The 287,521-nt window shown below is 42.5% G+C and overlaps 8 protein-coding genes and 2 long non-coding RNA genes across 36 annotated transcripts in view; 6 read left to right on the top strand and 4 right to left on the bottom strand.

Annotated features, from left to right (window-relative positions):
• CA10 (carbonic anhydrase 10) overlaps nt 1-1,497 on the top strand; it is a 186,724-nt gene extending 185,227 nt beyond the window's left edge. The window contains exon 10 of the mRNA XM_017812173.1: nt 729-1,497. Coding sequence (XP_017667662.1) covers nt 729-751 — 23 coding nt within the window. The 3' untranslated portion in view covers nt 752-1,497. The remainder of the gene's footprint in view (nt 1-728) is intronic.
• A 56,645-nt stretch (nt 1,498-58,142) lies between these two features.
• On the top strand, nt 58,143-63,389 carry LOC108495827. 4 transcript variants are annotated; one of them, XR_001874239.1, is made up of 3 exons: nt 58,143-58,269; nt 58,497-58,576; nt 63,291-63,389. It is a non-coding gene; the product is annotated as an uncharacterized LOC108495827 (long non-coding RNA). The 4 variants fall into 4 exon arrangements; XR_001874241.1 differs by lacking the exon at nt 63,291-63,389 and adding an exon at nt 61,207-61,294; XR_001874240.1 differs by lacking the exon at nt 63,291-63,389 and adding an exon at nt 60,444-60,669.
• A 12,229-nt stretch (nt 63,390-75,618) lies between these two features.
• On the bottom strand, nt 75,619-86,210 carry UTP18 (UTP18, small subunit processome component). 2 transcript variants are annotated; one of them, XR_001874258.1, is made up of 15 exons: nt 85,565-85,912; nt 85,337-85,464; nt 85,125-85,220; nt 84,373-84,452; nt 84,056-84,141; nt 83,290-83,415; nt 82,271-82,445; nt 81,833-81,933; nt 80,978-81,068; nt 80,537-80,660; nt 79,469-79,643; nt 78,532-78,674; nt 77,875-77,934; nt 77,114-77,239; nt 75,619-76,576 (listed from the first exon to the last, which is right to left on the bottom strand). XR_001874258.1 is itself a non-coding variant. In XM_017812048.1 (15 exons), exons 2-14 carry the CDS (start codon nt 85,874-85,876, stop codon nt 77,910-77,912), a joined length of 1,662 nt encoding a protein of 553 aa, XP_017667537.1. In that variant the 5' UTR covers nt 85,877-85,878; nt 86,193-86,210; the 3' UTR covers nt 77,089-77,239; nt 77,875-77,909. The 2 variants fall into 2 exon arrangements, 1 of the variants encoding a protein (XP_017667537.1); XM_017812048.1 differs by lacking the exon at nt 75,619-76,576 and adding an exon at nt 86,193-86,210 and having other exon boundaries at nt 77,089-77,239; nt 85,565-85,878.
• Nucleotides 86,211-86,517: 307 nt separating this feature from the next.
• Nucleotides 86,518-119,856, top strand: MBTD1 (mbt domain containing 1). Of its 7 annotated transcripts, XM_017812042.1 has the most exons (18): nt 86,557-86,614; nt 87,947-87,995; nt 88,340-88,528; nt 94,091-94,292; nt 95,450-95,589; nt 96,669-96,783; nt 96,872-96,957; nt 102,452-102,569; nt 103,212-103,346; nt 103,806-103,894; nt 105,198-105,432; nt 105,788-105,843; nt 106,116-106,220; nt 107,034-107,181; nt 109,662-109,744; nt 110,087-110,321; nt 111,066-111,143; nt 117,979-119,856. In XM_017812042.1, the coding sequence occupies exons 4-18, from the start codon at nt 94,139-94,141 to the stop codon at nt 118,095-118,097; spliced, it is 1,896 nt and encodes a 631-aa protein (XP_017667531.1). In that variant the 5' UTR covers nt 86,557-86,614; nt 87,947-87,995; nt 88,340-88,528; nt 94,091-94,138; the 3' UTR covers nt 118,098-119,856. The 7 variants fall into 7 exon arrangements, with proteins under 7 accessions (XP_017667532.1, XP_017667531.1, XP_017667530.1 ...); XM_017812043.1 differs by lacking the exon at nt 87,947-87,995 and having other exon boundaries at nt 86,518-86,614; XM_017812041.1 differs by lacking the exon at nt 86,557-86,614 and having other exon boundaries at nt 86,922-87,995.
• Nucleotides 119,857-122,491: 2,635 nt separating this feature from the next.
• Nucleotides 122,492-125,169, bottom strand: LOC108495916 (nucleoside diphosphate kinase). The gene is made up of 5 exons (XM_017812137.1): nt 125,041-125,169; nt 124,686-124,818; nt 124,005-124,106; nt 123,167-123,279; nt 122,492-122,728 (listed from the first exon to the last, which is right to left on the bottom strand). The coding sequence occupies exons 2-5, from the start codon at nt 124,812-124,814 to the stop codon at nt 122,611-122,613; spliced, it is 462 nt and encodes a 153-aa protein (XP_017667626.1). The 5' UTR covers nt 124,815-124,818; nt 125,041-125,169; the 3' UTR covers nt 122,492-122,610.
• Nucleotides 125,170-126,355: 1,186 nt separating this feature from the next.
• LOC108495917 (nucleoside diphosphate kinase-like) lies at nt 126,356-135,445 on the bottom strand. Of its 5 annotated transcripts, XM_017812141.1 has the most exons (7): nt 135,397-135,436; nt 133,079-133,200; nt 132,751-132,818; nt 129,546-129,678; nt 128,913-129,014; nt 128,103-128,215; nt 126,356-127,766 (listed from the first exon to the last, which is right to left on the bottom strand). In XM_017812141.1, exons 4-7 carry the CDS (start codon nt 129,672-129,674, stop codon nt 127,649-127,651), a joined length of 462 nt encoding a protein of 153 aa, XP_017667630.1. In that variant the 5' UTR covers nt 129,675-129,678; nt 132,751-132,818; nt 133,079-133,200; nt 135,397-135,436; the 3' UTR covers nt 126,356-127,648. The 5 variants fall into 5 exon arrangements, with proteins under 5 accessions (XP_017667630.1, XP_017667628.1, XP_017667631.1 ...); XM_017812139.1 differs by lacking the exon at nt 133,079-133,200 and having other exon boundaries at nt 135,397-135,445; XM_017812142.1 differs by lacking the exon at nt 132,751-132,818 and having other exon boundaries at nt 133,079-133,423; nt 135,317-135,440.
• Nucleotides 135,446-135,719: 274 nt separating this feature from the next.
• On the top strand, nt 135,720-197,281 carry SPAG9 (sperm associated antigen 9). 13 transcript variants are annotated; one of them, XM_017812012.1, is made up of 32 exons: nt 135,720-136,025; nt 142,354-142,474; nt 152,754-152,824; nt 161,516-161,610; nt 166,273-166,426; nt 170,079-170,289; nt 170,792-170,891; nt 172,020-172,141; nt 173,622-173,633; nt 175,212-175,269; nt 175,816-175,968; nt 176,053-176,104; nt 176,508-176,638; nt 177,533-177,589; nt 177,716-177,727; nt 178,458-178,631; nt 179,265-179,394; nt 179,645-179,737; nt 180,026-180,193; nt 180,848-181,019; nt 181,853-182,080; nt 182,830-183,025; nt 183,448-183,570; nt 184,111-184,191; nt 184,655-184,722; nt 185,907-186,055; nt 187,187-187,358; nt 188,323-188,436; nt 190,176-190,214; nt 191,085-191,261; nt 191,611-191,748; nt 193,580-197,281. In XM_017812012.1, the coding sequence occupies exons 1-32, from the start codon at nt 135,720-135,722 to the stop codon at nt 193,693-193,695; spliced, it is 3,993 nt and encodes a 1,330-aa protein (XP_017667501.1). In that variant the 3' UTR covers nt 193,696-197,281. The 13 variants fall into 13 exon arrangements, with proteins under 13 accessions (XP_017667501.1, XP_017667505.1, XP_017667503.1 ...); XM_017812016.1 differs by lacking the exon at nt 190,176-190,214; XM_017812014.1 differs by lacking the exon at nt 177,716-177,727.
• Nucleotides 197,282-262,139: 64,858 nt separating this feature from the next.
• Nucleotides 262,140-266,707, top strand: TOB1 (transducer of ERBB2, 1). Its single transcript, XM_017812065.1, has 2 exons — nt 262,140-262,464; nt 264,766-266,707. Exon 2 carries the CDS (start codon nt 264,903-264,905, stop codon nt 265,878-265,880), a length of 978 nt encoding a protein of 325 aa, XP_017667554.1. The 5' UTR covers nt 262,140-262,464; nt 264,766-264,902; the 3' UTR covers nt 265,881-266,707.
• A 1,566-nt stretch (nt 266,708-268,273) lies between these two features.
• Nucleotides 268,274-275,512, top strand: LOC108495884. Its single transcript, XR_001874259.1, has 3 exons — nt 268,274-268,381; nt 273,008-273,388; nt 274,177-275,512. It is a non-coding gene; the product is annotated as an uncharacterized LOC108495884 (long non-coding RNA).
• A 10,805-nt stretch (nt 275,513-286,317) lies between these two features.
• Nucleotides 286,318-287,521, bottom strand: part of WFIKKN2 (WAP, follistatin/kazal, immunoglobulin, kunitz and netrin domain containing 2) — a 6,605-nt gene continuing 5,401 nt past the window's right edge. Inside the window, exon 2 of the mRNA XM_017812064.1 lies at nt 286,318-287,521. This exon is cut by the window's right edge and continues 1,128 nt beyond it. Within this exon, the coding sequence (XP_017667553.1) occupies nt 287,138-287,521 (384 nt within the window). The 3' untranslated portion in view covers nt 286,318-287,137.

Here is a 287,521-nt window from a genome sequence, read left to right on the forward strand (position 1 = left end):
CCAGATCTGGGAGAATAATGGTATCTCAAACATTACATGTTGGTAACAGATGAGGAAATGTGTCCAGAAACATGCAGGAAACACAACAAAGAAAAAAAGCCTGGGATATCTAGTGTGTTTTTAAAAGCAGATGGGACAGTTTTCTTGCCTCATTTTAAAGCCTTCTCACCTTACCAAGTGCATTTTGCTCTGTTTTGCCCACCCACAAAGGGGGATGAGCTAATCTTGGTGACAACTGATCTCAAACAAAAGAATATATTTCACTTTAGAGGTGCACCACCCTAGCAAGCTCTCAAATGGAGAAGTGTGGTGTCACACGATGGATATTAAACAATGAACCAGCTCAGTCACCTGCAGGTAGAGCCTGACACTGCCACAGCTGCAGCTCACAGCTGGGCTTTAGTGTGTCTCATGCACCTCTTAGCCTGTGCACACAGCTGTGTTGCCTGAAATAATGGTGTAAAAGTGCCTTCTCAGCACTAATATTATGGTTATGAAAGAACAGTACTGAAGGTTGGAAAAGAAAGCACATTTTCAGCAGCGATGCAATGGCTGAGTTACAACACTTCAAAGAAACAGTCATTCAGACTTAATCCTTTTCCAGAAAGAGGAGGAAACTGAACCTCCTGGCTTTTTAAAGACATTTTAAGTGCCTAATACCCTGTTAAATCCAACCAGTTTCGTATTTGGAGTTTGCTGAAGCCTCATGGTTTTTGTTTCTCTTTCAGTAAATGAATGGCTCCTCAAGTAAGTAAGACAGAGCAGGCAGAACCTGTAACCTCAGTGGAATGCTACTGCTGGGACCTGACATCATCTGGAATGCACCCAACCTCACTCTCTGGGTTCACAACAGCACGTGCTGTGGGAAAAGAGCTGCCATGCTGGAAACTCAACTCAAAATTCATTCATATGATCGGTGGAAATTAAAAAAAAAAAAAAAAAACACACACACACACACAAAAAAAAAAAGTAAAAAGACAGTATTACGGTAAATGTGATTACAATTTTCCTGAACTAATTTAGAGTCACAAAGAAAGACTTTTCAGCCTTTGTACATATGAAATTCTTCCTCTTTTCCCCCCCTCCCTCAATTAAAAAAGAAAAAAAAAAAAAGAAAGAAAAAAGGTGGCTCGGTACAGCATCAAAGTGGAGTTGTGTTCTGTGTGCCAAGTAATCCTTGGAAAGCTCTCATTATTTCACTATCATTAATGGATCCTGACAAGACAGAACAAGACTACTGTAAAGGAAACTTATTTCTAGGTTATGATCTTTCTGTTAATTTAATTAAAAAAAGGGACAGACTTTGAGAGATAAGTATTGTAAATATATCACTGCAGAATATAAAGGAAATTGAAATATTTCCCTCTGTCACATATCTGTAGTAGGATTTGCCAAAAATCAGAATTGATCCATTTTCTGTTTCTTGTTTTACAACAGGTCATACGTTGTGTTGGTTACTATTAACAACTCAATAAATGTGTTTAACAAATTAATTTAGTAAACTTGCTTTGATTTATTTTTTCCTTTCTGAAATAATAAGCCTCTACTACTTGTGGCTGCATTATTTGTGTTTTTCTTTTGGTTTTCTTTTTTTTTTTTAACTTCCCTTTTCTTTTTGCAGCCAGTTTAAGTGAGTTAATGACAATTAGGAATGCACTTAGAGCTGGTATAACTTTAACTCCACTTTATGGTCCATCATTAACAGGGACTGGGCTCAGAAGCAGAAAGCACTTGAAACATATCTCAGTTTAAAGTTGCCATTTTCCTTGCTGAAGCCATTATTGGGACAAACATTCAATCCTGTAAATTGGTGGTGGAAAGGGATATTTTTTCTTTACAGATAAAGCAGGAGCTGACCAAGTAAAAGCAAATGCCTTTTTTCTTGTTTATAATGGTCATTCACTGTGTTTGGTTACTGTCAAGAACTCAATAAATGTGTTTAACAAGTTCACACAGCTCATGTTTCACCTTCTTGCATACTGAGGGATTTTTTTAATTTTTTTATTTTTTTTTTAATCTGGAGAGGGAACAAACCTCAGGATATTCCATCCCTAATGCTCACTTTATAACCCATAACACATTGAAGTTGACAGAAAATACCAACTAATTCTTTATACCAAAAGGAAGAACAGGCACTACCAGTGTGAGGGAACTGAGCCACTCTAAGGCAGTTCTAGGAATTGGAGGTCAGCAAAATTTAACATAAACACATTATTTCATCTGTGGTTGAAGAGAACAGTGCAAGCACCATCAGACAGGGAAGTCCAGAGTCTGCTGCAAGAAAAGGTTTGGAAAGAACGCAGCTCCTAAAGTGAGAGCATGCACAGACTGGAGTTCAGGGGACCCTCAGAGTCAGGATGTGGATGCAGATGGAAACCTGGGAAGAACCTGAAGTTGTCAACAGCTCAGTTGCTCAGTGCAAGGTGCAGAGAAGGCACCAGTGAGAGGGCCTGTGACACAGGGGGGCCGTGTCTGCAGCAGGGTCGGGGCTGGCGGCCCCAGCCCAGGATCCTGGTAACACACACGTGGTACCTGATCCTCCAGTTATTTCATTTTCAGTGTTTCAGATGAACTCCCTGGACCGGTGTAACACTGTGCAGTGATGTGAAAAATCCACAACATGACCACAGAAGTGTCACACAGCAAGTATTACACTGCAGATTAACATCATCAAACTCTGCCGCTGAAATACAGCAAAATTGTCACCTCAGGTTCACCCAGCTGATAAAACTGAAAAAAATGGCAAGTCACATGCATTCAGTATTTTTGAGTTGCCACAGTGATCTGTAACTTTTAAACTAGTTTCTACTACTGGTTTGGGTGGTTTGGGGTCTTTGAATCTTCTCCCAGGTTGTAAAGTTACTGAGAGCATAAAATCCACAATGTTTCAATCTATTTTTTGGACAAATATCTGGCAGTTGTTGGTCCAAGTTTGTCAGTGACAGAAGGTAGGGAAGATAAGCCAGGTCTCCATTATAAAACTTTTAATAAGTAATAAAACCTATTTTCTATTTTACTGAAAGCTGATTGAAGGGATTTAGGGGGAGGGAGAGATATGATAGGAAGGACTAGTCCTAGGAAGGAGTCATGCTGTGCTTTGGATTAGGCTGCAGTATAGGAGCCCTGCAAGCAGAAATGAAGCAATCATACAGGAACACCACAAATATATTTGTCAACATTTCCAACCCCATTTTGTGAGCTAACGAACTCCATCTTGCCATGAATTGTTTAGGTTTTTGTTTTAATCATGTAATGCAGTGGAAATAGACCAAACTAAAGCTTAGAATTAAATATTTTGCACATTCCTCCTGATATTTCAGTAGTGCTCACGTTTAGACACCTGGCTCTAGTTTTTTGAATCAGGCATGTGGCTCTGTCAGGAGACACTGAGCATCCAAAGGAAGCCACACCTTATCACAAAGCAAAGAGAAAGTAATAGCCAAGTTTCATAAACTCAGTTTTTCCCTTAATTTAATCCAAAAGAAAAAATATTCCTATGCAGAAAGTAACTAAAAGAGATCCGTGGGACAAAGGCAGAAAGCAAAGACCTTCAGCACAACGGGACCTATGGATACCATGCATGTCTGTCTTTCCACCATTCTGTTCCAGCTTTAAAAGCCAAACCAGCAAGCAAACATCTCAAGGATCTGCCTAGAATCTTGGGTATTTTATTGTAAAACAAACTCCTACGAAACAAAAAACATCCTTTCTCACCATTTAAAACATCTCACGTTTTTAAAGAGTAGATACTCTGGGAGAAGAGGGGACGAGGGAAATTGTTTTGAAAAATTGAGACCTGAGATCAAGGCACTGAGAACAATTACACTTGGAGGTGTGAAAGGTTGTACTCCCTGTTCTGATCCAAAAACTCAAACACAGACAAGGAACTCAATCAAAAAACTAAGTTGGCCAGCAAATACCACAACAACTTAAAAAAAAATCAGCCAAATTCTTGTTTTTATGAATAGAACTGCTTGCTCTGAGTGTCCACACACTGTTCCTCATCTTGGCCTTAAGAAATGTCAACACTAATTGCTGCTCATGTGACATTAGTTTGTCAGGCACCAGAGACACTGGGGACCCGGTGGAAAAGAGCTGCCAATACCAACATCATTTTCAGGTACTTTGGATCCCACAGCATATGTCAAACCTTTCAGAATATTTATTATAAAACAAAGAAAAAACCTGGGATAATACTTCAGAATTTTTCCTGCTTTTGGCAGATCCTGCCTTTATTTTCCTCGTGTTGGTTTCACTCCTTGCTACTTCCAATATCAGCCTTCTTTTGCAAAACTATAAGTAGCTCTAAGCAATGCAGTAAAGGCTGACCCCACAGAATCACACTGCTGTCATAAAATATGAGAGCTGACAAGTCTCTTGATATTAGCTATTGCTGGAATCAACACATTCCAGCTGCCATTAAAAAAATTTAAATACTGATTAAAAAAGAGTTGGTGCATCTATTAAGTGGTGAAGTCAAGCTGGATAGTAGGATATGACTGTACCCAGCACACCAAGGCAAGAAAGCAAATAAACCCCTCCAACCTTTAAGGCATTCCTCATCATCTTAAATATCAAGGAGGAGGGGTTCATTTTTTTATTCTACTTTTTAAAGTTCTCAGGGTTAAAGTTACTGAAATTCCATCACAGTCTGAAACTAAAGCTGAAACTTCCTGTTGCTGCTTTCAGGAGCTGAACCTTCCCCGAAAGTCAAGAACTGAGAGGAAAACTGTAACTAGTCAACGTATTTTATTGCAAATACCAGATTTTTAGTAAAAAGGCAGATGTTTTGCACATTCTACTGTACATCAAAGCTTTTGTAGTGGACACTGCCCCAAAAAATCTCAGATATTTGGTTCCTAAACTCAAAACATCACATATTTTTCAGGGACATAAGTCATAACTCCACCATGTTTGGATTTTTTCTTTATTAGATTTTATTCCCTAGATATAGTGGCTGACAAAGCATGGAGAGTTTGCTGTAAGAGATGCTGATTTACTAGCAAGTGGTTCAGCACAGTTCTCAACAGCACACCGTAAAATTATTCAAGGAGCCTGTTTGTATGGCGAAGAACAAGCACCATTTATAATGTAAAACATAATGCAGGCAAACATTTTCTGTTTCCTACAGTGTCAGGCTTCTATTCTAATAACTAAAGATGTGTCAAACACATATTCAGAGCAGAAAATGAAAAACAGGATAATAAATCTTCTAAAGACAGGAAAGTAACACTTAGTATTTAAATAGAGAAAAAAAATCCTTAGAAGATACATTAGAAAAATAGAGACAAACAAAAAAAATGGATGTAGTTTATGAATTTATGCAGATGCCCCCACCCTGTAAGGGAAGAAAGAGTTGGATTAAAAGCAAATCCAAGTGGAGCAAAGTTACAGATGAGAAGTGCTACAGTGCCCCAGAAGGAAGGTGAAGGCTGTGAACTTCAGCCTTGGCTGTTCTCAGCACAAGGAGACAGCCACCACCTCACAGAGAGGTCCCATTTTCTGAGGATTCAGGTGTTTGCCCCCACAGCACGTGTTCAAATGCACCAGGGTGAGGTTTGGCCTTGGTCAAGGGAAAATGAATCTGAGTCAAGGTCAGAACATCCTTCCCAACTCCTTGATGGTTGTCCTGGATGTGCCTCCTCAAGGCTGTACTGGGTGATTTTGTGAACCCATCTCTAGGGTTCTGCAAAAAAATCACAGCCTCATGCTCCACACCTATGGCTTTAGTGAGACTGTTTGGAAGTCCATTCTGCAAAACCAGCCTAAAGGGCTCCTGGATAAGTGCCAGATTTAACGTGCAAGGTGAGAAAATGATTGTAAACTACACATGGTAAAGAGGTGGGCACATGTCACCATGATGAGGAAACATTAATATTCAAATATGTGCTAAAAATATTATGAAGGTATGTTAAGACAACATAGGAAGTCATAAGCATGACAGCAGAAAACAGAATTTGGGAGAATCACAAGGGGAAAAGATTGATCTTTTTCCCCTCTGTCCTGAATTTTCCCACTAATGATACAGTAATATAGCAGCAAGCTGATTCCAGCTTTCTGCCTCCTTTCAGGCATAATTTAAATTTGACAGCAATACGAATAGTGACAGTCTCAGACATTCATGCCAAAGTTTTGCAATACTGGAGGCCTCGCTCATTAAACATTTATTTATATCTGTGTTCTATGAGCTGCAGAAAGAAAAAATGGATCTCCATTGACAAACATTTCACCCAACTGCTGTCCATGTTCCTCCAACACAGATGGCCACTTGCACTAAAAACTAAATCACTGAAACTCTGCCATCCTGCAAGCAGTGGCCTCTCCTGAAAGCATGTGAACTATCAAAAGCAAACATCCCCTCTGGAGATCTTAAATCATCTAGCTCAGGCTACAGACCAACAGGACTTGGGATTTTAAAAGGCTTGAGGAATCCCTGCATAATTCAGAATATAAATGATGAAGTACAGAATAATTCCAACCTTTAACTTTCAGAAATTGACTCTTCCCCCTCCCTCCTTATGTGTCACTTGTCTTAGAGAGAGAGAACTTCTTCAGAGGGGACATTCCTGTCAGCATGGGAAACACCAGAGGACATAGTGGTTATCCTAGGAATAATTTCTGTGAGGACAACAACTGAAATAACACAGCTCTGCCTTTTGGAAGGCTGATACAGCCAATGAAACAAAACATAAAACAAAATAAAACAAACCCCCAAACTAAAGCACATGGAATTCACAGAGTCTTCTAAAATACAGGTTATTTCTGCTAAAGAGCTATCATCAAACTGTTTTTTCATCACACTGCACCAAAGAGGCAGCACATGAGGGCTTCAATGGCATGTGGGGCACAGCTTCACTAAGGATACACAGCCTTGGTACTGGTTTTCAGCTCAGAGCCCACCCACCTCCCTCCTACCCTGTGTCATTCTGGCTCTGGCAGCTCACCCAGCTCTTTAATTATTAGCGTGTCTTTCAAACTCTTCTATTCCCATGTACTTTCCATGCACAGCAAAATAATTATCACCAGGACAGGGATATATTTTCCCACCAACCATTTAGAGCACCGTTTTCTCATTGTCTGTTTAAATAGTAATTAGCTCTGTCTTCAAAAAAAATAAAATTCTGAACTAGACAGAAGAGGCTGGCTCATAAAGCAGTTACAGCACTGTCTGAATTTCCACGACAGGCAAACAGCAGCTGCCTTTGCACTGAGGGTGATGTTACAGGGAAGCCACGGTGTGTGACTGTCACTCAGGGGTTTTGCTGTGCTTTTGTGTGAGTTACACCTCACAGGAGGCTCATCTGCACAGGGCAGAGCCTGAGGCTGTGAGCCAGAAAGCAAGAGAATCTCCAGCAGCCCGAGAGCCAGCCCACAGAAACACATCAAACGGCTGATCAGCGGAGCCACCGCTGGGATTCACCACCTCCCCACCCTACAAAAACAACAGGGATCACACCCACTGCCACCACCAGGGCACAACACCGGGAATACCGGGCATGCCTGCTGCTGCCCTGCCCATGTACACCCAAGCTGGTTTTCAACACACAAATTTTGGCATAGAGTCAAAGAATCACAGAATCAGCTGGGTTGGAAGGGACCTCCAAGATCATCAAGTCCAACCCTTGATCCAACACCGCTGTGGTTCCCAGCCCATGGCACTGATGCCACATTCAGTCTTGTCTTAAAAACCTCCAGGGATGGAGAATCCACCAGTTCCCTGGGCAGCCCATTCCAATGGCTGATTACCCTCTCTGTAAAGAAATTCTTCCTAATATCTAACCTAAACCTCCCCTGGTACAGCTTAAGACCATGCCCTCTTGCCTTGCTGATGGTTGCCTGGGAAAACAGACTAGCTACAACCTCCTTTCAGGGAGTTGTAGAGAGTGAGGTCTCCCCTGAGCCTCCTCTTCTCCAGGCTGAACAGCCCCAGCTCCCTCAGCCTCTCCTCATAGGACTTGTGCTCAAGTCCCCTCACCAGCCTTGTTGCTCTCCTCTGGACCTGCTCCAGCCCCTCCATGTCCTTCCTGAGCTGAGGGCCCAGAACTGGACACAGCACTCCAGGAGTGGCCTCACCAGCTGAGTCCAGGGGCAGAATCACTTCCTTGGACCTGTTGGCCACACTGTTCCTGATCCAGGTCAGGATCCATTGGCCTTCTTGGCCACCTGGGCACACTCTGGTTCATGTTCAGCTTCCTGTCAATCCAAACTCCCAGGTCCCTCCCTGCCTGGCTGCTCTCCAGCCACTCTGTCCCCAGCCTGTGGGGCTGCAGGGGGTTGTTGTGGCATCAGCCACAGCAGAGAGCAAAAGGCACAAGCTTGGTTACTGCTGGCCTGTCCTGCCACCCACACCTCCAACAGGTATTGTCCCTCAGTGAGGGAGAAGCAAACCAGCTTGTCCTTCCCTCCCTCTCAGAGTGTTTGCACACACACGTCAACTCTGGTTTCCAACACAAGACGTGTTTCTGCCAAAGCACACGCTCCTTATTCTGATGTGTGATTGTCATTCATGACCAGTGCAACAAACCCGTGTAAACAAAAACCTGAAAATCTGGGGCCAGGTTGGAGTTGGGAGAAGTTGTAGCCAGCAATGACTAAACTGCCTGTGCTCTATTTACAGCTCCTTGATGCTGAACTGTCATTTGGAAAGGACTGTGATTCTGCTACCCACATGAAATGGATGGAAAGGAAACATCTCAAAGACAGGAATAATGTTAAATTAATGTTAGACTGTAACAGCTTTCTTCTTTGTGAGATTTGTTTACATGATGATTGTGAATTTTTCTTGATGTTTTATTACCTCTTCAATTTTAACATCTCAGAATAATAATCACGTTCTTTTTCCTCATATCTGTTATTTATTTCAAGTTTTATGATAAATTTTCACAAGATAATGAGAAAGTTTCTTGTTTGAGGCATTTAAGGGAAGAACACGTCCTACAAAAATGATATTAAAGTTCCTTACAGAAATGATCCCTCAAAGTTACTCTGTAGAGGAAGGAGGGAACATATTTGAGATCACCTTCATGCTTCTCAAAGACAAAAACAAAAGAAGAAACTCCTCCAAGCTTTACAGCCTTAAAAATAAATTTTCTTTTAACAGAATTTACCTGTAGCTGATTTACAAAACAGAGCACAGGAATAACGTTCTCTGCAAGCAGCACCATAAATACTGTGAAATGACTAACAAGAGACACACAGCAATGGAACCTGGTTGCTTTTATAGTCTAGGATTTGTCAGTGTGAATCAGAAGGTATTGGGAAAGGGCAGTAAAGTTTGGTGAGTGATTGTGACAGGCTGGAGCTTGGCAAGGTAAGCAAGCTCTCTGAGTTTCAGGAGTGGGCATCTTATCATGACAGGTGGAAGGAAGAAAGAGAGAAAAAAAAAAATCAGACAAGATTGACTTCAAGATGTTTCTCTTAATGAAAGTTTTCCTGTCAACAGTCATTCCAATGCTAATGTCAACATTTTTTTGGAAGAAGTAGTACCCTGTAACATTCATTAGGGATGTCATAAGCATTCCACAACATATGGTGTCTCAAATCCAATTACTTTTCTATTCGAACCATGACCTTGAATAGGTTTTTAAAGGAAGAAAGAACACAGAAACAAAGCCCCTTTTGCTTATTTGATGGCTTCGTGGCATACTACTGAAATTCAGAATTATGTCAAATTGTTTTGCTTTCTGATTTTTTCCTAATTTAAAAAAGTTATGGAAGCTTATTTTCAAAAAAGTAGTGGTGGCGACAACTTCTTTCCGAGACTAATTGCACAGTAAAAGCACTGTGTACATAAAAAAGGGAATTTTAAAATACTTTAAGCATCCATTGGCTGGATTTCAAGTATCAATAATTTTGAAGGCTGACACTGGAGTTCTCTATATCCTGCATAGCCTGAAGTTCAAATCCCTCTCTCTTCTGTGATAATCTCACAACCCAGATGTACAAAAGGCCCCCACTGACCAGGATTCCCTTACTCCAGCTCCCTCCTTGGTGTCATTTCTGGACATGACTCTTCCCAGTTCAATCCATGCAAGAAAAGGACAGAAGACTTCAAAGTGTTTCTAGGACTGGAATTAAGGCCCTACATCTGGTTAATTCAGGAAGCAAAAGGAACCCTTTCCTCTATAACTTACCTTTTGAAAGCACTAACTTCGCTCAAAGATTATTTGGCAATACTTGTTTGCCAGATAAAGTTTTCTTCTGTGACCATCTTCCCCTATATTATTTTAACAAAAAGCTCCAAGGATATTTTGCTTATATGAAGATCTAAAAATCTGACCCATTCTATGTCAAACACATTATGCCTCCAGAAAATAAGTTCTTTATAAATATAAATGATATCTGATAGAACTTCTCCTCTTGCCACAAGAATAAGGATATCACTGTGCTGCTAACACAAATCCATACAGAAATAATACTGGTATAGAAAACTTACAACTACTTGTCATGTTTCTACAAGTTCTTCCTAAAGCAGATCATATTGGTACATTATAAACACTCATGCCTTTAATGGTACAATTAAATCTAGAGCAATTACTGCAGATAGTGAAAAACTGTGGTAACTGAGCTTTGCTGAAATGTCTGAAATCATTCTTGCAGTTTAATGCATTTAAATATGTAATTATGTTTAGCATATGTCCATTTATTATGCACAGTCACTGGAAATCAAGTTCACTTTGAATATATTTTCTAATTGATATTTAGAAACACTGGCAGACAAAATAAGTGCCGGGGCTATACTAATGCAGAGAAAAATACATTAACCTAAACCTCTGTTATCCTTTTTAATGACAAGAACGTTAATTCAAGACATTCACTCATGAAAATATTCATCATTTTCCTCTTAACTTTAAAGTAACCTACAAGCTACAGAAAGATCAAATATTATTAATATTTTAGAAAAAGAAATATTGATGAAAGAAAAATCCTGGGGGGAAAAAAGAACCCAGGGTATATACCATGCAAAAAAATGAACTGAAAGAGCTGACTTGTCTCAATAGCCATCAGGATTATTCATGGGAATAGAGCTCAACAAGAGAGGCCAACTTTTAAAATATTCCACATTTGCAGTGTTATTTATGATGTGAACTTCGCAGAACGAGGAGCTGACAAGCAGCGCAGGAGGAAATATCGTCATTCAAGACAAGTACTAATCAGCTTTTTGGGATTTCCCCATAGCCTGGGGGCCTGGGAGATGTTTGTTCCACCAGAGGCTGTCCTTGCAACCTGTGACAAATCGCTGCCCCCTCTTAGGTCCCTGTTCACACCTAAAAAAAGGCGATAAAACCTTGGCATAACAGGGAAGGGCTGATGTAAGAACCACCCCGTACACAATTCAGATGCTGCAGTAATGGAATTCTTTATAAAGTTTTGGATAGATTTGCAGCACAGGCACAGCCAGATCTGTGCAATATTTCCCATCACTGTAGGGTTGGTTTTTTCAAATGATACCTCCAGGTACATGGAGAGAGAAACCCAATCCCACCCAGTGCCACGAGGAATTGTTGGATCTGCCTGACCAGCAGGAACTGAGCTCTCAAACTACAGCCAGCACTCTTTAGGTAACAACTTTTAGCATTTAGATAATTATGTGAATTTTCCAGATGCCTTCAAAATGACAGACCACCCTTTCCAGATGAGTAACCAAGGCAGACTTCAGTGACTAGTAGAGAGCTACTCAAAAAGAGTAATTCCACCCAAATGCCAAGTTCTGTGCCCAGGCTGCACCTTCAGATTGTAATTTTCCATTTCCAGCCCATTGCACTCCTTGCATATTTTTCTCTGCATCTTCCCACTCCCTGTAGTGAACATAAAGATAAGTGCACTGAAAAGCTTGCTGAGCAAGATCAGACAGCGTAGAATATATGTGTATATATATATATATAAGATACCAAAGTCTGTTTCATCCAAGCTCAGAGCAGACTTTCATAAAATCCACAAACAGCAAGATAAACAAAATATTATGAGAAAAGGAAAATGTTACTTTAAAAGCAAAAAATGTAAGGCTAGGGATTAAAAAAAATAAGAAGAGAATAGTGAAATGAAACAAGTGTAAAATAAAAACAGGAGGAAGTGTTCTTGTGTCATGTGGTTCAGAATAACTGAAGTGAGACAGCAACAAATGTTTCTATTAGGATTGAATACTGGCTTTTCAGGGTGCTGTTTAATACGGGCAAAACATACAGAGGACAGAACTAACAATGTCTGACAGCAAATAGAAAATTAACACAAATTCAGTGCTTAACAAGAAAACCAGTGTAAGTGATATGACTCACCTTAATTAACAATACTTTTAAGAAATATTCAATGTCTGCACAGTTTTTGGAGGTAGGAGGGGACAGGAATACAGAAACATGAGTGCCTGATGTATTGTGAAACAAAGACATCTCTTCTTCAGGCCCTGCATCATCTTTCACTGTGCTGAAGAGCCGTTGCCATGAGACAAATGTTGCCAGATTTTTTTTTTTTGCATGCATTTGGAGGCCCAAGTTCAGCAGTGATTGATTTTTGATGGTGACTTTACAGAGACCACACAATATGCCAGCCCCAAAACAAATTATAGAGCAACACTTACCGAAGAACAGAAAGTGTGAAGCACCACAGAATACATCACCATTTTGTCTAACTAATGCTCTACAGCCTGTCCATGATATAATTGTAGGACAGAGCTATCCTACTCTATGTAGTAACACTCCTCCCAAAATCCCTAAACATCGTTTTTATTTTCTTTGTTATTTATTGCATCCTTCACCTGGACAAGACTGAGAAGGCCTTTTCTCACAAACTGTCACAATTGCTTTAGTTTTTATTTTCTGTCAGCAGCTGTGCAATAACTGTTGTTGCTCAAGGTTGAAATTCATGCCCTAGCATTTTATAGCAGTAGAAGTGGTAACTCCTTTCTCCCAGAGGCATCCCAGCACCCCAGAAATATCTGCATTTGATTCCACTGGGAAAAAAGGTCTCTCTAAGTGGTTACCATTTTGTGCTTCTTAAAATGGAAAAGAGATACAGAAATTTAAAATTTAGGGACTATGAGAGAATACTGTCAGTCCACCCAGAAACGGTAAGGAGAAAAACTGGCATTAAGGCCCAAGACACCAGACAAACCTGCTGTGTACCTACAAATGCATCAGAAACCAGCTAAAATTAATGCATCTGATCATACACACTGCTGTCACTCTTGTTAACAAAGGAAAAATAGCACAGAATCTTGTCATTGACATATCCTGTATCAATGAAACCTCACCAGCTGATACCCAGGACACAGCACTGCCCCATCCCTTCCATCCACCTGGTACATTCATAAACCTGGAAAAGGACACAGAAGTCCTCCATTCACCTTCTCCACTAATATCAAATGCAAGGGAGGCAACACAGGCAAGACCTTAATTTAAGTTCATTCATTTGACACTTGAAACTAGAGCCAAAGCCACCACAATGCTTATATTCATTTATAAAGTATCAGAGATGGGCAGATAATTTTAGGAGTAATAACACTAAAAGCCCCTCGAGCTGGGACCAGCCAGTGCTCTCAGGGACTGGGTCAAAGGCAATGCTTCAAACCTGGTGTCACCTTCTTCCCTCAGATTTTCATGGGGTATCTGTGGTCTCACCCAGGTAAGACAGTCAAATCCTAGGCCAGGCCTTTCTTTTGGAAGGCCCCAAAGAGCAAAGACATCATAACCTACTCATCGCCATTCATAAAACACGCCCCAGTTCCCACCAAGAGGGTGCAGCAGGGATCCTGATTTGACCACAGAGTCTCATGAATCTCAATGCCAAAACTGCTGAAAGAATGATGTTACCTGCAGGAGGTTGAACTCTGGTGAATCAGCGTTGTATCCTCAATCTGTGTTATCCGGACGTGAAGATGGATCCCTTCAGATTTCTGAAACCTTATCATGCAAAGCAGATGAGCAGGAGCTCAGGTCCTAAAGAAAAACCAAAAATGAACAAAGATCAGAGAGAAACACAGTCCTAATTGAAGATCTATCGCCAACATTTGAGAAGCAGCTTTTTTTCTCCACCTTCACTGCATCAGCCAAAACTTATTTCAGGACCCCTTCCTGGACAGAAAAGCCCAAGAACCTACAAACTTGTCAGAATCTGTGTGAAGACTCAGAGATTTGGTGAAACAGAACTTTTCCATATACACCCACACAGTATGTCTGTACTGTAGGACATAAACCCAACAGTCCAGGTCTGAAAAAAAATAGCAGAGCCAGACCACTGTTGTGTCCTCACATAAAACCCCCCAAGTCAGCATATTTGAAGTTTATCTGAGCACTGCAAGCAGAGTTGCATTTACTTATTTCTTTAATAGCATCTTTTCCTTGTATGTTCTGATTTGCTTCTTAATTCCACCAACCTAAATTTTGCAGACTAAAGTACAAGATGAACGCTTGTAAAAATCTCATTATTACCTTGTGCTTTACAGCATTACACAAGTTAAAATCAACTACAGATTTCTCCTAATTCTGTGAGGGCTTTTTGTATTCACCTGTGTGCCCATTTCCCAAGGAACCAGTGTCAATAGAGATACCAAATCTTCTCTCCCCTACTGCTCCAAACACTGTAACATCTATTGATGTATTTTTATACACACATACAAAGTGCCATACATGTGGCAGTCATTGATTGTTCTATAATGGTTAGGGGGATTCATATATCACAGCTCTGGCATACAGATGTTATCATCTTCATCTTGTGTTTTCAGAGCCCTGAGGATTTTCATTTTTTAGGTTGCTACCATAATTTCTCATGTTGTCAGTTCCAAACATGTGTATTGACAAGACTGTCAAGAAGTTGCCTTTTGTGCATTTATTTTCTCTCCTTCAGTTAATTCAAAGCTTTTCAAATTATGAGAAGGATAATTCATCCTTTAAGGTGTAAATAAATCCAATGGAGACAATGCACTAAAATTTATTTCAGTTATAGTACAATTAGTTGCTTCTTTCCAGTGGAGCTTTATTTTTACATGGTCCATTGACAGTAAACCAATACCCAGCTTTTTGGTCCAGGACTTCGGGAGAACTCAATGGATGATTTCATTAAATAAGTTCCTATAGCAAAGTCATCATTATGTGTTATAAATACTGTATCTTAGCACTCTTTGTTTACTACTCCTCATCATAGACACCATCATAATGAAAAATACCATGGGTGAATTTCTAGAGAAAGAACTGTAAATAAACTGTAAATTTATGTGATACCTCCTCACAACAACTCTTTAGACTAAGAATGACAAATATCAGATTTATCAGAGCTGTAAAATTTATATCAGTAGGACATGCAGGTGGGAGAGGGAGGTGTTAGGGTAAAATGATCAGCTGAGAAGGAGGCAGGTTAGTCCTCAAGAATAACAGCAACAATCCAGTAACAAAACAGGGGTTTAGTTGAAACCAAACAGGTCATGACAATCACAAAACTCTCATAATTTTTTAATAATCTTAATGTCTAACCAAGCTGATTATTTCGCAATATTCAAGATCTCACCTAGGATGAGCCTCCACGTGTAACCAAATCTTCCCATTTTCCTTTCATTTATTTACAAAGGGGTGGGGTAGAGTTTTTCAGACATGAAGCAGTTTCCACAAAATAGGCTTTTCTCAACTTGAGAATAAACTTACTACAAGAAGTGTTTCTTGAAGGTTGATCTTTATTTTCAGTGACCACATGAAAAAAATGCCAGCTCTAGAGAACATTTACCACCTCCTGGTGACTTCAATAGTCACCATAACTCTCTGTTAAAAGGGAAATCTGTAGTTACTGTGGAATATTTCTGACCATGTAACAACCAACTACTCTTGGTCTGTACATGTATGCAAAGCAAATTCTAACACAAATGTCTGTGTTTGTCATAAACAGCTGCTGATATTTATGAAAAAATTTTTAAGCCATCACACCCCCAAGGTGAGACAAACATTTGTTGTTTTCACTGTTCAGAAGCAATGAGAGTGGACACCTTCCTGCAAGTTCCTTTAGGCTAAATCTAATACATTCAGTGGGAATTATTCCATTCACACACTCACCCAGCCCAGCACTGAAATACCATCTCTGAAACACCCCCTAAAACCCTTATTTTTCAGCTTGAAAAAAGTATTTCCTGCTAGTCTCACCTGAAAAAGCATTTTAGTTTGGCTGTATTACCATTAATAACCTAGAGAGCTTAAGCTAAATACGATGTAGCAAGAGCTAAAGTGGCTGGAGCTCCCCCCAAAATATAGCAAGTGTGCATTTTGATCAGATGATGTTGAACACATTGCTGAAAACCAAAGTTGTTCTGTCAAGCAACTAAAAACCATCCTAAAGCCCTGACCTGGTGCCAGCAGTGACGTACATGGAGCATCTTGTGGGCTGCATTAAGGTAAAGCAGCAGCAGTTGATCCCACCATGGAAGGGCAGAGGATCCAGGCTGGGCAGTTTGCTTGCATCAACATCTGCCTCAATCTTTTCTTTTTGATTAAAAATCCCTCCAGACTAAGCTCCCCCCAAATGTGCCTTTAAACAGCAAGTTAAAAGGTTCCTTTAAAGTTACAGTTGCTGATGCCTAAATCTCTCCTTTCCTGATGGCATTAGGCAGATCTATGAGAAGGATTTCCATGCTCTCCGTGCAGAGGAAAGAACTGATGTTCCCATTAAGGCTTTTAATTCTTATGGCTCCAGAAAAGTTCAAATCTCTGCCAGTAACATCTTTTTCTTTACATATTCTGAAAAGATGGTCAGGCTGACCTTCAATCTTCTTTGCTTTCTACACTTATCTCCTTTTTCTCCTTGTGATTCTGTGTCTGTTCCCTTTCAGAATAGTTCATGTCCTCAATTTCCCCCAGTGATTTGATCCCCACAATCTTTTTAGTGTTAAGGTTTGAGCACTATGGGATGCAATCTTGATTTCCCAGCAAAAATTCTGGAGGATAAAGGACAGTATTCCTCAATTTGTTTCAAGGTAAACACTTACTTGGTTTTGTTTGTTTTTAAAGAGTGGGTCATATAATCTCTCTAGAAAAGTAGAGTCTAATAATTAATTTCTTAATTCTGGACTAAAAAAAATAAAAAATAAAAGTCACTCTTCCTTTCCAGGAATAAATACGACCACCACTAAAAAAAAAAAAGTATAAAAGGCATTTAGGGAATAAGTTGGGGAGATCACTATAAAAGGTGATTTATATTTCCTCTTTTAAAAACACAAACATGGTGGGGGACACCAGTTTTCCTAAAGGAGGGATAGGTTCTCAGGCATCAAGCAGTAGCTAATTGTGTGGCCTTAACTCAGCAGCTGTACAATTCCTGCTACAGACTTATTTTAATGATGCTAAAAATGAGTGATTTAATCCAGCTAGGTTGGATATTTCAGTATTTAAGGAGGAAAACCAAACATGTCAGACCCTACATTCCTACTCACCAAGCAGATCAGCTGAGTACAGACAACACATTTAGCCATTGACCCTGTAGGGTACTTTACAAATTGTAGAAATATTTTTATTATAGGAGAGGTAATTGGAATGTCTTCTCTTTCCAAGTCAATTCCAATGGTATATACATTATTAAAAATTAATGATTAAGTATTAATACCTGAACAACATAGGTTATAAATAAGGTATGAGGACTGGATATTAGTTTTCACATTCTGAATGTCTCTCTTGTGACTAAAGGGTCTAAAGCACACCATAACTTCAATGTATATTTTATTAATACAATAAGTCTATCTGACTATATGATATATTGATGTTATGCTTGAGATACCAGTAAGAGTACAGGGTAATACTCAATAACACAATTAATACCAAGGGCAACATTTCTTGGGTGCTGAAGGAGTTGGTAAATAGAGCTGCAGAGTGAATCAAAAGGTGTTGTAGCAAAACTGACACCTTAAAAGCATATTTTGAAAGCATTAAGTATTGCTACAAATGATTACTGGAGGAAATAAAACACAGTTTGCAAGGATCTAGTTCTTCTCTTCAAAGGGAAGATGATGAAAGAGGAGAGTTTAGGGTGTCTCTTCACCCTTTTAGAAGAACTCCTTCAGAAGTAAAATAATGATGTGTCCTAAGAGGTAAGTCAGCAGGCAAACCATAACATCATGATCAATGTACTGCTGCCTAAAACACCTCACTTATCCCTCCTGTCTCCTCTTTCAAAACAGAACAATGTGGCAAACATTTTTCAGAAAAAAAGGTCCGTGCTGGGGAAGCACAAACCTTCCTGTTCTATCTCAAAGCACTGAGGAATCTCATCCTGAATCTTGTCTTCACTTAGAGTATTGACTGTGGTTGTCTCTGCCAGAAACACTGAACTATCAAAAAAATTTTTATTCAGAGCATGAGGACCTTGGAGTAATATCACTCAAGTATTTGTGAGCCAAAGGACTGGGCTTGCAGGTACAGGTTACATTCAGGTCACTGTTCAGTTTGCTGTTGAACTCAGCATTCAAAAGGGCAGTACCACTTTTCTGCATTCAGCAAGGAGAGCTTTCCAAGGTGAGTATCCAAATTCACTGCTCAGTTATTCACAGCAAATAATCCCAATGCAAATAATAGACATCGAGTTACATCTTCACCACAGCTCATTTTCAGATTGGTAGTGGTTTTTGCTTTTTCTTGTATGAAAAAAAAATCATGCAGGTTTGAATTAATTTACTTTGTATTCGTGGTAGAGAAAACCTTTTCTTATTCCCTTTCAATTAAGAAGAAAAACAGCAGGACCATGAGGGAAGAGAAAATCTGAGGAATTCCTATAGAGCAAAATGCAAGTTCACAAATGTAGCCTCCTTCATGGTTCCCCCTCTGCAGGTATGTGATGGTGGTGGTATTTGTAATTATACATCTATCAGCAGCAGCACAAAACATTTAATTATATTTCTGACACATTTATTTCCATACCCTCTGATTCCCTCAAGTTCTAGATATAATCACTCTGTTGGACTCCAGCCTTCTATAAATCACTTGCTCAACATGGATTGTCACTTCATTTCTATAAGCCAGAAAATCCACAGTAAAGCTGGAGGTACCAAACCCCCCTTTCTCAGCAGCTCCTTTACATCTCCTGGATGACATTAAAACATCAAACCTCCTGCTGCAAACACCCTGGTACCCACCTAGAGCTTCCTTAATGCTCCCTCTCCCTCACATTTATACTGGAGAGAGTAAAGGTGCTCAGCTCTACATATCAGATTTCTTTCCTGAGCACAGAAACATCCCCTTTGTTTTTGTTTTTAAGGGCTTGGAGCCTTTATGACACCAAAACCTTTCCATAATTTTTTTTGAGTTAAAATAGGGGAGGTCACCCCCTCAAAGTTTCTGTAGAAGATAAAATCTTCACTTTTCTGCAAGTAAAACATAAATGTCAGTTACTTAGAGGAGAATGTAAGGGGGAAAGTACTCAGCATTTAAAATTCCAGGAAAAACAACACTTCTTTCAAGCGATGTTTGGCTGAGTAGTGACCTAAGAGAGGCAGAAGGTGTCTGTTGTTTTGGTATTTCTTAAAAAAAGTGTCTACTGTGTAAACAACAAGTATAAATATTTTTCCTAATGCAGTCAAAAAACTGATTTTTATTTGGTGACAGCTTTAACAATTCTGAATTCTGTAAGAGCCGAGAGTAACCACAATTACGTTCAGTATGGCAAGGGATTAAAAAACCCTTCTTATAAAAAACATCAAGGTACACCCTTGAATTAACATGCACAATGCACATGTCATCACTCTGTTACAAGCATCATGGTATGTGACCATATTTACACAGAGAGAACAAATGAGCCACTGAGCAAGTGTTCTCAGAAATTTAAATTTCACTTTACACAGCACTGGATTTATAGAACCTGTACTGGCCAGAAGATCAAACATAAGGCAACCTAAGGGGAAAATACATGTATCTGGTATTCAACAGAAGTAGCAGTACAACATCCCCTGTGCACCACACTGTGCAGTATTACTTTAATTGCTGCAGAGGGGAAATCTCCACCTTGAGAGACAAGAAGTGAGTGAACCTCACAAGTGTGATTGGCTCAGAATCCCAAGAGAACAGAAGAATGAAACTCAAGTGTCCTGAGATCCACATAAAGCTGCTGTCAGCAGTACAAACCCAGCCTTTGTGCTGTGTGGGAGATTCTGGAGCCCATGGGGTACCTTAAATGAACAGAGAACACCAAGGAGGGCACCACAACAGCCTGCAAAACTCACCACACAGAGGTGGGAGGTGGGTGATGTGCTGCACCTCCACCTGCCACAACAGTGACACCTTGCACTGTCCATATGGAAACAGGTGACCACTCTCAAACTGAACAAACCTAGATCTGCACAACTTTTCTGTTTTTAAACAGGCAGCTTGATCATCTTCTAGAAAATCAACCTTGCAAACCAGCAAGTCTTATGGTTTGCTGGATTTTTGGCAGCCACCTGGCTTCAAAACAATTGGTTGCTAAAATATTGTCTGCAATCATCACTTAAGGAACATATCCTTATACATTTCTAGCTCACCCTGAACAGCCAGAGGTTTCATGTAGCACAGACAGAAAAAGAAAAAAGGGAGACATGAACTGCAAGAAAAACCCACAAACAAGGCACAGATTTTATAGCACTGTAGCAATGTATTCAAATGAACCATTGCCCTGCTACCATCCCAACAGGTCCCACAAAAACACATCTGCATTCCTACTTGACAAGTTATCCACAGCATTCCTAAATCAGTGAGCTTACTGTTGTTTATGAGCAAAACCAGGTACAACACGACAATAAACTTATATAAATCTGCATACTTTAATAAGGCAATTAATTTATAAAGTAGATTCTACAACAAGGGAAGTAAAAATATATTGATGCAAAGGGAAATTTAAGTGTTTAGGTATAACTCAAACTCTGGTTTTCTACTGCATGCAGTAAGAATTTTCAGTGTTGTTTTACAAAGGATACACAGATTGGATTTCAAGTCAATATATGCAAGCATTGATTTGGTAGTACAAGAAACTTAAGTTTTCTTGCCACAGCAAAAAAGCTTTGAGGAAGGAGGAACTTGTATCCTGTGTCAGTCCCCAAGGTATCAATTTAGAGCTCTTCATAGCCCTGTGCATAAAGCACCTTTGACTTTTCTTCTCCCCTTTTCTCACTTAAATGTTTTTCATTCTACTCCTGTATGGAAGCATCACTGTAGCTACAGGACAGACCTGGCCCATTTCAGCTCCTTAGGTTTCCAGGCAATGATTTTGGAAACACCTTAAACTGCATAAGCCAACTCTGAATTTGGAAGGAGCCTTTAACTTCAACCACAGCTTTTTTCCAGTTACCCCCTCCCCAGACTGTTCAGCCTTGTATCTGAAGCAGCATTTGAGAGACACACGAGTTAGATCAGGAAACCAAACTGAAATATGCCCATCAAAAATACATATTTAGTTTTAACCTGGCTCCCTAAGGAAATGCCTCTGCTCACATAAAGGATGAAGCAAGACAAGCCCAGAAGTGCCACCTTCAGCACTCACAGCATTAGTGAAATTACAGCTTTACTAACTTGACAGGAACAGCACATACACTTGTTTGTCCAATTGTGATGGGATTAAATGGAGCAGAGTACTTGTTTTGGACTCCCACTAAGCACTTAGTTCTTCCTCAGGTATTCAGACAAATAACAGCAGAGTCTGCATTGACATAAACAGACAGAACAAGGAAGGCTGAGCAATGTGACCTAAATAAAATATGAGTTGTTTAAGACCTGCAAGGAATCCCCAATGATACAAACTCTTAGATTAAATGCTAGGAAAAAGAAAAAAAATTCTATTAAGCCCTAATCTATGTCCATCAGTAAATACTAAAGGTGCTTCAAGTGCCATTTCAGGGGCATTTTAGTGCTTCGTGGCACCTTGGTAATAGTGCTGAAACAAACAGAAGTGATGGCATATTTTAAATACTACATGAGTCTTCCCTAACCCCGAAGACCACTGGAAAACTGGTGAGGGTGGAGGGTGTGTAAGGCAAAAATAGATTAAAAGAAAAATTAAGAGACTTCTTGGAAAATGTCAAAACTCCTGAAGGATTTCCCATTTTGCCAGTGCCCCAGACAGACCATCTTTTCCAGCAAAGGTTATTTTATTCATTTTTGCTGTGGTTTCATTTATTTTATGTAATTATTTTTAAAATATACGTAATCAGAAGTTTATCAAAGTCCCTGCACACGAGATATACCAGGTCATACTTTGTTATGACCACACTTATCACCTCTAGAATTCACAGAAAGATGGAACAGTCTTATCACTTTATTATCTCAAGATCCCTTATCCTACTGTATAGAACCAGCAGATAAACCTTGTACAATCTACAAGTGATCTACAATCTACAAGCACAGTTGAAGACAGACAGGGGAAGGGGGAAGTTAGAGCTGGTAGCTGAAATTCATATGCACTGATAAGAAAAATAAGTGCTGTTAGACAGAGAAACAGTATTGGTGTGGTCAGCAGGGGCTCTTAGTGCCTTAGACAGTCTGGGAGACACTGTCTTATGGCTGTACCCATGACCTGTGAGAGAGTCACACTCGAAGCAAGACTTGAGCTCTGGGCTCTGGATTGTCCTAAAAATAGTTAATTCCACAAAAAGAAGAAGAGAACCCATCTCAAGCTCCCCAAAACACCCAGTTTCAATTCTGCAAGACCATATCCACCTTCCCCCAAACACTTTGTCTTGTCAACAAGGGCCCCACGTTCACCCTTGTCTTACTCATCCCCCTTATTGCCTCTTTCTCTCTCCAAACCCAGATTCCCTCCCTTGGAGGATCCACATGGCCAGGTCGTGTTTCCATGTCCTTATTTCATCACCTTCCTTGTAAAAACAGATCCTGGGTCTGTTTCTGAGTGTTGCAGAGCAGTCAACTAACCACTCCCTCAGAACCTTCCTGTGCACAGCACAGATCCCCCAAAACACCATCACCAAGGCTTCATAAACAACAATTTATCACCAGTTCGTTGTCATATGGTCATTACATTATGGTGTTGCACAAAACAATTGGCTTATATTTTGCTTTCAAATAATCCCTGTGCTTATTGCTGATGTTCAAGCACTATTTTGCAAGCTTCCTAGTTAGATTTTATGTCAGATTAGCATCAGATTTAAGCACCCTATAAAAGAACCCGTCCTCCACAGGGAATTCCCAAATTACGGACACAAATCGTAATGCAGAGGATAAAGAAGTTACCCTCTTACCATATAAATTGGATTAGATAATCACAAATTTATCATGCACAGTCAGAGACGTATCTCAGTCTTTTAAAATTCTGAGATTCTTCAAAGCCCACAGAAGAACAAGAGAGAATGGAAATGCACATCATTAGTTGCTTTGTGCAATTCTCCCTTGACATCTCCAAGTTGGTTTTCCCATCAGCACTGAAACAGTGTCTTAGTTTACCAAAACAGCCTCTAGTTCTAAGTCTGGTCTCATCTAAATCCATCTGTCATAAGTGTTACTTCTGCCTTGATGACTACATGTGGTTTGCAATTACTTCACACTCAGTGATAAATCAGCAATGGAAACAACGATCTTGGATCAAATTCACTAAATGCAAACAATGTACACAATGTACAAAAAGCTGTCTGGATTTAAATTCTGTTACTCTCCCGACTATACACTAATACCTTTCTTGGAAGTTCACTACTCTCTTCACTGATTAAAAAAAAATAAGCAAACAAACCAAAATCCCACACACCAAACCCCCCCCTCCCCCCAAAGATACTTAGCAATTAAAATTTTCTCACGGCAGAGTTTTTCTGAATATTGTCTTGGGCAAAGCTGTGACTGAAAGAGCTCAGGCAGAACTCAGGTCCTGCTGCCAATTTATCCATAACACCTTGTAATGCTGTCATGCAACACACCACCTCTGCCAATGTTTTGTTTGCTTCTCAACCTGAAACTGTTTGTCTTCTCATTCAAAATTCTCATCAAGATACAACATAGCAGAGGATCTCTATCTGCACCCTTTGTATCCACATTTGGGTTGTGTATGAAGAAACGAACATCTGAAATGGTGCCCTAGAAATACACTGACAAAGAATAAATATGCAATAATTTACAGAAGAACTAGGGTAAAACATTTCAATATAAGTTCTGCCACTCAAAAAAAATACATCTCAGCTCATGACAGGACTTCCAGGGCACAGGGAGTTTTACCCTTCTCCTGCTGTCCATCACACTCAACAAGTGAAGTGCAGCTCAGAGACCCAGTGTGTGTCATCACAGGAACAGGAGACACTACAGAACACAAATAAATGCATTTTCCATTAAAGATAATGACTTTTTAATTCAGTGGGAGTTAGATCAGACTGTAACTAGGAATCAAAGTTCACAAAACCACAGATTGAACTAACAACACACAGCCACACTGCTACAGAACTCCAACTCCCATAAAAAGTCTTCCTTTGTTGAAAAGATTGTATTTATGCATTCGAGTCATCTAGAGGACTGAAGAACATAAATTATTCCACCACACATTGGCAGTAAATTTGCATTTATTCAACTGGCTTCAGATCTGATTGTTTCAGGTGGCAGAATAGGAAAAACTTTGATGTTTGACTAAATCTTAAAGTTTTGCCATCTGTTCACAAGCAATTTGCCAACAGAAAGACGCCAAAATTCATTTAGCATTTGTCAGGAGTTGCTCGCTCTATTATTGATTGTGCATGACTGTAAGACAAAAAGCAGCTCATGACCTGCCTGGGTTACAACTGACAAATGATCAGACTCACAAGTGTGAGTTAGGGAGGAATTCAAGTGGATAAAATAAATACTCAGTAGCAACAACGCCAGCCCTCCCACAGACTCAAATAAATAAGCAAAGGTTTTATTCTTGCAGTGGTTTGAGCTGAGAATTTACCTCTTCACACAATACAGGAACACTCACAACTAGCAACGATTCTGACTGCAGAGGAATTGATTCTGTGAGTAAGAAACTGGGGCCAAGAACAAAACCTGAACAATGTCAACCACTGAGCAAAACCAACTTGCCAAATGCCTACACGGAGCTGAATGTGGCTCCCCAGCTTGGCTTCATTTTTTTGATAGGAAATATCCTTTCATTCACAAATTCAAGTGGGTCTCATTCATGCTGGTTCTGCCAGATTCGTCCAACAGAGAAAAAATGAATATATAACAGTACACCAGGCAACTCAGAGTAGTACATGTAAAGGTATCTTCAGAAAAAAAAAAAACCCAAACAAACAAGGGGAATGCAGCCAGCTTGTTGAAAGTTTTCCACATCTCAAATATTCAAAACATCGAGATGGAAAATAAAAATATGTCCAAATTTAAAAATGTTTCAATTAAAATTGTTTGTGCACTTCATTGTGAAGGATTCAAAATCCTAAGAAAGCACCCAAATACTAGAGAGGGACTCAGCTGTTTCCAAGACCACCACAACAGATATTCCATTTTTAGCTTTTGCCAGCTGGCTTATAGACTACATCATCTTCTGAGCTGGTGGAGCATTTCTAATGGCTCAACATTCTTAAAATCCAATGATACTAATTATAATAGGGACTTCAATTATAATTTAGCTGTAGAACAAAATGTTACCAAAAACTGGATACAGAAAGACACTTTAGATTCCTGTGCTCAGGAAGAAATTCTTGCTCATTTTAGCTGAATGGTCAGCAAGCAACATGAAAAGCAGCAGGAGTTTAAAATATTAACTTTTCTTTATTCCAAAGGCTTACTCATTTAAGAAATCTGACCCCCTCACAAAAATATATATCTTCAGAAACTGATAAAGAAGGCTTGAAAAGGAACGAACACTAGTGGTAATTGCCTCTAAAATTCCAGCCAGATGATTAAATTTGTAGTTGTTTGGAGCATCCTTAATTGCAAGTACTGCTTTCCAAAAAATAAGAGGTGAATTAAAATGGACACTTCTTCATTCAAATGAGGGTTTCTCCTCTTTTTAATATTCCAGTCAGTTTAACAAATGAATAAAAATGCAGACAGGGCAGAGGACAAGCACTGCAGCACCCAAATGAAAACTAACTTCCAATATATTTGTCATTTCACTTGCAAGTGGTAGCAGTTCCTGCATTTTTGTACACTACTGGAGAGTCAGAAAGCACCTCCTTTAAACTCCTTAACAAAAAAAGCTTCTTAAGAAGTGTAAGTTTTACTCAACAGTGACGTTCCTCCCAACACAGAGAGATAAGGACAGGGTTTGTACAACGTCCTGGGGAGAACAACTCCTCAGCAGAGCCTCTCAAACCCTCCTGGTTCTGCACTGATTAACTGAAAACAGGTACAAGTTAAAAATGCTTGTCAAATAACCCTCTGGCTGTTTGCAGGCCCTGGCACATGGTAATTCACCCAGACTCCTGCTCAGTCTATGTGCATATACAAACAGGTCATCTTTGCATTTGCTGCACACACAACATTAATCCACAGACAGGTAGATTTTAAGGAGAAAGAGACTTCCAGCCTAATAAAGTCTATGTTAATAGCAACAACAACGATAAAAACTATCTCAAAAAGCACATTTTAAACAGATATATTTCAGAAAAAGAAGTCTTTATGGAGATACAATACTACTTCAGGCATTATTTTAAAGTCTTCCTCATAGACTTGTCTACACAGAACCCACCACAAGATTTCAGGTGTTTTAGGTATCCAGTGCATTAAAGCATTGTTCAAAGTATTTTATTAGGTCTTATGTATATTTATTTTTTTTTATTTAAATATTACAATGGCTGCAGAGAAAGGAAACTATTTCCATTCCAGCTCCAGTTGATTTGCAGACAGAACCAACTCTTTTCATCCAGCAGTAGAAGGAATTACAGGAGGAAAAAAAAAAAGAAGAAAAGAAGAATGGCTAGGTCAACAATCTGTTTTACCGTGAAATCCAAATTTTGGGATGCAGAGATGAGGGCAGATGTGGACTGAAAAAACAAAAAGGCATAAATGACAAAGCTTAATAATGTTCCATCTTTGCCAAGAACCACTGCTTGTCCTTATCAATTGCATAAGGCACCAGAACAAGTATTTAAGACTTGTTCCTAGTTTTAAGTGCCCTTTAAATCACCCAAGGCAGTCTTTAGGACCAGGATCTCACAGGCAGCTCTTCCTTCATCAATCAGATCCTATTGTATTTGACAACTATTGAATAGCACAGATAATACTCCTCCAAGTCTGAACAAAATAAATAAAATGTGCTGAGGTCAACGCCACAATAACAGGAAAGACTAAGGCTCACAGGAACAAGTAAAGCCTTCAACACAAAATGATCTGGTATTTTATGGTAAGTTCAAGAAAATAAAAATGAAAACAAGATACCAACAACAAAAAGAAGTAACCCTAAGAAATTCAGGATATTCTCCATTAAATGCTGTCATTGCCACATTGACAGATGATGTATTGGATGGTAAATCACATTGGAAATGGACTATAAAAACAACTTGTTTGTGCAGTTATGGAAATGGTGTATTTTGGAAGTGTGTCATTCTATCCCAAGCCAAAATACAATTAGCAAATTTAAAGTTATATTGCAGCTCTTCATAAAGAAAAACAGCTCAACATTCAGAGTATGGACAGTTTGCAGAAAGTATATTGTGAACACATTTCTTCTTCTTTATCTCTGCAGAGGCAATTCTGATTCAGGAATAAGAATAATAAAATTAAATTTAAAAAAAAATGTGGAAAATACATACACACACAACTGCTCTGTCAGTGGAGACTTAATATTTGATGGTGGCACTTCATGGGGACTTCGGGGGTTGTTGTTTGTTTGTTTGTTTGTTTGGTCTTTGACATTTGCATTCAGGATGGAGAAATCAACTTTCAGGAAGATGAGTCTTGCTCCAAATTCAGCACTGAGGCTGGAAATTACTGCATGCACACATGTATATGCACATAAACATGATAAGGGGGGTCTGTGTATGTGTATAATATATGTGTAGTTTTACTATAGAACCTTTTAACCTTCTATTTGCAAGGTACCAGGAAGATGGGGAAAAGCCACTGCTGCTCCTCTCTGCATCTATGGCCATGATCCACCTTCCCAAAAGTGTTCATTGCCTCTTTTTCTTTTTTTTTAATCTTTTCCCTCCACAGGCAGCTATTTACATACAGCTTTCAATTTGCTGGAAAATCTTAAAACAAACATATGCACAGCCTGCAAATTGAGAACATCCTCAGTGAGATGGAACAAGAATATGGTCTGGATGTACGGCTTGATTTTAAAGTAAATGACAAGGTCAGAATCATTTACCAAAATGGGCTGTTTAATCATCCTCTCAAAGCACTTAACATTTTGTTTAACTTACAGAGGGGGGAAAAAAATAATCCAGGCAGGAAAAAAAAAAATATGTTGTGTATTGGCTTAGAAGAGCCTGACTGTGAACAGGATTGCTTGATGCTCTCTAAACAGGAAACCTGACTTCAACTCATTCAGCTGAACATAGAGAGAAAAAATTTAAAATTTCTCTCTGGAAGAGTGGATAAGAGAAAATATGAAGACGTATTTAAGTCTTTATTTTGGTAACATTTGAGAATATCTGTATCCCCTCAGCCCATATGGTGCATCAAGAAGACCTACATTTCTGGTGCATCAGCCACTGTGAGTTAGGTGATGCCACTTCCTGAGAATCACCTGAGCCTCATAAAACATCAGTTTGTTATTTTAGGTATAAATAATCCAGGGTTACACAGTAACAACCTGATTCAAAGGACTATTAATCAGTGGCACAGTGGCATAAAGCTCAGCAGAATGATCCATTACAGATAATGAATTCTTCCAGCAGATTCTCCAAGTTTCACAGTTTCCAGATGGCTCATCAAGAACACAGAGACCACAGACCTGCTCAGGTTTGCAGACTGACTAGCAGAAGAGAAGCAAAGCAGGGGCAGTACAAGCAGAGTCTGGTAAAGCCAACCTGGATCTTTCAATAGTCACTGAGATTACTGCCCCAGTGTTTTAAAATTTCAAGCAAAAAACCATCAACCTCCAATTACCCAACACAACGTCGCCTAAGTCAGTTTTGCACACTGCTGCAATTGGTGTCAGTAGTTGCTCACTAAGCAAAGATAGTTAATTATAATAATAGTAAGATAACATTTAACTATTTATTTCCATCAACTACCCAGTTACCCATGTAGGAAGGGAAGAACCTGTGAGGACGTGGATGGCTGCAGTGTGAAAATACCACTCTCCTGTAACTGGTAGGAGGGTTTGATTCACTTAATCTAATTTCTCCCCACAGCCAGAAAATATAACTAGATATGTACCTGAGGGAGAGGCATCCTGTCTGAAATATAGGGTTGAGTCTAATTTTTTTCAAAAAAATCAGAGAAGCCACCCATCAAACACACACACACAGAGGCCAATCCTTTAAAGGCAGGAGCAAACTCCCTGGTACACAAGTGGCCAAAGGCTGTAACTGTTCATTTGCTTGGGCTGAGAACAGACACACTGGAGACATCAATGGCAAGACATCTGCCCATGGCACGTTCCTTCTCACACAGGAGTTACAAGTCTCTGAGGAATGGGCTCTATAATGAAAATGCCAGCACAGCCTCCACTAAAGCAACCCTCAGATGTGCTACTTAAACGGAGGGAATCACAATGTCCAAGAAAATGATACACTGGGGAACCAGTAAAGATGATTAGTGAGGCTTGGCACGAGGAGTTAGGCAGACACGCTTTTGGAAGAACCTACTCCTTGCCAGATTTATTCTGACATGCCATCAGTATTCAGGTGGCACCAATTACAGCCTTATCAGCTACACTATATTGTAATCAAACCATGTTTCACCGTGGTGACATCCTGACCAGGATTTATCAATGCCACTGTGATGTCTGTCACAGGCTACCTGTAACACCAGCACACTTCAGTCTTTTTCACTGGATACATAAACTGCCTAATTTTGTCATTAGTAAGTCAAAGTCTTCACCCATCATTTTCTTGATTTGTACAAACTAAGATTGTATTATAAGAGTGGTTTTGACCAACATGTCATCAGTAAAAGATTTAAGTTAATTGCCGCTGACTGGATGAGAAAAGCTGTCAGTCTTCCTCAATTTTATTTTGCAGGTGAATGACAAAGTAATGACTCTGGCTGATGGATACATTGAGAAAGACAGTAAGATGCAGATTACACTTTAAAAAGTACAAGATGCTAGAAAAATAATAATTCACTTTTGAACTGTATTGATTATTTTAGTTATGTTTGGACACAGAATATACTTAATATTTTAGTGATCTGCATTTTGATAGATATTTATCATGCACACAAACTTGTGGGGCCACAGCAGCTTTTCTTTGTGTTTGGAAACTGCTCAGTGATGCTGAAAAACCCCTTCCAATAAAACATTTATCTTCAGAAACTGTAGCAAGACAAAGAGAAAAAAGGATTTTTAAACAGTAGATAGCCCACCCAAATTCCTTTTCATTTACAGGAGTGGAACAGACTGAATTACCTAATCACACACAAGGAGAGTTTGGCTTCTTGTTGGGGTCTATTTTTCACTGCAAAGCTAATTTAGGTAATTGTCATCTGGGTTTGTCTATCCCAAGACTGAGCAGCCTTCTACCAAAGAATGAATAAATACATGTTCATTGCCAGTAGTGTGGGATCCTCAGTGTCCATTAGTCTGAACCACCCAGGATGGGCACCCGGGGAATGGAGTGGAACATGCTGGGAATGGGATAATCACAGCACAGCATTAGCTGTTAAAATTGCCTTACTTTCTGTATGTATCTCTGGCACACACCTGGGTACCTCCACAACAGCTCAGTACTGGGATTCCTCTGGCATAAAGAGACAGGGAACACACAGCACCTGCTCCAAACCTACTTCCACTTTCACCCAAGGACACACTGGAGTGTCTGGTGTGTGTGTGTCTCAGATCCAACCAAACCACGAGCAGCCAGTGAGAAATTCAGACAGAGACACAATGATTAGCATAAATATTACCTCATAAATATCTAAGTGTACACATAAATGTACGCACACATACTCTATATTTACATGTTAATGCATGACTGAATGATGTCACCAAGGAATCCCAAAAACATAAGGAGTTACTGAAATTGTCTTTAAGAATGAATTTTTGATTATTTCTCACCACACTCCAGTCTGGTAGGAGAAGAGTTCCTTGGGATTACAACTCCCAGGTGAAATCCTTATCCCACAGACAACCAGGAAATCTTTGTACTGGCTTTTTAAAGGGCAAGACTTCACAGTTGGTAAAGTAGTATTTCCTCTCAAACTTCCTTAACCCAATTTCTGATTGTTTAGGCAGTTACTTACGCCTTCTTAGTGACTTGCTGACTTCTCTCCCCACCATTTGGATTGCTCTGTGTTTAGCTGTATCAAGGAAACCACACGTTTCTGTATCACACATTTTGGGACTCATTACAGGGAAAATTCAAAACAATAAAATCAGAAATTGAAAGGCTGCCATCCTGTGAGAAGCAAGGAAAGCATCCATGCCATCCAGAACAAGATGCTGAATGTCTGAATAATGAAGAAACTGTCATAGATTTCCCTGCTAATAGGAAAAGGCTATCTTCCAGAACATTGCCCAAACAATTATTCCATTCTTGTAAGAGGGGAAAGACAGCAAAACAACAACATATCAGCTGTTCAGGCTGCCTATTTTTAGGAAAATGCACTTCACTTCTCTGGAAAGAGCTTTTTATAATTCACATTCCTAATGAAAAAAAAGGCATCTTTTCTTAATCAAGTTGTACAGCTAATCAAATGATTAATCACTTTGACTGTTACATGAAAATTAGTCCCTATTACATACATTTAAATTTGGGAGATTATAAGCTACATAAACTTGAAATTTAAAAAAAAACAAACTAAGACAAACTAAATCCTCACCACTTCTCTACTTGCTTGCAGCCAGACTGAAACAAAACTTTACATGAAGACAAAGGAGGAAATTGCTCTTAGGAACTCCACACAATTAAGTTTATGAAAGACCTAAGCAGTGGACAGGATTTGGCAATTAAGGCTTTTTTCAAGTAATTTATAACCAGGCTGATTACCATTGCCTTTCTGGATATAAATATAGATAAATCTCTGAACAGAAGGACTCAGTGCCAATTCAAGATACCCTTGCCAGTTGGATTTTGCCAGAATAGCACTGAAGGACTCATTTCCTGGGAAACCAATTTATGAAAAGCATAAAACCTTTCATATCCTAAACAAATATCAAAATGAAACAGTAACTTAATGACTTGTTAATTATTGTCCTGAATGCTTATTTCTGTTTTGAAGCTTTGGAATCATAAACAAAGAACTCAAAAGAATTAATCTGAGGGCTATTGGTGCAAACCCATCAGAGATTTTATTAAACAATAGAGCAGCCATGAACACAGCTATGTCTCTGCTATTATAGATATATATATATGTACTTTTGAAAGACATGACATATGGAATTGTTTCAGCAGCAATAGCCTCCTTTAGGGTTTGATCTTGCACTCACTGATGTAACTAAGTCCCCACTGACTTCAGTTGTGCAGCATCAGGGATTTAGGAACTCAACTACTGTAACCCATTTATTTCAGATTCCTAAATGCACTATTCACCACAGGCATTAAAGGCAGCTTAAAAGAGTGGGACAAATAAAGAAAAAAAAAACCAAACTGGTAGTCTGTTCCATGAGAAGCCATTTCAATGAAGAACTTAAAGCCCTCTCTGTTTCACAGCTGGAAACTGCTGGGGAAGCCCAGTAAGGTTTGTCTTTACCATCTCAGCTCAGCCACAAAAGGATTTATTCTGGAACATGCTGCTGCAGAAGCTGCTTAGGAAAACATGTGTATGGGCTAGAAAAATATAATCAGAACATGATGCAGAGTAGATTTCTCTGTAAGACACACTGAGGTACCACGATAAACAGGAACAGATACACATCTCTGCATCTCTCTGTGATTCCATGTCCTCCAACTTTTTACCAAAAGACAACTTCTTGTCTTTATATTAAACTTTTCCCCCCTTTTTTAAACTTCCATCATATAAGTGCTTCTCTTCATGAATATTTTTTCCTTTTTACATCTTCATTTTTGGGTCAGTTATGTAAGATTGTGTACAGTCCTGTTTGCAATATTTAATTAAAACCCAAGTATAATAACAGCAGTAAAGCCAGGCCAGGGGCTCACCTGCTGTGCCTGGGCACCCAGACCAGTGTGCAGGGTTCAAAGTCAGTGCCTTCACAAACCTCCCATTAATAGCAGGTGGCTGTCAAATATTTCAGAAAACCACCCAGAGCTTCCATCATATGTTAAGCTTAAAAAGGATGCAGCAGGGAAGTAAGGAAAGTTTATGTTGTGACTTTTGATATATGTGATAATTGCAGTGATTGACAAGAGTCTGAGGAACAAGCAGGAAGCTCTGGAGGTTTATAATGCACTGACATTTGCAGGCGAGGATGACTGTCACAATTGTCAGAACTTTAATAAATATGTTAACTTTCCAACTCCTGCAATAATGAGATCTCTTCTGCTTTCTGATATTTTGTTATCAAAACTCCATTATCTGTCCTTCCCAGCCCAACACACAATGAAACATTCACAATGAGTCACCTTTTTAAATGTGATCAGAAAAAAAACCCTGACATTTCAGGCCTGGCTCTAAGGTGGGCTGAGCACCAGAAATGCTTATGGAAATAAAGGGAAACCTCAAAAGCTTCAGAGCTTCAATTCCACCCCACTCTTCACATGGGCCAGATCAGCAGGAATTATGCTCAGAATAAAGCAGAATTTTCTTCTGCAAATCTAGGTTTCAACTTCCCCAAAGCTTGACCTATTTTTTGTTTTGGTCATCCCTCACTTACAGTGAAAATCCAGGATTTACATCAGAAGCTTACAGAATCCCCAAAGTAGTTAGAGTTTTTCAAGAACAAAGCAGGCAGAGCAACACTCCAGAGGGCTTTTCTCACTTATAAACTGCTTTATACAGCAAAGACTAGTTTAACTCTTCTCTCTACCTTCACACAAAACTGAGCCATCCAAAGTTTGACAAGTGTCAGATTTACCAAAGACCAAAAGGTTATAAATGCAGAAATAAAAGATAAACACCTCAGCCAATTTAGTGCAGAACTGTAAAGCAATACTACCCAAAGCAACCTCCCACAACATACTGGCCACAAAGAATAATCAGATAATCTCTAAATCTAAATCACTGCTATTATTTTAGAGATCATGCTACAACAGAAGACATGAAGACATTAGCTGTGATTAAGGAGACTAAGGAGCTCCCAAATCAAATGTGAGAAATTGCTTTCACACAAGCCACGACTGCTCATCACACAGCAGAACTACCGGAGAGCAGCTGAAGCAGCAAAGACAGAAAATGAAGTACTTCCATGCATTCCCTGTTACATAAAGGGTCAATAAAAGACCCTTCCCACCAATTATTTTTTCCCATGTGTGAAAAACTACTGGGGTCTGGGACTTTGGGAGAAGGCACGTTATCATTTCTTGGCAGTGCTTATACCACTGAGCTCCCTACCTGAATTTCCACTTTAGTAAGGAAAAAAAGATAATTGGGAAGTCGTTCTTACTAAAATATCCAGGGAAGCAACTTCAGAGAAAGAGTTTTCCCCCTTCCCAAAAAGAGGAAAAAAACCAGGTTTTAAAGTGTGCATAGGCAAGGAGAAGGATGCAAAGTCTGAGATAAAGCCATATAGCATTTCCCCAGCCTAAACATCATCGTTCTTCTGTTAATATAATAAAGACATTAACATTTAAACCAGAACTTGACCAGAGTGCACAGATAAGATTTAAATTTTGAAAATTCAGCTAGGGCTCAAGTTACTGCTTTGAAAATTGCTGTATTCATACCATCGGGGTTGGTTGTTGTTGCTGGGTTCTTTTTAAATGAAAAATCAAGCACCTTATCAGCTTGAAATTATTTTTGATTCCCTCTTCAGTTTAAAACAACAAAATGAAAAACAGCAGCAGCACAGAGCTAGTGTTAAGGGAAAAAAAAACCCAGTGTTTTGACAAATAGCACCCACTATTTCAGGTGGGAAATGGGATTTGCATAAAATCTATTATAATTTTAATGTGTGGGGGGTTTATTTTGCTCAACAACCTCCACAGGTATATAAATTAAATTACAGATCTGCTGCATGTGTTATTAAATGAAAGTCTGGAGTTGTGCTGGAAACTGAGCTACGGGTTTCTCTGACACGGTTCAGGAAAAGAAATACAGAATAATTCCTAAAACAGCAGAGTACGAGGCAACCACATAGGAAGAAATTACATTCCTACCTGCTTTCAAGGGGCAATTCCTTCCCACAGGTCCAAAAATAATGTTCATTTTGCCAAAGGCCCCATAAGTCCAACTTTGTGCCAAGATGTTATAAGAGGCATTGGGAGGCCAGAATTGCTTTTGTGGTTCAGGTGAGTAGCCAAGTTAGAGTTTGATGTAAAACACTCACCTCTCAGCCTTACTTCTCCACTTTCTATCACTCTTAAAATATCACAGTTTACAGCTTCTCTTCCCTAATAATAATTTAAATCTAAATATATTTTTTTTTGTTGATCAAGTCTCATTAAGCCAATAAAAATATTGATTAGCTGTGAGCATAAAGTATCACCATTTCATTACACTAGCACATCTTATCAACATAACCTATCAACATAACCATGTAGATTGCCCCTGTTTCTTGTCTCGGAAATTCTCATTTTAAATGAAACATTTTCTGTAATTAAGAGAATTGGTTATTTTGCTCACAATGCCAGCACTGAAACATCACTAACCCTAAAACCAGCATAATTATAATTAATTTTTTGCTGGTTTACTATTACTTTATTGTCCTAAGCCACATTCACCCATTTATGTAATGCAGTTCATAAAAAAATAAGTTCTACATAGATCAGATTTATTAGATTCTCTCATCATGAAACATATGTATAAAATCAGTACATCTCAGTATTTCTGTGCAATTGTAAAGCACTAAGTCATCCTGACATACAGTATGTTACTGACAACTTCTAGATCCCATGTAATTGTGAATTATTTCTTTTAAACCAATAAATTTCCATAATATTCCACTAACGAAGAGCAGATTTGTTCTGGAAATCTATGGAGGAACCATTTCTGCAAAACCTTCAACAGTTAAAAGGACAAGAATAAAAAAACCAACAGGCTCCTGCAATATTCTCTCATAAACATCACACAGTCCCAAAGTTCCTTTATGCTTGCCTGCAAAATATTTGATGTCAAGATTGTTATTTTCATTGTAGCACAGTGAAAGGTCTTCCAGCACAAGGGATAATTTTTGCAAGTTAAGACACATTAAAGGCACGTGTAATCATACTTTCTCAATCTGAGCTAGAATTTAAAAAGATATATATTTGTGCTTAAATTCTTGATCCTTCTGCCTCTAACTCCAAGTATCTCTAAAGTGTAATAAGTCCCACTGGTCTAATTTCAGGTTACCAGCTCATTGGTTCCTGTTAACAAGACAATTTTCCCAAGCATTTTTCAAGTCTACTTATTTAATAGCATTATCATTGTCTTCCAACTGCGTTAATGGACTCCACAAAAATAGACCTTTGTAATGAATATGCCTGCTCTCACCTCAGTTTTTAAACTCCTTGAAGAATTAGGTCCTTAAAGCTGAAAGAGTAATTCACATGTCAAGTTCTGCTGCCACTCAACTCAAGAGTCCTGTTGGCCTCAATATCTGCCCGATGTAATCAAGAGTAAGAACCTCATTATTGCCCAGATCTTTGCTTTGTGCTATAATGCATTTCTCACATAACAAGCATAAAACCTTCCTTCTGCTCAATGCACAATCCTCTGCCTTTGCATTCCACCAGCACAGCACATCCTGAGAGACCTCCCCAGCTTACTCATTTACCACCAATTCCCCTTAAAAGTCAAGAGGGAAATAAATGCTCTTTCTTATCTGCTTGCTGCTTCAAAATCAATCCCTCAGACACCCAAACAAATAAATTGCTATTTCATCAAAGGACAGAAGGAAATAAGTTACTGGCTACTCATGACTTATGAGGCATCTTCAGGTAAAGTAATCCTGCTGAATATTTCATCCAATTATGATTCACATACCTCAGCCAACTGTATCAGACAGAAGATGAGGATAGACATTATCTTTGATGAAATGTCTGAATATCCAGTACAACAGTATACTGCAATATCAAAACACATAATCAAATAGTTATTGTATTGAACAGGCAGACTTATGGTTTCAAGAAATCAATGCAATAGATTCAGAGACAATTTAATGTGAAAGACTCGATCGTGTTGCTTGTAGCCTGGTTCTGAGACATTTCCTTGGAATTAAAGAGCATGAGCTGCATCCACAGCTTGTTCTATACAGCATTAGGATGGAATGTGGATCTCCCACATAAGGAAAGCAGTAGGATTGTCACACTTAGAAACATCACAAGTATTGTGGAATGCAAAAACCCTTTCCCTCCAAATTACATGTCTTAGTAGGTGGTGATGCATCATATTGGAAGAGCCTGTGAGTACCCAGACCTTGAACAGAATTAATGTTGAATCTCCCTTTTACCAAATAAAATAATTTACTGGACTTTGATCCTCCTGAATCCCATCACCTTGATCCTCCTGAATCCCATCACCAACAGCTAATGAAAAGCTGTCTAAAAGCAGCAAGAAAAATTCAAGGGAAAGATTAGATTCTACCTACTCATCTTCCAGGTAGGTCTGGTTTAAGAAAACCAGAGATCACTAAAGTTATCCCTACAGCACACAGCCAGCAGGGCAGTGAAGGTGCTGTTACTACTGATTACACTCTGTAGGGATGGACAGAGGAGCAGAAATCAAACCAATAAAGTGGAGAGGGATAAGGAGACTGCTTGGGGACACCAAGAGAAATCTCAAGTATGGAAAGGTCTAACTCTACAACTCCTAAGGGTGCAGGGATGACCCTTCCATGGCAATTTTCTCTATTGTCTTGGATTTTTTTCCTGCACTTCAGTAAATACACCATCCCACGTAGTCTGAAGAGACTGACACACAGTTGGGTAGGAATCATTAGCTAATGGCACCCAGATGCTTGACAGCCTTACACAGAGCACTCAATAATGCACATTATCGAGAGAGAGGGAGCAGGAGTTGAAATTTAACAGCAGCTCAGCCCTTAAAAATAAATAAAATCCTTCCGTACAGTTTGACTTTTTCCTCACTGAATTCTCTCTAGAGCTATTTTTAGCCAGCCCAGCTGCAGAAGCTGGTGCAAAACGTCAATACAATCTGTAAAGCCAAACCTCCCCGTGTCAATGGCACCGACAGACAGGGCTGCCCTCCTCCGAGGCACCTTTCTGCATAAAAAGGAGCTGGCAAAGCAGCGTTTTGTTTCTTTAGAGGAAGGGAATAATGAGCACTTTCCACAGGACACCGAGGGCCAGGATATACACAAAGGTCTTCGATTTCCCAGCTTTAAAAGCCCCTGCACAGCCCTCCAGGGAGGGGTTCTCCCTGAGGCACCAGTGGCCACAGCAGGACTGGCCTGAGGGTACCACCATCACTGGGCAATACCCCGCACACAGCCCCTTCCCAGGCTCCTCACAGCCTCCACCTGAGCCTCACCAGTTGCCAGGCAACAGCCACACTGGGATTTTCTACATATAAAAAAAAATTACCAAAAAAATTAAGCAGAAAGAAACTTGAGCCAGAAAAAACTCCACCATTCTTCCTGGTGTTTCCTGCTGTAACAGCCCAAAACACACTTGACAGGCTTGGGGAACCCACACTGGAGACAAGATCAGGAGGGAAGCCTCAAAATGTTTTATACCTTCTACTCCTCTAATACTTTTAGATTATTATTATAGTCTATCTACAAGACACTTTCCAATGTGATGTTTAATGGCATGTTTTTCTTGCTTCATTTTGCTTTGGCGTCAGATATTTTTCTCATCTACTTGAGTATGCAGGGAATCAGAGGGAGAAAATATGTGGAACCAAAGTTGTCACTGTCTCTAGACATTGGTTTTGATAAAGAACTGATAGGGGAATTTAAGATGTTCTGGATTTTAGAAGGGAAAAAAATGCTCTTACTGTTATTCAGGGGCAATGAGGGAACACAGAGTCTAGGAAGAGTTAGACTCTTATTAGACAATCCCCACGTGATGCTTTCTTGTTACTGGTCATCTTATTGTTGAAAGCTAAGAACAATATTTGTTTATTTTTAAATCAAAGGCCTTACATTATGGCACCAATTTAACCAGTTATTTTCTTGCAAGAGGAGACCATAAACAACAAAACCCAGCCTGGACACAAAACACAAATCTCTACGTTGATCTTGCTCTCTTGAAGAAATTCACATCTCTTTCACCGTGCTTAGGCACATCTACACCACTTCAGCCTCAAGCAAACCAGAAGCAGGAATACTAAAATATTTTCATATTGTTTCTAACTCACTCAACAGAAAGGATTGCTAGAAATTTCAGAAAGATGGGCTGCAAGTCTTTCAGCTTATTTGTCATAGCTGGTTCAGAAGCAAAATTCTGACTGAAACCCCTTTCTTGTCACTCCACCCCCTCAGAACATTTAGAATTAGACAGGTTTTGATAAACCAGCCACAGAAAGTGGAAACTTTAAATAAGAAGTTTCTAAACTTGCCTTACTTTCTTTAAAACAAAGTAATATTCTACTTCAGCTGTCATTTCCAGCATTTACATAATAACGCAAGTTAGAATGCCATTAACTACCTCTCCAGTGCAACAACAAACAGCCTGTATAGAAGCACGTTGATAATTTCAGTCACTTCTTCCATACCCACATGAGAATTTTAAACAAATAATTTCATCTTAAGTGGAATTTCATGGCTTTGGCACGTCATTCCAAAAGCATGCACAGACACAAAGCAAACACAAGATATTTTATACTTTCATTCATATGTAAAAGTTGGAACGAGGAATTCTCTAAAACCACACAACATCTGTATTTCCATAACTTGATATTTTTGTACGAATATTTTGACAAGCAGTCCTTGACTATTACCATTTTTAATGACAAGAGACGAGGGGAGGAGGAGCAGACTGCAGATGTTGATCTGCAAATTAATGCTAAATATTTTTTCCCCTCCTGGAGGTTTATCATATTATGACATGAAACTTTCTCAGAAAGAAACAGGTATAACGCAGGTCTGAACATCTGTGGAAAGTTCCAGTGTACCTGCCACATTATTGCCTCCAATGAGAAGGACAGCAAAGCAGCTCAGACTCAGGATATTACATCCCCCATTCCTCATGAATTCTGTGTGTTTAGAGCTGGGAGGTACAAAGGTAATGGAGTTAGAAACATGCATTTTACCAGCATGTCTGGAAGGAAGGACAGTCATTGACACAAGCAGTTTGTTTCTAATGGGCCTTGCTGTGGAAAATTAAAACTCCAGCTCTGCAAATCTTACCAGTCAGAAGCTTCTACACTCTATTTTCGGCCTAATTCACTAACAAAGTGAGGCTTAAGCAATTACAGTACCTGTGTTTCTATCAGTCCTTGTAGTAATAACTTAACCTGTTATCCGGCCTTAATAGAGTCAGTGCAGGGGTAACAACCTCAAAGATATTAATTTCCCATAAGTTTAATGAAATAATGGATAACTCCATCTCAGGTACAACCTGTTCTTCCACTGCAAATCCTTCAAGGTATTTTAACAGAAAATGGGATGTAGTTTTACTTATTTATCAGCCTATATTTTCCTGTCTGATCATAGTTACTATTAGTGCAGCTGTTGGCTTGACACCACTTCAGAGATACAGCTCACTCTAAAGGCACAGAACTTCCAGTCTTTTTACAGTGACCTTCCCTGGTGAATATCTCCCGTGTGCTAGCCCTAATAACCATTGGGAGGGGATTTGTGTCTATGGATTTAATTAAAATTTTTTCACATTTTCTAAACCAGTCTTTAATTTTCAGCAAAAACACGTAATATTTAATTTTTTAACAAGTGTTTTTGCAAGACAGTTATTGTCCTTGATAGCACAATAGCAAGAAACTACAGAATATGCTACTTTTGACTTTTTACCTGTGTGATAATTTTGAAATAATAAATATCCAAGGAACACAACCCCCCCATGCCACAATGGTTTTGAGCTAAAGGCTGGTCCTGCACACAGATTGAGATCTTTGGAAGAGATATAAACATTTTAGCCAGGGAAAGGTCAGGAACATGCCCACCTCCACTTGTGTCCTCTGGGGTGTGTTACATCACCTATTATTACTTCAAACAGTTTTCATCATTACAAGCTTCAAATCCAACTTCAGGCAGCTCATGCAACTCAACACTATGTGTGTTCCAGTCATTAAAATTGCATACAGGAATTCTACCAAGGACTAGCACTTATTCCAAAGAGTAACTGGGAGTAGGGAAATAGTTGTTAAATGCTACCAAACAAGGAAGCAAGAAGTTGCTCAGCCTGATATACCAGAAAATGCATCTATTTCACATCACTGCCTTTTTGCATATTGGGCCTCTGGAGTCATCTGTAAATGACACCTCAAATTGCTGTGACCATCCAAGGCTGCTGGACCCAGAGCAGACACGACCTCACCTCAGCATTTCCCCTTAAATTGTTCTCAGACTCACCGGGCCCAGCAGAGCTGACAGTTCATCAGAATTTGGGCAGGGAGCATTTGGCAGATTGCTCCTGCAGTGGGAGGCAAAACAAATGAACTCCATTTTCACAGGACCAAAGGTTTATATGTTGAAGGGAGACGTGGGCACCTTGCTAGCGTGAGGAAGCAATAAAATGTGAGTTATTATCGCAACAGATTTTGCTTTAGAGCATTATATGATAGTTTGGGACTTTGCAAGTTGCAGTTCATGAATAGTAAACTGTGATTGATTTGTTTTCCCCACGTGGCATCAAATCATCATCATGATATGAGCTCAGCAAAGGCTGCTTTTAATGGAGTGAAGAACTACAGAGATTTCTCAAACTAATGTGGAATAGGAAATCTGGTACATTGAAGATACACTACTAATTGTGTAATTAACAGAATCATCCTCCTTAAATCACTGTGCTTTTAATAGGAAAAGTCTCCACTAGTTTTGATGTTAAGCCTCGCTCTCACTCATATCATCACACAGGGCATTGACCCCACTTTCTTTTTTATGCACTGTCCCCAGCTGCAGATTTTATTTGCCATTATGGAAAGAAGAGCAGCAGAGAAGGGCATCTGATCTAAAGCAGGAAACATTCCCATACACTGCACAAGAGAGCACCCAAGCTGGGGAGGCAGACCCCAGGCTCAGGGAGAAGGATGCCTAAATACTGGGTATTAACTGTGGAGCATCCACAGTAACATCTCTGTGATCTAAGCCTGGGGATTTGCTTAAGAAAATCCAAGAGATCTGTGGCCCAGCAAAAGCCAAATCCAGGTATTTCAAATCCCCTGTTCGTGTGTCTCAGGCAGTGGGCTCTCTTTCCTTTCCTTTAATACTGTGACAGTTATTAAGAAAAAGGAATATACATATATATATATATATAGTTACAGTTATGAAAGAAAGGAATAAAATCACAAAAAAAACGCCGCACTCGAAATAGCAATTTCTTTATAAATCACTTCATAAAGAAAACTTCATTCTTGAACAGGCCTGAATTGTGAGAAAACACACCAGGCCTATGCAAGGTGACAGCTATCATCCAATCTGCAGAGGAAGAAGTGATTATGAATTCTATTTTCCCATTGACATGTAGCGAATACCGTGATGTTTCTGAGTCATAGCTCTCCTGCAGAAGTCCTGTACAGGAGCTCTGAATGCTAAATGAAACAGAACCACCTTTAAACAGTATCTTCTTTCCCGTGCATCCCTCAACCCCTTCTTCCAATTCCAAACAACTCTGAATTTCTAATAAGTTTGCTCACAATCACCATATCCCAAGTCAAGAGGTTTGTTGGTAACATGTTAGTTCAGACAAACACTGCACTGTTGCCTTTGAGGAGGTGACCTACCATCATAATGTGACCATGATGTGGACCAGGGAATCACTATATGCTCTATTTCTACACAAAGTCCAAAAGGTTTGTTTTCCAGGAGTGGAAATCACCTGCTTCAGCCTCTCACAGGGAAACTTTTATTAACCTTTTGTCTGTTGAAAAGTTTGACTCCACTGAAACCACACAAGTTACAAAAATACAGCTGAAAAAACACAAACCAAAGTACTCATGTTTTTTCCAGCCATGAGGTTTGCCATGTAAAAGCAAAGCAAACACATGAGGGCAGTTCAACACAGTCTGCAGTGGTTTCAGGACCAGCAGTAAGCAGAGGAATGCTAAAATCCTCAGTTCTCATCCTCTTCTACAAAATCTTTCTGCAGCCTTAGTAAACAAGGGTAAGTCACACAAAGATTTGCTCAGCATCTGTTGATAGCTCTAAGTACTCAGCACTTTAAAAAAAAAAAAGCAAAATTTTGTCTACAAAGAAGAATCTCTTTAAGTGTCATTAATCTGGTGGTTATTCTAACCTCCTCTGCCAGAACTTGAGGATAATAAACAAAGAAATGTCAGAAGAAAAGGGAAACATATCTTTATAAAAACTCTCTCCCTCATTTGCAACGTGAAACAATACTGGAAAAATGCTCTGTTATCACCCACTGCCCCCAGGATATAAACAGAGAGTTTTAATGGATTCATGCAGGAAATTCATGGAAGTTTATCCTCTGTAAACAGCTCTTCTTCCTATTCTATCAAAAGCTATTTCAACATCAAGCAGCACAACCACCTCCCCTGGTGAATCCAATTTTGTATCTGCAATCACTGCTCCCAGATGGTGGATATTATCAGTCAAGGATCTGTTTTTAATAACAACTTGTTTGATCTGTACAGCCTATTGCAAGGAGCAGATCCCTCAGGCACAAAATACTTTTCACTAATATTTTGCAGTTATCATAAAAGGGGGCTGTACTAAACCCAATCTTGAAGAGATTCTTCACAAATTTAATTCAAAAAGAGTAGAAAACAAAACCAGATGCTACATTAGAACCAGAAGAACTCCATGCCTTCCAGACCTTTTTAACAGTGGTCTTACTTAAGGGGGGATAAATAAAATATCCATAAATACACACACAGACCACCTGGGCCACCCAAATTTTGTCCTTTAGTTTTCCAGCTGTGGAGGTGTTTTCTCTGCAGTCCATTTTACAGTTTCTTGTTCACAGTCAGGGCTTTAAATTCAGCTAAATTTTTAACATCAGGAAAAAAAAAATACATATGAGTTTTACACACCTTTGCCATGGAAGATGTGGTGTGAACAGAAAAGTTTAAGTACCACAGGTTGTCCTGTACTGGTGAACCCACTCAGGAAATTATATGTAATAAAGAAAAGTGAACAGAATTTTGTTAGTTAAGCCCTCTTGAATTTATGGGAGAAAACTTGTCTTCCTCACTTTTTATTAGCAGCATCTTTTGAAATGCATAACTCCATCAAGGCTCTCTTCCTGCAGTGTCACTGGTCTTGAACACAGGAGGTTCAAATGAAAACCAGAAAAAAAAAAAAAGAGTAAAACTGAAAGGTATTAAGACCCAAAAATAAACAAAATTAACTGTCAGGTCTCTTCAACCATATTTTCACAGAGATGACAACCATAACTTTGAGAATGTGTTTAGTATGTGACCAGGATTTATTAAACAACTTTCCCAGCAGCAAGAAATAGAGTATCACCAATGTAACTTCATATTCTCTGATTTGGTCGATACACAAGGTTTTTTTAAATATCCTTTTTTTCTTTCCAATATACCATTTAATACTAGAAACAGATTCCAATTACATCTCTTCCTGTAACTTGCCTGAACACATTTGGAAGAATTTAGTGTAGAAAACTAATAGAAGGCTAAGTCAGTTTAAAGCTAGTCTGGCTCTTGGATTTACAGCTGGGTGGCAACATTTCTTTGTCAGCCCCACTGGCAAATGTTGAATTCTGCAAGTCTGGACTTTTAGCCAACATATCCCCTGAGCCTGTTTTTGCCAGAAATGGGAGAGCTTTTCATGCTCCATCAGTTCATGGCACATTTGCAGCTATCAGGAGAAGCAGCCATAGTCCATGACACCTACTGAAAATAACCTGTGGATTTTTTCTGAATTCTAGGAAACTCTAAAGAAACTCAGAATTTAAAAATTGGTTGTTCTCCAGATTCTTCGTAATTCTGTAAAAATGCAAGTCTTATCCTACTGGGTGCAGTGTAAATGAATGGAGCTTCCCAGACCAACCTGCAATTCAATGCTTAGGGGTTTGTTTGTATATACACATACACATATAAGCACACACTTTATACATACATTCATATATAAATAAAGTCAGTTCCCAATTTCATATCAGCATGCTTTGAATTCCAATAAATCTCTTCAGGGCAATTTCAGGTTATGAATACAGAAGACAAGTTCCGTGACACATTTTCAGAGCTATATTCTCATTTAAGCATCCTTTATTTCCTGCCCTTCAATTTAAGTATAAAAACCCTTCCTGGTTTCCTGTTAGATCAGAAACCAATAAGAAGTAAAAACACAAAAACATTTACCCTGCAATGAATCAACTCTCTATATTGAAGTGTATCACCTGTCAATACATAGTAATGTGTAGTGCAAAACAGACAGTATGATAAGAATTTTAAGAACTTAAATTTAAAAAAAAAAATAAAAGCACATCAGAATTAGTGTTCACAGAAGATCAGATGTGTCCCAGCACAAAGGGATGGGGAGGCGTGCAAAGCAACAAGAAAGAAATTCTAAGTATATTCTTAATACCGAGAACTGTCAGCTAAAAGCTTGTAAGAAGGATTTTTTTCTTTTAAAAGGAGTCAAGGCATTGTGGTTTTGAGTCAGCAATCATGAAAAGCCCTGCCCTCAGGGTACACACAACTGCACAGAGTAGCACAGGGAGGGTGAAGGGGCTGATCACACAGAAGAAAAGTCTATTCAAGATTCATGTACCTTCTCCATGGAGACACACATCAATGTTCTTTATTTGTAAGACCTGGGTGTACACTCAGAACTCTGTCCTGATGGGTTAGGACAGCAAGAAGTGTGTGTTAAAACATCAGTATTTCTGCCCTGGTAACACAGGGGATCTCTTAGAGCTCAGCTCTGCCTGTGCAGTTCCCTCATGTTCTTGTGTACCCATGTCACAGGAAAAACTAACTACTTGCAAAGATAGGATGGGTGGATTTTGCATCAGTGCCTATAAATTTGAAGCAGAAAAAAATACCAGTTTTTGGGATACAGAGAACTCTATTATCAGTCAGCTGCCCTCACTCCAAGGGACCCCAGTTCCTCCACTTCGTCAAAACCTTCAGTTTGTGGAACAAACAGCAAATTTGTGCAGCTCCTCATCACACAGCTCTGCTGCCCAGTTCCCTCAGTCACTCCTGCTCCCAGGAAAGATCACTCAAGAAACCAAAAACCCATGTAATTAAGGGTGCTATTACCCAATGGCCATGGCATTAGGTAATCTTAGTTTATAATGGTGACATTATTCATCTTTCCAGGAGCTTACCAATGTATACAAACGCTTGAAATAATTTTGTGTTTCTATTACAGACTTCTAATCAAAGTCCTTTCACTGAAATCCAGCCAACTCATTTCCCACTATTATAAAAGCCCGTGAAATGCTCAGTTTTTATTATGTGATGATACCTTTTACAAAAGCTTAGCAAAACAACAGTAACCACTAAAACAGCCCCTTAAGAGAGGCTCAAATCTATGCCTAGTAAAAGGGTTTATAATTATAGCTGCATTCATCAAAACAAATCTATTAAGTAAACAAATTGCAAGCACAGAACGTTCAGCTCTTATGGAGCTTTCCTTTATGGTTAGCCCAGCACTGGCAGAATTGGACACATTAAAACTCTTCCAAACTGTGAAGGAGAAATTCCTCTCATGAGTGAAGTCATGCAGATGATTCCCAGCTGGATAGTTTTCATTTTTCATGTTGATATTTCTTGTGCTCGGGGGACATTGGCAGCACAGCATGCAATGAATGGGGAAAAAGCTGAGACCACCGCTCTTAATAGTCCCTAAATTCTTTTAAAAAAATTGTTTCCAGCTCATGTGTGTATATACATACACATATAATATAAATATAATACATATATAAAATATATATAAAAATAAAGTGGATTTGGGCATTCCTTATTGGTTCAAGAGGTTGAGAGAGAGAGAACTGCAAGGGATACCACAGGATACAAGGAGATGGGGATCTATGCTCCTCGGGCTCATCAGAAGCCTTTGCTGCAGAACTTGCTCTCACAAAAGTTATCTGAACAGTCTGATCCCCAATTCCCAAGGAGACCAAACAGACCCACAAGGAGAAAGACTGAGATGTGGTGGGAGAGAACAGTTTCACTGCTTTCCCCAGCACGTGTATTTATTCAGGGAAAATTACTCCCCACTCCCAATTAAAAGCTTACCAGGTTCAGATTTCACATACCAGTCTCCCTTTAAGTTTTTTGAACAGATGGTCACAATAAGAAGCCGCCTTAATTCCGTGGATAAAAATGCCCCTTTGTTGCAGGGAAGAGAAACATTTTTCCAACCACTTTTATCTTTTGTCATAACTGAGCAGCAACTGAAACGAGCGAAAGGGACCTGCAGATCTCCGGGCTCGCAGGTCTCTGGAGTTATTTTTGCAACCCAAAAACCCAAATGTGGTCTTTGGATTAGAGGACGGAAATGGGATCAGCAACTGGAGAGTCATTTTCATGGCTCAGGGGATTTGCTGTGCACCACTGGTCAAATCTCTTAACCACTCTGGGCCTCACTTGCTTGTATAATCGGGTTGCTAACATTTCATAGCCCTCACTGTGATGGGGGTAAAGCATTATTAAGGCACTTAAAGATCCCCATAGCAAGGCACTCAGAGCAAACACAAACTACACAATTACTGGCCTAACAGCATTGTAGTCCTCAGCATTTACTGTGTTACTGGTGAGAGTTAGGACATGATCCCTCTGGTTTTGCCTTTTGGAGCTCTAAAGCCACCTTGACACTGGACAGATTTCTCAGTGCTGCCCTGCCTGGTCTCAGCAACGAGGCAGGAAATTTCTGGTGCAGAGCAACAGAAGTTTGTCACAGGTCATCACCCCAGGATTTGTGTCTAATTCCCCCACTGAAAACACACCACAGGTGTCATGTACTCACTGACTGTGCAGCCTACTGTTGCTGCATGTCTGGCTTTGTTCTGTGGTTTGTTGCTCTTTTTTATTTGTTTTTTTTGTTTTGGAGGGGGGTGTTGGGGGTTCTTTTGTTTGTTTTGTTTTTCCCCAAACAAAACGTTTGATAGTTCTGAGTTTTCTCCAAAGTTCAAGAGCACTCAAACCCTGCAAATTTTTTGCTTAACCTCTATGAAAGAGCAAAGGCTATAAGCTTGTCTGTTTGAGAAGCAATTTCCTCCTTTCCTTCCCCATCCCTGATTAACCAGCCTGTCCTCAGCCTGGTACCAACCAAGTGTCTAAGGAAGAACAGGTCTAGAACACTCCTGGGGTAGGTCCATTCTCTAATGCAGGTGCCCAAGCTCCCAAGCTATTTCTCCTTCTTTTCCATGTTGCTGGTGGGTCAGAGTAGGAGAGAGAGAGCTGACTGTGTATGGGAAAGTCCTTAGGAAGTTTAAGCCAGTAAGGAAAGCTTAACCACCCTCTAACTTCAGAGATATACAAAGGCAAACTATCTATGAGTTTCTTGGAGTGCTCCCAGCACTGATGGTACTTCAAACTCTTGCTCTACCACTACCACAGCCCTGAGAGAAACCAGCAAGTGCCATCAAGAGAGGAAGGGGTTTTCCATTAAATTATCAAAACTATCAAAAACCCCAGTTCTTCTCAGCTGGCAGCAGAGAAAGAACGGCTGCCTGTGTTTTTCTGGCAGTTTTTAAAGAAGAAATTCACAGTTTAGAGTCTCAAAATAACTTTAATCCCAGGCACATTAAAAAAATACCCCAATGCTATGACAACACAGGAGAGTTAGCAAGAGATAAGCAAATTTTGTTTAATACATTTTCACAAGAGAACACACTGCTACACCAAATTCCATACAGCCAGCTCTGCATTTATAAACCATGAGCAAAGTCACGAAGATTAGATTACTTTTTTTTTGCCCCTTTTATTTAAAACTGAGATTCCCATGGTTCCAAGAGCTCAGATTTTAGTGAGATCAGCAAGCCCTGCTAGACTGCCATCACTGCAATCAGCTTAACTGCCAAGGAACGTGCAGCAAAGCAGTCCCAGACTCCTTCCCCTCTGCTCAGTTAACTTCATTTCTGTGGCTGCCTGCTGCCTTTTTTTACAAGTTGAGTTATTGCACCAAGCCCTGAGGTGGCCGCCTGCTCTCGGTGTAAAAATAGCCGTGGTGTTTCCTAGGTACCCACAGATACAACCTAACACTCGTTTCTTCAGGAAAAGAGAGTGTTATCCCCATCTTGCAGGAGACCAGGGGAAGCACCACTAGTTTAAATGACTTGCTCAAGGTCACAGAACAAAAATTAGCAAGTAAAAATCCGAGTCCAATTCTTCTGTTCCCCAGCCCGTGGTGATCTCTCTGCCCTGATCCTGTATCCCTGCAGCTGTAATGTTTCTATAACTAGTAGTATTTTTACATACAGAGTAGCAGCTATAAAAAATATCCAAACTAAGAAGCAACATTAAAATTTACTACTTTTGACCAGAAGCATCAATATCCATTTTTTTATCTTTTTTTTTTGCAGTGGGGATCCCACTAGATCCCACATAATATTGTCACTGGTTGCCACTTGAAATCCCTGTGGCTGGCAGAGCCCATCAGTTCAGCAGTTGATGTATAGCTGTTGGAGATTATTTGACATTTGCTGCCTCAACCTCGACTCTTTAAATAAAACAAAATTCTCTTAATACCACTGAGGTGGTTCCTCCAGGTAGTACAGGAATAGGTAAAGCTATCTAAATGCACATGAGCTGATTCAATCATATTTGTTAAAAGAAAGGGAAAAAAAGAAATTAAAGAAAAATGAAACAAAGCTGATCCCTTAACCAGGAAAAAAAAGAAAAAGAAACCACATGAATTTATTTTATAACTGCAGGCTAAAGTCATATTAACTTCATTGAAACTGTAGTATATGCTGGTACCAGAAGGAATTACTGCAAAAGGCTCAAATCCTAAATCAAGCCCTGCTTCAAATAAAGTCACTGGTGACAGGAGAAAATACTCTGAAGATGTGTAACCCTGATGGATACACCAATAATGGGAAGGGTTGGCCCTGCACCTGCATAGAGGTGACCAGTACTAAATTGCCTACAGCAATGTAATTGTCCCATAACATTACTCAGATTTTTAAACCAGAATCTGCTGAAACAGCACAATTTTTCACATTTCATGAGAGCTGCATTAAAGGCTCCATTTGCTGTAAATGAATTCTGTTCATGTCATCAAGTCTGACCTTCCATCCCTCTTCCACATCTTTCTATACACATTTTGTCATTAATCTCCAAAGCATCACCCACAGCCCACATGTGCTATTTAACATCACTACAATACTGCAGAGCTCTTAGTTTCATCATCCCAGCATAACTAAAATTTGAATTGCTGGAGAAAAATATTGTGATTTAGCAATATTCAGGTTTTTGTCACAGCTGTTGAAATATTACATTGAAGAGTTAGATTTTCCTCCCAGAAATCAACAAGGATGCTTTGAATTTACATTACAGCAAAGCCTAAACAGAAAAAAAAAACCAGCACCCATTTACTTGTGTTCATTGTCACAGACCAAGTTTGATAGTAGCTGAAAAGATCTGGTTTTGTGACCTGGGGATCAGTTTCTCACATGGAAGGATCAATGCATTCTGAACAAACTTCATTTTTCTTCAGCTTCACTCCACATACAAACAGAAATCACTTGGCAAGAGTTTGGTCCAGACCACAGGACAAGAGGAGTCCACCCACTGCTGCAGGGCATCACCCAGAGTAAAAACATTTGGGAAGCAAACCAGATCTTCTGGATATTTAACTCCATAGACTTTCAGCAGAGATTTGTATCTTATTTATCTTCAGACTAAAACCTCATTCTTGACACTAACTAATACTGCAAAACATATTTGTATTTCTGGACTGGTGCACAGCTGTATCCCCTTGCCTCTGGTGAGCACAATGCACACGGAATTTGGGAAGCTGTGCTCAGCTGAGCCTCACATGAGCCCAGGTTTTATGATGGACGAGAGAAGAAAGATGAGCTGACACTGAAAAACAGGTGCAGCGCCCAATCTGAGTCACTTTTTCTATTTAAAAAAGCTTTTTAAGAATCCTCAGGAGATCTCTAATTGCCATTGCAAACATGGTGAAGCAATGGGTTCCAACAAAATTTAACATTTATATTTTAAATGGACAAGCTGCAGAACAGGTAAAGTCCTTAACTGCACCTAAACAGCAGTACTGGCAGAAGACTGAGAAAACACTTAAAATGTTTTCAGGGCAGGAAAAGAAAAAAAAAATATGACTGCTGATTTAAAATCCCTTTTATGGCTACATTTATTGCTGTTCTTATTGTAATGTCTAGGCTTGCTCTGCTGCATGAGCCTCAGGCCTCTCTTCCCATCAACTTCAAACAGGGAATTTATTACAGAAATAAGTGTGGCTTTCGCCCAAAAAAGTACACTCAGAACAGTGCTAACTGTGAGCAGCCCTAAATACAGAATGCTCACAGCATAGCTCATTAAAAGCCAACCTAACCAAGCTAATAAGCAACATCCCAGCTACTGAAAACACTCAACAGCGTATATTTTCTTTACAAAGCTGCAATTTATTTTCAAATCATCAATGTCATCAAGTGTGAAAAGAATTCCAGCTGTCCAGAGGTTGGATGTTTTGCTGGTGCCAACAGGTCCCTACCCTCTCTGTGCATCTGGTGGAACCCTTATTAATGGGACGTCAGTTGGATTTCAGGTGCACAGGATCAGAACAAACAGGAATAAATGGTGTACCATGCCTAGGGACAGGCTGCCTTTCAAGCCAGTGACAGCTGAAACAGCCTGGCTTTGGTTTCTTGAAGGGTCAGAGATAAAATGGGCCCTCAGCAGCTGGAGAGGAGTCCCAGGGCAGGGGATGTTTTTAACCTCTGCTGTGAGTTTCCAACAGAGGAGAACAGGAGATGATAAAAATGAGGATGTAACGAGCCACTGTGTCTTGATGGCTCGAGATAGACTTGACACTGCCAGGACAGCCATATCAGCCTGAAATTGTGCCAGCTCTATTAGGGAGCACAAACCACACTCCATTCAATGTCAAAAAGGAAACAAAACAGAGATGTGCTCTGGGTACCAGCTATGGCAGAGATACAGATAAGGAGTGTTCTGCATTCAGCTCTGAATCTGAGCTTTTCACTTTCCTGACCTTGGTGACAGTTTGGATCCCACAAAACAGAGGATTTAATGTGATATCTTATTCCTGTAATTCCTTGTAATTAAAGAAATGAAACAAAATACTGGTTCTTTAGTCTTTTCATAACTGCCATATTCCAATCAAGAGAAAGCTATTTCTTTCAAGACTTTCATGTCTACTATGCCTTGAGTCCTATTCTATAGGTCTAAACCTGAGACATCTGTAAAACAAGATGGAGATTCTGGCACTGTTACAGCTCATATTTAGGCTTTTCAGAGTTTAGGAATTTTTTTACTGGGGAAAAAAATAAAATCAATATTTAGAGCTGACATTCATTTGGGCTGTTTATTATATATTACTAATTTATTGTTAGATTCAAATTTTTCACTAGGTCCAGAGGTGCTTCTTTGACATCCCACACTGTCAGCTGACCTCTTGAGTTCTGATTTCTCCCTCTGATTCTATTTTACTCTCTTGCATTGCCACCCACCCCTGTCTCCCTACTCCACTACATGGCCTTTTTGTCCACTATCCACACAAATCTGGACCAGAACATCGAGCTGATGGGTCCAGGAAAGGAAACAGCACTGCAAGTTTCTGACTGCAGAGAAGAGGAAAAGACCCACATGGGGAATAAAAAACCAGCAGGCACATCAATTGATTTTTTTTTTCCAGTTATTCATTAAAATATGCATATATTTAGCCTACCAATATCATACAGGCTCCTCAAACAACCAGAAAATGTCATTCTTTCTGATTTCAGTCTGGCACGAGTTTAAACTTGCGCAAATTGATCACCCCAGAAATAACAATGCCATGACAACAGTTAGAGGAAAGGAGCTAGAAAGCCTCTGTCTGGTGTTACACCACAGCACAGGCTCAAAGCTAATGGAAATACTCAAAAACAAGGTAGACTTGCTCCTGCTGCTGCTCTTTGTATAGTTAACTCTTTTCCCAGACTCACAAGGTAATTAGCGTATTTACAAACATGCTGCTTAAAAGCAGAGACCCCTCACTCCCTGCTTTGATTCTGGAGTAAAGTGCAGCTGCCCAAAGCACACCCAGTCCAGCTAACCTGTACACCCCTGGTCATGTCCTCACTGTCCCACCATGACAGCTCAACAACAGACTGGACATCCTACTGGGTGCTTTGTATTTTAATAGTGTCAAGGGTAGCTCTGGCTATTCTATAAGTTTAAAAAGTGACCCAATAAACCCCTCCTCATCAGTATATTAGAAGGTAGCAACAAGCTGTGCTGCTCAACACTCAGTTATATCGAGGTTCCTATACCTGGAATGCAATCTGGATCCAGTCTGTTCCTCACACTGTTATCTTCCCTCAAGACATGATAGGGGAAAGTATAGCCTGTTCTTCCTGTGCTTCTCCAAACTTCTTTTGCAACCATTTCTTCTAGAAGGTAACACAGGGCGACCACAAGTACCAGATACGCTGTTCATCCCTATTTCGAGGGACAAAAGTGCCTTCTACTGCACATGGAATGGAACAACGAGGAGGCACCTAAAGGCTGAATCCCATCTCTAGCAGGACAACAAGCCTGTGGGCTGGATCAGAGCCTTCCAAAGAGATGGGCACAAGCACAGGCAGCCAAGAGACTCTGCACACACGTGGAGTGGAGGCTGTGAGCAGGATTTCCAACCAAGCTCACCTGAAAGGCTGCCCACTCCAGAGCAGCACACCCCTGCTTCAGAGGACATCAGCCTCTGCAACATATCCTTAACTTCCATTCATTCCTGCAGCCACATGAAGTGATGCCTGACCTCTGTAGATTAAGAGAAGCAGAGTGAGATGCAGAGAGAGGTGTTTTAATGCCGTGATCACGCTGTGTGGGCTCTCAAATCCCTACAGAAGAGGCCAACACTAACTGTTGTTTCTGTAACAGTTTCATCAAAATCAGCACACAGCACCACAAGCCAAGTCTGATAACACTCCCATATCCATTCACACAGCACGAAAAATGGGGAGAAAGGAGAGGAGCTATTTTGCAGGATGTGAAAATGGAGCCTATAGCAGTGACGTACTGCAGAACTTGTTATTTTCTCTGTAGAAATATTTCATGTCAGGCCCCTGACCCGTGAAAATAGTTTAACAGGGAACATTCCAAACTGATTTTTACAGTTATTTTTTTGGCCTCAGGACTGAAGTATAAAAGTAACCAGACAATTTGTGCAGCTTCTGGTAAAAGAGATGAAATAAAAAAAAGGCCGCTATTAAACAGCTTTATAGTGACTACAGTATGCTGGAATCATCATACGTATATTAATATAATACTACTGCCTTCCACTTGCCTCAGCCCTAAAGTGATAAACTGGAAAAAGTTATCCCAGCAATTGCCTGAAGCAGTGAAGAGTATATTTACATACAGCACAGGGCATTTGTGGGGTTTAGTGAAGGAATACCATTTAAACAAACACATGCACATTTTACATATACATTGCACAGCACCTTTCTCTGCCTGCTGTACCATTTATATTTTATAGGAATCTTCGCAGCTCTAGGAGCCCAGTGTTAATTTAAACACTGCATCCTGCAGAGAAGGATGTCATTTGGATGTTTTTGCTCTGTGATTGCCATCTTGTGGCCACAGAAACCCGTCCTGCTCCCTGTTTGCTGCTCCAAAACAAACCCATCTTGGAAAAGGTAACCTTTTGGCTAACTCCTTGAGCTGCAAGGGATGATTTAGAGCTTTGGCTGTCAAAAAGACAGGTTGTGGTGTCTTGGTGAACAGCTCAGCCAAAGCCCCCAGCCCTGTGCACGTAAATATTGGTGAGGAAGGATGAAGGGGCAGGAGCTGACTCTGCTTTCCCAAGAGCAGGGGAACTGCCTCTGGTTGGTACCACTAATGATATGTTAAAGTCCTCGGTTGATGACAAATTAAGCATAGCTGAGGTCACACTGCAAGTCACTATAAGAAAAGAATTCAGCAATTCCCACAATACAACCCTTTATCCTTACATCATCCCACCTGGGAAAGCACACATATATTGCTTTAAGTGTCATTTAGCATCTGTTGATTGAAACCACATGAAATACTGTTTGATGAGCATCTAGTCGCACTCAGAAAAATACACCTCTTCCAATATATACATTTCAGAATATATTGGCTGGGATTCACATGCTGCTACACAGCGTAAGCCGAGAAAAAATAAATAATTTTATTAAAATTACTACCCACAGAGTGCCTTGCCATGAGTTTAGGGCATTTCATAGAGAGAGACACCACATATCTGAAGCCAAATGAGACTTTTCTGCTGTGGTTATAAAATTTATCATGCAAAACATCATTTTATCCATGCCACCAACTGAGTATTTTGATCCTTGCTCTCAGACTCATTGTGTAGTTTAGCACATCTCCAGCATGAAATATGAATACATTGTAATTCCAACAACCACAAAACCCAGAGGCTGGAGCTTGGAAGGATTCCCAGCAAGAACTGCGAGGCAGAAAAATCACCCAAACTCTTTAATGCTCATTAAAGGGACAAATGTAATTCAGTCTTAAATTTCACTAACAGGTTTCAACCAAAAGGGAGCCTTAAGGCTTCCTAAAGCAGAGCTGAAAGGTTAAACAAACAAACAAACCCACACAAACCAAACAACAACTTCTCCTTTAGAAATTGCTCTCTAGATTGAGCACCCTTCTAGATCCTGAAGTTTGATGAACCTCCTTTTGTGTTCTGGTCTTTTCTGAAAGCATCTACCTTACCCACCCCACAAGAGATTTTTATTTTAAGAATTCTTATTTAATATGCACTTGCAGGTGCTATACAGAAAAAAAAAGTTAAAAAAAACCACCACCTCTATATCCCAAGGACTCATAAGAAGAGAGACACACACAGATAAAGGCTCTTCCTTGGCTCTCCCAACAGCTGTTCTACTCCAGTTTTTGTATCCTCTAGGGCTTCTCTGATTCTGCCCAATTATGCCAGTTCTAGCAATAAATTATAGCACCTACACATCTCACCCCTTCTATGGGTATACGTAGACCACTATGGCTACAGCAAAATACCACAAGATATTTTTCCCCTATTTCATCCCCATTCTGGGATCTTCCAGCCTCTTTTAGCCTCTCCTTCTCCAAAGAAATGTCTGGAGAAACAGAAACATCTGTTAATGGTACCAAACCCTTTCAGCCAGGGAATGGCATTTGCAATCTCACAGCACAGATCAATATGTAAGTGTTTTCAGAAGGAAAACAACTTAATTATTCCACCCAGGGCTCACACACAAAGAACAGACTCGGTTTAATTATTTTTGGGGAGACCATTTATTTGTTCAAAGCAGAAAAAACCAAGACCAAATACATTAGGTAGAGCTTTGTCTTTAGATCAGCACTAACCCACCGAGCACAAACCGGGAGGGCATTTAGTGCTTCAGGCTCACCCTCATTTACCTCCTGAGAGCCAGGAGAGAGCAAAATCTACAGTTAAGCCTGTTGCAAATTGCAAATGGAGACAGGACCACACACATACACACACAAACGACTTTCCTCCTCCCTTCAGGAGCTCTCAGCCTCTCCTCCCTGCTCTCACTATTGAGCTGAGCAGAGGACATGGAGACCTTACAAGTTCCCTCCTCCCCCCTGGAGAACAACAATCCATATGAAGTTCACGAAGCAGCAGCACAAAGCTTCAGGCTGGCAGTTTTTCCCCATCTCTTTCTAAAGCTCCTGTGTGAGCAGTGAGAACATGGAGCTTGGGTTGCAATCCAAGCTGCTCCTTATTCATCTCCCTTATGACATTTGTAGCTTCGACACCCAGCCAAACCCACCCAATTAGTGAGTCTCTCCTACAGCACAGATACTCCAGAATGCTCAGATCAGACTCAACTTGTTTGCAGACGAAAGGCAGCAGAACATTAAGTGTGGATTTCCCTCTTCGTGAAAAAGGGACTTCAATTGTAAAAAAAAATAAATAAAAATAAATAAAAATAAAGCTTTGCAGTACATTAGAAAAAAGCGAGGAAAAGCTGAGGCAACTAGTAACATGTAATCAAAACAGCCACTCACAATACCACATCAGATCTGAGGCAGCTGTGCCTCAGAAATCCAGGGACAGAGCAGCAAAGGGCAGTGAGGGAGCCCAGGGCCATCCCTGCATCCACACACCCCCAGTGCTGCACAGGAGCCAGCAGCCACTACTGTCTCTGCTTCAGGAATTCCCTGAAAACAACGTGGGGTGCTGTTTTAACGCTTAAAGGCTTTCTTTTAAGACCTAAACTAAAGAACTTCTTACAATAGACAGAACTCGGATCCACTGGCCAGAAGAAGGTTGTTAAGAGGGGTCTATAAACACCCTCCACACACAGTTGCACCTCTGCAGAGCAGGGACTTTCCTCCAGCCTGGGAGCCTCATCCCTCAAGCTGCTCTAGTTCTTCAGAAAAACAACTCTTTCAGTCCCCTGAGAGGACAAGCAGCACCCCACCCCCAGTCACCCCAATATCAGCTGTCCCCACTGGGCCCTGCTCCCTCCCCAGGGAGGAGGCAGCTCCAGGGATCAGGCTGGTCCCTCTCCCCTTTGGAACAACCAGAAGGTGACAAAGACAATCTTCCCCTCGACTGCCCAGACACTCCCTTCCCTAAAGGAAATTAAACACACAAACCTCAAAGCAAATAGAGCTGATATATTCCATCAAACTCCTATTCAGAAAGGTTCCCTCAAGTTCAAGGAAACCAAGGGCTCAGAGTTGAAAGTCATAATTAAAATCAAGCTTTGGAGGCTGTGGATGGCTGGGATTGGAACAAACACCCTCTGACCTCACGACCACTTTATCCCCAAGGAATGGAGATCTTGGAATTATATCTCAGTCTCTTGGCAATCAAACATCAAGGGGGCAATGTCACAGACACACTGTGGTCACTCCCCAGCCCCAGTGAGAAGTGACAGTGCAGCATCCAGAGGATTTACCCCACAGAAGTGATGGGGACATAAACAATTGCAGCAATGAGCATTGTTTAAACAAGGTAACACAAAGGTCTCCCTCTGAGGGACCACACAAATCATCAGCTGCCTTCCTCAAGGATGTTCAAAAATGCAACAATGAAACTTCTATCAAAGAAAGATAAACACTAACATGGGATTAGCCATGTCCAGCACTTTGACATGTGATGTGATCCAAAATTATTGTGAGCAGCAGGAACAGTGAAAGAAATCCTAAGTACACTGATGTTGTTTTCCCTTTAATTTCAAGAGGTCCAGAAACAGAAGAAATGAGTCTTTTCCTCCAGATTCTCCCCTTCCAAGTGTGACATCAGAAACATCAGAAAGAGGGTTAGTTCCATTTTGCATATGATTTCCTTGGAAGATTTTCCCACCTCTTGTAAGATTAGGGCAAAAAAAACCACCCTCCAAATTATTTACTATTAATTTAGTTTGAAGAGGAAAACAGAAGGTAAACATCTTTCCTAATAAACTTCCAGTATTCTGTCAGTGATGTTGACTGTTGCTACTAGTAACACATCCTGTCAGGCAAAGCATTTCTTTTAATTGGCTTTTTGTGTGTGTGTGACCAGTTTGTTTCTGCAGATCTTTTACACATCAACATAAGGCAAGAACTGCAGTGCTTGAAAGCCAGGTTACTGTAAACCACCAAAGGTGACAGTCTTCTTGAAATTATTTAAGTGACTTTTTTTTTCTACCAATAACAGCATCCATAATACCACCTGATAACCTTTCCTTTGATCAGCTTTTTGACTGCCCCAAGTTCATATTACTTCTAACTCAGCACTAGTGTAGGATCGAGGTCTGTGTTTAATCTGGCTACCTCGTTTAAATTAGAACTACTTTATCATGACTGTATTACATTCCAAAGGACTGGGCTGGTACCTGTTTCACTTACCTAGGCCAGCAGTAATTAAAACATCTTTCCTCTCTGATACAAGTTTCTTTATAAAGATTAAATGCCATTCTTATAATACAAATGCACACACCTAAAGGTTGTGTGTTCTCTGACACATGGCTAATCCACTGGGGTCTAATGTGGTGAAAATAAAACGTTACATGTATTTTCTATAAGGGTTAAAAGTTCAGAATACAAAACAATAGTGTGATACAGCAAACAAAACGAGAAAGAGCAAACAGTGCAATCAAAAATGAGAAATAAAAAGTGAAATGAAAAAGAAATCAAAGAAAAACAATTAATTGCCTCTATGACCAGGCTCAGTTTACAGCCTGAACCTCCTGTTCACACTGACAGGCCCCTGTTCAGGGGCAGCACTTTGCTCACACCACCCCGGCACTGCCTCAAACAGCATTTGCTGTTAAATGCTTATCAACATGCAAAGGGATCAGAACAGATTTCTCATAATGAATTTACTTCTGGTAACACAATATTATCTCAAACACTCCAAACAACCAAAAAAGGATCATTATTTCTTAAAAAAAAAAACAAAACAACTACACACACACAAAAAAAAAAAGAAAAAAGAAAAGAAAGAAACAAACAAACAAAAGGACTCAACCAAAATTTCTCTAAAAGCTTCCTTTGGTCTGAGGAGATAAAAAAACCCAAAACAATACAAAAACCAAAACCACAAACCACATAATGGGGAATGGGAAATGGTTGGTCTGGGTCCTTTTATTCCCATTTTCGCATTATGTAACATCCTGATTCCAAACCAAATATTTAGAAAATTGATTTTCCATTGAAAAGTTCAGTAAGATGAACAGGAAAACACAAGTGCCATCATGTGGCACCGAAGCGTGTAAAACTCATATTTATTTTCTCTAAATATATAGTATTATTAAAACACATACACATCGTAGGAAAATCTTACAATTAAAAATATCTCTAAATATGTCCCAGAAATCCTCTGAACTTACAATGTCAAATTTCAGGACGATCAGCCCACAATTAATTCAGTGTGTTACAGAAATGGATTGTAGTCCCACTCTATCACCAGCTTCAGAATATTTCATCATAAAGGGCTACTTTTTTCCTGAAGATTTTTTTATCCAAAGAGACAACAAACCAGAAGCAGAGTGGAACAGGTGCTTCTCTAGACACCAGAAAGCCCGAGTCAATTATGTGCATAACTATGAGCAATTCTAACTTTGAAGAGACTTCAAATGAGGAAATATAGTATGGAATTAAAATCAAGTTTAAAAAAAATGACGTTTAAAATTTATTTTCTTTTAGGTTTTTTTTCTTCTACTGCTCCAGATGAGTCTTTGTATTCCTACTGTACCCCCTCCTGTGACAGGAAACCACAGCATAATTATCCCTTTTATCAAACCACAAATTTCATCTTAAAACCAGATAAGGTTTCTGTCTTCCACAACTGCAACAGGAAGCCTGTTTCTAAACCTCATTACATCAACTATTACAAACATCTTTCTTCTTTCATCATAAGTTTGTCTATAAACAGTGACATGGATAAATTATTGTTTCTTCACACCATTGTTGTCCTTCTATTTGGATACCACATTTATTTACTCTTCTGAGAGAACTTTGCCCAGGACATCACCAGCTTCTCAAACTCATGATATCAGAATTTCCCTGCAGCCTTTTAGGTTCATTACCCACTCAGGTTCCATTTCCTTGCCCAAATTTCCAATATTAATTCCAATATTCCCCAGATATTGCTGGGTAACCACTTTTCCCTGACCTTAGGCAGAACTTGGAAGCAAGGCATTGTATGTACACAAGAGAGCGTTAAATGGGTATAGATTATGAAGCAAAAGTTTTCAACAGTAACAAATACACAGTGATTGATCAACCAATTTTCTGGGCAGATGATATTTGGGACAATTAATTTCAGTTGCAAAAAACAAGATAAAGTGTTAATTGAAAGCACTATGATGTTGTTCACCTGTTTATTTTTCCATTACCTAGAATGGAAATGGATGCACTTCATTCAGAGCTTCTAATTTACACATGTTAATCTTATTAATATATACAGATTACTGAAAATCTTCAGGTTTCACTTGTGTGACCATGTGGATTTCCAGACTGCCACATAAGCTCTGAATCCTGGCTCACAAAATGAGCTCCATCAGATGGATATTTCTTTTTCTGAATTAAGAAAATCATCCTCCCCTTTTCAAAGGACCATTTATAATTTTAGTTGCTTGCAATATTCAAGTGTACTGCTTATGTACAAACAGTGCATAGAGAAAATTTTGCCCAAATTCTACGTGTGTGAAAACATTTCTAGAACTTCGTCAGATTGTATTTGATATGATGTCTCAGGCATTAACTAGCCTTTACTTAAAAGTCTTATTTAAAAGTGCAAACTGTTAATTAGATTTCACTAAATGCACTTTTACCTGTCTTTTATATAACACATAAAACCCAGACTTGACTGTCTGTGTCTTGCAAGACTAAGAGACCACTGTGAATATTTTCAGTGGGAGCTTCTAGAAAGAGCAAACCACAAACCAACAGGTTCTGTTAATGAAAGATGCTGCTGTGTCACAACACAAGCCTCATGGAGAGGCTGTCCATGAAGACACATCAGTCCTTTGCCTAGAGTCTGAAGACCCTTGTAGTGATAAAATGACTGACATTATTCAGCTGGTTCTCTAACCTGTATTTACACCAGCTCTGAAAAATGCCAGTGTTTTCCCAGGTGCACTGCCCTTTTCCCAGGCTCTGTCATTATTAGCTTGTTACACCCCAGTGATTTCAAAACCCTACCTTTTTGTTCCTGTCATATCCGCTATTTTATAATCTTTAAAAGAAAAGGGAAAGGAAGTCCATAGTAGCCTATAAAATATTATTTACTCAATAGGTGGATGGTTTCTTTCAAGCAGTCACTACCTACCTTCCACAGCTACAAATAGAAATGATGAAGTACAAGAAACCTTCACACAATTCTTCTGAAAAATGCAGCATTTCTGTGAACAATAACTACCTCCAATATCTCTTTTCTCATTCCCATAAAAACTTCTATTACCCTTTTTCCTTCCCGTAAGAAGATGGGAGAGCACGTGTGCCAGTGGCTACACTGTGCCTCAGCACAAGAACATGGTGTAGCACTGGAGCCTGTACACTCAATTTCTGACTTAATCAACAAATAAAACCAACACGGAAAGGGGGGAAAAAAAAAAAAGTTGGAAGATGGAGATCCCAATCTTCGAGGTAATGTGCTTGCACAGAAAAGGAAAGATCACAGAGGAGCTTTTCCCATCCATACAAATATCTACTTAGCACTTAGAGCAAAAAAAAGGAAACTATGTTGTCTGAGTAGTATGTTCCTGTGAGGTTTAGTCTGGAGCACAGGGGATGTAGATAATATGTGTGGACAGAGTGCCAATAAAATGCACAGGTGAGTTACTCCTGTGATAGAAACCATCCCCACCGTGCTCCCTCCAAAAGAGCTCAATACCTTCATTCCTAACTGCAAAAACACTGATATCCACAGTTGGAAGGCTCTATCAAACCAGAATTGCTCCATTAGCAATAAATGAGAAGACTTGCCAGGTCTGGGGATTTAGATGAGGAACATGAAGTGGTTTTATCAAACTAATTTCTTCATTTAACAAATGAAGATTCCTAAGTCCCGTGCATTTGGAATCACACTCTTACAGTTTTATCTTTAAGAAGTAAAAAAGATGATTGCAGAGGGCTAAGGCAGGTTTACTTTCCTGGTGTTCTTCAGAATGGATATCTTGCATGATTGAGCAGAGCTTTGTTCAATTCTCAAAGCAATTTACTAGAATTGAGAACAGAACGTTTGGTAGAGCAACTTGTTCAGTCCTGGATTATTACTTCTTATTCCAAAACAATTACAATAAAGGGAAAATGGGTTATGCTCCTGTAAAAATATGACTCTTTCCAAATAGCAGCAGAGAAACACATGGATACATAATCACAACCAGAGAGCCCACTAAAGAAAACAGAGTCAGTCCATATTTTGCCAAGTACCACCAAATTAAAACTCATTGAGTTCTTCATTTTTAATAATTTTAAAAGAGCTATGTGAAGTAGGATATATGCCCTATAGTAATCAGAAATGTGCTTTTTCCCATTCTGTGATATTAGCTCCAGTTCCATGCAGGTTGGAAGTAGCTGGTGCAACGTTGAACCACAATACAAGCAGAGCCAGGGTATTGCTTGGGACTGAACCTCTGATTATTGGATCAAAGAAAATGAAAAGCCATTGCTTTGCACTGCATTTGTTCCACTGAGAAAGGATTTCTCTCAGCTCTGGGAACAGGAACTTTCAATTAAAATGCTCTAGGCTGTGTTCCTCATAGCACTGCATACTATTTACTCCCTGGAACTGCAAATAGGGGGAGGAAAGCAGATTCAATTTTCAGAGGTTTCTGCAACTGTAAATGAAGCCTATTTGGAAAATTGAGACCTCATCAGCTTCTGTCTGAGGAGGGAAAGCGAGGGATAAATTCATTTCAAGTCTGTGATAAGGTTGTTGAATGAAATGAAATACAATAAAAATCATTTAGCAGTCAGAAAATATAAAGAGAGACAGCGAGGTTTGAACTCTTAAGCTCTTCATTCAGGCAAATAGTCAGCAGTTTTAACCTTTATATAAATATCTTGCTTTCCAAAATTTACTAAGCCAACAGCACATCATATATACACAATGAAGTCACATTACCAACACTTAAATACTGTTCTGTACCACAGGGTTTGATAGGACCCCCAAAGCCCACGGAGCTCCACATTTCCCAAACACACTTGTCTATCTACAGCACTTGGAACAACTGAGGGCAAGTGAGACTTGAAAAAACAGCCTGTGATGCTTGTGGATTTATAGGGATCAAGGAGAACTAGAGATGCATCCACATGTGGGTCTGTCAGTGCATGCCAAGGACAGATTCCAATGCTCCAGGTATTTGCCAGTGACAGGTTCCTTCAAGGGAAGGCATTCCTACATGGCAGGAGGATGATAAATAGGCTTGTAGGAGGATACAGTAAATTATCCCCTTTTCACAAAATTCTTCTGCATAACTGTCTCTTCAGCAGAGCTTGAATCCTCCCCACCTGTGGCTTCACCTCAAGGTGCCTCACCTGAGAATATTTTGGCCCACAGGGCACTGGCTGTTCCCAAGGCTTCATAAAAACACTGAATGCTTGCAAAAGTCACTTTACCAAAAGACAAAGGGCCACATTCCTTAACCTTCACAGTGCACAGATGTAAATGACAACAAAGTACAACTACAAAGTATAGGAAAGGCAGAAAAGGAGCAAACTCTGAGGATAAATGGATATTTTAACATCTGTGTTTACATCTCTGGGCAGAGACTGCCAGCAAGGCAGCTAATTAGTGCCAAATCTGGTGAGCAATTTTTGGATGATGAGTATACCTGTCTATAAAGAAACAAAGTGAGACCAGCAGCTTATTTTGCAGGCTGCAATGAGCAGCCATCAGGAGGTGATTATTTTCCGTCTATGAATTAGAAACTCTCTGGGAGAACTAAAAATATTTGGAGTCCATGCCCCACCTTACCTCCTGAGCCAGTTTTGGGCTACCTGCCCTTCCTTGGTGCCTCCAGCCCAGCAACAAACACACACTTTGCAAGTCAGAATAAATTGCAGAGCAATACTTGTAGCAACACGCCAGCTTTACAGAGGTTTTTCTCTCTCCAATAGATAGATCTATATATAAATTAATTAGGTGGGGTTGAAGTGCTGCTTGTTGAATATTAAAGTGTCTGCTTTTGCTGCCCGTTTGTGCGGAGGAGCACGTGCAGTGTCAGGCTGCTGCAGTTTGTATGCCAGCCGTGTACCAGAACAATTACATTCCAACGAAGCTGACATCACTCACCCTCCTGCACTGGAGCTGTTCATCAGATGTCTTACCTCTGCCATGTATCGCTTGATTCTCTCTGAATTCACCTACTGGGTCATGAAACCTGCTCATTTTAAGTTTTTAGAAGATCGTTACAGTTTTTTAACCTTCTTCCATACTCTTCAAATGACTTTAGAGTCTAACTCAAAGCTAAACAGCAGAATAGATTAACTTACCACCTCAGAACGAGAGACAAAGGTGAAGAAAATGGATTTCCTTTTCTAAAATATAACCTTGCAAGCCTTTTCAGGGCAAACAACACACTTCAGCTTTGTGCTTGCCTACAGCAAAGGGGCTCTGGTCTGTGGCTGGGCTTGCAGATGCAGTAAAATTATACAAGGGAGGGGAATTCAGGCCTTACTTGGGAGAAGTTGAAAATGGAATTATGTATATGTGTATAGAAACAAGATAAGCCCCAGGTAAAACAGAAAGCAGAACAAAAGAGGAGAGGAAAAAATTCAGCCATGCAACCAGTCCTTGAACAGGCTCCTTTACCCAACTTCCCTGCAAGGCCATGCTAAGGCCTTCCAACTGTTCCTCCAAGGATACATCACTCCTGCCCTCCCCACCTATGTCATCATTACAAAATCAAATTTTGCTTGAACACTGGAAGAAATCTGGAAATAGCCTTAGTCCATATATGCATGCCTTGGACTGCTTTAGGACTACTTCTTGGATTTTAAAAAAATTCCAAGTTCTGTGTCATGACCAAAACTGCTGCAAAGAGACATCACAGTGGTGTGTTCAGTGTCTTTCCCCTTCCAGGCAGCAGCACATGAGGTTATTAAAGATTTACCTCTTCTAGCTCCAGTCCCAGGTTACAATTAACATCCTGAGCCACAGGAGCTTTTCAAAAGCTATAAATTTTACCTGGGGCGCAGAAACCTACTCTTTGCCTTTATCCCATTCCGCCTAGTTATATTAAAAAGAAAGAAGTGAGGTTGGAAAGTAAAGATGTAGAGGGAGAAAAATAGAATTTATCAAGATGAAAAAGCTTTAGCCCAGCAAATGAGTTTTCTGCAGCATTTCTCAGAAGCAGGAGTGGCAGAGCCAGCATCCCTCAGTAGGGCTGATGGACCAGGGAATCCTGGAGCTGCAGACAGAACAGCCCATAGGATCATCACCAAGCATGACTGTGGGGTGGGTTTGGCAGAAACCAACACCTTTTTTTTTTTTCCAAATCCATGTTTCCATTCAGTTGGAGAAACACTTATGAGAACGAGAACCTTTCTGCCTGAGCAGAGAAATGAGAAGGGGGGAATAAATACCCCACATCAGAGCTGTGTGTTTTTACATACTATTAGGCAAGAAGAACACGAGAAATACTTAAATTTTGACTTGAACCTTAAAGAACATCTTGTTCCCTTGGGTAGCAAAGTTCAGTAGAGAGAACACTTACCCACACCAAGTACTTGCATATGGTTCTTCTGAGTAAGAGCACCAGAAGGCTCTTTTTATAAAAACCCTGATGTCTTTTTTTTTTCTGATGAAGTTTTCACAAGTATTTGCACATAAAATCATGAAGCTCCTTTGCAGAGCTAAAACAAGGGTTTTTTCCTGACAAAGTAAGAGGCCTTTTTCATGCTTATGAACAATCCCTTGCTCTTTTAGCTTTTGAGGGACCACAGCAGCAAAACCACTGCCAGAGCAGGACTAATTAGGATACTGATTTCAGGAGCTCTTAATATGAAGTGTTGGGGACCCACGAATTCCCTAATTACAGCAACACAATAAGGTGTTTGGGGTTTTTTTAACTTTTGTGAGCACAGATTAATGATAAACAGACAAGTATTTCATCAAATACTGTGAAAAGCTACTCAGGGCACAGGGGAGGTGGGACAGAAGCTCAGCAGCTGCTCCCTTCTCTGTAAACTGGCAGCTCAACACTGTCCTGGTGAACTGAAACCACCAGTCAGGAGCCAGGAATTAGGGAAAAGCCCACAAAACAGGTAGGGAGTCTCCTGTCCTGGCAGTAATTCCTTTTTAGCCTCCAAACCCACAACTTTCCTGTTACAAATGCAAACAGATCCCTCAGGAAAGGGATCCTGCCTCACTCCATCCATGAGCAGTTTCTGTGACCAGAACAATAATATAACACTCCAGAGAGCTCACCACATTTAGATTAACTCTTCTAAGACCGTCAAGAAAGCCCTTTAAACTCCCTTGGGGAATACAGTTCTCCAGAACTCCATTATTATCACAATAACAACATTAAAACTTTTAGAGAAACAACCGATCAAGGTCATCACCAGGAACTTCAGCTCTGAGCTGGAGCAAAGCAGCTCCCCAGCATCACACACACACAGACCAACAGGCAAAACTTTAACCCACAAGAAAACAATGATATTGTAGAGGAAACTCTTACCTGCCCTCCCGAATTCAGCCACAGCTTGCCCTGAGGTGACTGTGCCAGCGCTGCCCTGAGCCTGCTCATATAGAGCTGCCCCAGCCCAGCTGTGCCCAATTAACCTGAGGAGCAGTTAACTGTCACAGCCTTAACGAGTTCCACCTGGCCTCGCTCCAGCCCAAATCCATCAGTGTGGCCATTTCCACAGATCCCTTGGATGGTCACAGTTCTTAGGGCAAGTGAGAGAGGGGTTTTGCCCAATACAGGGAAAAAAATCTGGTTTTGTAATTAATAAATAGTCTGAAATGGAGAAATATGTACCTGCTCCTTATGAATTCTGCAGGAACAAGACCCGGCCTTATGATTTTGATTTTTTTTCCTGTTTTTTTTTGAAAGGGCTTGCTGAATCAATGCTCCATTTGCAAGGCTTGGAAGTGAATAATTTATATTACATAGATCTTAAATGTTTAAGCCCATGAATGAACGAAGCTCACTCACTCAGTGAGTTTGCAGGAAGCGAAGGAATGAAGCCCAGGCTCTCAGGAACAACATGTGATTCAAGTTTCTCCTCCTGACTCCAGCCAGAGCACAGGTTTTCAGCATCTCAAAAATCAAGGGTTTCTGCAGTCTGAAACCATGACCCCGTGAACTTTTATCCAACCAGAAATACCTGAAATACCCAGCTGGGTAAAATCTTCAGGGTAAGATATAAATATGAATGATTAATAAAATGCACAACTCCTTGAAATACTTTTCAAACTCCCATGCATTCATGATATTGTGTGACATATAAATAAACATATACATCTGAGTTCTTTAAAGTGATCTCACTTCTGCTACTACACATGTGCAAGTGTATGCTCTGGCAATTAATGATGCTTATAAATGCTGTGTTACCACTCTGTGCAGGGACTAGCACTTCATATTTATGAAGTCTTAAGTAATTTTGCCTAATAAAGTTAATGAAGTATATGCTAGCAGTTGGAGTATATCAATCTGTTCCCTTTTATCACAATCTATATGAAATCATTACCATAAAAATTTACTAAACTCACTTAATTTCTGCGAGTTTTCCTCCCTAGCCCTTCTTACCAGGCTGATCTCTGGAGGAGTTAGGCTGTAAGTGGTATTGTCACGTGCTTGACAGCAATGTGTGCTCCGTGTCCTTGAGAGCAAAGGATCATTTGGTATCAAAATGCAGGAAAAATATGAAGGGGGAAAACTAATGAAGCAACAACATGCTCATCAGGAGCATAATCTAACTGGAAGGTAGCCCCATTAAAACTGCTGGCAAACTTTGCACACGCTTAAACTGTTATGAGTGTTAACAGCAATTACGTGCCTCATATTTTTAGATTAAGGGCTCTGGCTGAGGTAGAGACTGTCTGAAGTCTCCTCTGAGTCTGCCTGAAAGCACAGAAGAGGTTACCAGAGGATAGACTGGGGGAAAGGCAGAAAAACCTGTGAATTTGGGGATTCCTTAAAGCATCAGCCTGGAGCAGCCACAGGCTCCAGAGCTTTTACTGGAGCAGTAGCTGGACACACACCCAGGGCCACCCCAGACCTGTGGTACCAGCTCTCTCTCACTAATTACCACAGACTGAAATACTGGTGTCCAGAGGCACCCAGTGCCTGGAAATCTTGCAAACTATAAGCAGTAGAAGAAAAATTAAGTTTTTTGCCCTCACCTTGGGCATCTTCCCTGCATTGAACTGCTGCCTTGAGGTTCGTCTGTGGCATTAACCTTCTCCTTGTCCCACAGCCCTTTGCCAATCCTTCTGCAGCCTCCTTGCATAGACAAGCATCCAAATAACATCCCCTTGCATCCAACCAGGACAACAGAAGCTCTTTCATGGCAAGAGCAAAGGCTTAGCAAGGGGTGCCTGGCTGGGCTGTCCCATGTTGGGCACATCAGGCAGGAGGGGCTGGGCAGGGGTTCCCTTTCCTGCAGAACCCTCCACCAGAAACATGTTAATCACCGTAGTTAAAACTTAGTAAAATCTTCCAGAGCTGGGAATGCAGGATACCAGAGGCCTGACCTGTTCGTTGATTTATCAAATGTGCTTCACCTTCATTTGTTCTTGGCGATGTTTTGCATAAGCACACACAGGTTTCTGCGCTGAAAACATGCTGGAAAATGTTGGATTTACTCTATGCAGCTAAAATACCAAATCAGCTATGCCAGCTTCAGAGCTTCACATCCTTTCAGAGCTCAAACACCCACTCATCTATTATTCTATTTGGAAAATCTTGCATGGTACTCAGACTTTCTCCCTGTGGGGGAAATCAGCATATGGCAAAGGCAGGAGTAAAGCAGTAAACGCATTCAAGTGAAGTCCTGTTCCACTGGTTTAATTGCTCTGAGGTGAAGACATGATTTGCTGGAGGATCTATTTGCTGAAGGATATGTTCAAACAAATCAGTGAGTTACTATGGCTAATTTAAAAGGCCCAAAAACTCAAGTTCTAGAGGTATCATTCAGCTTCTTTCTGGGTAGAGGTGGGAGAGTACGGAACATACTGCACAGCTCAGTGTGTATTGTAAGGAGACACTTGTTTACTACGACATCCCAAGTTCAGAGAAGCAATATAGCATTTAGTAATTATTTTAGCAATAGGTCCAAGGCTGATTGCATGTTTATTGAACACTTTTTTCAAACTATCATTTGAGTCTTGCAGCCTGCAGAAATTGTCACAGATTAAAACTCTCTCAGACAGGTTCTTCTAAACTTTTTGCCAGCTGCTGGGTAATCTTTCTACTGTTGTGTATGTCATGGCCCCTAATTATCAGACCTACCCTCACATCATTGGAATTCACTTAATTGACAGGAAACCAGACAATCAGTATAAAAGATAATCTCCTTCAGGCTTTGTGTACAAATTTGCTTCTCAGAGTTTTGGGGAGAAGTTTCTTCCATCTCTCAAAGGCTTTATTTGAAGTGTCTCATACAGAGTGAAGACAGATGGTTACAGATGGTTTAGGGCCTTAGAAAAAACTTGGAGTCAAAAGCAGCTCTAGCATTACTAGACAGAGAGTGGGGTATTTCTTTAGTTTAAAACGAAGGGAGTTATTTCTACATGGCACTTTCCATGTAAAATTTTAGACAATTGTATTACATCTATTTTTCCCACAAGATCCCCCTCTCTGTTTCCGGACTGTGTGTTCATCTGTGTCCACAAGAGCCACAGGAACCTATGAATCTTTGTGGAAGACTGAATTTTCTTCAACAATCTGAACTTTTGTAAAATGAGAATCTTTGCAGAAACCTGCCAGAGCTGACAGATTAGCACAAAATACTGATACAGATGTCAGTTCCCACAGAACTAGTATTCTTCCCAGAAATCTCATCAGCAGAGTCACTTTTTAAGTGTCTGGGGAAGAAGAACAGATTGGAGAATCAATGAAACAACTTCAGTATCATTCGAGAACTGCAAATCAGTGAAGAAGGGAATAGCAGGCATGCATGCAAGAGCAGAACAAGGCAGAGCCTTCAGTGAGACAAGGTAATCTAGTGTTCAAAGAAAAAAAACTGACAGGAAATCGAGAAACTAAGCTGAAATTCCCGGTTCTGACTCGACATGTAATTCATTTCACCTCTGGACTTCTTCTCCCACCCCCAAGATGAGCCTGGTATTATTTACTATGCATCATCCCTTGCCTTAACAAAGCCCTTCTGGATCATCACACTGAGGGAGCTGCAGCTGCAGATCATTACAACACAGGAACACTTTTCCCTAACTTTGCTCTGCTGGACACTGGTTGGAATCACACAGAGTCTTCCCCTTAGACAATCCAGTGGACATTGTACCTGCACTAAGTGCAAATGGCTGTTGCATTAATGGGGATTACAGTAGGATGAGTTTTAAGCAAAACTCTGGTTTCTTTCTGGATTCACCTTTGTTAGTCTGTGCCTATCCTGCCTTTTATGCAAACACCTTGAGGAACGTGAGCAACACAGACTCAGCTTCACAACCCTCTGAAGGGAGAAGTGTGAAGCTGCAGCATTTCTTCAAAAGCCAGAAGAAAGTACGATACATAATCCCCATCCTACAACAGTTTTGTTTATAGTCCTGAATTTCAAAAAGGCTTTCAAATCTCCAACAGCTTAGACCAACCCCAAAGATACATACATCTGTTTGAGAAGTTTAACTGTAAGATTTAAAACTTTTGATTGACCCCATTATAATCTGTGTATTGCTGAATCTTTAGAGTAAGCCATTTGCTATCAGGGCTGATGTCACACATCACTTAAACCAGGAATAAGAGTCATACAAAAAGGCTTTTCCATTCAACTGGAAAACAGCATTCAATCTTGGCTTTTTATGTAAGTGAAACCTGCACACTTGAGGGATCCCAAGGACAGCCTCTATTCTTTCCCACAATTATGCTGGAATAAGTCATTTCATCCATTTATAACGGGCCAAGACAAATTCTGGGATAGAAAATCAGCATGGTTCTGTCAAACAGTGTTCCTTCTTTTTCAAGAGAGAAAACTTCATTGAAGATTTGCTCGGTTTTGGCCAAGTATCTGTCCATAACACTCCATCTTTTCCAGTAATTAATGTTAATTTGAACACAGCACTTTATTCTGTGGCTTCATCTCAGTGTGGTGCAATACACAGCTGAAATGCTCCAGCACAACGTGGAGTGTGAACTGACAGCCCATGAATTCCACTGTAGTTATTACAAGCAGCTTGGGGGCCTGACTCTGCTAGACAAATTTATGCAGATGAAAGACCAGTTTGTGTTAATATAGACATAAATATTTTTATGAGCACTAACGGTTGCTACATACAAAATTAACGTACACAAATTTCTCTCACATTGGTGGATCCCGTGTCATTTTTCTATGATATGTAACCAACCACCTCTTGGGTGTCCTCAGTTAAATGTAACCTTGAATTTCCTGTTATCAAAGACCTTCCCATTCATTTCCAAATTACAATCACTTCATCTCACAGCGCAGTCAGATTCCCTCTAGCCTTCTCTCATTGAACTGAAGCATTATGCAGCTGGGACAGAGCGGTAACAACCATCCCACAGGATAACAGATACTTGCATTTTGTTATGAATGACTCTTGGCAGCAAAAGCTCAATATTCTGCCGAAGTCACACAAGGCATCTGTGCACAGGGGGCACAATTTTTATTTCTGCAACCCAGTTCATATCTTCCAATGTACGAAGAAACTGCTTCTTCAACAAATTGAGCTAGTTTCTGCAGAATCTCACCCCCTGTGTGCAGAAAAAGGTAGTTTGCAGGGTCTTCCAGGCTGTTGGAGCACACACAGACATGGCTGTGACTGCTGTCACGTGTAACAAGTTTGTGCAAATGAAGGACACCATCCTCCAAGAAACAAAAACGCAGCTATGGAATACAGTGAGAGTCACAACAAGCTCCTGCTGCTGCAATGCATTCATTAGAGAAGCTACGGGGGGGAAAAAAAGAACCAAACCCACATGGCTTAATTATTTAATTCTTAATGCAATTCCTCCCAGTATACCAGGGCTAATAGTTTTTCACCAAGTAACTGAAACAATCTCATGAACAGCAGGTTCCTGAGGTTTGGAGTGACTACGCAAGTTTCTGAACAATTATTTTTGAATTGTCGATATTCCAAACACCTTATCTCTTCCAGAACTTTGAAATATGCATGCAAAGCTTAAAACAAAGATTAAAGAGGAAAAAAGAACCCTTGTGTTTAAGCATGTGATGCAGATTCTTAGCTGAACACTACACTGCATCAGGATTTGCAGAGAGAAGTAACTCAGTCTTCATAAAATGGACGTGTCTTCAAAGATCCTAATTTGAAGTTTCACTCCCCCCAGCTCCTATCCATGTACATATGTTGAAAACATCTTACTGGGCTTAATTTCTTAAGTCAGTCTCAACTCAGCAGAAACTGACTGAAAACACAACAAAATGCAAACTAAACCCAGGATAAATACAGATCCCTGATCCTCTGACAAGGCAGGGGAATAGCAATGGGGAGGAACCAGAAGTAGAGGCTCCTGCACCACATTCCCTCTTCCTCCCAACTGTTTGAGCATAATAAGACCTTGGATATTGCACACACAAAGTGAAGACTCCTATGGCAGGCAATCTTATGTGCAAAATACACCACTATGAAGGCTGAGATCTCCAGCTCAATTTCAATATCTGTTATGAAAATCAAATCATATTGCAGCCACTTCCAAGTGTCTGATCCGCTTATAAGATTTCATTCAGGTTAAGGGGTCTCAGAGCAATTTAATAAGATGTATAACTTGCATAGTTTTAATAACTGGAAGAAAATACACAGGAGCAACTGCCTCTATTAATGTTCCAAAATGGGTTTGACTGAATTGCCATCTCACTGTGACACAACAGGGGACAAAAATGTCTGGGTACCCAAGAGACGCTTTGTTACAGAAAAAAAAAAAAATTCAAACTGTTCCACCGTTTCAACAGAAGAAATCCAAACGAAGACAGCAAAGTGTCATTAAGTGCCCAGCACATTGTTTGTCCAAAGGAAATGCAGCACAAACACAGAATTCAGTGCAACAGCAAGCGCTGGTGTTTGGGCACCTGCGAGACCCCAGAGGGGCTGGGCAGCCCTGGACAGACTGATTTCAGACACTCTCCAGAAGAACACTGCATCCTCCCTCTAGATCTTACAAATTAGAGCAAAACGAGGCATTTAGAGGACCTCCTAAGGCCTTCAAGTGCTTCAAGAAGCATCCTTAGGCAAAAAAACCAGCTTATTTTCAAGGTGTGCTGTGATTGTCACAGCCACTGGATGGGTTCAGCACATCCACAGAGAATCTAATTTGCTGTCTGATCAGCAAACAGTTGGGAAAATCATGCAGCCGTTGAAACAGTTCCACAAGGAAGAGATTTAGAGAACTGTAACTTCCCAAATGATTTTGAGAGCAGCAATCTTGGATATTGAATGAGACACGGGAGAAAAAAAAATAATCATTCAGTCCTTTAAGGATTTGCTAAACCTGCACCACAAACACAGCTCCTGGACGGGTGCAGGGTCAAACAGCAGATTCAAGACAGACTTAGTGGCAAACCCAATAATCTCCTAAATACCCAGAGTTACTCTAACACCTAGTCAGGTTTTCTGTTCTTGGAGGTTTCCTTTCTAAGCACCAACCAGACTAATTCTCTTTAGCTTGCAAAATCGGACAAGATCACAGCCTGGAGGGGAAAGGCTGCCATGATAAATATTTCATGGGCTACATCAATAAAATTTATTTTGCCAAGGAGAATGGAAGGAGAGGAAAAGCAGAGAAATAATTCATTAAAAGAACTTCAGCTTAGCAATGCTGGGGGAAAAAAAAAAAAAAAAAAAGCCGTGCTAGGAAAAAAGGAATTAAACACAGAGGTTTTAAATAGGTCAGAAGCTTAAGTACTCTTAACACATGGCAAAGTGACAAAGAGCCCAACCTTTCAGAATGAGAGTACAGCAATGTGTGTACTTAACAGTAATTCATCCCATTCCAAAGAAATATCCCCAGACACACCAGTAACAGTTTCAGCTTCTTGCATATCATCCAACTTTTAAGACCTGCTCAGTTCATGGAAGTGCCATTGCTCAAAACCCACTATAGACTACAATGAATACCTTGAGGTTTCCTTTATTTCTCAGAGCAAAAGTCTTCCCTGCCTTATACTGGATGGGGCAAAAAGTTTTGTTTTCCAGAAGACAAAAAGGCAACATTAGGAATTAAGGTACTTAACACAAAGCTTTAACATTCCTGTACTGCAGCAACTCAGCAGAGCTTAAAATTTGCAATTTACATCAGAGAACTTGCAAAAAAATAAATATTTAATCTCTTCTTCCTTCCTGCCACTATTTGAAGTAATTTGCAGTGCTTAAAGAGCACACAGCACCTCAGTTTTATGACACCTTTTTCATTTACTCACTTGTCCCATCCAATCTGGACCTCATACAACCAGGAGTCACCAAGATGGGCAGGGAAAAACAGCAGAATTGATTGTGTTGAAGCAAACTAAAGAGGTCCAGGACCCAGTAATTCCAAAATTCTAATCCCAGATCTGCCAAGGACTTCCTAAAGGGCTTTGAGTCACTGGATTAGGGATTTTATTTTTTATAATGGGTAAATTAGAGAAGCACATACTGTGCAAGGAGTGGAACAGTCTCAGGACAGGTAGATGAAATAGCATTAAAACCCTTCACAGCTGCATCACTGAGATCTGGTAACAGGTTACATATTCCAAAATTTACCTTCTCAGAAATCTTTTATTTAAAATGATTTAGTAATTTTGTGGATGAAGTCACACTACTTAAACCTGGTAAAATACAGAGACGATGAGAAAAGGGGAATTATGTTACTCACCACAACCAAACCCTCTCCCATCCGCAGAGCTGTCATGGGAGACAAACTGTTCAGTAACATCCAAGAGCCAAATCTCCCACAGCAATGCTGGGCTGCCCTCTAGTGAAGTCAGAAACCACTTCCAGCACCTGGATTTCTGAAACTCAACAGTCTCAGACCCAGCTAGATTTTAGACAGATTTGTTTGTAACAGAAGAATCCTATGGCAAGCAACTTTATTAGAGTGTGCTTCTGATTTAATTTTACTCTTCCATCCCAGGGGTTTTAGTTTAAGTTTAGCACTGCAATACGATTAAACACTGTATTCAATTTAACACCTCCACAGCCTATTCTGCTTTCCCCAAGATTTGTGAATTCAAGTTCTCATCTTACAATCACTTGCAAAGTGATTTCAAAAATCCGTTACATCAGAAAACACACCATTTTGCTTTTTAAAACAGCATGACAAGAATTCAACAACAGGCTCATGTATTTAAAAATTTGGACATGGTTCTAGAATTTAATTTTTCTCATGCTTGGAGCGGATTTTCTGCGATGCCACTTTCACTGAAGGCTTAATGACTTCACTGCTGGTTACTGAGGCACCTTGGCTCTTGCTGTTACTGCCCCAAAAGCTCCCTGCTGTGAAGTGGACAGACACATTGGTCACAATTTATTCTCAAAGGAGGGTTTGCATTGTAGCAGATTCCTAGTCAACTTTTTGTTCACGTATTTAAGAAGAAAGAAGTGGCCACTTCAGCAAGAGAGTGATCAGAGGTGCAGGATTTGGCAGCAGATGAAGAACCAGCAGCAGCAGCTCCAGCACAGTCCCTGCTGGGTGACCCTGATGGCATCAGAATTTCACAAATTATTTTAAAAAAAATCAAGTGATACTCGGGATTCTTTGCTTTCATAGAAAAAAAATGATTGGGGTCTTCCTTAAGAATTAAACCCATGTTACATGCAGTTGGTTTTGGGACACAGGAGGCAGGAAGCACAACGTGGGGTGGGTTTTCTTCACCTCTTGGTTTAGGCCACCTTTAAGCTATGGCTGGCCCAGGAAGTTGGGCTGAATTTCAACTCCTGCATCAACAGGGTTGAGGTGAATGTGCTCTTCCAGGAAGCAAAAGGCTGTTTCCAATCCAGCCTCAAATGAACCAGGCTGATGGAAAAGCTCATGGTAAAAGCACAGAGCAAAGGCCAGTTTACACAAAACTAATGCTTTCTCCTTTAGCACTGGAATATTTCACATGCCCATAATAACTAAAGACACTTAAGCATTCCTGCAAATCACCAGCTTGGGTGCCAAGCAATAAAATCTTAGTTGTGAGCATAACACAAAGCATTGGAAAAAGCTGAAACAAGTTGCCTGGAAACTTACCAGGTATATTTATTAAAAAAAAAACAACATTCAAAAATACAGATGTCCTATTAGTATTTTGTAACTTCCATATAAATAAGACTTGTTTGATTTTGTCAGCATACTCGTATCTGCAGGTTACAACACCTGGGGAAAGACCAGCACAGAGAATTTTGTTAGTATCTTCCAAACACTGAGCCATCACAAAATTCTATGCAAGCTTAACATGCAGAAGTCAGTCCTGCTTCCAGTCTGAACAAGTTCAGCTTCCCCTCATCAACACATTTCTTGTCAAACAGAACTGCTGTATTACTGCCAAGGCTACAGGTCTTTCCAGTTCCCAAGAAGGCGTTTAAGTGTTCAATAAAATTGTATCTGCACACAAACTTGGGCTTCAAACTTCAGTGATGTTTGTAATCTGAATTTGAAGTGATGCAGAGTCCTGTGGGCTCACTTACAGGACTCCTTAACAGGATCAGGTCAAGCATCTGCCAGTTTTACAACACTGCTGAGATTGATTTAAATATCATCTATTACACTATCAATTAACTTCTCCTCAGTTCTGTTGACAGATTTTAGTTGAACTATCAACTTGCTCTATTGTATTATTAGAAAAGCTAGGACTGACAAGGCAAGCCCTACTCCAGCCCATCCTTCTACATGAGTGATCCAGACCAGTTTCAGATCACACAGCGTTACCAATTTCTTCCTGCCATCTATAAAGAGGTGGAGGTAGCAAAACGAAAATAAAGTTCCTCAAGTCAATGTTGTCAGCAGTTCACCTCAGTTACTGGTCCATTTTCTGCTGTACCTTCTTTCAGAAAGATGAATAATGTTTCAACCTAAAGAAAAAAAAACATCGAGACAGATTTAAAACTTCTCAGTAATCTGTTGAGTGAGCAAGACAAAGAAACAACTCTTCAACAGTGTCACTGAGTATTCTTAGACAGCCTGAAACACAGGTGTAGTTAAAGGTAGCAACCACTCACATGCTAGAGTTACTTGAAATGACTTTATAATATGCAGTTCAAGTTAAGGACAAATCACAAGATTTAGTTCCATTTTTAGACTTATTTAGGAGTCTTTCTGTAAATTCTCCCTGTCAAAATCTCATCCTAAAAAGTTTTTCAAGCATCATGAAGTTGTGAGTTTAAAAAAAGAAATATTCCTGCTTAGAGTTATCACTGCTCCTGACCACACCAGCAGGGGGAAAAAAAGGCAATGACAGTTTTGACAGGGCCATCTGCAACAATGGGTATTTTGTAATCAGACAATAAACAAGGCTCATTCCCCAGAAGGGAAAACAAGCTCCACACTCCATGAACTCATCAGCTGAATTCAGATCACAAAGTCAAACCTTATCACTCACCTGTCATCTGCCCCATATTACAGAATATAAACATGTTACCTGGGATTAATGAGCCTAACTTAGTACCTACCTAAATAACAAGGCTTTGCCTTTGTTATTTGCTACAGAGAAATAGCCGCTTCTGGGAGAAAAGTCCATAGACTGAGCAAGATAAATCTGTTTTCTTCTGAACACCGGGAAGTTTGAGAACACAGTGTATGAAGGAATGTGCACCTATTGAGAAATAGGTCAGAAGCTACAATTAGGAAGAAGCCACCAATTAGGAAAAAGCCACCAAAAATAAAACTAAAGTACAAATTTAAAATTGAAGGTCAATGTTAAGCTCAGATGTTTAGTTCTATTCCTACCCTACATGATTCTATATATAGAATTCTACTGGAGAAAAGAAGCAGGGAACACACTATGAAGCCAGTTATTGCCATTCTTTTCTTTTTAAGCAATTACATGTAAGCAATAAAAACAGGACTCCAAACCCTCAGATTAATTCAATAGTTCCACTGTTGGCCAGAATTCTGACACGGCTGGCAAAATTTTGAATGAGCTAGGGAAAAAAAAAAACCACAACGAGATGGTTACAGTTACCAGCTGCTGAAAATTCACATTTGTTGCTGAGTTGTATTTACAGCACTGAAATAGAATCACAGAATGGTTTGTGTTGGAAGGAACCTTTGAGTTCATCTGGTTCCAACTGGGCAGGGACACCTTCCACTTGACCAGACTGCTCAGAGGCCCCATCCAGCCTGGCTTTGAACAGTTCCAGGCATTTTAAAGGGCATTTTAAAAATGGAAAAGGTAAACTAGACCATAAGATGTTATTTTCAGAACAACATCACTAAAGAAAATAAACTTATATCCTTATAAATCTCCAGCATCTTGCACATGTCCTGACCTGGTTGATCCAGCACATTTTGCAGTATCCATATCTGCTTATTATCAGTTTCATTATGTGAACAGGAGTTTTTTTATCAAGATAAAAAAAAGCTTGCAATAAAAGAAGCTGAACATACCAATTTCACAGCCTCATCAGCATCACGGGAAGCCACTGCCAAAATTTCCGTGGTGGGGTTGAAGGTCACACAGGTGGCAGAAGTAACAAGGTTCATTATGGCCTTAACTGGCTTAGGACGGTTTTCCTTGAGACAGACATCAGTGGTATATAAATTTACAACTCCTGAAGATGAACTGAAGAAAGAAACAACAAAGATGATATGAAAAAGCGACATTTCAGTACATATTACCTTGTTATCTCCAGCCACCATTCACCTGAAAATGTAATTTACAATTCTCTCCCGGAGTTTGTAACAGTATTTTGTTTGGAGCTTGATTTTCCTTTGGAGTTCATAACAGTATTTAGTGGAGGGGTTTAGAGTTTTGTTAGTTTGAGGAGGTTTTTCTACTTATATATGAAGAGACCCACTTAACTGTGGAGAGACTTGATGAGCTCATCTCTTACCAGAATTTAAAGCAATGAGAGCCTGGTAACAAAACATTCTGAAATAATTTCAAGCTTTCAATTGTGGGGTTTTTTATATCTGTAGAATAAGTTCACTTTTAAATCCTTTTCCACAGTGGGCCAAGGAAATAGGTACTGTTCTTCAATATTTATTTGCTAGTTTCATTTAAAAGAATCAATACACTGGCTGAAGTTGCATTTCATTAAATACACTTAGAGAAACACTTTCAGCTTGTGGCTTTGAGCTGAGGCAGCTTTTCAAAGGCTAATGTGCCATCCTTGCAGGAGCCAAATTCAGAGGACAGGAAAGAGAACTAGAAAAGGGGGAAGACCCTGAATCAACATCCACATAACAGAATTTGTGATTTCAAAATAAACTGCTGAGCCCATATATGGTAACAGTAACACAACAGCAGTGATGCTGGTGTGAGGTGTACTATGGTATTTTATATTTATACAGGAAAAATTAAATTATCATCATAAAACAGGCAATATTCATCTACTCACATCTACTCTAAGCTTATCAGAACCACGTTCCTACACTCACCAGCCACCAATAAGTTCACTGAAGAGCTTCAAAATGAGATCAGAAGAACCTGTCAAACCCCAGTCAGTCACTTACCCACATGCCACATACTGGTTGTTCTTTGAAACAGCAATGCACTGTCCTTCCAAAGAACCTTCATCTTCAAATCTGTGTAGACACTTCCTGCTTCTCACATCCCAAATGAAAACTTCACCTTCCTCTGGTTGCAGAAACAAGTAGATTACAGAAACCATTTATACACAACACTGTCTATTTTGTTAAAATATATTTCATTAGATGACAACTAGGAGCTCATTTAAAATATCAAATGTATCACCATTATCTATTTTTTAAAAAACAAAACAACTAAAGGCATACTAAAATAGTTAACTCCATTCTTTCATTATTTATCTTTTGGTTGTAATTTTAGGACAGATATTGACAAAGGTTTTTAACTATTTTTGTAAGACACTAAGTGACTTCTAAAGACTTATGCAATTTAAAGGGAATTAGGATTAGTGCTGTTGGAATACTCACTTGAATAGTTGTATATTTTACTGCTGTCTGGAGTGAAAGCAGATGCAGTGCATCTGCCATTTACCTTCATAGTGCTGATCAGTTCCTTTGTCTGTAGGATGAAGAACAATAGTGATTCTACCAGAAATTTGTAGGAAAGTTGTTTCCTGTCCCATAAAAATCTTTATTTAGCTACCCTGACATTCAAAGAACAGCATCAACATTTTCAGTGCCTGCAGACCAGAGCACAAGCTCCTGAGTCCAACAACAGCTGGTCCAACAAACACTCATTTGCTCCCTCACTGCAGGGTGTGAGTTATACAACAGAACTGAACTTTCTTCTCTGAACTCTACCCTTGTAAGAGTTTAAAACAAAACCAGCTGCCATCATATGGCATTTTAAACTTCAACTGCAAAAACTCACTGTGCATTATGAATCACAGTATCTGGCATGATTCATGAGCACAGTACAGCAGCATGCACTAGCACGACTCTCAAAAAAGCAGTCCTCTATTTCTCCCACCCCCAGAGAGGGTGATGCCTGTTTCCATGCATGCCTGTTTCCATGCTGAGGCCATTCCTTTTGCCAGCACAAAGCTGAAGTTCAACACTGACACACGACTTTTTCCCAACTCTGCCCTGACGCCCAGCAGCCCCAGAGAGCTGCAGAGCAGAATGAATTCTCAGACACCCCAAAATAATTCTCTAAAGCTGCAGTGAGTTGAGTCAGCAGCACATTTTTGAAGGCTGTCACAGTATGTGTCATGCCTTTGTTTCAACTGAAAGCTAGATTGCTTTGCAGATGGAATATAAGCAGATTCAAAAGGGAAAAGGTACCAAGAAAGTGAAGCTACACAAACCACGAGGAGAAATTACCTTCATGGACAGCAAGTGAAGGTAACCCGAGGTTCCAATTAGCAGCATAAATGATCCATCTGGAGAGAGCTCGAAGTTTCTGAGAAATCTTTCCTCCACACCTTTAAAAAGAGATTCAAAACTTGAAATAGGCATAATTTATTCTTTTGCCTCAACATTCAGAGGTGTGATGAATATGAGTAAGACCTGACTCCACTTCAGCTTTTCACTGCTGTAATTCACTGTCACAGCAAAGCTAAACTCAACCTTGCTTATGTGTGACAATTAATGTTTAGTACCCCAGAAAAACTAAAACTAAAGGGACTTGTTCCCCGAAGACAAGTTAAAAATATAACCTCCAACAACTCACTGCATTTCCTTTTAAAGCAAATTCATGTGCCATCTCTATTTGGGACAGTTTCAACTACACCCAGGCACTTACAGCACTGAAACACCTACCTCGGACTTTGGGTATAGGAATAATATTTCCAGCCATCATGTCATACACAAAGAACATGCTGTGGTGAGTACCAGTGGCTATAACTTGTTCTCCATCAACACTGAAACGAGCCTTATAAATTGGAAAACTCTCTAAATAGATGCTCTGTATTTTTGGGTTCCTTATACCATCCACCTTCAAAAAAGAAAATAACAAACCACGTTATCATACTGAGGAACATACCAAATACTTTTAAATAGAAAAAACATATCAAGTACCCAGTACAAGCAAGAGGTAAACCACCCTGAAGCATTAAACTCTTCCTCTCTTCCACAAATAACCTGGCTCTTGGCTCCTCACCCTATATAACAGGCACTCCCAGCCTTCCTGGATACACTTCACACCACTTGCCCTTCCCTGTCTAGCCCATGCTTTGTTCAAATCATCACTATTATGGTGCTTTTTCTAAATGGAAACATTTGCTTTGAATTGTTTTTTTTTTTTTTCCTGCAGCCTTCTGGGACTATCAAATTCCACTTGTGCCTGACCATTCCACTGATCCTGGGCCATGCTGAAACTTCCTAAAGAGAGTTATGATCTTAGTTTTCAGAGGAACAGGAACAGGATGAGCCTCTTCCTGCTGCAGTCCAGCCTCTCCATTCCCAACATGATTTCACAGCAATATTAGAGTTTTAAATGAAAGTGGACTGCTCCCCACATTACAGGCTTATAAACAGAAAACCTCATTACTCCAGATCACTGCAAACCTTAAACCCAAATGTTTTTAAAAACAAATCTTCAACCAAAAACTCTAAGACAACTAAGTTTGCCTGTACACTGTACATGCTTGATATGCAGTCACAGATGGAAACATCTTCCAAGGTGCCTTTAACCAAAGAATTTCCATCTTAACCACAGACATTACAACCCTGTGTGCACAGGAAGAGGGAAAACAAAGTCTGTCAGTCCAGGCTATAAAAAAATAAAAAAGGGTTCTGTACTAGTGCCCATTTGCACAGAAGAGGCTGGAATTCTTCACCTGGAAGAGCGACACAGACCGATCGTGTCCCGCAGTCATGACCACTTGGGCTGAAGGATGGAACTGCACCGTCACCAGCTTTCCATCGGCAAAGCGTTCCTGGTTTGCAGGCAGGCAGGTGCTCATCTGAAACACAGATCAAACAGGCTAAAAAAAAAAAATCCAAACACTTAATGCTGATGAGAAGCCAATTTAATTACACTTTATGCTACAAGAGCAAGACCTCAATCCCTATGATGAACTTTTAGGAAGCCTGACACAAGCGGAGCACAAAGAGCCGGTTCAGGGAGTTGCTCCAATGCAGTGATGCAAACACAGGCTGAACCCACCAGCCTTTCTACTGCCTGTGAAATTATCCCTCTGTGGAAATCCAGCTGCATTCTGACCCATCTGAAACAGCTGTAGAAGAGACAGTAGAAGAAGCACTCGCTTAAGGCTGTCACTTCTCAAAGATCACACCAGTACCTTAAAGCTGTGGGAGAATTCCAACCTCCCTATTAAATTAAAATCCTAAATTAAAATTTACATTCTAAATTAAAATGCTACTACAAGGTGCTACTTCAGAGTACGTAAAAATCCTTATTTCAAAAAATACACCTCAATCTATTGCTTCATGCTTTCACATGAAATATTCAATTTGTCCAACACTCACCCTTTAGAGCTTCTAGTTACAGAAACAAGAAATTCACATAATCACTAATTTTACACAGCAACAACAATCAAAGTGTGGGGCAAACTGAAGTGGAAAGATAAGGCTCATCTTTACCTTCAAAATCCCTCTTGGCAGGGACTCTGAGCTCGTTATGAAATTGCCAGTCCTGCGTAGAAGATCATCATCTTCATCACTCTCACCTCATGACACCAAAGCACATGAAAACAGTCAATTGCACAAATATCCACATCAAAACCTATAAATTCCTTACAAAAACAAATTAAATCAAAGCACACTGAAGGAAGGAATAAAGGTGACTTATCCACCATATTATCACACTACACAGAGAAAACATCAGAAATAATTATTTTCTAAGAAGCTGAACAAAGAATCACAGAAGCACTTATTAGAATAGGAATAGAATTATTTACTATCACTTGAAGTCCTTTTGGATTTCTTCCTGTTTTCTAAATTAGCCCAGGCAGGAACTCCTCCCATGGCTTGCTGAAACCTTGAAAGAGAAGGGGGAAGAGAGGAAAAAAAAAAAACTTTCGTGAGAAAGTAATTTCTCTCTATGAGTTAAGCACTTAGAAGATACACCATCACAATTTTACAGGAATAGTCATGCTTAAAACACTGTGCAAGTTTTTTAGATTTTTTAAGATTTCAGTTTCTGGTATAACTCCCTAAAAGACAAATTAATTTGTGCAGTTCGAATAAAAGAAGTATTACAGTAATTAGTCCAGACAATGCTAATGCACGTTTACATAAATGTCACACAAACGTATTTTATCTCATAGAATCCCAGAATAGTTCAGGTTGGAAGGGACCTCTGGAGATCATCCAGTCCAACCCCCTGCCAGGGCAGGGTCACCTGGAGCAGGTGACACAGGAACGCATCCAGGTGGGTTTGGAATGTCTCCAGAGCAGGAGACTTCACACCCTCCCTGGGCAGCTGTTCCAGGGCTCTACCACCCTCCATGGAAACAAGTTCTTCCTCATGCTGAGGTGGAACCTCTTGTGTTTTGGTTTATGGCCATTGCTCCTTGCCCTGTCACTGAGCACCACTGACAAGAGTCTGGCACCATCCTCTGACACCCACCTTGGAGATATTTATCTGCATTCACGAGATCAATGATCTCACCTCAATAAAGTCAGCCACAAAAACAGTAACGAAACTCACTGTTCCTCAAGTCTTCTTTTTAGTTTTTTCTTAGTAAGTGTCTTCTCAGCATCGCTTTTCATGAAATCCTTCCTGTATTTATGGGTCATGTCAACACTAGAGGGGGGAGGAAACACACAGAGAACACAAAGATCATTCAAACCACAGCCACTTACAGTCAAGTTAAGTTTACAAGTTTGATACATAGCTCCCACCTGCAAACCCGGACTCACTTTTCCTCGGCTTCATCATCCTCATCCACCCAGGCCGGCTTTCTGGGCAACAAGTCGCCTTTCGCTTCATTTTCTACCTCGGAATCGCTGGAGTCTGCTTGGAGACTTTTCCTCTCTGTGGCAGCAACCTGAAAACAACCAAACGGGGCCAAGTGAGCACGGGCGGGGGACATGAGGGGAGGGAGGGGGCACCGATTCCCGCCGGGTTGGGGCAGGGCCGGGCCGTACCCTCGGGGGCTCGCCCAGGCGCCGCAGCAGCTCGTCCTCCTCCACTTTGAGGCTGTCACCGAACACCAGCTCCTCCAGCTCCCGCTCGGCGCCCGACGCCTGGCTCACATCCCTCAGGTGCCGGGCGCGCCACGCCGCCTCCGCCGCCGCCTGATCCGCCACGGCTGCCGCCCGCTTCGGAGTCTTCGTTTTCGCCATTTTCGGCGCTTTGCCCGCTTGAGACGCTTCCCTCGCTTTTTTCACCGCCTTTATTTTGGACGCTTTCTTCATTTTCGTGGCTCTCCGCTCCGTCCCCGCCGCCGGGCCCCTCATCGCTGCCCGGACCCGGAACCGGAACACGTGCGCCCCTGTCACGTGTGTCCCCCGCATGGCTCCACCCCTCTCCCGCGATAGGCTGGCCCTCCGCTCCGCCCCTCCCCACGTGATCCAAGCACCGCCCCTTCCCTCGCGAGCCGCGGTCACGTGACCTCCTTTCTTTGCCTTCTGTTCTCTCCCACCCCCCCCGCCCACCCCGCGCTCCACGTGACGCGGCCGCGGCCGGGCCGCTCCATTGCGCCCCCGCGGGGGAAGGGGAGTTCCCAACGCCCAGCGCCCCCCATCACACGCTCCTCAGAGAGCCCTCACTGACCTCGCAAGCCATCGTTTCGCTCGCTTTGCTACCCACCAGCGGGGGCGGCCGGTCTTACCGCCTCACCCCAGCCGTGGCGCGTAGCCCACCCCCCATGTTGCGAATGGTTCAGCCCGCAAGGAGGCGGGGGGGGCACGGCCCTGGGTCCGCCCCGCGCTGCCCGAGCCCGTGGGGGGCGTGTCCGCGCCTGCGCAGCCGCGCGCTCGTGTTGTTGATGTCCCGGCGGCCGCCGTCGGTCCCGGTCGGTCCGCGGCGCTCGGAGCGGCCGAACCGCCCGGGCCGCCCCCGCCTCGCCCTGCCCCGCCGGGCACGGCCCCCGCCGCGGGCCGCCCCAGCGGCACAGCCCCCGCGGGGGCAGCGGGCACAGCCAGCGGGCGGCTCCTGCCCATGAGGGCCTGATGGAAAGCACAAAGGAGCTGCTGGTGAGTGCGGGAGGAGCGGCCCCCGCGGGACCCCCCGCGCCCGAGGGGGGGAGCGGCCTGAGGGGGGGGAAGACCTCCGCTGTTCGTGCTGAGAGGGCGGCCCCGCGGGGCGTGGGAGGGAGCCGGGGGCTCCTCCGGCTGTTCGGGGGCGGCCCCCGGGGCCGGGGGTGTGTGCCCGCCCCGGAGCTCCCCGGGGCGCTGCTCGGGGCCGGGAGCCCCCGGCAGAGGGTCCCGGGGGGCAGCGGCGGGGCCCGGCCGGGGCACGTGGGGGCGGCTCGGCGGGACCCCTTTGTTGTGGCCGGGTTTTGTCCTTTCCTCCCCTCTCCCTCCTCCTGCCGCGGAGAAAAGTTCCAACCCTCGATCCCTCTCCTGCTCCGCAACTTCCTCGGGTACTCCCAGCTTAATTCAGAGTTTAGTTTCCCAGGCTCGTTTTAAACGCTGTGGACTTTTCTTTAATATCAGCGCTTCAGAAGTTTTGGATTCTTTGTAGCCACTTCCCCACTCCCTGCGATTTTTATGACCGCTGATATTGTGACTTTGTTCTCTTTGTGAGCAGCAGTAAACCCCTGAAACCAGTTTCGCTTTCAGGCTGTTGCTGGAAATGTTTGAAATGTTTAAAATTTAGCAATCGCTCAATTTCTGCCCCAGTGTGGCTTTAAAATTTAAAAGTCCTGCCACAAAGCGTATGCTGATTGTGGTAAAAACTCCTGTGCGTGCAAAAGTAATTTATTTTAAAACACCTATTAAAATGTGGGTGGCAACCGTTGCGATTTTTCACATCTAACCCCTGTTAAAACTAAAAGCTGCAGGGCAAGCTCCTGTATTTTAAATTAAAATTATTTTACAAGTCTGAGAACATGCATTTACTTATTTATTATATTTAACAGTTTGCTTTTGACTTGTAAGGAATGGAATAAGAAGGCTGTGAGAGAGTCTAATCTGGAACATTAAGTGGGAACTAAAACAATATATTCCTTTTATTGCCTTTAGAAAGGCAATAGAACTTGATAGATTAATTGCCTTTACTCATTGCTTCTGTTTAGGGATAGTTTTGAGGAAGTGTGCAATACAGGCTGTAGGGAACCATGCAGAGGTACATTCTCTCCTATGTGGAAGTTACTATTTATGCCACAGGAGTAGTTTAGGAGTTGTTCTTGAGAAGACCTGTGGGCTTGTGCAACGTGCCGAAGGATTTTAGGCTGGAAGTCAGAATTCCCTTCATTGTTCCCCAAAGAGCAAGGTACCTGTGGTAGCGATGAAAACATGCACAGAAGCTCCCTCTCATTGGATTTTATTTCTCTTACCTTCTAAAACTTGATTTAATTTTGCAAGGCTTTTGGTACCTTCTGCAAAACCACTACTGCATTCCTGCATTTCCCAGGTAAGTGGGTACGCTCTGGGCATGGGGGATCGTTTGCTCAGTCTGGCTCTGAGCACATGAAATGAGTTCAGATTTTGAAGACTTTGGGTTTGGGGTTGGTGGTGTTTTTTTGGGAGGGTTTACACTTAAATTTGTTGTTTTGTTTGTTGTTCTGTTTTTTAATGGTAACACAGTGTTTAAAGTGAAGTATTTGCCTCTTCCAGATATTCCTGTAAGGGCTTTGTAGAAACATAATGGAGTTTGTAACAGATTTGCAGTTTTCTCAAAACTCAGATATTTCACATATTAATCATCACACCCCCCTCCAAAATTCCCTGCTAATTTGATATATTTTTTTATGAAAGAGTCTCCCCTCTTGTGTGAAACCCCCTGGGGAAGAGGCTATGGACAAAACCATTGGCAAACAGCAGAAACTGGCTTCAGACAAAATGCTGTCATACATAGCAAATGAAGAGACAGGAAAAAACATTTCTGTAATTTTCCAGCAGAGATTTTACTTATAATAAGAGTGGAAGGCACATTTCCAGATAGAGGTGAGTTGCTTATATAAAAAAAGTAAGTTTGGTTGGTTCTGATTTCCAGGAATCCCAAGATGTTTAGCTTTGGGGGTTTTTGTTTGTTTGTTTTAAATGAAAGCTGAAAGTGTGTTTTCTTTAAATTGGTACCATGTTTGAATTTTCTATTTTTTGTCATGTTCTGAGGCACAATTAGGCTTCAGTTCCACAGGGACAAGCTGGGATTCTACTGTTAATTATTTTGGCCAGCTTACATTCAGAAGAGTTGTAATAAATTAGTTCCATCGTCTTGTTTCTTTAATGCCAACATTCAAAACTGAGCTTGTAGCATAAAACATCAATAGACTTTTGAAAACAAAAGCCGTGCATCAATTTTAAGGCTAGCTTGGAAATACACTTGGATCTGTTAAGGATATGTGATTAAAGTGAATCTGTCTTATCACAGCCCCTTGGCTTGAAGGTTGTGGTGACCTCAGTGTTGACCTTGGCCTCAGATACCATCTGTCCATACTTCTGTCATGTTTGGGGGGGTTGGGGCTCAATGTAGGAAGTGATCCCTCTGTTGAGGTGCTGGTGGGCCTTCCTTAAGCTACAGCCCTTGTGCCCAAAGCTCCAAATTGCTGCCATTCTGAATTCGTGCCCCAGCTTGATTCAGTAGTAACAACAACCATTTGGAGTGGTTTGAAACCTTTCTGTGACTGTTGGGGGTCATCCTCCCGTGGCCAGGTACACTTACCTGGGGGCAAGAGGTTTGGTTACATAATAACTGGATATTTTTGTTGCAAGTTTTCACCCTCAAAATGCTTTCTCATAAATGTTGCCAATAGTTGAGCAAATAGTCTTCATCAAGTCACTAAAGCCATTTCCTGAGTAAGTGTTTGATGTCTAATTAACGTTAAATAGTTTTATTTTGTGTTTTGGCCATGCATTGTTTACCCTTTGTGACAAGTTTTTTTATGCTGTAAGAGTAGTTCTTGTACTCAAAGAACATATGCTATAATGTGCTGATCAAATTTAATGTGTGTGTATATATATATATTTAAAGAGTATGTGTTAAGTGAGTGAGAAACTAGTTATTTTCATTTTTGTTTAGAGTTGCCTTCCTGCTTTCAGGGAAACCGGTTTCCTTAACTATATTCTTTTATCATGCCATTTGCCTTATGTAATGGTTAATTAAGAGTATTTCTTAAAAATACTCTGTTGCCAAGTATTCACAGGGAGGAGAGGAAGAACAGGAAAATGGGAAGTTGGGCAGAATAAGAAAGCAGTTCTTAAAAGCTCCTTTCTCCACCCCTCCCTTCAATAAAGAAAAGAATGCAAGAAACCCCCCCCGAGCAAATAGTCCTGCTCAGCCCAGGTTTGATGTTGCTCTGACTGAAACCCTTCCCTGTTGAGGAACCAGTAATCTTATTAGGAAAATCAGCCTTAGCTGGGGCGCTTCAAAGTTTGGCTTGTTCTTTTCTTTGTGTGTTGCTTCTGCTTAATGTACAGCTCGACTCTATTAGTGGTGGAGTCTCTCCAGCTACTCCTCTTTTGGCATTAACCCACCACAAGGTTCTGTTTTATAGCAAGCCAGGCTCCTGCTCCAAGCAGTTCCTATGGATAGGCAGGAATATGTTCTCACATTTGTTCAAAGGTGAACAACACTGATTCGATTCTATTTTGAGGAAAAAAACCTCCTCAACCTGATTTTTAGTCCTAAGTCCAGTTGTGAAGAGTAAGAAACTGGTTTGTTGTTGATTTTGGGTGGTTTTTGTTTGCTTACCTGTGTTTTGCAGCTGCCACGGTGAGGTGCTGCTTCAGACACACAAGAACTCAGAATTCCTTGTCTTTCATGTGCCTAGAAATGACTTCCAGCATTGCTTGTTCCTTCACCTTCCCAGGGACTGAGATGAGGCCCCTTGGTCTGTCATTTCCTGCATCCTCCTTTTGCCCTTTTTGAAGATAGGAGGGATAGCAAAGGAGCAGAGAATGTGNCCAGGGACTGAGATGAGGCCCCTTGGTCTGTCATTTCCTGCATCCTCCTTTTGCCCTTTTTGAAGATAGGAGGGATAGCAAAGGAGCAGAGAATGAGATAGATGGCTCCAAGTTCCTGGTGTCTGATGAAGTTCCCCACAGTGTGTTTAGAGACCACCAGCACTTCAGGAGCTGTCGGTGGTAGAGATTGAGGCCCTACAAAATCAGGAATGGGCAAATTTTATACTTAATGTTCAAAAGAGAAAGATGGAACCAGTCAACAAGAACTCAGGAGGAATTACAGGCTGCTGCTATACCAAAGCAGCTGCTTTATCTTGGTTATAATTCTGTTTGAGGCATAAATTGTCCTTTCTTTTAAGGATGTGGTTTTGACCTTTGAATTCAGTTGATACCCCAAGTCTTTTCAGTTTCAGGTGCCAGAGTTCCTATCCTTTTGCAGGGTCCATCCAAGTTCTGCAGGAAGGGTTATAGAAGCTTCCACATGTTTTTCACTTATTTCTACAAATGCTGTGTTTTAACATGGGTTAGAAAGAACCTTGGTGGTGTTTATTATCAAAATAGAAATGTTTTGATCTTCTCCAGGAAAATTCCAGCATAGGTATTTGTATATCATCTTCCCTAACTTCCACCTACTTTTGTGCACAAAGTAATTGTTTGGGTTTTTCCTGCAAACTCTACCTCTTCTAAGTCTCATGAAAGATATTTTGAGTGCTTTCTCCAGAATCACAATCCAGACAATAACTATAAATGAACATTAAGAATGTCCTACGTAAATTATCTGGCACACGTGGTCATTTTCTGGCAAAAACTTAGATAGAAATGTTTTATAATAAAGTACAGTATTATTTTTAAACAGTAAGCAAAGCTGCTTTTTTGGATTGCAAATCTGAGTTACAAAAATTTTGAATTGGAACAATTTGGCCAAATATTAAGAAAATGGAAAGGTGATGTGAGACTTGTTTTGGCAGTGTAGTTAAACTGAAATCTTGATGATTGCTACTTAGGAACTTGTATAATGCTGAAGAATGATTTTCTTAGTACAAGGCCCAAGTTTCCATTTAGACAGAGAAAATGTTTTCCTTCTCATCTGTGGATTGTTTTTGGCAAAGAGGGCTTAGCAGTGACATCGAGGTTCTAAATGGATGTGATGCAAAAGAAGAACAAAAAGAGCCAAGTGCAGTTGTGGTGTCTGTGATTGTCATCTTGGCCCTGCCTTCAGCCTGTTTCTGGTCCTTCACCTCACCCCCTTCTTCCCCCTTCCCTTGCAGAGGGAGCAGAGCTGGCTGTAGAGAGTCTCTGCTGTAGCACTGGGAGTTGGAGGGACTGGGAATGGGCTGCACTTTAATTCCCTCTGAGCTGAGAGAGCATTTCAGAGCTCTGCTAGCAAAGCCACTGCCCTGTGGGTGCAGCCTTCTCCAGTCTGGAATGGGAAGGGGATGTCCCTGAGACTGCCTTGTACTGCAGCCTCCAATAAAGGGCTGAAACCATAGAATTACCTTGCTGTGGGATGAGGCCCTAATCTCCTGGTGAAATCAGATCAGCTGACTTGGGGAGGATGAGGGAATGAAGGAGGAGATCCTTCACTGTGCTCTGAAACACCACTATTATCGATCCATAAAACCTCCCAGGCATCCTGGTGTTCTGGTAGTGCTGTTGTGAATGGTTCATATGGAATTACATTTTGTTAGCACAGGCTGTGGTCAGGGGAACTTAAATATTGAGAGAGATTCAGGAGTTCATGAAACCTTGAGGAAGAGGACTAGTTTTCATCTTCTGATCTGAAAATTCCTGGCAGCATTCACAGGATCCTGTATCCATGGCAACGTTGTGCTCAACTCCTGCCTTGAGCTGCACACACGTGCACTCACAAACAAGTCACTGGTGGTGCTTGTTGGTGGCTGGTGGCACAGGGGAGATGGCACAGGTGGCACTGCTGCCAGGGCAGGTCAGGGCTGGGCTTTGCCTGCCATGGCTCAGTGTTTCCTCTAATAATGCCCGGGGGTACCATGGCCAGTGCTTCCAGGGAGTTGTCAGGTTATGCCCTACCCAAGGTTTTGATTGGTTTTAATATCAAATTGAGGAATATGTGCATAACTAACATCACACTGACTTTTTTTGTTGTTTTGTTTCAGAGCTGTTTAAGTGTGTTAAATGTGTTTGCCTTATTGCATAACTGGGTTTTGGGGGGAAATTTTTTTTTCATAATGGAATGCTAACATTGGGTCAGTGTGGAAATCAGTTCTCCCTTTTAACTATTAGGAAATCCTTCCATAATAGGATTTATTCAGATTGCAAAGGAGAATAGAGAGTATTATAATAAAGGGATAGCATGGCAGAAAAAGGCTCGGATGAGATCCAACAATAAAGATGTTCAGCATATACTCTCTAGGAAAGGGATTTGGGGAATTACTGTGATGAAATCTTAAAGCTATGAACCCAAATGCAATTTAAGAAAGAAAAGCCCAATCACATATTATTTTTCTGTCTACATTGACTTTTAAATGAAATTAACTCTTAGAAGAGAAAGAGGCAAAGGCTTTCTCAATTCTTCTTGTTTTCTTGGCTGTGCTTCATTCTCCTAACTTGTGCTTCTACTGTAGAATTTTTCTTTGTTTTCTCTTTATCTGTTACTACCTTTCAAACTTAGTAGGTACTATTAAGGATTATGGAAGTACTTTGAAATTTTAAAAATATTTTTCTCAGCTTTATTAGGGGAGCTCATGTAGCAGTAGCCTTGTTTCAGCAGAGCTGTGTAAGATATTAATAAAGTGAAAATCATCACTATCAAAATGCATGTGTTGGATGTGCCTCAGAAAAAATATCCCAATTAATCTATTTCTTCTTTGGTGTCTTTGGAAATTGCTTAACTGTCATGCATTCATCAAGAACTTATGTTTTTATCTGACTTTAGGTTTTTTGCTTATAGAAAAAACTATTATGTAACAAGTTTTTTTGTATATGACAGTGGCAAATTAGTCACCTTTCCATCTTTCAGCATTTGTACAGACCCCATTGCCATAGTAACTGAGCTCTTCATAATCGTTAATGTATTAATCCCCAGAACATCCCTGTGAGGTGCAGAGGTGTTCCTGCTCCACACGGGAGACACAGTGATTTATGGATAACCCCCCAAGCCAATGAGAGCAGAGAGCCCCTCATTGCTGTTCCTGTGGTATAAGTGCCCTCTTGGTTGAACTGCCTTTTCTCTGCCCAGCCTTCTCAAATGAACGGGTTTTGGTGGGATTGGCTGTAGCCATCTGGAATGTGCTCATTTGCATGTAAGATCCGTGTGGCTGTCAGTATTCAGCACATCAGGTTTAATGAACTCTGAAGGTGCTAAGGAAGAGAAATGTGTGTATTCTGAGTAGATTGGGAGATAGATTTTTCTTCCCATATATCACAATACCAGAATTGGCCAGTTTAGATGATAACAGTGCTCGTTTAATTGGCAGTGCATGGCTCACGTCTGTGCTGATAGAGCAGTTCCTTGAACATCTAAAGACTGACCTTTGAAACACTTTAAGCTTGACTTTGAAACGTTTGCATTCAGAATGTCCTGCTATTCTGTGGTGGTTTTGTTGTTTGGTTGTTTCTAATTTCTAGACAGAACATACTTCACGAGTGGAGAGGAAACGCCGAGACTCGTTCGGGATGTTTGACGGTTATGATAGTTGTAGTGAGGACACCAGCAGCAGCTCCAGTTCAGATGAGAGTGAGGAGGAGGTTGCTCCTTTGCCATCCAGTCTCCCAATTATCAAGAACAATGGGCAAGTTTATACTTATCCAGATGGCAAATCTGGCATGGGTAAGTAAGTGGTGCCTGAGTACAAAGAGTTACATAGTTATGTTTTTTTAGACTCTGCTGTGAGTTGTGTGGGTCCGGTCCCAAATATTGGTCCCAACTGAAAAGAGTCTAAAACAGCTGAAAGGGCTGGGGTTTGTTAGTTTTGGGAGGGGAGGAATCGTTTGGGTTTTGCTAGATTGAAATGATAGATTTTGAATCCTGTTGACTGGAAAGAAATAGTATGGGAACATCTGACCTCCCATCAAATGTGTGTTGTGTATATCTGCACACGCATGTGTATGTTCTCATGTGTAGTGTTTTTATTCTTTGAGCTTTGAGGAAAGTCAGTGTGTTCTCTCTATGCTAGGGCATGCCTTCTCTCTGCCCTTTATGTTGTATACACAATATATTAAATATATTTCTTCCTATAGCAGGAAAACTTCATTACTGCTACTGTATAAAGCCTGTCAGTGTATACCTGTACCCTCTCCACTAGCTGTGAGCTAGAGTATACTGGGAAAATAAATTTAAAAGGAGAGGTTTCTTTTATTACTGGGGAAAAATATTTTATCCAAAATCATCACTGATTAGTAGAGCTCTCTAGATTAGTAGAATTTTGGTGTTGTCTCACTGGCGTGAGTTGGTTTCAGTCTTAGTCATCCTGGAACAACTTGGTGGGCCACAGCTGTCCACCTCTGAAGCATGTGATTCCAGCCAGAAGGGAACATTGGTGGGCTGGGGTACTTTGAATATACTAATTTGTGAATCAGAAAAGAGATCTGGTTTTATTTCATGTTGGACATGTTAAATATTTAGAGGAAATGAGGCTTGACAGGCCCAGATTCAAAACAGATGTTTCCTTGAGAACCACGAAAACACAGCAAGCTGCATTAGCTGATTTAGCTGAGCCAGTCACTTCTACCAGGGGTAAAATTAATAGGGAGCAGAAGGGAGGCACCATTTCACCAGTGAACCTGAGGTTCTTGTTGTTTCACTGACACGAGTGGTGGTGGTTTAAGTTTTAAATTCTTTTTCTGTGCAATTCCCTTCGGGACCAAACCCTCAGAAACTGTTGAGTTGTGTCACCACCCGGACCTTCATTCTGTTGCCTTTGCTCTGAATTTTTACTGAGGTTTTTAGTTCCCCTCTTAACACGGGTGTTTTTCTCTCCTGATCAGCCACATGTGAGATGTGTGGGATGGTTGGTGTCCGTGACGCTTTTTACTCTAAAACAAAGCGCTTCTGCAGCGTGTCCTGCTCCAGAAGCTACTCCTCCAACTCCAAGAAGGCCAGCATTCTGGCCAGGCTTCAGGTAGCGGTACAGACCCCGTTTTCTTTACATCCTTACTGTAGTCTGTGCTTGTGAAATGTGTGTGCTTGTGGAGCTTGCTGCATGTTTGAAGAGAAGTTTCCTAAATGATGAAAATTTCCACGGAAGTTAAAGCCACGGTTTTAAGCTTCGGCTGTGTGAGTAATGAGCAAATCACTTTGCTCTGCAGCGTTGTTTGGTGAAAGTTGTCATTATCAAAATTAATTAAAAAAATAAAAAGAATAGTCACTCTTCTAATTCATTTCTCCTGGAGTAGCTCTTCTGCAAGAGAAAGTTCGGAAGAAAACTTCAGTCTGTGTATGTCGTGACTTAGAATTCCATGCATCTCACATTCAAAGTGGAACAGGCTCCCCAGAGAAGTCATCACAGCACCAAGCCTGACAGAGTTTAAGAGGTGTTTAGACAATAGTCTGGGGCACATGGTGTGACTCTTGGGGATGGTCCTGTGCAGGGCCAGGAGTTGGACTGCACCCTGATCCTTAGGGGTCCCTTCCAACTCAGCATATTCTGTGATTCTGTGAAAATACTTTCTTGCTTTAGAGAGCATAAAGGGATTTTTTTTTAGCCTTGTGTTTCAGTTTTAAGGGATTTCTTAACTATATAGATTGCAAAATCTATTGTCTGTTCACTTAAATATTAATCAAATAATCATCAAGGCACATTTGTAACATTCAAGAAAAGATACAGAAATGTCAAGAAGTATCATTGTATCCTATCTCAAATTCATTGTAACAAATGCCAAGAAATTACATTGGTATAAATTAGATTAAAAGTTCTTCCTTTTGACCTGCTTTTAAAAGATATCTTTTTTTCAGGTAAACAACAATGAATCTATAAAGCTGTTCAAGTTGGAATACTAGTACAAAAGTCATCTTTTGGACATTCTTTGCTGCTGGTTTTTAAATCTATTTTATATTATGTGTAGTTTTGTGTTACTTAGTCAACTTCTATTCTGTGGTGTTCTGATTTTTAGTTAAATGCACCAGAGATGTGCTACAGACCTGTGGAAATTTCCTGATGGGAGTTTAGAAAGACGATATTTACTTAGCTTTTTTTTGTTGTTTTAGGGTAAACCTCCAACAAAGAAGGCTAAAGTTCTACAAAAACAGCCTTTGGTGGCTAAATTAGCAGCATATGCTCAGTACCAGGCAACTCTGCAAAACCAGGCAAAGACGAAAGCAGGTAACAGCAAATAAACAGAGCTGAGGCAAAAATAATAAAAGATTTGTGACTCATTAGCAGCTTCCTAAATAAAATAACTTTCTCTTAGCAGCTGTCCCCGTGGAAGGTTTCAGCTGGGGTAACTACATCAATAGCAATAGCTTTACAGCAGCTCCTGTTACCTGCTTTAAACACGTGAGTATTTCTCAATATGTGCTTTTCCTTGTGTGTGTGTGGCATGAGAGAGTGAGTCCACGGGAATCCTTGGATTCATTTTTGCAAAACATTTTTGCAAATATATTTTGTGATCTTAGAAACCTATATTATAAACTGTGTTAGTGTGACTGTTTTCTAGATAGATATATTTTTATCCGCCCTTTAAAACCGTTCTGAACCCTGTTAGTTCCTTTCATCACATATACTCTCATAAACAAAAAGTAAAAGGAGGGCTCTTAAACACTTGTGGAGTTATTTTTTCTCACATTCAGGGCATGAAGTCATCCAATGTACTGCAGAGTAACAAACCAACCAAGTCATGCTATACTAGAAAAAGTTACAAAAGGCTTTTTAGATTAAGTCAGGCCTGCTCCATTGTGTGGACTGATCTTTTGGTTACATATTTAGATTTGGGATTTTTTTTTTTTTCTTAGTTTTTAGTCAGATTCTCCCTGTCACTTTTGCTTCCAGATAGTGTAGAAATACAAGAAAATGAAGGCTTTTTAGAAATCTGAAATTAAAAAGGTTGTTTTTCTTTGTATTAGAGTTCCAGCAATTCCAAACAAAAATACATTCTGTAATGACTGAGGAACTTAGGGGATGAGGAAAATATTTAGCACCATCTGTCTTTAATGTGTTTGTTGAATTTCAGTAATTAGCTCTTGTTTAAAATATTGTCAGTACTTTCTGTCTTTTAAGTAAAAACTTTCTGACAGAAAATGTTTTCTCAGCATATTTTTTTTTTTTTATTTGGGAAGTTGAAGTGTTCCAGCTTACAAAATTTTTGTTTTGCTCAAAATTATATGATGAAAGCTGCAATCAAAACAAACATTTTGTTTCATAGAAGTTGTCCATGAGAGAGGAGAGAGACATATTTTCTGTCCAGCTCTGGAATTCATGCTGAGCCCTGTCAGCTCATAAATCAGTAGGAGTTGAGGGCTCCTGGCAGTTGGCACTTTGTGAATAGCACCCTTTATGCTCAGAGGCCTTAACTATTGCCCAGAACAGAGCCTTGCCTTAGTATAACTTTGGGAATTTGTATCAAATTCCAACTGTTCAAGTCAGCATGTTTGCATTTTGCTTCCACAGTTATGTACATGTTGAAGTAATTTCATAAGTCCGTGTCCGTTGATAACGTGGCCTCTGCTTTTGGCACCTTCAGTAGCTACCACAGTCAGGTCACTTGTAAATTATGCTGCAACATTCTATATTAAAAGGAGTTTTATCTCCATTTCTTACTGCTTCCTTCATGAAGCTGAATGATGAACCAATAACATAAACCAATACCACACTAACGTTCACATTTTGCCTTGAAAGTTTTCACAAACTTCGTGGCGCCAGTGCCACTAAACCTGCTCGTTCTTTTTCTGTCCCCATTTTCCTTTTTTAGACAAGTAAAATGCAAATCCTACAACTTGCTTTGGAGATTTCCACTTCTGTGGTGGACGTGAGTTAGTGTTACAAGGGTGTGATTTGCATTTAACTTTACTGTAATTATTTCTTTGAAAAATAACAGCCAGAATCTGTTAGTGTTCTCTTGGTAGATCCTTCTCTCTGTCCCACTTTACACTGGTAGTTAAACAATACTCTTTTCATCTCTCTGGAAAGATTATTGCTGTTTTCTGTGTACTGTTGCTCTGATTTGTAGAAGTTTGTACTGTTTGTTTACCATCCATATTATGGACTCCATGCACATGTTGTGTGTATGTGATGGAATATAAAAGCTTATTCTGTTCAAAACCAAAGATTTTAGTTGACAGTTAAATCATGACATATCTATCCTTAAATTTGTTATTCAATAAAATATATTGAATTTACTGGTTATACTGGTGTATCTGTGTGAATATATGATAGGGAACAATATTAAAGACAATTTAGGGGAATTATGAGCTGTGAGATTTGGCTTATTGATTATTTTTTTTTCATAACCTGGCACACTTCAGTATCTCAGCTCAGATTTAGATTTCCCATTGATGTTTTGGTTTGTTGTGTTTTTTTTCCTGGGGGATTGTTTCCTCTTCAATTTAGAACAGTTATAATTTAGAATTCAAATGTCTATATCTTTGAAGTTCCTTCTAGCTCTTTCTCAAGTATTTTGATGTGGGTTTTGTGCTTCCCTGTTGCCTTTATTCCAGACATCACTGTTGAGTAACACTAATGAAATTCAGTAGCAATGGTATGACCATGCCAACCTCGTAGTTCAGTAAACTGAAGTAGAGAACTGCTTTGGTTTGTCGTGTAGGAAACCTGTGACAAAGCCACAATTGGCATTTGTGCACCTTGCAGCTGCTTTTTTAGTCAAATTGCCTTAATCAGTCACTCAGCAGTAGCTGATGCAAGGAGAAAAACCTCTTAATATTTTTAACATTGTGTTATAGCTTAGTCACATGTTACAAGCTCATTGCTGACCTGCATTCCAGCTTCTTTCTCCTCTAAACATTTTTTACCTTTTTCTGTATTTGCTTTTATTAGCCCAAACCATTCCTAGAACTGAAAGCAAGTACAGTGCTTTGAGTTCTTTCTCAGTACTACTTAATGTACAGCCTAATGCACAATTAAGAGTAATTATTTTTTCCACTCTGTTGCTAGTGAGGTGCACATTTCCTGGAGTTCTTTCTTCCAGGTGAATTTTATTCTGAGCCAAAAGATTTTCCTTCTCTTGGTTTCTCGTGTTATTAAAATAAATCCAGCTTAAGGGAGCATTTCCAGGATGTTGCACTGGGTGGCAGTGCTTTGCTTTGAACTTTGTGTTTTAAGCCCTTCTGCACATTGTCTCCTCTGGCATTACCTGTTGTTGGGGTACTGCTCACACACGAGGTTTCAGCATTCCTTGCACTTCAGGAACTGGTAGCATCACTTTAAATTAAACCAGGATTTAAAAGGCAAAATCTGAAATCATGGCAATGTTGGTGCCATCCATAACCTTTAGAAGTCACTTATTTAACCCAGGAGATCTTTGCTCAGCTGGGCATGTGGGGATACTTGGCCTTTAGGTGCTCCTGTCCAATAGGCCCTCCCTGACTGCACCTTACCTTGCAGAGAAGGCATCTGCTGCTCACAGAGAGGCCCTCCCAGGTCATCTCCTGGAGCAGGAAGCCATGAACCACATCTTCCTTGTCTGGGAGTGACATGAAGTGGATCTCTTCGTCATGAGTCTGAAAGGTAAATTTGTTCTTACCTGTAAATGATGGTTCTGCTAGTTCACACTATGCCAATCCAGACTGCAGAGTCACCTTCCAGCCAGCAGAAAAATAAGAGTTAACGCTTCTATAGTGCTTTTTGAGTTTGGAAAAGCACTGTGCAAACCTTGATTGATTAATGAGGCAGAGGAGAGATGAAGGCAGATGGCTGTCACAGCCCTGGTTTATCCAGTCTTCCTGCCTTAAGAACATTCATAATGAGTGAAAAAAGCCAAGATGGTGCAGTGTGTAAACCATCCCTCAGGACAGTAACGTTGTCTGGCATTTCAGTAGTGATGCTGCACAGGATGGCTTCCTTCTTCACAAGGCTGAGCCATATGGATTGGTGTAGGAGAACTAGCAGAACCAATATTTTCACAGACAAGGACAAATTTAACTTTCTGCTATTTCCCTCTATACCAATCCACGTTCTAGAAATAAAAATTTGTCACATTCCCATTATGGGTTGATGTCAGGAGAAGTGTTCTGATATACTTCTCTCTCTGAATCAACTGAATAGATGAGCAGGCAGTAAAATATATTTCAATTGACTGCAGCTGGATTATGAAATTATTCAGCACTGCTATTTTTGATTGTTTGGCCTCATCTGTATCTCTATACAAGGCAACAAAATTTGCTAAAACATGGAGTTTGAGAAGTTTATTTCCCCAGTTGAATTCAAAAACCTACATGTGTCAACTTAGAGATGATAGTGAATATGGGATTCATATTGATTAAGAAGTTGTATCTGCATATTTTGTGTGTGAAAATAAGCCATCATCTTTTGAGTTGGATATTTCTCTCTTTCTGCCAGTTGGCAGAAGAGCTCTCTGGTCCAGACTGGTGTAGATGGGACATAGCAGAACATGAAGAGACCAGGCTTCAAGACTAAAAACTGGCATACTTGCAACAACTTACATTTCCTTTAATAGTTAAAATTAGTTTAAGTTTTGCATGCCTAGCCTCAGTACTAGTGATGGGTTTCCCTTATAACTTTAGCTTTTAGTGCTGCTAGTTGGTATTTCTGAGTGCCAGCAAAATTCCAATACTGTGATTTCCAATCATTCAGGATTAAGCCAGATTTCTTCACCTGTGGCTCTCAGCAAAAATTCTGTGCAGTTTGAGGCTATTCCCACGGAGTGGTCAAGTTCTCTGGGTTTGCAAAGAGCTTTGTAAATGAGACACAGTGTAGAACACTCTACTCACTGTCTGCAGAGCCAGAGCATCCCTTCAGTTGTCCCTGTAATAACTGGATAATCTTTGAACTGATGACAATTTATTTTTCTGAGAACACCTTAGAATTTATGACTGTTGTTCTAAAATACCCCAGATGTGAATCTTTCTATTGGTGGTCTCAAGTTTAATGCAGACTGAGTCATTTTCTATCTTGTTACCAAAAAAGCTTCAGTTGAGTAACTGTTAAGGTATTAGATTCTTCAGCACTGTGCATTTCTGATATCTCTGCAATACCATTTTCAGTTGTCTTTTCACGATGCCCTGTTCAACAAAATGTTCTTCTTGAGATAGCAAACTAAATGTAATTTCTGTCACCGGTTTCTACAAATCCTTAGCAGTTGATCAAGCTCGTCTGTCTTTTTGTTACTAACACATTCCTCACGCAGGACTGTGAGGGGTCTTGCTGTGTGTTTCCTTCTGGTGTTCATTAAAAAGGTGCCACTCAGAGCCTTCTGTTCTTTTTGCTTGCTTGATGGAGTGATCACTTGCAGGTGATGATGTGAAAGCCTGTTCCTCTGAGAGGATGTGAACCAGTGGGTGATGAACCCCACCACGATAAATCATGAGAATAGACCCAAGAAATAACTCCTAGGCTTTTTTTTCAGCCACATTTCTGATTTACAGAATTTAAAGATTTTTGATGTCTGTGCTATAGGTATGAATTTAAAGTACCATCTTTTTGTTGCAAGTAGAACTGCTGAGGAATTTTACCATTCTCAATGAAATTGGTAGTTTGTACCTCATTGAAAAATAGTAGAATAAAGCTGACTTATATGTACAGTTTGTGCTTGTGCTTAACAGATATTTAAACTTGAAATTGTATAGGGTTTTTCAGTACACACACACTAATAATTGGATACAATTACAATATTACACATTAGCTTCAAGTCAAAACCAAAGTAGGTTCTCATAGAAAGAGTGTTTTCTAAACATATGTTTGTCATTTGTAAATTGATTGTTTTGTCTTTTTAAGTCACTCGTAAAACACTGATATAGCAAAAAATAATTATTTTCATGTGGTGAACTGGTGACTTTTTAACCCCAACCTTAAATGACAGGCACCTATGGGGACGTGCTGGGGTGATATTGCAGAAGGAGTGCGAGTGGAGGTTCCAAACACTGACTCCAACCTACCTACCAAAGTCTTCTGGATAGCTGGAATTGTGAAATTAGCAGGTAAATACATTTTAGTTGACATTATTAAAATAATCAAAAGAACTGTGTAAAGGGAGCTAATAACTTGGTGATCACCTGGTTACTGTAGTGTTGACACTGGTCAGGTTGTCAGAGCTGTGTCAGTAGGTTGTGTATTGTAGTGCTGTCACTGTTACAGTGGCTGCAGTGATGCTTGAGAATTTCTGTTCTTGGTTTAGGTTTGTTGGGTTTTTTTTAATATTGCCTCAGAGCACAGTAAGATCAGTGCAGAGAAGATAGGAGATTGTATAACAGCTGGCAAGTAGCCTCGTTATACAAATCACTTGTCTTGGTAAAAAGTTTAAAATTCAAGGTCGCAGATCTAAGATATGAAAAAGCAGATATTGTGGGTAATTATTTTTGTCCTCCTACATGTAACTTCTAAAGGTTTACAGTTCAAGAATTTTAATTAAAATTGACTTACATGATAGCACATGCACATTTATCAAAGTAATCCAGTTGTGCTTTAATCACATGCAGAAATGTGCCATAGAAAAGCATCCCATGAGAAGTTATAGTCTAGAAAACTGATGTAATATTCATCATGATTTGTAAAGAAATATTAATGCATATTGTCTTGTTTAATGTTGGTATTTTTTTTAAGTGGGATTGCTTTCTTTTCAGGCTACAATGCCCTGCTGAGATATGAAGGCTTTGAAAATGATTCAAGTCTTGACTTTTGGTGCAACATTTGTGGGTCTGACATCCACCCAGTTGGTTGGTGTGCAACCAGTGGGAAGCCCCTAGTTCCTCCTCGAAGTATGTAAATAGTAGCCTTATTGATTGATACAAAAGTCTCTTTATTAAACTAAATTTGCTCATGGTCCAGATATCAAAGTATTCTTTTAACATAACTCCTTCGACAGTTATGAATAAATAATTTTAAGTTTTGGACTTGACTGATGTTGAAAGTGTTTCTTGGAGTAGCCCATCTGATGCAACTTAGGTTTTAGGATCAGGGTGGAAGCAGTTCACTAATCAGTGATGGGAACATGCACTGATTTTATTGGTATTTTGTTAATAAATTCTTTTCCCTGACCCATAAAATTAATCTTGGGTAGCATTCATTCTCTAAAGAAGTTTTTTCTCATTATTGTCATCCAGGCCTTTTAACAGTCATCTGGGATTTCTTCTTTACATATTCCAGACTCTTAATACTGTCTCTAATGGACACAATTAAAAATCAGTGGCTTATTTTTTCCCCTTCATTTGCAACAGCCATCCAACACAAATACACAAACTGGAAAACTTTTCTAGTGAAACGACTTACTGGTGCCAAAACACTTCCTCCTGACTTTTCTCAGAAGGTAAGGCTGATGCAATATCAATGATGTTCTATAAAAGAAATTGCAGCACAGTTGTGAAGAACTGAAATATTTTACAATGGCACATTAGCTCTTCTTATAATAAAGGTGATACAGTAGTTTCTTCCCTTAGATACAGTTTTCCTTGGAATCTCTCCTCCAGTTACCTCCACACTTGTCAGTATGTGTTTGGAAAACTGTGTTTTCTAGAAAAAAGTAGTTTTCTTTTAAAACTAGTTAGTCTACTTTAATTTTAAAATACCACATTCTAAAAAAAAAAAAAACACAGAAAACCCAGAAGTGCTCAAGAGCTACCCTGTGATATGTAAGAAAAATGAAAGCTTTTTTCTGATTCAGGAATGATTTTTATCATGCACTATTTCAAGAAACGAAACCAAATGTGTTAATATAGCATGGATCTAGATGCAATGAAGTACATACTTTTAAATGTTGATATTTTTCACCTGCTCTGGACTGGTTTTTTCCTGGTTTTCAGTCATCTACAACTGTTGCAGCTGCTGTATAGTGTGCTGTATGTTTACTTACTAATCTTGTGAGATGATGATGCATATAGTTCTTAGTAGGAATGAGACTTAATTTGTTGTTTTACACTGCATCTAATGCTTAAAAAATAAGCACACAGAAAACCTTGTTGCAGTTGTTAATATTTGTTTAAAAATTGGCTCAGTTAGAAGCCAGATTAATTTGGCATGATCTCAATACTTTGGGGAGTTCATAATGAAAATGGCAAGTGATTGATACTGATTTTTAACACAATCTATTGTCACAAAGCGGGTTAACATCTATTTCCATTCTCTTCATTTCTTTTTGCTGTGTTATGAAGAAATATCTGAGCAGCCAGTTTTAATTACATTGAAGATTTGTTTTCCATGCCTTTTGTAATGCAGTATTTTAAAATGCTTTATTTTGAGTGGATGAGCAAGCAAGAAAAAAAAAATCTTGAGGTGTTTATTGTTAAAATTGTGTTTCGAGGTAACTTGATCCATTGTTATCAACTGAACAAACTTCCATTATGTCAATGGAAAATTCATGTAACCTGTGTGAGAATTATATTAGGGGATGAACTTGGTACAATTAAAACATAGTAGGATCTGTTTTCTGAAACATTTCATTGCTCCCCACGTACAATGAAATAGAAGATAAATAATCTGTGTCATTTCTGCAGGTTGATTAACAAGTATTTGAATTAAATGACAAGTGCATCAATACTGTGCTTTAGTAGGCAGATGAATATGGAAAACCAGGGTATATTCTTACAGAATGGGTTTTTTTCTGTCACTTTAAGGTGTCTGAGAGTATGCAGTACCCCTTCAAAACTTCCATGAGAGTAGAAGTTGTTGACAAAACCCACCTTTGCCGAACAAGGGTGGCAGTGGTTGAGAGTGTCATTGGGGGCCGGCTGAGGTTGGTGTATGAAGAAAGTGAAGACAAAACTGATGACTTCTGGTGCCATATGTACAGTCCACTCATCCATCACATTGGCTGGTCTCGAAGCATAGGACACAGATTCAAAAGATCTGGTGAGCTTGTTGTGTTTTGAGATGTTTCGCGGTGTTGGCTGCGAAAAGTCTGACTCGAGCAGTTCTGTCACTTCCTACAACTCATGAAACTAGCTTGAAGAATAATATTTAAAAATATGTATAATGTGGCCTAGGGGTTTAACCAGTTATATTACATTCAGGAGCTTAAGTTAAAATTATAATTAGTGTATTATACAACATTGGAAAAGGCAAAGTAACTTATAGGTTGATTTGTAATACAGCAATATCTAGAAGATTCAATGATAAATAGTGGTTGACAAACTGTTAGCATACGTACTGTTTACTCTGTTACCAAGACTTCTGAATAATATTATAATACTGATATTTCTTTTAGATATTACAAAGAAACAGGATGGACATTTTGATGCACCCTCACACTTATTTATGAAGGTGAGTTTGGTAGCAAGAACACTGCTCAGAGTTGATTGAGGACCTTTAGTTCCTGTTGTGTGTTAAAAAAAAAAAAAAAGACCTGAAGTTCTGCTATGCCCTGGAAATGTGCCCAGCAAAATTTTCTGCTTTTATTACCCAATTTGACCTCCTTGACATAAGCAGAGATGATAGAACAGGTATTTCAGTCTGTTGCTTTGGCAGTGTGGGATTATGTTTTGTTCCAGACTCATTGAATTCTTTGCTTCTGGTGCTGTTCTGTGATTCTTTAGGTAAAAGAGGTTGATGCAGCTGGAGAATGGTTTAAAGAAGGAATGAAATTGGAAGCTATAGACCCCTTAAACCTTTCAGCAATATGTGTGGCAACTATTAGAAAGGTAAGAAAACAAGTGTGTTTTTTGGTAGGCAGATAGAAATCTTTTTCACTCACCTTTATTCAGGCTTGAAACAAAAAGCTCAAAACCAAAATCAATGCAGTTTGTTCACACAGGGAATGTTTATGGGATATGTCCATAAATTATATACAACTGCTGTGAAAAATGTACTCATGTAAATTTGTTTGACATTAATCTCTGGGAATTCAATTTTACCTTTAATTAGAATATGCTTGTGAGATTAATTTGCAGGACCATCTTCTGCTAATGATACCAAGTGTTTTGCAACTGCTCAAAACCAAACCTCATCTTGCTGACTTGCAGAAGTCTACAAAGACATTCTAAGGATGTCCTTGACTGAAAGGGAGGCAGTCCATGTGAGATCTGTTTTAAAAAAGAAAGAAAATATAAAAAGTAGCTTAGCAGAATTGTACAACCTTACCAGCGAGGAGTGTGGTTATGATTTTCAGTCTTTTATCTTATTAATGGTGTTCTGAATATCCTTGCAAGCTCAAGAGTAGACTGAGTTATAAAGCTTTAGAAGTAGAGCTGGTGTTCCCAAGAAAAACTAGAGATCAGAAAAAGGAAATGTTCATCTCATAACTTTGCAGTTATCAAAGGTACGTGTGACAGTCGTACACAATCCTCGAGACAGGTATGATTTGGGGGTTTTTTTGTTAAAACTGAATGTCCTTCTAAGTGTTCTTCCATTATTACTGAGTTCCTTTCACTCTTTTGAAACATGGCATGCTTGCTTTCTAGCCTGCTCACGCCGTTCAAGGTATTTAATGTCAAATTTTGTTTTTCTTTACAAAGGTGTTAGCAGATGGCTATCTTATGATTGGGATTGATGGCTCAGAAGCAGCAGATGGGTCTGATTGGTTTTGTTACCATGCCACTTCCCCTTCTATTTTCCCTGTTGGTTTCTGTGAAATTAACATGATTGAACTAACTCCACCCAGAGGTACATAAAGCCTTCTGACCACATTTATTTTGAATATTTCTCAGTGATATTGTGTGTGCCATATGCTTTGTTACTTAACTCAGTCTACAGAATCTGTGTCGCTTTTTAGGGCTTTCTCAAGTCTGAAACAAATACAGCAGCGTTACTTCAAAGTAGTCTAAAACAGAGATAACTAACTTCTCATTTAGAAATAATTTGCTTTAGCTGCAAGAAGTTGAGGGTTCTTTAAGAATATGAAGTATGGGAGTCATTAAAAGGGCTGTTTAAAATGTGTCACTGCTTGGGAAGCCCTGGCCTCCAAAAGGATTAATGAACACTGTCAAGAATCTCAGGCTGATTAACAACAATACCAGTTAATTTTTGTGAAGACTAAACACAAACTTGAGCTTTGAGGAAGTTGCCATTAGGGCTGTGCACTCCCTTCTGTGAGGAAAGGCTGTGTGTCCACTGGCACATGTGCCTGTGGAGGAAGGACTTTACCTTCCTTTTCCCATTTTATTGTCTTGGTCTGACAATTGATAAAGAGGATTGTAACCAGCTGTGTAACAGCAGATGACAGTTGCTTTCTATGGATTCCCCACTCCCCATCATTCTCATTCTTGCAGACTTCTACTTGTATTTATTGAATTATTTTTCTGGGTAATAACTACAGAGATCATGTAATGCAACATGAAGGAAGTAATTTCATATCACTTCCATTGTTGTACAGTAATGACTCTGTCACCTTTGAGTAAGTGGGAAGTGCACAGATTTGGACAGATTTACTTTAATCTATTGCCTAGAAATTCGTGGGCACCAGCACCCCTCCAAAAAAATGTGGTGCAAGAGGACTTTTGCAATAGAAGTATTTGTGGGAAGCAAATGCTTCTATATCAATACATGTCAATCAATTTAGAAATAAATACATGGAAGTGAAGAGACAGAATAGCAAAAAAACTTCCCTTCTGTGATGAGACTTGACCTCTTCACTCTTCAGACATTACCTAACAATAGTATGTGGATTTTGTTGTTAGCACATTTATGATACTTATGTATTTATTGTATCCTGCAGCCTTATCCTTTATCTACATGTATGTTTTCCCTGTCTCTGCAGTGTTTCATAACAGCCCTGTGCCATCAGTGAGAGGAGATTATAAATCACACGTGCAGTACTCTAAAAGTCATTTGAAAGAGGAATTAACAGCAGTAAAATACAGACCATAATACGCATTAACATTTAAATAGGATCAAAGTGATCAAAGCTCCTTAGCTCTTATGAGAGGGGCATTTTGCTGTCCAAATTATGGGATGGAAAATGGACAGTTTCTTAATTCTGACTGTTCTGACAAAGCCCACGTGCACACGTCTCGTGTGGTGAACAATTAAAGGATTTAAATACAAATATATTGGTCTAGCAGGGGAATGTTGCATTGAGAAGAAGAGCATTAACATGCATAACTGATACATTATTACCCTTATTAATTGTTAGCTCTCCAGCTGCATCTGTTCATGCAGATATTCCATACCCAATGTGAACACTCTTATCCAATTTGCATTTAGCATTGTGGATAACTAAGTTGCTGTGAAATCTTTGGACTTTATAAGCTCATTCCTTCCAAACATCTTCATCTCTTACTGAAATCAGTGGAAGATTAAGATGCTTAGACACTTTCAAGAGAGGGATTGAATTTTGGGCTGTGAATGCTGAGTCTGGCCCTGCAGTGCTGAGCTGGGATTCAGTGGGAGCTCTCTGCCCATACATAGGTGAGATACAGATCCCCCGTCTCCCACACTATTCCCACTGCACTGCCATCTTTTCAGGATGTCCATCACTACATATTACTAAAGAGAAACCTTCCAAGCTGCTATTGCTCCAGCTAGAATTGAGAATTGTTGAGCTAAAGCAGTTGTAGAAGTTGCCTAAAGTAAAAAATATTCCCGAGTGTTTTATGCACGTTCAGTAGAAGCTACATAGATTTGAGATATTGTTTTCTTCCCTTTATAATAACTTTTAAAAAAAAATCCTCTGATTTTCTGTATTATTATTTTTACCCTTATTTAACTTTTAAAATATCCATGTTTGTTCTTACCGTTATGTTCCTAATAATTCAAGTGGTTCAATAGTGGAGCTCTTTCCCCACAGGAAAGACACTGGATGTGCTTAATTCAGTGATCTGTTCTGGGGCATTTATATGGGGCATTTGTACAGATCAAGAATCTACATGAACAAAAACTTCCAGTATGAATCATAAATCTTAACATTAAATGATACCTCCCATATTACCCAGAAGTTCATTCATCTTGTTTGTTGCAAATGGGCAACATCCAGGTGCCTGTTTGTCCCTTAGACCAAAGCTCAGAGAATGGAAGTTTCTGATGTTAATGTTTTACTTCTTTGTTGTCTTTTTAGCCATAACACAGTGCCAGTGTGCTATTTTTGTTGTTATTCTTATGCACGAAGTTTGCAGTTGATGTATGAAGATGTTGTTTAAAATTCACAGGTTATGCAAAACTCCCTTTTAAATGGTTTGACTACCTCAGGGAAACTGATTCAATAGCAGCACCTGTAAAGCTCTTCAATAAGGTAATAAAATTACACGTATTTCCATGTATAATTAGTAATTAGTAACATGTAATTAGTATTTTCTTTAAATTTCTGCATTGTGCAGGGGGTGAACCCATTTCATTAAATAAAATTTTGAAAAACTAAGACATGGAGACTCTTGGAAATAAGAACCATTTGAGTATATGAAGCTTGAATATCTCCAAAATGTTAAATTAGTGCACGGTACTTGAAGTATCATCAATGATATTTGGGGTTTTTCTGTAGTAAGTTGACTGAAATATTTGTTTCGACCCTGTGCTTAAACTGTTAATTAACGTGTTTATTTACTGATGTTTGCCTTGCTTGTGTTTGCTTTTCCAGGAAGTTCCAAACCATGGGTTTCATGTTGGAATGAAGCTGGAGGCTGTTGATCTGATGGAGCCTCGCCTGGTGTGTGTGGCCACAGTCACCCGCATTATCCATCGGCTCCTGAGGATACACTTCGATGGCTGGGAGGATGAGTATGATCAGTGGGTGGATTGTGAGTCCCCAGACCTGTATCCCGTGGGATGGTGCCAGCTCACTGGGTACCAGCTCCAGCCTCCAGCACCACAGTGTGAGTTCCAGCTTTGTGGATAATGGAAATGTCATGGATGCTGATTTTTCTGCCCTCGTCCTTTGTGGTTTAGGTCTTCATGCGTAACAAAAATAGAATAAATTCTTGCTAACGCTTGAAAGTTCTAATTCACTCTTCTAATCAGTCCCACCTTGACTTCCAAAGTACTTCTGAGTGTTTCTGTGGCTACTTACCATTTTTCAATGCCAGATGTTTGTTTGATGCAGGGGAAAACCCTGTTACTTGTCAGTTCTGGATGATACCAGTGAGAATTTATATTGCTTTAAGACTGCCAGTATATCTGCTTTACCTACTGAATTTGGTGGAACTCAGCATGAGTTCCATGCACTCTGTTCATGTGCAGAAGCATTTATATGGGAAGGCATGAGTTCCATGCACTCTGTTCATGTGCAGAAGCATTTATTTATATGCAGAAGCATTTAATATGTATATTAAATACATACATAAATATGTATTTTATTTATTGCATCAAGACTTGTCCTCTCAGGTCAAGTGATAATAATTGATAGCTGTATTCCAAGAACTGTTAGTTGGTTTAGTTGTTTAATGAGAGGGTAATAATAGTGTTAGTAGTTTTATGCAAATGGGTTTCCACGATAAAGGTGTTCTGCCTTTGTTCAGTCACTAAGGAAAAATTCTGTAACTGTGTAGCAGCTTTGACACGTTCTGAAGTGTTTTTTCCAAAATACTGAACCTCAATTTTGAATTCTTAATTTTTTGCAGCATCAAGGGATAGCCAGTCAAGTTCATCCAAACAGAAGAAAAAAGCTAAGTCGCAACAGTACAAAGGACATAAGAAAAGTGGGTGACAAAGTAGTGTTTGCACTTTTCCTGTTGTTTTAAAGTTTGTGGTCTCTCCCTAAGTCCCTGTTCTATTTGGAAATGTTTGTGTCTAAATAGGTGTTATGCTTAAAGGTGCAGTATGCCATAAAAGGAACTTTTTCATTGAGAATAACCATTTTTATAACTTGTGATAGGGTAGATGTTGATAATAATAATAATAACAATAATAATAATTAATTGTAGGTGGACAACTGTTACAATATTTAACTGTTTTGGTTAAATAATAGACTGTGTAGTTGTACTGCCTAGTACAAAATACTCAGATATCAACACAGTTTGACCTCTGCTCTTTGTAACACATGTGGAGGCATAAGAACCAAGTTAAGGGAATGAGAAAAAATTTAAATTATTGTGCAGCTGGTTCCTTTTTGAAACAAAAGAGTGACTTATTCACCAGGGTTTTTATATGAAGCATCTATATAAATAAAGCTTTTATATTATTACTTTCAGAAACAGTGAACAGCATTGCTGGATGTGACTTTTCTTGTCACAGTAAAACATAATAAGGACATTTTTAAGAATTTGAAGTATTCAAGTTCTTTCCACAGAGACTGATTCCCTTGGAATCAAATTATCTTGATTTATTTAGACTTGTTTCCAGAGTGGTTTTTGTTATGTAGAGCTAATGTGAGCAATTAAAGCCTCATCTTCCTGGTAAATTTGTGAATGGATCTATTAAGGCCAATTGGAACCTTCTTCACTAGTCATTGGGAAAACAGCCTTTGCTTTGTTGATCTCAGGACATGAAAGGACATTGAGCAGTGAGTGCCACAGATAAAGCAGGTGTCTGGGAAGTTCTTCAACCTCTTGGTGGGTGCCTCAATCATTGCACTGTTTCTCCTTTCCGCTGTTGGAAGAAATAACAGATAAATCCAGATCCTTCTGAGAATCTTGGAGCAGTATTTTTTAAATAGAATTCAGGTACTGAAAAAACTCCTGGTTTGAGAATATCCAGGGAAAGCTGTGAGTGCCGTTACCTTAAGGTAGGGAAACATGGCTCTGTCATTAATTAGCTTTGTGTAGGATGTGTTTTTGAATAATTCTGGACTGTCTGAGCAGATTTGGTTCAGTAATGTATACTAGACCATCCTGCTCTTTACCCCATCCCTCTCCTTCCACCTAATACCTCTGAGAGTTTCCTCCCATCTCTTAGAGTAAGTGTGACACAAGCACTGGAAAGTGAACTCCTCTAGTGCCATAGGAAGGAGATTTATTCTAGTGGAATTTGTTCTTCATTTCTCACTAACCTGAAGTAAATATTGGCTATGGAAGCAAGGGAGAGCTTCTGGTAGTTTGTTTATTCAATACTAAGAAATCCTCTTAATCATCATCAGATGAGAGAACAAGGTCATGAGCAGTTCGAGTTGGCTGCCTCCTGCGTGGGGTTTTTCTAAGTAGGTTATGGCAATGAAAGTGCTGAGTCACAGGAAATAATACTGAAAACTTGTCTACTGTAGCTTTTTCTTGTTCAGCACTTGTAAATAAAAAAAATAGAATGTTATTTTGTAAAGAATTTCAGTCATAAAGCTGTATAACCCAGCAGTGGTAACATGTCAGGTAACCGCAGATGATTAACGAGAAACTGTGCATGTCCTAAATTAGATTATTTTTAGCAAAGAGGGGTTATTTCCACACACTTCTCATGTGGTCACAAAACAGTCCAGGATGTCACCGAGTCATTCTGCTGTGTATGTGTAATGATGCAGATTTTTACAGCAGTGTGTCCCCTCCTTACTGAGAGCATGGGGAGAGAGTAGCACGTGTTGAGTGGGAAGGGGAACTGGTTGCATTGTGAATGTTTTGTGGATGCTTTTGGGAATGCTTGGGAATCACTCCCAGTTCTGTTTCCAGTAGTGTTTATTTCAGTGGGTAGGGTTTTGTACCCTGTGCCTGCTGCTCAGAAGGCTATGCAGGTGAATTCTTGAAGGGTAACTTGTGTTTGCTTAGCCAATTAATTAATAACCAGGGGTGCAGTATCTCCTCAGATTGTCAGCTTTCTCATAGGTGTATATATCAGAATAAGGTTACTGAAATGATAATTTGACCTTGATATTATAAAAGCTGGGGTTCTGTAGACACCTTTCTGCCTAATCAGGCTCTCTAAAAGGCTCGTCCTGAAGTTGTCTCATAAGAATAATATTTAAGCATGGTGGTATCTTTAGCATATATTTAATCCACTTACCTTTTCAGGGCTAGGCTTTTGTTTCTTGTCTGACAAGACTGAAGCATAAGCAGCCATAGTTTTGATATAGCTGAAAGCAGTGATGTTGTGTTACAGAGCTTGCATCCCTGATATCATAGAGGAATTGCCTCAGGCACAGAATGGCAATATCTTAGTGATAAAGGAGGAATGTGATAATAATTTGTATGGGAAGTGCTTTTGCAACATTTTTTCATGAATGCAGTGTTTAATTATTCAAAGGCATTTTAGAAGTTACTTTTGCTACACATTTAAATGCTCGTTTATGTTTGTAGGGCACTGTAAAAATGGGGAACACCATTTTAAGGGAATTAAGAGTATGTATTTTTACACTAGGATTTTGGAGGTGATAAATTTTACTTGAAGAGGATTATTTCCCCAGAACCATCCTTCTGTGTTTCAGTCACAGACACTGAAACAGCTGCAGTTTCAAACTGAGCCAAGATGTCTTTGAGTGCCCAGCCAGAGCACTGGGTGTGACCATGCAGTGTAGCTGCAGCAGAAGCAGTTTACAGCATTTATATGTCATTGATAGAGTTTGAAATAAGTGGGTCATGCTGTTAAACAATGCCCTTGAAGTCCTACCAGTCCTCTAGGAATCAGGGACTAAAATGTGGCTGTTGAGAGCAATATTCCCAATAATAACTGAACGGTGCCACGTACAGGCCCTTGTTTTCCAGAGTGGGTGAACATGAATCAGAGCCATTTCTCAGTTGAACAGTCAGAGTTACCTGATGCACTTTAACCCAAGCGTTTATTTTAGTTTGACTTGATGTTTAGAGAGGAAGAGACGAGTTGGGAAGAAACCTGTCAGTTTGTCCAGCCCACCCATGGCAGGTGAGGTGCGGAGGAGCTTCTCTGGGGATGACGAGTTGACTCCTCCTCCATATCGAGCCTTTCCAGCACAGACAGCCCCGGAGGCCTTCCAGCCTCCCAGGACTAGCCAAGAGTTCAGTCCCAGCCTCCAAACAGGTAACTGGTCACAGCAATGTGTTACTGCACAGGGAAACCATGCAGCCTGTCGTGTGCTGACTCATCAGATCTTTCTTTTTGCCTAATTTATTTTCCTTTAAATTTTAGTTGGTTTTGTTTTGGTTTTTTTTTCTCTGTTAGAGAGCTTCTCATTCTCACTGATGCACCATGTCACGGAATTAATCATAGGAAAGGGCTTAGAACAGAGCTCCTCCTTCATAGGAAGGAGGCTGCATTATTGTAGGATGCTGAGAATCACAGAATCCCAGAGGAGCTCTGCAGAGTTTTAAAATGCAAAAAATGCACTCTGTAAAATTGCATGGTAATGTAGATTTGGGAAGATTTGATGCAAGCAGGACATCAACATGGATTATCTTTTGCAGAGAAAGTACACAGTAATTAAGTGACTATAGACAGTAAATAAGGATTTTTGCCTTTGTATCAGAAAAAGACAGGTACCTGTGAAAATATCTTAAGAATGTAAGTGTTACTTGAAATTTTGTGGGTTACCAAGATGGAAAATATATTTTGAACTGTGTAATTGTGCATCTGTGTGAGGGAGCAGGGAAAAACTCCAAAATTCATTTCTCAGTAATAATGGGGAAGTAGCTTGAAGTTTTGATCTCTTTTAAGGATAGTTTAATGTAAACAATCTTCCATTATAGAAGTTCACTGCAAGGATTTAGTAGTTGTTTTTTTTCTCTTCCCTTTTCTTAATATCTATGGTAACATGATGTAGCAGGTAAACAAATTATCGCTATCAAATATGTTACAGCAATAAAATCTGTCAGACAAACTGGATGATGCTCTCCCTGCCCCACAGTTGCCAGGTTGATAGATTTAGCTTCAAATTTGCTCGATTATTCCCTTAAACTTGCCTTAGGCTGTGTAGGCTGCTGTGCCAGCACTTTTCACTGCCAGTGGAGTACATCCAGAAAGGTTTCTCTTGTCCATGTGTTATCCATTAACAGACTGGGACATGGGAACCTACCTGCCACCTTTAGACCCTCAGGACAAATCTTTACTCCCTTCTGCAAACCTTTCAGCACTTCTCAAGGACTCCTTTAGTTTCACTTCAGCTTTCTGCTGGTGTGTACATGCCTCTTTTAGCAGTCTTTGATGCAAAGGAGGAGCCTTGCTTGGGAGTGTTCTGGAGTGTTTGTTTTTGCACAATTATTCTCTTATTGCAAATCTACACCTGAGTTGCATTGGTATAGTGCAAAGACATGCCCAGTCTGAATTTCTGTGTCAGTAGATCTCAGAGTTCCCATGGAGCTCCTGTGTTCTTTGGTTTCTGACCCTCAGTGCTTTCTATGATCATCTGGGGGGAACTTTTCAACATTCTGAGTTTTGGTGAGGTTGGACAAAGTCGGTTTTGTTGTGATGTAGCCTTGTCATTGCCCAAAGGTGTTTGTTCTTAAATTGAAACCAGCAAGACCACACCTTTTCGGTCTAGGGAGGAGGAGAACATAACCCTGATACCAGCTAGTAAGTTCAGAACATGTTTGAGATTGGCCAGAACTGATTAATGACATGCATATTCCTCAGCACCATCCACTGCCTCCTGTTCCAGTAGCTGTAGGACTGATGTAGGCACAGTGCAGGGGGTGTTTATATGGCTTGGCATGGAAGCATATAAGATCAGTAACAAAACAGGCATCTGCTCTGAAACTGCTTGTCCTTGGGAGATCTCAGTGAGGCTCAAAACCAATTCTTTCTGCTTTTGTACTGTCATAAGCACAGGAGACAGAAGGTTTCAGCACTTGATGTTTTTTGTGTGAAGTGGTTTTGCTCTCTAGCCAAGTCATGGTGCTGCTTGAGTGTCCACCAGTGCTTGGCATTTTTCAGTCATTTGAAATGATATTTTAAGCACTGAAGTTCAACTGTTGGACAGCTTCACTTTTAAAAAGAGCCTAAAGCCAGCCTGGCAGAGGAGGAGACTGTTGCCAGAGACTCACCTGATCTCTGGACCACATCACTTCATTCTGCCTTGATATCTGGGGGGTTTGAATGTCATGGCATCAACACAGTCTGTTGTTGTCTCCAGGCAAATCACTGAGACAGTTTAAAAAGGGAGTACCTTGCCCATCTGCATCCCTTCTCCTTCAGTCAGGTGACTTCCATTAGCTTTCTTTATTCCTCTTTTAAGTAACTTGATGTGTAGCTTTTCTTCTGGAAGATGGTAGTTAAAAGCTGTATAACAGGAACAAATGGAGCAAAGGATCATTAAATATCTGAATGTCAGGGCTTAGGTTCAAGTTAACCAGAGACAATCCAAATCATGTGTGAGTCCTGTTCCTGCAGAAGCTTCCTGCTGGGGGGAGAAGGAGAAGGATGTGCTGGTGGGTTTTAGTTCTGTGTAGCCTTTGCTTAAGGTGTCAGCAGCATATCCAAGTAACCAATTGTGTATCTTATCATTTAGGCAGCACTTTGTTGTCCTCCACAGATCAGGAATCTTGATCAGAGCTGGGCATAATACAGGGAAAAGTATTTGAGGAGAAAAAAATGTAAGGAAGGGATTGTGGGCTGTGTAGGTGGGAGGAGGCATCTATTAAAGGAAGAGGTGAGGAGATCTTGCATTATGCTGCAACTTTTGGCATCTTTTACTACCTTAATTTTCAAATTTTATTTTTATTTAGCACAAGAGCTTGTTTCAACATAGAAGATGACATAGAACATTTATAAAAGAATAATCAAATGGCTTGTAAGTTATTGCAGGCCTACCAGTAGCAGCAGGTTTATGGGTTGGGTTTTTTACTTTCTTTGCATATTTCTGCATTTCAAGATACATTAATAATGTGTACAAGCTTTATATTCAGTAGTTATAAGCTTTAATACTCTTCTCATTCATTTGGTCATAGAGAATCATTTATTTTTGTATAATCAACCCTTTAACATGGGTACTGCACCTTTAATGAAAGTTTACATGTTTTGTTTTCAGTGTTTTTTCATTGTGCTCATATTTTGGTAATTTTCACTATTCATTAATGAAACTGGAAGAGTAATTGTGACATTATTGCTATTCATAACATCTTTTTTTTTATGTCTTAGATCTCATTTCTATTTTCTTTTGACAAAAGAAAGAAGAGAGAAGATGAAAACTCAAAAAAATGTTTTGCTTGAGTGAAACACCTTCTGGGATATTAAAATTTTAATGATGGATTGAGAAATCTTTGTTGATATTTTTTCTTGTCTTACATAGACTGTTTACAGTAACTGGGCTATTTAATGTGAATTGTAGGTTGTTAATCTCATTTTTACTTGCATAAAGACTAAATAGGAAGTCAAGATTGAAGTAAGTGTTGTTCTGAGCAACAATCATTATCGTTATTAACCTGTTGTTACCTTCTTAGACCAGGGGTTTAAAATAATAAATTCTTGAGAAAACCCTGTAGATAATCTAGTATTGTAAATTGAAATTAAGGCACAACTTAAAATTCAGTTTATGGTCAGAAAGGATCTGCTTTCTGTGGGATCCTGTGTTAAAGAATTGCTAAAATGCAGAATATAAGAAAATGAGAAATCCAGGGTCTATCCCGAATTTCAGTAACATTAAGCACATTTAGGGAAGAGTTGCATTTTACATTTTACAGATCTTTAATGTTCATTTTTTATTTGTAGTGACTTCATTGCAGCTGAAGGAGGAGTTGCTGGATGGAGAAGAGTACAGCTTCCTTCAGGGAGCGTCCGACCAGGAAAGCAACGGATCTGCCAGCTACTACATCAAACAGGAACCGTGAGGCAGCTCCGAAGAGTGAGAGGCAGAGGATTGGTGATGGGAGAAGAGCCTTTCTCCAAGACTGACTGATGTTGTTCCCACTTGGATGGTGCAGTTGGGGTGACTGTGCCTGGGGCACTTTGCTGACTGTAGATGAGTTAGACTCAGTTCAGAATTTTTTGGAAGGGCGGGGAAACTATTTTAGTGAAAAAGATTTTTCAATTTATTAAAAACAAAAAAAATGGACACTTTTGTGTTGTATTTGAAGCTTTTGAAAGAATTTTGTAATATTTTCAAGTTCAGATTTATTGTGCATTGTTAACAAGAACTGAAATTCTAATTTTTTGGTAAGATTAAAGTTTAATTAGCATGGTTGTGGGAAGTGGTTGGAGGAAGATATAGTTGCAAATACAAATGAACTGTCATAACAAATGAACCTTTTTGGTACAAGTTGGGAGACTTTTAAGACTCTTGTGAACTGCACTGGTCACGCCTCTGTTTTTCATTGTGAAAATAAGGCGTTTAAGGCCTAATTTAGAGGCATAAATTGTATGTGGAAGATAGTCCTGTAAAGCTCTACTCAGTGAGTAGCCCCAAGTGCAACGGAGCCATCACCTGAGGAGGATTTTAACTTTTCAAGATGTTTTTGTTTAGTTTAAAATACCTTTTTTTTATATATAAGGTTTTGTTTTTTAATGTTCCTTAGGGTCTGATTCAGTGCCCATTAATATCAGTAGCCTTGTCGTCGACTGCAGTGGGCACTGGATTGGGTCTGCAAAACTCTTGTCTGTACATGAATGTCTGTAGTCTTGGAATGCTTCAGCACATGTTTACAGAGCCCTATGCCAAACTGGAACTTTAGAAAATTCCCTCATTTGGAAGATTAGTTTTAGCTCTGAATTTCGACTGAAGAAGCAGCTTAAATGGACAGTAACTAAGGACTCCCTTGGTGGTGGTAAGGAGCTTGTGAGTATTCTTCTGACTATCTTTTTCCATTCAGAAAGCCCTAGATGTTTCCTTACCATCTTGAATATTTATCTGTGGACATTGAGAACTGATGTTCCACGTGGTTTCAGGTGAGCTGAAAGGAGCCATGTATTGTGGATTAAAAAATGACTTCAGCCTTGCATAGCCTGCAATATTCATGTCTTGCTGCAGTAGTGTAATGTGGGAGTTGAGACTTGAGAACAGTATAAAATCGTATATTTTTCAGTATATAATTCATAAACTGGATTTGCTTATTGCCTGGAATTCTTGTCTCACATCAAGTATTCCACAAGCCCCACGTGTTCACTGTACTGACTTTTACGAGGTAAAAGTCACATAAAGGGGTGAAAACGATGACCAGTCAAACACAAGGTGTTTTTGCAGGAGCTCTTAATAATTTGGATTTTCTTTCCATATTTTTAACCTTTCAACATTTTTGTAAATGACCTCATTCGTGGAGTTGATGAGTGAAGTGGTTAAACAGCCCTGCAGAGCTGTGACTAGGAAAATGTGCATCAAGAGCTTTAGCTTTTACCAGTAAGGTTCATTAACTAAACTCTCAGGAATTAACTGCATATGTTCTATAAGTGCTTCTGGGTCTTCGCAGGTCCCCTTCAGAGCAGTACAATGATATCTGACTCTAGACCATAAATTAGGGCTTAAAAAAAAAAATCCATCAAAGTTATTAACATCTGTGTTCCTACAGCCTAAGAAATGCTTTAAGGATACCAACCCACAGAGCCCCAGGAGACCATTTTTGTATATTGTTGTTTGAGCTTAAAAAAAAAAAAAAGTGCATAGAAAGTTGAAAACCAGCAATTTGATTATTTTCTAAAATATTGCTCTAACTTTGGGTACATAGTATTGGTGATATGCACAGGTTTACCTCATTCTATGCAAGAGGGGTTAATTATGTAAAGTTTTGTATTTACTACTGGAAGTAAAACATGTCCTGTATAGTGTAGGAATGTCTGGAATTCTTTTCTCCCTTACTGGTAAAATTTCTTAAATAGCGACCCCTTTTTAACAACAGCTTCTTCTACTGACAGGATCTGGTAATCAGATTAGAAGTGTCTATAACTTCAGGTGGTAAAGACATTATAGCTCTCTAAAATAGCCATAAAAAGGACTTTGTTGGGCCTGGTAGACTTCAAATACCTTATTTCAGATTCTGACCTGCCTGTGATGTTTCCTTTGAATAGCCTGGGTTGGAGAAGTAGGATTAGAGACCATTGTAATGACACTTTGAGCCTTGATTATGGTTTGGTTCCCCACCCAATGTTCTCAAATTAATCCAGCTCTGCAAGCATTGATTTGGTTTGGTAAGTAAAGCACTATTGATTTATTCATTTTTTTTTTTTTAATGCAGCAACTTGCAGATTGTCCCAGTCAGCTGGAACAAGGTTCTCACAAGTCTTGCTTTCTTCTCTCACCAGCAGCTTCTGACTTCAGTAGAAAAACTGTTGCATTAATTTATGTTTCATAATGTGGAAGGTCAGGCTGGAGTGAGTGAGGTGTATTGCCAGGTCACTAAACCTTGGGTTCCTGAGTATTGCCCAGGCTCATCCCTGATTTCGGAGTTACAGTCGTCAAATGTCAAGAGGGAAAATTAGTCCTTAACACTTCCTGTGTTGAAGAAATGTTAAGAATCTGTTTTGAAGTCTGTCAGTCTTTATAATATTCTTTTATTCATCAAACACTAAAGTCTGTGAGGCGACGTGTGTTCTTGGGTACCTGTGTGACTTCAGGAGTTGGTGAAATGTCTTTTGTGTTTCTGAATTCAAAATATGCCTGAATTGTGTAATTATCGAGTACGGTGACATCTGTCCTAAGCAAACCACACAAGGAGCTGCTGAAGTCCCTTGTTCAGGGGAGGCTCAAGGAAGACCCGAGTGGAGTTCTGCCGGGGCTGGAGGGGTCTCGGCAGTGCCAACGGGCCAGGGGTGTCCGTGTGGCAGCTCCCTGGGTTTGCAAAGCATTCCCGTGGCTCTGGGCACTGTTGTCTTGGCTTTGAGCTGTGGTGCTTGGCTAAGAGAGCAGCAAGTGTTGGACATCTGAAACCTTCAGTGGGGTCGGACTGGTTTTGGCATTTGGCACAGCAGGTTTTTATGACCATGAGGTGGCACAAGTCCTGTCCCTTTACTTGGCCGCTGCCCCTTTTTAATTGCTCAAAATCTCTCTGCTGATCTTTGATTTTTATGTTATTTTACACACAACTCTCTGACCTGTTCCTTGCTGCGTCTGAGGAAAGCTACAGCAGTTATTGATTCCTTGTTCTACGGATACTAACACGGGTTTCAGTGTTTGTTTGGTTTTTTTATTGTTGTTTTATGTGATGTGAATACCCTCCCGTCAATATTTGTACGATGGTGCTAATATATTTGGTAACAATCCTTTATTGGGAAGGGATTTTAAAAACTGTGATTTCAGCTGAATTTTTTCTTCCTTTTGGTTTTTTTCATATTTAAAACAAAAAGCCACAGCCATTTATACAAAAAAGGCATCAGCTTTGGCCCCTGGGAAAATGTTGGGGCGGGAATCAAGATTAAACAAATGGGGTTTTTACATCATTTCTGTATGTATTTGATATATAGATCAATATCTGTACAAATTTAATCTTTTTATTTTCTTGGTAATTTGTGTGGTCAATGAGAGAGTATTCAAAGCTTTCTCATGCAATGTACATAACTCAGTGAAGAAAATGCTTTTGGAGAAATTAATGTTACTTTCATTTTTACGAGACTGCAGATTTTCAGCATGGATGTGAAAAGCATTAAAATTATAACTTTGTGTACAAGATGAAAATAATTCACTAAATTTGCCTTTTTTACACAAAATAAAAATGATAAAAAAGTCCTTTTCTGAATAGTGATTGTTTTGTTTAAAAGGCACTATTTGGCATATACATAAATGCACTCCAGGCAGGTTCTTTCAACAGAATGCAGATTAAAAAAATATGATTTGTAAAAGATATTTTCAGTAACTGGGTATGTTGGTCTGACCACAATTGAACCATGTAAGATGCTGAGCACAAGCTAAGGGTTTTAATATGAGATGGTGGCATTACATAAGCATTTAATAGAGAGCAAGCTTTGCACTTGCTCTCATTTCATTTGGTATTAACAGTTGTGTAAGGAAGGAAATTGTGTAGTATCCCGTTTTTTCCCCCTAGCTCAGTTCAGCTGTGTTGGAAGCAGCTCCAGCCTCCTGTCAGCTCTCTGCAAACTGGCTTTGCCACTGCCATGATTTCAGGAGCTTTCAAAGCAACTGTGCGAGGGACACAACTCCCTGGATTTTTATTCTGATGTGCCAGTGCACGGCATTTCTTGTTAAGTGTTCCTTCTACAGGAGGGAAATACTGCATGTCTAAAATGCCTTGCACGGCTGTTTGAACGCGGGGTCTGTTGGAAGTGAAAGCACCACAAGGAGTTAGTTCACACCCATTTATTTGACAGTCACTTTGAGCACTAAGATAACCGTGGTTGCTCCCAGGTCAGCAGCTGGAATGAGATGGTGCATTAGAAGGCACAGATCCTTGTGGAAACTCATCACTCATAGATCCAGTCGTGTGCACAAGGCTTGAAGTCGATGAGCTCTGCGGGTTTGAACCACAGGTTGATCTCCTTCTGCGCGCTCTCCACGGAGTCGCTGCCGTGGATGATGTTCCTGTGGAAGGAGACAAACATTGTTCCCTACAAAAAATACACTTTCAGCAGCCTCATCATTCTCCACATGCAGAAACTTGGATGAAGCATCTAGAGCTGCGAGACTATTACTTTTATTTCCAGGCCAGTGTTCCACCAGCCTCACTCTGAGAGCTAATTAGGCCTAGCAGGGTCATTAGGGCTACTGTTCTACACCAGCCCCTGCCTGAGCTTACGTGCTGCTCTGAGGAGGAGCTGGATTTCAAACAGAGTCACTTTTGTACCATTTTCTTAAGTAGCAGCTATGGATTGTGACCTGCAAATGAAATACCATCAGATGAGGGTATCCACCACTAATTCTGGCTTTCCAGATATAAAAGACTACCATCAGATATTATGTTGGCTGTTAAACATGGAGTAGTAGTTGGTTTTGATCTCAATTAATGAACTGAGTACAAACCTTCCCACTTGAATGCAGAAGTCACCACGGATGGTACCAGGCTTCGAGTCTGCAGGGTTTGTTTCCCCCAGCATTACTCTCCCAGTTTTAACCACATTGAGTCCTTCCCATACCTTAAGGCAAAAAGACAAAACCACTTCTGTTAATCCATGCTTATACAAAATACCAAAGATTAGTCTTTGCTAATAACATACTTTCCAAAGAAACAGGGGCTCTACCACTAAAAAAAATTAACCTTGCCTAGATCCTCTCTTAGGCCTGTAGGGGTGACTAGGAAAAAAACATATGAACTGGAAGTGTCTGTAAAAAGGACCATCAACATTGTTACTCCAGTGAAGGAGATACTTTACCAAGCCTCAGACTTAAATAATGCACACGGCCAACTCCAAAACCTTTCTGTTTGGGTAGGATAAGGACACCCTGATGAGCTGCAGGCACTCCTAGTTAGGTACAGAGTCAGGAGATGCTACTGGACCAAGTACATTGTTTTGAGGGGAGTGCAAGAAAGAATGACACACAAGATGGGTTTCTGTGTCAGAGAGCCTCACCCTTTTTTGCCTAAAACAGAAGATTTTTGGTGCAGAAGATTTGCTCTCAGGAATTTTGCTTAATACGTGTTAAGCATTTTAATACACGTTTTATACATGCACTTTCCTTCTTAGTAATATATAGTAATTTCTTGACTCTCTTAATTTTAATTTTTTTGTTTTCTTTTGCCGCTATCTGAACTGGGTAGTTTGAAAAACTGTTTCTGTAACAGTATCTCTGACTATTTTAAATAATTTACAAACCAAATTTATTCAAGCAAGTCATCTTTAACTAAAATCAAGCCACTTACCATGGCCACAATAGGTCCAGAGTTCATGTATTTAACCAAACCAGGGAAGAAGGGTCGGTCTTTCAGGTCAATGTAATGTTGTTTGAGAAGGTCTTCGGAGGCCTTTAAAAGGGCAGATGTAACATCAAATATCAGCTTCTGAATGTCATATCACAAGAGGTGTTGCTGCTGCAAGGCTATGGCGCTAGTGACTGGACTCACCAGTCATTAATGTTACCAACAGCCCTGCAGTGCTGTTGTGGCTATCAATGCAAGCTCCTAATGTAAAATTAAAGGAGTGCACGGCCCATTTGCCCTCTGTGGCAGTGTCAGTGTTGTGAGCTGTCAATATTATTTCTTTGCATTGCAGTGACTCTCAGCGATAAGCAGAGCAGGGCTGCCTGGGTGCTGTTACCCAACACAACCTTTCAGTCAAGGTCGGTTCAGCTCCCAGTCGGGCTGCACCGAACCATTTGGGCAAAACGTGCTTCCTTTGGACAGGGGGAAGATCCGGTGCGGGGCAGGAAAAGGAGCCTGATGCACGTCCGCTATCAGATTCCCATTCTGACGCAGAAAAAGCCGCAAAGGAAGGTTATCTGTGTGTGCCCAAGCCCATCTGTGTGTGCCCAAGATGACCTGTGTGTGCCCAAGCCCCTCTCTCGCAGGCAAGGGAAGGCGTTTGGGGGGAATGCGGGGACTCACGTGCACGAACTTCATGGCCACGAGCCGGAACCCTTTCTGCTCGAAGCGCTTGATGATCTCCCCGACCAGCCCCCGCTGGACGCCGTCGGGCTTGATGGCGATGAAGGTGCGCTCGGCGTTCCCGGCCATGGCCCTGCGGGCGGAGCGGGGCGACCATCGGCCTCAAGGTCGCCCGCCATGGCCGCGCCCACGTGGCACCGCGATGGATGAGCCCCCCCCCGGCCCCGCTGTGTCCCCCCGGCCCCAGCATCGACCCACCGCACCGCCGCCCTCCGCCGCGCCCGCACCCGGGCGGCCCCTCCGCCCGCCCCCCGCGGGCTCCCCGAGCGCGGGGCCCGGCCCGGCCCGGCCTCACCTCTCCGCAGCTCCCGCAGCCGCTGCCGCCCAAGGAAGTGGAGGAGAAGGAGGAGGAGGAGAAGGAGGGAGGGCGGCGGATCCCCCGCCCCGCGCAGAGGAGGAGCCGCCGGGAGAGCGGCGGCGCTTCGGGGCGGGCCCGGCGGGGCGCGGGGAGCGCTTGGGAGCGCGCCCGGGAGCGCGCCCGGGAGCCCGCCCGCCCGCGGCCGCCAGCGCGGACCGGGACGGGACGGGACAGGACAGTGGCTCCCGGTGCCGCTGGTGCTGTGCCCCAAGGCTGCGCTCCCTCGGCCGCCGCCGAGCCGGGGGGGCTCTTGGCCGGGCTGTCCCTTGGCCGGGCTGTCCCTTGGCCGGGCTGTCCCTTGGCCGGGCCGTCCCTTGGCCGGGCTGTCCCTTGGCCGGGCCGTCCCCACCGCACCTGTCGCCTTCGCCTCCTCGAAAGCCGCCCGAGGGTTATTAGTTTACAGCTGCAGCAGCGGGGGCTTTAAGCCTCTGACACACTGAAGCGATTGCGGATGTTTAACTACATTTTTTTACTTATTGGTGCTGGCGCTGCCGTTTTCAGATGTTCCCGCGGTCTGGCGGCGGATGGTGCAGCCAGCCCAGCACGCCTTGAAAGCATATTTCTCACAGGAAAGTGGTGTGGGATCTGTAACCCAGAGAAGTTATCTGTGATTTTGCTGGGATCCAGGAAGATGAAGCTGAAAAACACAGGTGTAAAACGACACGGTCCCAGTACTGTGTCCTAGCAAGAAGCAGGAAGGGTTGTTACTTTTTGTTATTAAACATTATGATATTTTGCCCTTTTCTAGTTTACGAAACACCTTTTCTCTTCCTGAGCGAGATATAATAATACACAATCACTGCAGAGGGGATATTAATGAAAAGCCCTTTGCAGTCCTTATGCAGTCTCTTATTGATGGGACACTGACACTGGACCTGCTCCGGCACCTCAGCCATGCAGGAATGTTGCATTTCCCTGAGAGATGCTGTCCTCCGCCTCCTCCCAGTCTCATCACATTAAAAATACTAATCAGCAGCTTTCTGACAACCCCCACATCCCCAGGTAATCCACGTTTCTCCATTTTGTAGTAATCAAATCAAGAAAAAGAAATCTCAAGTAACCTTTCAAGCAAAAATGGAACTGGAGATTACTCATCTCATGCCCAGGTTTGTCACGTACTCCCTTTCCTCCAACATTTAACTGCAGTATTTATCTTCTATAAGAGTGAATAATTTCAGAAGAGGAACTCACAGCCTCACCTACATACTTAGGGAATTTGTTCCATCTCCACATACTCATTGATATAAGACAATATAATTAAAATATCCTTTTATTTCACTTAAGAAACAGCAAATGCTTCATTTTGTACCATCTCTTTTTTAGGAGCTCAATATCTCTATAAAGTATCATAAGCATTCAGTTCAACATACATTGCACAGTTCATTATTTGAGTCTCACTACAGGGAAAAAAATCATGGGGTTCAAACAACTAATTCCATGAAACACTTGCTCTTAGTGAATATAATGTTGCAGGTAAATAAATACATAATATCAATCCCAACTTGTTCCTCATCTAGTACAACTTTTGCTGTTAAAAGTTCTGCAAGAGGCTGCTGTTTCTCTCTAATAGAAGCAGAGGGCTCTACTGAAATACCTTCAGCATTATTATGACTGTACTTCTTTACATCATTAAATTCATACAAAACAGTAATGCTGAAGTCAATTCTGAAACACTTCATCCAAGGACAGTTTGCTTTGTAGTTCCAACTACTGTGGAAAGGACACAAATGAGAACAAACCTAAATTATCAAACCCTAAATTATCAGCTGTTCAGCCAGCAAAGCAAACATCACTTATTGCTCTGTGCAATGCCAGAGGGCTGCTGCTGTGAAGTGGCTGAAGGTAGATCTCCCTCGTCCATCCTCACATTAATCTTCTTTTCACATAAAAGGGCATTTCATAAAGCCTGGCCAGTTAATCTTTCCTTAAAATGCTAAATAAATCCCATGTGGGGGGAAAAAAAAGCAAGTTAAAACAGTGTTAGTTTGGAGGACAGTTGTCATGTTAATCAGAGCTGAGCTCTGTGTACAGGCACAGAGCATTTTGGGGGGAGAAATGGGCTTTTTTTCTGCAGCTGTTTTGGGCGTGGGGCACACTTGATATCAAATTCAGTCCTCAGCATTTGGACATCTTAGCAATATACTCACAAACCACCAGTTGTCCTTTAACGTTGGAACAAAGTTAACTTCTAACACCAAGCCATTTGCACACGGAATTATTGGATATCTTTTGACCAAATTTTTTTTTTTTCTATTTACCAAAATACTCTCTATGGCTATAAAGTGTTCCAGGAAAACATATATTTTTTCATATGCTCTGTGTCTTGATCTCATATCTCTCAACCCCAGAAGCAGCTTTTTAAAAGTACAATTCCATCTATGACTGGGCAGCTTTTAAATCAAAGCAGCAGCAAACACTGGCTCTATTTAACGTTCACAACAGAGCAGTCTCACAGATTCCTGAGGTTTCTACCAGGGCTTTGGAATAGCTAGAGGCTGGCAGCTGCTCACGGGCAGTAGGGATATCAGAAGATGCAGGCTCAGTGTTAGTCATAGATCCACTCATGAGCACAGCTTCGGTAATCAACCAGTTCTTCGGGAGTGAACCATAAATTGATCTCCGTCTCAGCACTTTCCACAGAATCACTTCCATGAATGATGTTCCTAGGAAAACAAAAGGTGGATAAAAGAGTAAGAGAGTCCTCAAACTCGAAACAAAGCAAGGCTCTTGTTTTGAAGTGGTTTCCATTATGGAGAGGAGCTTTAAGCCTCTGTAAAGCAGGAGCAGGCACAGCACAAGCAGTCCCAGCTTTGCTCCTCGTTTTTGTCAAAATGGGGACAACCACGACTCAGTTTCCATCCTTAAAGCACAACATTACTTGAGCCCAGGGAATGGCAGCTCCATGAGTAAGATAGAGAAGGATGGAGCACAGTTCCTCCATATATCATAACACTTGATATTTAGTGTCTTTGAATGATATCAAGAGTTTTAAAACATACCTTCCCACTTGAACACAGAAGTCACCACGGATAGTGCCAGGCTTGGAATCAAATGGATTAGTTTCTCCCAGCATCACCCTTCCAGTCTTAATCACGTTAAGACCTTCCCACACCTTAGAAGGAAAAAAAAATGCATTGAGATTATTAAATCTTAGCAACAGATACTTTCCACAAGGACACAGGGCTGCCCATCATGGCAGAAGTCACCATCTGAATATTTGTTTTAGTGAGATTTATTTTATCCCTAATTTTTCTGTCAGATTCATGAACATCTGCTGATGTTCTCCTCTTCTGCATAATCCCCCTCCTTACCCAGAACGGGGAGAGAACCATTTTAAATCTCAATACTGTAAACATCTTTACTCATGGAAGAGCTAGACCTCACCTATTTTTCAAATACACTATCAAGGAGAAAAAGAGGAAGTCCCTTCTAATGAAATTAGATCGAAAAAAATTTCAAAGTTACTCTAACTTAGGAATATAATAAAAACATTCCACCATCCTTTTCCAGCTTGCTTAATACATGGCATTTTGTATTGAGGGGGCTTTTGTGAAGGTTTACTGTTTTTCAAGGTCCATCTTTGGTTCCCCTTTTATCCCTCTTCCTCAATACATTTACTGGAATGAGAGAAAGATTATGAGAAAAGATTAAAAAAAAAAGTGTTAACAGCACATCTTCTTAATTATAGTATTTGAATCTGGGTTTTAGGTCCTTTTAAAAGTAAACTAGAATTCAATAGGTAACACAATCTCATTGCAGGTAAGACAAGCAGTGTTTTTCTGAGCTGAGCTTCACTGTCAGGAACTCACCATGGCCACAACAGGTCCCGAGTGCATGTACTGCACCAGCCCATCGTAGAAGGGCCGGTCCTTGAGGTCAATGTAGTGTTCTCTCAGAAGGTCTTCAGAGGCCTGTGTTCAAAACCAGCCAGACAAACAAAAAAAGCTCACTGTAAGAACTTAAGAGCATAGTGAAATCACAGAGATTAAGCTCAGAGCACTGGTAATCCGGAAACTTGCACGCACTTCAAAATTCAGAATTTCTAGCATCTTCCTAGGAGCACTTCTGGTCCGTATGAATTTGAACTGTTTGCTTTAACCACAACTGAGCTTAGAAAAGTGTCTGCAACCAGTACAGATGGTTTATGTGACCTGGGATTTGTGGAAGATGTTCAGAGATATTTATTAGGCATGGGATGCACCTGAAATATTCTCTTCAGACTAAGGACATCAGGTTACTAAAATTAGCATGCTTAGCATGCCTAAAGCATTTAGCCAGAGCTGGGAACTGGAACTTTTCCAAAAACACCCAAAATAAAACTTCTCAAAATTTCAGGTTTAAATATTCTGCAGACTACATTTGCTGGTCCAGCATGCTGCTCTATTTGAAGGCTACAGGTGGTATGAAAGAAAGGGGAGACATACCAGTTAAGGAGAGCTTACATGTATTAATTTCATGGCCACCAGTTTGAATCCTTTCTGCTCGAAGCGCTTGATGATCTCCCCGACCAGCCCCCTCTGGACGCCGTCGGGCTTGATGGCGATGAAGGTGCGCTCCTCGATGGAAGCCATCGTCCTGAGGAGGGAGAGAGGGAAGGAAAGCCGTTATCCCAGGATGGGCAATCCCAGCCCTGTATCGCCTGTAACATCGGCTGCATCCGAGGGTCGGTAATCCGCGGTCCGCACCGGTCGCTGCACACAGGTTTTCACAAGCGCTGCGGGAGCGAGTTTAAAGCAGTTTTCCGAGTACAGAAACAATTAGCGAACATTAAAATCACTAAAGCTCTGAACGGAATGGAAGGCAAAGCCCGTCACGGATCCACCTCCCAGCGCCGTGCAGTAAATAAATCCACACGCGCAGAGTTTTCGTCTGGAGACACCAGCGCGGCCGGAGGGCTCCGCGCCCCGCACACCTGTGCAGGTGAGGAGCGCGGGCACCCGCGGGGGGCTGCGGGGAAGCTCTGCGGGGATGGGGGGCCGGGGGCTCTGCCCGGGGGCCGGGGACACCCTCCCGCTGCCCCCCTCCCCGTCTCACCCGCTGGCGGTCCCGGCGGCTCCGGCAGCCCGTGTCACCCGCTGGTGGCTTTGCCACCGCTTTGTCTGCGCGGGGACCGGCCCGGCTTAGCGCTGAGCCCCCCCCGCCCCCGCGGTTGCCATGGGGACAGCGCGGCCTCCCGCCTGCAGAGGACGCTGCTCCCCCCCCTCCATCGCCCCCCACCCGCGTCGGGCCCCCCCCGCACCCACCGAGGGCTTTTGGGGTCTCCTGTTCCCTGCCCGCCCCGGCCGGGTCACACCGACACCCGCCGGGTGTCTCTTTTCCTTAAGCCGGGGAGGTCAGGCTGAGCCCTTCCAGCTTTTCATCCCGTTCTTTGGATCCCGTTTTTTATATAACGAAAGGCATATAATATTACCTTAATAAAAATCTCACTATCATACTGTTCTGCTCTAAGTTTCTGCTTTAAAGAAGGCCATTAATTGTTGTTGTTGTTGTTTTGCTGGTTATAATATATCACTATATTGAATATTATTGTATTTGGTACTATATTAGCTCTCTGAGTCAAAAGACCCTTCATCAGTTTGCCACTGAACTGCTTTCCCTTGAGCGTTTTACTGCCTTTGAGAGAACTGAGGATAAAGCATCTGGACGGAAATCCATGCTTGTCCTGCTTTTATTTCCAAACTGGGATGAACTTCCTGGGCTCCACTCCCTGGCTCTTCTTGAAAGTAAAATTTCACTTCCCTCTGGACAGGACTTTGCTGCTGTTTAACAGGGAGAAGTTGAGCTTTTTGATAGCATGGATTTCCTTATTCAGGATCCCTTTTCTTTGCCACATTCCATCACAAATCCATGTGTTACTTTTAGTTCTGGTGGGAGAATACAGCTCTGAGCCCTAAGCATCTGGTCAAGAAACCTGTTTACTAGGATTCAGGGGTCTTTTTTCCAGATATGATCATACTATGATGGACCCATTTTTCCATAAATGTTGTTAAAAAAAAAATACAGCATTGTACATTTTAGCAAGTTCCCCTGGAGTTATTTTGGACTTAGAACTTCTGAGTATTCTCCTGACAATGTCAATCCACTATATTCCGTTGCTTCAATACACATTTATTTGAGATGTTTTATACTACTAAAACAAACTCTAATGCTGTAATCCTCACCATGGCAAAATAATACTTAAACATAGAAAAAAGGTCTCTAGAAACAGGATATTTGGAAAAATATCAACTTAAAAGCAGCAATAGGACATCTATGTACAGCCTTGTTAAATCTACGTCATTTAATGATTAAAGCTTAGGACTTGCCCTAAGGTGGGCAAGCACTATTTCCAGCTTTACCATAGGTCTGCTCTGTGATCTTCGCCAAGTCTTTTAACCTCATTAAATAAGGGTCATCTTTGTCACTTTTGAGATTAATCCATGATTAACAGAGCAAGTTGTGCATCACATGGTACATGAAACACCACAGAACTTAGGCTTCCCTGTTATTTTTACTGTGTAAATGAGCAGCTTTGTTGCTGGTTCAAAGTTCTACCATGATCACAAAATTGCATTAAAATTTACATGTTTATCTAAAATGTGAAGAAGTAGAGAGTCCAGACAAATAATTTCCTAAAAACAGGCTGATCATGGGAGAGAAGTAAACACCTTCAAAGTCCTCAGTGAGAGAACTAAGTGCAGTTGCTGAGCTCAAACCATTTACACATTACTTAAAACCAGCAGAGATTTTTTTAAAACAGGCCTGGAGCAAAAGATTGACTGTAAATGTCTCCAGACTTCAGTAGAATTTAAACATAATTCCCAGCTTGGGTGGTTTGGTCCCATCTGTACAATGATCTCAGCTCACAGCCTCTGTCTGTACCATTCAGAACATTTGGGGGGTTCTCATTCTGTGCTGTGCTACTCTTGGTCCTTATAATCAGACTCCTCAGTCTGACATGTTTTGTTGCTCTAGGCTTTAGTACTCTTCATTTAGCTGAATGCTGCTACCATTCATCAGTCTTTACCTTGATTTCTGTTGCACTTTAAGATGTAAAGCACCACAGAACGAAGCTTTTATCAAAATTTCTTCCTCTGTGTGAAATCCCAGTTAAGCTTTTCTCACCCCAGACTTATTCAAGGGCTTATTTTCTTCCCTGATAAATTGCAAATCAATGTACTTTCAAATTAACTGTTATTTCTGGGGATAGGTAATGTGATTTTTCTTATTATCCAGAAAACTAATTTCTTTGTCAGTCAGTTCTGTCCCCAAGAATGTGATGGCATTTTACTCTGCTAGTTACCACATACAGCCACCATTTTCAAGCTACAAAAACAGTTCTACCAGGTTTCTTTGTGCTGTTTCATATGCTTGATTCATTTGCTAAATTGACAGGTCATCAAGGTCCCTTAATCTCCTGGAAAGAATCTAGAATATCGTTCCATACCTCCTTCAATTTTTAATTCATCCCGGAGTTTCTGATCTCACGCTGACTGCGAGGTGCACATCATGAAACGTGATCACTGTGGTAAGACTGTCAATAAGATATATTTTTACACCCCTTAAACTCCTAGGTAATTTTTCTGCTCTTTATCTTTTTAAATACTTCACTATCTCACGCTAGAGAACCCCCAGATGACTAGAAAAAAAACCAAATGGCCCCTTTACCTGTACTCGTCAGTCTGACTGCAACTGTAGTGGCAGCAGCAGCCTGTTCAGTGATGCACCTGCTCTGTCTGGGAAAGAAAACCACATCTATACATTTTGCTGATAGAGACAGGATAAAAATAGCATGTCCTCAGAGACCCCCTTTGCTAAGAGCTGTCAGCAGACACCTTGACCCACTTCTGCCGTCTGTCAGAACAATTTGCGCCTTTTGCCAAGCAGGATGTCAGTGACTGTAAACCCTGCACAGACAAAAGGATCTCTGCAAGATTCAAGGGGATTGGTGCTTTTATCCTCACAATAATCTGCAGTTGTTTAGAGCTGTCCTCACCTTGTGCAGAGTTACACACGAACAAGGTGGTGAGGTCCAGGTCAAGAGTTCATGGCAATTAGCTGTGGCCTGCCCGGGTGCAGGGTGGAGTTCCCTCTCCACCTGGGCTGTTTGCAGCCTTCCTGCACGATTTATTCAGGCTCGGGAAAGAAAAAAACACTCCCCCAAAGGCTCTCAGTGCCTCCCACAACACAAAACCCGAGGTAAACGGGAACTATGTATGACCCAAAGGGAGGGAGAAATCTCGACAGACGGCTTCCCCCAGCACTCCTGCAACTGGTGAAGCTTTAATCTCTCCAAACAGCAGGCAAACACGGAGGAGTTGCAGTTTTTCTCAGTGGACAGCTGCTAAAGAGAAATAGGGAAAGAATAATATCTTCATAGGAATCTTTTCCGATAATTTACATGACAGTTTCACTCGAGGAGATGTATGAAAGTACACATTGTCTTTTTGAAATTATTTTTTAGCTAAAATGATGTAAATTTTTGCTCAGAATTAAAAGAAAAAGAGCTTTTCTTTTGTTGTGTTTATAAAGAAATTTGTGTTTTAACAGGCTGCAGCATGTTAAGTTATTAGCTTAGGAGGATGATGTCTAAACAGAACTCAGAAGAAATCAAAAATATGGGGCTGAAGTATTTTCTTCTTTGTCATTCCTGCGCAGACTCACTAGCTGAGTACATAAAAAGACATCACAGCACATGCATTTAAAGCACAGTTCCTGTCTTAAAACCAGCCCAAATGAGAGAAAATACGGTGCAAACCTCTGCTGCTCTCCAGTGGAACTGAATGCAATCACCATCACTTCTCAAGCTTTTGCACTTTTTAAAACACTCATTTCTTTATTCCTGGGCTGCTGCCGGGCCATTGGACTCCTCAGCTCCCTGTGCAGGGAATGAAAAACAATGATTTCCCCACATTTGAATTGTTTGATAGAAATTGTTCCAGAGGAGGTTTAGGTTGGATATTAGGAAATGTTTGTTCGCTGAGTGTGGTCACTGGCACAGGCTGCCCGGGGCAGTGGTGGAGTCACTATCCCAGCAGGGATCTGAAAGGTGCAGATGTGGCACGTGGGGACATGGCTTAGAGGTGGCCTTGGCAGTGCTGGGTTAATGGTTGGAGTTGATGACCTTTGGGACCTTCTCCAACCTAAACAATTCTATGGTGCTATGAAAAATGAGGGACGTGAAGCAACTCTGAAACTTTTCAATCTCAGTACTTTGAAATTTAACCTGAATGTCTAGAACAGCTCACACTGTTCCTCAACAGAACACATGATCCAGAATGAAATTCACTGTTCCAAATCCTAGGAAAATCAATCTCTCTTAGCAAGTGCAAGATGCCTTCTAAGCTCTATTATTGCTAAAAACCCAGGATTTCTGATATTGATTTATCTGGAGACCTTGTTAGAACTAAAAGTCATTTTCGCAGTCAGAGACCAGCCAATACAGCACTCCAAGCACGGTCTGGGAGCTGCAGAGTCCCAAAATCTGGGACCTAAAATCCTATCTCTGTCAGTCATCCCCCGGTGAATCACTTGATCTATTTATGCCTCCGTGGGTGCGATAAACAAATAACACCGCTGCCATGGGAGCCGTCAGACGGCACTGCCTGGCATCTCCCACCCAAACTGGGAACTCTGCCCACGGGCAGGGGTGTTCTCTCCGGTGATCTGGAGCATTCCTGTACCAGGAATATCAGGAATAGCGTGGCCAGCAGGACCAGGGCAGTGATTGTCCCCCCTGTACTCGGCACTAGTGAGACCACACCTCGAGTGCTGCGTTCAGCTTTGGGCCTCTCACTTTCAAAGGACACTGAGGTGCTGGAGCGTGCCCAGAGGACAACATGGCTCATGAAGGCACTAGAAAACATGTCTGATGAGGAGTGGCTGAGGGAGCTGGGGGTGTTTAGTTTTGAGAAGAGGAGGCTCAGGAGGGCCCTCATCCTGCTCCACAACCACCTGGAAGGCTGTAGTGAGGTGGGAGCTGGTCTCTTCTGCCGTGAGAGGACAAGGGGAAACAGCCTTAAGCTGAGACAGGGGAGGTTCAGATCAGATACCAGAAAAAAACAATCTCACTGTTTGCGTGGTCAGACATAGGAACGGGCTGCCCAGGGAAGTGGTGGAGTCACCACGGGAGGCGTTTAATAGGAGCTGAGTGATGAGGTTTGGTGGTTTGGGGGTTACAGTGGCAGTGCTGGGCTGATGGTTGGACTGGATGATCTTAAAGATCTTTTCCAACCTTGATAGTCCTGTGATCCCCCCGACGTGTCCCCGGCAGGACAGGACAGGACAGGACAGGATAGGATAGGACGGCCCAACCTTGCTCGGCTCAGATTTTCCCGTCTCCTAACACCGGCGGCGGGCGGCCACCTCCCCGTGACGTCACCACCCAGCTCCGCCCCCTCGATGACATCACTAACAATACCCCACCCCCGCGTGACGTCACACCCGCACACCCCGCCCCGGCGTGACGTCACGGCGCGGCCCCGCCCGGCGCGGCGGGTGAGGTCAGAGGCGCGCGCCGCTCCCGCCCCGGCTGAGGCTCCGCCGCCGCCGCAGGAGGGGCCGGACCGAGCCCGGAGCCGCCGCCGCCGCCGCCCCGCCGGGCCCCGCCAGGGCCCCGCGCTCCCCCCGCCGCGGCCATGGAGCTGGCGGACGGCGTGGTGTACCAGGAGGACCCCGGCGGGCCCGGCCCCGCCATGATGTCGGAGCGGGTGTCGGGGCTGGCGGGCTCCATCTACCGCGAGTTCGAGCGGCTCATCGGGCGCTACGACGAGGAGGTGGTGGCCGAGCTGATGCCGCTGGTGGTGGCCGTGCTGGAGAACCTGGACTCGGTGTGCGCGCACAGCCAGGAGACCAGCGTGGAGCTGGAGCTGCTGCGGGACGACAACGAGCAGCTGCTCACGCAGTACGAGCGGGAGAAGGCGCTGCGCAAACAGGCCGAGGAGGTGAGCGGGGAGCGCGGGGGCGGCGGCGCTGCCCGGGCTGGGGCCGCCCCGCGCGGGGGGCGAGGGACAACCGGGGCCCGGGAGGGAGAACCGGGCCCGGGGAGCCCCAGCCGGGGCTGGGCGAGGGGCCGGAGCCGCCGGTGACGAGTTGAGATCGCGACGCCGCTCCGGGAGGAGGAGGAGGAGGAGGGAGCGCCCGGTCCGAGCGGCTCGGCCTCCAGCGGAACCCGGGCCCGGCCCTGCCCGCTGTGCCCTCGGTCTCCGCATCGTCTCCTCCCGGAGGGATCCCGAATAACCCCTCTGGAGCTCTCCCGTGGCAGAGCAGACGTGGACCCGTGCTCTCGCTGCGCTGTCGCGGCCCCTCCGGGTGCGCTCCGTGCCGGGAGCTGGATGTAAAGACCAGTGGGTGTAAATACCCTTTAGAGGGTATTTACAAAAAAAAAAAAAAATAGTGGCGATGCACTGCAAAAACTGTGTCTAGGCTGGAGCTCTTCGGAGCCGGTGCATCAAGCCGTAGGCAGCAACAGGTGGTGGTGGACTGTTCAATGACATCGGCTCTGGCTTGAGATAGAGTCGATATTAGATGGTTTTGTTTCAACTTTTCTGCTAAGAATCACTTTGGCATAAATAAACTCACAAAGCGTTATCTCTTTGAGGTTATAAAACAGTACAATAGAAAGCAGCTGTGCAGGATAACTTCCTCCAGCTTCATTGTCTTGCCAAACTCCTGAAGGAAATTGGATTGACAGCATTATCTGTAATAGAACAAGCCATCTTACAAGTCTATTTCCAGAATTCTTGTCCCGTGCTTATCTCTCTTGTTGTGCTTGCCTTCTAAATTTTCAAAAAATCAGGGGAATGTGGGGAGGGTGAAGACAATGTTGACCATGAAAGCTTAATTTGAAAAACATTAACCTTGTACAAACATTCATTTATGTTTTGGTTATAAATGAGTGCAAAATGTGGTCTGCAGATTATTGTTCCAGGTCTCAGTTATGAAGTGCTGTGATATGAATGATGCCCCCCCAGCTCTTGGTCTGAGTGACCATTCATGCTCCTTGTGAAACACGTAGTTGTTTTATGATGCCTTATGGACTTCAGTCAGGGGACTGGTGCCATGAAGACTTAATCACTAGTTTTGACACAAGCTGCATGTACAAGGCTTTTTAAGAAAATATTTTCTATTGAGAGTAATAGGAAGGGACTGATACATACTTTCCGAACTAATTCATAGGAAAATCAATCAGACTTGAAACACAAGCAGCATTTGGCAGATTGAAAAAAGCAGGCCTTGGGCAGTAGAACAAAAACTGTATCAATATGATGAAAGAGAATATGGGGTTAATTATGTTGTTGTGGCTCTTCAGGACCTGTAGTGCTTGTGTTGGTAGTGTGCTTCACTGCCATCTCCATTTCTGTGTGTCACGATGAATTAACTTAAGGGGACAAGCATTATGCAGTCTAAAAACCAGCACTCATGCTGCAAGACAGCTCCCTGATGCTTTCCAAAGTGCAGTTAGACCACAAATCATATTTTCATTGTAAGCACAAAGGTTGCTTTTGTGATGTGCTGAGGTCATTGAGCTGTACCAGGTGTGAAAGTGTCTGTCAGGTACAGCGTGGCATGTTCAGGAGAGGCACGTGTTTTAGTCAGACGTGATTGTTACAGCTATTTTTGTGATGCTGGGGTAGCCTGATGGGTGCAGTATGTTTGAAATATAAGGAGGGAACAGGAATACAACACTGTTTTTCTCAGACAACAAGTTATTGGCTTAGCATGTTTCTTTTTCTTTCATTGTGGAGGTTCCTTGTGTAGAGTGATGGCAAAATGGAGAATTCTGAGCTACTAAGTTCACTATTTCGTATAATCTGATCACAGAATCATAGAATGATTTGGGTTGGAAGGGATCTTAAAGCTCATCTCATTCCAACCCCCTGCCATGGGCAGGGGCACCTTCCACTTGACCAGGTTATGCCAAGCTCTGTCCAACCTGGCCTTGGACACTTCCAGGGCTGGGGTAGCCACAGCTTCCCTGGGCAGCCTCTGTCATCTGCTCTGACTGTCCTGAGGAATTAACATACTTTCTTTTACTCTCTACTTGGTGCTGTAGGAAATTTTATTTGTAGCAGTATCTTAATGAACATTAATAGTTTACATAGATATCTCTTTACCCCATTGTCCTAATTCATCTTCTTTATTTGCTGTGCTTAAAAAGTCTTACTACAGAAACATCTTGAAAGTTGTTGCCTGTAGAGTATTGAAATAATTTTTATTTTTAAAGTCACCTTAATGGAAGTTCTGGGCCTGTTTCTCAGTCCTGTGGGTAACAGTCCCAATCTTTGTAGTTGCTGTGAAGTGCCTCGTCTGACTTTTAATGGGGTAGGTTTTGTGATATTGCTGAAGGAGGAACCAGCTGTTCTGCTTACACTTCTGCATAACTTACAGGCACCACGTCCTGCCACAGAGAAGTGGGAGAGGAACCAGCATTTGGGGTTCTTTTACACACTCTAAGTGTTCCTTCTGTAGCAATGAACTGCTTCAGACCTGGGGGTATGGCTGGCAGGTGTTCTGGGTAGATGGAAATAGGATAAAATCTACTTTTAGCCATGTCAGATTAATGATCTTTTAGCTTCTCTGCTGCTGGTGGGATTAAGCTGTTCTTGAAATATTTTGCAACCATGAAAAAGGATTTCCCACCACAAAAACTGGTTTAAGTAATAGCGTGAACTTGATGCCTGCCTTTTTCTTACTGTTCCCAAAGTTATTTTTTTTCCTTAGGATTGTATGTTAAGTAAACACTCTGCAATAAGAGTTTAAGTATTTTTCATTTGAGAGAACAAAACTGAGATCCAATTTACAGAAAGCTGTAAAACAGTGTGGAAGTTACCAGGTTGTTTTCAGTTATATGTGTTTTTCTCTGCCCCAAGTTCAGCTGAGCTGGCTGTGTAGTTAATTTTTCCTCCCTGCTCCAGGAGGAACATGCCAGTGGCTGGGAATCTGGCATCACTGCAGAGCAAGTTACTAAAGGACATGTCACAGGGTAATAAAGATTGCCAAGTGGGTGGGAATATCTGACATCAGATACGCTCAGTATTGCACCTGGGTCCTGTGACAGGAAAACAAGTCTGAACATAAAGAGACAGAGAATGACATAAATATAGGAAAAAACGTTTCATTTGGCTAGTAATGTGCTGCTAAGTGATTCAGTGGTTGAGAGAGGGCTCCAGATATCTGTGCTGTGCCATTGTGTAGTCTGGGTTCATATTTATTGCAGTTATCACTTTAAACTTTAAAGCAGTTTTGAAATTGATGACATAAAGACCTCTGAGTCTAATTCGTGAAGGACTTTTCACACTTTTATTGGAGGTCTTTAAGAACAGGTTGGACAAAGGTCTGTCTGAAATGACATGGTTGATCCTGCGTGGAGAAAATGGGACGGATTAAGTGGGAGTTGCCAAACATAGTTGCTGAAGGTATCACAGGCTCGGGTTTCAGCAGCAGGCACATGCAGGAGGAGGTGTGCATCACATCCTGTGCTTCCACCTCATCATAGCCTAATCAAAACTAACACTGAACATCAGAGCCTTGAAACAAGATGACCTTTTAAGGATCATTCTAGCTGTGTCTTCTGTAATCTTGTGTGATTTGGTCTGATTGTTTTAGAGATGAGTTTGTGTCCTTCAGCTTGTTCTTGGGGGGGAAAAAAAAATCAAAAGATCTCATTTCTCATTAGAGTTGTAAGATACATCGTTGTGGCCCAGACAGGACGTCACTTAAAATGAGGAAAACTAGATTTTTGTCTGTCTCAGTGTTTTGTATAACCAGTGGCTGGGATTGAAATAAGAAGATGTCTAGTATCCATATATTAAGTGGTTAACATGCTGCTGGATTTACATTAAACAATGCAGGTGTTGTGCAATACTTGAGTATATTGTCGATGTAAATTAAAAAAAAGGAAAAGTCTCTTAATTCAGATGCTCAGCCTGTCCTTGGCTGCTGTGGTGGTTTATCTGAGTAGTCCTTCCATCATACTCATGCAGGCTTAGTCAGGATGGGGTGATCAATCTGCTGGGACTGTGATAATACTATCACTGAAAGGAGAAATGAAACCAAATAGAAACATTCAAAGTCTAAAGTTCTCAGTCCCTGATTTGATCAGGTACAGTTTTCAGCAAGGGTAAAAAAAAAATACCCGGCTGTAATTACAAAAATGCTTTGAAGAATTAGTAACATAAATTCAAACTTTAACCAAATGAAGGTAAATGAGCAGAAGGTAACAAAACTGTTCTAGACAAAACCAGTTTTCCTACTTGCAGTTGAAGAACTTGAGAGGAAATACAAAATGATACTTATCTTTAGTTTCATGAGTAACAATGACATTGATGGCTCTGAATGGCTGTTTATTCACAAGTATAATTGTCACTGGCCTTTTGCAAGCTATGAGACATGTCTGACTTGGGAAATCATCAGAGAAACAACTAAACAAAGATGTTACAGTTTTATAGTTTTTCTTTCATGTTTTCCCATGTTTAGTGTAACAAACTGTGTTGGTCTTTAGCCCCAGTGCCAAACTTGCGTCAAACTTTGAAACCCTTTTTGAAAAGGGGTCTAAGCCATGTCTGCTAAGAATAGGCCAGACATGGCTTGAATCTTTAATGTAAAAGGAGCAAAAGTCTGGTATCAGTTACTACAAAGGAGGCGTGAAACAAGCCTAAAGGTTGAGTTTTTCAATATTACATCAGCAAATTAATATTCCCGAACATCGTGTTGCGGGGGCAGGAGGAATTCCGCACATCTGAGGATTTTAGATGTGATTTAGCCCCACAGCAGGGCTACCTGGGCTGGTGTCAGCTGGTCCTCAATTGTTTTGTGATGTAGCTTCAAGCACAGTCATATGAACACCATGCCTAGTCCTGTGATAGCTGCTGTGAGAGCTTGTCTGAAAGGAACTCTTGTTCCACTTCATAGATCTTTGCTGCATTTCTACATCTGAAGTACTTTTTAAGCAGAGCTTCTTCTGATGGCCCTGCTAAACTGAAGCTCTTTTCATAGGGTTAAGAATTTCTGCTTTTATAAAAGCTCTAAATCACATTGGCCAAAACATAGGAGTAGCTTGTTAATAGTTGATGTGTGAGCATTTGAAGTACTTTTCCCACTAATTTTTCCTAGCAATAAATAGGGAAAAAACATTCAAATCACAATACTGTTTTAAAGTTGCTGTTTCCCCTGTCTCTTTGCTTCCATGTGGTGTCCAGCTGCAGCTTGCTTTCTGACCCTTAAACTGTCTTGGATGTTTGGGGTTTTTCTTTTTCTCCAGAGGCTTCTGGTCCAGTTTTCCTCCTTGTTCCTTGAGCCTTGTGCATAACTTGTGTTGGTGGCCTTGCCTTCTCCTTGCAATGCAGAGTACAGAGTACTGCATGACCTGAAACATCTCTGGCTATTAGAAGTACTCTTTGTGCTGCCAATACACACTGAACTTCTTCATTTGTTGGTTATGAGAAATAGCAAAATATGTTTTAAAAACTACTATAATGGTGAATTGATAATTTCAATATTGTGGAATGTAAACAGTGATATATTCATCATAGAACTTCAGAATATTGTGAGACACAAAGTTGGCAGATGAAGGTAGCAGAAGGTGAAGGTGATTGGCACAGTAACAGAGTGCCCATAAAGACACTTCTGTGCAGTTGGCAGATTGTAGGAGATGGTTATTAAGTATTTGATGAAGACTGAGCATTTATAACCTCTCTAAGGAAAACAGAAGTTTGGTGGGAATGAAAAGATAGCATGTAATTTTGATTGGCACTGCTGCTGCTGTCCTGTTGCACTGTCTGTACCTTCATGGCTTACAGGTGAAAATAACTTCACTGATGCTCAGTCAAACCGAGGCTACCAAAACTCCCTGTATTCACATGTTAGCAGTTGTACATGAAGTTAGAAAATAATGAAATAATTCATATTTCTGTTAATCCCAAGCAGGTTCTCTGAAGGAGTTCGTGCTTGGTTGATAATTAGTACACAGAGCAGCCTAGGCTGGGTGTTTGATGGACCTGGTCTGAAATAGTCCTTTGAGTTTAAATGTGGCCTGTGGGTCTGTTCAGCTGTTTTGGAAACCTGCTTGCACCTTCCTTGCTGTGAAGGGCTGCTGTGCTGCTTCCTACGTGCTGCTTGACGTGAAAGTGCTTCTGAAAAAGCAAATCCAGGAATGACTGTATATTTCTCTTTGGAGAAACAACTTTACTCAGACTTAAAAAAAAAACCCATACCTGTAATTAATTTTTGAGTCTAACTTCACTGTTTGGGTTTTTTTGTTTGTTTGTTTAGAAATTCATTGAATTTGAAGATTCTCAAGAACAAGAGAAAAAGGACTTACAGACCAGAGTGGAAGCATTGGAGTCACAAACTCGACAACTTGAACTAAAAGCAAAAAACTATGCTGATCAAAGTAAGTAAAATATGTTGCACCCCTGTAATTGATATTAGTGCATTTTAAGTTTTGCTCTCTAAAGTGATAATACATATGTTAAATATCTGTGCTGTCTGATTCCTGTACTTTGATAACTGGGTTTAACTCTTGTGCAAGTTTGTTTTCCTTAGAATTAAGGTGAACAAATGAAATATAAGCTCGTGACTTGTAATCAGATTCTTCTGGTATCCTACTTGTTTTGTTTGCCTTTTTGACTGTGGTTTTTTCTTGTTTAGCAACTTTTCCAGGAGATACTTATGACTTATTCCCTTGTTAGTGATGATAAAATAAGCTATTTATTTCCCCATTAAAACAGTGTCTGTGCTTAACTAAAGGTAATCTCTTTGGGTTTAGAAGCACTGCTGGGATGAGAAGTGCATTGATGCTCATTCTCATTAGCTTTTATATAATTTTTCCTGAATTATTTATGAGGCATTTAGTTTTTATAGCAAGAGAATTTAGGAAGAACACTTCCCTTTTTAGGGATGTTCTGTGTAATTTTAAAAAAACAACTTGTGTAAGCTTCGGAAAAAGATGAGTGATTAATTTTCCTGAAACATTGAAAATATATTGTAGTGCAGACATTCTGCTGGGCTGCTTCTTATCCAGGTGCACAGTCACTGGATGAAACTCCATCACCAGTTTTTCTGCTTTTCTACTTCTCACTTAAGCTGCCTTCTGTTGATGTAAGACTGGTGTGTTCATGAGTTAATATACAGCTTTTATTGCTGGGCCATGCAGGAATGTAAAGTGAGACTGTGGCAAGGCTGAGATAAGATCAGTTTCTAAAAGCAGGGTGCCAGTTGTCAAAATAGCCCCTTTTTACTGTTCTTTCTTCCTTTATTTCTACCCAGCCACCTTTCCTGCCCACAACACAGCAAGTTCTAGCTCTTTTCCAACTTAAGCTATAATACCATTCCTGTAAAGTTTAATTTTCAGTAGCATGAGTGAGTCTCTGGCAGGGTAGAAGTGTTAGTCCACTAGTGTTAAGTTCAACATAGGTGGCCTGTAGAGTTGAATCTTCCTGAAATTTGAATGGTTTAGGATGGTGTTTGCAAATCTTATGAGACGTGCTACCTCAGTTCCATTGCAGTTAAAATATTCCAGGGTTCTGCACAGGCAGCAATGGAGGAACGCTTCAGGCAGTCTTTCCTAGTGAAGCCCAGGATGATTTTTTTTTTGGAACTGTATCTTTATAGATCAAGTCAAGCTAAAATGGGTGATTGTAAAGCACATTGCAGAGACTTGTCTCAGAAACGCTGTGATTCTTGTGAATGGAATTGTGTGTCTGCGTTTAAAAGCGGGAGAAGAGGGGAAAAGAAAACATTGTGACAAGAGTTGAGTGGTCTGTTTTGGTAACAAAGACACTGTTTCCAGAAGGCCCGTGCTCTGAACCCGCAGCCCAAACAACTTGTCAATGGGAGACCCTGCACTCTGACAACAAGATTATGGCATCAAGATTCCATCGTGCCCTATAGGCCATTACTTTTGCTGTTAATACAATGAAAAGTACAAACTACAAAAAAGGAAAATCATTTGGATTTCTGGCAATGTATGTGGCAGCATACCTTGAGTTTCTCTTCTAGAAATTGCACTTACCATGTACTGATAACACCATTTTATGTTGTTCCATGAGTCTGTTGGTGTGAAATACTCTGTTATGCTTGAAGGCTTAATATTCAAGGCAATGGATGATTTTAAACTTTTAATTATATATTATGTGTATATATGATATTAATGAAAGTACTTGCACAAGAAACTCAATTGTTCCAGTAGAACCACTGAGGGTTGGCTAGAACTATTTTTTGGTAAGAAATAATGCTATTAAAACCAGTTATAACTACATAAAGCTCTGGAGTTAAAGCATTGACTTTTAAACAGTTCCAAAATCTATTTATTGTAGAAAAAAATCTTTTAGTGGAGAAAAACCTTTTTTTGATGGCAAAATTGTATCTTTGGAGAAACAATAGGGCTGGGTTGAACATTGAGTCTTGCTTATGCTTTGGGTTGATAAGCTGTCTGGGGCAACATGAAAGGCTGCTGGGAAGATTTGACATACTGCTGATGCAGAGCAAGATCAAAGGGGACAGAAGCACATTTGTTGCACACCTAACAAATATTATGCAAGTGAACTGGTTTTTTTAGTGCTCTAAATTTCTAAGGTATGAAAACTATACTAGTGTTATACTCCTGAAGTAGCCTAACTCTGCTGCATTACCTTGTTTTGTTTTATAGACAAGGCCACGATACCAAGATACCAATGTGTCACTTTGATTCACTGGATGCAGCTACAAATCTTTTATTTATATTTCTTTTTCACTTCTACTTCCTATAGTACTGCCTGTGCATCTTAAATTAGGCTCTGGTATTGCCAACTGTTACCACGTCAACATTCAAAACAGGGGTAGCGTTATCAAGGGTAATGGGAGTGAGTTGCAAATGCCTGGCAAAGAGCAAGTAAGCAAATAAAACCTGGCTTTGGAATACAGAGTCTGAGATGGCAACAGCAGTTCATGGCATGATTAATGGATTAGAATAGAAAACAGGTAAAACGTGATCCCACGTTGTATTTTAACTACAAGGCTTTTTGCTTCATGTAAACTACTTGTGCTCTCTGTGTTTCTCCTCAAATAAGCAAAGGCTGTGAGAACAGGTTTTGTCCATTAAAAAGTTCTGATTCATTCTCTTGAACACCATCAGTTGTGAGCATTTAGTGAAGACTTGTCAGCCCTGGGATAGGGCAGCTCTGGAGTTTCATGGTCGAGTTCAGTGTGATTGTGTATCTTTAAACATGTGCCAGTTGAGATTGCGCAAGAAGCCATAGTTGTTATGTCCTGAACTGTGAGTACTTGTTTGTGCAGTCTAAGTGATTGTCATGCTAAAGAAAAAAAGACATATTTCTTTGCCCTTGAATTTATCCTGTGGGATCCCATCCATAGCCACGCATTCAACCAGCCAGGTTGGAACAAATCTGCCGTTTGAAATTAAACAAGTGAAATGAGAAGCTTATTTGCGTCAACCAGTTGCTGAGTTCCTCTGGTTCACTGACTTCTTTTGCCTTCATTAGAAACTGGAACAGCTGCTGTCAAGTGCCTCCTGAATGAGTGAAGTACTGTGGTTTGTGCTTTCCTAGGAGGAAATGGAAAGAGGGAGGGATGATGGCATGACCTGGTGGCACTGCCGGCTGACTGTGAGCCCCAGTAGATGATGAAATCCTGGATGGTGGGAGCAGGTCCATGTGGTGTTACCACTCTTGCATGATGTACAGCACTTGGTCCTGATATTTGGTGGCCTGTGGTTGTTGCTTAAGTCAAGTTTGCTGCCAAAAAATGGTGCAATGTGTGGCATCCTGGGATAATTTGTTAGACTTCATTAAACTGCTTAAAGGAGAGCAGAGGTGTAAGGATTTGCAGTGTCTGTTTGAGTGCAGGAATGTGCTGCAGTGGTGAGGCTCTGTGGTCCAGCTCCTGGACTCATTTTGCAGTGCTGCTCTTCTCTGTAACTTCCCATGGTTTGTCCTGCCCTGGCATTGGTGTCTGTGTTACCTGTGCAGGGAGGGGAGGAAAGGCATGACCTGTGCTCTCAGGAGTCTGTGACTCGTGGAAGGTAAAGCAAGGTAAATAGCACAGAGTTGCTGGGGATTTGTTTAGGGATGATGTTGGTACAGGCAGATTTTTTGGAAGCTCTTGCTGTGGATTTTTAGTAAATTTTTACTGATTGTCAGCACATGTCTCCTGGCTTTGACTCTAGAATCGATGTATTGTTTTCTTTTCTTGGCAGCAGAGGGCACCTGTGAATATTGTGGAGGTGCACTGAGCATGGCAATACCAGGTGTTCAATAAATACAAGTTTAACACTTAAATTCTTCTTCCCTTCCACTTCAATGTGCCTGAGGCAGTCACCAGTCTTTGATACAATCTTAAACATTTCTTACAAGAGCTCAAATGTATCTTTCACATTATTTCAAGTCTTTGCTGTGGCGATACCCACTAATTCTACTCGTAATTGGTTTGCAGCATTAAAATGTTTGAAATTTCAACCTTGGATCTGCAAAACTAGGCACACAAAGCTGTTAAAAACTTGTAATAGCAATATGCAGCTCGTTTGTCCAGCAATATTCCACGAAGGCACATGATACTCCCTGGGATACTGCTTGGTCTCCAGTTACAGAAAGGGGTAAGAGCCTCTCCAAGCTCATGTGATGTGCCACTGAGTTCTGGGGGGGCTACAGAGGTTTGTTTTAGTTCCCTTCTTTGCCTGCCTTTTTGGGGTTGTCATTTCTCTCTATATTACAGGCTGTAAGCTAATTAATTTTTTTTTTTTTTAATAAAAGATGACTGAAGTGTATTTTGACTTACTGTGGGACAGCTTTGGAGTAAGCTTTCTGGAGAAATCACTCTCAAAGTAACTTATTTATGAGAAGATCTGAAAAACACTATGTCTGCATGGCTGAAGTGCTTTCTGATGGAGGTGGTAGGCTGTGGGAGTTGAAAGATTTGGTTCCTTTTCTGGATCTGCCTCGTCCTAAAGTACAACCCAGAGAACATACTGCATCTGAGAAGACAACAGATATATTTTCTTACCTCACTTTATCAAACCTGAGCTTTGGAATTTGTGGCCAAGTTAGATTATATTTGGGGAAAACTATATTTGTAAAAAAACCCAAACAAACCACATCAAAACAAAAAACCCAAAACAAAACCCAAACACATAATTCCAAGAAACAGGTCTTGATATTCAGCTGCAGATATTGTGACACAACTGTTGGGGTGATTGTATTTCCCATCTCAGGTGACATCATGCTGCTGTTGCTTGCTGAAGGTTTTATTTGGGATATGAGACAAACACTTTGGCAGCTGACCTAAAAACATTTATTTTCCTCGGATTCTAAACAGGATCCACTGGCTTCAAAAGAAAATGTTGTGAATGTTCTGCAGATGTTATTTGATATTTTAATTTTCCTCTGAGCTCTCTGGATACCAGCAGTGCTGTAATGTACACCCAGGCAGCCTCTTGGTGGACAGTCTGAAGGCATCCGATATCAGAGATATACCTGCACAGAGGGGCAGCAGCAATTTATGTGGATCTTTATTTAACAAGGAAACTGTGATATGAACTTTCAGCTGTGAAGCTTAACGTTGTTTTGAGATTTGACTTGATCTGTGCACGTGGTGATGTAAATAACCAAACTGGCATGAAACACCTCTGTCAGTAAGTGCTGTTTCTAGCTATGGCTCAACTGGTGTTTATTCCAAAGAATACAGGGAAGCTTTTCAATGGATCCTGGAAAGAAGTTGAAAAGTTCAAGTTTGTTCAGTGGGAGGGTCTGGATTGTCCCTAGTTCATTCTCAAGGACTGAGAACAGCAGAACTAATTTGATTTCCAGCAAGGAAGGAACAGAAAGCTTGAGATGTTGTATTACTTGATTAATAAATGTGGAGCTGTTTGCCCTTTTTTCTCAGCCTGGCTGTTTCTTATCTCTGATGATGTTCATCATCATCACTGGTTTGTTTACCAGGCAGATTCACTCTGCCCTTCCCTACACTGTACCTCAGGTGTCATTCCCTACACCTGAGGAATCTTCCTGTGAGGAGAAGTGTGAGTATCAGAGTGCACCTGAAAGGAAGATATGCTTCAGACTGCATTTCTCAGTGACTTTCCCAGCTTATTCCCAGGTACCTGCTGCATGGTTTTGGGAGCCAGCAGCCCACTAGATGGAGCAGGGGGTACAGCTGGCTCCAGAGCCTGCACCAAGCCAGGCTGCAAGACTCCAGGCTAAAATAAAATGGAGTAGGAAATTAGAGCAGTGGTTGGCCTGCTTTAAACTTGGCTATTAGTATACCTGAACAAAAGTGAGGAGAGGAGATGGAAATCCACTGGCATATAATTAACTGCTCATGTAGGTTTTTAAATTAAGGCAGTATTGTGCTAGTGGTTTAGGTGCTGGAGTTTGCTTGTTATAATGATTCTGTGGCTATAAATGTTGCAGCAATTAAGAAAATGGCTTTAAATGTCTCTTAGAATCTTACACTGCTGAGTTGTTGTCGCTGGTTATGTGGCTTTAAATCAAATCCAGTCTGCTATGGCTTCTCTATTCACGCTGACTTCATGTGGATTTTCTCAGAAAGGGGCTTGCTTCAATAGCCTGATGTATGGAGCATCCCACTGTTTGCAAAACAGTCAAACAAAAGTTTTTCTCAGTGGAACACTTCTTTGTACAGAGACTGAGCAAGAGGTTGGATTTTTGACTTGATTTTGTGTAGAAGTTGGCTTGTATATATCCTTGATCTCCTGGCATATGGTTGTCTTTATATTAAATGGTTGCATCAGAATGTTGAAGGAGATTTCTTTCAAGTCTTATGTCAAGTGCTTGTGTCAGGGATTCTGTGCACCTGAGACATAGCTCAGACTTGAACAGTCCAGAAGTGTCAGGGATAAGACCATTGCAGCTGCACGTGTTGATATTTGCTATCAACAGAGCATTCTTGACAGCTAAATTATCTTCATAGTTGAAAGTGCCCCACTGAGAGCTAGACCTGTAGTTCACAGTAAGTGCTGCTTGAGGATGTCGGTCTCACCAAGGGGTTGAATTTATCTCTTGTTTTACAAATCAGTTTTCTGTGCTGCTTTGATTTCCAGGTCTTAACCACTTCCAGGTTAAACACTCATCTGACAACTTCAGTCCCTGTTTCAGTCCATGGGTCATGTGTGTGCTCTTTAGCAGCTACTTAGTAGGTCACAAGGTCCTGCTGGATCTGTATCTTAACTTTGGTGTGGGACCTGTATTTGAGAGTGGAGCTGGATGAAAGCTGTCCAAGGAGTCTTCAGATAGTCCTGGTGGTAGGAAAGGCCCGTTAATGAGCTGGATCTCTGTCCTGACTTGTGTAGGAGGAACTTGTAATTCCTCTTGAAGGCATCACACTGGTTGGATTTGCCATTCTAGCAGGTCTGTTTCTCTTTCTCCCCCTCAGGCTTGTCAGGAGTTTGAGGCAGAGGACAACATACAGATGAAGGGTGTTCCAAACTTGGTAAAAGCCATCAGACTTGGGAGGTAAGCTCTGACTTTTGAACAGGCAGGGTGGGCAGCTTGGCTGCCTGATTCCTCATAATGCTGTCAGGAGACAAACTCCAGAGGCTTCTGTCTAGTTTACCAGAATATTTAATCTCCCATTTTTAGACTTGACTGGTTTGATTTGAGAGAACTTTGGTCAAGATTGGTACCTCAGATCATTGAAGGTGTTAGGACATTGACAGTGCTGGAGGAGGTTGCAAGTAGGCCTTGGGCTTGAGTTTGTGGTAGTGTTCCAGTGGGATGCTTTTTCATCAGCCTAAAAGCACTAGAATATTGGCATTTTCTGCTCAAACTTACGATACTTGAAGACTTTTGAATTTTTTTTTTCCATGTAAGCTTGTAATTGTGAGTAGTGCAACTTTTTTGATGTGTGTTACATTTTGCACATGTAATATCTTAAACATTGTAATATCCTCCATGATGTAACAAGGGTATGATGTCTTTATAAAGACATATTGCAACAGAGACAATGGATACTTCTGCTTTTAGGATGTATATACTCAAACTAATTTTATCATCCACCCATTAAGAATTTGACATCTTAGTGCAAAAAAGTCGGAGACTGAAATATCAGAGGAACTTTTTGTATTGTTACTTCAGTCAAACTGATGGGAACCATGTCTGGCTGCCACTTGGCAGACCCAGCATGTGACAGGCAGTGCCAGGTCCCAGCTCCATTCCTTGGGGTGTTATCAGGGCCAGACTTCCACTCTTTTGTGTGCTGGTGGATTAAAATGGAACTGGTCACAATTGGGTTGGAAATGGACTTCTGGGCGCCAAGGAAAGGCATTTTTTTTCTCTCCTATTTGATTTCCTGTTACTGCTGATGGGAATGTATCTTTAATAGTGACTTAAGTTTCTCCAGGGTTTTGTGACAAGAACTTGGTGGTCTTCCTTAAAATTCTTCTGACTGTTCTATATGAGGTTCAGTCATCTGTGTTCAAGTCAGCGGTGGTCTCTGATCCTCAGGGAGTATCTGATCTCTTGCACAGTATTTAATTGGAAAAGGGAAACATATTCAGTTGGGTGCTTTATCAAGATCTTATCTTGATGGGAGCCATGTTTTGGGTAGAACAGATTTCCAGTGTTGTCTCATCCTGCTGGTATTGGAAAAACCAGTTCTGAGGATTGTTAATGTGGTGTCTGTCGAGGGTGTTTAACTTGGTGTACATCCTCTTAGGACTGAAACTTCCAGCTCTAGGACTGTAACGTGTTGCACAGCTGGAAGTGACTTCCAGGATAAAGTGCTGAATGTCCATTATACCATATATCTTCTGGGGCCTTCATCTTTTTAACCTGTGTACCTAAGGGAAATTGTGATCAGACCTACTGGCTATATCCCCCACTGTGCAGTACCCCTGTATATGTATATTTGTCTTCTATGACTGGATCCAAGGAACTGTTTAAAATTGGGTCACATAAATGTTTTAAAATGTTTTAAAATTTTATTCTCCATAGATGGAGAAAGTGGTGTGCTCCCTTTTGGAACCTCAACCCTTGTGCAAGTGTATGTTGTACCCATAACATGGGAAATGCTTTTGTGGATTTCCTGAAGGTTGGTTATGGACAACTGTGAAGAAGGGTGTTTGTAACACCTCCTGTGGTGTTAATCTTCATTAAATGCACTGTCAAGTATTTTTCACAGAGTTTACTGGAAAAATTAATCTCTAGGGTTGGCTGCCCTGCCTAGACACGAGTGTACCAAACAGTGTTGGGGTGCATCACCTTGGTCTGTGTGCAAGTTCCTGATGAGGCTGTACTGAACCGTGGGAGAGCCCCTGGGAACTGTGATGGACAGCCCAGGGATGGGGGTTCATGTGGGAGCACAGTGTCACTGGTTGGGGTGTGGGCAGTGGAGCTGCCAAATGGTTACTACCAGGGTGTCTCTGCTGCTTAAAATCTAATTAATCATGACTAGGATGCTGACCAGTCTAACAAAGTGGATAAAATGTGGTTTGTTACATCATTAACTATAAATTCTGACTCTTGTTTCTGTAGGCTCTTACCATATAACTTCCTTATAACTTCCCTTTAAATGTATGAAGAGACTTAAAACAACTTCTGCCTCAAAATAATGAACTAAAATATTCCATTCAATAAATATTGTGTTCCGCATTGCGTCTCAAAAAGACATATTTACGTATGTGTTGTGCTGTAAAATGTATTTTTATATATGTTGTTACATTTGTGCATCACTTGGCTGCTGTTTGATCCAAAGAGCTTTTGTTCCATTCGATAATGGCAGAAGTGGAAGTGTTCGATCTTGCATTGGTATAAATAACATTTGATGTAATACTTTTGGTCAGATATTTATAGGTGGAGTGCAAAAGGTTGTGTCAAGGAACTTAATGTTCTTATAAGAGCAAGATTAGATTAGGAGCTAAGAATGTTTACACAGGTTTGAGTGAGCAGACAGTTATGTATTTTAGTTCCAGCCTTTGACTCAGGCAAAGGCTTTTTTTGATTGAAGCATAATTAGGATAAAATACTGTGCCAAAATACAGATATGCAGAGCAAAAAGCAATGGTATATTGAGAATTAATTTTCAGAAGACCCAGTTGGCAACATGAAAATATGCAAATGGCAGAGAAGATCTTGGCATTTGTCTTCAGATAATGTGTGTCTGGCAATGAGTCTCTGGAGACATGTAACTATAAATTTGAACTTTCCCGGGGGTATTTAAACGTGGCCAGTGGAATAAGAGAAGCTCAGTTACAGAACTTGATGCACATGGTTGTGTCACATAAATATCTGTTCAAAAATACCTAAATAAAAAGGTGGACTTCACATCTAAGCAGCAAAAAAATGTTTTGTGTTTGGATGAGAGGATAAGTTGTGTGAAGAAAGTTCTAAATTCTGTTAGTTTTTATGCAGATTAATTGCACTGGGATATCACAGTTTGTTTCAGCTCATCTCCTCCTAATATGAACTTATTGTTTATAGTTCTCCTAAATCTGCCTGAAGCATTTTTTATTTCTTGGGATAGCAGATTGTGCTGCTGTGGATGTGCTTAGGAAGCTCAAGTGATGAGAGCTTGAAGCCACGGGCACCGACATACTTTTTATCCTGCCCTTTGCTATTCACCACTAAGAATACTCTGGTCTGGTTGCCTGGTCCCGGGCAAGTCAGTCTCATTTACTGCAACTCTGAATTTAATTTTAATTCTCGTGATTTCTCTTCTTCCAGTTAGCAGACTTGAGGAGCGGGAGGCAGAGCTCAAGAAGGAGTACAATGCACTGCATTCAAGGCATACAGAGGTAGGTCGTTACACCGACATCATTTTGGAGTATCTGTGAAAATATGGATCTGTGGAAGACTTTGTTTTGTGAGAAGCTGGGAGAACTATTGGATGTTTTGGTTTGTACAGTGATATTTGGATGTTGGTATAGATGTTCTTTGTAATCAGGCTTCATTTGACAAAGCAGTTTTTCTCATTCATGTGTCTGTTCTTCCATGTTGGTTTGATTATACACTTCTCAGTTTTATGCTTTGTCAGATACTAAGTTTTAAAAATCAGGAATGTGCTTCTTCTTGTTTCAAAGGCAGTACTTCAAACACTAATAAACTTCAAAGAAATAGAAATGAAATTGCATTCTGACACTCTTTCCAGCAATTTTCTGTGTTGGTTTTATTTGTATCATCGAAGGAACAAATACCTCCAAAACCTGGCCTACTGAGATTAGTGATTAAAAGAATTCCCTGCCATACTTTATTGATAGCTATTGAAAACAGGATTTGTTGATGAAGAGAGAACGAGTTTGAATTTGGTAATTTAAATAAATAAGAGCCACACTGTTAAAGTTGATTCCAAAGCATAAAACAGGGACTTGCAGTGCTTCAATTTGCAGTAGCAGGTTGTCTTGCAGCCCAACTTATATACATATTTTAGTGGAGAAGTCACTGGGTCCTCTGAATTATTCTGGTTAATCTGGAGTCCCAAAACTGAGCACAGTTCTTGTCCTTGCTCTGATTGCTTTGCCTTTGAAAGGGCAGCTAGCTGTTTTTAGATCACTGCCAAAGAGGGGAATGCCAGACTGACTGTTCCCAGCTCAAAAGACCCGTGTGAGGAAAGGGGAAGCAGATACAGATGTCAGATTTGGTTACCTTGAATACTTCCTGAGCAATCCTAAATTGAGTGTGTTGTACTGGCAGCAGCTGGAAGTGGCCTGGAACCACAGCCAGCATGTAGTGCTCAAGTATTATGTGACAAGACTTCTGCAGCTCTTAAATAAAAATATTTGTGTATTTACTGAAATCCTGATGTATTTAAGATAACATTTGTTACTGAATGGTTGATTTAGAATGATGCATCTGTTGAAAACTGGAAATTTAAGTTAAATGAGAAGTAACAAATCATAGTGTTGCCCACTTAAGTTTTACATTCTTTTGAACTGGAAGTACTTCAGAGTACTGAGTGCTTGCAGACTTTTGGTTATTGTAGTTAGGACCTATGGGTATTGTCACAATAGAAGTGGCACAGGTTTTTATTCAATCCTGTCTGAATAAAATCCTATTTGAATACAGAGTTCAAGATAACTAAATGTGTTGGGCACCATTAATTCAACAAAATGCTAATGACGTGTTCTGAATATCTTTTTACATAGGTTTTGCTCCAAAATGGACAACAGCCTCTGCTGGTTTGATTCAAATTTATTAAATGCTTTCACATCTTAAATTCACTCTCTTTGGTGTAGGGAGGGGTGTTTCCTTGGGCTTTATTATTACTGAGGTGACTGTATCCTTTCTTCATAAAGAAATAAGTTGTAATGCAGCTTGGTATATCCATACCTCTGTGCTTCTAAAATCAGGTCTCATGTTTTCTGTGCTCCTCCCTTTTAATATGTTTGCTTCCTTCTTTCTTTGTTTGCTCAGTCTCAGAATTTTTATTTCTTTCAGTTTTAATGTTTCACCTCTTTCCTTTTGTTTAGTCAATTCTGACAACTGAAAATACTTAAGGAAATCAGGATGATGAAGGAAAATTCATATTACATTGTTTTTAGAAGCTCACACCTTTAAATTAGGTTATTTTTGCCTTTTTTTTTTGTATCCATGGACTTTGATGTCTGTATTTGGGTGAACAGTGTGCATACACACTACTAGAGGTACACAAAATTCTCAGGCCACCAGCTGGCAGCTGCTGCAAGAGGGTTGTATATTAAAGACAGGACATGGAGAGGTGATGGGTAATGGGTTGGTGGGCTGTGGAAGCTGAAGTCTGCACTGGGAACTCAGGGCAAAGAATAGCTACCAGCAGTGTGGTTGTTTAGGAAGGACTGGGAGCCTTTTTAACAACTGTGTGACCAACCCCAGGAAGTAACTGGATGCTCCTTACCTTCACTTGCAAAGAGCTTTTTGAGAACAATTAGAGAGACCATTGTGAATCTTGCAACATATAGCTTTCCTTAGGGACCTTCTACAAAGATAGACCATCTCAGCATTTTAATGCTATATCAGGTGTGTGTTTAAGATTCAGGGACTAAAATCCCTGGGGACTGGAAAGGACTGGCTGCTAATAGTGCCCATCTCCCCATTCCCTTAGTGATTTCCTGCTTCCCTTTCTCTCAGCAAACTGTAGTGGTTTAGGTCTATGTGGTAACTTTTTTCTTTTAATGCAAGATATTTTGGCAAATATCCAGCCACTTTAAGCATTTAGTTATCAGGTTTATTGGCTCAAGTATTTCTATCACAATACTTGTTTCTGAAACCTTTCTTTCTTCCACGTTTTTCTGGGAAGGGATACGTCTTCTGAATCTGCTTCACTGTTGTCTTTGCAAGTGATCCATCTTTGGTACTTGCTGAAATGGCAATTGTTTTTCTTTCAATGGACCAAATAACGAACAGAGCATTAGAAAGATATTTTTTTTATTTAGCTCTAAGATGTTGGCAGTGCTTACTTTGACAGATGTCATGTTAAAGATGCGACTTGACTGCATTTTGTGCAGTCTTAATTTCTAGCAATTTTCCTCCGTTCTGCCTTTAGTGTTTGTTTCCCTCCGCCCCCCTTTATTCCTTATTTCACAGCTGAGTATTTTGGACTTGGATGTCTTTCTCTTCCAACTCTTGACTTCACTGAGGCTCTAACCATATCCTTTCAGCCCTAATCCTTCCTCGCCTGTGTGGGCCTTTGCTGGAGTTCACTGCCCAACACACGTGCTGGCTCAGCAGCTCAGGGGGATGTTGCCCAAACAGTTTCAGTTGCAATGGACCGAGACCCACTGGAACTGAATCTCCACGGGAAATTATACCTGTGATGTGAACCAGAGAGCTGAATCAATCCCTCTCCTGCAGTGTGTGTGTTGTGCTGAGAGCTGGGAGCTCTCCTTGGAGCTCAGCCTGCCAGAGCCAGGGCTCTGCATTGCAGCTCCAGCCCCAGCCTGCCCTAGCAACAACAAGGTGTCTGCAGCTGCAGAGACAGCAGGGCTGCCCTGGCTGGGCAGAGCTCTGGGGAGAGCTCTGGGGAGAGGCTTTAGCCTTCCTCACCCTTCTGTTCAATTAGCCTCTTGCTGCTCTCTGTGGAGTGGGAGGTGAGCTGACTGGTGTGAGTGGAGTATATGCCCTTAAGCTTCCTTCCCCACTAAATCTGTACTTGGACTAACTGGCTTGATTTTAAATGGATTAGGGTATGAGAACCTGAGCAGTTGAGCTGGCAGATTGGAAGGTGGAGTGTAGCTGGGCATTTGTAGCAGGTGATGAAGAGTCAACTGTTCAGTCAGAACAGAATGGATGGATGCTGCCTAAACATGTTCTTACATCCATGCTCCAGTTCCTTGTCTTTCCTATGCTTGCAGTGTTTTGATCTTGTGCTGATCATCCTCTGTTCTAGTCACAGACCAGATGAGCAATAGAACAGTGTGCTGGAGTTCCTGAGTTGGAACTTCTGGAATCTGACTGTGCAAAGTCTTGTTTCCATCATTCTCTGACTGTAAAGGACCAGATGCAGGAAGTAATCAGACAGCCAAGGGCAGTGTGCTGGAGAGCAGAATGGATTGGTCTAATACAAAAATCTTCAGACCTTTGCTCCATAGACTTAAAAGCTGCAACTGAGTGTCAAAATTCCTTTCTATCTCAAATATAGAAATCTGAGTGGCTATACTGCCTGTATAAAAGCAGACCTGTCTGCTCTATGTACCTGTGGAGGCTTTTTTGCCTTTGCTGCTGAGATGATGCACTGCTGCTGGTGCCTCTTTCAAACCTGAGGCACCAGGTTTGAAAGCAAACCTGAGTAGGAGGTAAAGGGTCTTACTGTCTTTCTGCATAGTTAAAGGGCTTCATAACTATGATCTGGCTTTTTAAAGGCTTTGGCTAAGCCTGTTTTATGTTTATTACTCAGTTGGGAAACTGAGGCAAAGCATTATGTCAGCATCTGCTGGAGAGTTGTCTAAAACCTGTGGCCCTTCTCTGCAAACATTTCCAAAATAAACTTTTTTTTTTTTTTCCAGTTTAAGGAAGTTATTCTTTTTATCCTTTGGAAACTCCAGACTGTGATAGTTCGATATCTCTTTCCCTGACACACAGAACATGGGCTTAGTTTAATGAAGCATAATTGGGCCATGGAAGTTTCTCAGTGTTCTGCACTGATACAATGTGACAGAACAGTGAGCCTGTCTCTGGCATGGGGAATGGACTTTGTCAGGTTCATTTGGATAAACATATCTCCAGCAAGTCCCTGTGTAGGGAGACAGGAAGAGGAGGCTGGTGGAGCTGTCTAGTTACAATTATAGCCAAACTTGGGTACCACTCACAGAGTCTGTGAGACTAGACTTTAGATATCTGTTCAAGCAAATAGCTTTTCTGAAGCCTTATGCTGAAGCATTAACAGCTTGATCCGTAAAACCTGGATTTAACTTCTTTACATATTACTGTGTCTTCCAGCAACATCATCTTCTGTGTGGATAAAGATTCATCAAGCTCTCCAGCGGGAATGATGCTTTTAGTTAAGTGGCAAGTTCACCAGAAATCCTCAAAGGAAAAAGGGAGTTACATGGAATTATATTTAGGACTTTGGTTCTGAATCAAGGCGATTCTAGAAATATCTGTTACCTTAATAAATCTAGATTATGTGGGACACAGAAAGATCTATATATACACAGTTGGTCGAACATTCCCAAAGGGAGGAGCTGCTGGTGCCAAGCCTGATTGGATCCACGGGATGAACAGCCAGGGCTGTAGCTCTGAGCCTGGTCTGACAGAGAGAGTTACTAAAACCTGGCCGGGGGGAGCCAAAGCAGTGACACAAAAAGGAAGGAGGAGCGAAAGAGCAAGGAAGGTATAAAGGAGATGATCTCAACCTGGTTAAGGCAAAGGTGCAGGTAACAATATCCCCAACATGGCATATCCACGTTTGTTTGTGACAAAGGAAGTGTCAGACTCGTGTACATTGGGAGTGGTTGTATTTGTAAGGGTAGGAACAGAAATGAGTGACAGGATGTTAAAATTGTCTTGGACTGAATGCTGAGGTTTAAGATGTAGAAAAACCTGTAACACTTCTGCAGTTGTAGAGTTTGTCACGTGCCATATGAGGAAACCAATCTGAGTATTTTCTTGAGGTGGAAAGACTTTGCTTTTGAAGGGAATGGATTTCATGTTCCAGCTGTAATGTGTTCCAAAGGTTGTTGTAGTCTGTACATGTGCCCTAAAATGACTAACCCCTGAACTGTGAAATGCTGTTAACTAACTAGGGTAATTCTTCTAATTCTTCCAAGTTCTGAGTTTATCTTTAATCCCCTCAGCTGATGGTAATTGAGCAATGTGTTTAATTACAATGCTGAAGTGTTCAGTGTTGGTGGTGTCTTCCTTGGAACAATTGGCTGTATTCACGATACTTGTGGACTTCATGGGCAGCAGGATGAGCTGTCAGTAGTACAAGGTTATGGATGATTAAATATTGACTGTAGCTTTTACTGAAGAGTAGGGGGGATGGACATGGTCATTTATTTATCATCTGTCCTTCAGCTCAACTTCAGTAAGGATTGTGCTGAGTGGAAAGCAATTAAATCCATTTAAGTCTATTTTTAAGTTGTCGGTATTATTAAAACTTTTCTTTGGATAGCTGAGTAATCTCAAAACAGCAAAACTTCTGTTTAGGTTTTGAGCACTGAGAATTCTAGTGCCTTAATTCACTGCATGGCTTTTTGGATATGGCACTTCAAGGATATGCTGAGACTCGAGGGCCATTTGGGTTGAAAAGACCTTTGGCTCTAGTCTAGTTCAAACCCCAGGGGTTTTGGAGTGAGTCTTCAAAGTTTTATTGTAGATGAACAGCTACGGTGAACTTACTTCCCAAGAAGCTGCAATATTTAATTTATTATTTCAGCCCTCAAACTAAATTGTTTCTGGAAGTTGAGGATCCACACACTGTCTCTTGACTCCACAGCACCAGCTGTGCAGCCCCCCATCCCATGGGCAGGGAGGGAGGGTGAGGAGCTCTTCTCCTTGTGGGCACTATTTCAGTGTTGTCAACCTTTATCCTTGGGATCCTGGGTGGAGGCAGAGAGTGGACATGACATGGGGGTCCCACTGTTGTCCTGATTTTTTTTTTTTTTTTTTTTTTTGGACAGCACAGGCACATCTAGCCTGGATCTGTGGAGAAACTGCCATGCAGCCCTGCACCTGCACATACATTTGGGTTTTCATTTTGTTTTTGTGTTCCTATAGCTTATGTGCTTTGTGCTGAAGTATGTGACCTGCAGATTGGCTTATTTTACCATCAGCATCATTTTCAGCTGCAGGACAATGCTAAACTGCACAATCCTTTAAATTGACCTGCCCTCCAGCCTCTGTCTGTGGGTACTAAATGTGATGAGACGTTTCAGTAAACAAAAGAACAGACTGAGAGGAGGGGAAAAACTAGGTTAAACCACGTACTTTGCAAAACATGAAAGTTTTGTGTGTTTTACTGACCCTACTCTTTTTTCCCCATATGATAGTACTTCCTTGGAGAGGTACTAGTTACTCATCTCCCCTTCACTGGCTAAAAAGCACAACAGTTGTTCTGTTTAAAATTTTATTTCAAGAAACCTATTGGTGTGCTGCAAATGGAAGTGTTTGCAGGGAGGTCAGCTTCTGCTCAGCATTATCTCCCTCCCATGATGAGGGAAGGCAGGAACAGGATACAGAATGCATCCAGTGTGCATTTTGAAGTTATGCACTGTTGGGATTTTTTTCCCCACTGGAATTTCTAAATTAATTTGCATTATAATAAACTTATGCAAAACTATGCAAAGGAACAATTGGAACACCTAGTTCTGGCTGCCTGATGGAAATGGAAAAAACAATAAATGTGGGTAGTCGAAGGTGGAGCTTTCAGTCCTTTTGTTTGCCTCTCTGTGTGTGAGCAAGCATTAAAAATCAGAAAACAAATGCCATGGCCTAGTGAAACTGCTGCGTTTTGTTGGAGGATAAATGTTGTAAGCCAGTTCAAGTATATTATATAATGTTTCTCTAAAAATAGCGAGATTGGGATTTTTTCTTGTCTGAATTATATTTATTAGTTCAGGTGAATGCTGGGAGAGCCAGCATCTGTACGTAACCACCACTTAACCTAAATTACTGATTTATAGAATATCCATCAGTCAGGATATCTTAAGCCAGTTCACTTGATCAGAAAAATATGAGACTAAGGAATATATATTCACATGTAGCTAGTGCTGGCAAGCACTGTTTGAGGAGAAGGTGGTACTGAGTTTGGTGGCATCTGAAGGTCAAACTTGAGCACATCAACCCTCACTTGAAAGTCACATGTGGATTTAGGTTTCCAGGTCCTGCTGAGTTCAGTCCTAGTGTGTGCAGCTGCCCCCAAAATAAAAGGTTATGTAACACTGGTTGTACAAATGCCTGTGGATATCACTATTCTGAAGTGTGTGTACACCCTTGGTAGAATAGCAGAAGAAATGACAGTTTTGAAGAATAGGTATTTTTTTTCTAGAGGAAGCCTTTAAAATGTGACCTGAATATGTCTCAGGAATAAAGTACATTGAATTCCTCTGCAGTACACCTGTGACTTCTTTCTTTCTTTATTGTTCCTAGTGCCCTATTCAGTTGTGAATGTGAGTGCAGAAGTGCTAAAAATACCAAATACCGTGTAGGCTTCTCAGGCTTTCCCTGTTTTAATTTGAGAGATGTGTGTCCAGATGAACCTCTTGGAGTGATGCAGTGATATCTGTTACTTCTCCCTGTGCATGTCCTGGATCAGTTACGTGCTGAGAACAGCATCCTTTGGCTGATGGGAGTCAGGGTTCATTAAATAAGTCATGACTGCAGCACTCAGCATGTTGGCCTGTGGCTGTCTCCTGTGAGAAAGAGAGCAAGCAGAGCTCTTCTTGAGTGCTAAAATCTACAGCCACTCAGTCCTTTTTATGAGATGTCAGCCTAGATAATATAAACCCAAACTTCACTTCTAGAAAATACAGAAAGTTTAAATTTCTTTGAATTTTAGAAGGAAAAAGGAGAAGAGACGATGACTTCGTATTTCTGCTTACAGAAATAATCTGATTATTAGGTCATGGATTCAGTCTATTTAATATCTGAGGTGCATATTGTCTGACCTTCACAGTACTTTGCAATTAGGCCATAGTGCCTATTATGTGTCACATAATAAATGTTAATATCTGCTGACCATAAAGGTCCTAGACTCCAAAATGGATTTGAACATGTACTTCTGTTCAAAACTCGGGTCTGAAATATCACATGCACTTTGTGTACCCTTAGGATGTTTCCTGTGCATGAATGCACAAGGAAGTTCTCCAATTTTTTTAGTTTATTATGGACTTCTCTTCTGGTTTGTGGTTTTACACACTGTATAATTTTGCTTCTGTCTTTATTTCTTTAATGTTTCTAGATACTTTTACTATTTAACATTACAGGGGGAGAATATATTGTATTGGTCAAGAATCGTGCAGTTGTAGTAAATGTTATTAAATATTTCTTGCTGTTTCTGTCCTTTTGAACAGATGATTCACAATTATATGGAGCACTTGGAAAGAACCAAACTTCATCAGCTAACAGGGAGTGATCAGCTAGAATCCACAACACACAGTAGAATTAGGTAAGCTATTTATTACGCTCTCACCCTGAAAGGAAAGAAAAAAAAAAATCCTTTCATTTGTGTTTGCAAGACTTTGTTCTTTAATCCTACAACAACGGTTCGGCTGAATCGGAAAGATTTGTTGTATGATTGGAATGCGGTAAGAGAACAGCGTAGAAATCAGTGGAAAGGCTTTCGCTGTTGTGCTGCTAAACGTGGAGATACACTTTGTACATTAATTAGCCTAAAACAATTTCAGCTCTTTTTTTTTTTTGAGTGTTTGCATTCGGGCAGGCAGGGAAAAATGTCAGCGGCTGTGCCGGCCCAGCCGGAATCCTGCCGTGGCTTTTGTGCGCGGGGTGATGGAGGTGCGTGCGTGGTACCCGCTCGTCCTGAGGGCTCGATGTGAATATATTATGCAGATTTGGGAGCTTTGTAGCCTATGAACTCTGCGTGGAAGGAGGGAGAGTCACTCCAGGGCTGGCTGTGGCTCTGCGTTGCTGCATAGATGCTCCGGCGAGGGGGAGGAGAGCGGTGATGTCATTGCTCCGGAGCTGCTGCAGAGAGTGGAGCGCCGCGGCTGATGGCATTGTTTTTGTGGCAGCGGCTGAATGACAGACTTTGCCGACAAAGATACACCCTCGGCCCCTCCGTAGCCTTCCCGGTCGCGGCGTTCCACCATGCCAGGGCAGCGCCATGAATCCTGGATGCATGCTGCTGTTTGTGTTTGGCTTCGTTGGCGGGGCGGTGGTCATTAATTCCGCGATCCTGGTGTCGCTCTCGGTTCTGCTGCTCGTGCACTTTTCTATTTCTACTGGTGTGCCAGCTCTGACGCAGAACCTACCAAGGATACTCAGGTACTCTGACCTACTGAACCCTGGCTTCGTGTTCTTCCTCTTCCCCTTCTTTCTGTTTTCCTTCCAAACAGAAAGAGCGAGGATGAATTAGGGATGTAAATTATCTATAAGTATCAGTTTTTGCCGTAAACGTGTTTATGGACAATATATTTCTTATACACTCAAAATTCATTGCCTTTAAACGAGTACAAGGTCAGTTCATGTATCTCTTTCTTTCCTGTAGAAAGCTCTTATGGTGGTTTGTTGTAACCTGCAAAAAAGCTGCAGTGTTCATGTCAGGGATAAAGCTCACGTTCAGTGTATTGTCAGGCACTTGGCTGATCCTGTGTAGCATAAATGTATGCAGGCTGAGGCTTTGCCCTGTTAAATTGCACTTTTTGAAATCAAAAATAATTACGTAAGATCAGTTAATTGATGCTAAAACCACAGTAATTAGCTGATCACATTATTTAAAAAAGACCTGATTATTGGTTGGTGGGGAAAAAAAAAATCTTTCATTATTTGAGCATTAGAGCTCCTAAAGCCTATTCACTATTGTTCAGCCAAATGTTATCCTCTCCTCTGTTTCTGTACTTGTATGGCAAGTTGCCAGCTGTCTGTCCCCCCCTCAAGTTATGTTCTGTTTGTCCTACTTGCCTGGAGCAGTAGCAGACAGAGATGCTTTAGAATATTGTGACCAAAAGTAATCCCAACGTGTTTTAGTACTGTAATTCCGAATGGAAAACAGCTGGAAAAGTTTTGAAATGCAGCTTTCTGACCTGAAAACTTGACATACTTTGACTGTGGTTGTAAATTTAATAGTAAACTTAATTCAAACAGGAAAAAATGCTGGAAAATAGTGTTCTCTGGAGCAACTGTCTGACTTTTCCTCCCTAATACACACACTGCACGTAGACTTTGTATGGTAGTATGCTTTTGACTTGGGTCTGTGAGCACAGAAGGGTTGTTCCAAAGGTTTAAAGCCAGTCAATAGATAAAAGAAATACCAATTTACGCCAATAGCTGATAATGAACTTGTATGAATACCTAAATACAAAGAAGTAAAATAAATTTAAAATGTAACTCTTTTTAGACTGATATTATTAGTAAGGCTATGCTTGTTTTAAAAGGGGGAGGAAACCCAAACCTAGAACAAATAACCCCCACTCTAAGCAAACAAACAAAAAAACCCAAACAAACCAAAAACCACAAAGCAGAATATTGAACTTCAATATTCTGTGTTCAATAACTTATATGAAATTTTTTTAGATTTGAGCAGTCAGATGGTTTAAGAAACAGATTTTTTTTTTTTTGTGCTTTTACTCATTTTGCATGGACAGTGTTTAATGATTTTGAGGGGCTTGGGGAAATGCTTTTTCCTGCCTCTAGTAATTTGGTTCAGGAATTACAGGAATTAGAATTCAGTTCCTTAGTCTTTATTAATTAAAAAAAAATTAAATATGGGCTGAAGGAATCTAATTGTAGAAGAATTGTTTCTATTTTTTAACACTAGTCGGATTTTAGAACTGAGCATCTGGTTGCTTATCCTAAAGGTTCCTGTGAATGCTTCAGTACCTCACTTCAGAATATTAGTTTAAGCTTTTAAAATACTTGTTTCCGTTCTGCTCACTGTGATATTTTTGGATATTTCTTGGGCACTGGGGGAGCAGAGGAGGTCCTTTGCTTTGTGGTCAACAATCAGTGCAATAAAGTGAAATTGCTTTGGTCTAATCAGGTAATTTCTTTTAATGCAGACACTCACCTTCATTTCCAAAATCAGCCTCTTTTGCAAACTCCATTTACTGTGTAGCCTTGCAATGCACCTGAACTGTGGTTTAGCACATAAAAATACGTTTATTATAAGATTTATTTAAAACTAATCTGTAAAAAAAAAAAAAAAGAAATGCCAGGTGTGAACATTTTTGGTACCCATTTAATATTCTCCGTTTTGAAGATTGGAAGGAAGGTGAAATCTGTGGCATGTCCTGCAAGGAAGGAAACGTGCTGGAGCCACAGCCCGGGAGGGGATGCCCAAGGCCAGCCCCTCACAGTACCAGCTTTATCTGCCCACTGAAGGGCAGCTTTTCTTCCTCCTTTTTGTTCCTGCACTTCTTATCCAATGAAACGGTCCCAGCCCGTCTTTTGACACAATCTCAGCCTCTGTGGTGTGTCTTTTGTTCCCCGCACGCATTGGAGCTGTGGGAAATCTAAAGAAAAGCAGAACCTGCTACAATAGCGGCAATGTTGGAATCCAGCTCCGTTCAGCCCTGGGGGGTTTCTCAGGAGGACTTTTCGGCACAGTCAAGTTGGCAGATGCTGGAACATTATCTGATGGTTTTAATTTTGTAACCGTGACTGAATTTGCTTTACTCACTTGGCTGCCTGCTTTGCTCTGCTCAACTCCTTCCCAATTAACGACCTGACTCGGAATAATATTTATAAAAGGCCAAGACAGCTGCAATTTGAGAATTAGTTGCAAAGACTTTTGTGACAAGGAGCATCTTTTGTGCACCTGTACCAGAAAGGTTCATGCCAGTTAAAATTGTTGGCTGTTTGAACGTTGTGTTTTTGGCAATGAAAAATTTACCAAGAGGAGTTTACTGATTAATTGTTAAATAAAATCCCTTCTTGACTAATTTTTCTTCAAAATAAACAAACAAACCCAAAATATGCTTAGTGTTTGCTTTTCAGCACTCATTGTCATATTTTTGCATAGAATTTATATGCAGATACTAATTGTGCACAGAATTCTGCCTGGGTTTTGTTTAATTTGTGAAAAGCCTTGCAACAGCAAGTGCATGTGTTTGTGATTTGACCTTTCATAATGCCAAATTGCAAGAACTTTGCCATCTCTTGTGGGCACTTTTATCTTCTGCCTCTAGTATACTTAAAGCTGTGCTAGTTGATTACAGTTCTTTTTTTCTGCATTACATTGTTCTGCCTGAACAAACATTTTGCTTTATCTCAGTTCAAGGCCTGGCTGATATTTTTCCTTTTCAGGGCTGTCTGTAGCATCCTATGAATGGCACTGCACACAATGGTTTTGTCTCTTGCTGGCAGGAAGAATGAATCCTTTTGTTCACTGATCACACTACTGACCTGGGGACTTTTTTTTTGAGGGTCAACATACAAACCTTTGGAATTTCCAAATGTTGTTTGCCATAGGGAAGTGAAAAGAGTGAAGAGCTGGGATGAAGTGACTTGACTTGCTGGAACAAGCTTTTGTGCAGCTTTAGGGTGAAAGAGTGTTGAACTGATCTTGGGTAAAACTACACAGCTTTTGGCTGGGCTGGTTTTAACATCAGTAATTCCTTGACCCAGTTCTTTTCACTTAAACAAATCCATGTGATTTCTGTGATCTGCAGAGATAAAATACCCTGTGTTTTGAGAAGAGTTGGAGTTGAAGCTGATTATTTACAACTTTGACAAATGCTTCAGTTGATGATTTAGCTGTTTGCTATTGTAGAAGTTACATGGTACTGTAATTTGGGGAAAAACATGCAGAATTGGGTTTTTAAGAGTGGCTGCTGAAAACTAATTTAATCTGAAATAAGGAGAATTTTTGTCTTGGACTCTAGCTTGTATTCAATCTCTATAAAACTTTTGTTTGCTATTGATAAGCCACAGTGTAAATCAATAACTGCTATTTAAAGCCATGAAATTGACTGTTTGCAATCATGTGAAATGAGAAATTGTTAGATACTGTGCGTGCTCCACTGTTTATTTATTCAAACAGTGTATGAATGTTCGAACCTATAATTTCACCGCTTCCTTGCTGATTTTTCGGAGGAAGATGAATCGTGTGACATCTGAAATGGCTGATGAGACCTGTCTCCTTTTCAAACAGGAAGGAGCGTCCAATATCACTGGGCATCTTCCCATTACCTCCAGGAGATGCCCTTCTCACGCCTGAGGCTCAGAGAGAAGCAGCAGAAACCCCTGCATCGGAGCACTGGAAATTCCACGAGCTGAGCCAGCCACGGTCCCACACCAGCCTGAAGGTGAGCACAGCTTGGCTGCCTTCTTGTCTCCCACAACAGATCCTTGGCAGGATGAAGGAAAACCAGACTGAAAGGGAGGAGGGAACCCTTAAATCATATTTGTACAAGCCAACCATGTCGCTTACTTGAATGAGCTTTGAGGGAGCTTTCTTACTGGAATAAACAGAATTTGGGTTGCATTTTCTGAATGAGTGGTTAGTTAAGATCTTACTCTCAGCAGTGGGTCTTTTCTTTCTGACTGAGGACCCTTTGCAAAGGTTCCAACTTGTTTTTATGCACTAGGTACGTAACTAGGTAGTGTAAACAGGATTAATAGTGCTTTAGAAGGAAAGCTTTGGTTACTACATGGGCTCTGCTCTGCCTACTGCCAGGTGTATGGTGTAGGTAGGCCACAGAGTTGAGAATGACCTAATTTTCCTAGATTAGCCTGTTATCATGAATTCCCTTACATGTAGCCTGAGTAGAATTCCTGCAATTGTTCTGTGTTCCAACAGTGAGAGGGTGGCACAGAACGAGCTGCAGGAATGGAGAAATGGGGGAGTGGTGCTGGAGTGTGATGAGTCTGGCAGTCAGGACTCGGCTGCACTCACAGCACAGCAGGAGGAGGATCTGCAGGGTGAAGAACTCCAGAATGTGTAAATCCTCCCTATGTGTTTCTTGATGAGTTTTTTTGGAATACTATGGGAGTACTGTTATTTCTGGAAAGGCATACAGCTGGGGGGAATTTCCTCCTAAGTGAACTTAATGACTACCTAACAAGGGAATATTTAACTGATAAGAACTAAAAAAGCTATTCAGAAATAATAGGAACCCATTTTTTTTTCCCCCTAGAGGTCATGTGGACATAATGGGAAGTGTAAATAATGGTTAATTATAAACATATCGAAGTAACAACATGAGTTTGATTCTAAAAATTTGACACTTAACGATGGTCCTGGCCATGAGTTTGGGTCTTGACTTTGTCCTATTCCCTTCATGCATGAACATTTCATTAATGGTCAGTGTTTCCTGTATAAGTATCACAAAGAATGGGTGGCAGGGAGAAACCCAGGAGAAAAAAACTGAGCATTCTGTAGCTTGTACAGTAGTGACATTGCTGGGTATCATTGTAAGATGACACACAATTATGTGCCAGTCGTTTTCTTCTGCTCATTTCTGCACAGCATTGCAGGCAAGTTACTCCTTCAGATTTAATTATTGAGTTTTTAAGCTATTTCTTTTCCTTTTTTTTTTTTTTTTAAGGAAAAGTCTTTTAGAAACATGACCAAAAAAGGTCACATTTACTAAGTCAACACAGCACTGACTTTCAAATGTTTAGGCTTTGAGATAGTTTGATTAATTCAGTGCCACTTAATGGAATTGCTTTTCGTTTTCTTTAGTTCTAGATTAAACATTCATGATAGTTTAATCCGTGTAGTTTCCAAGAGTAATCTGAAAAAATACCATAGATAAATAAAGTCAGAAATATAAAATAGATGATTTGAAATGCCCTTAAGGAAAGGACCCTTCCATGCATTGTTTTTATTCGCTGTTTTTTCTTGTGCTATCAAGCTGTTTTTCTTGAGCTGTGTGTGTGAATGTCAGTGATCAGTCTGTGCTGCATCAGTCGGTGGATGCTTTTGGAATACAAAGATGTAGAAATGTTTGAACAGAGCCAACAGCTCTGTTGAGGTTTTATTCCTCGTTCGTGTGAACTGTGGATCCCCTTGGTAAGGGGCACCACTTCCTCCCTTCTGTATCTGCTCACTGAACTATGAATCATTACCCAGTGGCTGAACTTCACCAATTCAAAAGGCAATTGGGTAACTTGTGTAGCTTTTTTCCCCTTTTCTTTTATTTCTTTAGAGGCATCTGTTAGTTGACTGTATTTCTGAATACTTTTGTCAGAATTATCAAATATTAATAGTTGGTTATCCTGCAGTTTACTAACAAAGGATGAGAACTGTCAGTAATTGATAGGCAGGTCTTGAAAGTGCTGAATTGTGTTTCTAGGGCTGGTAAATTCCATGTGGGAGTGTAGCTATAGGATACAAGCTTTACATATACATAAATGTGTGTTTTCCTCCCTACCCTCCCAAATTAAAATCTTATCTTTTGAGGAAGTTCCAAAAGTAAACATTTAGAAGTTACAATTCTTAGTAATCTTATGCTAAGTGCAAATGAGGGAATGTGTGTCTATATATAGATCTCTTTTGTGTTGTTTTTTTTTTAAATAACCTTAAAATTTAGTTTCACTTCCTTCTCAAAAAGGGATCCTAGCAGTATGTGAATTTGTGCTTTACAAAATCTGAAGTTGCTTCATTCTTGACAAGTTTGGGTATCCTGTGATAACACTTTCTCTTTAAATGTCACAGACTTCCGGGACTTTGCTTTCACCTCCGATTCCCCTTATTTTGGAAAACACTAAAATAACTTCTTATCAAAACTTACCATCCTGCCTTCATTTTGCACACACCAGCCTCAGGTTTCATCTTTATTTTCCCCAGCAAGACTCCTCTAACACTGTGTCCTAGAAAATATTGACCTAAACAGACCAATTTGTTTTCCTGTCTGCAGTGAGCTGTTGTTCACTGTCATGTGCTGTTTAGGTCATCCTTAAGACATCTGGGTGCTGGTGTGGGTCTAGCCATGAATGAGGGGTAAAATGTGAATGAAGGAGATAAGAGAAGGTCCAGAAAAGGTCTGTTGGTATATTCAGGTAGTGGCCTCTAATTGTGTCAAACAGGGTCTAGCTTGTCCTCCCACCCAGTGCCCGTTGTAGCTCTGAGTAATGGTCATAATCTGGAGTCCAGCAGATGGATTAATTCCTTAATTAATGCCACACTTGGGGCCTTGACACAGTCACTGTAAAGTAAATTGTTGCCAGGAATCAGCTTCTAAGAAGGAGCTATTTACTGGTGTTCCATAGTGGATCTGAAGTAGAACTGGACAGGTAGTCACTGCAGTTCCATGTCTCATTCCCAGTGTCATTCAGGGATTGCAGTTCAGACTGGAAAGCACGTAAAAACAGTGTCAGTGAAGTGCTTGCAAATATCCCTGGAAGTGTTCCAGGCCAGGTTGGACAGGGCTTGGACCAACCTGGTCTACTGGAAGGTGTCCCTGCCCATGGCAGGGAGTTGGAACTGGATGGTCTTTAAGGTCCCTGTGATTATGATTCTGTGAAATACTTTACTTTTATATCAGTTAAATCCATGTTCTGCATCAATGCTTTGATCTCTGCTTTTTAAGAAGATGTTTCAAGATCCCATGTGCATTTTGAACAAGTAGTTTTATGACGGCTTTGGGAAGATTCAGCAGTTCACTGTGCAGCTGTAGAAGGATTATTAATGTGGGAATGTTCCTTGTTGTCTGGAAGACTTAACTAAAAGCACCCTGAGATTGGGACTATAATTATCAACTGAGATCAAACATTACTATGAAAAATAAAGGCATTTTTTATGCAGTTATACCTGCCTTAAGAGAAGTGAAACAGCCGTAGTCCAAAGATGACTGTACTGGCTTAAAGTATTCTTTCTGTTCCTGTTTCTTTGCATTTGCATAGCCTTCAGTAAAATACAGGAATTTTGGGTTCTGTTCTTTGGTTTATATGCCCAGCTCTTCTAGTAACACTTTAATTTGTGTTCATTTTTTAATGGTAACTGTACAATTTTAGGATGAGCTCTCTGATGTCAGCCAGACAGGCTCCAAATGTACTACTCCAGCATCCACAGCTGCTTCAGATGTGCCTGTGCTGCCTGCTGAAACTCCTCAGAAGGAAAATGTTGAAGGGCTCGCAAAGGACACAGAGATGTCGAATGAGAAGGTGGACATAAGCAAGAATATTGAAGTACAGGCAGCTCAAGAGACAAGAAATGTGTCCACTGGTGAGCTGCTTTAAATTCTTAGTGTATGATTACTGTGGACCTCATATTTAATCAGTTATTAAATATCTTGTTGTGCCATAAAGGAGAAACGTTGGGGTTTTTTACTTAATATTTTGAGGAGTACAGAATATTGATAAGAGAGAAGTCTGTTGTTTGTTGGTGGCTTTAGTCTCTTTTTCTTCAGAATTGAAATTATTTATGACATTTCCTTGAAGTGGAACTTAGCTAGACACAAAAAGGCATGAGATGATAGACATCTTGGTTCCAGTTGCAGAAATAGTGGGAAATAACTACTGTTGGATGACTTATGTTAAATTCAAGAGAGACTTGGAAATTCCAGTGTCTGCCATAGAGTATCAAAATCTGCAGATTTTCTCATTTAATTACCTCGATAAGTTTTTGATCAGAAATCTAATGAGTTGGTGATTGATCAATAACAACTACATGTGGTTCATGTCATGGTGATGTTGTTTATGGAGCTGTACCACTTGCTTTGCCTCAGGGGGAAATGAAAATGAAGAAAAATCTGAAGTTCAGGCAATCATTGAGTCAACTCCAGAGTTGGATATGGATAAAGATCTCAGTGGATATAAGGGTTCCAGGTAAGTTGTGTGCTGTGATTTGAGTAAGAAGACAAATTTTAGAGTGTATTAGGTTTCAGTTTGGAACTTGTAATTTGTTAAGAAATTTTACCAGACTAAGATCCTGCATTATGTAATGAATCTCCTACTTCTGTGACCTTATTTCCCCAAATTCCTCAGGAGGTTTTAAATGCAACAGAAGTTCTTTGTTCTATTGTTAAACCTGATGAATGTTCAGGGTATTTCATGCTATAACAGACTTAAGAGTACTTAAATATTCTTTACGTATTTCCAAGCAAAGGGTCTGTTCCGAAAGGCCTTTTCTTCCTAGATGAAGATTTCAAAGTACTAGCAGTTTCTAAACTAGACCCTTGTGTCTTCACCTGTATCTTTAAAATCTGGATTTATGACTGGCTTTGCAAATATTACAGCATTTATTTATCAGATTCTGGTGGTGGAATCCCGGTTTTGACAGAACTTTTGTCTGAGTCTGCTCCCTTTCAGGCTTTTGCTTGTGAAGGGTAACATTTCTTTCCAAAGCTCTATAGCCCCATAAAAATAAACAAGTGCTGTTTTAGTAGCCAGGGGTGCCTGATCTTTTAGGTAAGCCCTAAACAATTCAGGGTGTAGTCACAAATCCTTCAAATACATTTTGTGTCTATGTGTTTCATTCTTGTGACGAGATGGAAAAAATTACCTTGTACAGGGAATGTTAATGGTGTAAGAGCTTTGTGTGAAAGGAACCACTTCTCTGGCCAGAGGAATATTTTGATCTCTGACTACTGGTTCTTGCATTCTTGTTATATTAAATGACTTCCAGTTCGGCTGAGCTGTCTGTTCTTTAGGCATTTGAACTGACTAAGTCCTGATGGGGCTGAATTTCTGCAGGCCAGAACTTGATATGCTTTAATTTATTGAAATCCTGACCAGCTCGATACGAGCACCCATGTCAAGTTTTGGATCTTGATGCCAACGTAGTATTTGAAAATAGAATCTAGGACTTGTAAGGCAACTGAAAGCTGCTGACAATTTTACTGGGTTTTGGTGGGGGTAACAAATGAACTATTGGTAAAGATGCAGAGAAAACTTTCTTCATGGTGGGAATGTTTTCTTTCTGCTTTTTCATGCCTTGTTTAATTCCCTGAGCAGCACTCCTACCAAAGGCATCGAGAACAAAGCGTTTGACCGTAACACAGAGTCACTCTTTGAAGAGCTGTCATCTGCTGGTTCTGGCCTAATTGGAGATGTGGATGAAGGTGCAGATTTGCTGGGTAAGGAAGGTTATTTAAAGATGCAGCGTACAGGAATTTTCCTTGTTAGTGGAGTGCTTAATTGTTCTTGCTTGATTTATTGTTAGGCTTCATTTGCATTAAAATCGTTTGAGTAGCATCCTAAGGTAGTCATTGGAATTCAAACAGGAGAAAGTGTTTGTTCTTTCTTTCAGTAAAACTTTAATCTTTTGGGGCATTTCTTACACTATTCCCTATTTCATTTCTCCCTGCGTTCTCTGACACCAGGATTTTATCTCAAGGAAGGATTTTTGCCTTCAACTAGTTTTAGGTAGTTTAATTCAGATTGTGCCTGATCTGTAATGGCCTGGCTTTATCACCTCTTTAGGGATTTTAACTTCAAAGAGAATTGCAGCAAAATGCAATGGTGGTAATTTGAGAATCAAACCATTAATTGAAAGGGAGGGGAAACCCACATTTCTCTTCCCTGTCCAAGCAGCTTTCTGTTACTTCTGTGCTGACTGAACAAAGTGTGAGTTTGGGGAACATGAGTTGATCAAGAGCAAAAAGGTCATGAGAAGAATGATCTTTCTATAAACAACATAACAAGATATTTATGGCCATATCATTGTTCAGGCCTCATTTTGAAATAATGCAGGCTGGTACTATGGAATGTATGAAATGCAGATGCTTCTCTTGGGTGTTTTAGAAATGGGCTGTGTAGAGACAATCAGCAGCTTGTTTGCTTCTGTCCTCTGACCCAGCAAAAATACAGATTGTTAGCACTGGTTAGAACTCCTGTGTGCAATCTGGATTTCTGGTTGTTTAGTGTTTCACCAGAAACATGTTTTACATCAGGCAGGTGACATTTCTGCAGTGTGTTACTCACTGGGAGTAATGGGCCCATCTCCAGTCTGAGATGGTTTTTCTTTGTTGTCACTCTGCTGAGCAGTGAGGATCTCCACATCCTTACTGGAGCATACTTCATCCAAAACTCTTGTCACTCCATTGTCACAGGGACAACTAATCACACATTCTGCATGCAAAAATACAGGTACTGGAGAAGTAATAACATAGAGCAACTTCCATACCTTAGATGATGTGATAAATTGATTAAACCAATCAAATTACTGTCAGACTGTCCTGATCACAGTGCTTTGTTTTCCGTGGGCCAAAATTAACCTTATGCTATAACTTATCAAAGGTTTGTCACTGACTTTATTACCATTTTCTGTAAAACTGCTGCTGGAAGCACCAGCCTGTGCAGGCTAAGCACAGGATGATACCAGAGTTTGTTATGCAGAATGTGCTGGTCTCAAATTTTTACTGTAGAACTGTCATTTCACTTTGAGGACAATCATAGTCCAAACAGTAGCTGAAAATCCACATCTGCATCCAGGATAGTTGGTGTTTTTCAAGCATTTGGATCTGTTCTGAGTGAGCATTAAACTTCAGTTTGGAGTTCTGTCAAAGTAGTTAATTGGGATTCTCTAATCTGTTTTCTCTTGGGCTGCATACCCAGGGGAATATTCTGGTGTGTATGCTTCTTTTTTAAAAAAATCTTTGAAATCTGTTGCTTCTCCAGTCAGGCATTCTTGGCTGCTGCTCTCATAAAATACATTTCTCTGCATTTTTTTTCCTGCTTGGTAACTTTTTTTTTTTTTTTGCCTTTGCACTCTGGCTTTCTAATTTTTGTTCTTGCATTATAAAGGATCCTGAAACCTGTTGGAAATGATCCTACCTACTTTTATCTGTGAATACTGAAAATGTTTAAAAAGCAATAGCTTCTTGAACAAAAGCTCATGATGACTGTAGTGTAGGGGATTTCTCCAGATATTCATGAAGTTAACAATAGCTGATCTAAGTTGCTTCACTATTAAATGTCATTTACTTTTAATACAAAACCCAGAGAGGGAAATTTCAAGAGGCAACTTTGACTTGCATGTCTATTTATAGATACCTTTTTTCTTTGTTATCCAAATATCTTTTAAGTCCTCTGTTACCAAAGTTTCTTAGAAGATTGTGTTCCTAAAGTATTTTAAAAGGCCTCCACCATTAAGATACCTTTCTCATTCATTATGTTAGTCTTGAATTAACATAATTTCTGCTATTATCACTGTGGTAATTATTTTGCTGTGAAAAATGCAAAATAATTATTCTCTCCTGGAAGTTTCTTTCTAAAATCCTGCAAATTATACGAGGTGTGCCAAAAATAGGGTAAGAAATTGATTTTCAGAAGTTTAAGTAACCTCAAAGTGGCTACATAAGAAGATAGGTTCACTTTTTTCCATAGTAGTAGATTAATTGGAAATGTTTCCTGAATGGATTAGCATTTCTTCCAAGTACTGTGCTTCTAAATTATTTCACAGAAAATGAGAGACTTTATGACTGATTTTTATGAGAGGTCTAACCATTAGAAATGGTTGTGACAGACTTAATTTCTTCAACATCTGTCCTTCTTACAAATCCTGCTTCTAATCACATCACATTCCACTTCAGACTTTTGGTGGTGGCTTTGTTTTAATTCGCTCTTACTTCATAAGTCTAAATTTTTTATTGTTCTTCGCTCATACTACACCTTACATGAAATGTTTCTTGTTCTTGTTTTTGCTCTACATGGAATGCATGGGCATTAAAGACCATAATTTCTTTGGTAAGGTATCATTTGCTCTGGGGAAATCTGCAGGGCTTTCACAATCTGAGCTTTATTCAGCATGTCTTGTGTCTATAACTGATATACTTTTGTATCTAATGTGGTATAAAAGACAGTTGAGCATTTTAAACTTAATGTTTTGTGGACTAATACTTCTGCAGTATATGCTGTGTTTGGGTTTTGACTTAGTACTGTAACATCTTCCAAATATATAGGGTAGGTGGAGGCAGCACTGGTCACTAACCAGGGATGCCTTTAATTGAAGTCAAACTGGGAGTAGGTGGAGGGGAAAGCTAATTATAGAAGGTAGGTTGGACCTGGAACTTCAGATAGCTCACAGTTCTCCTTACAAGTTTGTCATACTTAAAATTGAGTTGGCTTTAGACAATGGCAAAACATAAGTTTCATGAAAACATCCATTTTATTTGCTAATTTCATGTGTTTGTTTCCTTTGGAAAGGAATGGGACGGGAGGTTGAAAACCTTATTTTGGAAAACACTCAGCTGTTGGAGACAAAGTAAGTGAGACTGTTTATGTAAAAATACTGCCTTTGTTATTTCATTGTATCTTCAATATCTTCATACACAGTCGAAATTATACAGATGTGCTTCCAGTTCTAAGAGTAGTGCTGATATGAGCATTTTGAATTTGTAGGTGTATTTGGCTAAATATATAGCTGAGTTGGTATTCTTCTAGAAATTAAGGACCTAAGAAGCAAAAGCTTCTTTTATCCTTGTAAGGCTACAAGAAATGCAGTGCTCTGTCCTAATGAGGTCAATTCCCTGTCAGAACAGCTGTAAGTGCAGAAGCAAATCCATTGGAGCACTGTGGAGGAGTTTATTCCAAGCAAAGTGATTTATCAATACTTTTTTCTAATACAGGGGTGTGAATGTCTTTGAACATTTATGATCTGGGGGGAGCAGGGTTTGATCTCTTAGAAAGCTGTACCTTTTTGCAGCAGCTTTTATGAAATGTGTAGGTCTTCAGGAATAAAATCAGGCTTGAAGCTGAACTATGAGACCACGATCATCCTTGTAATGGTGTATTTTCCATGTTTGTGCAGAAATGCACTGAATGTAGTGAAGAATGATTTGATAGCAAAGGTGGACGAATTGACCTGTGAGAAGGATGTACTACAAGGTGAACTGGAGGCTGTAAAACAAGCAAAACAAAAGCTTGAAGAGAAGAACAAGGAACTGGAAGAAGAGCTGAGAAAGTAAGTTTAATTCCTTGGTTGTGAAAAAGAAAGAAAAAACCCAACTGTGATATTTAATGCAACTGTTTTTTATTTTGTATTTAGAGCTCGTGCAGAAGCAGAGGAAGCAAGACAGAAAGCTAAAGAGGATGATGATGTAGGTGTATGTGTGTGTGTGTATTTGTGTGTGTGATTCACAGTGGGACATTAAAAGTCCACATGTTTAGTGAGTGCTGCCAAGCTTTACTGCTTAATAAGTGTCAGTAAAGTTTCTCCATGAATAGAAAAGACAGAAGATCTAAAGAGCACAAGTAAACTTTAACTGACATGATTAGTTTTCCTGCTTTCCTCTCTGCCCATTACTGTGTCACATTCAGATTATATTGGATACAAAGGATGGGAGGAGAGGAAGATAAAATTGAGTTAGTTTTACAAAGCCCCAAATGGTTTGGAATCTGGAACTGTGGCCTGAGCTGACTCCTGTGGGAAGGCAGAGGGTGACTCTGCAAGGCCCTGCTGTTCTCCTTTGTTCCTCCATGTCTGCTTTGCTGTGTGCCCAGAGCGATGTCCCCACGGCGCAGCGGAAGCGTTTCACCCGGGTGGAGATGGCCCGTGTCCTGATGGAGAGGAACCAGTACAAGGAGAGGCTGATGGAGCTCCAGGAAGCTGTGCGATGGACTGAGATGATCAGGTGAAAGGCTCTTTTAAAATCTTTGGCAGAGCTCCTTGGATTTTACAGCCTCCTCATTTTTAGCTGCAGGGTGATCTGGTCAGTAGGTTAATTGCCTTCTGCTTGTCTCCCTCATGCCCACGAATAACTTTGTTTTTTAAATTATGGGCATATAACTTGTCAAAATGGGTTCTTGGTGAGACCTCAGTGAAAACTTGTTGCTTCATAGGATGCAAAATAAGCATCCCTTGAAGAAATGTGTGTATTTTGGAACAGTTACAGAAGCTGATAATTGTAGATACCCCATCCATACCAGAGTCAGTGGTGCTGCCTGCTGGCCACGTACAGCAATGGCACTTGATTGTTCCCATTGTCCTCATGTCTGTGAGCCTTTGGAAAAATGCATATTCCCAACAGATGTGGCTTGTTTTTCTATAGCTATTGTCTGCTGTAAAAACCCTCTCCTATCTCTGTTAATGCATCTGTGACTTCAGGAACACTCACTTTATCACTTACTTACTGATATGTTGAAGAATTAGAGGCTTTAAAACAAAAAGCAATGGTTAAAATATTAAGAAATGGGAGGCAGAAGAATTTAAATGGTTTGCTGCTTTCTTTTAGCTGTTTTCATTGCAAAGTATTACACAGGTTTGTCTCTTCTGTCTGAAAAGCACTCCCCAAACACAACTGGTGTTTGGGATGCAAAGAAACGTGGATGGAGTATATTATGTAGTTTCAGTTGATCTTGTGGGAATTTCAGTTCTGGTCAGAATAGAAGTGCCAATGTGAAGAAACAGGCTTTGTTACTTTTGATATGTTATCCTTTTTTAAAAAAATTAGAGTTACACCCTATTCTGTTCCTTTCCCTTTTTTAATTGGTGCTTACTCAGTAAACTTGGAATTTATTTCTTGTAGAGCATCGAGAGAAAATCCAGCCATGCAAGAGAAGAAGAGATCGAGCATTTGGCAGTTGTAAGTATTGAAACACAACTCACTGGCAAAAATAGATAAAAGACTCTAACCAATTAGCTGGCACATTTGTGTATGTTAGCTAATTATCCTCTAAGATGTCTTAATTGTTCTCCTCTTGTTACCCAGCATGCCAGCTCGGTAAGACTGGTCTAGAAGACAGAATGTATCGTAAGCTGCATCACATGGTTGTGCACTTTGTGAAGTTAAATGCCAAAGTGCTTGATTTTTAATTTCGTTTTTCTAGCTGAATATGCATCAGGACTCTTGTCCTGAACATTTTTCTGGATTCTTTTTTATGATGAACAGTAGAAACCTGAATAGCATGTGTGGATTGCATTTATTTCAACTTCCTTTTCCTCTGTGAAGTACAGCTTAGTGATTGTTACATTGTCCTTGCTAACTTCAAGCTCTTTAAATCTAAACCATTGGTTTTCACAACAAGATATTTGTCCAATAATGCTTTTGATGTTGTGGTTTGCTGATAACTATTCTATCTTTTTGCCCAGAAAATGGTGGGGTTTTTAAAGTGCTCTCTGCATGAACTAATGTGCTTCATAAACCTGCCTTCCAGGTGTGATGTTCACATCCTAATATTTGTTGGTTCCCTGTAGATGTTAATTCAAGATGAAGCCCCCGTTAAATTTGATGAAGAAGTGGGATAATAATTCTTTAGGAATTTTTCTGACTGACATGAATTTTTGTGCTTTGAGGGTGTTGCTGAGTGTGTGGTGGCTGCTGCTATGTTGGGCTCCAGTTTCTTAGTTTAACTGTCTTGAGCAGGCTGGCATATGCACTGTTTTGCCTGCATAGTCAAATCTGGATGTATCTGACAAATCTTGACTCTTTTTTTTTTTTTTCTTTCTTCTAGTTTTAGCAGGCTCTTCAGTTCCTCCAGCAATACAGCAAAGAAACCAGAACCTCCTGTCAATGTTAAATACAATGCTCCAACCTCGCACATTACTCCGTCAGTCAAGAAAAGAAGCAGCACCTTATCTCAATTACCCAGTGACAAATCTAAAGCCTTTGAATTCCTCAGTGAAGAGTAAGACATTTTAGTTTTCTAATACTAGATATGCTCTATCAAGTGTTTACTCTTTTAGTCCTCTGAGATTTAACATGCTGCTAAGTGTGATGTTCTCCTGAAGTGAGTGCTGATACATAAGAACTCAAGACAGTGCAGGCTGAAAGGTGCAGCAGTGGGTGAGTACTCTGGATACCTGACAGTAATATTCTGCTTGGTAAATGTCACTGTCTTTCATAAAAGTGCATTTAGGCACAGGAGGCAGCACTAAGTACACTTCTATAGGCAAGTTTTGTAGCTAAGCAATAACTGTACAGGTACTTCAGTGGAAAATAACATGAGTCAGGCTAACAAGCATCTGTAATTATTTTTTTTTCTCCTATACTTCTCTTTGACAATATATTCTTTTGATGTACAACTTTTAAAGCTTCTAGTAGAGGCACATAACCCAAGTTAATTTTCTGTAAGGATCCTGGCAACAGACTTTCTGGTTGTGCCTGTCTTTTACTGGTCCCTTAGAAACAGCCCACAGGAGACCTGGGGATGTCTCTGGTAACCAAGTGCTTCCACAGAGCTCTTGATTATTGAGTTTAACAGCAACTCCCGTTGCACAAAGAATTCTAAAGAGGTTTTTCAATAATGTTTCTTCTCCAGAACTGAAGCCAGTTTAGCCTCACGCAGGGAGCAGAAGAGGGAGCAGTATCGCCAGGTGAAAGCACACGTTCAGAAAGAGGATGGCAGGGTGCAAGCATTTGGCTGGAGTCTACCTCAGAAGTACAAACAGGTATCATGTTTTCATGTGTAAGGGTGACAACTTCATGTTTTGGGACATTTGAATGGAATATGATTTCACAGCTTGTGTTTGAGTGATTCCGGCAATTTTTTTGTTGAACTTTGCAGTAAAGAATCTTTCTAGGAAAACAACAATGCAAAACTCTTAATCTTGTTTAGTGAAGTCTGAGCAACTGATTCCAAAGACTGTAAAAAAGCTTTTCCATTCTGGTTTTTTTGGTTTGGTTTTTTTTTTAACCTAGGTGGCAAATGGTGGCCAGGGTGAAAATAAGATGAAAAACTTGCCTGTACCTGTTTACCTGAGACCTTTAGATGAGAAGGATACCTCTATGAAGGTAGGATATTTCCAGTGGTGATAGAGAGACTTGGACTACCTGTAGCTTGAATATTTTTAACTTAGACTAAATTATGTTCTTTTTGAAATTAAGTAGTTTCTTTTTAAAGCACAGTAAAGAAGAATTCAAGCTTCAGTAGAAATGTACATGACTTTAATTGTAATGAATTCCTTAAAATGGACTGCAGTTATACAAAATGTTGGCATTACTTAGCATATTTAACAATGGTTGTGTCTCTTTTTTTTTTTTAGTCTAGAATTCAAGTGAAATATTTATTTTTCTTCCCAGCTCTGGTGTGCTGTAGGGGTGAACCTGTCAGGAGGGAAAACACGGGACGGCGGGTCTGTGGTTGGTGCCAGTGTGTTCTACAATGATGTGACTGGTGTGGATGCAGATGGCAACAAGCAGCAAACAGGATCTCAGAGTAGCTTAGATAAACTAGACCAGGAGCTCAAGGTAAGGTCCCTGTAAAGACATTTAATAAATTTATATAGTTAAACATCTTTATCTGTAGAATAATAAAGTGTTTTGTAATCAGGCTTATGGTAACAAATAGATTTTTCTTGGTAATCATCAACCCAAGATAGTTGGGTTATTGAATCCAACTACAAAAATAGTGTGCCAGCTTGTTGGCAAATCTGAGGAGTAAATAAATTTTACATCAAAATGATGCATTGCTTATGCCACTGCTGCCTCCTTTAAAAAACATTTATGACAAAACTGTTCATGTTCTGACTGCCATGAATGGAATTCATATTAAGGGTATAAAAACAAAGACTTTAATCTTTGGGACATCACATTAATCTGTGGCTACACTTAGTATGGCAGCTGGCATGTCAGCAGTGTTCGTATTTCTAACTAGAATTGTGCAGTATAATTATTTTCTATGTGTTTTATGCAAATATGAAATATGAGGGAGGTTTATATTTTAAATTCATAGAGAACAAGTAGCTCCATGTAATTTTACAATGGCACCGAAGATATTTAACTTACCATATATTTATGTATACTTCTGTAGTTGAAAATGTAAGAACATGAAAGATCAAAGGTAGTAGTTTTATTGTCCCCCTTCTTGTTGTTCATTTCTGTTCTGCCTTTATTCTCCTTCAGGATCAGCAGAAGGAACTGAAACATCAGGAAGAATTATCCAGTCTAGTTTGGATCTGTACTAGCACACATTCTGCTACAAAAGTTATCATAATTGATGCAAATCAACCAGGAAATATTCTGGACAGTTTCATTGTTTGCAATTCTCACGTGCTTTGTATTGCCAGCGTGCCAGGTAAAGACCTGGGATGTTTAGTTCCTCCTTTTTTATTTCTTATTCAGATTTTTCTTGTGCTGAGTGAAAACCCAAAGATTTGTGAATTGGTGTGATAAAAATGCTACAGCAACAGAGCAATAGGAAGTATTTAGTTATACCAAAAACTATTGCATTTCTACTTTACTGTTCCGCTCTTTAGTTGGCTCTTGGCCTAAACTAACTCAAAGGTAGAGAGATGTCAGCAGCCAAGAGTAACTATTTTATTTGATGTGTTATAAATTGTGCAATAGCAAGAGTGCTTCATGGAACTGTGAACATCACAAAAAGAACAATGTAGTTTGCTTTTTTGATCTCTTCAGCCTCTTGAAGATAAGTAGCAAGTCTTGGAGCTTCCTGCAGAGGGAATCCTTGTTGCATTGAGAATATTATAAGTCTTAAAAGTATGAAGGGGTTGTACAAGAGAAAAACCAGCTTTTCTTCCAGAACAAAGGATGTATTGCAGCTAAATTCTTTGTAAATATGTAGGCAGGTATCCCCGCATATGTGCATTGTTATGAAATCTCATTTTAATAGAAAATGTAATTAAAATTGAAATAAGCTGTTTGGAAAACTGCAGATTGAATTATGTTGTATGACAATTCAAGTGTGCAGCATATGTAGGTATTGCCTTTGTTTTGTGAGCTTTGTGACAATATCTTTTTTATATTTGTTGATCATGCTAAAATAAGCTTGTAGATAAGTATCTGCACGTTTGATCTCAGGTGCTGGAGATTTCATTCAGTTTGAAGTTCAGATAGATAAGTGACTCAGCTTTATCCCTGTGAAAAACACATGGGTTTAATCTCTTCCAGGGGCAAGGGAAACAGACTATCCTGCAGGAGAGGAAGGGGCTCAGGAAGCAGATCCCAGTCAAGTGGACAAGTCCTCTCTGTGTGGCAGCATGACCAGCAACAGCTCTGCTGAGACCGACAGCCTGCTGGGGGGCATCACCGTGGTGGGCTGCACTGCTGAGGGGCTCCCGGGGGCACCTGCAGCTCAGGATGCCAACGGGGGCTCCCCAGTGGCAGAGAAACAGTCAGGTATGAAAACATCACAGCCCTGTCAGGGATGGCCAAACACCTTCGGGTGTAACTGAAAATTAACGGTGAAACTGTAATATAATAGTGTGTCTGTAAGGTGGGGTAGCATAAAACAAATATTCTGTGGCCCATGAGTCTGGCATTCTTGCAGTGTGTAATTGTTGCTGAAAACTCCGTGGAGGTGATACTAACGTTTGCTTTCTTGCAAATGTTTTTGAGAGAACTCTCTTGTGCATGGTTTAAAGAGAGCTTTTAATTTATTCAGTACTTGAAGTGCAGATCTTGCCAACAAATGACTGGAGAGAAGGTGAATAAATGCCTTGAATTTTGTCAAGTCTTAGTAGAGATTTAAGTGAAGCTGCTTATTTTGTAGACATTCTTACTGTTTTCTGTCCTATGCCCTTCAGAGCTGTATGGTGATGTGACTGGCAATGGGTATGGGGTGGTTGGATTTGTTCACTGCTGTTCTAGTTAATCACTTAAAGGACAATCTGTGCCATCAGTCGCTGGGTTGATACATTAAGTATTTAAATTTAAGTATTTCAAGTGCATTTGACGTTTGTTTATAGAGTACAACTGGGAAAGTTTGGGCATTTCTGATGTGATTTTCTTGTTAGATGAAATATGAGATCTGGATTGTGACTGTCTGGTCACTTCAGTTTCAAGTATGAAGCTCTGGCTGTTTTAAATAATTGAGAATTCTGTCGCAGTTGTTAAAAGTTTTTCAAATTTTTTTTTTGTTCACATAGATACTGCAAATGAAAATAATTTAGTAGATGAGAACATTCCAACAGCAGAGGAGGCAACAGAAGCAACAGAAGTCAATGCAGGGACAGGAGAAGACACAGCTGATATTGCACAAACTGGAGTCTACACAGAGCATGTCTTTACAGATCCTTTGGGAGTACAGCATACAACAGAAGCATCTCCAGTGTACCAGCCTAAGTACATAGTCTCAATCCTCATACCTCTTAAAATGTATTTAAAATGAAAAATATAATGTTTGTGGGAACATAGCATGGAGACAAAATGACTACTTTTTTTTTTTCTTGTTCAGTTTATTGAGGTTTATGTAAGTAGTCTTGGTACAAGACATGCTATGCCTTGTGACTCTTCTGCTGTTCCTCAGAGATCAACAATATTGACAGGCTTGAATGGAACCTAATTTTCCTTGTATAAGAAAATGTCCACTTGAAGAAATTCATTGTTATTGTCACTTCATCTGTATCGTATTTTCATGCACAGTTACACCTTAAGTACTTCAAAAGCCAGTGTAGGAATTAGCAGCAATGAAGTAAATGCCTAGGTTATAGCCTGAGTGATCTGTGCACTTCATTAAATGTATCTTAACTGGGTTTTTTTTCTAGTACTGAGTCAGAGTTATATAAAGATGTTGCAGTTTTGCCAAATGAGCAAGATCTAGTGAGAGAAGAAGCACAGAAAATGAGTAGCCTTTTACCGACCATGTGGCTTGGAGCACAGAATGGATGGTAAGGAAGTGATAATCTTGTTAAACTTATTTGTAATAATTGCTTTAAACTTGCTTCTTGTGCCTACAGGCCTGATAACTGTCTGGAGTCAAGATTAAGGGCAGGAAGATCTCAAGGGAGCCAAAACCTCGTACGCTTTGCTGCATTTAGGCATTATAGAATTCAAAGAAAGTATTGTAGGTGGTTAGCAAGCTCTTTTTGGTGGATAACACTTTCATCTGCAGAAAAGTTTTGTGGGTTTTTTGTAGTAAAAGAAATAGTTATGGTCTGATAATTCCATAACTTTCAGTATTTTATTATGCTAGAAAAATATATTGTACTTTTTACTACAAATGGATCTGCAAAGAGGTTTGTAATGCTTTAGGCCTTTGAAAAACCCATTCTGCTGCTCATGCAGTTCTTCCTTTCAGTCTGTACATAGTTTCCAGTGGAAGATGAAAACTTATTTTCCCTTTGATTGTGGATTTCAGTTGTAGGGGTTTTGCTTGTGGTTGTTATTGTCTGGTAGTGCTTTTAATCCCTCCTGATTTGTCTTTGCAGCCTGTATGTTCATTCGTCAGTGGCCCAGTGGAGGAAATGTGTTCATGCCATTAAACTTAAAGATTCTATTCTCAGTATTGTGTAAGTCCTGAAAGAATGTCATGTAAATCATAATGAATTTCTGTTAAAATACTTTCAAAGTAGTTTTTTATTTCCTCCTCAGATATTGGGAATGTCAGTTGCCATAACTGCCTGCATGCTCTTTGAGGGACAGTGGAAAACATTCGGGGAGTGAGGAAAATGAAAGGAACCTTGTATCTGTTGGAAATATGTAGCCCAAATGATGAGCTGTAGCTGTTTACTCAAAACAGTTACAGGTTCTATCCATGATGTTTTCTTCAGGCATTGTAGCTAGCTATATTTCAAGATTTTTGAACTGGATTTTGACACCTTGCTACATCCCTTTTCTTGAGCTATATTGTAGAAATCAAAACAGTAGGGCTAACATGGCTGTAAAAATATGCTGTTTATACCTTACTTTAAACTTGCCCTCTGAGCAGTGCAGTCTAACAGTTCCTATTGTTGTGCCTCCTTTTTTCCCCAGACATGTAAAAGGAATAGTGTTGGTTGCACTGGCTGATGGAACACTGGCAATCTTTCACCGAGGAGTTGGTAAGCATTCTGTTAGATCTGGAAACCAGTAAAGCTGTAACAGTATTCAGGAAAGAAATGTGCCATTTCTGAGTAGTGTTTCGATAATGTATTCCCCAATGGGAATGTTTTTTACAGGTTACCTTGAGAAATCTTTCTAGTTATTTCAGTTGCAGATTCAAGTACAATTTTTGCACTGTCCTGGTGCATTAATGGAATTTTTGCTCGCTCTGAATTGGGGAATGGGATATATCTGAGCTAAATAGTGAAAAGCCACTTGAAAGTCCACTTTGATTATCATTTCTCTTGCTTTTTCGTTATGCTCAATAGTTGTGTCTTCTGTTTAATTAGTGTTAATTGTCTCTGACCAAGTCCTTCAAGGAGACTTTTTTAAGCATCCCTTCAGAATTTCTGCCCAAACCACTTCTGAACCAGCTCCAGAAATAGGACCTGGAGGGGAAAGTCTCCCTATGAGCAGCTGGAACTTATCTGTTGGCTTGTTTCTATTCGTTTGCTCCTTTCCTTGTGATGTTTAAATCCCTATGCTCGGCATTTAAAAGAAATAAAGAGGTTGCACAACACTAATGCAAATACTGGGAAAGATGCATCTGGGATGAAGTTATATTTTTAGTGGTTTTGTTTTATTGGTTTTTTTTTAAGAACTCACTGTAGTAGCTTACAATCCTTAAGGATCTTTAATGAATGTCAGTGATGATCTGGGGCTTAGCTCTGTCTACAGAAGAATTTTACTTGGTGTTGAATGAGCAAATTTAGTATGCTTTTAGAAGATTTCAGGGGCCTTTTTTTACGATCTTGCAGCATATTTAACATAAAATCTTGCTGCACTGGCCAGCATCTCCATGTTCAGCCAAGGCAGCAAGTGCCTCAGGCTGCGTGTTGTCATGTGCACTGGTGCCTGGCCAAGCAGTGCATTTAGCACTGGGTAACTTGCTGTTTTAAGAAATGTTTTGCTGTGTTTTGAACGTGAATCATTGTACCACCTTATTAAAAAAAGTAGCATTCAGGATACCAGTAGTTCCTATAACTAGTTGCTATTTAATGAGGAGCCAAGCCATGAATTTGTATTGACTTATCCAGATTATTACAGTGCTTTTAAAAAATTAGGCCGTGTACTTTTAAGTTATTCTTGAACTCATAGGAACCAATGTTTAGTTTTGCTTTTTCTTTTCCTTCTGCTTTCCAAGATGGACAGTGGGATTTGACAAACTATCACCTCTTAGACCTGGGCCGGCCACACCACTCAATACGGTGCATGACAGTGGTACATGACAAAGTCTGGTGTGGCTACAGGAACAAAATCTATGTTGTTCAACCAAAGGCCATGAAAATAGAGGTAAGCTAAAATGGTGATGAGAACAATTAAATGGTGTTTTAATGCTGCAGCTCAAACTGCAGAGTAACTCCAGAGAACACCTGTTTTGTTCCTCAGTACAGAAAGAAGCAACCAAACAAATTTGTTTTGGGAAATCTTGTTACGTTTTCCTAAGATGTTTTCACTGTTTTGGAAGACTTTTAAATGAGGCAGTTCTCAGTTATTGAAACCAATTTTTGAGTGGTTTAGTTCTTCACCTCTAGCTGACCAGGAACTGGAAGTGTCCTTGTGCAGAGCTTGTGAGACAAGCTCCCAACATACTCTGTGTGTGCCTCATTTTATTCTCCACCTACCTGTAAACTTCTCTATAATCTGTCTTTGCATACTTTAGGGGTTTGTGACTTAATCTTGAATGTGCTCTCCCTCCAGTTAGAGAGTAGTTTGTTTATGTAGGGTGTGTAATGTTCTGCAGTGTCTTATCTGTACCTGACATCTCGAGTGCAGAAGGTGGCTGGGGTTTCTGCAAGCCTTTAGCAATATTAATGCTTCAGCTTCTGCTCATTGGCCTGAGACGTGATCCAGATCTTTTGAGGTTGACTGCTCAGCAATTCTGAAAATAATAACCACCCAATTAATAAGCTGTTTTTGTGAAGGCTGTGTATATGTGGAAAAAAATGAAATGAAGTTCATGCAACAGTGACATTGATTGTTTTGCTGGTGGATAGTGTGTATTTTGCACGGGTGGTTTTGTATGTAAGAGTAAGTCATGACAGAACTAGGAAGAGAAGCACTTTTTGGGCCCATGTATCTTGTGCTGTGACAGCAGGACCTCAGACCAAAAAGGCTTCAGGTTGAAGGGAGGCAGAAGTCAGAGCAGGCTGGGATGTGATGTGTAAATGAAGACATAGTAGGAAACTACAGCTTTAAGATCAAACCCAAGGAAAGGAATCAGCAATTTTACTATTACTTTACCAGCACCATATGGTAGTTGTAACTAAGCTAAATATGTATCTTGTGATCTTGCAGATCAGAGGGTTGTGGTTGACTTAAGAAAATTGCTGGTACAGGCGGTCTGAGAGTAACAGAGCAATCTTTCTTACTCTTTCCCGTGTTTCATCTTTTGAATTTGAATGAAACTCCACTGTTTCATAGAAGTCATTTGATGCCCACCCAAGGAGGGAGAGCCAAGTGAGGCAGCTGGCCTGGGTGGGCGATGGGGTCTGGGTGTCCATTCGCCTGGACTCCACCCTGCGCCTCTACCACGCGCACACGTATCAGCACCTGCAGGACGTGGACATTGAGCCCTATGTAAGCAAAATGCTAGGTAAGTTCCTGAGAAAAACTGCTGTGTTCTGACACCTCTTGCTGTCTGGAGCAGGCAACTCTCACTGGGTTGGGTGGAAGGCCAGGCAAATCAGTTTGTGAAAACTTGAGTCTGGAAGTAGAAGCCTAAGTCAGTCTGTAAAGCATGGTGAGAATGATGGGTCGTCTGTTCCAGTCTGTTGATCTTACCTGATGTCTGAAGTGCCCTTAAAACTCAGAGCTAATGAGAAAAATAGTGGTTGGATTGTGCAAGCACCAAGAGAGAAACCAAAAAATTTCTCTTTTTCATTGTACCAATGCCTTTTTTTTTTTTAACTGAAAATAGGAAGAATCCACTACTTGCCTGGAAAAAATGCCTTTCCTTTTTTTTTTTTTTTTTTCAAGAAAAGGCAAAACAGCAGCCTTTTGTTGCTATTGAGCCTAATAAGCTGTCTGATTTGTTTGTTTGTTTGTTTTTGTTAATATCTATGTAAGAGCAGTTTACCCACCTACATAACACAACAAATACAGGTAAATGGGTTCTGGGAAATCCTTCACAAGTCACTGCTGTGCCATTGCACTTAACTGGTCAGCCTTGTGCTCCCCTCATCCTGCTAATGGATGAGAATTAATTTTAATGGATGAGAAACCATTATCTTTCATCTGGAAACTCACTTTTTTTTTTTGTGTTTGTTTTTTTGGTAAGGCCCAAAAGATTTTACTGTGCAGCATCATGGAGCTGTTGTACCTCTTTTGCTTTCTCTTAGTTAATGTTACTCTTGCAGTATAGGTTCACAACTTAATTAGTGTTGTAGGCTTTTAGGTTATCTTTACAACTTAAATGTGCTCCTCTACTTTGTTTGTGTTTGAAATGGGAGGGAATTTACTTGTCTGCGTGGTTTGGGAGTTGTAGTTAAGATTCTCTGTTGTAGAACTAAAATTATTCTTGCTCATAATTTTTGATGAAAAGCATCTTTTGTTTTTAGGTACTGGTAAACTGGGATTCTCATTTGTGAGAATCACAGCTCTTATGGTGTCTTGTAATCGTTTATGGGTAGGAACAGGAAATGGTGTCATCATCTCCATTCCATTAACAGAAAGTAAGTAAAATATAAATCAATAGCTCTGTGCAATATGCTGTAGACACAAAAAAGAGTATTAAAACACCATTCAGATGCTTGCTAATGGATAGAAAGCTTCACTGCCAGGTCTGAATCTTGCAGGTTTGTAACAGATTCGGGCCTGTGTGATGTTTAGCACCTAAATCTGTGCATGTGGTTTCAATTACTATGAGCAAAAAAAGCACTTTTCCAGAATCTCCTGTACTTCAATTTGATCCAGAGTTGCTGTGGCTTGAATCAAGGGGACACTTTGAAGCCTTCGAGGTGTTCTGAGCATTAGCAGCATTTATAGAAGTTTATTGCTTATGAGACATTTTTTAGTTTTCTAATTAATGTTATTTTTGATTGCCATGTGATCACAAAGTAGATTTTTGTTTCATTTGAGCAAGTTGCTGTTGTTGCTAATACAGTTTGTTTGGCTTTAGTGCTTAAGAATTCATCACAAAAATGGTAAAAAGGATTGTAACAGCAATAGCACGACTGCTTTAAAGGACATGTTCAGAGTTACAGGAGCTGTAAACACATTCTTCAAACAGGTCACTGACTTCTAGGTCAAATTCCAATCATGTAAATCCAGGTATCTGCATAACAACAGACCCCAAACTCTTGTCATAGGCTGAAACTACTTGGGGGTGGGAGGGGAAGCATTCAGACATGGGCAGTTGAACCTCAGGAGAAAGGGGCATTCCAGCTCAAGGGCAAAACAAATCCTAAATAGGAAAAACTTGGGAAGAATCTCTGTGTAAATTGATTGCATTTAAGCAACAAAAAAAAACCCCCTCAACACTTGTGCTGAGGCAATTGTTAAAAGAGGTGAACAAAAGTTTCAAAAAAAAACCCCAGAAGTTTGATATTCCTAATTGTGCTATGGTTACATAGAAAATAAGTATAGGATGACAGGTGAAATTTTAGGGTAATTTAATAGTGAAAACTCTTCATGTTGTATCTGCTTTGTTGAACAGCACACACATGCATTGTTTATCATACTGTTCCATTGCATTGTCCATCCATTCAGTAAATGTCTTTTTTTGCATTGCATGAATGTACTAAGGAAGGACAGACTTCCTGTCATGACTTTGAAATAGTTTAAATCATGCTTTCAAAAATTATAGCTCTTAGTTTGCGTGAAGCTTATTTTAATGTTACCGGAGGAGTTTGTTTTAAAACAGGAGTGAACATGAAGAAATCCCTATTAAAGCTATTCAGTTTCATCTCTGTTTTGTTAATTGTTGGTGGATCAGAACAGCCATTTGGGGGTAGCCTGATGGTGGGGTTGAGAACCCTTGTTGGGAATATTGANACAGCAGTGGCATCTCTCAGTTCCCTGGGTCTCAGTAGCTGGGCAGCTTCGACATCAGCAGATGATGTTCCAAAAGGGCACACGAAAACATGAGTCGTTCTGTATTATTTTGGAGCCTCCTGCCAAGGAAAGAGAGAAAGGGGAAACGTTGCTAATCAATAAGAAACTTTAAACTGATAAAGCACATGACTTTATCATGTGCTTTTGTGGTCCATTTTGTACTGAAACTTCTATAACAAGATGCTGTTCTTTGTGACTTTTGATTGAATCTTCTGTAATTAAATATCTACTGTTTTTTAGGAGCTAAAATTTTAAGCTCTACCTTATCAAAGAACCAAAATATGAGTGGTGGGTTCTCATTAATCCTTCTCCTCTACTGTCATACCTATCCATTTCCCCTTTCCTCCTTTCTCACTAGCTGTAATCCTCCACCAGGGACGTTTACTGGGGCTGCGGGGTAAGTGCAGATCCTGAACAAAAACCTATTTTCAGGCTTCTAATAGCCACTTCGAGGCTGTTTCCCACTCCTTTATAGATTTACCCTTTGTATGTTCCTAAATGTTTTTCCACTTGCAGTTACTGCATTGCAGCAGTTTTATGTTTGCTAAATGGCCACCAACCTGCTCAGCAGTTTAGCATATCATCCTGTGTTGCAGCTGAACTCTCATACAGACTTTGTTTTTCTTCCAGCCAATGTGATACCACATCTTATAACTTTGTCATTAATCCACATCATTTGCTGTCTTGTTACAAATCACTGTTTCTTTCACTACTTTGATAGTCTTTGGAATGGAGATGGCTTGTATGTCTAGCATGAGTACTTCTCTGTTTTGATGGATTTCAAAACTCAGTAAAAACTAGATGTAGAATTGTAATATAGGGTAGCTCCTTCGTGCCCACAGGTGGCTATTTTTAGAGAATTTTTGCTGGCAAGGGGATACCCTATGATTAGTTGGAATGCAAGTGTCTTTAATTATATGTTTAAGTACATTGAATTTGCTCACCCTGAAACACATTAGAGGTATTTATTTTCTATGAAAGATATAGTCCTTTCACAAATTATTTTTTTTTCCAAAAGTAGGATATTGAAATCTGGTGTTTATGCTAGACTAATAAGAATCCTGCTCCATTTTCTGATGTACTTAAAATAACGAAGCATGCATTCTTTTTCTTTCCAGCTCTGTCTTGAATTGGCATTGCTGCCCTCCTGTTTCATTTTTATCTAAGTTGGCTTTTAGCTTTTAGATGGTACCATAAGGTTTCTTAACAAATAACCGCTTCTGGAATTTGCCTTTTGAAGTCGAGAACAACTTCTCTTCTTTTCCAGCTAATAAAGCAGCAGCAGGCTCTGGAAACCGTCCAGGGAGTGTAATCCGTGTGTATGGAGATGAGAACAGTGACAAAGTGACCCCAGGGACCTTCATCCCCTACTGCTCCATGGCACACGCACAGCTTTGCTTCCACGGGCACCGCGATGCTGTGAAGTTCTTTGTCGCTGTACCAGGTGAGGTTTTGTCACCATTCTTCAAATGAAGCTGGGGGGTTTTTTGTCTTCATTTTCTTAGTTAAACACAGTGTCTAGAAAGGGTGTAAAAGTCATTATATGAAGTCATACATTCAGGAACAATATGTTATATTTCGTTCACAAGACTTGTCTGATTGCTGAGTGCAGTGCTGTTTAATGGGAGGAAAAGGGTTGGGTCACAAGTAAGTGCTTTGCTTCCATCTGAAAAAAAAATACTGTGGTGAGTACATGCCTATTAATAAGGCAGTCAGTGCTTTAGGCATTGTGTCATCCACTTGATTTTATTCTGTGAGATATGGCATAAAAATGTGTTCTTTTTTTGATCCAGGTCAGGTTGTTTGCCCACAGAGTAGTGGTGGGACAGAGCTAACAGCTGATAAACAAGCCCAAGAGTCCTTCAACCAGAGTCCCTTAAAATCAATGTTGGTGATAAGTGGTGGAGAAGGATACATTGACTTCAGAATGGGTAAGAAACCTGAGCTTAAAATGCGTTGTAACCTCTTCCTACTTTGAAGGTCATTAACCACATAATAACTGCTGCTGTGATTGCAGAGTGCCTTTGTGTGGTCAGTATTTACAGGTTTTGTACTGCAAGGGTAGAAGTATTTTTATCCTGAGACACACCTTCAGCTTCTTCTCCTCAATAAACCATGACCTTTGGGATGACTGTGTGAAAAGTTTTATTTGAAACTCTGCTTTGGAGTCATGTACCACCTTATTGTTTATGCTTTCAGTCTTCCTTTGACAGATTAATCTTCTGTCTCAAACTGCTGGAAAACATGTCCTTAGTTACTTAAAATGCAGACTGACTATAAAAACAAGTCATGCATTAAGTGAAGAACACTCAATCTAAAATTTGCTCATTTTTGAGTGAGCAAGGGAAAAAGTAGATCACTGTTATCTCAGCATGCCCATCTTGTTTGATCACTGCTTTTCTTGGATAGCACTTTTGTGTGATCTAGCCCATAAAAGAATTCTTGTTGTAAACATTATTTTGTTTTAATTGAACTCTTTGGGGAAATAAACTGAGAGCAGTTGTGGTTCTGTGCTGGAGACCCCGACCAAAAAAATACGTAAAAAGGTGTCGCAACTCTTAAACCTGGTTTTGACCTTTTGCCTGAATCTGTCTGTAGTCTTTCAAAACCAACCGAACAGCAAAACAACCCACAAATACCACTACAAAGGAAATTCCAGGAAGGCCAGCCCAAATTCTGTCATCCCAGTCAACGACAAACAGGTTCCTGCTGGTAACCCTGGCGGAGCTGCACGGGAGGCAGGGCTGGGGGCAGTTCTGTGCCACACTGCAGTGAGGACTAAACCTCTGCACTTACTCCAGGGCAGCTGGAATAGCCACATTCCAAGTGTGCATTTTGCTGTCCCTGTGGCATGAGGCAAAGCCATGAACTGAGCGTCAGTGCTGCACTTTCATTAGCTCAGCCACTACCACGTGAGCCCAGCAAACTGGCTCAAGAGCAGCTTTGGGCTGTTCTGTGTTTAGATCCCTCAGCCCTCCAAAGGAGTCTAACCAGAAAACCAGCCAGACTGTGATCTAACACCTTCCTGAAGGTGTAGGTCAGTTCCTGTTTCATCTGATTAAACTGTACCACGAGGCTGTCTCTGGGCTGGTTGTTCTGGCTGTTTGTGTGCAGTTTTTGGTGGTTGGTCTGTTTGACCAGGTTTGATCCCAGTTGGCTCCTGTCAGCCAGAGTTCAGATGCAGTTACAAAACTGCTCTTCTCTTTTGAAGAGCAATAATGGAGAATATGCTTAAGGCTGTCTTTGCCAGTGTGTGCAGAGTTGTGACAAGCTGGGATAACGGGAACAAGAGGAAAGAAGGGGGAAAGTTCATCATAGACATGAATGTTGCATTGTCTCAATTACAGCTCTTGTTCCAGAGCATTTATATGTTTATCCCAGCACACTTTCTTGTAGCAAAACCGTCTCAGGGTCTGCCCGGGTGGTGCTACAAGTTTGCAAATTAGGTGGTTGTTTCTCTGCCTTAAAGAGTTCTAAGTAATGTAATGTTTAGAGTATGAATACTTACAAAACTGCCATTAATTTTTGGGGCTAGAACTGAAGAATATGGCCAGCAGAATACTAAACTCTGAGATAATTATGCAACACACTCTGTTTGTAGTGTATACATTCCCAGACTTTAATATGCTTTTATATGAGCGTTTGGTAACTACTGTCTCTTCAGTGTTTTTCTTGTAGACATAGATGTCACTTGTCTCCCTGCATGTGGTGTTGATGCTGTTCTGGTTATTGGCTGCCTCAGTCAAAGCTGTTGTTTTCCAGGTGATGAAGGAGGAGAATCTGAACTCCTTGGAGAAGCTCTACCACTTGAACCTTCTGTAGCCAAAGCTGAGAGGAGTCACTTGATAGTGTGGCAAGTCATGTGTGGCAGTGAGTGAGCCTGTAGGATGCAGCTGGAGACCTTAAAAAAAACAAAAAAGAAAAAAAAAAAGGAAAAAAAAAAAGCTTCTGCATGTTTTTTTTTATTTTGTGAACCTGTTTCACTACATGATGTTGAAGCATTTCTTTGCTGTTTAACTTTATATTGCAAATCTGTCATACCTTTAACTATACAGGAATTAGCTTGTGCTGTTTTACTGCACCCGTGTTACATGGAACAGTATAAGGAAATCAGATCTTTCTCCAACTGATGTGCACACCATAGTGAGCAGCTGAGGCATTACTTTTACTGTACCACAGCAATCTAATGTGTTCACTTCTTTGGTAGCCTCACTTGAGTTTGGCTTTGTTACAACTGAGCTTCATTTCACTGTATAATGCATTGAGTAAAACAGCAAAGTTATTCCCAGAGTATTTAAAAAAATGGACAAATTATAAGATGGATTATTAAGACTCATCCAAATATTCAGTGAGGGCTAAAGCAAACTGTATATTTCAGCTTTTGTTTTCAAACCTGGAAAATCTTGCTTACGGTTAAAAAATCTTGTGTTAACGGTTTAATTTCTTACATTCATCCGAGTTTTTGGGGAAAGAGGGGACTGTATAGGAATTAAGAATACAATATTTAAATAAAAACATGTTTTCATTATTGAATCTTAAAGTTTGAGAACTGCTGCCCTCAGTAAAAAGCAATTTTGAGCATAATGTTTTTCCATCTCCCTGACATGGAACAACTGTTTCCAAAGGGTATTCTTAGGATGATTTAAATTGGAAAATAACTGCAAAAGTCTTGAACAGGGGATATGTTTTGTTCTTTTCTTGTCTTAACTCCTTATGTCCTAAGCACTAGAATGATCTTCTCTGCCTAGCTGGTCAAACTCATGAGGCACTACATGTGTGAAGGTTAAAGACCTTGATTAGAGCATGAGAAAAGACTGAGAGTGTACAGGAAAAATGCATTCTGCCCAAGTGAGATCGTAAAGGAACTTTAGTGCCAGATGATTAGGTACAAAATGTATTTTTTGTAGCTCCATACCCCAATTTAGTAAAAAAAAAAAAAAAAAAAATTTAGCAGCAAGATTATCAGGTAACACTAAGATTGAGAAAATTAGTGAAAGTCAGGAGACTCTAATATTAGGCTGACATTCTGTCTACTCACCATCTATTTTTTTAACCATAAGTGTGAGTTGAAGACTGTCTTCCTTTTGCATTGAAATTTCTACATTGGTATCAGACCTAAGTTAAACATTTCATGATTTCTGTACTTCAGAATATTTAAAAACCCAGATTTGCTCTTTCATTTTGTCTCTGGAAAGTAAAAGTTTTGAGGGGTTTTAATAAACATCCAGCATTTACCCCCGAAAGGCTGGGACTGTTCAGATTGGCAGAGAAATTCAGTCACTTGATTATGTGAGAGAACTGAACAGTTTCAGAGGAGTAAATATAGAAACACTTTTTTAAAACTGCCTAAACATTTTTATGCAATAGGAGCAGTTCTGGTCTATCAGGCAAACATGTGTTTATATATTTTCTTAATTTTTTAAATGAACACATTTAGCTGAGGTCTATTGTGTAAATATATATTTAGGCAGCTTTTTCAAATGCATATCATAGCTGATAAACCAGAAAATCTCCATTCAGGTCTATTGGTTAGATTTATATGTATAAATACTTTTTAAGCGACATATTTTGTACACAGCTGTTCCTCTCGTAAATATGTATTTAGGACATGAACTATGTAGTAAAAATCCTTATTAAAGATGTCTAATATCTTGGTAGTATTTTTCTCTTCAGAATGCCAAAAGTGATGAGAGCATGTTGTTCATAATTTGCTTTCCAAATTCATCTTTAACGTCACTCTTAAAGTACTTTGGCTTGAATATAAAGTCTGGAAGCTTATTAAAAAATATACGAATACAGAAAGTAAACTGAGTCAACACTCTTAGACCTATTTTAAACTTATAGGCATGTATGCTGAACATGAAGCACATCTGAATTAACTTATGGGATTGGATGTCTAAGCAAAATGCTGTCTAAACTTTTACTGTTGTGCAGAATCTTCACTGTGAGTGGTGCAGTTTCCTTGCTTTTCCTGCCATTTTCTTGAATCTCATTTCTTTTTTTTTTTTCCTCTTTGGGAAACACCATCTCCAAAGTTTTTACTCACTGGTTGATTGTCGCATTCTCATGTTCTCAGAAAGAAAAAAAAAAAAAAGCGCACAATTCCGTTCCTTGGTTCTCGTGTGGGGTTTTGTTTGTTGTTAGAGACCAGCTGTTTTCTCCGAACGGCGTCGCTGCTCCAAACTGGAGCAGCTCAACCTGGCAAGTGTGTACCTGGTCCTTTGCCAAATGTAGCTGGTCCACCGTGCCATTTTAGTCACCTCAGTGGGCCAACTCTTGCAAATATTTCAGAGAATGATTGTTTCTGTCCAAAAGTGGAAGGGTTTTAAAGCAGACGATAGTTTAACTGTGTACCACTGTGGGTGTAGATAAAGGCATGTGCACTTCTCTGTATTTCTCATTTAAAAACTCTATCCCCTGTCCTAAGGTACAGTAGATTAACTGGGTCCCTGTTGCCACCACAGTGCTCTGGGATGTATAAGCTCTCCTTAGGGTGGCTTTGAAGGGTGAATAAAGCACGTAAAGCCCAGGCACTGAGGTGACAATACACCCCTCAAATCCGTCTCAAGAATGTGTTTATGCATACACTCGTGATTAAAGCATCATATAAATAGGAGCTAATCTCTTGATAGCTACAGCTTGTTAATAGTTTGGAAACATTTCGAGCACAAAATATGCAGCACATGACTTGCCTGGGTAGGGGTGTTTGCATGGTGAAGGTGAAGCTGCATCGTCCATTCCTTGGGAAGGCCTTCCTGCCTCGGATGGGATCGAGCTGACAGAGCGTAGACACTTTATCATAGGCTGCCTTAGTAACAAAACAAATGTTAAATCTGTTTTATTATACTAACTGTTCTAAAGAACGTGTGTCTTTTAAAAATGCTGTGTAACTGAATATTTATTTCCATGTGAGTATTATAAAAGTTACCAAAGGATTAAACCTGACTTAGCACTCTGTAAGTGGCCCTGTTGAGGTGGGGTCTTGTGAAGGCCCCGCTCTGTAAAGCAAGACACGGTAAACTCAAATACAGTTCTTTAGGGAAATTAAATGTTTTGGTTTTCTAACAGGGTTATGCCATATTGTAACAACCTATGTTGCACCTCAAAGCATTTTTCTATACACTAAATGTCTCTCCCGCCCTCTAACAAGATTAAGTTTCCTTTATTAATTTTGTTGATGCACATTTCTCAATCTTTTAAACATATATTTTAAACATTTTATGGTCTGTAATTTTGGAAAGTTTTGTCTGTTGGACACTTTACGCTGAATTTTACTTGCCTCTGTAATCTGAGATGGATACTACAGCGTTAAACTTGCTGTCTGTTAAAACTTGAGGCTTCTTTTCTGTGAGCAGAAGAGCTCATATAGCAGTGTAGTTATTTCAGTATTTATTTCTATTATTGAATCCATGGGGTTCAGAATGTAACTTTGTACATGAAATATATATAAATATGTATATGAAACATGCATCGGATCTGTGTGTTCTTTGTAGTCTCATGTTAATTCTGCAGGGTTTTCGTGCTACCAGAAGACAGAATAATTGGGGATTTTACACCAACAGCTGAATATTGCCATCATCACTACAGGTAGTGATATACTTGAGTCAGCCCCTGGCCAGTCTCATCTGCTCTCTCATACTGGGCCCAAGCAAAAACTGTGAAGAACAGCTTGGTTCACTGACTGGCTCCCAAATGATGCCGTGATGTCTGTGCCTCCCGTGGGATATGGATCCAGAGGAGATCTGCTTGATGCAGCTCGGATGAAATGGGTGCTTGCACTGAGATTTATTTCTGAAGTGTTTCTAGCACAGATTTGTCAGAGCTCAAATCCTCCCTGGTTGCTACTTCACAGCAAAGGAAACGCTGTGGTTTTAAGGCAGAAGAACAAGGACTTGGTGACTGTAGAAACAGAACACTTGGCCAGAGCCAGGTTTTCACTTTTCCCTGGCTCACCTGCCCCTTTCTAACCATGTTTGCCCCGGCAGTGTGTGTTGGTCAGTGAGTCCCAAGTACCCCTGAGGACATCTGGCTACCCTCATTCTAGGGGGTTGGGGTGGCACAGAGAGACCCTGCTGGGCTGTGGTGGGGGCACGATGCCCTCAGCCCGCCCTGTGCCAGGGTGTGTGCACTGTCACTGCTGCTTCTCTGAGCAGCAGCAAAGGGCCCACGAGGAGTTGTTCAGTACCTCTAGGACGTAAATACCTCAGGCTTGCATGTGCAAACACAGGAATCCTCCATGGCTTAGAACCACCAACATTGTACCAACTGGAAGCTTTATCCCCCTGGTGCTTAAAAAAAGCACTGTAATTTTTGCTTATTTAGTGCTGAGGTTTTGTGCAGGATTTTCGCCTCTCCAGAGCGCAGATGTACTGATGGATTTCCCTCTCCTTCCAGTGTTTGTTCTGGGGCTGTGTCCGTTCCCAGACAGGTCACACACTGCACTGTGCTAAGGCAGTGTGTGTGTGTGTATTAATTGGGAAGAAGCATCATAAATCATCACTCTGGAAATGTTTCAGCTCTACTGGCAGCCCTGGATCCCCTCAGGTCTGTGCATAAGTAATTGAATTTTTCAGATCCTGTGTTGAGAGAAGTGAGAATAGAGTTGTGAACTAGGCTGAGGTGTTACAAATGATGTATGGAAACAAGTTTTAAGCCATTAGAAACACCAAACCCTTCTGCAATGGACATGGGATAATGGGAAAAGCACTTACCCTTTCTGAGTCAGATTTTTAAAAAGTTCTCTCAGTTGTATCAGTCTCCTACACAAAGAGGTGTTCAGATCAGAATACATACACTGTTAATAAGGATACAGGGAGGGAGACTGTTTCAATGTGAATGCTTTAGTTGAAAAATACTTCTGGGCTGGGAATTAAACCTTAAACTTACTGAGGGATACAAATTATTACCCCCAAAACGTGGGATTCTTTTTGCCATCGCCTTCCTTTTTCAGCATCCTGAGAGCTGGCTGAGGAATACAGTCTGGAACTGATATTGAACATCCTGATGATCCCTGATGCACAAGTGCCCCTTAATTCTATGTAGAACAAGCTTTGAGGGGCCTCTGGCCTCGGACAACACTCCAGCTCATGGCAGGGCCTGCAGGACTCACTGTGATTCTGCCTCATACATAACTCCTTGATGAGCTATTTTGAGGGGACGAACCCAAGATTGCCAATTGCTTCCTGCTTTTTAAAACACTCCATAAAATGACAGTGGGAAAGGAGCTGATGGGAACACATGGATTGGTGTTTGTTATCCTCTGCAGGAGCTTCTGGCCAGGATGGAGCCCCAGGGGTGGGTGCAGCCCGAGTTGTGACACAAGATGGTGCTCTTACAATTCAAACACAACGTGGAGAGAAAACTCATTCTGCTGGAGTATTCCCTTCTCCTGGCCTTTGTCTGAGCATCCAAGTCTCAGGTTCCCTCTAACAGCTCTCCAAGGTGAAGCTGTTGTGTCAATGGTCCCAGGAAGGAAAGAACCCAAGTGTTTGGTCAGCACAGAGTTCAGGAGATGCTCTCCCCTGCCTTTACCTCTGTGGAAGGTTGAGTCGAGCTGTTGGGATTTGTCTGCCTCTGGCTGATCCAGAGCTGGGATCTCCAGCCTCATTCACTTAATGCTTAGGAAGGGAAAAGGTTTTCCTTCATCAGACAAAGGTCCTGCTGGGCAGTGGGAAGGAGCCAGGTGGGGTGGGGCAGATAGTGCTTCTTGGCACTACAAGGGCTGAGCAGCTGCTTCCCAACATTCCCCTGCCTGCTGCTTCTCCAGCCTTCAGGGAAGTTCTGTTCCAGTTTGCAGGTGGGATGTTAAGGACCCCCTGCATTCATTCCCTGCCTGCAGAAGAGCAGTTCCCAATCCATGAGTCAGCAGCAGGTCTGGCTGCAGGGCTGAGGGGGCTGATGCTCCTCATATCTTCCCCAGTCCTTCCCCAACCCTCCTTCAATGCCAAGGGATTTGGGACATGTGAGGGGAGGGGGGTGTTTCTGCAGCGAAAGGGAGTTGTGCTGCCACCTCCTGCTCCTGAACGTCACTGTGCCCAGGGCTGTTCTTGGCTGTCTCAGCTCTGGAGAAAAATTTTCTCTTAAATGAGAAAAAAAAAGGGGGGGGGGAGAAACAACAAACAAACAAAAAAATGGTGTTGGAAACATTCCCAGACTTCACATCTGCTTCTCACTTCCACCTTTTCAGTGCATGGAGCTGAGATGGGAGCCCAGTGTCCTGGTGGCCCTGGGGCCCTGCCCTGGCTCAGCACTGGTAGGGATGGAGCTGCCACCAGCCAGGTCCTGGACCAGCGGGGTGACAGTGGCAGCTCTTCACTCCAGTGTCATCATTAGACTTTCCCAAAGCCTGGCCTGCAGACATGGGAGTCTGTTTAAACTTAAATTAGGCTGATGCTTGCTTTGAGTTTAAGGACAAAAAGAAAGCTGATGGGTGCTGCCCTGGGTCAGAGGTTCAGAGCACATGTCCTGGTGTCTGGTCTGACAGTGGCTGAAAGCAACACCTGGAGGAGGGAGCAGGAGCATGGGGAGGTGACCCACAGGTCACCCTGGATCCTGCTGCATCTTCAGACTGGAAGACTCAGTTTCTACTTTGTGGAAACAAGTGGACTGATGGAAAATGGTGCAGCTGTCTGCATCCCAGCAGGAATAAAAAGCAGGAAATCTGAGAGCTCATTGGTTTGCAAAGGCAGCTGGAACACCTCTGGATACTTCTCTGGATGTGGTAAAAATGAGAGTGATATAAAACTTTACACTTGTTCTACCACTGCACAGGTGCTCCTGGCAGATGCTGTTGCAGGGATGTGGGTGCCACGTGTGGCTCTGTCCCTGCTTACTTTGGGCACTTGGATTCTGCTCCTAGGATGGCAGAGAGATGTCTGCAGGGATGAGAAGCACATGGAACAGGTGTGAAAACTTTCAGTCTTTCAGGCCAGACCTGGCAGCAGTGTGGAGTGGGTAACAGCACAGGGAAATGGTGTTAAAGGCTGATGGGGGAGGCTGAATCCAGGAGAGAAAAGGTGCTGAGGACTTTTTTGGCTACTAATTGATGTGTTCAATGAGAGAACAGCAGGATGTGTGCGTGGGTGGGGAAAATTGAATTCTTGTCCAAATTGCCCAAAAGGTAATGAAAGTCCCTGAGATAAGAGAGAGGTGAATTGTGCAGCATCCACAAACCCATTAGAGTCTGGTTGACTCACTTGCAAATAAACACTGTGTGGGTGCTCAGTAGCAAAAAAAGCTCTTCTGCCCTTTGCAGATGTTCCTGTGTCTCATTCCCCTTGGGGAGAGATGAAGGAAGGATGGATGGAAGCTGCAACCTGAGTTCCTGTGCCCAGCCAGAGCTCAGAGGTTTGGGGAGCACAGGACCAGACCCCCACAGTGGCGTCGCAAACTCAGCACCAGATGTGAGGTACCTTTTCCTTGCCTTGCTCAGGGCTCTGCAGATTTCCACGTGTGGGAAGACAAAATGAGAAAGGACATTTCCAGAGGGAAGGATGGCACCAGGGAAATCCTTGCTACTGTCCAACTGGCACTACCATCACTATAGGAGTAAAGGCTTCATGCAGCAGGGGTAAGGAAAGAGTTTTGCTGCTGTTTTGGTAGCAGTCTGCCGTCAGCTGGACACAGCAAGTCAGGTGACTGGATTTTGCAAGGAGTTTTAAGAGTTGTCTGAACTTTTCGGGGGGCTCAGAATGTCATTTCACCACAGCAACCTGCAATATAAAACCCAAAATGTCAACCCTGGGCCAAAGCTGTGGCTGAACTGCTGCGAGTGAAGAGGTGGGAGGGCAGCTCCAGGGCACAGGGCAAGGTGGATCCTATTCTGTGATTCCTGTGGGGCTGCTCTTCCTGGGATGTTACAGCTCTTCGGACCCTTCCAGCCCAGGCTCCACTGCCATCCTGGTTTGCAGAAAGCTCAGGATGGTCAAAAGCTATTTGGCATTGGGACAGTAAGTGTTCTTCCTGTGTCAGGGCAAACACCAAGGGCCAAGGTTGGGGTGGGGTTTCCCCACTGGGCACAGCCATGGTCCTCCTGAGAACCTGAAGGTCGGCACTTCCTGGCTCTTCTGTTCCCCAGGGCAGGTGCCCACCCACCCTCCAAGCTCCCATCTGACTGAACATCTGACTGCCCAACTGTGCTTTAACAGAACCCAAATCAAGAAATGCTACAAAAAGAGCTTAGTGGGGCGCTGGAATAGGAGCCCTCTCTAAGGCCAGTAGGAAATTACATAAGTCGGTAGGTCATAGCTCTAGCTAAACCTTTTATAGGCCATAAATCCACATTTCCTGGATTTTTATAGCTTCTGGTTAAAAATATAAAAATGCTTTGTGATTGGAATAAGCCAGTTGATCATCTCTTGACACAAATACTGTGCTGGGAAAAGCTCCTCATCCCACGAGTAAGGGGATGTACATCAGGGGATGCTTCTAGAGGAAAGCTGGGCACAAGCAAAAAACAAGGCATTGCCATGTATGTTCACACTGTAATCAAGGGATTTGGCCAGTGCCACATCACCATATGGAGACATGACACTGTGCCCTCCCTTTAAATAGTGTCAGCATCTAGCATCTCTATTTCTGCAGGTTTTATGGCTGTGGAGAGGATGCGAGATCCTACTGGCTTTTAATGGCTTGGAGTTGTTCAGGGAGTTTATTTGCACGACAGCACTGTGCTTTCTGGGATGCTTTAGGAAGTGTAGTAATTAAATGTTTTTATCAAACTTCCCACTTGGGGAATGTTAAACATTTTCTATCTGTAGCTGCAATTCAGGGACTGTCCTGCTCCATTCAGGGCAGTGACAAGTGCTGGAGCGAAGTGCCAAGAGCTGAGCTGGTGGCCTGAGGATGAGCATCAGGCTGGGCTGTGCATTGATCCTCCTGGAGCAGGTTTGAAATCCAATGTAGCTGCTGGGTGAGTGGCTGTGAGACCATGGTTTGGTACGTTTAGTTTCTGTGGGGTGCTTGGGGAATTTGGGATTCTCCTCCCAAAAATGACCCCTGGACTCAACAGCCTCAAACTTCCAAGCACACAAGTAAAGTCAGAGCACATGATTTCAATGGGGCCATTCATGTCCCCATGGGAAGCATCTGCTTGGTTTCTTGTGGGATTAAGAAACTGCAAATCTTAAATCAAGGGTGAGAAGGGAGGAGAGAAATAAGATGTGCCCTGAAAATGTCACGAAGTTCTTTATCACCACAGAGGAAGGACAAGAGTGGCAATGATGCCTTTAGACTTAAGGAGCTTTGTCAGAGCTGGGTGTCTCTATCATAATTCAGATAACTCTCTGCTGCAGTCAAATACATCTCAGGGTCTTCTGGGTGTCACCCTCTCAAATAGAATCATATAATTTTTGGTTTGAGTTGGGAGGGATTTTAAAGACCATCCATTTCCAACCCCCCTGCCACAGGCAGGGACACTTTCCACTAGACCAGGTTGCTCAAAGCTCCATTCAACCTGGCCTTGAACACTTCCAGGGATGCTTCCTACGTCTAAGGCTCTCACATTCTTCCCCAAAGAAGTCAATGAATAGCTGTAATTGTTAACATGGATCACTTCAACTTGGAAGCTGGAAATGGTTCACCTACCCCCAAGCCCTTGCCTGCTGAGGGATCAGCACAAAGCCAATGAGCATTTGGTTTTTTCCTTGCTTTGGTGACTTTCCCCAGAAATCAGGACCTGGCTTTCCCTCCCCGGGTACCACAGCTGGGCTGGGTTGGGATCAGCTCTCCAGAGTATCAGAAGGTCTGTTAAATGCAGCAGTAGCTTGTGGAAACAAACAGGAAGAGGGATCTGTGGAGGCTCTGGAGGGATCTGTGTTATGCCTGAGGCAGGTCAGCTTTTCTCACCACTGACTTGGAAGTAGATTTAAATGTCAGAGATAAGGCATCCCTTCATCTGGGGCTTTTCAAGAGGTCACGCAAAGCACGTCAGGACACTCTTACCCTTTTCACAGCCAATGTCTGTAGAAACCAATTTTATTCCCTTCTCATTTGCAGTAATCTCATGAGACTCTTACCACATCTCTCTCTTGGTCATCCACTGCCCACTAACCCTGGCTATCTCCCTCTCTCCTTATAACCCACATTTTCTGATTATTCCCATCCCTCTCTGGATTTTGCCTCCCCAGTTCAGCCTGAGCAGTGCTGAGCAGAGCATGTCTAAGGTGTGACAGTCCCCAGGAGATTTCCTAAACCATGTGGCATAGGGGACCCCGCTGAGCCTGCAATCCTCCCTTGTTCTCTAGTCTTTTCCTGAGGATCTCCTGCCTACCTGACTGTTATTTTTTGCTGAGGGGTTTTTATTCTGCCTTTGTGATAACTTTCATCTCAAACTCCGCTTTGACTCACTTTAATATTGTTACTATCTCAAACCTACTCCTTGTCACATATTTGGGGAGTAGGCAGGAGACATCCAAGACTCTGAAGCCAAAAATAAGGAGAATGAGAGAAAATAATATAATGACTTTGAAGCTCTTCTGACTCCAACCCAGTCTCGCTCTGCAGCCGGAGGTGCCTGGGGCTCCGGGCACCCAGTGGGTGCACCCTTGGAGGTTGAAGAGCTGTGGCCACACAGCCAACATCAGTCTCCTCTTCCCAGTCCCAGTGCTGTGCTCCTGCTGGTCAGGACTGTGCTGGTGGTGCTATGAAGTTGTCCTAAATCTCAGCTGGCTGCAATGCCCTTCAGCCTGTTGGTACACCCTGTGCAGGAGCAGCACCAGGACCTGGGGGCAGGGAAGGGAGCTGTGAGAGCACAGTCTGTACTTACTGACCAGAAAGGGTTGGGCTGTTCACACTCAGGGTGAATCCGTGGCATATCCATGCCCAGTGCCCTGCACAGCTCCAGCTGCTGGAGCCCAGCTGCTCCCATCCCTGCTCATCCCTGTGTCCAGCCCTCCTTGCCGGACACTGGGCTGTGTCCAGGCTCTGCTGTGTCACGTTATTCCAAAGAACCTTTGGGATACTGTGCTGTGCCAGGTGTGAGCCCCAGACCATCCACAGAGAGGCAAGAGAGGCTCCATACAGGCTGTAAAGCAGGTGTGTGTGTGTGGGTGAAGGTGGGGAACTGGGATCTGACCTGGTACCCACATCAGCTGGAAAGTGCTTTTGCAAAGATACCCCTGCTCACCTCCCCTGCTGACCTCAGTACCTTTGGCACACCTGGATCTCAGGATGCTTCCACCCACCTCAGCTCTGGCCTTGCCACACAGGAGCTGTTCCCAGCACCCAGGTTGCATCAGGCTTCTGCACAGGTCATAGGGAGCACCAAACACACCATGTTCTTTATGGTTTGTAGCTGCTTTAGCTTCTTTTAGCGTCGTGTTTGACTAAGTCATGTGTTTGTTTTTAAAACCCTCCCCTATTTCATTTTGGTTTTAGCTACCACTTGTTCTTAGAGCTGAACCGGTTTTAAATATCCTTATCCCAGTCTGAGCTTTCCCAGTCCCAGAAAAGAAAACGGATTAGCCAAGGGCTGTTGTGGTGTTGAATTTCTCCTCTATCACAATGTCGTAATGAGTCAAAGGTTTCCAGGGTATAGCAGCTCGGTTAAATAATCCTGTTTCTGGAGGAGTTACAGAAGAAACTTTCCACTCAGACTCATGCACAATATCCTATATTTACAGAAACTAAATTACAGAATAAATCAACTTGAGAGATGCATTTTAGCTGACTATGATATTTTGAACTGCTGGATACACTCCTGTGACCAGGGTGTCACCAGGTCCTGCCCATACCCTGGACCCACAGGCTTTGGGGTGAGCACAGCAGAGGGGCTGGGAACCAAACCTGACAGGCCCCTTCTGCACATCCCTTGGTGAAGCTCATTGTTATAAAACCACCTTTCCCTGGTGAAATGGGACACCCCAGGAACAGGCAGTCCCTCAACAGCCAGGAGCACCCAGTGCTGGTCCCAGCAAGGGGCTGGGAATTCCCCATGGAAGGTGCAGCTGCCTGACAGGGGCAGTCAAGGGAGCAGGGGTCATGGTGTGTCCAGACTGGAAGATGGCTCAGAGGTGTGCGTTCTCCTTTCCAGGGAAGGAAATGCAGATGTGCCTGAGCCTTATGCAGGCTCCCTTCAAGCTGCTCCTGAGGCTTATCCATGCATCCATCTCCCAGCAGCTCCTGAGAGCTACTGGGAATACAGCAATGGGCTTGTGCCCAGAGGGAGGATGGTGGCCCTGGGCCAGTGCCTGCCTGCCCCTCCCTGGCCTTTACTCTCCCTGAAGGAGGGGGTGGCTCATCCCCTCCTGTGGGGAAAACCCCACAGCTCCATGGTGGGGGATGAAAGGAGTGTGGTGGACCCCAGTGCAGAGGAAGGGGAATGCCCCACCAGTGCCTGGCATCAGCCCATCACAGGACTGTCCGTACATCTTCTATTTTCAGCAGTGTCCAGCAGGGAGCCCAGGACATGCTGGAAGCCCAGGACACTCTGTCTGGGCTGTTAAACCCCTGTGAGTTTCCTATTGCTGGAGAGGCACTTGCTTGATGCCCAAAGCCACTCGAGCAGTTAATAATGACCTATAGCTCTGACAGATCGTATCACCACTATTTTTAGTTCTCTCACTTCTGGTGTGAGCCCTCTATCTGCCTCTTTTCAGCCTTTTATTTTCAGTTTCTTATTGCTGTTTCCTAAACTCGTCTCCAGCACCAGGTGGGCAGCAGCTGGGGAAATATTTTTATCTCTGGGTGGCACAACGAGAGGGATCCAAGGGCGCAGGGGGACGGGCACTGCTGGTGTGGGGGGACAGGCACTGCTGGTGTGGGGGGACGGGCACTGCTCTGCTCAGCCAGCAGCTGACACCGGGACGGGGCTGCAGCCGGAGTGTGGCAGCTGATCCCAGAATCAGAGCCCCATCCCAGGGCAGCACCTGCACTCCAGGCACAGCCACTCCTGCTGGAAACTGAGTCCATGGTGGGTCTGTCTCAGCTGTTTCCAAACACAGCTGAGGATACACAAATGGGGTGTTGTGTGGCTGTGGGGGTCTGGTTTGGGGGTTTGCACTGCTGAGGTGGGAGCTTGGTGAGCTCTCAGCAAGGGAAGATTCATCCCTGCTGCACATGCCACACCCAGCACGAGGGCAGCGGGATCGTCCAGAGGTGAGGGAGCAACAGGGTGACAAGGGCACAAGTTGGAGAAGAACTCCGAGTCCCTCCCCTAATCCTCCCAGCTCCAGGGAGGCGGGTGTTGTGTCACCCCTCCCTTGGCACCAGAGCCTCTGGCAGGGACCCAGTGAGCTGGACGGGACAGGAGGAGGAAACCCAGCCCTGGGGGAGACAGCAGGGCTGGGAGAGGAATATCCCACAGCTCCTGGCTGCTGACAGCAGTACAGAAATAGCCAGTGCCCAGCTCCCTAGAGAGTGGTAAATCCATAGGGGAAAACCCTCTCCTGAAGCAGTGACCTGGGCAGCTTCTTCCCTTCTGTGCTGCTTCTCCCAGCTGCTCCCCATTGTCTCTGGGTTTCCCAGCATCACTCCATCCCCTCTCTGCAATCCCCTTCCCTCTCCACAAGCCAGGAGTTCACCTGAAGGTCCTCAGAGGGATTTAAGCCTTTGGCAGAGGAGTGAAGGAGTTTTGGAGAGAACTAAACCAGCCCTGCTGCTCCATGCAAACTTCTGGACTGAGTCTGTGCCCTGGGGTGTCCTGCAACATTTTATGGAATAACAAGGCACTTCCTGTAAAACAGCAATCTGGAAATGCCATTGTCACGGGGTGCTGGTGGATGTCTGTGCTGTAGGTCCACAGCTAAGCCTGGCTTAGTGTGTGCAGCTCCTGTGCCCACATTGTCCCAGTACAGGTGTGTTACTGCCACCACCAAGTCCCCCAGCCAGCACCCAGAAGTGACTGCACTGACTCACAACGTGGATTTGGTGCCAGAACACACAACCACGCTCATCTGTAATAAATCAAGCCTGCAGCCCTGAAGCAAGGCAACAGGAAGTCACAGCTTAAGCCTGTCTACAGGCTATCAGGATGTGTGCAGGTGAAGAGCACCAGAAATTGAGTCCTCTCCAAACCCACGTCAGTGCTCCAAGAGCCTTTTCAGGACATGTTCCTGGAGAAGATGCTTCCCTGTGCTGGAGTGAGAAGCCCGTCTGCTGTCTGGCAGCCCCTGCCATCAGCACTGCTCGGCCACAGGCAGCCACCTCCCCTCTGCTAATTAAGGTGTGGGAAATACGTTCAGGGTGGTGCAAGACATCTGGTTACCTCAAAATGAATTTTCCCAACTTAATTATATTTCTCCTCCTGCAACATATGCTGAGGCGGAGCTGGGGACGGGACTGGTGATGGATGAAACAGGCAGAGGCAACAACAACAGGGTGGGCAGGGGCAGGGGAAGCAGCATCTTGAGTCTTTCTGGTATTTGTGGAGTGTACAACTGACAGGAACATTTTGGGGCTATGAATACAGGCTGACGTATGCGTGTGTGTGCAAGCAATAATCCTGCTGGGACAGGACATGTGACTGCCTTCAGGAGAGGGAATTTTAGGCAGCCTCTTCCAAACAAAACCCCTTCGTGTCAGGATCTGGCGTTTGTTGTTGTCGTGCACTTTTTCATTGTTGCAGCTTTTTATGGCTTTTTTGTACCAACCCTGGTGCTGAGATTGGGTTTATTTAGTGCTCTTTTAGTGCTGTAGCTCCCCTGCTGCTGAGCCCAAGCCCAGGCCTTTGGTGCAAGGCGTTACCAGCTGGATGCTTCCACAAGTCTTTATGGACTCGGTTTTAGCAGCAAACAGCGGATGGCTGCAGCCCTGGGATGAACATCAGAAAGGACCATGGGATTCTCTTTGACTGACAGGCTGATCAAATGGAATACCAGGGTATTTCTGCTAATTAGTTGCAGCTCGTGGGCCGGTGATGTGTATCACTTACACACACGTATCTGCCTGCAGGGAGTGAGTGGCAGTGGGGGCTCTGAGCACACAGAGTCCCTGTGTGAGAGATTCACATCAAACCAGACAGTGTGGGAGGCCCAGATGCACAGTGAAGTGATGGGCCCAAAAATTCAGCTTTTTGAGAGCTTCTTTTTCTCCACTAGCCCTTACAATTAACCCTTTGGACTGCTAAGTATTATTTAATACACACATTGTGTCTTCCCACCCATTAATTTGGGTGGCAGTAGCAAGGTCTTTCTGTGTGTATTCTGTTAGTATGAGGAGGTTCACCAGTCCCCCTGGGCAAGGCATTCTGAGGATTGCCAGTGAGAATGTCCCTGTGCCTCAGAAAATGCAACCTGGGTAAGAAAACCAGGTTCAAACAGGCAGGTAAGGCAACCTGGAGCTGTGGTGCAGAGAGCACTGGCTCAGTGTGGCTCCTCTAGACTGGAAACACAGCTTCAGCTTGTGCTCATGGGATGAAAAAAATTTAGGAGAAAAGTGTTGGGTAAGGGTTATGTTCACAATGGGCCTCACCTGAGCTGTGGCTGGAAGCAGCAGCAAGTTTCTCCTGGCTTGGTTGCTCCTCTTCTCACCTCATAAGACTTTCTGGTTGCACAAAACATCCCTAAAACCTTTCGGGCTTGGGCTGGTCTCCAGCTCTTTGAGGCAGACCCAAAGCCCACCTGACCCTGCGCTGCTGAAACGGATGTGAAAACAAAGTTGGTTATTTTTGAGCCATGAGTAAGATCAAGATGCACATGTCCCGAAAGGCAGCAGGTCCTGCTGCACGAGCCTGTCACCCAGGATGGGGAGGGTGACCGAGGGCAAGAGCTGCAACACCATCTCCAGAGAAACAGCAACCAAACTCCCAACAGCCGGCAGAGAGGGGTGTACACGGGGTGCCTTGTGCCTCACTAGGCAGGGGGCATTTGGACAAGGATGTTGCTTTTATTGCCTTTTTCACGTGTTACCTCTTTCATTTAGTGTATGGCTAAACCAGGCCATGGAGTAAAATTCCCAAACACTGAGGAAGAGGGATGAGAGCCTGGACTCCCCCATCCTCCAACCCAGTAAGCCTAATGATCATCCTGGTCCTAAAAAAGACAGCAGCAAGTTTGGAAACTGAAGGTGATGCTTTTGCAAGGGCTGCTAAAACCAAAACCAGCAGGAACTGGCTTGCTTATTTTTTGATTTTTAAGTGTTTTTGAAGGATCTGTCCCATAAGGATCCTCAATGCTGTCAGCTCCAGCAGCTACCAGGTATTTAGCTGAGAGGTACTTTGGGAGGCAGAAGTTCAGAAGAGCATTCAGGCGTGTGCCCATTGGAATGGCATCCAAAAATGGCTCAAAAACTTGCTTTCATTTGGGAAACACCCCAGCTCAGCAGGCATGCTTTATTGGAAAAGAGAATTTCAGTGCTGAAGAGTAGGATAGAGTTTTCTGCACTGTAATTTTACCTGTGAGAGGGCTTGCAGTCATTTTTCTGTATCCTTCTCCTGCCATTAGTGATTAAAAATCTGGGGTTTGCATTTTATTTTTTTATTTTATATTTTCTTACCATTTAATGAAAACGGTCTTCAAACATTAACATTAAAAGGTCAAGGCAGGGAACTAGTTGCACTTCAGCAGCCTTCAGGCTTCAAAAAATACCAGGGATCTTGAACTCACAACACCGGAACGGTCAGGACAGGGTTGATGGAGACAAGAAATCTGGTTGCCCTTTTCCTTCAGCTGCAAAGGCAAGTTCATGTTTGTGCTGCTCAGTGAAACGAGGGATCACGGGGAGAATTTGGTTTGTGATGGGGGTCGGCTGCGATGTCACGGCAGGAGCATCCCGCCCATGCACGGGGTGATCTCCCGGCCGAGCGCCTTTCCCTGCCCTTTACAGCCGGCGGCAGGAATCCTGCCGGGGCTTGCCGGTGCCTCAGCTGTGATTCCTCGGATCAAATGTCACGATACGCGCCGTCCGCATCTCTCCCTCCTCTCTGCAGCGCCCCGGGCAGCTGTGCTGGATGTCACCTACGCCAGGGACCGAAGCCCTTTGGGCTGGATTACAACCTGGGAAACGCTTGCAGCTTCCCAAGGAGCCTGCGGTGGTGCCGGCTGCCTCCTCGTGAGAGCAGCCACCAGGTCACCCCAGGGTGCAAATCCCGGGGGTGCAGCTCAGTGCTCCGAATATCACCCCTCAGGTGCAGTTTTCTTTACCACAGCAGGTCTTACTTCATGCATTTATTTACTGTGAGTAACAGCAATGCACTTTTACCCAAACACTTCTGTTCTGCTGCTTCAGAATTGATTTTGCAGCTCAGGCCATGGGCTTCTGTGAAGATAAGCTGGAAGCAGCCCAGTCTCAGGCCACTGACACTGGGAGGAGTTCGGATCTGGGTTTACTCAGCTTTGCTTGTCTCTCTATCATCAGCCAAACCAAAACCTTTGATCCAGCTCTCCATGAATGGTGGTAAACTTTGGATCCAAACTCCTGCAATAAGCAGTTGTTTGCCCTGGCTGGAGGCTTAAGACTCTGGAGGAAAAGATATTTCGAGGTATTATTCCTAAACAGAGAATGACAGTTGAAAGGAGAACCTTGTCCAGCCAACTCATGTGTCCAACTCTTTGGCTTTCCAAAGGGGAAATAAGTAACTGGATTGAGACAACAAAGGAGATAAATGATACTTAACTGGTACTGTAATGAACCTCAGCAATCTGCCTCTGTGGACAACCTGCAAATTCATCTCCACTGCCATTCTGTGAGCTCTTAAAAGAGGCTGTGAGTTATTCCCCAAATCCCCTGAAACACAATTGGAATTGAGCAACCAATTCCCAGTGGTCTCATTTGAAAAATCCCAGCCCTATCCCTACAGGGAGGTAGAGCTTCAGGTTAAATATACCCTGAAAAGGCTTGGATTTCCCTGTGTGGGATAGCAGCAGGGAGAGGATGGTTGTGTCGTGCGTCATTAACAGCCCATTGAGCCCGTGGAGCCACCAGGTTTGGTTACCGGTTCCTGGATAGCTGGGAGGTCAATTTGGCCACGGGAGCAGAGGTGGATTTTGAAATGAGCTCTGTGTTGCCTGACTGCTGCTACGAGTACTGAAAACAACAGGCTGGGATGGGTGGAAAAGAGAAGGTAATGTAAGACCTGGTAAAGGATCCCTGTGCTCCTTGGGAGGCAAATTGGAGATGTACACACTGCAGGGCCCCAAGTGTGTGCCCAAGCCCCCAGATGGCTTTGAACCAGTGGATTCAGGCTTACACCCTGGTGTGGCTGGGGGCATCAGCCCCTCCCAGCGCATGGACAGGGTTTACAACCAGCTCTGAGCTTGGCCTCGCTGCCACAGCACCGGCCTCTCATCAGAGCCCTCTTGGCAACACGGCTGCCTGCCTTGCAAAAGGCTCAGCCTGGTTCCTGGGGTTTAAACAGAAAGCACAGCAAAGAGCCAACAGCTCTTCCAAAATGACTTTTGAATTCACTGTTGGGGGATTTGCCTGAGGTAAAGCACATGAAGAAATTCCCTCATCTTGGTCTCTGTGCAGCCTTCTGGCTGCTCGAAACTTTAGACAGAAAAGAAATGAGACAAACATCTGGAGACACCCCGCTATCTTTACTGCCTTAATTTGGATATAAAATACCGGGAAAGTCAATCTTCTGGTTGTATATGTTCTTGAAGTGCAGCCAAGGGTGCAGTGAAGGAGTGAGTGGGAATCACCCCCCTCTGGGCAGCAGCACCTCTGCACACTCACTCTTATGTCTGTCCAGCCTCCAGGGAGCAAAAAAGCAGAAGATGCTCATTCTCCCCCTCCAGCTGTGCACACCCAGATGTGCACAGGAAACTGAAACAGAAACTGGGCCATTGCAAAGAATGCGCAGAAGGCACATGACACTGCCTATGTGTTTGTTTTTAAGATCATCTCTTCATCCTTTCTTCATTAAAAAGCAAATGGCATTTCCCATCTCACAAGCCCTCCCTTTGCAGTTCTCTAGCAACCCTTTGCGTGTTAATTAGATCAACTCCACGGTTTCTTTATGAAGTGGGGAGGCTCCACAGTCCCCATTTTCTCGGCAGATCAACCCTGTCAAAGCAAACCACCGCTCACTTGCTCACTCACACGTGTGTCCCACACACGAGGGTGAGCCCGGCTGCTCCACGCGCCTCCACACGGCACACGGACACGGCTCCGGAGGGATGGCTCACCTGGAAAGGCAGCACACACCTAAACCTCACATCTGCTCCTCTAATTTACACCTCAGTACACGAGGCCAGGTGCATTTTAATAATTTCCTTACAGGTGTTTCAGTGGAAAGTGGGAAGGGAGGGGCTGATTGGTGGCATCCCTCTGACTGACATCCCAGTCCTGTCCCAGCCCTGATTCCCTGGGTGGGTGTGATGCTGAAAAGGATCAGTGGCCTTGCAGGCCAATTTGGCCCTGCCATCGAGCACAGCCACCACCAATGCCTTCAGCTGCCCTGGGGTGGGCTGGAAGGAGGAGGGGTGAGATGTTGAAGGTATTGATGCAGAATGGAGGGGACATTTGACATTTCCACGACTTGTAAAATCCACCTGCAAGCTTGGGAAGGGCAAACTGAAATGTGTTTGCAAATATTTGGCGTTTGTCAGCAAACTGTGATTGCTCACCCGTTCAGAAGGCAAAAAAAGGGGGACATAAAACTAAACAGACAGCCAAAACCTTAGTAGGTCTACAAACAGCATTCCCTAGATTTAAGCTCTGTCAGCGTGGCCACTTTCTCTGTATGAGGAATAACACAATTTCCCCCTGCTACGTCACGTTCAGACATTGTGCTTCCAGGGTTTTGCGAAGATAAATTATGTTTATGCCATACAGTACAGTTTTACCACTTAGCCACGGATTTCCAGCAAGAGAGGTTATTTCCTAAGGCATCGTGTAGGGCTCAGCACAGTCCAGTAAATAAGCTGATGACTCCCTTAGCTCTGCTCCTTGGGCATTTCTTAAAGTGCAGCCTCGGAGCACACTGTTCTTAAATCAAAGCATAAAAATAACCAAACCAATATCGAGTGAATTGTAGCAGCTGGAGGAATGGAGGCAATAAAGAAAGTTAAAACAGCCCGACAACAATATCCTGTTACCAGAGGAGAATAAGCAATACTCTGTAATGGTGAAATACAAAACCCTTCTTGTGAGAAGGCATTGATTTTCCCAAAAAGGAAAGGGAGAACAAACCGGAGCCGTAATGCAGCATGTGTGGGCACTGAGAGGGTATAACGATGACAACACTGGACAAGCATCTCATCTCCAAAAGCTCAGGCTGCGTGACCTTTAGCAGCATTCAGGATTGTGTGTCTGTTTAGGATGTCATTAAACAAGACAGGCTTCCTCCAGCTGAACAGTGCGTAGAAGTAATTGCAGCGGGTTTGAAGAGCGAGATTCCAGACTAGCTAGTCAACAAACTGGGAAAAGCAACGTGTCAGAAATAAACCCAACACAGAAGACTAGTTTTGGATAATAGTTCTTTACCCCGTGTTCAAGTTAGCAGCCTGGTTTCCATGACATGCTTAGTACAGATCCCAGTGCTTGGTGTGCTGCAGAACCGAGGGTGGGATATGAACATCTTTGAGGCAAATTTAGATTAGCTGGAATAGTCCTTAGGATCTTGGTAGTTGGGCTCAGGGAGAGTGGATGGCTGTGTGATTGCTGACAGCTTTGCAGTTCTGTGTGAGAGGGAGGGAGGGATGGCAGAGAAGTAAACCCAAGGTTCAGTACTCCAAAGGTAAGGGTGGTGCCATGAGCGTGTCTCTCGTGGCTGGGTAAGTTATGGGTGGTGTTTGAAAGCCACAGTACAGAGTAGAATAATGAGGGTGAAGAATTGTAAGGTAGCTTGAAGACTGACATTAATTACCCACTAATTTTCTAGCTGTGATCCATGAAACACTTGTTGCTGATCCCCAGACAGATGGCTAGTCACATAGGACGGGCTTCTCCTCTTTATTTCCATCTGCTATATTTCATTAAGACAGCTAAAAATAAAAATATCCCTAACGTTATTTTTCCATGCAAACTACTGCTACAGTGATTTGATGTGACTGTGAATAGAAGAGTTTCCAAGAGACAAGATTTTCTTAATTAATTTGTGATCTGTGGCATGAAAAGTGACTGCAAATCCCTACACGAGACTCATCCTGAGCGCTACACTTACTTCTAAGTGGTATTTATCTAAAGGAATCGGTTCAAAACAATTTTTTTTTTCTGGTGTAAGGGGAGAAAAGAGGCTGCTGTCTCTTCTGAGCAGAAGAAGTTGCCATTTTTAGGCTCTAACCAGTTGTAGATGGCGCCTACGAAATGGAGATGTAATCAAGGAGATCCTTCAGGCATGAAGCCTTCTTTCCTTCTGTGTAGTGGAAATATCTCCAGAAACAGCTTTTCTGCACAGCTCCAAGCCTCTTGTCAGCCTGCACAGCGCCCAGAAGCCCCCTTAGGGGGGAATGCATTTTTGGGAGGTTGTTTGGTTCTGTCTTTCACAGATTTTTTTTGGCTCTAGCAAATGTGTCTTTGTGTGTGGGGAAGCTGGGTTCTTGCACACACAGCTCTACCAATTTCAGAGTGTAGCTCCTGATGTACTGAAGTACATCCAGATTGCATTTTACTTATTTTCCAGAAAGGGACAAAAGCCTGAACCATTTATGTGTTGATAATGCTTTCTGGTCCTTCCATGCCCTTCCCACAAATTCTTTCAGACGGACAGAAGCTCACCCTGATTTCATGATGAAGAAGATTCAGCATGTTTTAGAACAAGGAACTGTGAGGTGGCTCAAAAGCCCCAAAGGAAGCACAAACACAGGGAGCAGGCAGCCCAGCAGTAGCAGCTTGGTGTGATGAGGAGCTCCAGGGACTCAGCTAACACTTGGTCTCCAGAACTGAAGGTGAAATCTGGGACTGGTATCTTAGACCTGGGCTATTTTTGTCCTCAACTACACAAGCCATTGCCACAGACCTCCTGAATGGTGGCCACAGATGCTTATGGGAGATGAGCTCTGTTACTTTACCCTTTCAGAGTTTTCAAGGGCTAAAGCAAGAGTGTTATTTCGGACATCGTAACCCAAAGCACCACTCACTCTGTGTCTTAGTGACACTGCCACAGCACAGGCGAGAAACTTAGTTCTCACCCCTCCTTTATCAGTTGCTTCAGCTTAGAAAAGCAGGCGATTTCCTCAGCCTCCTGGAAATGTTCCCACGAGGAAATTCCTCCTCCCAAGCTGTAGCCACAGAGCCAGTCACACAATCCTTCCCTCTCTTGGATCATGCCATTTCCCCATTTGCTCGGGCTCACCCCAGCCCGTCACCCCAGGAGAACCTTTGGCTCCGTTCTCCTGCCTGTTCTTCCTCCTCCAAGAGCAGTTATTTGAGTTCCACCCTAAAAGCACACTGACTTAGGCCCCAGTTTGGCAAAGAATTTTATCACATGCTTGAGTGCAAGTTGACTTAGACCTTCAATCTGTTTTTAGCTTATCAGAGCAGGGGTGGGTAGAGCCCTCGTCCTCTTACGCACGCCCGGCTCTCGTGGAGCTCGGCCGTGGACGAGCAAAGAGCGATGTGCATAAAGTTGAGCAGGAACTCAGATAAGCAGGACTGCTGAACTGGCCTCCATCCAGCTTGGTGGTATGCCTTTTAAGACCTAATTATCTCCACACAACACTGCAGAGGTGTCAGCCCCATGGCCGTGACACACCACAGGTTATTGGGTGATTCTACCCCAACTCGCCGCTGCTGCACAGTAATTAAACTTTGTGTAGTCTGTGCCTTGCTCAGGCTTTGCCTTGGATAATAGGAACCTTGAATAAGGACTTCAGGGTTAATACTTAATAACTTAGGAGCAGGGAATGTGGCTAAAGCAGGCAAAAAACCAATGATTGCCTCCAGTCCAGGCAAAAAATAATGCATTAATACTACAGTCAGTATTTTATTCTGCTTAAACCACAGTGAAGCTGGACACAGCAGCACCTCGTTTTCCTGTAGGGCCTCATTAGAAGAGAACAAGGCTTAATGACAATAGCTAAAGAAACAGAAAGACACCATGGATTTCACTTAGCCACTTGGAACTTCTACCTTCAAAGTCTGGCATATTTAATTCAGCTCATATAAAAATTCCAGTGGTGAAGGGTGGAGAAAATTGAATGTTGAATGAAGACTTTTGTTTTCCTGAACAGAGCTGAAATGAAGAAGAAGCTGGGTGGTGACGATCAGATTTCTCCTATAGGTCAGAAGTTCAATGTATCATCGGATTTCATGTCATGGGGCTGTTCTGTTCCTAATTGCATCCAGCCAGGACTCTGCACATCAGTGAGCTTTTACTCTGGGCTCCCTCCATAAGATATATACTGTAGTCAAAGCAGTAACTAAATCATTTTAAATGTATTTTTAAGGGTGAATCATTACCTTTCAATTCTATAACGGAGCAGAAAATGAAATTAGTTGCTGGCTTGCGTTCATATAAAATATGAACTCCAAAACTTAACTGGATTGTCTCTACAGCAAGTTTGTTTTGCACAAATTTAATACAAGTATTAAGCTACAAACCTCTGGTAGCTGTGATCTCAGATTCAAAGGCATCTGGAACCTCACAGGGACAGAACCAAAACCCTGAGAAATGTGGCCTGAGGGCTCATGGCCCGACCCCAACCATCAGTTGTGGAGGGTGGATGAAAGAGTCTGAGCTGGGCTGAATTCGTGAGGTAGGTGAGAGGGGGATCTGAGCAAGCAGCACTCTGCAGCACAGGTCCCGAGTGATCCCACTACATAAATGCATGAATTATTTATACATCTTGGGGAGAGAAGCTATAGCCACATCTCAAGCTGAAATCAAAAAAAAAAAAAATAAATAAATAAAAAAAACCCAACAACCCAAACCCAACAGCTTAGCACTTAGCTGATGACTGACTTTTTGAATAATTTAAATTCGACAGAGACATCCATGGTGGACTAGCATGACCTCCTATGGACATCTGTTCATCTGCAGAATTAAATGAGACCGAGTGAGCATGTGAGCTGCTCGCCCAGCCAAATCACAATATTAAATTATGGCAGAGGAACACGAGCTGTTACACAAGGATGCTGTGGGGCCACGGCTGAGAACCAAGCTGGGGTACCTCACCTTCATCCAGCAGCTAATGAAGGTTAAATTACCAATCCCAAACCAACTTTACATTGTGTATGTCTCCTCCAGAGCACCTCTCAGCACACCTCTGCTTTGAGAAACCTCTCTTGCACGTGGTATTCAACTCTCAGAGAGGTTCTACCCTTCCTACCTCCAGGACAGACCATCTTGGGACCTGCAACACGTTCTCTCCTTAGTAAATCGTCTTCCAAACATTTTCATCCTGAAAATAAAGGTTTCACAGGTTTCAGCACACTCTGGTTTCCCATGCTAGGAAGAACGAGGCTTTTGCTGGTGCTGTGGGACAGCTTTGAGATGCAGCTCGGGAGAGCAGTGCCAGCCAAGAGGAACAGGACTGCACAGAAGACACGTCTGTGTTCCTCGGGTGCTATGAATTTCTCCTGAAGCCAAGAAACCTGAAACTGCAGTGGCAAGTCAGACTTCCTCCCGCGATGGAGTGGAGGCAGGCTAATTTTAGTCACCATGCTCTATGCAAATCATCATTCTGTAGCCGAGTTTATTTTTTAAAGTGCTGACTGCCGAACTTGCTGCAGGGCACAGACTCTTCATATGGGTCTTGAAGAGGTTTGAAACCAGCCCTTCAGTCAGTGGTGCTTCATTTCAGATACAGGGGTGGCAGCTCAAGGGGGCCCTGTGAGAAAGCAAAGTTTCAATAGGAAAGGTATAGGTGACTAGCTGAGACCATACATTGATTTTTTGACTTGACAGAATTAGCTGTTAGTGGGGTTTTTTTTAATATATTTTTGATTCTGCATATAATTTTTTGTTTTCCCTTGAAAGCTTCCCTCATGAGCTGCATGCTCTGGGCCCACAGGAGATGCTGGGAGTGCTGGTGTCTGGATCACAACAGGTATCTGTAGATAAAGGAAGCAGATCACTATTGGGTTTGAGATTTATTCTTCTAAATATCTGGCACATTCACAGAGTTCACTTTTAAGTGGGATTGATCTGACTTCCTAGGAAATAAGTAGTTCTTTAAAACATTGCTATTAGGCTGTGATTCATGGCACTCATTTGAAAGGCAGTGGCAGAAACGGGGAACACGGGGCAGCAGCAAGGCAGGATGTGCTTCCAGGAAGCCCAGGCTTCACCACGGACAGTAAATTGTTACATTTCAATATTCAAAAGATTTAGCATGCAGACTTTCATCTGATAACTTTCATAGAGTCTCTATCACGAGTCATGCTATGACTGAATTGTTCTTTGTGTTTAAATGAAACAATTCTCCATTATTTCTTATCAACCTATCATAGAGACTGTCAGGAACTTTCCTTTCTCAGCTTTAAGAATAACCACTTCCAAGTTTGATGTCTTAACCATAACCTTCAAGGCATTTACCCAGATCCAAACGGTGGATCTGCCTGGACCTGAGTGCAGAAAGGGACTTTGAATCCTGAACTCAAAAAATGAGGCAGGAGAGTAAAAGCAGGAGCTTGTTTCAACTGTGAAACTATTTTAAAAGGCTCTTCTGTGTTCTGTGGCTGATTTTGAATCTTCAACCTGAGTGCTTTGGATCTGAGGCTCGAGCCCCAGTGAGTGGTCAGAATTTCTGCTTGGAATCTCCTGTGGGTTTTAGGAAAGACTTGGAGAAAAAAATGAACATGGCAAAATCCAGTTTAGATATAGTGGTTGTGAAATACCTGGTTGCATTTAGGGCATGGAAAGCTGCTATATTGCTCTGAATGCAGGAAATTGCTGCATCGTGCATTTGTTTCCATCCAGGTGAACAATCTGCTGATTTTGTAAGAGCCCAGCCATGCTCAAGAATCAAAAATAAGTGACTGTAGGACTGTGTATACAACATGTGGCCGGCCATGGAAGAGAGACATTGAGGAAAAACATCTTTTCCAGAATAAAACTGTGGAACAATCCCAGCAGAACCCCATTCCCCTCCTTTGGGGGGACTCCAGGAGTTGGGTGGGTGCTGGATGTCAGTGACTCTGCGTGGAGCCTGAGCAGCCGTGGCAGGACTGGGGGAAGAGTGCTCACAGGAGAGGGGGCTCAGGGGGGGCTGAAGGCTGGAAATGATTCACCTGCCTAATTTGCATCTTCCCAAAAATATATCTCCCATGGAAGTGGAGCCGTGTCCCAAATCTGAGACCGGGGAGCAATAAGGAGCCTGTGTGGGGATGAATGGTGTGTCTGTGCTGCCGGGTGTTCCACTGGGACGGGCAGACCCGCTCCCCCTCCGGCGTGGCTACACTGTTTCTGTACATCTTCTGTGCCATTTCATCGCCCCTCAGCTTCATATTAAATCTGACCTTTCCACTGCACTTGACTGGGGAAAGGTAATCACCTGCTTTGCTTTCTTCAGGGTTATACATCATTGTGCATGACAGGCAGATAAGTGTACCTGGAAAATATGGTTGCACGTGAGACCAGGCAGCAAAAAATATCTGTGAGCAGGTCAGGATCCACTTGAAGACCTGCCAGGCCTGCCTGAGCGCAAATACATTTTTCAGGCTGGGTGTTTAACTCCCACTGGCTCCCGTGGAAACTCAACAACTGCAGAAAATCATCTGCTTTGAACAGAGAGAGTCCAGTGCCCCCCTGCTGCAGCGAGGCCCTGAGCGAGCATGGGGAGGGAGGCTTCTGTGATTGATGGTGTTGCAAGGAGTTGGGAAGTTAGGAGGGAAGAAAAGCAGTCTTTTTAGGTTTCATGCAGTGGATAGAGATGGATCTAAATGCACCACTGTGCAGCCCTTGGTCTGGAACCGAGACTGTGCATTGCACTAAATAAACATCAGCCAAAAGGAGTTTGATACCTAAGTGCATCCATAAGTATCAGGGGTGAAAGTTCCCAAGGGATAACAATAATCTCACACAAACAGCTGTGTTAGAGCACCTTTATAGAAATTCAGAGACTTCTGATTAATGCAACTATAAAATGTATGCCTCTAGTGTAGATTTGATCTGCTGGCTACTGATGATATTAATTGCTGGAACATGGTGTCGATTCCAAAATGATGGCAAGGCTAATCCACCAGGAAAGGGAAGGGGCACAGTGTGGCTGCTGTTTTGGTGAAGCAGTACACAGCTCTCTTAAGCAATGTTTACTGTGTACATCCAGGAGCAGAGTAAAGGAGCCTGCACTGTGCTCAGCATTGCTACAACTGCTTATTCTTATTCCTTTTTATAGTATCTTGATACAGTGCCATCCAGAGTGCCTGGATATTCAGGATATAACCTCTAAGGAGGGACAGAGGGGATGGGGTCAGCTGCAGCAAATGCAAGGGCAGGGCTCCTACAGCTTGGGCTTTGAAACACCTTAATTAAGGTGAAGAAAATGCCTCGGTGTCACAGCTTGTTCTACTTGCTTTTCTCGTGTAGAAGCTCTACTTAATGCTGAAGTGATTAAAGAATAATCCAAGTCGATACAGAAGCATCATCCAATGAAAACAAAGACAGTTTAGCTAAAATTGGTTTGAAAATGCTCGTTAATTAAGCTAAGGTAAATTTGCATAGATGTGGGCTTGCTAACACTCTTTTCCCCCTCTTCCTACCTAAATGGGACTAATTATTTCTCTAATTGTGATGTAATTGTGTGGCCTTGGGATCATTCATTACAGGTGCACTCCTCCTCTTGCTGTTTTGCCTGAATCCAAGCAGAAGAGAGGGATGCTCCTCTGGGATGTGCTGCTACTCCTTTTGGCTGCAGCCTTGACCTTAAAAAAGAGGAAAAGAAAAAAGTGAGTAAGCTGAGCTATTTATAGTCAAGCTAATTATTTTGATGTGATATGACAGCAGCGGAGCCTGTTTTCTCTTCACACAATTAATGGCAGTGGAAGAAGCATTCAATACCCTTTAACAGTGTTTGGTGGCTACAACACAAACCTTTGTTTAGAGTTTTAAAGATGCAGGATTTTGAAACACAGGAATGGGGGGCACAAGGTGTGTTGTGTTTCTGGCTGGTGTGAGTAGAACTGAGGAGCTGAAAGGGAGGTGCTGCTGTTCAAGAAAAAAAATCCCCAGTTTGGGGGGGAAGGTGGCAGCAAGTCTGCAAACCACCATGTAAAATCCTGCAGGTCAAACCTCAGGTGGCTTCTAGGGTGCTTGGTGGACACCAAGGAGTTTGAAATACTTTACTATTACCAAGTAGGGAAATTGAGGCAGAGCAGTTAACTTGGCAACGCTTGCAAAGCAAGTAAGATTCCAGAGAGTGACAATCTTGGTCCATGGTCTCTGATCCTTCCAGAGAAAATGGATTTACACTGTGCTTTTCACTGTTCCTTACCTGTCTTTGTGCTGTTCCTGTGCACAAATTCCAGGAGGAATAACCTGCTGGGCTGCAAATAAACTGGGGAAGGTGCAGGGGACAAAAGGGGATGTCTTGGCTGAATTTTTTGTTGCCTCTGACTGAAGATTTCTGCAACAAAAAAACACCCCATGAGCACTGTGATGTGTTTTCTAGGTCTCTGGGGAAGTTGTTAATAGAAGCTATTCCTGCTCTCTGTTTTGGAGCTGGACAAAATAGATTTTTTACTTCTTTAAAGTTTTCAGATTAAAAAAAAAAAAAAAAGCGGAGGGGATCATTTCCTTTAACCGAGACAGAATTTGAAATCCTAAATTTTTGTGAGTTATTTCTGGTGCAAAAGCACTTCACTGTTGAAGCTCAGGCCCTCCTTCTTCTGCCAGGTTTATAAAATAGCTTTTCTTCCTTGCTCCTCACCACCCTCGGGGTGTCCCACAGCTTGTCCCTCTCCGTGACCACAAAACTACTGCCAGAGGATTTGCCCTGTGTTCCAGGTCTTGCTTCAGTGTGGCAAGAGAGGAGGAAAAATACCTGCTCTCTCCTCCTTTTGCAGCTTCGACTGGGTCCCTGAAATCTGTGCTCTTCTCGGGTTGCTTCTGGTGACCTTTCAGGCTCTCAGAAAGCAGGTGCTGTTTGCGCAGCCTTTACGTGACTGTCGCTTTGTTTCCCTTTGATTTATCCTTTTTAAACCCCCGGGTCAGGCAGTTGCAGGTACAGTGCAATATTCATGAGAGGCTGATTTATGCAGGCACAAGGCTGTGCAGTGGGATTATAGGGTACTGAATGTTATATGCAGCTTTAATTTCTTTTTATGACCGAAGGATACAGCCAGCGTTTCTCAAATATGGAATTTATGAGAGCCTCATTCATGCAGGGTTTAAAGGGCCCCTGTCTCTGTGCCCTGCCATGGGACGAGCAGCCTGTGCAGCCTCTGCCAGTGAACAAAACTATATATAAAAACACATCCAGAGCAGTTAGTTGGACACTGAAACGGCCTCTGCACACAGAGCCCAGGCAGTCCTGCAGGATTTATGCAGCCCCAGCCCTCCTCCAAGTTACAGGGGCACAGAAAAACAAACTCTGTGAAATAATTGAGTCAAAAATCTTCCAAGCAGGCATTTTCTGCACAGTGCAGTGACAGGGGTTAAGTTCAGGATTTCTAAAAGGTACTACAGTGCAAACTAAATAACAGAGGGTATTTGTGGCAAATCCAGACAACATTTGGCCCTCCTAAGCTCCAGTCCTGTGCTCCCACCATCACAGCTTGTTCCTCTTCTGCCTTAATTTTGCGCTTTGCATCTGACCTGCGAGTCCCTTTCTCCCAAGAAGGAACCCCTCTGCTCACAGGAGGAGCAGGGTTTGTGTGCTTGGTGGGTCCCCAGGCACTGTTGTCCACCTGGAATCTGCATTGGAGATTATCCAACAGCCTGGCAAAAAATTCAAGGTGTTAAAGGCAATAATATGGCCCTGCAACAGAACGTGCATGTCTGATGTGGTGAATTATCCAGCCCTCTCCTGCCTGGAGTGTTACACGTCAAATTACATGTACTTGCATCCCACACAGCTATTCTGGGGAGAGAGATGATTCTTTGGAAAGTCACTAAAGTTTTTGTAGTGGAACTGGAACCAGTGGTATATTCAGAAACCTCACAGCAGGTTCCTGATAGGAGATGACCCTGGCAACCTGTGAGTGTCTCCAGCTCCAGAGTCCCTGTGGGAGAGTGAAGGGGACCTGCTTCAGCCTCCATAAGCACAGTGAAGAGTCATTTCCAAGTTTGGTGTCTCACACCGAGGCTCTTTCTGTTTGTGGTGCTCCAGGATGGTCAGTGCCTGGTCCTGACAGTGAGCCCCCAGTCCTCATCTCATTGATGCTTTTTTTTTTGCTGTTGCAAACACCTCTGTGTCCAGCCTGGACAAGAGGAAAAAGCCTTACCCATTTCAGCTTCTATTTCTGCAGAAGGGGAGCTTTTCTTTCCATCTTCCCTCCCCGCCATGCCATCCAGGAAAACAAAAAGGCACTGCTAACATCTGCTCTCTTCTCCTCCTACGTGCAGGCTCTTTCTGGGCTCCCTATTAAAGCCCTTCCCACACGGCAGCGTAGGCAGCCTCATGCGTGTACATCTCGGCGTACAATTTTTCCCATCCCCTTGGGAGCAACGTTTGCAAGAAAGTGACTGGTGAGGGTTTATTTTTGCTCCTTGCCAAGACTCTGGTTTTTAAGGGGCTCCTCGTTCTCCAAGCGCGCCTCCTCCTCCGGCGCCCAGCCCGTGTGCAGTGGGGCTGACACGGATGCTCGTGGAGACACTGGGAGTGGGTGGAAAGGGATGCAGCAACGTATGTAGAAAATTCCCATTGCTAAGCTACGCTCAGGTGCGTTTACTTCTACCAAGAGGGGTTACTAAGGAAACAAGGAGCCGATTTCTGGGGAGGGGCAGGGAGGGGGAAAGCAGCGGTTCCCAATGAGCGGCAAACGCGACACTTGTCCTTCAGCTTTGATGTTTGGGGTCTGCTCTTTGGTCCCTTTTGAGGTTGTTTTCACTCTCCCGTCCCAGTCCTGTCCCTGGGGCTGTGGCAGGGTGCCGAGCCCTCACCACGAAACACACACGAGCGCTCTGAGTCACTCCTCCTTCTGGCAAAGGCAACGGGAGAATCCATCTGGGCTCGTTCCATCCAGAAAAACTTGCCATGTTTTGCAATTTGCACATTTTTTTTTTTTTTCCTCTCTCCTCTCCTCCGATTTGGAGCGGGTTGGCTTTTTCCGAAGCTGGCATGGCTTTTTGTTGCAACAGGAAAAATCCCCATCAAAATAAATTTTTGCTGGAAAGTTTAATCCGAGAGGTTCAAAGCTGAACAAAGCTGCTCCTGCAGGGCGGGGAGCTCCGCGGAAAGATGCTCTGCTATTTCCCACAGTCCCAGTCAAACCCAGTTGCCAATTATCAGGTTGTGTGTGCATCTTGCTGAGGATCTTACGGGGTAAAAAATTCAGTAGGAGATGACCTGAAGGGTACAAAATAAAGGCAGGGGGTTGAAGGAACGGGAAGAGGTTGGACTCGCTGCTCTGGCCCGGGGTGATGTGAAGCAGGTTTTGGGGTGCTGGGGCTCAGACTGTGCAGGCAGGAGTGACCTCCAGCCCACCCAAGACTTGCCAGTCAATGGAAAGGAGTGATTTACTGTATCAAAAATAGCAATTTTCCTTGGAAATGCAAGAAAATTATTAATTGCACCACAAGGTGCAATGTCAAGAGCACCTACTTCATAACATCAAAACAGAAGGGGTTTTAAGATACAGCCCTACTTTAAAAGGGGAAAACATACATTTTCCAAGTTAAGAAATCAGATCTAAATACTGCAAACAATTCAGAAAATGCCGTAAAAGAAACATGAACAGGGGCAACATCATTAAAAAGCAACATTTCAAAAGGATTTTTAATCCCCAACTGAAGTTCTCCAGTAGAGAAGCAAAGAAAAAGAATTATTCCTTTTTTATTTTTAATTGTGTTTCCTGAATAGTGTGTTTAGGTTGGGGGGATGTGACATAATTGTGTATTTTCCCACCATTCAGAAAGTATAATTCAAGTTATCACAAGGAACACTTGCTCATTAAAAAAAATAATCTAAGCTTGCAAACCTGATGGGTTTTACAGTGTGATTAACTTGCTGGCTTCCAGAGTGTTTAACTCAAACAAAGGGAAAGTTCAAAGAGAATGGTTTGGTTTATCTTAGTATATAATTTTTTTTTCCTGTGAACACAGAAAAATACAAATGACAGTTTATGTTGTTTTTGATAGATTTACAATACCATTAGATTGCACCCAGGCCATCCTGAAGACGTACTTCTTTTAGTCTTTCCTATCAAGCAATTTAAACCCCCAAATCACTGGAAATTAATTCCAGAAGAAAGGAAGGGAACAGATTGTTGTTCTTCCGTATTAGCTATTCTTGCTAACCCTTGTGTGCAAATGGCAATGGGGAGGGAGGGGGGAAAAAGAGTCGCTTGTAGCAACATATTTATTTTGCAGCAGGGAAGGGCAGTGTGGAATTTTTTTTATCTGCATGGGAGGGTCTGTATCACAAGTGGTGACACATATTGCACGTCCAGCTGTGATGGTTTCTAGTGACACAAAAGGTGTGTACGAAGCAGATCACATTCTTCCAGAGGGATCAGTGGTTTTCCTATGGGAAATAACAGATTTTACCTGAGCACTGAAGTGCTGCTCCATCCAACTTGATACACGGGACTGATCCAGAGCTGAAGCCCGTGAAAAGTCCCCAGGGCAGCTGCAACTTCGCTTACTCTTCCAGAGGAATAAACTGTCTTTACACAACTATATTTATCCAAGGGGTTGCACGACTTTAGGGCTCTGTTTCAAACAGAGTATTCCCGAGGCAGGTCCCTGAGGGGATGTGATGTGGTTACCCCTCCTGGGAAATGCAGAGATGCCTGAGGCACATTGGCAGCTGGGTTTGGCCTCATTGAGCTTCTGGGACAGGTTAAAAGTGCCCTTACCAAGGTCAAAAGGGAAAACAAAGGAAGTTTTTTGTTGGGAAGTTTCATAGGTTGCTTCAGTATCCTATATATTGCTTTTAGGAAGCATTTTAAAATTACCTGAAATGCAGTTGTGTGGTATTTCCAGCAGTCACAGTCTGACCTGGGATGTCACTATTTTGCAGTTTTTAATAATAATGAAAAAGCCCTAAAGTGAGAGTTATGCTGCACAGTGGTTCAGATTCCATTTTTGGGTTTGTTTGTCTGTTTTTATGGTAATATTATGGTGTTGTTTTAAAACTGAAACAGTTGAACCAGAGAGCATGGTCACAGCTTCCAGTTTAGTAGATCAGTCATTATTTACCTGGGGGGGAAAGAAAGTGACAATATTTTCCTAAATATCCCTGCCTGACACCCGATCCCTGGGCAGGTATCTCTGTGCTGAGCTCCCTCCACCTTGGCACCAGCACAAACCCCTCTGGACCTGCCAGATCTCCCGGGGTGGTGAGGACAAGTGAGTGATGGAAATATTTTTGGGATGAGCTGGGATTCCCTCTGAGATCCCAAACAGCACGAGCAGTGTCGTTATTTAGAATAGCTTTGACATTGCTGGTCCATTCAGACCCCCCGGCTGCTCCTTATCCAGCAGCAGCTCAGTGGTACCAGGATTGAAGGTTTTGTGTATTATAAGGAAATCCAGAGCCACATGAAGATGAGTTTGAGCTTAAAACCCCACTGGAATTTGCCCAGATGCAGTTGGTGTTTCTTTCACGGCGAAAACACAGCTTCAGCCTTATGAAGAATTGCAAAATACCTGCTTGTCCAAATAAACAGTGAGTAACCCAGACTTCACCCAAATGCTCTGGTTTCTCAAACAGGCCCAGCCCTAAAGCCCTGGTTGTGAACAAACAGCATCTGAAAAGTGTGGTGTGCTTAGAGCACTCAATTAAAAATAAAAAATTAAAAAGAAATTGGACATGAAATAAAAACAATTTTAAGAAAAAGTGCATATTATTCCCTCAACAAGGGATTATTGCCTGAATGGGGAATTCAAACGCAGGGCAAGAATTTCTGCCCTGAATTTTAAAAGATATAATGTAATTATTTATTTATTTTTTAAATTTAAAAAAGTCCCTGGGCATTGGCAGTGCTGAAAGAAGCTTTTTAAAACCAAAGTGAAGCTTTTAAGCCTTCGAGAAGTGCTGACAGGGAGAAAACACTGGCATCTGCCTTTCCTTCTGTCTTGAGGGTGAGGGTTCAACTTCAGCCCCACCGAAGGGTGTGTGACCTGACCCCGGTGTCCCTGACAGCCTGGGGCTGAAGGCACAAACCCAAAACTCCATGAACTTCTCAAGGCCATTTTTTGGCTATTTCACTTTTCCATGTGCTCAGAAGGTTGTTACCCAGCACATTTATTATTTATTTGGGTGCTGAAGGGACGATGGTCACCTGAGACCTGATGTTTGAGCACTTGTCCTGTAGTGAAAGGGTCACTGAAGGATGTGTCTAGCGATCCCAAAATAAGCAGGGCTGTCTCCAACCAGCACATTTCTCAAAAGCTTTTCCATGAGACACCACTGAGACTTCAAAACAGGGTTTTCCTGCAGTGGCAAATGTGAAAACACACTTGAGCCTTTGCTCTGCTGCTCATAGAGACGACCAGGGAGAGTTCAACAACACGGAGTGTTGGAATGTGGCACCTCAGGGCTCCCTTTCACTTGTCTTCTGCAACAGCTTGTGCTTCTGGGAATTTTAAAGCCAGAGCTGGGAATGCTGGCATCAAGCAAACCTAAAATTCTGCATCTCCCCAAGCATCTGTGCAAAAAAAAACCCCAACATAAAAAAAAGAGAAAAATTACAGATTTATGCTATTCCAGCAATGGGGCAGCAGTGCACTGTGAGCTTCAGCAATGCCATTGGTGATTCTGATTTATTCTTTTTAAAGCCTTTAAATATTTATACAAAATTGCTCAGGAAGGAATTGTTTGTCATTCTTTTTAATTGTTGACAAAATTTCAAGATCAAATTTTAAGGAAAACAACTGGTTATAGACACTTTATGGCTTTATGGCAAGGAAAAAGCCCGGATCAGCTGTGCTGGCACTTGAGGTTTGTTTGGGCTGTTACAGTTAATAGGAAATGCCACTCTCCTAAAGAAATGACATTTTATTTTTGAGCCATTGAGGAAAGTTGCGTGGATCGTAAATAATAATAAGTCTGTGTGTGTGATCAGACAGGTGTGATAATAAGGCAGGTGTTTGGCTGGGGGGTTGTTTTTTGGGATGCCCTGCTCACCTGGGTGCCTTGGGTGCACATTCAGGGTGAGTTTGCTCTGAAGCTTCTAGTCAGCAACGTGCTTTAGGTTCGGACCAACACAGGAACAGCCACGTTTCCTTCTCTTTGGGGTCACTGAGTTTATGTATCCAAGCTCCAAATCAGCCCAAGTTGACTTGAAATGCTGCCAGTCCAGCCTTAGATTTGCTAGACTCAGACTAACCAGGAAATCTCCTCTTGATGAAAGTCTGGGGTGGGGGAGAGGGCACGATCTCTGTGTTATATGAGCTCCAACAATTTTATCTGCAGACAGTTTAGTATTCAAGAGACACATTAAAAAAAAAAAAAAGGTAAAGGTTTGCAAGGCACAGCTCCATTTAATGTAAACTCTACCTAAACTTTGCTATTTTGTATTAAGACATCTGAGAATGTGCAAACCCGTTTATCAAACCTTTTCCACGAGAACACTCCTGGACACCCCATCTCCTGGCCAACCACCCCAAAGTGGTGAATCCAGCTGAGCTGTGCTCATCTGGGGATGATTCCCTATGGAGGGGGCATCACCATCACCCCGAGCTGGGATGGGAGCCCAAAACCCACAGGGAGGCCTGTCTGGGATGGAGGTGTGACTATGGTAAGTGTGGATTTGCACAGAGCTGGTTTGGCAGGGCTGAGACGTGAAGGTCATGGAGTAAGGGAATCTGGGGTTATTTATACACGGGGTGCTCTCCACTGAGAGCAGCAACATTTGATCAGGGACCTCTCCCAGATGGAACCCCCTGCCCCAGGGGCACACACTGGACATATCTGTTACCAGCAGGTCTCCTCCCACCCTGCTCTGCAAAATAGCCCTCTTTGGGGCTGGATGAAGGGCAAACACGTGAGGCTGAACCTGTCTGACCCGGTGGCAGCATTGGTAGCATGAGCTGGGGGAAAAAATCCATCACAAATCGGGTCCCTGCAGCTGAAGCATCTCTCATCTATGTGCAAATGCTGAACTAGCACAAGGCAAAGTTTCTTTTTTTAAAGCCCAGTGCTGGTTTGTGCAGTTTAATGATTTCCTCAGATATCTTTTTAGTTATTTATTTCCACTCTCTAAAGGCTCCTGGCTCTTTAACATTTTTTTTAATGGTATTTTCTGAGCATGTTCTCAAATTAAATGCTGCTGAAAGCTGTGTTGCTTAAGAGGATGGGGGTTTGCAGAGCACTTGGGCCTGATTCAGCAAAAGCACTTGATTATCTTCAGTTTAATTTTACAAAGTAGTTAAGCACATGCCTAAAGCAAGGTATGTCCTTAAGTCCACCTCTGCTCAGCAAAGCATTTAAACACGTGCTTTGCTCTAACCAGAGACAAGGGAATTTTAGCATATGCTTAAATACTCCCCAAACCTGGAACCTGAGCAGCTCTGGCAGATGATTACCCTCCTGCCTTGCTGGAACTGGTGGCTCTGTCACACTGCTAAAAACATTAAAAAATTCCTTATAATATGCTGTTCCTTATAATATGCTTTCTGGCAAAAGCAAGAGCAGCTCCTCCCCAGTTTGGGGCTGGAGGGACTATTGCCAGGGCAGGGAAGGGAGCGATGCTTTCTGAGTGAAGCTTTGTGGTTGTGCTGTCATCTTGCTCTATATTTGGATGTTGTTGTACAGGCAGAGTTGCAGGTTCCTGCCTGAAGCCTGTGGGTGTTGCTGAAATACAGATAATAAATGGCTTGTGTGATTTGACTGAAAAGCCACTTGGCTGAGTACATGGAGCCCTGTTCCCTTTGCTGGAGGTGCCAGCTGTGGTGGGGGTTTCTCCAACATCCCTTCTGCTCTAAGGATTCGAGTGTGTTGGTGTGTTTAAGACTGGAGCTTGCTGGAGGGAAGCTCAGGCTGGAGATGTTCAGGGTAGAGTTTGGCACTTTGTCAAAACAGCAGTGATGGTCTGATGCTGAGTCCAGCAAAACCAGGCAGGTTGGGATCAGCAGGGCTTCCCCCAGGATCACCTGTTTGGTTCCTGGGCATCTCCTGTGCTGAGTTTCTCTGAAACCTGGGAGATTGACAGCACTTGGACTCTCAAATCAAATTATCCTGGAAAGCAGAAAGGCTGCAAGCCTTGACTGAGCCAGAAATCAGTATTTCCTGGGATTCAGCAACTGCCTTAAATCGCAGCTTCCCTAATCCAAATTTGGAAAAAGTGCCATTCAGACTTTTGATCCAGGCTTGCACTATGATTCCAGCATTCCACAGCTGCCCTTCAGTGGTCAGAGGGGTGACACCATCCTGTGTGTAGCTAGGTGTTCCATCACCCAGCAGGTGAGCAGGTGCCCATCAGCCGTGGGTAAATATAAACTTTCCTTCTGTATTTAAAATAAAAAACCTTCTTTAAGAGCAGTGCATCCAACACCAATGGTCTCAAGCATCCTCTCCATTCCCCGCTCCTGTGTGCCAGCATCATGCTCACATGGGATCCAGGTGAGTGTGGTGCCAGCTCCCATCCTGCACTTGGAAACCAAAGAGATGATGAAACACAACACTTTGGGTTCATTTGCTGGTGCTTTGAATAAAAGCTACACTTTCCAACTTAAGGAGCCTTGTAATTCCCCCCAGTTAAACCATCTGATGATCCCATAGTTCTATCACCAGAGGAAGGACTGGGAAAGAAGAGCAAATGGATTAAAAAAAAAAAAATTGTGGCAATTTTCAGGTGAGGATGATCCCAGTACCACAAGAAAGATCAGATCTATTCTCAACTGTCCAGCTGAAGCTCATCCTTTGGACAGGACAAAGCGAAAGTCTAGATCCAAAGAGCTCTTGAGGTTTTTGGATTCAGGGATCTGCCCTGGTTGAAGACTCCCTCCTTGTCTCCTTGTCTGGTCCCCCGTTGTTTGCCTTGGCTGCACAGCTCCATCAGTAGAGACTCCCTGCTTGTTTTTGCCAAGGCATAGGGGACATTTAACAAATCCCATTTATTTTTCTTTCAGACTATTTTCCTTCCTTGCAAAGCTCTTGGCTATTCCTATCTTTTTTAAAAGTCTTAAAAAAAAAAAAAGTTGTTTGTGGTGTTAACAGTATGGAATGAGCTAAAGCTTTATGCCATTTTTAGCACTCTTGGAACACAGAGAATTGGAGGAACTGAAAATATATGCTTAATCGCCCCCAGGAAAGACTGCCATAATATTTTGGGTTGCATAAGCAAACTAAATTGGAAATCTGGAATCTATTCAAGACCTTTTGATCAGGGAGCTTTGCAAGTGCAGAAAAGTAAAAACACAGACAGATGGGGATTAGAGTTGAGCATCAGGAGAATAATTTCCTCTTTTAATTTCAGTTCCGCCAACATATAAAAAGCATTAACAATCCAGTTACGTAACGTGCGTCAGAGCCCGGCTGTACGAGCAGGAGTGCTCCCTGTAATTAAGCCATTACACGGCCCGTGTTTGCTGCATGGAGGTGGGAGCTGCTCTGCACAAGGGAAAGAAGCCCCCCCCCCCAGTCACCACCACCACCTCTCCAAAAATCTGGGCAAATGTCCTGGCCAAAATTAGAAGCAGTTATGGAGGCTAACAGGAGCTGCAGGGGGCTCAGGGAAAAGTGGAGTCTGCTCCGAGACACCGCTGGGCTCGCAAAATCCAATTGACAATCACTTGCAAACCCCAATCCACCCTATTTTTCTCTATCTTTGTCGCTAAATCAGCTTCAGTGGGAGAAGAGAAGGGAGATTAGGCTGAGGAGCCAGCGGAGATATTTCTGCTGATTGTTTGACGTTGGGAACAATAGTCCATAATATACTTTGTGTTGTTCTAATAGTGGGATCTTTGAGAGGAGGCACTGCAACATCCAAAGGCTGGCAAGAGTCCTGCAAATTTGAGGCTGCAAAGGCTGGCAGATCAGATTAGATTTCTGTTCTTGCCTGTTTTACTCTGCTGGGAGGATATTTTTGTGTGCACTGGTTGATGCAGAGTGATGCAAAAAAGCACTAAGAGGATGGTTTAAATAGGACCACTTACATTTCAGGATCAACTCACTGGACACGGCTTCTGAACAGGTTTTGAAGAGTGTCTGATACCCCAGAACATCCATATTAAGAACTATTTGCCTACTGGGATCAGCTTCCCAGACTGCTGATGTCTGCAGTCTTTAGATAAAAGCCACTCCTTCCAGGTAGCCGGGGTTTTTTTAGATGTTTTTTTGGGGTTTTTTTGCATGCAGATTTAACTGCAGTTACTTTTGCTTGCCTTTCACTCTTACTACACGAACTTAGATGGGAGTAGGAGTGAGATTTCACGGACTGGGGCTGCTTCTCTTCATTTCAATTAATGTGGCATAGGGGAAAGGATCTGTATTTTTGGCACTGCTTTATGATACTCTGCAGAGGCATAAGCTCAGAGGAGCCTTCAGGTAGTCTCTGCAGCAGGAGCAGAGATGCCCTGGGTGATTTCCTCCTGCCTTGAGAGGAGGAAAAGCCCAAATTGGTTAAGACAAACCCCTGGAGCTCTCCTACCGTGCTCTTCGCTCCAGCCCCTTGCAGGAAGGATACAGTGAGGAAATCTCAACCTCCTGGCAAACCTGAAACAGTGTCAGAGGCGGCTGGTAACCCCTGCAGGTTAGAGCTGCTTGAAGAGAGCTGCTGTGGGAGCAGCCCTGCCAAGGAGGACTTGGGGGTTTTGGTGATGAGAGGCTGGACATGACCTAAAATGTGCACTGGTAGCCCCAAAAGCCAATCAGAGGAAGTGTCACCAGCAGGTCGAGGAAGGTGATTCTGCTCCTCAGTGCTCTGCTCTTGGGAGACCCCCAGACCTGCACTGCTGTGTCCAGCTCTGGGGTCCCCCAGCATAAGGAGGACATGGACCTGCTGGAGCAGGTCCAGAGGAGGCCACAGAGATGATCAGGGCTGGAGCACCTGAGAGAGTTGGGGGTGTTCAACCTGGAGAAGAGAAGGCTCCAGGGAGAACTCAGAGCCCCTTCCAGTGCCAGAGAGCTGGAGAATGCCTTTGGACAAGGGCCTGGAGTGACAGGACAAGGGGAAACGGCTTCAAACTGACAGAGGACAGGCTTAGATTAGATATCAGGAAGAAATTCTTCCCTGTGAGGGTGGTGAGGCCCTGGCACAGGTCGCCCAGAGAAGCTGTGGCTGCCCCATCCCTGGAAGTGTCCAAGGCCAGGTTGGACAGGGCTTGGAGCAACCTGGGATAGTGGCAGGTGTCCCTGCCCATGGCAGGGGGTGGGAACTAGATGGTCTTCAAGGTGCCTTTCAATCCAAACCATCCTGTGACTCTATGAAGGCAGCAGGCTTAGGTGCTGCACTTCACTTTTCATTCTGAATCGTTGAGCAAATGTGGAGCCCAGCCATTCATTGGACCTGGGGACCATGCTTATTTCTGGACCACGAGAAGACCACAACGAGGAGAGTTAGTCATGTGTGAGCAGTACTCTCCAGGCTGATTTGCCACAACAAATAAATAAAAATAAGCAAGAAGCATTAAAAAATTAGTTGTACACATGACTGGCACATCATTTCCATTCAAATGGGTTATACCGTAGGTGCGGATGAGATCATAGGCTGCTATTTAAGGAGGAAACCTCTACTTACATAAATGTCTGATTATGCAACTGTCATGGAAACCAGAGATGACAAAGATGTATTAGATTAGCTTGTCCATTCCCTCGGAGCGCAGGATTGTTCCTTGTGGTTTATTTTTTGCTCAAGATTTTAAGAACTGATCGGTGGCTGCTGGATGCTGAGCTTGAGAAGAAATGATGTATAGTATGAGCTGAGCTGTCACTTTTCTAAAGGTGATTTGCTTTGGAAACTCAAGAATAGAAGTGCTTGAAGTCACTGGTGGCACCCAGCGATCCCCACACCAGCATCTAGTTCATCCCTGTTCTTATATGCTCAGAGTATCATGGCTTTCATTGGTTAAGACACATGCCAGAGTCTTAGAGGACATTTCTCTACCATTCTGCCTGACCTTTCTTTAATTTTCATCCCCTAACTCTGTTGTCTTTCCAAATAATACTCCCTTTTCTCTGGTTTTGCACCCTCCCAGCGTGTCCCTCATGGTTGTTGCTTAGCCAAGCTATACAAATTTAGCTGCTCCTAATCTTTTCTCATAGGTCAGTCCTTTGAGCCACGCTCATTTTTGCTGCTGCACAGGGAAATCGGTGGAGATTAGTATTTTAATCTTCTTTCCCTGTTTAAAGAAACCCCAGGACACACACTGAATGGTTTTCCTGTGACTTTAAATTAAAATGTTTAAAAATGAATGTATTTATATCTCTTTTTCTCAGCTTTCACCTCTAGTTCCTCTCAGTCATTGATTTGGCTGCTCTTCTGCCTTATTAGAAATGGCTTTTATTTAAAAAAACTTCAGTTTGGTTCCTTATCATGAACAGGGTGACATTGTTATGTCACAAGCTATGCGGTTTAGTCTCTGCTTATTCTGCAGAATTAACCTGAACTGGTTTTAAACCAAACCCTCTGGGCTGTCCAGTCTCACCAGATTTGGGATTTGGGAGGCTCCATAGCAATAGGAGGACAAAAGGATTAATGCTGCCAGTGGCATTTACTCTGATTTTTGTGAACTGATTCCTCTTTGATTGTGTTTTCTTCTCACGACGTCTTTGGTTGCTGTTATTTTCCTTGAAGGTGGTCTCCTTGCTCTCTCTTAATCCCAATGGTCAATGAACTCAACTCTTGCTCCCCTCATGCCCAATTCAGATAATTACATGCAATTACAATATGGAGCTTTGATTCCTAAAACCTATTTAGGACCATGTTTAAAGATTTTTAAACAGGAAGTGCTTTTTATCTGTAATTTGACTTTACCCGGGGTTACAGGGCAAACTAAATTCAGGCTCTATGAGGCTCCAGCAAGGAAGCAGGCTGCAGAGTTGGGCCTTCTCCTCTGATGGGAGGTCCCAGACCCAACCTGTGCCCAGCCATTAACCACCAATGCCAACAGAAAAGCTGCCACTGCTGCTGCAGAACTTGGGGAGAAGTCGATACCTGATGAGCAGGAACTCAAAATACGAAAGGGCTTCACTCTGAACTGTTGCATCAGGGTTAAGAGCTAATTCTGGCTTCTCTGAAGTAATTTGGAAAACTCTCTTAGTGTGGGCATGACTCCTGCTGACAGTCCTGCCACACACCTCAGCACTGACCTACAACACCTCCCCTATCTCACCGTGCGGCTCCAGGGCTATTTTAGCCAGGGCTGTCAGTGGAGCTGAATCGTTCCATTATGTGGTGGCTTTGCAATGTGGAAAAGTGTTCAGGAGGGACCACTCTCCAAATGAGAGGAGAGTGACTCAGTCTCTGGGGCCAATTCAGTCATTGATTTTTATTTATTTATTATTTTATTTTATTTTTTTTCCCTGAGGCAGATGATGCAGGGAGCAATTACAGTGGTGATTTTTCCATGCTGTGGATCCCAACTGACCGTGCCGTGGAGGGACATGTGCTTATCTCACATAAAACCCCACTGCAGGGCAATGCTTTCCAGGCACTGCTGAACTGAGATAGATTTGACCCTAGAGATGAAAACTGAGATTGTCTCACTCTGTATATCCTTCCATCAGAGAGAAGAGAATGAAACATAGTGTTGTGGGATGATTTATAGGACAAAAGCACTCCAACTACTCATCCTAAATCACAGCAATTGCACTACGTGCAGCCAAGCTGACTGGTTTTGGAGCAGGTCAGATGAGTTCCAACCTCCTCTTCAGGTATTTAAGAGAAGTCCTTAACAACAGGAACCTGCTTTGTCGAACTTCTTAAAAGAACAGGGAGAACTTGCTGGGTCCCCCCCCCATTCCTCTGCAGCTGATGCCCACATTGCTGCTGTCCCCTCTTCCACGAATAGACACATTTCCGCAGGAATGATCCCTGAATTTCATCTAAGAGCCTTTGAGAGCCTCCTAAATAATTTCAGCATGAGCTATCCTTAGGAAGTTAAAATCAAAGGCACAAGTACCAGCATATTTAATAAGATGGAAATGGCAAAATGAGAACCACATTGAAGGATTTGGGAGTTTCTCCCTGCGTGGATTCCGAAAGGGGTCACGGGTTTGCAGTGCTCTGGCAAGCACAGAGATGCTGTGCATTGAGCACAGGCAGTAATTACATCTCCTCTTTCTAAATTATGTTATCAGGAAACATCTATATTGTTTGCATGGGTCTAGATTACGCTCTGAGAATAGAATGTTCCCTGCATAAAGAGCGCGGCTGGAGTAAATCAATGAGGATGCACTCAGAAACATCAATTAAAGGTAATACAAGTCTTTAGTGTGGCATCAGGGAGCGAGCAGAGTTTGAAATTCTGATCTTCCCAACCCTGCCTTCCTCCCTAGGAAAGCAACAAGGCAGAACTACTCAGAAATTCATAAGGTTTAAAAATAAAATACTTGTCTCCTCTCATCCTCATCTTTACTCAGTGCTGGTTCCCAGCATAGTAGATGAACGTAATGTTTTCCTTCAGGAGATCTCAAACTTCTGCTGTGTTGAGTTGCCTTTCTGCAAGTGTCACAAGTTAAGTACCTTGGTTTTGAGGTATCTGCTTTGGGGAACCTACAATCTGATTGTCCGAGACACCAAGAGCCTGCCAGTGATCCACTGGAGTCAAGGAAACCAGGTCCTCGGCTCCTTCAGAGCAGCACCTAGAAATTCAGATTTTCAAAGTTAACAGTTATGTCTGAATACAAAATAAGAGCAAACCTGTGATAGAGGTGGAAACAAAACCTTGACCTTTTGCCTTTCTAGTATGTAGTACCTGAAGCTCATCTGCAGAGGGGTGGGTGATCTGGTCACCTTTGGACATCATTAGTAAGGGACATGCACATAAACAGCATCAACATGTCCTCCCCTGGTCCCAGAGATTTCCTGTTATTGAGGCAAATGGGAAATTAATGTGAATCTTCCTTCAGCCTATTAATTCTGCGTCCCCTTTTGCAGATGTTAATTCAAATGCAAAACCTGAGCCTGGGTTTGAGCCTCCCCTACGCTCAAGTCAGGGTTCCTGCTCAGGCCCATTTGTTACCTACGTGACACTCATCCATCATTGTGATTGTAATGGTGAGAGGTGGAAAATTTTCTCCCAGCTACTCGGAAGAAAAAGGACCTTACACAGAATTTATAAGCCTCTTCAGCTGAGCTAATTATTCAGGAAAGGCTATTTTTCATTGCAAGAAGCACAGGCGAGCAGATTCCATTCATAGCTCAAATACCAAACAGCTTTAGCACCTTTGGTTTTAGTGGCTTATTTTATTAATATTAAGGCAGGGGGGGGTGTTAGCATTTTGAGTTTGGATATTTTTTCTTTTTTTTTTTTTTTTTAATGCTTTTTCCCTTTGGGCAGAAAGCTGCTCCCTTTTCATCACAGCCCTGATAATGAATTGCAGTGTACAAAGCCGGTCATACAATACGCAGCAGCGGCAGCGCGGAGCGAGAATCTTTGGGAAGAGTTTCCATAGAAACATTGACGTCCTCCTGGCGAACAGGACACCGAGTTCCTTCAATGGGAGGTATGGGGTTTTAAAGGAGCAGCGAGGTGGCGGGAAGCCAAGCCAGCAGAGCTATGACTCTGCATCTCCCAGCAGAATAGGGGGGTTGGAGCTGGTGGGAGGGAAAGGGAAAGAAAAAAAAAAAATAACCCAATTACCCTTGCATTATCAAAATGTCGGGTTGGATGGTTGCTGCTTGAGCGGTGCAGTGTAGAGCCTGGTAAATAATTAAACTGCTGACCGCGAAGTGCGCGAGAGCCGGCAGCCAAAAATCATAAATACTCAAGGCTGTGTGAACTAGCGGCTCCTAAAAAATCTTGTCAGATTTTGTCACAGGCTTCATCCCCAGAAGCCTTAAATTCAGCACAAATCAGCATGACGCAGGCACAAACCTCCCGGGGACGGGCAAGGTTGCACCCGGCGATGCGCACCCTCCCCTCCCCTGCTTGTCTTGGAATGAGACAAGTGTTTTGCTAATGTTCCAGCTCTGTGTTTTAAATAGCCTCGTGTCTACCCAGCTAAATAGTGGCAGAGCAGCCCTGTCTGGAAGAGGCTGTTTCTAGAAGGAAAACAGTCAGAGGAAATGTTTTTGCCAGAAATGTTGGAAATCATACAAAACAAAAAGGGAGCATGCGAAAGAATTCGCCGCCGAGCACTCCCCGGTGATTTTGTTCAGGCTCACAAAGCGCTTTGTTTCGGAGCAATCCCCAGATAAGATTAATGAAGGTGACAGACATCCCTTCTGGGAAAGCCTGTGACCCACCCCAAAGCTCTCCAACATCGGGGATGTCAAATAGAGTCTCCCCACTGGCTGTGGGGGCTTTGGCTCTGGACCCAGGAGTGAGAGTGCTCAGCCCTCAGCCCCAGAAAGTGAGCAACCATCCAACCCAACATGGTTCTCTCAGCCTTCATGGCTTCCTCTGGTCTTTGACTCCAGCTGGGTATCTCTGCACAATTCAGACAGGTCTCTGGTGCAGTTGAATACATTTCAGGGTCTTATGTGTGTCACCCTCACAAAGAGAGTCATAGAATGGTTTGGATGGGTGAGACCTTAATGCTCATCTAGTCCAACCCCCTGCCATGAGCAGGGACACCTGCCACTATCCCAGGTTGATCCAAACCCTGTTCAACTTGGCCTTGCACACTTCCAGGGACAGGGCAGCCACAGCTTCTCTGGGCAACCTGTGCCAGGGCCTCACCACCCTCACAGGGAAGAATTTCTTCCTGATATCTAATCTAAACCTGCCTTCTGTCAGCTTTAAAAACACCCAAGCATCTTTCCAGGATGAGTCACATGAGGTGAGGAGCACCCATCGCAGCTCTTCCTCTGTTTCTCCCCAGAGCTGATATCTCAGGGGTGAGTCGTTTACCCAGCAAACCCCTGTGGTATTTGGTTTGCTTTGTGCAGGTGAGATGGGTGGAGGGTGTGCTCCACTGGGACATGGAGCTCAGAGGGAGCTTTGCTACAGGTAGGAGCAAGTGCCGTGGTCTTGAACCAGCCCTGTCCTCTCTGCAAGCCAGCTTCTGTTATTCAAAAGTATCTTGCAGGTTTCTGTACATCTGTTCCTTGTTAAAATCCCTCCAGAGTGATTAGTGGCAAATACAAGGCATTCACAACCCCATCACAGTTGAGTGGGAGCCTCACATACCCTGTACCTTCCATAGTCTGCTCCAGATAGTCTTCAAAGGCAAACCACTGCAGTGTGGCTGCTGACCTTAATCCCTGTCCTTTACAGTGCTCAGAGACTGTAGCTATTTATACTGCTGCTATTGCAATGCTGGAAACTCTATGCTGGAAGCTAAATTATTTCAAATCTATATGGGTATGGTGCTACATGAAGTTCTGGTTTATAATTTTATAGCAAAGACATCCATTTATTCAGTGGGCTCCAGGTAGGATGTTTGGTACAGGATGTGGAATTGATCTATTTGCAGAATGTTTGGATGGAGATCATTTTGGTTCAACCTGTTCAGCAAGATTCGCTGTAGACACAGAAAGACAGAAAAGTCGGTGAGTCAGAGGATCTCAAAGAAGTCTCTTGAGTTTTAGGGACTTATTCATATTGTTTCAAAGGATGATGGCAGGAATTACTTCGAAGAGAGTAGGAAGAGAGGGTAAAACAGATGTCCATCTTCCTGAGCAGTACCTTGCTCTTTTCATCCATTCATCTCAGAGTGTTTACTTTTTCCTGTTTTGTGGATGCAGAAGACTTAGAAATAAAGGCCCATTTAGAATGAGAGACGTTTTACTTGAGCACTGTGTCCTTACTTACAACTTAGGGGAATTTGAAGGCTCGTTATTCTTTCTTGATTAACATCACTTTATAAGGTGTTCAGCTAGCACGGCAATGAACTTGATTTAAATACCCAGGTAGGCTGGATTTGCATATGCCAGGAAGGACGGAAGACAAACCAGACCCCCACACCCATCACGATAAGGCAGCTGGGTCAAGGTGGGGCTGGGGACAACGCCTGGTGCTGGATTTGGAGAGGCAGAGACCAGCCTCTGGCTGACCAACCCACAGCACACGGGACTCACGTGCTGGCAGGGACCTATTTGTGCACACGCAGAAGGAGGGTGCTTGATAGTACTGAATTAGGAAGAAATGCAGGTAAAGCAGGGGGGATGCGCTGGTTTGACCGCAGCTGGACCTCCCAAGCACCTTGATAGGGTATTTCTGGAAGAGAGAGCAATGAGTGAAATTATCTACTTGACCGATATTAAACCAGCACGCTACAGCAGTCCTGAATTTCTTCTGAACCAAATCTTATCACGGCACATCCTTTGCCAGAGGTGCTCTCTCTTCTCTTCTGTACCAGTTGGTCCACAGAGCTCGGTGTGGGGTGCACAGGCTGTGCTGGTGAGGTGATTTTAACTGAAGCACAGGCACTGCCCCACTCCAGCTGCTCACAATCCAGCTGAAAGAACCCTCTCTAGAGAGGCTTATTGGAGGAGTTGCACTTCAGTCTTATGAAACCTGATGGCCCCTGATCACCCCGTTGGTGCAGTGCTGAACTGAGGGGCAAACTCCTCATCCTATAACAAATAATTCCCATTAGGGGCAGATTTATCTGCTGCTGGCAGACCCAGGCTCTGTGTGAGGGGCTGCAGCAACACCTCAGTGAATCTGTACTGGCTCACGCTTAGTGGAGAGTTCCTACGAATGTCTCTGCATACTGCTTAAAACTTGTGTTTGACTTACAAAACAAGACAGCCAGTTCCCTTTCCATATCTTGTAGTTGAGAGCTGTCAAACATATGGAGATGTTTATATCCAGGCGTTTCTGTTCCGAGGAACCACCAGTGTCCTGCTCAGCGGCTGAATCAGGAAAGTCTTTCTCCTCACCTGAGCCTACACGGTCGTTCCCTTTGGGTGGAGCTTCTGGAGAACTGTGGCCACAGGGAACCACAGCCAGCAAACACTTTGCAAATCCACTACCCAGACCCACTGCTGCTCTTGGACTAGAGCCTGTGCAAACAGCAGGGAAAAATTTTATTCCCTGTGATATATCGTTTGAGTTTTCCTTCCAGGAGATCCTGCTTCTTTTTCACATCAGCTCCTCAGCTGAATCTAGGACGCAGGAGATGCTCAATCCTGCCTTCTGGGCTCTCGTTGATCAGATTTACATTTTTGTGCTACAACAGTAATCACAAACTGCTTGCATTAAATGCCACACTATTGAAAAGCCTTTCCGAAGGGCTCCGAGTCTTTGATCATTCTTTGTATTAGCAGAAAACAAATTATTTCTTTCAGTAATGGAAGATGAAGTCCCACTTTACCCTTCAAAATGGTCGTGGCTTCCTGTGCCTCAGATGTGAGGCATTGCAGGAGCCATCTTGAACACCTAGATTTTGTAAAAACAGCTGAAATTTGCCAAGCGAGGAGCCCATAATTTCAAACACCGCACTGGAGAGCGAGAGCATGTGCTGCAGAATAGCAAAGAGGAAGAATAGATTTTGTTGAGGATGGGAATTTGATACCAAAAATGAAGCATGGCCATAACAATTACAGCCATCTAGTGGGCAAAAGATTTTTTAAAAGATAAAAATACTATTGATATTCAATTTCAACAGTAAAATACTTGTGAAAGAAAGAGGTCTAGCAAATAACCTGGGGAGCAACTTGCATTGGTTTTTTGTTTTGTTTTTTTTTTTTTACTATTCTTCAGGAATACATAAAATCTCAAATATTTTCCTTTTTGCATTCTAGTCTACAAATATTAGGAAAATCAGATCTCATTTGGTGCTCCTGTTTTAACAAGGGACTTGCTGAGAGTATCCAGCGAAGTGTGTTATTGCTCACACTGCAGCTGAAGGGACAGGACTGAATTTTTTAACAGAGATTTCCTCTCTCCAACTGGTTCATTAAATTTTAAAGTTAGATATATGACAACACAAGCTTTAAGTTAAGTACTTGGCAACAAATCAACAGGCTTCAGAGAGTGATTAAGGATCTCTTTCTGCAGACGCTTTGTACACCTTCCTTTGGCTCTTGATGTCATCCATCATCTCAGGAGCTCCTTGGGCTTCACAGGGTATTTCATGTTGATATGATCTCTAGTGAATTTCTACTGAAAAAGCAAATTGGAAAGTAAGCATTTCGTCTGAAATCTTTGCATATCAAAAGGAAGAAAAAGTACATCCCTTCCTTTATCTTACTTTTATATGGAGCATATGGGCTGAAACGCTGAACTTCAGATCTGAATTCCAAAAACTCCAAAGCATTTTGATTTAGCCCATAATAAAATCTGCAGTGGGATTTCATAACAATGCTTTTTAATCCACCTCCAAGGAGGGATAAGATTCTCTGTGAGAGGGTTTGATCTGTTAGAAGTTTTTTGGGTTGTTTTTTTTTTTTTTTTAAAAAAAAACCTTAGTCATCTGTATTCAAGATTTTAAAAACATATTTACAGAACAAACAAACCTTCTCAGAATAATCTCCGCAGGCTTTTGATCGCATGCCTCGGAGTGGAAGAACAGGCTATAGGATCCCTTAGCTCTGTGACAAGAAATAACTGGCTGTGAATTTTGGAAATCCTCTTTGGCATGTGTTCAAGCCGGTATTAATGCAAACCGCCCCATGCCGATCTCCTGACTCATCCCAAACGGCAGCTTCTGACACTCATCCCATCCGTCGCCGACCTTCCCTAGGAAGAAAACAAAGCAGCTCCTCCCTTCCTTCCTGAAAGCTCACGTGCCCAAACTGCTGCTGAATGGGGGCATCTTCTGTACTTCCAAGTGTTTCATTCGGGGTCTGACCCTGTGCTGGCGGATCTCGAAGGTGTGTTTGCAATGGTATAATTGGTCTCAGCTCCCCAGTCCCTGGGCACAGAGTGTCCTCTGGATAAGCCCCAGTGGTTCCACGTTTGGGGCACTCTTTGCAGCAAGTATTTCAAATTCCCTTCGTGTCTCTGGTGCAAATCTCTTTGAAGACAGCCGTATGTCAATTATAGCATTATGTTGCTTCTAAATCCTACACGTATTTATAGGACTCGATGGTCCCTTCCAACTCTATGATTCTATGGTGTTTGTGTATTTATGTATTATTTACACAGGGTATAAATATCCAAGTAACCATTATCCAGAGGCAGACAATGTTTTCAAAGGAGAATGCTGTTTAAATCCTGCAGTCCTGCAGAATCTTCTCTATTGGAGGAAATCTAGTCCCACACTTGTTTGTGTCTGTTCCAGGAGGTTTTTTTCCTTGTCCCACAGGCGAGAGGTGAGGAGTGAAGGGCAGAGGCTCAGCCGCTCTAACTGTGAATTTCTTGATCTCTGACAATTTTGGTTTTTCTGATTATAGCCTTTTCTAAGAACAGGCTGTGCAGTATAACTTGCCATATAAAATCCTGGGTAGATACAGAGCTGGATTTGTGATGCAGTTACTGGTATTTCATTAACCTTTATCTTGACAAGTGGAAATAACACGCTGTGATTCAGGGGAAATTTTTCACTTGCAGAGAAAAATGGTGCCAAAAGAAAGCAAATGGGCTACAAATTAATAAATACAAGTCTCGATAGCTGAAATCAACTCCCAGCTGGACTTGGCCCCTCCGTGCATGTTTCAGATGCATCAGGCTGCTGTGATGATGCTCTGAGGGGCACGACAGAGCCGGGGCTTGAACACCACTCAGGAGCCCAGGGGTGACCACAGCCAGTGTTGGGGACAGGGTGATCCTCCTCCAGCCCCCCTTCTCTGTTTTTTCCATGCAGATAAAGACATGGGCCTCGAGGATTGTCCAATCCCACCACGGACTGTGGCTTCTCCATGCCGTGTCATGTCTTTGGCCCTGTGGTTCCACGGGGCTCATCTGCAACAGGCTTTTTCTCTGCAAAAAGGCTGCTCATGGTCCTGATGACGTGGATATGCAATCACTGACCCTCCAAAACCCCAGGGAGAACCATTTCTAGGAGGGCCTGAGCTAAATACAGGCTCTCTACAACTGCAGCCTCGCTGGTGGCCGGCAGAGTCCCCCAGAGGAGACGACAGAGCTGGTGAGTAATAAGGATAACCGATGTTTTTCCAAGTCAAAACCAGCCTGACTCACCACTATTTTGTTTCTTTTATTGTTATTTGTGTTGCTCTGATGCCAGACAGCAGATCTCAGTTATTGAGCCCAGGGTTTTATCACCATTTAGCAGGAGAAAATGCCCTCTGAAATGCTTCCAAACTAAATCAGTAGGAGGGAAAAAAGAAAAGGCAAAGCCACTTGCTCACTGCTGCCCAGTAATTTGGGGCTGAAACCCCTCAATTCTCCGCTCCTCACTAAGCACCTTCACTCACCCATGGTGGCACATTTTCCAGCTGGCCTAGTCTTGCTCTAAGCTGAGGTTTATAAATAGTCAATACCATCTAGTTTTCCAAATGAGAGATTTGCTTAGAGCACATGTTCCGGGACCCCTCGTGCTCCGGGGAGCGCTCGCTGCTGGCAGGAGCCGCTCAGATCCACAGCTTTCTATCAAGATACTGATCTGAGGCCTCAGGAGAGAAAAACGTGCCATCAGAAAATGAGCAGGAGGAGGCAGAACACCACGGGTATGGCAGGGGTCACCTCTGCCCATTTGCTGTGGCCGTGCCATCCTCCAGTGAGCAGCACAGTCCTGCACAAGCACCTCCGGCTCCTCTCTTAGGTGAAGTCAGGATCTATTCCTGGGCAGGGATGCCATGGAAAATGTCGCTCTGGAGCTGGTATCTGCCAGGGATAATGTCTCTCTCAAGCCAGTATCTAGCACAGGATAAGTTTCCTGCTGCTTGTGATGCACATCAGCCTCTCAAGGCTTTCGCAACACCTCCGGTGCAGGGAGCAGTCGTACCCACCATCGGACCTGCCAAGCAGAAATATCCCAAGGAATTCAGCAAAATATCAGGGCCTGGATCAGATACATCAGTAGAAGCAGGATAATTCCCAGATCCAGAGAGAGAAGCACAAACAAAGAGAACCTAGACGTCAAAGAGACAAAAGCTGGCTGGGAGATCAATGCAGAAAAGCTCCGTGCAAGGTCTGGGGTTTAATGAGAGATGAGTAGGATGGGACTTGGCATAGATAGAAGCTATTAGGAACAGCAGAGAAGAACAGGAGATGCAGATAGAGAGAGGAGAGAGAGGACAGCTGGAAGAGGAGGTTGGGAGGAAAGCAGGTAGAGAAGGGCAAATTTTGGCTTGCGTGCACCAGTGAACCAGCTGCAACCCTGCAAGATGTGAACAAACACGGGAAAGGTGGATGGTTCCAGAGGATCCCTGCAGAAAGCAAAGCTGCTCCACTGCTCTAGGGGGACAGAAGTGGTGTTGACCCTGAGGACAGGCATCCCTGCTGCTCCAAGGCTGTGTCCTGGCTCAAGTGTTGGGGGCAGCATCTCTGACTTGGGTTTGGGGTTTTTTTGTTTGGGTTGGTTTTTTTAAAGCAGAACCCAGATGGGGTCTACAGTGGCAGCTCTAACTTCTGCCCAAAGCTCCCTGGGAACCCTGAGCACCCCAACATTAAGTGAGAATGACCCTAAAACTGAACTAAATGTGTACTGAGTGCCATCTCTGTGACAGCAGATTGGACCCATCAGGGCAGAGGTGTGGGTGAAGCTCTGCTGCTCTGCATCCACCATGGTCAGGGTATCCCAGGCTGGCACCACACCCACCCAGGACCATCCTTCTGCCCTCCCAAGAGCAGCACAGCAGGTGGGCACAAGGATGAGGATTTGTTCAAACTGGTCTCAGCTCCCATCTTGGCTTGGGAAGACACAGCTGGAATTTGGTCAGTGGTGACTGACTCTTTGAATAAATCACCAGCCATTCTGGAGGGCTGTGCCTGCATGTTAGGACAATTATTGCTTTCTTCCAGCCTCAGCTGTGTAAAAATGCATTCCTTCTCTTTATGAGAAATTCTCATCTCCTTCTGTCAGTCATCTTGTCTCAACGGGGAAAAAATCCCCAAGCCCTGTCATATCAGAAAATGAGAAAATTATCAATATCTAAAGTGTATGTGAAAAATATGAGCTCTTTCTCCATTTGGGAGAATGAATCTTGGTTGTAGTTGTCTTATAAATGTTAGCAGCTTCTCAGACATTCAAAAATGTTAATGATCCTAAGGTATTAAAATAGCTTGCCATGGAGTTCTCCATATTAAAAATACTGTCTCGCCCTCTGCAGCCATCTAGAAGACTATCACAGATGAATGGTCCTATACATCAATTTATGCATTCAGAAAGCAGAGGCAGGATTAGTATATTCATGCAAACACAACAGGCTCTGATGATTGCCTGCCTATCTGGAGTTAGGATCCAGCTCTGGTGCCTGAGATCAGCTTAATAAATACTATCAGCTTCCGCTGAGCGTAGGAATAGAAAAAAATCTGTCAATAGCTGTAGCTCTGAATAGGAATCCTTGAGTAAAGTAAATCTCTCTACTTCAGATTTCCGCTGGCCTCGTTACCCTGCCTTGGGGGAGAGGAGGGGCCGGGGAGGTGACAGCCCCAAACCCCACAGCAGGGACATGAGAGAGTCCCATCAGCCCCAGAAATGGCCCCTTCTCCCCATCCCAGGGGTGTCTGAGCCAATCTGGGGGTCCTCCTCCCCCCGAGGAGCAGCAGCTGACTCCAGGGGAAGGTGGGTGTTTGGGTAAGTGGGCTCAGCCTCCCGTCCTCCTCTCCCAGAGCCACGCACAGATCCCTGTGCTGGCCGGGGGCTTGCGCTGTTGTTGCCTTCGAAAGAGTTGATTTTGGACTCTGGTCCCTATGGGAAACCTGGGAGCAGGTCCTTCCCTCCCGCAGGCTGTCTCAGACTCCAGCAGAGCTCACAGATCTGTCCCAGTGCTTTGGGCTGGGACTCAAAAACATGCACCTCCAGATGCTTCAGCACAGCCTGAAGCAGCCAAGGCTGCCACAAGACTGGAGATCTGAATCACATCCCCAGGCATGCAGGAGAGTGGTTTAATTCAGAACTAAACCTTACTAAGGCTACCTGGAACCACAGGTTTGAGTCTTGGCTCCGGGGAAGTTGGCGGGGGCACGAGTGGAAGAACGTGGCGGAACTTGTTGCTTTTACAGCACTCCTGTGGTAGGACTCACAATTAGATTTGAATCTGTTCTGCTATTTTCCTTTTCAAATATCTGTCCCTCTTGCTTTTATGAGTCATCAATTGTTTTATTTCCCTATCAGATTAGTTTGTTCCTCTCACTGTAGCTTTGGGCTTCTGCAGCTGAATGGGACCCAGGAGACCTGAGCATCGGGACTGAAGACACAGTAGAACACAAAAAGGGCAGCTGGTGCTCAGCAGACACCACAAGCCACTTAAAATGCCTTTTGTTTATTAGCTATTGTTTGGTTATATATAGTACCTGCAGCTTGAACAATAGGCAGTGGCAGGGTACGTGCTTTGTGCTGTTACAGAGTCCGAGGTGAGGCTTCAGTGCGGGAGGCCAGAGGCAGAGAGCAGCAAATTTGCCTGGAAAGCCCTGGTAATGCCATTCCAACTGGCCCATTAGCTGAGCTCCTGAGGAGCCCACATAAACGAGGTTTATTGCATTTCTGTGAGCCCACAGCGGGGAAGTTTATTTAAACAATTTGGTGCAGGGAAAGGTGGATGTTGGCAGGGCTTTGGGCTCGGAGCTGTGGGTAGATGGAGCTGTGGGAGAGCTGCTCCAGGAGAGAGGCCCAGGGCACCCACATGGCCACCCACGCTGGGCTCCTCTTCCTCCCACACCACTGGGCCCCGAGGAGAAGCTTCCAAACCTTCTTTGTGTCAGGTAGGTTATTTCTGGGATGCTCAAGCTGGATGCAGGTGTCCCACTGCCCAGCTCACAGGTGGATCCCCCCAGCCTGCTGGGACCCCAGTCCCACCCCAGCTGAGCATTGCATTGTGCCCCCTCCGCCCTTCAGAGAGCAGAGGACAAGAAATAGGGTGTTTTCAGACACTTTAGCAACTGCTTTCTCAAAACTTGTGGTGGGACTCCAAAGGGAGTTACTCTTTGCATGCATCAGGCCAGAGCTTTTTGGATGCACCAAGTGAATGAAATGTGATTTTTTTTTTTTCATCAATTTCCTCTGTTCTGAGGCTGAATTTAGTTTTCTGATCTAATTATCCCTCCCTTCCCAAAGAAATAGAATGGCTTTGAAAAACTGCCCGTACTTTTATACACCCAACATCTGGCTTTGGTAAAAATACTGAAACTTTTTAAAGGCTTCTTGCAGTCTTGAAGAAGGGAGGGTGATATTTAGTAGATGATCTTTGCCCCTATTTTCTAAGAAAAAACACCCATCCATTGATTCTACTGCTGGCAATTGAGAAAGCAGTTGGGCTGAACTTTAAGTGAACAAACACTTACAGATCTATTTATACCTGCCCTGGAGCAGACTACCATAGGTGGAAATGCTGTAATTATTTCCTTTCCCTGGTTTCCACTGTCCTATAAGGATCTCCTGGAGCAGCTTGTTAACATGGTGAAATTAGAATCAAGTCTTTATTAACAACCAAACCAATCTGACTAAAAAGGACTAAAACTGGCTGTAGCAAAGGTGAGACAAGCTGCTATGAGACAGCTTTTGCTGCTTAGCCCCATCTATCTAAGAAGGCTGAGAATTACAAATGACAAACATGGCTGGCAGTGGAGGGGGGACAGGGACCTGAGCAGCAGTGATGGGGAGATGCAACATCATTTTCCCCGTGTTCCTTTTTCCACTAGTGCATGTTTTCAAGTTAATTCCTCTCCCTGAAGAATCCCTCTCCTTTGTTATCTTCCCACTCTTCTCCCTCCCCCTTCTCCCTGAGTTTCTTTCTCAGAGCAGATGATCTCCTACACTCGCCATCCAGGTTAACTCTGGTTTCAGTATCAAAGATCATTTAAGCTGAAAATAGCTTTTACTGAGTCCATGTTACAACCCAGGAGTGTCTGGTCACCAGATAGGATCTCCAGCTGCCTCTCAGGCAGCGTGTTGGGGTTATCTGCATGCCAGGACTCTCAGTTCTATGGCCACAAGCCATTACACTTCACTGCAATTCAGGAGGGTCGTGGACTCAATTACAGCTGATTAGGGACCAGAGGGGAGGAGCTGAAGAAACAGGGGGGGAAAAAATCATTAATATTTGTCCAGGCAAACTGTTCTTTAAAGATATATTTAGTTTTCATGGAATGGAAAGGATTTTCTTTTTAAGTTGACATTAAATTTTCATGGCTTTATGTTTATTAGGAAATAGCCAGTGGTGATATTTACTGTTGCCTTCTGGGGTACGGAGTCCAAATGAGAGTTATGAAAATAAGTCCTATACTGTTTAGCCATATGACATGTTGCTCTTCAGCTCCAAGCATGAGGTAATGATGCTTCTGGAGCAAGAGGATGGATGTGCTACAAATCCCAGTGCTGTGAATTTCTGCCTCCCTTGCAGCACAAGGGAACAGCACCTCTGAGCTGCAAACAGGCTCTGTGTCTGCAGCAGCCTGAATGGAGTCAGGTCTGCTCAGCGTCTTAGTGACCCCCTAAATGTCTAAGAGCATCTTTATTTTGGGAAGATCTTTTTAAAAAGCATCTTTACTTTGTGCAAGCTGGTCTGGGTGAACCAAGGGGTTGGACTGGATGATTCTGAGAGGTCCCTTCCAACCCCAAGCATACTGTGATTTTGTGACGATCGTGCCAGGAGAGGTTTAGGTCGGATATTTGGAAAAAATTCTTCAGCCAGGGGCTGTCAAGCATTGGAACAGGCTGCCCAGGGCAGTGGAGGACTCACAGTCTCTGAAGGTATCTAAAAGACACGTAGATGTGGCACCTGGGGACATGGTTTAGTGGTGGGCTTGGCAGTGCTGGGTTAATGGTTGGACTCAATGATCTTAGAGGTCTTTTCCAACCTGAACGATCCTGGGATAAGATTACACACACATGGCAGAGTGATGGCAGGAGGGAACAGTGAACTGGCTGTGGGGAGGGCTGCAATGAGTCCCTAGGGAGAGGCTCTTAGTAAGGATCTCAAAATTCTCACTGCATTTAAAAAGTAAATAGGCTGCTTTGATAGCAGGAGATGCAAACCAGGTACCAAATCAGTGCCATTTTACAGCAATATCCTTTGGAGGATTTGCCAGATGGCTGGCAGCGAGGCTTTTAAACTGACTTTTTTTCTGAGCCAGCCATATTATCATCCATCAGACAGTCACTTTGGACTGACATTGCAGAGCGTGGCTGTCTCCTTTACGTTTGCCTTGCTCCTGTTTATTTCTAGCTGATTTATTTATATCTGGAACTGATACAAGTGGCACGATTTCTTTGTTTCATTAAAAGATTCCTTGATCTAAGCTTTAAAAGATTTGTCTTCAGAGAGATCAAAGTCAACCAAGTATACGTCTGGCACCCCTGAGTTTTTCTGATATGCCAGTCCTCAGGTAAATCTGGAAAAGATGTTTTGTTGCAGAGTAGTAAACCGTGGTGACTGGGTTAAAGTGGAGCTGGCCATGAATTCTTGGGTACTAATACATACCTATCACCCAGGCTTCTTAATTATTATTTTCTAAGAGGTGAAACAATGTTGACAGAGCTTGCACTGTAAAATACAAGTCAAGATTAAACCGGGTGCCAACTGCAAGCATGGAAAATTACATCCCACTGCCCAGCAACTCACAGTCAAGCAAGTAAAATACAATTTGCACAGCTGAGCAGAGGCATTGTCAGGGCGCTAACCTAGGAGCCAAGCACTCCTAAACCCCATCTGTCACGACCTGTTGCTTGCTCCTGGGAAAGCTGCATACAGCCAGCTCCCTGAAAGAGGCCATAAATTCTGGGTACCTTATTTGGGGTGTGAATCTCCGTGTCCCCTAAATTCTAGACCAGTGGTGCCACGCTGTGAGCAGAACAGAGCCATCTCATTCCTTCCTGTTGCCGAAGGGATCATGGAAGCCATTTCTTCCCAGCTTAGCTCAGTCACTCCAAAAATCCACAGGTCTCAGCACACATTTCAAACCCTGTTACCTGCCAGCGCCATGGGAAGGACGCTGGTTTTGGGCGCTTTGAAGGAGAGAAGCTGAATAGAATTGCTGAGTGGTTTAGTGGATGGTTGAAGTACGTCCTGGATATGAATCATCTTGCTCTTTCTGACCTACTGTCCTAATTGAGAGTCATTTATTCCTCCGACGCTTGTCGCTGCCTGGGTCAAACCTTTTCACAAACCTTTTCAGCCTGGAGCTGCAGGTGTTTGCCCCACTGCCTCGCCACGTGACAAACCAGAGACCCAGTAAACAGACATGCTGAATCATGGATCCTCCCCAAACGTGACCCCAAATCCCTGCCCCTTTGTTTTGCTGTTTTCTGTGGCAGGGTCAGGCCAGGACATGGCTTTCCCGTTGGCTATATGAATTTTACCGCTGTGCATGTTCCAGTAAAATCAAAGGCCTTAGAAAAGGGATTCTGTGGAAGCTTTTTTTGTCAGGGCCTTTACACTCATTAGTTATAGTTTGGAGCACAAGCCTCAGGGCAGGACCAGCATAGTTGCTCCTGTTTGATTGTGCAGGCGTTAGTGCTTCTTCAGGAACCTCCATTGCTTTGTGGATCAGGAGTGACTGATGTTTCAGCCTAATTTTTCCAACACACTTAAGAAGTGTACTCTGCCCTGACCATCTTGTATCTTCTTCTATTTATTAAAGGGAGGACTGATTGCCTGTTTCGAGATGCCTGTGGTGACAGCCTGCCTGGTCTCATCCCTTTGAAGGATTTCTATCCAAGGGCTTATCTCCACTGCAGAATTAGCTCGAGCTTTCAGCTGAGGGTGCTCTGGCTCCCTGCTCAACCCATGCTCCTCCCAGAAGCCCAGCAATAAAGGGCAGCTGAGTGACCCACCAATTGCTGTAGATTAAGGGGTTAAACGTGCTGTGATGCAGACATCCTATATATCTCCCCCTGCTGCAAATCCCCTGGTGCCTCTCTCTGGTCTTTCCAGTGATGTTCTTCCTTCTCATGTAGGCATTTCTCTGATCCAGCTGAACTGGGGACATTAACAATTAATTGTCCCCGTCTGGATGTCACTTGGACAGGCTGCTGTCAAACATTTAGCAAGAGCAATCTGAACAGGAATAGTGGGCTTGAACATCTGTTTTTTCCCCCTTTTAAAACACACTTCTGGCAATATAAGTGAGAGAGAGCTGTCAAGTGCAGCCTGGGCTGGGAGTAACAACCAACCCTAACCCGTCTGGGGAAGCCATCGATGCTTTTATGTATTTCACTGCTATCTTTGAAGGTTTCAGACAGTCATTTTTTTCTCTCAGAATGTGTTGCTTTCTTCACCATTGGAGATTCCTGGTTTTTTTCATCATGTCTTTTAAATGTGCCTTTATTTTGCAAAGGTACAGCCTTTGTACAGATCAACCAGAAGAGATCAGATCCTTAATTCTGGCTGGATTCTGAACCAGCTCTAAATCAGCTCTAAATTTTAGATTTTCTTCTCCATATCATATTTATGGTGGGGTTTTTTACAATCAGCTTTATTCTTAAGTGTTTATCTCTGGAAATCCTTTTCAGCTGATTTTCCCTTTATTCTGTGGCAGGAAGTACTGGGAGAAAATGTGATCCAGCTCAGAAGAGAACTTACAGATAGCAGATGCCTGATCTTCTGGTGTGAAGGAGCAATTGCATTATTACCTCTCTGGAGTTGGACATAAATGAGATTTACCCTCTTTGGGGCAAGGCATTTACCAAACAACAAAAGTTAAAATTCCTGGTAAGGAACAAGGCTGGGCTGTGCAGTCATAAGTGCTTCTGGAGAATCTATGCCCAACGTGTGTACTGAAGTTACTGTTAATTTCTGAGTTATAACCTGATATGAAACAAGTCCCACGTATAATATAAGAAACAAATTTCAACCTCTTGCCTACCAGATTTTCAGCAGCTGCTCATGCAATAGTTCAGTCAGTCAAAAAGGAGATGCTCGTTGCTATCTGGAAACTAAACCAAGTTCTGTCACCTTCATGACTGGTTTCACTCCCAGATCCTCCAGCTCAGGGCTGGCATCTTCTGCAAATGCTTCTAGGTGGGATTGCTGATTAATAATCACTGTTCTCCCAGTTATTTAGGTCATGGCCCTTCTTCTGCTCCTTCTTTTCACTACCTGAGTGAGGGTTGAAACAGAGATCACCCAAGGCACAAGTGCTAGTTTGACTTATTGCCACAGTCAGCTAAATCTGAGCTCTCTGCCCTGTATCTGTGGCTCAGTTCACCTCAGCTCTCTGGCATTGCTTCTTAAAATTGTCCTTCTTCCATTTACATTTCAAAGCCCAAAAATTGTTCTGGTTTTAGGGATAGTTGCACAGTTACACCTCCAAATGGAGATTTGTGATACAAGGTTGTTTTCAAGAGAAAAAAAAAATTAAAATACTTGGGACCATGTTTTCTTGCTCATGTTTGCAGGTGCTTTTATTAAAAGTCCGCTCTGAGCAGTGTCATGTGTGTGTGCAGCCTCGGATTAGGCTGTGAGAATTTATGGAAAAGCTTTTTGTGAGAAAACATTCGCAGCTATGTAGCCTTAGAAACTAGAGAGTTGGAGTTGGAGCTCGAAGAGTGGCTATGAATATGGAGAGCCAGGAGTTGGAATAATCACAAGGGAGGCAACTGCACCAGCCAGGAAGAAAGATGAGAGTTTCAGCAGAAAATTGATCAAGATAACGAAGCAGGGGGAAGATGCCTTGTGACAGCAGCTGGATTTGTAGCATCTAGCCTCAAATAGGAGCATGAAACACAAGTTTGCTTGGAGGGGAGAAAAATCAATCAGAAGATTTCACATAGGACTGTGAGGCTATAGAAAGCTCCAAGACACCCTGGAACGCTGCACCATTTACCCTAATCTGAGGGTGAGTCAGCACTCAATTATGCTCAGGCAATTTTATATTCAGTTTTTAATGCGTTGGCGACAAAGCAATTTAGATAATATGGTCACATAGCAGAATCACCTTCTTTACAAATCCGAGTTGCATTAGCTACAATAAAAAGTATGTCACTCCGAGTGCTCATTTTCCAGCGTGTAAGATTATCATCATGTGGCATCAAGGAGAAATCTCTTCTTCCCATTGCCAAACTCAATGCAACTGTGCAACATGGCTGTGTCATCCCTTTTTCTGAAGTTCTTAGTTATGGCAACTCTTGAGACCAGACAGATCCACTGCTGTGTGCAGATACCGTCTGAAGCCTTTGCATTAATAACAGCGCATGAGATAATGGCTCCTACTGGGCTGTGTGTTCAAGAGAAAACATTCTGGTATAATGAAGTGGGTCATGTGTTTGTAGGTAAGTGAGGGTTTCTCAGTTTGTCCCTCACAGGGTAAGGAGCTGTGACCTGTGGAACAGAAGAATCTGTGTGAAACTGTGTCATTGGCAAGTCCCACGAGTACCGTCCCGGGGGGTTTCAAAGGTGTGGCTTCAGCTTCACCATTTTGCCATCAGTTCAGGAAAGATGTTATGCTAATCTGACCTTTTGCTTAATCTTTTAAGGCACTTATTATATTATTTTTGGCAATTATACCTTTAGGAATCAGAAGTTGGAGAGGAAATGAGTGATTTACTATTTAAACTGAATGATCTTTTCAATACCGGTGACAGACCGAGTCTTCCATGAACTGCTCCTTACATGAACAGGATACATTGATTGTCTTAAAAACAGGATGCACAAACTGTGTAAAATCCACTTTGTATATCTTGGCAGTAAACACACAGCCTGAATCCTCATTCCCCTCCCTTATTCCTGTCTCCATGACTCGATGGACTTGAGTAAGGGCCAGATCTGGAGCACAGCAAGCTCAAAAAGAAATTTCCATTGGCTTTTTTTTCCCCCATGGATAATACCCTTAAATATTCAGGGTCAAACTTTCAGCTGTCGTAAGCTGGCATCTTTCCACTCAACTAGTTCTTCATGTCTGCACAAGTGCAGAGTCACCAAGTTTCTCTTCATCTGTAAAGAAACACCCTTGGTTTTTTATTAACATGAATCATAGAATCATTAACAGAATGTAAAGGGGTTGGAAGGGACCTTAAAGGTCATCTAGTCCTATCACCCCTGCCATGGGCAGGGACACCTTCCACTAGACCAAGTTACTCGAGGCCTTAATCAACCTGGCTTTGAACACTGCCAGGGTTGGGGCATCCACAACCTCCCTGGGCAACCTGTGCCAGTGCCTCAACATCCTCACTGTAAAGAATTTCTTCCTAATATCCAGTCTAAATTCCCCCTCCTTCAATTTGTACCCACTACTCCTTGTCCTGCCACTACAGTTCCCGATGTAGAGTCCCCCTGCAACTTCCCTGTGGGCCCCCTTCAGATATGGGAAGGTTGAAGACAGTTACCAGCCATCTTCTTCTCATGAGAAGGATTTTCAGACTGTATTTATGAAGACACTGACATTTGAACTCATTTTATTTTGAAGTCACCATCACTCACATTGTCACAGTGTGACAGCACAGCAGGTTAATTCAGCGTTTCTCAAATCAATGCTCTCAGACCAATATCAACACCCGGCTTTCCTAAAGGTGATATTCTGCATGTAATTACACTCTACAAGTCCTGAGCAAGTACTGGGCTCGGCATAAAACACCAATTCTAATAGGAAAAATATTACAGAAAGGCTTAAGAAACCCAATCAACAGCCACACGCTCCAGCAAAAACAGATTGTTTAATACCTGAAAGTTTAAAATATGGATGGCTTCTTACTGAGCTGCACTGCTCTTGGGTGCTTTAAATTCTTAGTTGAGAACCACGTGAGATCTTCTAGAGACATGAAAATTATATTTTGTTCTGTGCTTTATTGCAAAAATTGAGGCATGTTCCCCAGCTGATGATAATCAGAATGTCAAAAAATTAGCAGAACTTCTGTGTTCATCAGGAAGTTTTGGTAAACAGTCACTCCTCCTCTGCTCCTTCTTTCAGGTAAACAGACTGAACGAAACTTTTCTTTATAATCAGTTTCCTCCCATTTATCTCTTTTTTCACATTCAGTATCTCTCTTGAACAAGACTGAACAGTTTTCCCGGAATTCCCTCCTCAGGAAAAAAAAGATTTACTTCTCTTCCTGGAAAATGCTAAGTACACAAAATTCTTAAGTAAATTCTTCATGAGACTTTTTCAAGCTACCTCCATCTATCGGAAACTGAAAGGGCAAAAGATCAGCCCTTCATCTTCGCTGTTTATTTTTGATCCCCATAAAAGTCCTTACAGTTTAAAAAGCAGCTTTCTGTCTCTTTAAAACTGTTTATGAATCATTGTTTGGAATGACTGTAGTAAAGCACTTGAAGCTGATTAAGGCAGAAGTTACATGGCTATCAGCTAGGACAGTCCTCACCTCATAATTTTATCTATTAACAGATACTGCAGAACTAACTGACATTAAACTGGCAGAATCCCAGCGCAAAGGTGAACTCGAGGAAAAAATTATATTGGATTTTAATAAAACTTTCCTCAAAGGTCAACCTCTCTAAGGTATGAAATCAATCTTCCCTCCTCCTTCTTCAGCCCATTTATTCACAGCTATAGAAAATTCTGATACTCATAAAATGTTTCCCATTCCCTCCCCCTCTTATTACAACATCTATCTACCTGTGACCACTATTTTTCACAGTAATTTTAGATCCCTTCCTCCTCTTTTCACTCTTTTTACCTGGCCTTCTTGGAATCTGCACCCGCTTCTCAAAATGTCACTTATCCGGTTCCCTTTCAAGAACAGATCCTGCCTCATACCATCTTCAGTACAAAAAGCTCCCCCATTTTTACTTCATCCTTGACAGGGAAACTTTGGGAAGAGCAAAGATTTGGTGCAAAATTTTTATTCCTGTTTTTATTTTTCCTTCAGCTGCCTTCTGTGTCTTGCTCAGGACTCCAGCAACTTCTGCCAGGTAAGCTATAACATTAGTAGCATTCCACTTAAGAGAGAGTGATGTCCTTGTGAGCTCTAAGCTCCTTAGATCAGTCTAGGAGGATCAGTCCGTTTGAGTGATGTTGGCCCAGCAAAATAACATGAATATATTATATACATATATTTAGGTTTTGGGGTTTTTTTTAGAAGACTCACTAATATCTATGAAAGTACCAGCTTAGGAGGGTTTCTTTCAGCTTCACAAAGCCATAGATACTCAGATCTGGAAACTGCTCTTCAATCCATGGCATACAAGCTCCAGCTCTTGATGGCCAAGTTTCTAAAATCTTGGCATCACTGGAGCCACTAACATCACACACTGTAACAGCAGAGCAATTTCTGTTGCTGGTGTTTGGATTTGCCTGCCCAGCTGATCTGTGGGGCAGGCCAGACCCAGAGCATCCCATGGGAATTGGTACCAGGGCTTTCAGGGCTCCCAAGGTCGGATGAACAATGCAGGGCTGTTCTCACGGTCACAGCCCATCACTACTGTACCCTCTGTTCTCCCCCTTTTACTGCAATACTTCCCTCCCTGCACTTCAAGGGCTATTCCTCCCTCTCTGTCAAGATTCACTGTCCCTCTATTCAGACTGACATTTACCCAACTGCCAGGTCCTCCCTCCTCCATCCCTTCCCTGCACATCTCCCAGGACACTCATCCCATTCCTCAGCCCCCTGAGCTACACAGGCACAAGCCTGGGCACAGAGTCTCTGACTATGGCTGTTTGCCCCGGGGGTAGGAATCTGCACACCCGGAGTTATCCCACACATCCTGCCTTGTGCGCTCACTTGGCAGCTCAAGCTGTGGCAGCAGCCCCTGTCCTCCAGCCACTCTCCCTCAGAGGGAACTATGTGCCCCTTCACAGGATCAGAAACGAGTTGGGGCTCTCCTAGAGGATGACCTGGCTGTTCTGGCTGAATTCTGTTCTTGGTTATTCTTTACTCCATCAAAACAATGTTACTTGCAAGGTAATTTCGTGGCTTCCCATCTCAGAAAACCTTTGTGGTCAGAGAGCTCCTGATGCTGGGCAACACCTGATAGGTCCAGACACCCTCTGTAATCTGTATTTATGGAAAAACCACTGCTTAAGCTGCTAAAGGGAAATGTAAGAGAATCTACACTACATTTCAAACTCACTGCTAAGATATATGCTGGAGAGCAGCCAGGCCTGGTTGCTCACACTGATAGATGGTGGGGAAAAGGAACACGCGTTAAAATCAGCAAATGGATAAAACTGGGCTAAAGAGAGATGAATACAATGGGGAAAGCTTTCCATTTTTCAAAATCAAAGCTCAGGCTCCCACGCTAAAGGAAGAATTGTGTTCCCAAATAGGAAAATGTTAAAAGAGAGACTGTACTATTTTCAGGAATGTATGATACAAAGCTTCATGTCCACCGTCAGGATAAATCTTATCTATTCTGTACAGCAACATTCAGTTAGCAGAGAAGAGGATTCTATGAAAAGGACAAAGATGGGTGGTGGAAATTCTGAGCCTTTCTTCCTACTGCTCTTAAATTCTTGTCCTCGTTGACATAATTAGCAAAAATGTTCTGAGATATATTTAATTCCTTTTAACAACTTTTAAGATTAACAAACCGTATTTTGGTTTCAGATACTGTGTTGATCAATAAATGCTGCTGATTTAGATTTTTAAAGAGCACTAGCAATTATTTGAGGAACCAAATTTAGATTTCTTTAGTAGAAAAGAAGGTTCCTTTGTTGAGACTATGTACTATCTGCAAGGTCTTGTGGTAAGTAGTTTTACAATACAGAGATTTTGGCTCTAGAGATTATTCTGCAGAGACTCAGACCATGGAAATTGTAGTTCAGTTGCTGTCTGCCGGCCAACATTGCAGGATCTGGCTATGAACAGGGCATGAGATCAAGCCCTTCTCATTTAATATAGATTAAGAAAGTCTTCTTACTTCTAATCTCACTCCTGCCTCCTGCCCTGCTCTGAAATACTCGTGCTGATTTGCTCTGCTGGGGAAAAAACTTGTCAAGGTCTGTCAGGAAAGACGAGAATATATATTTTTTCTTTTCTTTTAAGATTAATCTTCCAGTTGAATAGAATTGGCAACTTGAGTAAAATTTTGCTACTGGAGTTATTTTGTATTGATTGCATTTTTAAAGATTTTTCTAGCAGGGAGAGGCAGACATTTTGTTATTGCTATGTATTAATCAAAAAGACTGAAAAATACTGCAGGCCCTACTCTGACCCTTGTGGATCAAAAAGGCAGCCGAGGTTTTAAGAATACAAATTATCCCGGATTAAACTCTGGGTTTAGGTGTTAATAATTTAACACTACTATAGTTTGGCCACCTACTTGTGATGTGCTATATGTGGATCACTGCAGTTTAAAAGCAGGTTTTTTTCAGACAAACAAGGATAAATTGAAACTTCGAATGGGCCACTAGAAGCGGGCTTGACTCTTGCAGACCTGAAGAGGTTATTCTTAGGGTAATTACCTGTCTTTAACATTTAGAATTATAGAATGGTTTGGGGTGGAAGGGACCCTAAAGATGATCTAGTTCCATTTAATATCGGATTCCTTTGATAGCGTGGACTGCACGAGAAGCTGCCTTTCCTTAAGTCACAGAAAAGCCACTGTTTTTACAGCTTTAAAGGATCCCACAGCTGCCTTGATTACCAGTGCCTTGGCTCTGTACATTTAATTCAGCTCCTAATGCTTCTCATGTAGTGCTAAAGCCATTTAAAAGAAAGTCTCTGCTTTTACAACCCCGCTTTTTTTAGCAGCTCAGCAGCAGTTACCGGGTTTGTAAAGCTCCTTACGGAATCTCACCTGAAAACACTGATCTGCGGCACTGTGCAGTTTTTCCCACTTCAAAGGGAAATCTGCTGCTGCCACCCCAGAACTGAGCACAGCGAGACACCGAACTGTCACTGGGGGCTGATGTCACCTCCCAAGGTGTGTTTGTTGTACCAGGGAGACTTCTGAGCGCTAATGTCAGAAAAAAACAAAACAAAACAACCACCTCTATTTGTCTTTTCGCCTTCTCTGTTTAGGGAGTTGTTTCACGTTGTCTCTTTTTGTTCAAAACAAATACCCAGGGCTCTCACTCACATTCCCAGTGATGCTACAGCAGTTCCCAGTAGTCTCCCAGTTGCTAATGCTTGTAATTTTATAATGTTCATACTTTATTTTCCATTCGGGGTGCACAGTGACGACAGGTGACCCAGTTTTCACCGAAGGCATGTGCAACCCCTTATGGTTAAAAATGGGTGAGAAATGAGGGGGGGAATCGTAAATATTTTTAGTCTTAATCAAGATCTTCAAGCTGTTTGCAATCCTAGTAGCATCAACATTGATATGTCTGAATAAAAGCTATGTGTTTTACAATGAAGGCAGCCTTCTAGCAGAAATTTTGAGCTGTGGAAAATCCTAAATATTATCCTTTTCTTTCCCTTGGTATTTCAGTTTTTGGGCTCCTGCCTCCCAGTCTCATCTATATTCTCAGCACCAAAGGGTTAAAAGTCCTGGCATTTCTTCCGAGTGGCATTTCCAAATCTCCCCCGGGGCCCATGCAGCGTTTATGCCAAAATGCTTTATTATTATACAAACAGAGCAAGAGGCGGAGAGAGAGGGGGGAAAAAAATCAACCAAAAAAAACCCCCTTCAGTTTGTCCTCCAGAACTGGGTCCTGCTGGTGGCGTGAGGGAAACCGCCCCAGCCGCAACCCTGAACACCTCAGGGGGTGTTTAAAGAGAACCCCCGGGGATGTTTTAAGGAACACAGGGGTGGGTCGCACCCCAGCTGCCTGTGGGGACCCCCGACATCCCTCCCCGGGCTCCGAAGGGGGGCCGCGCCCCCCCACACCCGGGTCTGACTCCGCCCCCCCGACCGCGCTGGCCAATCAGCGGCGGCCCCTTGGGCAGGCAGCCAATCGGCGGGCGTTGCTACCTGTGGGGAGTATTTTTAGCCGCCGGGCGGGGGGGGATGTCTGTGAGGGGCCGCCCCGCGCCCCCTCTCGGGGGGGGCCCCGGCCGGGCAACCCAGAACCGGCCGGCCGCCGGCCCCGCCCCCCCCCGGCCGGCAAAACCAACCAACCCCCCCCCCTAGGCCCCCGCGGGCCGCGGCGGTCATGGGAGATGTAGTTCAGCGCTCCCCCCTCCCTCCCCTTCCCATCCCATCGCTTCCCCGCGGGGCCGAGGGGCGCCAGGGCAGGGTTTGACGTGGGTGGTGACGCAACGGGGCTGCGAGGCGAGGAGCGCGCTGACGTCAGAGCGGCCCCGCGCGCGCCGCGCCGGAGGAAGGGGCGGCAGCGCAGGGCCCAGCGCGGCGGGCGGGGCTCGGGGCGGGGCGTGACGGTTGTGGGCGTGGCTGCAGCGGACGCGAGTCAGTGGAGGGTGGGGGCCCGTGGGCGTGGCCGAGCGGGGCGCGGCGGTGGGCGGGGCAAGGGAGGGTATAAGTAGGGGCGCGACGGGCGGCGGGGCAGAAGCAGAGGCAGCGCAGCTGCGACGGCCGAGCGCGCCCGTCGTGGGGGTGTGAGCAGCGCTGCCCTCCCCCCCTTCCCTCCCCCCCCTTTTTTTTTCCAACCCTTCCCCCTCCCTTCTCTCTCTTTTTTTTTTTCTTTTTTTTGGTTTTTTTTTTTGGACATCTCTTTCCTCTCCCCTCCCATCCTCGCGCCGAGGGAGAGCCGGCGCTCGGAGATGGGGGTCGGGTGCTGAGCCGCACCTCCCCCACCCGCCGCCACACACACACACGCCCTCACACCCCCGCCGGGACTGTTTGCACTACCGCCCGCACACCCCCGGGTGAGTACCGGCCGTGAGGCGCGGGGGGCGTGCGGGGAGCCTGGGGCGGCGGGGCTGGGGCAGCACCGGCCGCTGAGGGGGGGGCGCCGGGGCGGTCACGACCCCTCCGTGACGGGGCGGCCGTGAGGGACCCGGCGGGTGTGGGGGCTCCTCATGGAAGGGGCTGGGGGTGAGGGCACGGCCGGGCTGCCAGGGGTCGCTCCCCTCTCGGGATAAAAGGAAGGAGCGGTGCCGGCTGAGTAATCGCCGCTGGGCCGCTCCGGGAGCGCCGGCAGCGCCCTGCGGGACCTGCGCTGCCAGAGGGGCCCCGCAGCCCCCACCCGTCCGCCGGCATCCCCCCGGCCTCTTCTGCATCCTCTTTATTACGGGCTCAGAAAATGCTCCTCTTCCTCCTCCTCCTCCTCCTCCTCCTCCTCCTCCCGCCGGAGCTCCGGGGTTGTGAGCAGAAATCTAATGAGACCCGACTGCCTGGTTATGTAACTCCCGCTGCTTAAGGCTCCTGCCAGGGCGCTGCTGCCGGGCCGCCGGTGGGGCTCGGACCCCCCCCCAGAAACGCCGTTCCTCTCCCCGTAAATATATTAAAAAAAAAAAAACAAACCCCAACAACCGGTTAGAAATGATTAGGCTGATTTGTTTGATCAGCTGCTTTTTTTTTGCGCCCGCGGATCGGTTTTCGCTTAGAAAAAAAATTCACAGCGTCAGCCCCGGTGCGCCTTGAAAGGATCGTTTCTTTCTTAAAGGACGTGGGGGGAAGGGAAACAAAACAGATGGATTAATAAATCATTTTTAAATGCCCCGTTTAACCGCCCAATCAGCTTTTCTGTACTGATTGTGCCCCCTTTGTAAATATCTTCTGTTTGCCCTTGATCTTTTCCTTATCCCCACCCGGTGCTGATCCAGCAAACGTTTAAAGGTCGCCTTATCGTACAGGCTTTCAAACTATTCCCATACCATGTTGGGGAGAACACGAGTGGCTTGGAAATAGGGTTCCAGACTTTAAAAGGAGATTACTCGGAGCAGGAAATAAAAAAGCAGTGTAGCCTCATTGTTAAAGGATTTTGATATTGACTTTGATTTCTCTAATCTTTAATGACAGCCACGCTAAATTTTGTTCCTGGTGATGCACTGCAGAACAATCCACTGTTAATTGAAATTCTGTTCGGGGCTTTTAACTTCAGAAAAAAAAAAAAAACCAACATATTTTGTTTCATTGGAACTTTTTGACAAAGGTGTGTGCTTTACATGAGTACTTTTATACCAAGGTACTGCAAGATTTGTGTTAGCAGTACGTGTGTTAATACCTGATTCTTGTCCCTTCTCTAACTTTAGACAGCTAATTTCTCTTTTGTCCTCTGTGAAGGAGTGGCAACCATATCTTACATTAAATATAAAATGGAGTCATGGAGAAGGAGAAAGGCAATCGTGTTTGAGGCTGCCAAAAGCCCTGTTAGCTCTGCAACTTTTTGAAATCTGAACTATAAACAGCGCAATATAAAATCTGAGTATATATTGTACCTCACACCTTAAAATATAGAATAATTTTTATTGAAAAATTGCAAACAAATTTATCGTAATAATTCCGTGGTCATGGCCACCCTTATGACAGACATACATGCATCTATTCTGTATGTGCTGACTGCATTTCAATTTGAGCAGTTGGAGGAAGAACTGTTGGATGTGCACAGCGGACATTTTCTCCTCAGTTTGCATCATTTCACCCGTGCACAGTTTATGCGGAAGATTTGCCTGGACTTAAAATAAATGTTGCATAATTTTAGTTATTTGTGTGAAATCTTCTAAGGCGGTTGTTAACATTTTTATAATTCTGCAGCCTACGGTGCAGTCAATATGTTTGCAAACTTTAAATTGATAAATGACCCTTGGACTAAGACCTCTCAGGCTAAACTAATAGTCTGGTGCTAAATTTTGCAGCTGAGTACTATAAATCATCCAAATAAGGGTTGGTAATTGAACCCTTGACAGGCTTGGCAGTTCTGTGATGTCTTAAAAATTATCCTTGCTGCTTTGTGAATAACCAAACAACCAGCTCATGTGATTTGGAAGTGCCCCATGCTGTATATGTAAACACAAGCCCATCTTCTGCAGCGTTGTTTGTAAGTCGGGCTGAATGGAGCTGACATCCTCACCTTCCGCAGGCAGGAACTGAAATAGTTTGGTGCACATTTTTTGACTTGAAAAGTAACCTATTTTATGCAGAAAGCGAAGCTGAAAGAATAGGCCTCGGAGCTTTATCTTACTCTTTCCTTATTTGGATGTGTTTGCTTTTGTTTTTTCTTAAAGGAACAAGAGCACTCAAGGTGAAGGATAATAATCAACTCGAATCAGCACTTTGAATGAAACTTTGTTTCCCTGTGGCGTCTTGAACACTTTCTTCTTCGGGTTTTGAAACAGACTTATAACTCTGTGGCATAGCAGCTATGCAGCTTGAAATCCAAGTAGCACTCAATTTTATTATTTCCTATTTGTACAATAAGCTTCCCAGACGACGTGTCAACATCTTTGGTGAAGAGCTTGAAAGACTTCTTAAGAAGAAATATGAAGGGCACTGGTATCCAGAAAAGCCATACAAAGGATCAGGGTTTAGATGTATTCATATAGGGGAGAAAGTGGACCCAGTCATAGAACAAGCATCCAAAGAGAGTGGTTTGGACATTGATGATGTTCGTGGCAACTTGCCTCAGGATCTTAGTGTTTGGATTGACCCGTTTGAGGTTTCATACCAAATCGGTGAAAAGGGACCAGTGAAAGTGCTTTATGTGGATGATAATGAAAATGGATGTGAGTTGGATAAGGAAATCAAGAACAGCTTTAACCCAGAGGCCCAGGTGTTCATGCCAATTAGTGACCCAGCATCTTCAGTGTCTAGTTCTCCTTCTCCTCCCTTTGGTCACTCAGCTGCTGTGAGCCCAACTTTCATGCCCCGCTCCACTCAGCCTTTAACCTTCACCACTGCCACATTTGCTGCCACCAAGTTTGGCTCGACCAAAATGAAGAATAGCGGCCGTGGCAACAAGGTCGCCCGCACCTCTCCCACCAACCTTGGCTTGAATGTCAATGACCTGTTGAAGCAGAAAGCCCTCTCCTCCTCCATGCACTCTCTCTACGGGCTTGGCCTAGGCAGCCAGCAGCAGCAACAGCAACAGCAGAAGACTTCTGCCCTGTCTCCTAACGCAAAGGAGTTCATTTTCCCCAACATGCAGGGTCAAGGTAGTACCAGTAGCATCTTTCCTGGTGACAGCCCCCTTAACCTCAGTCCTCTCCAGTACAGTAATGCCTTTGACATGTTTGCAGCCTATGGAGGTCTAAATGAGAAGTCTTTTGTGGATGGCTTGAATTTTAGTTTAAACAACATGCAGTATTCTAACCAGCAATTCCAGCCAGTTATGGCTAACTAAAAATAAACCGAAAGTGAAATCCAAGTAAATACTATTGTACAAGTTAAAAATGCACGTACCCAAGGGTGTATCTTTTTTTCCACCTCTTGAGATTTTTTTTAAGGCTTGTAGTATGAATACATTCAGGCTTGGTTAGATAAATACAACATGCATCATTTTTTTCATTTGCCAACCAAGCACAAAATTATTTTATACTGACTGTACATTACAAAAATATACTCTCAAAATATGGCCTCTTACAGTATTTAAGATATAGCAAGGACGTGGCTAATTTTTTTCATGTGTATATATATATATGTGCACAGACATATATATATATATATTTAAAAAATTGGCACTAATAGGTGGGTTTATTGGTCTTTTTCTAATTGTATAATTTAATTTAGTACAAAGTTTGTAAAATATCAGAGTATATATATTGTTTCTACAACATGGTATTGCATTTATATCTTTTTACTACAGTGATCTGTGACAGCTGCAGCAGCTTCATGTTGTATTTTTTTTACTGAAATTGTAAGATATCCATCTTAAAGACATCAATTCTAAAAAAAAGTTAAAAAGTTGTGTACAGAATATTCCTTAGTGGTGGAATTAAAATGTACGAAATATTTGCTTTTTTCAAAAGAAACACAAATTGTATTTTCTGTTAAAAGTTTAAAGATTTTTGCTATATATTATGGAAGAAAATGTAATCGTAAATATTAATTTTGTACCTACATTGTGCAATACTTGAAAAAAGGTATAAAAGTATTTTGAGTCAGTGTCTTACATGTTAAGAGGGACTGAAATAGTTTATATTAAGTTTGTATTAAAATTCTTTAAAATTACTTGGCTGTGGTGGTGTGTGTTTTTCCTGTCCTGCTGAGCATCCAAGCACTGCTGTTCCTTGTGCTGAGGATGCACCAAAGTCTGACTCAGAGGAGCAGTGGAAGGGTGGCTGCATTGCTGCACCACACGGGGCTCTTCACCCAAACCACCACTGACAGAGCACAGAACCCAATTAAGGACTTGCCTTCAATTATTTGAGCAAAATTCCACTTGTTTTCCGTAACTGCTGCTCAATGAAGCCAGAAGGGAATTCCGCTCTTTTTCCTTGATAATTAAGACTATAAGCTCTGTGAACGTTAAGTTATGGGGTGAGGGTGTGCCTAGCAGGGACTCAGGTGATTCAATGAAATTCCCTTTCCATGTCACTGGGATTATTTGAACTATTATCTCGGGAGGTCCTAGACCAGCACATCAGCGTTCTGCCTCTGTATTAGGGATTAATAGCTCAGAAACAAAACTGAATAAAAGTGCTGATTTACAGCTTACTAAACTCATTGTAAACTCACATTTTATATGCTCTATTAAAAGGAGAAATGTAATGCAACTGCAGTGTGACATTCTAAGGTTTTTATTTTAGTGGATTTTGCCAATTTTAATTTAATAGATTCTCAAAATCGAATGTGTGTGGGAGGAGAAAGAATTCAGAGGCTGACAGAACAACTCAGCTTTTCCAGGGCTATTTTGAAGTTGCCTCCCTTATTCTTTTCCGTCTGCTTGGCAAACAGTGTTCCTTGCTAATGGACATTGTCAAGGGGAAGAGAAACTGCTTTAATGTGTAAATCTGACAAAGGTCAGCTTATGTTCCATGGCAGCTCCAGTCCTACAGAGCTCCAGTGCTAAGTGGATAGTCCTTGGCTCTTGGCAGTGGATTGTAAGCCACAGACGGAGCACAGGATTAAAATGATTTGAACTTTAGCATTCTCAAACTGGAATTTGAGACTGAAGGTCAGTCTTTTCCTGTTGGGTGCCCTCGATGTGACAAGAGGTGTGACTTCCACGCACGCACCCCTGTTTGGTGGGAGCAGGGCGGTGCTGGGAGAGGGTGTTTTTCACACCGGCGTGAGCTCTGTGCTTTGGACAGAGGCTGAGAAGAGCTGGCCGGGCGGGGGTGGGAGGCTGACAGTGGTATCCATTTCTAGTGCCATGACAACCAGTTCAAAAGCAATAATGGAGCAAAGGGGGTTTTTTTAGGCGTTCGTCTGTCTCTGTTTAACTGGCTCCTCTTTATTGAGTTTGCCATCTGGTTTATCTTTCCACTAACGGCACATCCGCGGACAGAACGGTCCTTAAAGCGCATCATTTGGTACCTAATTTTAAGTGGATAATTTTGCTTTTAAGAGGAATTAAAAAAATACTGGATCGATTACTGGAAAACGGAGAACGTTAGCTCTGTGTATTATTTCTGTTTGTATGCTCAGACTTCAAGACTTACAATTTTACCACTGACAGCACAATACTGATACCTAAACTGCCTAGGAGGTTGAGCAGCTCTGACAGTGGAGACTCTTCGATGTGTTCTGTAATATTTCTGTTCCTGTGATTTAAACTGAGATCATTTGTCTTAAAGGTCATTGAGCTTATCCTCTTCCCAGGCTGATTTGTTCCACTGTAACCAGCTCTACTTCTGAAGGGCCGCTGTGCTTTGCAGCAAGGAAAAAATCTCTGGAAACAAGGTTGGTTTTTTGCAGCACCTTTTAATATAAAGATTCGACAAACAGGGTTTGGTTCTGGTGCTTTGCAAGGAGACGAGTCTGTAGAAGAGCTTCCAGTTTTCTCAACGCAAATGTGAAGATTTTAATGTTTTTAATTCCCTCCTTATAGCCATGAGAGGTGCCTGCTTTGTGTTCAGTCTCCTTCACCCATTTATTTATCTTTTGCTAAAGTTTGGTGCTGAATTTCTAAGATCAAACATTAACATTGCAACCTTCTGTTCTCACCGAGTCAATCGCCGGGGTCATTTGCACACCCCCAGCATTCAGCTGTCTGGTAAGGGCAGTTGCTTTGATAGAAAAGACGTAAAAAGGAGTGGAGGGGAAAAAAGGAAGTGTTTGCTCAGTTGTGCAAGTTCTTTTGTGTTTTCTCATGTGAACATGCAATTTACTTCCTTAAAATTGCTGGTGTAAGTTAAGCCTCGGAAATTTCTCTTTAATTTACGCTGAAGGAAAGGGCCAGAGCCATAAGTATGTGACCCCCTCAGTGCTGCCTAGTGCATCCTGTCACTTCACCCCAAGTCCCCACCCGAGCACAAGTTCAAAGTGCTTTGGTCTGCAGGGCTCACTCCATTCAGGGCAAATCGGTAACATTTGAAAACTGCAGTCTAAGATCTGTGAACCTGCTCAGGGGCACCGGCGTGGCAGGGCAGGGGTTCAGTGGACAGCTACAGTCTGGGCTGGATTGGCTGTGTGGGTCGAGGACAGACCTCACTCTTGATCAGAAGTCTGGTAGCAGCCACCAAAATCAAACTGATCTGGTTACTTGTGCAAAGGGAAGCTGGCTCAGGGGTGGAGTTCACAGTGCTCCAGTGCTGCACCATGTTCTCAAGGGTCCCTGCCACAGGGGTGAGTCCAGAGGGCACAGGCTGGCCTGGGTACCAGTTTTGCAGTTCCCAACTTCAGCTCAACTGTGGGAATTTATACAAACTGAGGACAGGGCTCTGAGCCACCTGATATAGTTGAAGATGTCTCTGCTCGTTGCAGGGGAGTTGGACTAGATGAGTTGTCAAGGTCCCTCTCAACCCAAACAATTCTATGATTCTATAAGCCACACAAGGATCATCCCTCCTTCATGATGCAAAATGAGAAAGCTACTAAACATTGCTTACATTGCTTGCAATCTCTTGCTACACAGTCTGCACCCTCTGCTCCCACCACATCGCAGCGTGCAAAAGCTTGGTGGTAGCAAACAGCCCAGTTGCATTCTGAACTATCAAGTAACCAAACAACTAGTTGTTAAATCAGCTCTTTGGACCGACATGGGATCAAAGCAGAGTTCATGTACTGATCTGATGCCCCAGACTGTTCTATTAACGTTTCAGGAATAAATACCTCAGGGTTTGTGTTGGTAGTTTTGGAGCAGATGAAGCAAACCGGTGGTTCAGCACTCTTTTTTATATCATCAGCAAGTTGATTTAAATTGAGTGTACAGAGTTGGCTGCATTCCTCCCATGAGTTGCATAAAAAGTTTGCTAAATCGAAGTGCCAGAGCTGTAAAATCCTGCTGAAGGGACTGTTTCCAAAGATCAGCGAGAGGAACAGTTAAACTGTGACCGTGGCAGTGCATGTGTGACTTTTGTCCTCTTGGCTTTATTTTAGTGACAGTAGTAAGAAGTTTTGCCTTACAGAAGGGAAAAGGCATTAAGACTCAGGAACATAAACCACATTCCCTTTGGCACTACGAGTTCTCTACCTCATAGACAAAATATGATCAGAGTGCAGAACGAATGGCAGGTGTAAAATATTTTTAGAGAAACCTTGGCGTGCAGTGCAGACATCCCTCAACCCCCATCCTTTATTCTGTCAACTTTCGTTTGTTAGGAACAGTCTGTAGTATCAAGGGCTGCAGTTCTGGTGGAACTTGCTGTAGTTTTCATTTGTAATTTAGCACTTCAGAGGCCTGAAATCAGAGCTCCTCTCCTCTGAGCGCTGGGACACTGTTACATTTAAAGTCTGTCAGCCACGGAGCTCATTGCACTGCTTTCCCCTGTCCCCTTGGCTTCACGATTGCCCATAGCATAAAACAAAAGAGGACTCTGGGAATGTAGAGCCTTAATTATTTTTTAGTGCCCCTGTGAGCTTCTCTGAGAATTTTATATCAAATGGCTCATGAAGTTAAAACCAGCCCTGGAAACCCACCTTTTTTTCCTTGGCAGAATATAGTCATTGTCTTATACACCCATAACCCTTTCCCATGGCTTTTCTGCCTCCCACAGAACCCTCAGAAGGACCGACTAATGTGTTGCTCCCTTTGTTCACCGCCTCTTTTTACTTGCTCAGCTGCACCAGGCTTTCATGCTGCTCTTTTTTTTCACCCAGACTCCACTTCTGTCTGACCTCAGCTCTGAATTGCGCAGTGCTGGGAACTGCTGTGCCATGGGAGACTCCACACATCAGGCTCCAGCCCCCAAGAGGTGCCCTCTCCCTCCACCCCATGGGCTAAGCCTGGCTTGATTTCACTTTAAAGACATAGTGTAGAGAACTCCTGAATGTCAGAACATGGGGAAGGGCTGCCTTAGGTGCTCACAGTGCCACAGACCTGGGTGAATTTGCTGCTTGGGCAGCCTTGGCCAGGAGTGCAACCGCCCAGGAGTTTTCAGTCACGCTGATGGAAACGAGAGGTGGCAGGTTAGAGAAGAACATGGTATCAGGGATGACAACTCAGGCACCCCAGATCTGACTCTGGGCAAGGCACTGCCCTTCTCTGTGTTGTTTCCTCCTCTGTCTCCATTGAAACCCACTGTTAGCAAGTGTCAGACATTAGCTGGCTATCACTGGCTGTTTGCTGTCAATAAGGAACTTCATCTGGTTCCTTTGTGCCACAGGAACAACCTCAGAGGTTGACCTGCCATTCCCTCCTTTTATTGCCTTCAGTCTCTGTGGCCTTGGAGCATCTTCTCCATCATACAGTTCACTTAACGTGGATTAGGTGACCTTTACATTTTGAAATAAGGCATGCATAGAAAAGTGAGGCACTGGATCCTCATTGTCCATGGTACATGGAGTCTGATTCATCCACCAGCAGAGCAGAAGGCCTCTGGAGCAGTGAGATCTCACATACTGACTATTGTGATTCTCTAAAAGAATGTCTGTGGGTGTTTCTATAGATATGGAAGTATATATTCCTCCAGTACAAATCATGTGAAAATTTTGCACCAGCCCACTCACTGAAGTTGCTGCTGGTCAAAATTAGACTTGCAGACAGATTTTACAAACTAAAACAAATTCCCCTTGGATTTTTGTTAGACCCTAACACTGAGCATCCCATGTGCCAGCACAGAGACAGGGCTGCTGGGCTCTGCCACGGCCGTGCTGTGAACTATGAATCTTCCACAGATTGCTTCAGCCTGGCCAAGAGTAGTTTTGATGTTTTTAATCCCATACTTGAGCCTTTAACTCCCTGCTGAGTCCCAGATGTTGTAGATAACTGCCATGTATTTTTGAAGCACAGGGGTTTTGGTCTGTCTGTGTCTCTTGGGGTTAGCTGGGTACATCCAGCACCTCTGTTTGCAATTTAGTGGAAGAGTGCAAAATTCCCAACTACTGTGGAAAATATTAACACCTGGGGCAATTACCTACTTTGCAGCTATTTGAATATTACATATTGAATCTCATATTTATTAGCTGCTTTGAGGCATAGCTCATATTTTAGTTGAGAACAACTGCTATTTCATTTTTGAGTAACAAATATGGATGTTCTCCACTTGTGCCTTTAGACTGTTACAGAGCTGTCCTTAGAATCATTTCAGCATTGCCAAACCAAATCACTCGAGAAATTGTGATTCAGTCTTCCAAAAATATTTTAGAAATGATGAGGTAATCACAAATAATAATCCACCTCCCATCATATTAATTTATCTTCTGGGTGTAGAGTTAAACAGATTTTAGAATTTTCTAGCTTTTCTCCACAAGTCCACTAAGAAACTTAAATTTATGTGAAAATTTAGGTCCTTAGGAAATCACAGTTCCTCTGGAACTGTCACTTCACAGGAAACAATATCGAAGGGTTAGTGATGAGCTCAGAAGTGCTGGCAATTAACCACAGCTGCTTAATGGAATCTGATTTCTAAGTGACACAGAAGGACCAAGACCTACCAGTGCCCTCCTGCACGTGCACTTTGCATGACAGATTTGACAGGCTGGAGGCAACAACTGCAGGCAACACCTTAAATTAACATGTGCAAACTGATAAGGGGCAGAAACACTCGGTAAGAAATCATCCACTGCACCTCTGACCTCTCACTCCTGGCCTGCAAGGAAGGTCTCCAAAAGTGCTGCAAAAGGCAATCTGAGTACTAAAATTCCCGACTCCAGGATAGCAAATCACACAGATATTGATTGCATGTTACATTATGATTTTTGCTACCACCAGACATCCCTAGGCAATAATTATTCCTGTCTCTCTCACCCTCTCTTTGTGCCATAAATGACATTATCAGCTGTCCTCTGGCGAGCATCCTCCCTTTGATCAACAGGAACCAATCACCCTTTCTCTCAAATTGCCTAATTCATTAATATAATGAAGTTTAACTCAGAACAATTATTCTCAACCTGTATTTAGCTCTAAGGTTATTGCTTCTATTTCAGACCCAAGGCAGCCCAATGTGCCTGAAAGCATGTGTAGCTTTTCCAAGTGCTCCAGCTGACCTAATAAACGGTGTCCCCTCTCCCTGCCCTTGCCTCACTTACACCTTGCACCGTCCTCTCTCCGAAGCCTCTGTGCTTGTTCCTGCTCTGCTGAGCCCACAAATAAAGGCACAGCCTCGAGGAGCTGCTGTGGGAGGTGCTCCACTGGCCCAGTTTGGAGGGGGGAAGCACAGGCATCGTGTGGTGGAGCTGCTCGGTCTGTAAACCATCCATCCCACCTCACCTCTGCCGTGTGGCAGGGACTGGTGGGAAGTGAGTGAAGCTGCTGGTGACACTGGAGACCAGGGAGCAAGGCTGACCTGATGATCATCTCGTTAGATGGTAAGCACTTGGGGGTAATGAGCTTTTGGAGGTCAGTAAAGTTGTCTTTCATTTTTTTGTCGGTGTCTCTATGGTTTTAAGAATTCAGTATTTGAAGTCATTTACCTGCCCAAAATCAGATACCAAAAGACCTGGTTAAATTCAGCATTTGCATCTCATCTCTATGAATCAGTTCTTCTTCCAGTGTTCTGCTGTACAGCCTCTCTTACCTTGCCCAGTCCTTGAAATTCCTAGGTTTCCTCCTCCTGATTTCTCTTCAAGGTCTTCCTTAAGACTCGCTTTTCTCAGTTTCCTTCCCAAACCAAGCTGTTCTCCCCCTCCTGCTTGTCTGAGGTCTGTGCCTCACCATGTATAATTTGCAGTGTACTATCTGATGGAGACTGTAATCTCTCCAGGGCAGGGCTGTGTCCTGCTCCGGACTCACAGTTGCCTGTTTTACTCTACAAGGCTGAATAAGAAGGACAGAAATAGAAGAGTACACAGACACTCCCAAATAAACTGTGCTTTGTGATCTGTGTTCCAGAAACAAGTGCAGGAACAATTGTTGTTAGTAACATGGTTTATGCTGTACCACTGGAGGCTTGGGAAGCAGTAGATCCTTTAGGCAAAGAAACTTCCTTTACAAAGCATTTGTGGAACGTATTTATCTAAAAATACATGTACATATGGTAGAGAATAATGTTTCTCTGCTGATCTATAGTTAATTATCAATGGCAACACAGGACTAAAATTTTGTAAGCAGTCATGCTGTAGTAATATCATAACTCTATCCCTTTCCTTCTCTACAGCATCCCAAAGCCCTTCCCAGGCTGATTTCCTTGGCCTCTGCTGCTGCTGTTAGAAGAGTCCTGCTCACTCAGCTCTCCACCATGCCCATCAAACCTCAGAAAAGGAGGATGGATGGGAAGGAGGATCACCCTGCTCACATACAACAGAGGTGAAGGTGGGGAGGGAAACCTTAACCAAGCAGTAGAGACTTCTGCCTTTAGCCACCACTGGAACTTCCATCTCTGTGTGTGCTGGGGGTAGTGCGCAGCTAATAATGCATTTTAAAATACATTTTGGTCTGAGATGTCCAATGAGTTTGGCTTTTTGATGCCTGAACAAATGGACTCCGTGTACTTAAATATCTCCCTGACGGAATTAGACAGCGAGTGCTGTGTAAGAGGAGACGAGGATGGCCTGCGAGACTGACTTTGAGATGCCTCTCTCCAAAAGCCAGAGTGGTTAGAGCTGGGATTTTGACTTTGCCTCTTTTCCAGAGAGATCTGGGGCCGTCCAGCCCGACCCTGCTGCTGGGGGCATTGCTGCAGGGTGGCAACTGGCCCATTCCCTCTCCTGACATTTGCATTTGCTCGAACAAAAGGCTCATTCTGGCTGGAGCTGTGGCCGAGCTCTCGCCCCGTCCGGTTCCCAGTTGCTTTTTGGAAAGAGCTGTGCGAGAGTGCCCGGTTTGAGCACTCCTGTGAGGCACTGTCAGCTTGGATATTTTGGTCTTTTGTCGTATATAAAAAGATGTCTGTGTTATTTGCAAGCCAGAATGGGGTTGTTTCCCTTCAGGATGTTTAGGATCACGCAGCTCTTACAGGCAGAGGGGAAAATGTCTGAAGATGTTGGGATTAATCATATAACTGCTGCAGTTATCTTCATCCAGAGCCTTATCTTCCACTGCCCGTTAGAGGTCCTGAACTTGAGGGCTGTATCTGATCTCCAGCCTTTCCCATAACGACATTTATGCAGGCAGGCTGGAAGACAAAGGGGAGCCCAGGCAGTAGAACCTCTAGCCAGTTGTTTCTTTCTTTACTTATTTTTGTTGGTTTTTCTTTCAAAACCACTTGATAAATCGTTCTGTGGAGCAGAGGAGAGGTAGAGGAGCCACCAGCCAGGGATGAGGTGAGCCATGGACTTTGGCACCACGAAGGCTGGCCTTATCCTCCTGTGAAACGCACCATCCCTTCCACAGCACAGGAAAAGAGAAAGTTTTATTCGCTTTCCATCCCTTCAATGTCCTGAGCTTGGTCAGAATGTGCTTGAACTGGGGACAGCTGCTTTATGGGATGTTTTCAAGGGATCTGATGTCGAGTGGGACTAAGCAGCAGTGACTGGCACTTAATGTAGGCAGGGGCACAAATCCTTTCTGCTGGGGATGGCCTGGGCTGTGCAGTGCCCACAGTGAGGATGTTAATTGATGTGCAACACTCAACAGCATCCCAGCAGTAGTGAGACAAGCCAGTTGAGACAAAATTAAGGAAAACTGGAAATTGGTCGCTATTATTTGTAATTCTTTGAGGTGCTCTTAGAAACAGACCCCAAAAGCCCACCCAAACCCACTGGAATTACCCTGATGATCCCTCTGCAGTGCAGTCAGCCCAGGGTGAGAGGTCTGTGCAGGCATTTTCCTGCTCTAAATGTTGTTTGCACTTACAGAGGTCAGGTGCTGGGAGGCCACTTGCAGAGCAAATGCCTTTGCTGTGCACCTTGTCCCCGTGAACTGGAAGAACCTGAAGGACTGGTGAAATGGGGACCTGCAGCCAGCTCCTGCCGGGATTCACTTGGGGGGTTGTTCTTTCCTCTGTCCTTCCAGAAATGAAGGAACATTTGCTGGGAGGTGCCTCTCCCCGTGGCAATTGGCCCACGAGGCTGTGCTGAGGCACGGCTGGGTCTAGGATGCACTAAAAATATATGTGACAAGTGTAAACATTGACTTTTGCCAGGGTGGGAGTGTGTCTGCCCAGGAGTGCCAGTGCAGGGCAGTCAGTGCCACCGGGTTCTCTGGTGGCAGAGGAGAGGGGGACACACGGTGTCTTCCTCCAGGTTGTTGTTTTAAAAGTAATTATTTAAAATCGTCGCAGCTTCACACATTAAAACTGCAGCTTTTCCCTAATTGTGGTAGCCACGTTTCAACAGGTGGAGGAGGAGGCTGGAAGGGGGGAGATGAGGAAATGAAGAAACAGGAAGGACCAATCGAGGGGGAAATGCCTCCACCTCCTCCCTCCTCTGCCGGGCTCCTTTCTTCGTTTCGTTTTCTTTTTAAGGCATAAAAGCGAGCATAAAGATTAGGGAGGGGGTATCCTGAGCCCCTGCGTGCGGCGGAAGGCCCGGCACAGGGGACAGGACAAGGTGACACGGCGGGTGCCACGTCAGCAGCTCCTGCCCAGGGCTGCCAACAAAGGTGGCCATTGAGAGCGACCGTGTGTGACTGCTGGGGAGCGGGGCTGGAACACCAGCTCGGTTTGGCACAGGCAGCTGATGAGCCACGTGAGCATCTCCTCCTCCTCCTCCTCCTCCTCCTCCTCCTCTCCAGCAGAAGGTCTCCGGGGTGTCTGGGGAGCTGCAGGTTGTGTGAGAACTGTCCCGTGTTGGAAAAGGGCTCCCCCAGGTGAACGAGCAACACCCACCCAAGCACCCACAAAGCAAACAAAACGTGCTTTTCCCCAGCCCATTCACTTTTTTTTTGGTCAGCTGAGAACGCAGCAGCAGAATAAGGGAAAACAGCTTTTTATTTCTCTCCCTTGCTGACTCCAGCCAGCTCCAGGAGGAATGAATAAAATAGTTTTGTTTCAAGGCACTTCTGCTCCCAGAGCATAAAGTTACTCAGCATTTACAGGACCAGGTCACTGGAGATATTTTTATTCTGTGTCTATTTTGCCCTGCCTCAGAGTGACGTATGGTGGATGCTTCCAATTAACAGTGCCTGAATATAAATAATGCTTTGCTCCTATTTACAAATCAAAAGAAATGTGGGGGGTTTTTTTCAGTTATGTTTGCAAAACTGTATTCACGTTCTGATTTTCTTTATGCAGAAATGAAAGCACCTGAACTCCAGGGCAGGGAGGGTTTGGTGAGCACAGGGTGTAGGAGCCTGGCTGCACCATGTTATATAAACAAACTGGTGGTTTTGAAAGCAGACCTAGAGGAGTTTGAAATGCATTTATTTAAGCAAGGAACCCATCTGCTCCTACCAGTAATGGATTCGTGGAGCAATCATGTGTTTGCTCAGCTCACAGGCCACTGGTTTTACATATGTACATGATTTGCACCAATCAACACATCACATAGACACATCTGGAACACAGGAGCCGTGAAGACAGAGATTGAATAGTGACCTTGTTAACACCTGACAGCGTTGGATCTTCTAGGTAAAACTATTATTTTGTGTGTGTGTGTCAGTGTAGCACAGCTGGATTGAGGATCTGCCCCTCCTCACAGCACTGCCAAGGACGTGGTGGTGCATTTTAATTCTGGCTCTGGAAGTAGGGAAAAGAAGGTTTCATCCAGCCCTTTATATGGGAAATATGTAATGGGAGCAAACCCCAAGGCTCTGCCTAGAAAAGCCTTTCTGGTGTCCCTGGTCCCTGTTTCTGGTTACCTGTCCATCTTTCACAGCTTTCACCTGTGGTGGCACCGGAGGCTCCAGAAATGCCCCATCTTTCCAGAAACAGTTCTAGCAGCAGCACTTTTCCCATCATGCTGGGGAGCACTTGCAGAACTCAATCTTTGCCCCGGAGTCTGATTTAAAGAGCTGTGCTCACCCAGCAAAACCCAGAGGCTGGTTTGGTGAAACGCTCCCTTGAGCAGGTTGGTGAGAGAAGTGGAGGCCAGGAACTTCAATTTTATGACCTTGTAATGCCCACAGGCTCAAACCCGTGACAAAAATCTTGCTGGTCAAGGCAATCACTTAAAAAAAAAGAAGAAAGGAAAAAAAAAAAAAAAACCCGGCCAAACCTGTCCTCTGTCCAGACTGCCAACTAAACAACCCATGAGCCGCAATAATTCTGCAGACATGCTCTCAGGAGTGTTTTTTACTGTGAAAGTTGTCATAAATAATAATACAGAAATGCATCTGTGTGTACTTTACAAAGCAAGGAAAAAATTTCTTCCTCTTCAAGCCCATGGTCTGTGAATAATTTGTGAACAAGAGGAGCAGCTCCATCTATCTTACAAGGTGTTTGTTACAAATCATTTGCTCATGTGTAAATCTTCCTGCCAGGGCAGGAGCAGCAAATCCTCCTTCAATTTTTGTCTGCTGAAAAACTTCTGTAGCTAAACATGAAAAATTGGATCGATAAGTAACAGGTGTAGAGGTGCATTTTGGGATGAATGTATTCCTGGAGCCTGTGATGGAGGGGCTGTGACAGCCTTTATGAGGCATCTGCTGGCAGGATTTCTGGCTGGCACACAGTGCTGAGCAACAAGGGCTACTGATTTCGCGGGGAAACAAAAGCCAAGATAAAAAGACCATCTCCAAAACCCTCGTCCCTCCCAGGACACCTACAGGGAGCAGGCAAACAGCCACAACCCCAGGGAAACGCGTCAGAGCATCCCAGCTTGGAGAAAACTCTTTCAGAGCTCTCGGGAGTCCCTAGGTGGCAACACTGCTCCTCTGGACCCTCCCGGGAGCCTTGTCCTGGCTCAGAGATCGCTGAAAGCTCCTGCTTTGGAAGTCCTGTGGCTGAGACCTTAAACTTCCATTCACAAAGAACAGTGAAAGAAAGAGTATTTGTTTAATGCTGGTGGTGGTGGCAAAGGAAAGTGTAAACCTGTGATTGCCGCAGGGCTCTGCCACCTGAAGGCAAACCAAAAGAACAACCAAAACACCTGTGAATTTGTTTATTTAAAAGAAATAACAAGATTTGGAAGCCAATTTTGTCAGGAGACGTGACTCATGATCCCTAAATGCTTTGGGTTGCCACACTTGGATATTTCTGTAACCCAAAGAACAGCAAGTGACAACTGCAGAAAGGTGGGTAAATAATCCCAGCCACAGACATGGGCTGGGCAGCTGAGGACAAAATGCCCACCCACCCTGCTCCTGGGGTTTCAGGGGAAAAGCACCATCAGAGACCCAACAGATGAGGAGACTTTGGTGTAAGTTCTGCTGATGAGGTGATCTTTGGAGCTGGCTGGCCCAGTAAAAATTGGGGGTTGCAAATATTATAATCAAATATACAATTTGAGTTTCATCCTGAGTTATTTACCTGAGTCGTACACATCTGTTAGTGACGATAAATTACAGCAGAAACAGAGAATTTGATTGCAGTATTACTGCAATATTAACTTTTTGGATGATCTGCAGGTCAAGTATTATCCACTGAAGTATTTAATGAATAATTTTGAATAACTGGACCAATATCTTTAGAAACTGTGCAATCTGCAAACAGGGAGGGAGAAAGCCCCAAATAAATTATACATTGTGGCTTTTTCCTGCAGCTCTGGAAATGGATTTGATTGCCTTATCACACTCCCCACTAGATCTTTTTTTCCCCCTGATAAACCTAAAATCTCTCCTCCTGTTTTACTAACAAGACAAGAGCGAAATCAGTGAAAACAGCTTGGCGGGGTGCTGTTGCTTCCTACTTAGAAAAAAAAAAATTTTTATTAATAAATAATATAAATTATGCAGCCAAGTGTCTGTGAAACGGTTAAATTAACTGGGGCGAGGCCAACCCAGCCGCAGCGGGAGGATGCTGCTCATTAAGACGCGGATGCAGTGCCTGCGTGCGGGTCCCCACGCCGGTGCCACCGCCGATGCCGCGATGCCAAACGCCATCTCGTGTCGGGCGCTGGGAGCGGCTGGAGCCTCCTGTCCCCATTTCCAGCCGTCTGACGTCATGTCAGTGCTGAGGGACAGGGTCTCTTTTTTTCCTTCCGTATACTCCAAATGTTGCCAAAATAGGAAGCTGTGACCGTGCGAGGAAGACCTTGGGTCATGCTGGGGCCGCGGTGGGTGCAGTGAGTGTGTGTGACACTGCTGAGTGCCAGAGCTGGCTGTGGCTCCTGTGGTTAAATTCTGTGTTGGGCGCTGCAGGATGGAGAACCTGCCCCTGCCTGTTTGTACCGTGAGGGTGGTGAGGCACCGGCACAGGCTGCCCAGGGAGGTGGTGGATGTTCCATCCCTGGAAACATTCAAGGGCCAGGTTGGACGGGGCTTGGAGCAACCTGGTGTAGTGGAAGGTGTCCCTGCTCGTGGTCTTTTAAGTGATGGTCTTTAAAGGTCCCTTCCAACCCAAACCATTTGATGATTCTACAGTTGTATGACGTGGTGAGTCCTGCTGAGGTGGTGAGACCTGCTCTGCCCCACAGCTCTCTCTATAATACCCTGGTTGCACCTTGCTTTCTGTTCAGGGATGGGGGGATTTGGCCAAGGCACCGTTGATGCAGGAATTGTGGGGACCCTCTGAAGAGACTCAGGGCTCCAGAGCTGAGTTTGTGTCCGTGCCTGTTGTCCCTCCTGCAGCCCAGTGTACTTGTGGGGGCAGCAAGAGGTGAGGACCATGGTTTAGAAATATCTGACTTTATGGGGCTGGGACATGGCTGAGATTTATCTGGTGATCTTAGGATCACCAATAGCAAGTAGCATTGTCTTAGCAAGGCAGTAACCAGTCCAGCCTGAGCATGTGTCAGTGCTGCTGGGATTTTAAGGTGTCCATAGGTTTTTGTGCTTGTTAACGGGACTGTTGCAAGTTGACTGTTGCTGGTGCTGTTTTGAGAGGTGAAATGTGGATGATCTGCTCAGGGGGCTGCCTGCACAACAGGGGCAGGCTGGACCAGCCACCCTGCTCAGATCTATATGTGGATCATCCAGGCCCAGAATGGGAATGGCTTGTTTACAGCCAGGACTCACTTTCCCCCCATGTATATTATTAAATATCACATTTCATCTGCTTTTTTATTATCCTTGGTTTGGTATAACTATGCCCTCCTGCAACTCCTCACAGTCAGCTCGTGTTTTTGCAGCCCTAAACAACTTGATCTCAACATTAATCTTCATAATCCACCTCTCCCATCCCTCTTCCAGACCATCTCCACCTTGCACAGGTCCCCTGGGACGCTGCTGATGACTTCCCTTCATTCTGAACACTGACCTCTTGGTCTCACCCTTCTTTCCAATGTTTAAACCAGTTGTTGGCTCAGGAGACTCCTGCACCTCTCCCTGCAGGACAGCTAAATGACTTTAAAGGCCTTGGGTGAGGAAGTTAGAGCTCTAAGGCCTTGATCCAAGTCAACTCCATCAGCTGGGCCATCTCTGTCCTCGTGATTGCTTCAAAGAAAGTGTTACAGAGCATCACTTCCGTCTGTTGACGTCCACAGACTCTCTCCTCCTTACATCCTATTTAGCTGTGAGTTTTATCCTCTCTTACAGTTTCTACCAGACTCTCTGAGTCTTCATACCCAGACCCTGGGAACCCTCCTCTAAAATTAGCCCCGTGTTTGCCACCTTCCGTGCTCTGGTCCTGCCTCGGACTGAAGCAAAGGTTATCTGCTGCAGTTAATGGTTAAGCAATGTAAGTACTTTTACCCTTGGGTGAAGACCTTCTGATCCAGGAGATTTATTACTGTTTTTCTGTTTATTCCAAGCAGTAGAGGAAGCCATGTCCTTTACACGTGTTACAACTCCCCTCTTGGTTCAAGGGTGTGAGGAGCAGAGCGGAGAAAGAAGAGAAGGCACAAACCCATTTATGGTAGTTCCTTTTTATGCCAGTTAATCTTGTCCAACTACTGTATTGTAATACCAGTTTAAGGTGAAAAAATGCTCCCCCTCCCTCCTCTAGATGAATCTTTTTTCTCCAGCCTTCTCCTTCCCTCCTGCATGTTTAACCATCGCTGGGACACATGAGAGGGGTTAGGAATTGCCAGGTGGGACAAGAGCTGGTCCTTGGCACGTGCAAGTCCTGAGGTTTGGAGAAGACCCCCAACACCTTCCGTCTGGGCTGGCACTGGGAAAAGTTGGCTGGGAAGAAAGGTGGATAAAGGGATGGGCAGAAAGGAAAACACCAGAGTTGGAGAGTTTCCTGACTGGAACCTGACCCACCTACCAGCCTTTGGAAGACCTTCCATTTGCTTTCTAAACTCTCAGGCCCGAATGTCATATCGTTTGCCCAGCCATAAATAGCTGGGAATTAAACAAACTGTGCTGGTTTTCTGGCTAATAGATAATGTCCTCTAGTGCTGCAGCCTTATCTCCATATCCCACTGTGTTTGCGTTGGAGATCAGGAGCTCGAGCTGACTTTTTTTTTTTCCTCCCAAGATTTAAAGAGCTGGCAGAACATTCATTCAGTTGTGCAACCTCCATTCAGAGAGGTTCTCAGATCCTGGGCATGGGGCTCATTTTTTGCCCTTTGACAGCTGCTGTAAATCAGCTGTGGAGGTCACTTGTAGTCAATCAGTAACCAGCACAGGCAGAGGGCAAAACACTCAATATTTGGTATGAAAACAGGCTTTAAGCTGGAAGTTCTTGCTCAGGTGACATTTTCACAGCCATGCCTTTGGAAACCTGGCTCCATCCAGCCTTGGGGGAGGTACAAGCCTGGCCATGATCTTTTTCTGGTAATTATCCACAGGGAGAATTTCCCAGCACGTGCACACGAACAAATTACAGCAAACCAGGGCACAAGGTGCTTCAGGTGGGGGAAGTGGGTCTTGTGGTGCAAGGTGCTCATTTGGTGCCAGCTGGATTACTCCTCCTTTTTTGCAGGAAATCATTAAGTGTTGGCTGAAGCCATGCATGACCTTCATCACAACCACTTCTCTCAGGAACTGAGACTCGTGGCCAGAGGGTAATTCTTGCAGGGGTCCCTAATTCCCTTTGAAACAACTGGGAACTAAGCTCTTAAATACCTTTGCCGTCTGAATCATATTGCACTGGCGTCATCACTTCTGTTTGCTCCTCGTTCTGGAGCCGGTTGCCCATTAAAACTTCTGCCTGACCTCATCTCGAGCCCCTGCAATGAGAACACGCTCAATTTCCTCTTTCCTTTGACCTCGGCGGCTCCGGGCTCCGCGGTGATGCAGGATGTGCCCGTGAGTAATCCCCCAGCCGGCTCCCCGTGCGCGCAGCTCCCGTGCCCCGGTGCCCTGCCCCGTCAGCTCTCTGACATCCCTGTGCGCAACCTGGACGTGCTCCCGCGGGCCCCGTGCTGCAGCCACACGCCGGCACCTCGCTGTTTGTCCCCTGGTAACAGAGCGGGGCTGCCCCGGCTGTTTGCACAACCACCCGGCACTCCTGCTCGGATCCCTGTGCTGGGCGGTGCCCGCCGAGCCGCGGGATTTGCAGGTTCACGTGTCGCGCTTTTCACCTTCGCTCCAGGCTGGGAGGTGGGCACGTTGTGCCAAGTGTCCATCAGATCCGTCCCGGCGCCCCTGGGAGCTCCTGCAGGTCTCAGACCCAGCTACTGGGGGTCTGCTGCCTTGATGCAAAACGTTGTCTGTTGGGCTCAATGATCTTAGAGGTGTTTTCCAACCTTAGGTTCTGTGATTCTGTGTTGCTTCCCAGGCTGGTTGTCTCTGTGAAATGCTGCTTTTCTGGTGTCCACACGCAAAGGACAGGTTTGACATCAGCCACTGGCCATGGCCATGGGGCTTTGCAGGTGGTGTCCTTCCTCCAGCTCTTCCCTGGAGCCTCACAAGGCCACTGGTGCTCCTTGCCAGCCTGCTGGCATGCAGGGAAAGGAATCAAGCAGGTTTTTCCCTTTCTCTCTCTCTCCTGTCATACATTTTATACAAACTTGAAATACCAGCACTTCCTTCCAGCTTTCTGACAGCCTGAGAGAGGGACCCCAGAGAGCAGGATGGAAGCTCAGCTTGTGAGCAACACAAAAGGGATTTTCTGACCAGGAGCTGCATGCATGTGCCCATTATCCCTGTGAAGGCTGGAGCAACATCCTCCAGTGCCAGTCCTGTGTACCGGCATCCCCGGGCTGCCAGACTGGTCAGACTTGAATTTTAGGCTTCTTAAGGGTTTAATAAGAGGCTGAACTAAAATACTAGCTGTGAGTGGAGAGCTGAATTCTTCAAGGTCAGAAGGTGGAGAAGGTGGGGTTAGGGTCAGTCCTGTGCCATGGGGAGGTTCGGTGCTCCCAGCATGGCACGGGATGGTTTTTTTCCCCGGCAAGCAAATGAAGGATGCTCATGGCACTGCTCCTTCTGCCCCGGGGAGCTGTGGTGGAGCACAGCCCTGTGCACCCCGAGGGGCTCAGAGGATGGCTCAGCCTTCCTGGTGTGGCTGGGCAAGTCTGTAGGTTTGGGCAGGAGCTACAGAAGGGTGGCTGTTCTGTGTCTGGGAGCTGGGCTGGGCTGTCCAGTGACCATCTCACGGCACCATACTGGAAAGCTGACCCAGAATGTCCCCCCAGAGTGTACCCTGTGCAGGTAAGCCCTCACACACTAGGCCTGCATGCCCAGAGGGGGCTGGCAGACACGTTGTGCCTTGTTCAACTCTGGGTCTCAGCACCTCAGACCACTTGCACACTTACTGTTTTAAGTGCCTGCTGTCTTCCCGGGGGATTCACCAGGAGAGAAAACCAAAAGGGCACTTTAGAGCCCAGGCTTCAGCACTGCACTGCGCTGACTGGAGCAGCAATGAACGCTCTGCTTTCAGCTCTCAGCTACCTTTGCATCCCAGCTCTTGTGGAACAAACAGCTACATGTCTCCCAAGTAATTTTAACACTCCCACAGTTGCAAAGTCCTTTAGCTTTTTTTGGGGGAAAAAAAAAGCCATATAAACCCTGTATCTATTAAACCTTCATCCTCTGAAGCCTCTGTGTTAGTGTGCCAGGAATGTGCCACTTCCTACAGCTTGCTTGGAAAATGACAGGTGAGCTATGGGAGCAGCAGCACCTGCCATAGCCCAGGATGACCCGGAGGAGGTGCCGGCTGCTCTGGAGGGCAGCAGGGCCAGCATCTCCCACCTGCAGAAAATGGTCTTCACGAGAACATACACAAACATTAAGGACCTTTAATTGGAGGGTTTTTTTTTTCACATACACTTAGGAAAGGTACAACAAAAAAACCAGCAGGTATTTTCTTGGTCAGCAAACGTGATCCAGACTTCCTCCCACTCAGCTTCTTCTGACATTACACAAAGCACTGGAGATTTAGATGCACTCCTGTTGTGGAAACATTTCGGACATAACCCAAGCCCAGACCACTGGGAGAGGATCCCAGTTCTCCATCCTGCTGTGGTCTCTGTCCGTGGCTCAGCTGCAGGTGCAGGGCATGGAAAGCCTTCAGGGGAACCAGAGCTGGACTCACGTTCAACGCCGTTTCCCTCATTGTTAGTTTTCTTCCCTGCAGCGACCAAACACCCAACGTGCGCAGGCTTTGGGGGGCCTAGAGCCTTGCACATCATGCTGAAGCCCAGGATCTGCCTGTTTTATCTCCCTCCCCAACCCTTACCATACCCAGCCCCAACACACTCCTGCAAAAGCCACCATGTGCCCATTGCCAGGCACCAGCCTCGGCCACCCCTCAGCGATCCCATTAGATGGCACCACGGGGCAGCGTTGGCTACACCTTCTTTCCTTCCTTCCTCTCCCCTAGACGTGTCTTGACACTGCTCCAGCCCTGAACTGGCCCTTTGTGCAGGGCAGCAAGCTCTGAGCTCCACCGTAGTCACTTGGCTGAGCCTGCAAAACGAGGAGTGAGGACAAGGCTCGCCACGCTCGCCCCTCTTCCCTGCAATCACAGTCCTTAGCAAGGCAGGATGTTTCCAGGATCAGCCTTTTCTTTATTTAGGGATTTTTGCACAGGCAAATGTTACATTTTTTTGGGCACACAGAGGTTAAAATGATCAATCCTATGTGTATGCACACGCTCCCCCCCACAGCCTGTGCTGGCTCTCCCAGGGAATCTATCCAACACATATATATACAGTGGTCTGGTAGAAAGTGTTTTCTGAGGTTTTGAAATCCTTTAAAAAGGCTCTAAAAGGCTAACACTGATAAAAGCCTTTAAAGAGTGTCCGCTCTGTCTGCCTGTGTCTGTGCAGTTCGGATTCAGCAGCTTTGTGTCTGCCTAATGCAGTTTGCAGGCTGTGTATTGCACTTTCCTAGGCTGAATCTTGTTCTGACTCCTCTTGCTTTGCTCTCTCATCTATAAAAGCAGGATTTCTACTGAAAATAAGCAATAAACTGCTGCGTATGCTCAAGTGGAAAGCATTTTCAAAAGCAAGACAGCACTCTGCTGTCCTTCTGCCTGGGACTTTTTGTGATAAGACAGTAAATTGATTGAAACTAAAATAGGGAATGAGGGTGTTTGCTGACCTTGTTCTGGTGACAGAAAAGTAATTTCAGGGTGAGACTGTGCCTTGAGCTTCTACAGGGACCTGTTGTCCTGGGCATAGGATCAAGGGAGTTTTTCCTCCAGAAAGGATTGCAAGATAGGTAGTAGTTGCCATTTAAAAATGAGGTTTTTAAAAAGAAAAGGGAAAATTTCAATTAAAAGAAGCAAACATAATGCATAGGTTGGTTAAATGTTCACAATTGTAAATACAGACAATAATTTACAGGCTTTTCTCTTGAAATATTAGTGCTGCTATAAGGAGCCAAGCATGTGACTTACTTACAACGACATACCATCGCATTTCCAGACTGAAAATGAGACAGATTAAATTGACATTATATATTATTTAGCTGTGTACCAACTAGCCAAACAAACACTATGAATTCCGTCATTTATGATGGAAGCTACATAAAAATTGCATAATTACTGCAGTGAGTCACCTATTTAAATGGCACTCCTATATGGACGAATTGATTTCAATGCAAGATTAATAGCCTTTTGCTGCTGGTTTACGTGCTTGCCAAAGACCAAACTACGTTGTTGCTAAGCATCATTAGTGGATTAAAATAGGGGTTCTGCATAATTCCTACGGTGTACCTTCAAACAGCGCTTTAGTTTGTGCACTAGCCTAGCTCTTGTTAGCCCTACGTAACACACGGAGCGGGGCGGCCGACACGTGTGAGGGGGGTTAATGCAATCCCAGGAACTCTTTCAAAAGCTCACAGGTTTTCTTGTGGATGACTTCGCGGAGCTTGCGCACGCGCCGGATGCTGGAGGTCCCCACAAAGCTGTCTGGCTGCAGCACAGCCATGCCGTTGTGGACATCCCCCATGATGATGAGCTGGCCATCCACCGTGGTCATGTTGGGACACGGGCAGCTCCAGTCCATGTTCAAGAGCGTGATTTCTAGGGGTTCCTTCCCCAGGAATTTTAATCCCATTTTTTCATCCTTGAGAATCTCCTCCACCGTCACCAGGGCGTGTCCCGAGTCTTGGTCTTCGGTGAGCTCCGTGATGCGGCCCAGGATGACGAAGTCGCTTTTGCAGAAGCTCGTCACCAGCTTCTGGCGGGG

The sequence above is a fragment of the Lepidothrix coronata genome, unplaced genomic scaffold (genome assembly GCF_001604755.1).
Source record: "Lepidothrix coronata isolate B3197 unplaced genomic scaffold, Lepidothrix_coronata-1.0 Scaffold34, whole genome shotgun sequence".
NCBI lineage: Eukaryota > Metazoa > Chordata > Aves > Passeriformes > Pipridae > Lepidothrix > Lepidothrix coronata.

Coding starts and splice junctions, on each gene's coding strand:
- UTP18 (XM_017812048.1), bottom strand. CDS start 85,876: ATGAGGGGCCCGGCGGCGGGGACGGAGCGGAGAGCCACGAAAATGAAG. Junction 84,142..84,372: donor CAAAAGGACTTCAAGTGATA/GTAAATAATTCT, acceptor TGGTGTCATGAG/GTGAGAGTGATGAAGATGAT. Junction 78,675..79,468: donor CTGATGAGGCTGTGAAATTG/GTATGTTCAGCT, acceptor ATTTCTCAATAG/GTGCACATTCCTTCATACAC.
- MBTD1 (XM_017812043.1), top strand. CDS start 94,139: ATGTTTGACGGTTATGATAGTTGTAGTGAGGACACCAGCAGCAGCTCC. Junction 96,784..96,871: donor CCAGGCAAAGACGAAAGCAG/GTAACAGCAAAT, acceptor ACTTTCTCTTAG/CAGCTGTCCCCGTGGAAGGT. Junction 107,182..109,661: donor TGAACTAACTCCACCCAGAG/GTACATAAAGCC, acceptor TAAAATTCACAG/GTTATGCAAAACTCCCTTTT.
- SPAG9 (XM_017812012.1), top strand. CDS start 135,720: ATGGAGCTGGCGGACGGCGTGGTGTACCAGGAGGACCCCGGCGGGCCC. Junction 161,611..166,272: donor ACAACACACAGTAGAATTAG/GTAAGCTATTTA, acceptor CTTTTCAAACAG/GAAGGAGCGTCCAATATCAC. Junction 184,723..185,906: donor AATCTTTCACCGAGGAGTTG/GTAAGCATTCTG, acceptor CTGCTTTCCAAG/ATGGACAGTGGGATTTGACA.
- LOC108495917 (XM_017812139.1), bottom strand. CDS start 129,674: ATGGCTTCCATCGAGGAGCGCACCTTCATCGCCATCAAGCCCGACGGC. Junction 129,015..129,545: donor TGGCCATGAAATTAATACAT/GTAAGCTCTCCT, acceptor TTTTGAACACAG/GCCTCTGAAGACCTTCTGAG. Junction 127,767..128,102: donor TTCTGTGTTCAAGTGGGAAG/GTATGTTTTAAA, acceptor TTGTTTTCCTAG/GAACATCATTCATGGAAGTG.
- TOB1 (XM_017812065.1), top strand. CDS start 264,903: ATGCAGCTTGAAATCCAAGTAGCACTCAATTTTATTATTTCCTATTTG.
- LOC108495916 (XM_017812137.1), bottom strand. CDS start 124,814: ATGGCCGGGAACGCCGAGCGCACCTTCATCGCCATCAAGCCCGACGGC. Junction 123,280..124,004: donor CTGGACCTATTGTGGCCATG/GTAAGTGGCTTG, acceptor TTTTGCCTTAAG/GTATGGGAAGGACTCAATGT. Junction 122,729..123,166: donor TTCTGCATTCAAGTGGGAAG/GTTTGTACTCAG, acceptor CTCCTTCCACAG/GAACATCATCCACGGCAGCG.